This window comes from Odontesthes bonariensis, chromosome 6 (assembly GCF_027942865.1).
Source record: "Odontesthes bonariensis isolate fOdoBon6 chromosome 6, fOdoBon6.hap1, whole genome shotgun sequence".
NCBI classification, from domain to species: domain Eukaryota; kingdom Metazoa; phylum Chordata; class Actinopteri; order Atheriniformes; family Atherinopsidae; genus Odontesthes; species Odontesthes bonariensis.
The window spans coordinates 6,999,409-7,227,255 of NC_134511.1; the positions used below are offsets into that span (position 1 = coordinate 6,999,409).

The 227,847-nt window shown below is 40.7% G+C and overlaps 5 protein-coding genes and 1 long non-coding RNA gene across 7 annotated transcripts; 5 read left to right on the forward strand and 1 right to left on the reverse strand.

The window, feature by feature from the left end:
* Positions 1-7,807: 7,807 nt before the first annotated feature.
* Positions 7,808-139,152, reverse strand: prdm6 (PR domain containing 6). Its single transcript, XM_075467198.1, has 9 exons — positions 138,794-139,152; positions 137,103-137,802; positions 119,926-120,074; positions 118,858-119,016; positions 81,240-81,367; positions 48,744-48,868; positions 31,782-32,163; positions 17,071-17,247; positions 7,808-8,126 (listed from the first exon to the last, which is right to left on the reverse strand). The coding sequence occupies exons 2-9, from the start codon at positions 137,785-137,787 to the stop codon at positions 8,012-8,014; spliced, it is 1,920 nt and encodes a 639-aa protein (XP_075323313.1). The 5' UTR covers positions 137,788-137,802; positions 138,794-139,152; the 3' UTR covers positions 7,808-8,011.
* LOC142381901 (uncharacterized) lies at positions 51,381-58,908 on the forward strand. 2 transcript variants are annotated; one of them, XM_075467195.1, is made up of 4 exons: positions 51,381-51,467; positions 51,580-51,674; positions 51,892-51,952; positions 55,920-58,908. In XM_075467195.1, the coding sequence occupies exons 3-4, from the start codon at positions 51,934-51,936 to the stop codon at positions 58,886-58,888; spliced, it is 2,988 nt and encodes a 995-aa protein (XP_075323310.1). In that variant the 5' UTR covers positions 51,381-51,467; positions 51,580-51,674; positions 51,892-51,933; the 3' UTR covers positions 58,889-58,908. The 2 variants fall into 2 exon arrangements, with proteins under 2 accessions (XP_075323310.1, XP_075323309.1); XM_075467194.1 differs by having other exon boundaries at positions 51,381-51,453.
* Positions 60,997-68,976, forward strand: LOC142381902 (GTPase IMAP family member 8-like). The gene is made up of 3 exons (XM_075467197.1): positions 60,997-61,120; positions 64,753-64,815; positions 65,167-68,976. The coding sequence occupies exons 2-3, from the start codon at positions 64,788-64,790 to the stop codon at positions 67,923-67,925; spliced, it is 2,787 nt and encodes a 928-aa protein (XP_075323312.1). The 5' UTR covers positions 60,997-61,120; positions 64,753-64,787; the 3' UTR covers positions 67,926-68,976.
* Positions 71,953-86,027, forward strand: LOC142381905 (uncharacterized). Its single transcript, XR_012769909.1, has 3 exons — positions 71,953-72,351; positions 74,397-74,474; positions 84,561-86,027. It is a non-coding gene; the product is annotated as an uncharacterized LOC142381905 (long non-coding RNA).
* LOC142381904 (uncharacterized) lies at positions 75,258-77,475 on the forward strand. Its single transcript, XM_075467199.1, has one exon. It carries the CDS (start codon positions 75,391-75,393, stop codon positions 76,657-76,659), a length of 1,269 nt encoding a protein of 422 aa, XP_075323314.1. The 5' UTR covers positions 75,258-75,390; the 3' UTR covers positions 76,660-77,475.
* A 12,369-nt stretch (positions 139,153-151,521) lies between the features above and the next one.
* Positions 151,522-158,955, forward strand: ppic (peptidylprolyl isomerase C). The gene is made up of 6 exons (XM_075467200.1): positions 151,522-151,777; positions 152,963-153,076; positions 154,218-154,311; positions 154,919-154,986; positions 155,217-155,333; positions 156,392-158,955. The coding sequence occupies exons 1-6, from the start codon at positions 151,673-151,675 to the stop codon at positions 156,518-156,520; spliced, it is 627 nt and encodes a 208-aa protein (XP_075323315.1). The 5' UTR covers positions 151,522-151,672; the 3' UTR covers positions 156,521-158,955.
* The last annotated feature ends 68,892 nt before the right edge of the window (positions 158,956-227,847 follow it).

A 227,847-nucleotide genomic window follows, 5' to 3' on the forward strand; every position in this document is an offset into this window, starting at 1 on the left:
ACAGACATTATACATTTTGAGATTTCAAAAACAGCGCACTTACCTCTCTCAGCTTCCGTGTTCCACAGGCGTGCGCACAAATCAAAAGCCGAAGTCATACACTATAGTATTCCAAACTTGTCTTTTTGTCCACCAAAAACTACCCTCGGGAACCGAACTACACATTGCCATGTTTGTTATTGTTTCCTATCGAACAGCTGACTCGTTTCAACACCCATATTCGCCGTGATGTCATGACGTGTCACATGACTGCTGGAAGGAGCGCACCTTCACCCATTATTCATGTCCAAATGTATAATGTCTGTGCTAGCTAATGGTATGGTTAGCCCCTGGGTTGAATTGTATTGCTACTGACACCACGGCCAATTCGGTCAAAAGTATTTTAATACACGTTAAGAGCCTCAGGAAAGGTTAAACACTTGCCCGAAAGAGCTCGCTTTCATGGAAATCAGCGCAATCGGAAAACTTTGCGCAGCGGGCATGAAAATGTCTCGCGGTTTTCCCTTTGGCCAACTTCCCTGGGTCTCCAACAGATGGGATATGTTTGTAAAATGGCCGGAATTCTCCTTTAAGCAGGTAAGGGAAGGTCAGGCGGTCCGGGTGCACGATGCAACTGTGCAAGCAAAGCTGCCGGCAGACATAAAGACAGAAATGGTTCTGAAGTCTAAATCTCGTTCTTTTCTAACTGATGAATCTGTTGTGACCCGCAGCAGGAAGCTGACTGTTTTTAAAGTGAAGTTCTTCATGAGTTCCTTCAGGGAACTGAAACAGAATCCGTCATCAGAGCTGCAGGTTAAATAGAGTTCATCCACAACCTGTAATCCAGTCCAAGCTGCGTGTCCCGCGCGTCCTGCGGCGGGTCCGTGGGACGCCTGTCGACACGGCGACGAGGGTCCGGCTCACGTGAAATATTAGCGGTGCGGTTTGCAGCGGACAGATTTTCTCACGCTGAAGCGTTTCTCCTCCAACGTGTTTCACAGTAAAAGCCAGAAGAAAACGCTCCGCAGCTTCCGGTCTGATTGGTTCTGAGAGCGCGAGCCCTTGCCTGCTCAGGATCTTCTTCTGCTGATGCTGACAGCGCTGCTAATGAGGAGCAAACCTCCTCCCCCCCTGATTGGCTGAGGCCTTTAAGGCCTGGGAACCTGTGGAACCGCGGCTGCTGTGGAACTGCGTCTTCAGGATGGAAATCTCTGATGTTGTTCCTGGAATCTGCTGAAACCGCTCTCCCAGATTTGGGTTGTGACCCCCTCACTTTCCAGTTTTTCCTCCTGCTTTCTTCTTCTGGCCCTCGGTGTCTCCTGTGGTCACTTTCGTTACAGATTTCCAGCCTTTTCTTCTGGGTTTAACTGACTTTAATTCAGTGTGCTTGCGCAAGTCTTAAAAGTCTTAATAAAGTATGGAAAATAAATGTATGGTAGAATTTTACAGTATGCTCAAAGGCATTGTGAAATGAGAAATAGGAAGGTAGGCTATAAAACTCTAATTTCACTAACTGGCACATTCATTTTTTTTTTTAGATAGTTTTTGTGACACTTGTTTGATGTGATTTTCATGTTTTGAAACGTTTTCATCAGTAAAAGCATAATTTACTGTGAATAATGCATTTGTTCATTGAATACTAGCCTATAAAAATGAACATTTCTAATAAACACAGTTGGTACAATCTCAACCAATGAAGTAGGCAGCAGGCACACAAGTTACAAACACATAAAGTTAAAGGTCTTGGGGAAAAAAAGTATCAGTTTAAAAAAAGTCTGGAATTTTAATTTGGAAAAAGCAAGCACCGTGTAATTTAATAATTTAGTTAAGCTTAGACTTTAGTTTAATAAGTTGTTTTTCTCACCTCGCTAGATAAAACGCACACGTATGCACACAGAGACATGCATATATATGGTGATTTTAACGTTTTTAACACGTTTTTAAGCAGAAACCGAACCAAACGCAGCCTAAAGAGCACTCGGACTGAGTTTTACGCGTTTAAGACGAGCTTTCTGCTTCCATTCAGTCTGTAGGGTCACACGATCACATGACCAGGAGCCAAAATGTGGCGTTTCTGAGCCACTTTAGGACCAGATCTGACACCATCGAACAGTCGTTAAACATGTTCCCTTCTGACCCGGTTTTAATGTAATTATTCCGTCCTAATGAGCTTCTTTCACTCAGTGAATATGTTTCATGTCAGCTCAGTCGAGCTCATAAATCAACCCCTGGTGAGTTTTTTTTTCCTTTTCCTGCACATTCCTTTAATTTCTTTCTCATTTCAACTTGTTCAAACAAATGGAACTCCAAACAGTTTTCCTCCTCCGTCAGCAGTTCCTCTCAGTTTGTTTTTCTTCTCCTGCTCTAACTGCTTCTAATTAAAACTATCACTGCTATAATCTCATTACACCAAATCTAATCTGGACTCGTTTAAGTGAAAAAAAGCCATGAAACTGGTGGCTGTGCGATCATTTGTTTGGCCTGTGGGTTTGGATCCGGTTCCCACGGTGGAAAAAACAGCTGTGATTGATGTCCGAAAGCTCCGACTGTGTTTGTTTAAGTGAATTTGTCGAATCCTCGCAGGAATAATCTTTGAAATCAGGCTGGAAAGTGGAAAAAAGGGCCGGAGCTGCGGTGGAGGCGCGGCTGTGCGTGTTACAGATTATTAGCGCTAAGTAGATGCAGCTGGTGGTCTTCTGTGTGGCAGCAACAGCAGCTTTCACCCATAATCTGAGGCTCGCTGGGAACCTTCCTTCGTCCTAAAAGCTCAAACCGAACAGCTGAGTCCGACTTCTTATATTTAAAGGAAAAGTTTCACATTTTGGGGAAACGGGGCCTCAGAAATATCAGAAACCATTCGGCACAAAGACTGGAAAAAGGCTTAAAAAGTCAAATAAAATCTATCTGTATTTATCCTGGGTTTGACTGGAAAACACAAAGGCTGCTTCCTGCTGCTAATTAATATGAAATTTGTGTTATTTATTGTGATTATATTCAGTGGAAATCAATTTATCCTTCATCTAACGGATCAGAAAAACCGAATGACAGCAGAATATTTAGAGAAGCGGAACAAATAAAGGGAATTAATCACTAAACTTCAGCAACTTCTGGTAGATTATAAGAGTAAAGGTGAAGTAAACTAACTAAACTTATTATTCTAAAAGGTTCTTCTTCAGGGCGAATCTTATGTGAGAAACAAAAGTCGATTTCTGAAGAGAGAAGAACTTTTAGACCTTTTTGTTTAAGATTCACTGAGACGCTTTTAAAGAGCGACTTTAGCAGATAATTCAGTTTTATTAGAAAACATTAATGCAGCTGAGTGGACGTGTTCCGTTTATCTGTCTGAGGTCCAAACGCTTAACGTCCAAAACAACAGAAACGAGCGTTTGTTTTATTTAGAAAAAAGAAACTTAGAATCAGAAATAAATATAAAAATGTGCAAATTAAACTGCAGGTAAAATTAAATAAAAGTATTTGATCATTAATGTCAACTTTAACTTGTGAACTCAGTAAAAAGTCTTTGCTCCTCTCAAAATAATTCTGGTTCCGTTGGGATCATAAAACTATAACAATAATATAACATGTATATATAATGATATTTAATTATATTAACAACTGACACATGTATCAGAAGTTTAACTGGCATGATGCTAAGCTCTTATTAAAAAAATGTTCCTTTGATGATTTTAACACGTTTTAGTAGATCTTTTTTGTTTGTTTGGATGTTAAAATAATCTGCTGACATGTACAAATAAAGTGTTGGAACTCTATTGTGAATAACTTCATCAGAGGCCTCTGCATCGACAGGCAAGCGGTACAAAAACAGAACAAAACCACCTCTGATATGAATCAAAACTGGACTTCAGCTTTTATTTCCAACGGTTTTAGATCTCACTCTGTACGTTCGTTAGAAAAAAGGGGAGTCGGGACATCATGCAAACAAGATCAAGTCAAAATAGATTCCTAAAACTGTGCTTTGTCCCATCAGATTCTGTCAGTTTGATCACAGAGGCAGCTTAGAAATCAGGTATTTGGTTTGAACTCGGATCGATCGTCTCTGAATCCTCAGCTCTGATCCATCATACAAAATCTGATAGTTTGTTATTTTCTATGTACAGCGTCGGCTCAATCTGCGTTCTGGATAAAGAGATGTTTCACTGAGGGAGAAAACGCTTCAACTTTCAGCTTTATGAAAGAAACATTCATCAAGCCCTGCAGCTGGGAGCCATGTTGTGCCACTCGCACAGTGATACGTCAGAAAATGAGCAGAATAAGCAGATTCACTGCAGGAGAAACGAGGCAGAAAACGAGGAGAAACGGGTGGAAATCTGTGGAGTCTAACCTCTAAAGCTGGGCATACACTGTGCGATTTTTTTCAATCGCGGTATTCAGCTGCTGCTCATACTGTACGAGTGAATCGCAAGGGTTAAAACGTCACAGCTCACGATTCCTGTTCTCACACTGTACGACCCGATGGTCTGATGCGATCTGGCTGCTCACACTGCACGACACGTCGGACTCGGTCGCTGCCATGCTGTTCTGTTGTCTTCTTCTTCTTCTGTTGACATTTTTCTCTTCCGTACCTATGTGCGCGCATGCGTAGTGTGACAGGATGAGGTCAATCGGCTCGTCCAGCTGCTTCAACTGTACGAGAGCCTCACGAGGGGCGACCAGGATTTCAAACAAGTTTGATTTTCATCCGATCGATCGGGAGGTGGTCGGGAGGGCTTAATCGTTTGTCGTTACCCCGTGTATACTACACGATGCGAGACGCACGATTGAGCCAAAACTCGGCCCGATCTCCAAAATAGTCGCACGAGTGAAAATCTTGTCGACATCGGGCCAAAAATCGCACAGTGTATGCCCAGCTTTAGGGAAGGTGCTTCCTTAAATGTCTCCTTCAGCTCAGGAACAGCCGCAGCTTTTATAGAGACGCCTGATTATTTTCATCCAGTCGAACTGACGGTGATTCATAAATATGAGGGCTTTAATTTTCTGTTCCATTTCCCCTGATGAACTAAAGACTCGTGACCCCCTGCAACCCTGAACCAGATTAAATGACCCTCAGTGGGGTCACATGGCCCTGAAAGGATCGGATAATTGGCTAAATTACAATAAGAATGAGCTGAGCGAGGGTAATTCTCCTTGGATATCTGGTGGTGAATGAACGGGATCAGAGGCACAAAGCGTGTCATACCCCGGTGTGATAGGTGGCGCTGTACCCATTCCAGCTGTTGCTAATAGAGCCACTTCCTGTTGACCTCTTCACCACCAACAACAACAACAAACTCAGGCATTGGAGAAAGATGGAGAACGCAGAGCAAGATGAAGCTACGTCCCTCTACATTTGGTCTGTGATGAGCTGCTTGTTGCACAAACTCGATGCCCAACGGAGCATTCTCCATCGCGTTGTTTGTTTCTTTCTGACGGCGACAACAACAGGAATATCGTCTCCTTTGACTTCCGGGTCACGACCCCGGGAAAACATCTGGAGCATGCGCAGAACGCGAAGTCTGATTCACCACGAGCTTCAGCGTCTACAAGCAGGTTTAATTTGACTTTCAATCCAGTTATCTCGGGGTCTGAATCCCATCCGATCCAGTTCTTAGTCAGATTAAGGTGTCTACATGCACTTAATAACCCAGTGTGATTGTAATTTAGCCAATAATCCGATCCTTTCGGTGCCATGGGACCCCACTGAGTGACAGATTTCAGCTTGATAATGACTGGACAGCCTCGTAGATGGTTGCTATCTCCAAACTGACCACTAGATGTCAGTGATGGCGACGCCCTGTGTTCGGTTAGAGGAAACACGAGCAGAGGTTTCACGCTAAACGTCTTCAACACAAACTGAAGCTGCTCCTGAGCTTCTTTAAGTCGGTTTTCTTTCCCCGCAGTGAAACATCTCTTTGAGTTTTTGGTTTTGGACACTCAGTTGGTCTTTGGAAAAGAGAAGTTACAGTTCTCAGATCATTATTATTATCATCTCCGTTATTATTAAAGCTTTTTTACCTCTCAGGCACAACAACTTATTTGGTGTTCGTGTAATAACTGCGTTTATCTTCCCTCCTTTAAATACAAAGTCATGACACTATTTACACATCTGAGGTTGCTGAGTGGATTCGAGACGACGTTCGTCTTCACAAAGGTGAGTAAACAGGCGGTTGGAACCATAAAAAACATTTTAAATGCCAAAATGAAAACAAAAACACATGCCGTGTCCTCTTCATACTTAACATTGTGGGAATATTTCTATAAGAAATCACATCCATCATCATCTCGTCTGTACTTTGCTTTGTTTGCCTTTGCATGTGCTGCAGACATGAACTCATCAACATTTTAAAACAAAAGTGCTTGCAGCATGATATGAGCAGGAAGATAAATAGAACTTTTCTTTTTTTTTTTACAGCACGCTCTTTCTTTTGTTGGTTTCTTCTGTAAAATTGTCGCGTCGTTGTTCGTGTGCTCTCTCAGTCCGTTCGCTTTGGTTTGGCCCTCCTTTGGCATCGGTGTTGCAGAGAAATAAAGAAACCGAGAGGTAAAGCTACAGGCAGACTGTCGGTCTGCTCTTTTTTGGTATTTAAATGTTTTTGTCCCAGTTTCATGAAAGTTTTCTTTGGAAGGAAACATGTTGGGATTCCCAATAGTCTCCAATAAATATCTGCGTCCACAAAGTTGGAGAGTTCGACTCCTCCGACTGGAAGCTCTGCGTCTCTGCTGGGAAAACAAGGATCTTTGGTTTGGCTGAATCGGGACGCTCAGAGCGAAGGAAGCTTCGGATCACACAGAAACCTAAACGACCTCCGTCCACACTGAGCCTGAAATCTGAGCCCGAAAGGGAAAACCTTTGTCTCCGTCCACGCTGAAACTTCAGGGTTTGAACATGTTTTACGTTGCTGTGCGGACGTGAAAGCGCCTCGCTGCAGAACAAACCCACCAACGGGTACAAACAAAGTACCCTGACCATCTTCAGTCACTCGTTATTGATCGTATCAGAACCTTTTCTCTGAGTTGTCCACCTCAGGTGCAACTTTTCACTTCCTATGAGAGTCAGTAAGGTCTAAAATGGCTTCATTAATTAATTTTAAAGAATATAATGAGTAAATAACATCAGAGTTACAACCTAATTCTGAACAAAAGAGCTTAAAAACAGTTAATTATGTTGTTTAACTCAATAATTACCCATCCGTGTCTTTGACAGGTGGAAATTAAAATGATTTTAATCCATTATTTCTCCTTTTTCTTCTCCTCAAAGATCAAAGTATAAAACATTTAGGGAGGAGCTTCTATTTCCAGCAGAACTTTGACCGTTTGGGCCAAATTAAATCAAACATTTATCTTTAGCCAGAAGAAGTTTCTATGCTTTAATGTTAAAAAGAAGCATTGTTTTCCTCATACTGCACATTTCTGCTGCACTCGGGTTTAACTCGAGTCTTTTTAATCTTAATCCAGGACAAAGCTAGTTAGTTATAACTAACAGGCGCTTCGGTAGTCTTAACTGATGAATAAAAGGTTTAAAACTCAGACACTAAATTTAATCAACATTCAGCTACATATCCGCTCAGATCAGATCAGTTGACTCAGATTGGTATCTGGTACAAATAAATTGGGATTTGGTCATTGGCAGTTTCTGCTGATTTGATTCCAGATCAGCGCGTGTCTTTGTTCATCTGCTGCCGGGCTGATTGAATCAGAAGTGTCAGCATCACTGCAGCTCAGTGTCGACGCCTTCAGAACGAGCGGTCAGAGCGTGTTGACGGCGTTCACGTGCGAGCGACACCCTCTGACCGCATGCAATCAGGACCGTATAAATAAACTGAGTCAGAACGCAGAAACAAAGCAGTTTTCTTCCTGTGAGGCCAGAGTTTCAGTCGTGTTTTTGATTTTTTGGAGACAAAAATCTGCCTTTTCAGGAGTTAAAGATGTCGGCTCAGTGTGGGCGGAGACCGGAACGGAGAGGAGAAGTCGTTTTCAAACGTAGCTGATCTGATGTGGACGTGGTCGCAGACGGTAAACAGTCGCGGGGGGGGGGTTAATCCACCTCGATGGACTCGCTGCTCTCGTTCACCGGTTTGCACTCGTTGGGAAGCCGCTGATGGCGGCTGAGCTGCGTGGCCTGTGTGAAGCTGCGGTCGCAACGCTCGCACCTGACACACAAAAGACAGAGAAGACGAGATTAATAAGAGTTTAACATGTGGAGAAGCTCAGAAAAATAACACAAGAAGATACTGAAACAAAACCAACACACACACACACAAAAGACTGAAAAAAACGGAGATTAATTTAAGAGTTTAAAGGGATAGTTCGCCTCTTTTGACATGAAGCTGTATGACATCCCACATTAGCAACATCATTTATGAACATGTTCTTACCCCCTGCTGCGTCCTGTGAGCCGAGTTCCAGCTGAGTTTTGGTGTTGACAAAAGTAGTCCGGCTAGTTGGCTGGGGTTTAAAAAATAAAGCGTTTTGCTTCTCAAAACAATATGCGTTCAAAAGAGTAATACATTTGCATCACAAAATCGTTCTCCAGGAAAAAGTCAGACCTCACAATCGCTTGGCACTATTTTTGCCTCCCTTCATATCAATGCGTTCAGCCACCTAGCGATGGCCGCACCTGTTACGGTGTTTGCTGCTCGGTCTGCACAGCAGGCAGTGATACGAAGGGAGAGAAAATAGTGCCAAGCGATTGTGAGGTCTGACTTTTTCTGGATGAACAATTTTGTGATGCAAATGTATTACTCTTTTGAACATATTGTTTTGAGAAGCAAAACGCTTTATTTTTTAAACCCCAGCCAACTAGCCGGACTACTTTTGTGAACACCAAAACGAGGCTGGAACTCGGCTCACAGGACGCAGCAGGGGGTAAGAAAATGTTCATAAATGATGCTGCTAATATGGGATGTCATACAGCTTCATGTCAAAAGATATATACGATATATATAAATAAGATATAACTATCCCTTTAACATGTGGAGAAGCTCAGAAAAATAAAAATAAGATACTGAAACAGCACCAACACACACACACACACACACACACACACACACACACACCTCCCCGTTAACCCTAATATCCAGTGACAGTACAAAGTGTGTGTGAGGCCCAGCGGAGCAGCAACTGTAATTGTTGCCCTGATCTTCACAACCTGACCAACAAATTACACTCGCAGTCCACCTGTCAATAATCTATCTAGCAGGCCGAGGAGGGCATTCCCGTCTCACACACTTTAACACACACTGACGCACACACGCGCTCAGATATATCCAGGCCTGATAAGGCAGTGTCACTGTCACTTCCAATAGCAGCAGAGAAGAGAGGGAGCTTTTAGTCCGAACCGGAGGGGGTGTGGGGGCATTTAAATGTATATAAATGTGTGTGTGTGTGTGTGTGGAGGCTCTTCAAAGGGAAAGCTGCGCTGAGGTATTGGACTTAACAGCCCTGAAACAAGACTAACATGCTGTTAGATAGATGGCAGGCAGCGGCGGGGGGGGCTGTTAGTGAGATAAAGGGGGAGAGACGGTTTTTGTGCTGAAGCTCAGCATCAGTGGGGACTCAAACAACGCTCATTTACAAGCTTCTTAACTCGAGTTTTGCTGGCTCAGAGACACAACTGTGTGTTAACTCTTTAGTTTCTTTAGACTTTCTGTACCAACCAATGTCTTAAACTTTATATAAAAAGTTTGGGGGGGGGGGGGGGGGGAGAGATACCTTGAAGCTTGTTTGAACAACAGTGGCATAAGCTTTGGAATCTTTAACAAATCATGTTCAGCTGTTAAAATACGACCCTGAAATGCTCAAGTAGTTTTTTTAAATGGTGAAATTACTGACATTTATTATTATTATTAAGTAATAGAGAGAGTACTCTGAAAATATTGGGAATATAAGAACACTATCTTTGGAGAAAGTAAACATCTCTCATTTTGTTCTGCTGGGGCTCACTTTCTAGCTTCTTTTTTTTTTACACCTACTTTATCTTTTCTTATCTTCTAATTTGACTGTTTTTGAACACTGCTCCGTTCCTCCCCTGGAAGGCTTTCTTTGTGATGTTCAGCAGCTTTTTCCGGTCACCGGTGAATCCAGGGTTTGTTTCTGGGAAAGCACCTCACTGTCTTAGAGGAAATAATGCTCTCCACATTGAGGTAAATGTTCAGTCATGGCATTGATATCATCTCCATGAATGCATCCCAGTCTGTGGATTCAAAGCGCCCCTTCAGAGGTTGTTCAGCTTCCTGAGACCATCTCCTTAAACAGTTTCTGATCACAGGTTGCTGCTACACATCAGGAGTGTAGTTGTAGGGGGCAAATCCAGATTGTGGTCAGATTTTCCTAATGGGAGGACAGATAGAGCAGCTGTAATCATCTATACTTGCATTAATAATCTTTTTAGTTTCTCTGGTGGTGCAGCTTTTAAAAACTGAGAGGGAGACATGGCTGAAATCTCCAGAAACTACAATGAATTCTCCATCGTGTTCATGCCGACCTCCATGATGTTTTCTTGTCAAAGGACATTTTAGTCTCTTCAGGTATTAGTTGGGTTTTGTAAAGCTCGATCAGCTGTTTCTGTTGGTAAAAAACTTTTCCATTGGTATAGTAAATCATCATAAAAGATGTCTGAAAATGTTAGAAGTATGAGAACATTTCGTCGAATCATTACGGCTTCTAAATCAAAGTAGGAAAATCTCTCAAAAATCCATAAATTTCTAAATAGCAAATAGATCCAGTGTTATCGGACCTGCTGCAGCTTGCGGTGCGTTCTAAAACCTGACCAGCTCCTGTTGGCTGTTCCCAAAGCTAAAGACCAGAGGTGATGGAGGTGATGGAGCACCCAGACTGTGGAGCAGCCTCCCGTTGTCTGTCAGCTCCTCTCAGTCTTTAGGCTTCAGTTCAAATCCAGACTGAAAACACATCTCTTTTCCCTGGCCTTCCACTAGCTGAAATGGAGTTTACCTTGGCTTGCTACTTTTATTGTTATTTTATTGCTAATTTTATCTCAAATTTTATTTTTATCAGTGATGAAGTTATTCTTATTGCTATTTTATTGATAACTCTCTTAATATGTGATGCAGTTGCTATTGTGAAGCACTTTGGTCAGCTGAGGTTGTTTTAATGTGCTATTTAAATACATTTTGAATTGACAATGTGACCAAATAAATACACCCAAGTGATGGCCATGTATTTGGTTTGCCCCCAAGTAGAAATAACATTGGAAAGCACTGAAATATATATAATATATTACATCAAACAGTCAATCAGCCAGGCAACCACATCCTGGATGAGTTGGAGTCTACTACAGTATAACTGAAACTAAAACCAATTAGTACGACTGCGTGTGAGAAGCATCTAACAAACCACCAAACAGTGGAAACAGATGGAACTTCTCATTTTGTGAATTTCTTCCAGGACGAGAAAAAGAAAACAGACTCCGTGAATGAATCTCTAACTGCTCGGCCCTCAAGGTGGATATCCTTCTGCTATTTGTCTTTAAATTAAAAGCCACAACAGCTTCTAACATCAAAGCTCCTCTGAAGCTGCTCTGTCACAGCAGCTTATCCAGCAGGATAGACATGAAGATGGCCCTCTTTCAGAACAAAGAGCAGCGCTGAAACAAGGCGTCCCAAGTCCGCTGGCTATTGACCAGCAGCCTTCTCTTACTGGCCGTCGTCTTCTCTTCTCAGCAGGGGAAAAATAATTTTGAGCGGTTTGTCCTGACAAGACGACAGAAGCTTTAATCAATTTTCCTCAAGGATCAGTGAAGTTTACGCTCACCTCTTATCTTAATCTGCTCTGTACAGCGAACGAGAGACAAACAACACAGATTGTGTTCATTCACAGACTGATACAAACTGAAGGCCCGCTGGGACCAGACAGAGATGGACACGTGTATGCGGAGTGTGTGTTGTATTACCCTGTGTTCAGATTTACCTCTGACCCCACGTTTTTATCACAGAACTCCTCACAGAATCCATCAGGCACTCAGCAGCTTAATTGTAACAGACACTAGACTTCAGATGAGTGGGAAGTGTTTGTTGCACCTGCTGACAACCAACAGACACTTTCAGATTCTAGCTTCAGTTCTGTGGCTGTGCTGGAGAAATCAGTTATAAATCAGTTTAAAGCTTAATACAACTAACAGAGAACACAGCCTCTCTTCCTGCCTCATAGTTCCTGTTTATCATCCAACATGTTCACGCTTTGTTCTTTTGGAGTGAGGAAAGTTCTAGTTTTTTCTCATCTGAAGAATGAACCTTCTTTTGGATTTAAAAAAGAGTGATATAAAGAGACGATGTGAGATGAAACTGGTCAGTTTCATCTGCCGTAGAGGTTTATGAGCTGTTGAACTCTGAGCTGCTGCTGCTAACAGTGGTAACTATGGTTTAATATAATACATTTAAATGTACGATTACGTTTCTTTTGCTTTATGAGCCAACTGTATAATCAAGATAATGATCATGAAATAACCCTTATAGCCAGTCTTTGAAATATGTGTTCGTGGCCACAGTAGTTCAAAACTATTCAGCAGGAATGCAGCTGAAGCGTAGATGGTGCAATAAAACTTCATTTTTTCACCTAAAAAAAGAGCAAAGAACAGCTCTGAAAGCTCTGACAAGAAGACAGGCTCCACGGTGGTGTGGTGGTTAGCACCATCGCCTCACAGCAGGAACGATCGAGGTTCGAATCCCAGCTAAAGAGCTTCTGTTAACTAGGGCTGGGCAACGATTAAAATGTTTAATCTAATTAATCGCATGATTTCCCTGATTAATCACGATTAATCGCATTTGTACGCAAAATCCAAAAATGAATCCAAAATGAATGAAAGTGCCATAACATTTGTTGTGCAAACACACTTTTAACATCAGCATCTTTCTGTAGTTTTTATGTAGAAGCCTCGCTCCACTGTCTGTTTCCTTGAATGACTTGCTGCTATCAGTTGTGTGTTTTGCCTTTAAGTGATATTTTAGACTGGAACTACTACGCTGAGAAGACAATTCAACTTGGCAGTGTTTACAGATGACTTTGGTTCTGTCGACTCCGCCATCTGGAAGAACTTTAAAATGAAAATGGCCGAGTAAAAGTTCCGTACCCTTCTCCATGTTTGGTGGATCCGCCGATTACTTTCTTTTCCTGTTCCGCAGCAGACAGCAGCAGACTTTTACAAAATAAAAGCCTGTGAGCAACAGACTTTTACAAAATAAAAGCCTGTGAAAAACAGACTATTACAATAATAAAATAAATGATAATAAAACCTGCGTTAATGCGCGATAAAATATTTATCGGCGTTAAATAATTAACGCATTAAAGCGATAATAACTCGCCCAGCCCTACTGTTAACTGATTCTAAACCTGCCCTGGAAGTGCAGGGTTTGTCTCTGTGATGGACTCTCTGGGTGTACCCTGCCTTTTGCCCAGATGTAACTGGGGAAGGCTCCAGCCCCCCTGTGACCCTGAATTAAGTGTGTGTAGAAATAACTCGATGATGAGTTGATGGTGGTAGTTCGTGATAGAGGGATTTCCACACACTTTCCAACAATGACGTACCAGGCGGTTCTGGTTAATAATTTCTTTGCTTGTCAGCGGACCGAAAATAAAACTCTTCAGAAAAACTAAGCAGACAAACAGGCAACTGATGCTAAAGGGATTTAATACAAGTTTAATAAAAAATATGAATGTTTTAAATAAAACTTTTCTCCTTAAATGTCTCTTTTATGCCTGTTGAGACAATCTAACTGACGACTGGACCCACCAGGTGGACACAAAGTATTATTCTGTGTCTGATGAAGGGGAAATGTGGCTGACAGCCTGATAACATGATGATAAATTAGTTTCTGTGAGTCTGTCGAAGCTGTAGAGGTATAAAAGATAAAGATATAAATATTATTATTAGAAGATGTGTAACGGGTGAGATTCCTGCTGAGCAGAGCAAACACCAGAATGCTTCTTTTAGTCCTGAAGATGTCACTTAAAGGAGTGTTTTTAGCTTTTCTGGCAGACTGAGCAGAGTTGGAGAACGACGGAGGAGAGGCTCCACAGTCGGGAAAAGCTGCCGACCACACAGAACAGGAGCCTCCGTCTCCTCAGCGGGAAAATAAAGTTGAGCGTTTCCCTTCTGACAAAGCGACAGTGGCAGCTTTAATCTATCCGCTGCACCGACCGAAAGGAGATAACTCCCCAAGGCCATCGATCCGCTAAAGATTTCTGACGCCCGTCTGTGATTGTCTTTGTCCCGCTCAGCCTCCGCAGAGACTCTGAAGTGCTGATGAAAAGCTTCGGAGTTTCCTCTGATTGCTCATTAAAGCTCTGATTTGCTTTAACGGGGTTGCTCACCAGTGCTTGTCGTTTAACTTTTTATTCCATGATCTCTTGTTCCTCCACTCTCCTTTCACTCTCCATGTCAATGACAGGCCTGAATATCTCTGATTGCTTATTAGGAATGTTAATTTGTTTCTTGCAGCTTTCCCCTGACACATGTACCACCAGTCAAACTGCTTATTTTGCTTTCTTCACTTTCTTTTGTACTTGTTCCTCTTTCAGCCTTTGTCCTGCCCTCTCTCTGAGCGCTGACCCCTTCACCCACCTGGGGAATCCTGATTGTCCTGTTCGGCTGATTGGATGACAGCAGCAGCATCCGCAAACCGCTCACAGCAGAGTGGCTTGCCCTCTAATTATATCCGTCTTTACCGAGGGAAAAAATGGAAATGAGCAGTTGCGGTGCAAAGAGATTCATTACCAGGCTGCTAACAACTGTGCTGATGCTGTCCGATTTACTGAGAACAAGCGGGGAGCGTCCTCACCGCTCATCATCACAGCCAGCCTACAGCAACGTGCAGAGGTCAGAGGTCACTCCAGTCGTGATGGAGCTGAATATCCCATCACAAATAATGGCTTTAAAGGGTTTTTTGTGAAGCGCAACAATAAAATACGAAGTTTTAGCCACATTTTCTGCTTTTATTTTCCTCCAAGAATGAAAAATAGAACACCTTTTACTTTTCCTCGTGTAATAAACTTATTGGTGTAAACTGTTTGGAGTTTAAAACTAGAATATTTCTCGATTGATCGATGACATAAAGATGTGAATGACATTGATCTGTATCATATGGGAAGGAATTGTACACCTTTATACTGAAAAAGGAAGAAGTGTCTTCTTATTTTACTTTTACAGGCTCCAGTAACAGATGTTGAGCCGTTTAAATCGGCTTCACTTGTTTTAGTCGCCTCTCTGTTATTGAACCAACACTCAGGGGTGCAAACAGAGGTATGGTCAAAAAGGAGTGAGATTATCAAAGCCCACGCCCCCGCAGGAATTATCATATAATTACATTTTGCCACCACCTCTGCCATCCAGGGCTCACCCTATTCACACAAAAATGTTCTTTATATGAAAATACAGTCCCAGTTCCTTGGAAATTCTTAAAAGTAAAGAATACTGAGACAACGCTGGAAACATTTGGCATGTCCCCTTTTTTTCAATTTTTTTGAAAAAGTCTGACATTTTGAATATGACTCAATACACACAAGTTCCAAAATATCACACCATTAACAACCTCAGTTCACTTTCATATACTTTTATATCACCACAACTTTCTTTAGCACACCGAGAAACAACAGAAAAATAGCCTCAGAGCAGCTAAAAAGACAAGTTTCTCACCGTTGCTCTCTGTATTTCAAATTACGCCGATATCGGAGCTTGCAGCGGCTCTACAGGTGACAGGTGAGTGTTAAGCTGGGCATACACTGTGCGATTTTTTCAATCGCGGTATTCAGCTGCTGCTCATACTGTACGAGTGAATCGCAAGGGTTAAAACGTCACAGCTCACGATTCCTGTTCTCACACTGTACGACCCGATGGTCTGATGCGATCTGGCTGCTCACACTGCACGACACGTCGGACTCGGTCGCTGCCATGCTGTTCTGTTGTCTTCTTCTTCTTCTGTTGACATTTTTCTCTTCCGTACCTATGTGCGCGCATGCGTAGTGTGACAGGATGAGGTCAATCGGCTCGTCCAGCTGCTTCAACTGTGCGAGAGCCTCACGAGGGGCGACCAGGATTTCAAACAAGTTTGATTTTCATCCGATCGATCGGGAGGTGGTCGGGAGGGCTTAATCGTTTGTCGTTACCCCATGTATACTACACAATGCGAGACGCACGATTGAGCCAAAACTCGGCCCGATCTCCAAAATAGTCGCACGAGTGAAAATCTTGTCGACATCGGGCCAAAAATCGCACAGTGTATGCCCAGCTTTAGCCTGTTAGACACAGAGCTAGCATTAGCATGGACGACGGTCTTTCTTTCAGTGTTACTCGGGATTTTTCTCCTTTTTCTGTCCTTTTCACAAGTAGCTGCGCTTTACTTCTCTGGTTAAGGTCAGAAAATAACGTAAAAATCGTGCGCCTGCAGTTCACCTGGCTGTTGAGGCACTCCCCACGTGGGGTCATACGAACTGTGCAGTGCATTCAAATGCAACAGGAACATTAAACTTTACCGATGCAAACATAAAATAAATACTCTCCCGCTTCTTTTATTGGTCTCTATGTCAGTCCAGAGAGATTCGGGGCTGAACTTTGATGAAATTATAATCAGACATTACAACAACACCCCCCCCCCACCCCCTAAAAAAAAAAACTCATCGGATCTGCACGATTCACACAAGTCCCCCAGACAGCTGTGAAAAAGGCGGCATCCGCCAAAAGGCCGGCCGTTTGCACCCCTGCACACTGAGCACCGATCGTTATTGATAATTATCAGTATTCTTTAGTCATTAAACGGGGAAATCCATGCGGCCTTTGACCCTGTGAGGGACTGAGCTTTATGTTGTGGGAGTTTTATCTGTCGTAGATACGATTGTTTACTTCATGACGATGTTATTATGGATCATTTTTCTAAAGAGTTATTATCTGATCTCACCTGTGAGCCTTAGTGATGCTTCGTGGGTTTTATTTAAACCGATTCAAATTTCAACAATCAACACAGGAGTTTTAGGAGACCCCGGTGGAGTCGAGGTCAGGTGGTGTTAGTCGGGTGTGAGCATTAACTGTTGTTAATGGGCATGAGGGCAGAAGGGTGGGATGGCTGGGGGGTACTCACTGTTACTTACTTGAACGGCTTCTCTCCGGTGTGCGTGCGGATGTGGTTGTTGAGCGTGGTGGCGCCGGCGAACGCCCGGCCGCAGTATCCGCATTTGAAGGGTCGGTCGCTGGAGTGCGTCACCACGTGGTTCCTCAACTCGGACGGCTGCGAGAAGGACTGGGAGCAGTGGCCGCACTGGTACGGTCTGACGGGACAACGACAGCAGGGTGAGTCTTTCACACTGTGAACAAGGTGCTTCAGCTGCTCCGTTTATCACAGACTCACCACCTGGTGGGAATCTGCCTTCAGAACAAATACTTTCACCGACTTTCACATGCAGATATTTTACAATGAAATCTCTTCAAATGTTGAGTAAGTTGGATTTAAAAGTACAGTGGAAACCGCTTACAGTGATCACGTTGGTCCAGAGCCAATTTGAACACTACAAGCGGTTGATTACTAAAACCGAATTTTATTAATTTTTACTCCCTTGATTCCTTTCTGGACGTCTGCTTCTGCCTCGCTAGCTAACGTAACGAGTTGACACCGGGCAGCAAGCCGAGATGCTGCGGCGAAGCTTGGCATTCCTCAGGCTACCTTGTGTAGTCTAATTAAGCAACGAGAGACAGTCACGAATGCTAACGACGGAGAAAGAAAACGACGGCGCCCGGGAAAAGCACCTGAGGAATGCCAACGTTTTTGGTAATTTGTCATACGCCTCGAGGAGACTACGTTTTTCATTCAGAGAAAATGACTTCCTTTTTCCAGCCATGATTCGCGCGCTTGCTGCCCGGTGTCAACTCGTTACGTTAGCTAGCGAGGCAGAAGCAGACGTCCAGAAAGGAATCAAGGGAGTAAAACATAAAATCGCTACACGTAGTTTTAAAATGATTTTTGCACATGTTTACGTTCATAAAATGGACAAAAATGAACATTATAAGCGGATTTCTTGATTACTATAAACTAATTATTTAAACAGCATTTGTATAGAAATGATTCTGTCCCAAGCCTTTTGATCCATATAAGCGGTTGATTACTATATCCGTGACCACTATAAGCGGATTCCACTGTACAACATCTTTATTTGAACTCTGGTAGTAACATCAGTAGAAAGTCACCAGACCAGCAGCATCCACACCTGTTGACCTCGTCACCTCTAAAACAATAAATGCAGACACTGACTGAAGAGGAAAAGTCGATGAAAGGAGGAACTTTAAAATGGAAACGAAGCGCCCGGACAGTTTACAGCGAGACCTCTGAACTAAAAGACTAAAAACATGTGAAACCAGAGAACACATTTCCACCTCAAAGAGTCAGAAACACTCGACGTCCAACCCAATTCAGAGAGAGTGATCTGAATCAGAAACCAGTGAAACTGTAAGAATCTGTGAGCGTTTTCAGTCTGAGAACCGGCTGCACAGGTGGATGCTGTCCGCTCAGAAGCTGAGGTACAACATCTCAAAGGTCTGACAGCTGAAGTGGAGGCAGAAAGCTGCCGGAGTCTCTCTGACACGACGTGTGGAAACCCTCCAAATCTCCCGTCACTTTAGCTGCATCTGATCTCAGACGATTGGCAGATGGCTTCTCGTGCGCTCAGCAGAGTGAGGATGTGGGTCAGAGGTCTGATTTTTGTCATCAGTGAATCAGATTATTACGCTGCTGCAGGAACACTTTTCTTCTCCTGTTGATTCTTTCTAATGACGAGACTTATGTTGGCAAATATCGCCTTCCTGTGGACTTACCACACCTCCTCCGTTTGTTTCATTAATAAAAGAAAGTAAACTTGTCAGGGATCATTACAAACAGTTTGCTTTGAAAGTAAGGAGAAGTAGTATCGATAATCATTTCACATTTGCATGGTAACTGAATCAAATTGACATATCAGCATATTATTCATCCCTAATTAAGTAAAAGTAGAAACTTTTGAACGTAGTGAGACATTCATAAATTATAACAAACCTACATGATGGAGGGTAGAAACTAGTGTTTTTAAACCTTCTTTCTGTCCTACGCTCACCGTGCAACACACTGTAAATGTGACGGTGTCATGTTTACATGTTAGGACACGTACGGACACTTTAATGCAGGAACTTAGGCTGATTGTTCCCTTAAATCCAAATCTAAGTGGAGTTTTTGGTGTGAAAGTAGCTTTAAAGATGAAGGTTAGTGAGCAGCTGATGTAAACAGAGATTTCAGAGCGGCCCACGTGGACAGACGCCAGTCAAACAGGCAGAGAGGAGGACGCCACGGTAACAAGTCGGACACTGCTCCGGTAACCATGGCAGCGTGACCCTCATCAACAATGCAGGCCTAGATCATGACTGGACCATCTATCATGGAGTGTGTGTGTGTGTGTGTGTGTGTGTGTGTGTGTGTGTGTGTGTGTGTGTGTGTGTGTGTGAGGACAGTAACAGAGCAAGAAGAGATAGCTATAAAGTGACTGTGTGTGTTTGTATGGGGTGGAGTGCACGTGTGTGTGTGTGTGTGTGTGTGCGCTCTGGTCCCAGATGGGAGTCCTCGGTGGGACTGAAACAAACAGCAGAACAATAGCCGTGTGTGTGTGCCTGCACAGCAGCTGATGTAATCTCAGTGTTTCCATTAGCTGAGCTGAAGTTGTTCTGTTTTCACTTACAGGACACTTCCAGTGTGATCGGATCTGCTGCTCATATCCTCTCTGTTTCCCGTCATCCTTTTAAAACTCTCATCCTGTCTCCAGATATTGGAAATAACGCTTTGATTTGAACAGAAACATCATCCTTTTAGGTGTCTTCCTGCAAAGTTTTGATGCTGCTGAAGCCAGAACTTTGTACTGTGTCCTCCTCCTGAGGACGCCTTTCCTAACTTACAGACTGAATATAACTGAGAGAATCCTCATCAAGCATCCCAGAGTTAGCAGCTCTCTGGTCAGCCTGTAGATCTGCGTCATCGCTCATGGTGTCAGTCAAACCGTCTTTGGACGGATCGGGGTTATTCCTGCCTCATGTTTGGAATAAAGCTTCAGTTATGCTCCACCGCCTGTCGGTAGTCCTGACTTTGGGTCATTCCTCCTCGAGTTTCCATGAATCCCGACATTAACATGTTCAAACAGATCCTGTCAAGCTGAATATTTAGTTGTACAATTCGTGTGCAGACGTCTGTTTGTCCTAATTCCATCTTAAATATGATCCTGTTAGTATTTCCATTCTGTGGGTGTTTTTCTCTGCAGGTGCTTCATTTCTGTCTTCTTATTTAGTTGAAGCATGACCTTTGACCTCTGCGTTTTACTTATAAAAACAGTCTAAATCACTGGCTAAGCTGGTAAAACAGAGACTTTTTCTCCCACATTGTTGTTTCCTGTATTTACCTCAGCTGCTGAAGGCTTTTATTTATACTTCTCACGTTAGAAGACCATTTTATACATATTATTCGTTCTTCCTCTAACCATTTTATCTTTAAAGGATGGAAATAACAACGTAAAGGAGAAGTTTTTTTTTTGTTTGTTTGTTTTCTTAACCTGGACCTTATTTGTGGCATAAAATACGTTCATCTATTCACCGATAACAGTTTGGTGAAAGTCGGCGTCCTTCGGAAGATATTTAGATCACTGGAGATCGGCGTATATCCATATAACGGGAGAGAACAGGGCAGAGACAATACAGCCTCTAAATAAGGCATTATCTGTCTTTATTTCACCAATACTTTAAGACCAATGAATGAATGAACGCGTACTATTGCACTGTTAGCTCAGAGCTGCTGTGTTGTTGTTATTGGGGGCACATGCGTCTCTGGGATGACCTCATCGCTGCTGCAGCACAGCTCATTCACTCCGTGCTCTGTGACAGTCGGCTAACTTCACACGCAGTTTGCTGCTGCTAGTTTTGTGCAACATGGCAGAATATTTATCAGAGTTTGACGACGTGGACGACGACTTTGAGTACAATGAAGTCATCCCAATAGACGCATGTGTAGAAAGCTTCTATAAGCCCCCGATAGCCCCCAATAACAACAACAATGTGAATAAAGGTTTTTTAGTAAAGTTATAATTAGGACTGGGCGAGTTAACTCGTTATTATCGCTTTGAATGAAACAAACCAGAAACTTTAAACTAAGATGATGCCAGAGAAATATTATCAAATATTTAACAAGTTAAATATTTTATTGCGCATTATTGCGCAGGTTTTATTATTAATTTTATTTTGTAAAAGTCTGTTGATCACAGGCTTTTATTTTGTAAAAGTCTGCTGCTGTCTGCTGTGGAACCGGAAAAGAAAGTAATCGGCGGATCCACCAAACATGGAGAAGGGTACGGAACTTTTACTCGGCCATTTTCATTTTAAAGTTCTTCCAGACGGCGGAGTCGACAGAACCAAAGTCATCTGTAAACACTGCCAAGTTGAATTGTCTTCTCAGCGTAGTAGTTCCAGTCTAAAATATCACTTAAAGGCAAAACACACAACTGATGGCAGCAAGTCATTCAAGGAAACAGACAGTGGAGCGAGGCTTCTACATAAAAACTACAGAAAGATGCTGATGTTAAAAGTGTGTTTGCACAACAAATGTTATGGCACTTTCATTCATATGGCAGCACATTTAAAATAAAACTAAATGCTAAAAGCTATACACTACTTTTGAATTCATTTTTAGATTTTGCGTACAAATGCGATTATCAGGGAAATCATGTGATTAATCAGATTAAACATTTTAATCGTTGCCCAGCCCTAGATATAATCTATTCAGGCACATCTGTAATACTGTGAAATCGACATTTTCCACGTGTTTCTGCACATATTAGGAGCCGTCGCTGCTTTTCCTTCTGAAACAAACATCTTTCCTGTTTATCTGAGTTCTGTCCAGGTTGGTGAAATCTCTGCTTGGTGGAACGGGAACAAAGTTCCCACCTTCTGCTTGAAAATAAAGCCTGAGACAAAACTCTGACATCTGTATCCTCCAAACAGGTAAACTGGAACAAATAGACCAACATGTTCACCGCGCTAATACATCACAGCAGAGGAAGCGCACACAAACAGTAATATGGGTAAAATAGTGTAATATAAAATCGAAAAAATTCTCACTTGCAGTTTTCCACATAAAAGGCGTCTCGCCGTGGGGGTCGGTTCATTTATCAGCCGGCTGGTCTATAAGTTCACGCCTCAGTGGGCCGCACCACTATTTATTAGGTGGGTTTTCTATGAAGAGCTGCATTGATTGTGAATAGTTTAAGTTGATGAATGTGTGGATATTATTTATTAAGGCAGCAGGCCGGGAGATTAATGCCCGGTTATTGTTTATTACAGTGGAAAGAGGAGGAGGAGGAGGTGAAGCGTGAACTCCTCCATCACACACACACACACACACACACACACATACACACACACACATATATACACTCACACACAGTGTGTGCATATAAAGCCACAACATTTGCACACACAAGCGCATGTAAATGTAGTCTTAATGCATGAATTACCACACACATAGTGCTGGAGTTCCTTATTGTGTTTATCACACTAAGACCGATTCAGAACCAAACTCTAACAAACAGGAAAGCAGGAGAGGAAAACATTCTCTGGTCGGGTCGTATTAGCGGCCCACTGAGACGCAAAGATTCAAAGAACCACTTTAGATACGCTGCACCAACAGCAAAGTGACAGCGAGCACACATTCTTTGTCTGAAATTTCAGAAACGCAATGCGAACGTTTAGCTGATGATCACAGAGGAAGGAAATAAAAAAACGTCAGTAGACTTCCAGGTTCCTGTTTCATCATCTCAGAGAACTCACACACACTTCCGCAGATCTTTAAGCCCACATGGACTTATGAACAGATAAAGAGGTTCATACGAGACGTTAAACAGCAGGATGCAACACGTGTCGAAAACCTGACAAAATACCGGCTATTTACAATTTTGTTCCCACGAATTCGGCGCTACTAAAGCTAGCCGCAGTGAGCAACGCACTTCCGGTTATTTTCACAAAATAAAATACCCGTTGCCTTTTATCATAGGGAAAGCCATTACGATACGATTGGTGCTTTTGTTTTGGAAACAGGAAGTGAACCTACCCTCGTTGTAGCTAGCTTAAAACTGCCGTTTTGACAGGAAATGACGATCGGCAACGTCACGTTACGTTGCATCTTGGGTAGTTTGAGTATGAGGAGTAACCTCATGATGCATACCCAACATTTCAGAGAATCTAGTATGCATCCGGGAACTTCTCGCTTACTCAAACTCGCATACTAACTCAAAAAGTTAGTAGGAGTAGTAGGAGAAGTATGCTGTTTCGAACACAGCCAGAGTCTCCACCTGATATCACCCAAATCTGCAGATTCACCAAATTGAAGCCAGCTCCCCATCTTTGGGCCACATCTGGCCGACACGGCGCTCACCGGTGTAGAAATTTAACTTTATAAGCCAAAAGTGTCTCTGGACAGCCGAGACTGTAAAACATCTGTTTTTCTTTTACCTCAAACAAAGCTGTCTGAGCAGCAGCTACCACAGTTAATCCATCTGTTAACGGCCTGATATGTTCAAAATCAACTCCACAACAAGCTCACAAAAACACAAAAGAGGCGCTCGGTCTGATAAAGTCACACTTCACTTCGTAGTCACACTGCTGACCATGAGAGCAGAACCGGCTGCCATGTTGTTCACACTTCGTCTGTGTGTGTGTGTGTGTGTGTGTGTCAGATCTATGAACTCGGCCATTTTCAACATGTCTGTGAAATGCGGTTCAGGACAATAAACCCTGCGTCACCTTTCAACACAACATGTGGGAACGACAACAGAATCAGTGTCAGCATGTCGCTGTGTCCACACCTCCAGCACATGAGCCGATGAAAGAGGCAGAATGTGCTCGGCGCTGTTAACACGCCATGAGAAGGAAATGTGCTGGCTCACACGCGTGTTCTCATGTGATCAGGCGGAGCTCAGAGGCTGCCGTAGAGGTGGAACAGTTGTTTCTTCTTTATTTTTCCTTCAACAGTTTCAGAAAAGATGCTGACAGGAAATGTGGGAAAAAGAAGAAACTGACGGATATTCCACTTGGATGCTGTGATAAACAGGATGAATCAACAGTTTCTTCCACCTGTTTTCCTCTCAGAACGGACCTCAGGTTCTAACCGGACTCAGAACTACACTGAGACAGCTGAGTGAGACCTGAAAGTGTCCAGCTCTGTCCTCTGTGCTGCCTCCCCTGAGGACACCATTATCAAACATCTCCATCAGAGCTTCATTCATTGCTTGATATCACATTTACTCAATGTTTACTTTCACTGAAAAATGACCAGATGTTTCCTTTGTTCTGTCAGCGGCCTGACAAACAGACACACAGCAACACAACGTTACAACAGAAACATTTCAGAACTGAGCCAAAGCTGAAGAATAAGCAGCAATCTCTGCTTTAATTTGAATGAAACAAACCATAAACTTTAAACTAATATGATGCCAGAGAAATATTATCAAATATTATTATAAAGATTTAAGTAACATCAGAGAAAAAAGTCGGGCCTTTTTAATAAAAATCCAGGTGAGGGCACCAACATGCACCCGTAGAAACAGATGATCCCAACAGATGTTTAAAGGACGGATCTGATCCATTATCAGGGCTCTAATGCTGATCACTCACAGGAGAAACAGCTCATTTATTTGATCATATTTATCATTTTAACAAATTATATAAGTTTGTGCTTCCTGGTGAGTTCATAAAATCGAAATGTTCTTTTTGTTTTTCCCTCAAACACATCACAGCATATCGTTTGAGCTCACTACTTCTTCTGTGGTGTTTTACAGAACGTTTTGAACTGTTCTTTGTGTATTTTATTTGCATTTTACTGTCCCTGCTTTTGATCTTTAAAGTTGTCTTTTATCCCACTGTAGCACTTTGAGATTTTGTTGTAAATGTAAAGTGCGTTATAAATAAAATTTATTATTATTATTATTGTTGTCGGTGGACTCGAAATGTGAACTGGCTGCTTTCTGCTGAGATGCTGTAGCATTAGCGTTGTGCTATCGTGCTAAGCTAACTGGCTTTTACAATGCTCCCAAACTTTAAACATTTTCCTCCTTTTCTCTGATTTTGCTCCTCCTTGTTTTTTCTCTGGTTTCAAACGCAGCACGTGTGCACGTTGTGCACATTGTGCACGTTGTGCGACAGTAATAACTGTGGGTGTGAAACAGGGCGACCGCTGAGCAGAACATGTTGGTGGGAGTTAAACGAAGCATCGAAGCTGATCCTTTGGATTGAGCATTTTCTGTTACTGGTTTATTTGAGGAATCGTTTCAGCCTTAATTGTAACTAAAACTTTGTAGCAGCTGGAAAATCACCAGTTAACAGTAAAATACTATAAATTTGGGTCGGATGCGAACTCTTGATTATTAGACTCAGCATCTCACACACACACACACACACAAACTCGTCTACCGTTGGTTTTATACGCACACACTGGATCAATGAATGATCGCGCACAGAAAAAAAGACTGTCACTCAGTTTTGGCTCTGCCCCCTTGTTCAGGTTGATTTTCTAAATCAGAGTCAGCTTTATTGGCCAGGTTTGACTAAACAAACAAGGAATTTAACTTCACTCGCAAAGTACAACACTCAACAATAACATAAAAGAATAAAAATACAGAACAGTAAGAATGGAATTTGAGTACGGTGGTAAAATAGGGCTGTGTATGAGAATAATAAATACAGTATGTACATTTGCAATACATAGACACTAAATTTCTGTATCTGAACCTGATCAGAACCCCTAAAAAAGTGGGTTGATGCATCTCTATTAAGACCAGGGTGCTTGCTCTTTTTCCAAATTAAAATTCCAGACTTTTTTTTTAAAACTGATACTTTTTTTCCCCAAGACCTTAACTTTATGTACTTGTAACTTGTGTGCCTACTGCCTACTTCATTGGTTGAGATTGTACCAATTATGCTTTTACTGATGAAAACGTTTCAAAACATGAAAATCACAAGTACATGAATTTTACATCAAACAAGTGTCACAAAAACTATCTATAAAAAAAATGAATGGATGGATGAATGTATGTAGAATTCAGTCTCTTCACTCACATCTCATCCCATCAGGCTGATACAGTAAGTGACCAGTTGGTAAAATTATAGTTTTATAGCCTACCTTCCTATTTCTCATTTCACAATGCCTTTGAGCATACTGTAACATTCTACCATGCATTTATTTTCCATACTTTATTAAGACTTTCAAGACTTGCGCAAGCACCCTGTAAGACAAATAAAAAGCATGTTTTTTTTAACCGTTTTTACTTTGATTTTCAGGCTCAGTGTGTGCGTGTGTGTGTGTGTGTGTGTGCAGTGATGCAGACTGAAAGGTGTCGATTGACCCGAATGGACGAGGTCTAATCCATACGGAGTTATATTTGTGCTTTGAGGACGTCTCCTCCGTCATATGAAGACATTATTCCCCGGAGACCCACAGCCATAAATCACTGCTCCCGCTTCATCAATACACAATCAATGATTCTCTGAACACACACACACACACACACACACACACACACACACACACACACTGTATGTAGGAGCAGACATGCACACATTAAAGTCAGAGGAAGACATCCCCACAAACAAAACTCTTTTCCTTTATCTTCTGTTTTTGCCACCAACATCTTTCTCTCTTCTTCTCTCCTTCCTCACTCGTCTCATCCTCTCTTTCAGGCTGTATCGACGGACCTATTAAAGCAGAAAGCTCACATAATGTCCTCTCATCAACCGGCTGTACTATCAAATGAGCCTTAGAACAAAAAGCCAACAGCCAATATCACGTCCTCGCAGACAGGGCTGGGTTTTAGAGTAATTAAGCATTCCCTGGAAAACGTTTTCACCCACTGATTTTTTTCCAAAAAACACACAACACTTCTTCCAATTTACAATTTGTCTGCATTTAATGTTGCGTTCACTGAACCAAACGGCTTCTAGCGTTAATTCTGCTTTTGGTTTTCAGACGAGGCAGATGTGATGGTGCAGAACGATGGCTGAAAAAGTCTGAGGAACTGTTTTCTGACAACACATGAAGTAAGTTACACCGACTATACACGATAATGAACATGTGACACAGGTTGACATTCACACATTTAAGCAGAACACGTGTATTATGACCCAGAAACATACAGCGGGTTGAAGCTCTACTGCTCTTCACACACAGCAGCACACAAACATCTTAAAATAAAAAAATTAAAATTTCTACAAGCCCGTGCATCACAGTGATGGATGGTTATCCCGCAGCCACACATTTTTCAACACATCTGTGTGTCCAGCAGGGTCGACACACATCTGTGTTAGTGTTAAATGCAAATATATCTTCACTGTGGGGTGATAAATCTCCTCAACATCAACTGTTTAGCTGCACAGAGAAACAAGTCTTGTTTCAGCCTGACATGCAAACACTTTGAGTTAATCGTGTTTTGAGATTTTTCTCGGCTCGCACAGCAGCAAGTTAACCTCAAAGAAGAACATGAAAGGAGCTGCATGTTGCGCCTTACAGTCAATGAATCATTTATTGTTTGATCTCCACAAAATATTTATTCCTTTTGCTGAACCATCATATCCTACAGATGCAACAGCTCAGCCTTTACGGCGCAGACGGCTTGATTTCGATTTAACTCGGCGGACGTGGTTCAGTCACAGTGTATTAATGCTGTTTAATACCCACGATGCTTCGCTCTCCTCAAAACTTTCCGAGTTCTAAGCGCAGCCAAGAAAAACTAAGCAATAAGTCTTTGGGACGGAGAACTGCAAAATGTAATTAACAAACGATAAATCATTTAAATTACACTTAGTCAAATTAAATCTATGATGAGTAACAAGTGAGACTGTAGAAATGTGAAAGTAAGAACAACACCGCAGATAGCTGGGATCATTTGATCGATTATTTTGTGGTTTTTGGACAGTTTCTTTTCAAGGAAAATCAATGTTCTCTTTAAGTAAAAGTAAAAGTTTGTTCCCAGAAAAGGCTCAGTCTCTGGAGCTGGAACAAACCAGCTAACAGCAGCAGAACCACTGATTTATTTCAGCCTCTCAGTCAGAGGCGTCCAGCCCAGCAACACCAACATGAGCAAAGCTCTAAAAGACAATCTGAACCTCCAGAGTTCTGACAACAGTTCTGTTCTGTAAGTGTAGAAATGACTAATGCTGCATTTGAGTGATGTGATCATTAGGCCTGCGCAACGATTAAAATTTTTAATCTAATTAATCACATGATTTCCCTGATTAATCACGATTAATCGCATTTGTACGCAAAATCCAAAAATGAATCCAAAAGTAGTGTATAGCTTTTAGCATTTAGTTTTATTTTAAATGTGCTGCCATATGAATGAAAGTGCCATAACATTTGTTGTGCAAACACACTTTTAACATCAGCATCTTTCTGTAGTTTTTATGTAGAAGCCTCGCTCCACTGTCTGTTTCCTTGAATGACTTGCTGCTATCAGTTGTGTGTTTTGCCTTTAAGTGATATTTTAGACTGGAACTACTACGCTGAGAAGACAATTCAACTTGGCAGTGTTTACAGATGACTTTGGTTCTGTCGACTCCGCCGTCTGGAAGAACTTTAAAATGAAAATGGCCGAGTAAAAGTTCCGTACCCTTCTCCATGTTTGGTGGATCCGCCGATTACTTTCTTTTCCGGTTCCACAGCAGACAGCAGCAGACTTTTACAAAATAAAATAAATAAAAAAGTTTTCATTTAAATAAAAAAAATAAAACCTGCGTTAATGCGCGATAAAATATTTATCGGCGTTAAATAATTAACGAGTTAACTCGCCCAGCCCGAGTGATAATATAAACAACAACATCTTCTTATGGCCGTTTAAATTACAAATGTTTTCAGGCAGCAGGAATTCTAACGCTGGAGGAAGTTTCTGTTATTTCTGTCTCAGGTGATCGTAGTTCACAGAGTTTCTTTTAGAGGATCTATTTTTTAACTCCCACTTCGACGTAGGAGCGTTTAAAAACAAGGGAAACCATGTGCAGCTGCACTCTGCAGTGATTGGATGGAAGTGCAAACAAAACACAACAAGAAACTACTTGTAAACATCAATGTATCACCACAGCTAACAGATTACTGTCGGGTCGAACGGTCCATGAGACCGAGAAAATGGACATTTTTAACTGGAGAAAAGACGTTTAGTTGCCAAAACGCAATGACAGAACTAACATTTAATCCTGCATAAAATCAGCCTGTGATGATAAACTCTTTCAATCCGCTGTAAACGTTCTGTTGTACGACATGAAGTGTGATTATATTCACATACAGAAACACGCCGCGTTCTTAAACAACATCGGCCGTGGGTCTGATACCTGCCATGTGAACAGTGGAGATCAAAGCCACGGCTGAAATTAACCCATTTTCCATAAAAGCACTAATGGCTCTTTTAAACAGCAGAGCAGTAAACACATCAGTCACAGGAGCCGTGCTCATTAATTCACTTCGCTGCTGCGGTTTAAGCTGCGTTGCTTTGGTAATATGTAAAGCCTGTAAGTCCACTCGTGTTCTGGTGTTTTTTCCTGATTTGTCACTCGTCACCGTCGCAGAACTTAAACAGTGTCCTCCATCCCGACACCAGTTTAAGATCCAAGGCCTCCCTGACATAAACAGGCTGCTCCTGTGATGATGGATTGTGTTGAAAAGACGCAGAAGAAGAAAAAGTTCAGAAAAAGAAACAGTCAGCAGGAAAAAAATCAAACCTGAAAGAGAGATGGAGCTCTGATATAAAGAGCCATCAGTCTTCAGCTCCCAGAGTTCCCATCGAGTAAACATCAATAAATATGTATGAAGGCAGAGAAAGTGGCGAACCGTGAGAGGAGGAGAGGAACGGTGGACAAACCCAACACGTACTGGCAGAATATCTGAAGACAAATTTAAAAAAGACCTCAAAAACCAGGACCAGGAACCTTTTCTGTGACCAAACCAGCTGATTAAAGGTCACCTGGAACCAGCTAAAGGACCAGCTGCAGACCACAGATCTACAGTCACCTGCAGAACCCCCTGAACCTCCCTGACAACCACAGGGAGTTCTCACGTTACCACGGAAACGCTTCAACATCTTCAGTAATCCCAAAACTGCTCTAAAGGACCATGAAAGCTGTCACATCTGGACATAAATACCTTTACGTATGCGCTGAAAGACCGGCTAAATGACATGTAAATACCCTTAAAGCTTAAAGCTGAGCTTAATTAAATAACTTGTTATAAACATGTGCATGTTTATGTGTCGGCTGAACGTTAGCATCACACCAGCTAACATAATGAAACTTTTCTGTACGTCTTCTGCAGAGAAAACACACAGACGGAACACTTCCATAATGCTGAAGTTATGCATCTTTACTGCAGTTTTAACAACACGTTTATGGATTTGCTCAGAGCCAAGAGAGTCGTGCTGATGACTTGCACGTGCTTTTTATGATTATTCATAAGGAAAAAAAACAAGCTAAGGACACAGTTCATGACTGGGCCTGACAATCTTTTACCGGTCTCTTCTTTTCTCTAATTCTGCTTTAATATATTTAGATTTACAGCAATTTGTGTGGTGTTGTTCTAAAGAAAAGCTAAATCAGGTTCAAACCGGGTGCACAGACTGAATACATGACTTGTCTGTGGTTGGGGGCGACAGTATGGTGGTGGTGTTCTGCACAGGTGGGGTGATGCGGGGTCAGGGGAAGTACTCCAACTCCAGTCCAGCTGAACGTGAGGCGTCCTGTGGCCTTGGAGCCGTTTGGCTTGTTCAGCTGAATTTTATCTGCTCCTCTGTCCCATAAAACCTTCCTATTGACGGGCAGCTCCACATCGACCCCCCCTCCCCCCTCCATATCCAGCCCACATTTTTCTTCCCTATGAGTATTAGTTTATTGAATAAGTGGCATCTGTTTTCCTGGCGCCGTCACCGTAAGGCGAGGTATTTCTCACTGACGCACCGTGCTGATTTATACGCCGCTCTGACTCTCCACGGAAAAAATAAAGCTAAGCAAAATTTTTCCAATACATCCTCAGTCCTCACCACACACACACACACCTCCTCTTCCTGCTGTATATAATTAACTTGGCAGATGTTATACACACTCAAACACTTTTACATTCTCCTCAGTCTCATCCACAAACTCCCACTTGCTGTCACACACAAATGATGTGATGATGAGACAGCCGGCCAGACTACAGAGAGAGGGTTCAATCTCCCACCGTCCACTAAGAGCTACTGAAAGAGTTTGATAAACTCTCGGCTTGTGTCATATGTCTTCCAGCTTTTAAAGACGGTGTTGTTGTTGGTTAGGTGTTAGTTTAGCCTCCCTGTCCACAGGTGGAAGGGACGGGGAAGAAACCACAGAAAACAGACCGTCTGAGGATCTAAACGTGCCACATTTCCACATCAAGAACTTCGAGAGAGTGGAAATCTTGTTTTCATTCTGAATTTGAAACCAAAATACAAATCAGTTGTTAATCAACAGAACCTCAGAGTCCTGTTGCTGAACTCTGCACAAAGTTAAACATGATTATAAAATATTGGGTTCATGTTGCTCGTGTTTAAACAGCAGGATTTTGGGAACAAGGTCGTGGATATTTCCAACTACCTGCAGCAATGAAAGATGCCAACTTCTTACACAACTCTTTTTTTATACTGAAGAGAGGAACAAATGCACGGAAACAATCAGTGAAATCACGGTCTCTGACAACATAATAATACGTCAGTGAGGGCCTCGGTGCCACGGTGTGCCAGATAAAGCTGCACACATTCAGCCTTACCGGTCGGGGTTCTGCGGACACACGTGCATCTGCAGCAGGATCCTCTGGGTGAAGGTCTTGAAGCACTGCCCACACTTCCACAGATGCCAGTCGCTGAACTCGCTGCTCAGCTGGCTGGTGGAGGTCGGGCTCGCCAGGACTCGCTGGTTCTTCGACGCCAGCTGGCCGAAAGTGGAGTCCGACTGAACGCCGACCCCGACCTTGTCCAGCAGCGAGAAACTCCGAGAGCAGGGAGCGTGCGGGAAGACCATGGAACGCATGAGGGCGGCTGGCGGGGTGGAGGAGGAAGACGACGAAGAAGAGGATGGTTTTCCGTTTTTGCTGAAGGACTGCAGCGACTCCTGCCTGCTCATGGCCTCCACCACCGTCGCCGGGACGTTTACTGGCAGCAAAAAAAAAGAAAAGATAATTAGATTTGAACAGAATTGTTGAATCAAAGAGGAAAGAAAAGCTGAAAAAAGGACTCGGACAGATTAAGTCTTCTTCATACAAGTCAAACAAACACCGTCCACGACATGAATCACTGACATCAAACAACACATATTTGTGACTTTTATACTTTAAACCAACCAACTACAGAAGAGCAACATCATTAAAATGTGTCTGTTTGGAGGAGCAGAGCCACAACAATATGATCAAAACTCAGTCAGTCAGCTTCTTTAAATGGTGAAAAACATGTGGAAATATGACACAGCTGTTTTAAAACAAGTGAATAAAGACAACTAGAAATGAATGCTGCAGGATGGCGTGGTGGTTCTGTAGGGTTCCAGGTTCAATGCCCAGCTGGAGCCTTGCTGTGTGCATGTTCTCTCTGGGTACTCTGGCTTCCTCCCACCATCCAAAACTATGCATGTTAGGTTAACTGGTGACTCTAAATTGACTTTAGGAGTGAGTGTGAGCGCCCAGCCACTGGGGAGCATGAGCCAGTGTATTTCTAATGCCGGTCCCAAGCAGATAAATGGTGAGGGGTTGCGTCAGGAAGTTCATCTGACGTAAAACATGTAACTAATCAATGATGTGAGATTGACTCGCTGTGGCGATGCCTGATAAAGGGAGAGAAGAAGAAGATAAATGAATGCTGAAATCTGTAGGATCTCCTTTCAGGAGTTTGCCTAATCACTTATAAAAGCTTAGATAGTCGAGACCCTCCATGTTTAAAGGTGGTTCAGCACCTTCTCAGGATCTCTCTGTGGGGATTCCCACAGAGGTGGACTCTGTGTGTCTCCATGTGGCTTGTGCCAGTCACAGAGTCCCCATTACATTCATTACATTACAGCTACATTAACATCAGGAATCAGAACTACGGCACATTATAAGAATAAAGGGATCTAAGTGTAAAAATAGGAGGCTCTGTTTCCAGTTGGATGGATGAAATCACCAATCTTACCATCCTGGGTTTGGGTTAGAAGTGGCTCTTTCCTTTATTTGTTATTTCCTTATAATCCTTATTATGCTGCTGTAATGGAAACAGAAACCCAGGACCATGTTGTTCTCTTTTGGCCCCTGGTTCCAGTTTTAAGTGCAATCAGCCTGATTGCAGTCAGTCTCAGACACGCACTTCTTTTTTATCAATCTACAAATTCTAAAAAGATTTCTGTCTGAAAACATATGATTAAAACTACTCGCCCTCCTCCAACATCACAACCATATGGGTGAGTAAAACGGCCCTTTAACACACCACAAACACAACTTCCAACTTTAAAACTCGTAGCTCAGCAGTGCAGATCAGGGTGGGAGTACGTACATCAGACTCCAGTAAGTCTGAATAAATAGATAAATGTATGGAAAGGGCGTTTCTCAGCCAATCAGAGCGAGCCCTCTCACAGTGGCTAAAAAAAAGATGGCGACAAAAAGGAAAACTAAGCTTTTCCGCTTGAGGCTGGTTATCACTGCTAGGGAGGCAGCCTCCATGAGTAGGCTACCTTTACACGGAAACGATCAGAAAGCAAAACGCAAAAGTGGCTTTTCGTTTTCACTTTTAAATCTGCATTTAGACGAGCGTTTTAGGGTGAAAATCTGCGTGCATACGGAAACGCAAAAGTGTGTGACGTTTCATATTTATCGATGCAGTAAACACGCCAGATGGCTAGGTCCCCTGCTATGAACTTCAAGAATTTCGAGAACGTAGTTCATATTTTTGGTCTGTTCTTTACTAGTCTCGCTCATCATTGCTGTTATCTGATGAAATGACTCTTGAACGTCAATTACCGCGCCTAAGGCGAGTTGAAAGTCCGCAGGGACGGACATGTTGATAGCCTACTGATGTGTTTCCCACGGTTTTCTGGCGCTTTATTATACTTGTCACGTCATTTCTATGTGACGAGAAACGCAGTTTTGCGTTTTTCATCCTTTACACGGTGGCGCGACGGTGGAGCGTTTTCAAGAATTCCACTCTGGAGGGCGGTTTCACTTTTTTGCATTTTCATGCCCCCAAAACGCCATTACCATCTAAACGATATAGTGCATCCGCAAAAAGGTTTTGCGTTTTTAACCTGTTTTCGTTTCCGTGTAAAGTGCCCCTAAGCTGAGCTCAGTCTGTGCTTCATCACAGCAGCTTTACTCATTGTACTTGTTCTGTATTTGACACGTAATTGTATTTATTCTGGTTCTGTTTAGATGAATTGGAGCAAGCAATCTGAACACAGATTGGGGGCAAGATAAACATACTGGGCAGATAAGAGGAGCAGATTTAGGATAAAGTGTTGGTGGTGCATTAAACAGTGACATTAACAGGAAGGAATACATGATATAAAAGTGTGTAAATTAGATTTGGGGAGAACCAGCTGATGCCAGCTGTCCTCACTCGACCCAGAAGTCAGCTGTGTTGTGTTCTGCGGTCTGAGCGAGTGACAGAGCCGGACTCCATAACCCTTCATCATGTCTGAATTGACATTTAGAGGGCTTGTTTTACTTTAATTCACTGTGGAGGCTTTTGCTTTTCATTCTGTAAAACTGGACTGTTTGGAAGAGCTCGGCATGTGGACTGGCAGGAAGTCAAACCGGTCCTCTGACACCACACAGACTTTTGTTTCATACAGGCACAGAATGATGTGAGTGATCAATCCAAAGTTTGACCAACTTTTATTTCACTTTCCTGCACGTAACCAGATATCGAGCGTGACAGGCCAGAATGTTCTCAGGCCCAGACAAATGACTTATTTTGTTGTTTAACTTGGGAGACTTCTTGTGTCTTCAGGAGCTAACCACAAACAGATGTTTTTGTTTCTTTATACCTCTTCGTTTTCACCATTTTGCACGTTTTCAGCATTTCTTTGGATTTCACATTGATCTTCAAATAGATTTAAAGGTGACATTTTATGGAAAGATCCCAGTAAGTATGAAACTCCCCCAACGACATCACACACCGGCATCTATTTTATTTCCTCTGTTTGAAAGTTCCTCATTTAATGAGTCGTTCTGATTTTCATTTAAAGAATATGTCACTCCTTAAGTTGACTCCACCTCCTCTGCTAAGCCCCGCCCATTCATATCCACCCTGCTGGATTAATGAAGCCAGCTTCTGGTGTCAGCTGTACATGCCTGCATCACACCTAAAGGGTGGAGTTATGCTGTTGACTGGGAAAGTATAACTGGAAAGATTATGCTAAATTAATCTCAGTTTGTAACCGCGTTAAATCAATACAGATTAAGATTTTGCATAGGATGCATATATCCCCTAATCACAGACATAAGTTCAACCCTAGTTTGTCTCCAATGTGTCTTAAATGTAAAACAGAAATTGGCAATCTAACTCATTTTCTTTGGTTATAAGCTGCAGAAATATTGGTCTAATGTCCTAACAGAAATTAAAAAGATGCTGGGAATAAAGCTGGGGATGGACCCATTGTCTCTTATGTTAGGCCTTCCTGCTAAAGGTGTGAGGTTAACAAATCAAAGACTGTTCTGTATTCTTACATTTGCAGCGAGGAAGAATATTTTATTGCAGTGGATTAGCAATAAGGAACCAAATGTTAAGGGATGGCATAAAGTGCTGTTTGAGTTGGTGCCTCTGGAATACTTGACTTGTGTATCACATTCAAACTCCAACCAATTTTATGAGGTTTGGAAACCTTATTTAAACCCGATGTATCTTCCATTCTTTTACAGGGATTCCCTGGAAGGTCATAATAATGGGACACATTGTTGCGCACCCATTCTTCTTTTCTTTTATTTACGCATTTATGTATTTTTTTTCTACTGTCTTTATCGATATGGATACTGATTGTGTGTAACTGAGTCATTGTGTGTTGCTTGAGTGTTGTGTTGGAGTTTTGTGTTTGTTTATGTTGAAAAAGGAAAATCACCCTGGAAACAGACTTTTAACAGAGAGGGATTAAAACAGAGCTGAGACAAAGGCTTTTTTTTCATATATCTCCATCTTAAGATCTTGTGTCTAGGTGTTTAAACAAAGGAAATAATTAGAACCCTTTAAAGTAAATTTAAGACTCATCTTCAAATAGATTAAATCATCCGTTTACACAATATTCCCATAATTTGTTCACTTAAGATGTAAGATGAGTATTTAGACCCCGGAAAAATGAGCTCTGGTGCATTCCGCCTCCATCAGTGTTTCTTTCGATGCTCACACAGGAGTCCATCTAACTGAGATTATTGAAAATAATTAAGGAGGCACAACCCTGCCTGTGCAGCTGATGTTTACAGGTGAAAACAAGCCATGAAGCAGTAAGATACAACTGAAGAGAGGGATGCGGGAAAACTTATGAAGCTTTAAAAGTGCAGAAATCTCAGATAAAAAGGTGACCAACAAACCAAAGATTACTGACAGCACACGGGCCTTCATGGTTTCGGTGCTCAGACAGAAGCTGCTCCTCACTAAGAGGAACATCTGAATGACTCTCAGACCACGGGGTGAAATGTTCTAACAGTCAAACATGACGGTGGCAGCATCATTCTGTGGGAATGTTTCTACACAAAAAGGAGTGGGAGATCAGTGAGGATAAAAGGACAGATGGAGGCAGAAAAATACAAAACAAATGTGAGTAAAAAAAACCTTTTGCTTAGTGTTCATGATCCCGGTGCAGCACCATGAAAACACGAGGATCTGAGACTGAGCCAAAAGGAAATTAATATTTATCTAACATTACAATCCTTCTTTTTAGTATTCAATAAATAACCAAAACACCTCCCTAACTTTGCTTTGACACCGTGTAGAACTGTGTGTAGATCAAACTGAAACCTGTGAGTAAACAGCGTCTCTGTAACTCTGCTGCGTCTCCATCTTCCATCCTTCATCCTCTCACCTCTGCCATCAGGCCACCAGGCTTCATTGATCATCTAATAACCTTATGAGGAGATAATTACACCATTTGTAAGTTGCCCGACGGCACTATCGACGGCAGCGTTATGCACCGCTCACACACACTTAATTCATTTTCCTACAAACATAGCAAATAAAAAAAAAGTGAGTCGATATGGTTTGGGTTGTGTACGAAATGCATCATCAAAATGGGAGAATTATGCAGATGCAGTTTGCAACATTTGCAGAGTCTGAGTTTTCTTTCTTTCTCTTGTGTTCTGTTCCACGGGATCTGTGACGCCAACACGGAGCGACCAGACGTCTGTCGACGAGCAGAATGTCTTCATCAGATCCAGACACATTCTAACACTCGCCCTCCTCTATCTTGACCTTTTCTTCGTCATGAGAACCGTATGGCGACCCTCTGAGCCGCCCTGACTCTTTACATCCATCAGTATTCAGTTAACGTCTCAAAGCTCCAAAACATAAAAACCACAGGTTTTTATTTTAAATGAGAGCAGATCTAAATAACGTTTACCCGTATCTATTTATTTATTATGTTGAGTGTGATATGTGTTTGTCTTTGTGTGTTTTTATGCCATTACCAAAGAGAAATTTCCATTTCATGTAAGTTTAATGGACAATAAAGAACTCTAACTCTAACTCTAACTAATATTTTATATTGAAATGTTTCTGTTAGGGTATGTGATCATGATCTCTAATCAGCCAGGAAGCTGAAACCACAGATCGGTTTCACTGCTCAGAGCTCATCACAACACAGCGTTCACATGTAAAAACCTGCATCCCTCACATGGACGTCACTTCAAATCTTGACTGTAAAGTTCTTAAAAGGGACATTTTCTTCTTTTCTCGGGTGAAAAAATGATGAGTACCAGTCCTAGCGCTCTCAGTTTGGAGAATAAGGGAGGATTCCTGACAGCAAAGTTTGATCTGATATCACACTGATGATCTCTGTCTGTTGCTGGATGGCTTCGTTGGCTTCAGGTCATTTCCTCGTCCACCACAGCAGACCTTTGGCTGCAGGACTTAACATCTGGATCTCTTCCCCCTGGCTGTCCTCCCTCCTCCAGAGAAGCAGAGGTGTCAGCAGTCAGAGGCCCACAGCATCTCATTTAAAGTTAATGATTCGACTCGAATCATGGAGACAGTTTTAGAGTCTCGGCCCATTTAGACTTATTTTATAGACGTTATTTAGTTTTATGGTGGCTGGGAACTACATCGTTGGTCAAATCTTAGTTAAAAAGTGGGAAATATTGGATCTATTGGCGAGTATTTTCAGCAGGTGGACTGATCATTGCTTTAGTGATTATCCTCTGTGAGTGTATTCATGCTAATCATTAAATCAATAATAGGAGTGTAAACATCTGACTGTGGAGGCCCACCTGCTTGTGGCTCTTCCTGCCTTTTCTTTACTGATATGAAGTACAGTTTCGGTGATGTTGGCTTTGCTGGTAATCAATAATCCCAACGCTGTCAGTGATTATGAAGTCGTATCTGTATAATTAAGACAATGGCAAAAATGATATGTTACATAAACGGGAGATGTGAGCTTACCGTAGCACAAAAACATCCTCCACAGTCCTCCTCCCTTTTCTCTTACTCTTTATCCTTAAACCACCCTCCTCTTCATCTTGTTTCCTTTTTTTTTAATGTTTATCCTCCTTTTTCTACACTTTTCCTCTTAATTCTTTCTTCTTATCTCCTCGTTTTAGATCTCAACTTAAGGGCAATAAGGGAAAAAATATCACAGTATTTTCTATCCTTAACAAACACCACTCCTTTCTTCTTCTGCAGCTTAAAGTTCGTAAATTTTCTTTCTTCTTTTGCAGCCTAAAGTTCGTATATTTCCTTTCTTCTTCTGCAGCCTAAAGTTCGTATATTTCCTTTCTTCTTCTGCAGCTTAAAGTTCGTAAATTTCCTTTCTTCTTTTGCAGCCTAAAGTTCGTATATTTCCTTTCTTCTTCTGCAGCCTAAAGTTCGTATATTTCCTTTCTTCTTCTGCAGCTTAAAGTTGGTAAATTTCCTTTCTTCTTTTGCAGCCTAAAGTTCGTATATTTCCTTTCTTCTTCTGCAGCTTAAAGTTCGTATATTTCCTTTCTTCTTCTGCAGCCTAAAGTTCGTATATTTTCTTTCTTCTGCAGCCTAAAGTTCGTATATTTCCTTTCTTCTTCTGCAGACTAAAGTTCGTATATTTCCTTTCTTCTTCTGCAGCCTAAAGTTCGTATATTTCCTTTCTTCTTCTGCAGCCTAAAGTTCGTATATTTCCTTTCTTCTTCTGCAGCCTAAAGTTCGTATATTTTCTTTCTTCTGCAGCCTAAAGTTCGTATATTTCCTTTCTTTTTCTGCAACCTAAAGTTTGTATATTTCCTTTCTTCTTTTGCAGCCTAAAGTTCGTATATTTTCTTTCTTCTGCAACCTAAAGTTTGTATATTTCCTTTCTTCTTCTGCAACCTAAAGTTCGTATATTTCCTTTCTTCTTCTGCAGCCTAAAGTTCGTATATTTCCTTTCTTCTTCTGCAACCTAAAGTTCGTATATTTCCTTTCTTCTTCTGCAGCCTAAAGTTCGTATATTTCCTTTCTTCTTCTGCAGCCTAAAGTTCGTATATTTCCTTTCTTCTTCTGCAGCCTAAAGTTCGTATATTTTCTTTCTTCTTCTGCAACCTAAAGTTTGTATATTTCCTTTCTTCTTCTGCAGCCTAAAGTTGGTATATTTGGGTGCTAAAAGGCTCAGAAGGCCTTTAATGCTGATGTGTTGCAGATCTACAGTAAAAGATGGTGTTACTCGTTTGCAAAGTACAATAATCGCTAAATGAATCCTAATTAAGGCCCCATCCACACGTAGCCGGGTATCTGCTAAAACAAATAAATTTTTCTACGTTTGGGCCTGTCATCCACATGAAAACGCATCATAAACGAATGTTTTTAAAAACTCCGGGCAAAGTGAAGATGTTCGTTTATGCAGCTGCGTGTAGACAGAGATACCCGGAGTTTTGCGTTTTTTCGAACGTCACAATATGCGCCAAAACAACAACAAATCTGCTCTGAAGTCAAACGTGCGACCTTTGTTTACTGAAGAAGCATGGATGCCTTGAGAACTGTGGTGGTTATTATTGTGCAGGCGCTGTTTACTGCCTTGATTTTACACGCCCAAGTCGTACTCCCAGAGGAATGGCGTGACAATTTCCGCATGTCCCGGTCCTCACTCCTCTCGCTGTCGGAATTATTACGTCCTCATATCGAGGGGCAGTCCACTGTCATGCGATCACCTGTCAGTGTGCTCAAAAAAGTTGCGTGCACACTTTATTATTTAGCTGACGAGGGCAGATTACGCAAAACAGCAAATGCATTTGCAGATGTTCGGTTATGTGTGGAAGGTTTTTTTTCCGAAAACGAGGTAATGTGGATACAAATTATTTTATAAACGGAGGGGGGGGAAATATTCGGTTTTAAAAATACCCGGCTACGTGTGTACATAGCCTAAGTCAACAGTTTGGGAAGATAACATCAGTTCATGTTTCAGCCCCACTCAAACAATAGCCCCTTTCACACTGCCGAATAACCCGCGTTTAATTCGCGAATTTAGCGTGTCTGCTGTTGCGTTCACACTGCCGACCCGGGCTGCCGCGTCAACTCGACTCGCCTTTCGACCCGCGTCGGACCCTAGTCTTTTTGCCGAGCCGAGTTTGATGTGAACACAATCGACGCGGGTCGGACGTGGGCGTGACGTGAGGAGTTTAAAAGACAGAATGGACAGCTGATTCAGAACAACAGCGACAGGTGAGGACAAGTTTTACTCTGTTTTAGCCTACATCAAGTTGGAGACATTTTTTAATATGGCCAACTGGGGAGACAAGGAGGTCCGCGAGCTCCTCAGCCCCCGAGCAGAGGACGTTATTTACCGCCACATGTCGGGGACGGTGAAAGATGGACCTCTGCTGGAAGGGCTGGCGAGAAAGATGGGAGAGCGCGGTTTCCCACGCAGCAAGACGCACCGTAAAGTAACATCTCCATGAACTGCATTGCAAAAATGAGTTCTCAAGGTGTCCCGCCATCGTTTGTTTGAAAATTTTGATGCAGACAGGTGTATTTCACCCTACCTCCGACGCATGGCTTGTGCCTACGTCATTGTACACGCCCAGCATTTTATGTGTTTCGTGTGACGCTCTGCCACTAGGCAACTCCCCCTGAACTCGGCTTCAGGCGACACGGGTCACCCTGACACGCCAAGCGTTCACATTGCTCGACGCGGGTCGAAGGTGCAATTTGGACCCGCTAAGGTAGCGGGTCGCAGTGTGAAAGGGGCTAATGTTTCGTTGTCAGGAATAAGCGAGGGTTTTTACCTGATGACCTAAACTGTGCGTAACCATGGATCAGAGATAAATTTATGAGTTTTATAAGTTCAAGAAAACATTTCTAATGTGAACATGAAGAAGGAGACTAAGCAAACTGTTACAGGTACAGGAGGAAGAGGAGGAAGAGGAGGAGAGGGACTGTGGTGAGGAAGAGGAGGAGGAAGAGCAGGAAACAGAGGGAGTATTTCACTGGTTTGTCAGATCACATGTTGTTGTTGTTAGCCGCCCGCTGGGCTGCAGAGCGTCAAGCCAACAGGCTGTGATTGGAGGGAACGTGCATGAGTAAACAGCCACAGGGTGTGTGTGAGTTTTCTGTTGGAGGTTATTGTGCTGATTGACTGTCTTTATGTGTGTGTATGTGTGTGTGTGTGTGTGTGTGTATTTGTGGCTCCAACCACGAACCATCTGCTGGTAGAAACACGAATGATATAAAGTGATGATTTACTGATTAATCAGAGTTTTTATGAGTGTGTGTCAGCAGCTGGTGGATAACATGTGTGTGAGGAAAGTGTGTCAGATGTGATGTGTTGGATTGTGTTTGGACCTGAGCATCAGGGGTTGTTATTCATCTATAGATCCGTCTATAACACAACAACCCTAACCCTTGACACGATGCCATGTTCCCCTAATTTTTCAATCTTAAATTCAGCCGTCTCACAGTCTAACGAAGCAGCGTTGGGATCTGCCTGATGCTGTAATACAGTTTCCACATTGAGGTGATAAATATGAGCCTGTTCTCAGAGGGAATGTGCTCAGTCAGCATTAATAAAGGTCAGATGTCAAAACGTCTCCTCCTCTGAGAACACAGAGCTGACTCCTTCTGTCTCCGATGCCTCGTTTCAGAGTCACATTCACCTTTTGTGACCACAATTAGCAGATAACGATGCCGTGGAAAATCCAAACACAGTTAGTAGCAAAAAGTCTTTCATTTGGAGCAGAACTGCTGGCTTTCATTTGGCACAAAAGAAATAATCTAATTTGGTTTAATTGGGATGTGAGGAGACTTTTTTTCTTCACTGCGGGATGGAACAAAAGCAAATCTTCCAGCATTTGTGTGTGTTTGTTTTGCCGTTTTCGGGCCTAAACAACCTCACGTGGACAGAAATCACTGTAATCATCTCTAACAGAGTATTTCGGCGGCTTTCATTCCGTCAGTTTTGTTTTAGTTTGTTGATATCTCACATGTTTCAAACCCTGACAGAAAAGTCATCCATGTAAAATTGAAGATCAGTCGGTACACAAAGCACCACATGAAAGAGGGACTGATCTCTATACTTTCTAAGTAACAGAAATGCGTCTCTTTGTATTACAGCTCAACAGCGGTACAGATGACATCCTCCGAACTGACCACAAAGCTGCACAATGCGCCCCGTAGGAAGGCAGAATGTGCTGCAGGTTTACAGCACTTAATGAACTCCCAAATTGAGTTACTTTGGCATAAACAGGGTGAAGGAAAGTGGTGAAATTTCATCTTAAAATGTCTAAAACTGTGCAGTCAAATGCAATCTCGTCTCTTGATGAGGAGTCTAAGCTGGGATAAAGGAAGGAGGTGGTCAGACTTTATACAGAGAGTAAAGGTGGATGAAATGCGGCTGTGAAAGACATAAGCTGGTTAACAGTTTACTTTTATGCTTTGATCAACGACAATAAAACATCAACAGAGAAAAAGAAGTTGCTCATGTGATATGATGGAGGAGGGCAGGGAGATAACGTCCGATTTCATTCACTTACTGGAAACAAGAAGAAGAAAAGTCAAAATCTTATGGCTGGGCAACGATTAAAATGTTTAATCTAATTAATCACATGATTTCCCTGATTAATCACGATTAATCGCATTTGTACGCAAAATCCAAAATTCAATCCAAAAGTAGTGTATAGCTTTTAGCATTTAGTTTTATTTTAAATGTGCTGCCATATGAATGAAAGTGCCATAACATTTGTTGTGCAAACACACTTTTAACATCAGCATCTTTCTGTAGTTTTTATGTAGAAGCCTCGCTCCACTGTCTGTTTCCTTGAATGACTTGCTGCTATCAGTTGTGTGTTTTGCCTTTAAGTGATATTTTAGACTGGAACTACTACGCTGAGAAGACAATTCAACTTGGCAGTGTTTACAGATGACTTTGGTTCTGTCGACTCCGCCGTCTGGAAGAACTTTAAAATGAAAATGGCCGAGTAAAAGTTCCGTACCCTTCTCCATGTTTGGTGGATCTGCCGATTACTTTCTTTTCCGGTTCCGCAGCAGACAGCAACAGACTTTTACAAAATAAAAGCCTGTGAGCAACAGACTTTTACAATAATAAAATAAATAATAAAACAAGGGTGGTTTGTGGTGTAGTGGGTTAAGCAGGCGCCCCATGTACAGAGGCTATAGTCCTCGCTGCAGCTGGCCCCGGTTCGAGTCCCGCATCAGACGGCCCTGTGCTGCGTGTCGTTCCCCCTCTCTCTGCCCCCTGCTTCCTGTCTCTCTGAACTTTCCTATCCATTAAAGGCACAAAAGCCCCTCCTAATTTTTTTGGAGCCCAGCCCTACAAAATCTGTGTGTGAAATCCATCTAAAAGAAATCAAATCCTCTGGTTTCAGAAAGCGCATCAGCTGTTTTTCTCTGACCAAATAAATCAGAACGGCCGACTTATAGGCCGGGAAATAACAGGGTGCTGTAAATGTGGACTTCAGCCTAAAGAGGTGAGGATCAAAGAGAAACAACAGCTGGAGCCGCTGCATGAGCCTCCATCACAAACATCCCTTTACAGAAACCAAAACTAAAGGTAAACGACTCGAGACTCACGACCGAATGGATCCGTTTCACTGATCAGGAGCTTAACTTAGAACCAGCTCTTTCAGCTACGACCGCCGACTCCAGCCCTGAATAATGGACCCCACAGTGGCACCCACCCTTTGCTGGTCCAGATACAACAGCTAAAGCTGAGTTTTTACTGCGTTTAGTATCACTGGACAGTGTTTATTGATCCCTCTTTAAAGTCAGTCTGCAGCTGCGCTGATGAATATCAGTTTGGAACAGAACACAAATAACTGCGGTTATCAACGGAAACTAAACTGATGCTGCTAAAACATCAGGGAGAATGAGACAAAAACTGTGGTTTGATCAACACTGAGATCACCATTATTCACCGATTTGTCTTCTTATCTCAGTTTAGTGAAAACACTGCTTTCACATCCATATTGAGCTCCAGTCCTCCTCATTCAGATAAACAGAAATAAAAATAATCTGACAGAAGGAACCAACAGGGCCTGTTTTCTCTTTGAAAACAGTCGGTGCTGGTTGATGTTGGACCGTTTCTCTTGGCCTTGTTGTGTTGTGTTGTGTTTTCAGATGGTTAAATGAGTTGGTTAATTCATGAATGAAGTTAGTTCGTCCTTTTCATGCGATCTGTTCTTGGTTAACAACAGATCAGCTTCCAGGAACCAGCTCTTTGGTTTCTATCTCCACATTTAGCTCAAAACTTCATCCAGGAAACTTCCCGCTGCGCTGTGATTGGCTCATGCAGAGCACATGGTCAACAGGGAGAGCTCGATTTGTTTTTACTTTGCAGTGGCGGAGCACATATTTTAAATATCGGTCGAGTTTCTGTGAAATGCTGCGGTTCTCTCAGAGGTAAACCAGTTAAGAAATGTTTCTAAAGTAGAAGCTGAACTGCCTCGATCAGCTGAGCAAAAAGGGGCAAATGATTAGATCAAATATGAAATGTGTTTATGAGGTAATGAAGAGGTGCAGCTTTTGTAAGCACTAAAGAGTCTAAAGACCCATTTCCACTATGCAGTCCGGTACGGGTCGGTTCGCTTATTTCAGTGTTTCCACTACCATCAATTCAAATCAAAAATTCAATTCAAATTCAAAAATACTTTATTTATCCCAGAGGGAAATTAAATGTTGATGTAACTCAATTAAATCAAGGAGTTATTATAGATGCTGATGGCTGTGGGCAGGAAAGATTTCCTGTAGCGGTCCGTTTTGCATCCAAACTGAAGAAGACTTTGACTCTGTTTTCCGATAACAGTCTCATGGAGAGGATGTTCAGGGTTGTCCATAATTCTCTTGATTTTATGCAAAATCTTTCTTTGCATTATTGTCTCCAGAGGTTCCACAGTCGTCCCCAGAACAGAACCAGCCTTCCTTATCAGGTTGTTGAGTCTTTTCATGTCCCTGGTTCTGATGCTGCTGCCCCAACAGATGACGCCAGAGGAAATGACGCTCTCAACAACAGACTTGTAGAAGATCTGCAACATCTTGCTGCAAACCTTGAAGGACCTTAGCTTCCTCATCAAAGCGTACCGGTCCCATGGAACCCGTTACCATGTCTGTAACCCTTCTGCTTGGGGTACCGAGCACACAGGACCGGTTCCAGGCTCTGCTCTCTGTTGTTGGTGAGGAGGCTGTGCAGCGGGAGCTCGATGGCGCTGAGCCAAACCAAAAAGTTTTCCAGCTGATTGGAAAAAAACGGCAGAGAGTGGTTTCAACCGGACCGCGAGCCGGTGTCGCATTAAGCTGAAGAAGCTGAAGAAGCTGAAGAAGCTGAAGAAGCTTCGGAGCGATTAACGGCGGATCAAGGACCACAACAGCAGGAGCGGCGTGGCCCGAAAACACTGGAGGTGGTTCGAAATTATGGATGCTATTTACGCTTCGGCACGCACTCCGCCCGCCCCTGAGGGTCCCCTTTGTACAGTTGGAACGCAAAGCTGACCCCAAAGCGACCCGACCCGTACCGATACGAAGTGACCGAACCGTACTGACAGTGGAAACGAGGCTAAACATAAACAATATGTGTGATTATAAGGAGGCTGAGATTCACAGAAGAACTTATCAAACTGAATCATGAGGTCAGAAAATTCATCACATTTCTTTGATTTTTGAACAATAAACTTCTAAAAAAAATACTCAAATCTGAAAGTAATGTGATATCCATCCTTCCCACTGGGGGGCTGGAGCCCGTCCCAGCTGCCATTGGGCGCAGCGGTGTAATATAAAACAGAGGTTGTTGTTGGGACAAACAAACGCTGGTGGTAAACCTGATCCTGGCATGATGTCTGTCAAAGGGAAGTTGTGTCTTGTTGCAGTTTAACAGGTAACAGAGAAAACTTTTGTCCTAAAAGGCAAAGCGCAGATGTGTGCGTTAGTGACCGTGTTTGTCGGGGCCGCTGCAGTCCGACCGTGGTGAGCGATGTCATGTAAGAGTCTGTAAAACAAACCAGCTTGTGGCCAAACGTCTCTAATTTGCAATCAGCACGATCTCGTTTCGACACAACTCCGTGAAACACGAGCTCCTAATTCAATTCATTTCAGTTTAGATTCCACTGATTAAACTCTTCTTCATGTCTCTCTCTTTTTTTTTCACTTTCTTCTTTCTGTTGTTTGTTTTTTCCTTCAGTTTTTCTTCCTATAAAAAAAAAATGTGAGTTTGTTTTCCCCTGCGGGGAAGTCGCTGTGAAACAAAAGGACATAAAGAGCCCGGGTGAGCAGAAAACTGGAGGAAGGGTAAACTAAACCCACAAGAAAAGAGGAAAAGGAGGAAGGAGAAAGGGAAAAGGAAGACAAGAAAACTAAATTAAATATGACTCGATGTAACGTTTGTATGTTTCAACATTTATCAACATTTTCAAGACTTAAAAACATTTTTAAAAAGTATTGATAACCGCAATAATGAATAAATAAAGCTTAAACTGCCTGTTTAGTTATATTAAATTATAATTAAACTTAAAAATATATTAAAGTCATTCAATGTTTTTATAGAATAAAAGTGAAATACTCATATCTATATCTATATATATATATATATATATATATATATATATATATATATGTCTAATTCCAGATGATCATAAAACCTGAATAAGTTCATGTTTGATTATTTGAACAGAAAATCTCTTTTTTTCTGCATTTATTTGAAATGACTCGTTTGGTTTGACCATAAAACCTGAAAATTTGTTCCAAACAACAAAAACATGAAGAAAAAAAGTGTTTTTTTTCTTTTCAGAGCAAGTAAATTAAAATGTTTTCATTCAACTTTAGGTCAGAGGGATAAAAACAAAGAAAATGAGAGTTTGTTGACGTTTTACCACAATGAGCCCACATTTCACAGAGTAAACGATCCCTCCCAGTCGTGTTTTGGCCGGCCTGCTCGGCCAGACGAATAAATCAAATAACAAGAGGAAAAGGAAAAGATTTTCATTCTCTACATCATTTTTGTGGGAAGCCAAAGGATTTCTTCCAGTGACGGTTATAAAATCTGAGCATCATCCAAAGAAAATGTCTGTTTCTGGCTGCTTGCAGGACAGAGATGTTTGAGTGTTTAGATGCAGAAACATCTAAATTACTGCCCTCAACACGTGTCCGTGCAGGACAACATGAACCTAAATTCATCTCATTAGATTCTTCTTCTGTGCGCTCACACACTGAACACTTTACTTTATCTCAGCACAACTAAAGTTTTCCCGTTTCAGACAGCAGAACGAATCAGAAATGGAGACTTAAACGCAGCCCACAAAGACAACGTGGTCACTGGTGTCGTCAATCACTAACCCGGACACAAACACAACCAAAAAGTGGAGAGACAAGATAGATGTCTTTTTAAGAAGGAATATTCTGAATATCCCTTCTTTCTTCCTTCTTTTGGCGATGCTTATTCTCAGTGATGAGAGCAACACGTTCGCTGCCTCAGAACTGACCTGCAAAGCTGTTTCCATCGTCCCGAAAAAGATAAAACCCCCTCGAGCCTTTATCTTTAAAATTTCCATCAACTCTTGAACTCCACCGGTGTCCATGTCATGATTTCCCTGCTCTTTAAAGAAGGAAAACATCCTCCCAGGACGGGCCCCTGATCAGGGACCTGTAACAGGTCCTCATATCGCTGTACATCCATCACGTCCAATTTAAGTTCCACTGACTTCCATGTAAGTCGAGTTCGACACCCACCCTGCTCAATATGTCCTTTGATTTTTCTGCTTCAAAAGGAGTTACAGTTTGTCCAAAATAATGTGAACAGTTCAGCAGGTTTACTTACAAACATGGAGGTACAGATGTACTGTTTAATTTAAATATCTTAAAAAAGTACTGGTATAAATGAAAAAGTTAACATCCCGCCCGGCCCCGGGCAGAGCATGTTCTTCTTGTTACTTTAGAAATGTTTGCCGACCACTTAGCTGATGTTAATGTTTCATCCATCTGTCCTGGGAATAAAACTGAGCTGCAGAGAAAAGCCGTAAAATGTCTTTATCCGTAGCTTTGAAACACGAGATCACCTGAGACAAATAAATAAATCCAACAAACACACACGAGGCAAACAGACGGACAAAGAAAAGTCGTTGTTTTCTCACAGTTTTCGTCCTGAGCGATGCACTGCAGCGGGATGCCAAAGAAGGAAGTGTAGGAGTCATTGTACCACACCAGCAGCTCGGTTCCTCTGGGGATATCCATGCAAGCTCGGTAGAAGATGCAGGACCTGCAACACACACACACACACACACACACACGTTTAAATCCACAAACATACATTTCTGACATCATCTAAACCAGAGAAACTCATTGTGCGGCTCCTCAAGCTTTAATTGGCGGCTCGCACTCACAAAGTAGTTTATAACAATATGATAACAATAACAATACATTTTTTCAAATAATAAACAGCGAATACTGCACAGTATTAAGTATTTTTATTAAGTATTAATTAAGGCTTAATGGTGTTTCCTAAAGGGGGCTCTGTTAAACCTGGCAACGCAGCCCGCTTAGCCAGCGTGAGATGCAGGCACAATGGATCAGTTTTTAATTAAAAAAGGGCAAAAACCAGCACAGAAACCATGCTCATCCTGAATGTCTCACTATGATTACAACAACAAACTACAAATACAACATGAAGAAAGTCAAGAACATGCACGCCAGCTTCTGCTCATCCCAGTATTAAAGGTAAATGTGGTCTGAATTGAAAATGTATTGGCTGTGTTGTTTCTTTTTTTGTGGGATGTTTTATATGTAGAAATTCATATTTGCAAAAGGGGACTTTAGTATGTTGTGGTAAAAGTGGCTCTTCCCTTGATTTTCCTCTGCCAATGTGGCTCTTATGAAAAAAATAGTGAGCATCACTGATGTAAACAAAGAACAGCAGTTCTCCTCTCAGCAGTAATGTGGATTCATTTCACCAATCTGATGAAAATCTTGACTGAAATACAGGAACTTTCCAAATGTTCTTGTCTGTAAAAGGTCAGACCTGTTCAGGTTAATCAGACCCGTAGGTGGAGTCGTGTGAACGACGAACTGATTCCTTCCAGGTCGGACTATTAAAAACCTCCCGTCCGATAAGAGCCCGATTTCACATCAGACCCAATCCGAATGATTTATGGGAAATATCTGGCGTCTTTCACTCTCCTTGGACCAACTAATGACCATGAAGTTGTTCAATCACGTAGCCAGTGTGAGCTGATTCCTCGGTCACACTGCCACTGAAAAAACACCACCTCCACCCAAAAACATCATTCTAACAACATGACCAAACTCCACATCCAAAACCACACTTTCATATCCAGCCCGGACTATTTTAAAACACTTTCCCACATGTTTTTCTGCCACTCGGATGGCGGGTTGTCAGATAGACCAGATTGTAACTGAGAGGTCACAGGTTCAACTCCCGCGGGACTCCTTTGAGCCAGAAGTCTAATTAGTCTGTTCTAACAGCTCCAAACAGCCTCTCCAAATAAAAGGAAATTATTTTCACTCTAAACCATAACTACTTTGTTATGTTCAGGTAGTTAAAAGCACATTTCTCTCATTGTTTCCTTTTGTGAGAAATGTTCAACAGATTAAATTCGACTTGACGTTGCTAAATACCTCCTGATGCAATCAAAAGCCAGATCAAACCATCGGACTGTTCAGAAATAGTTCACAACCTTTTAAACCCACAGAGTTCAAGATTATTTCCAATCCTGCGCTGTCAAAAAAGCCTTTAAGACATAAATAATCCACGGCCAAAACCAAAGTGACTCTCAAAGGAAAAGAGAAGACAAACAATCAAAAAGAAGATTTGAGGTGGACAAATAACAAAGCCGTGAAAGAAAAATACACAAAAAATACCAAAGATGATAAACAGAAAATCCAAAGAGGGGGTAGAGGGAGGTGAGAATCCAGCTGAGTGACACAATGCTTATTTAAGTAATTCAAGATACAATGAACTAAAAGACGGAGCGAGTGGGAACGATAGAGACTGAAAAAGGGAAAAAAATAAATGAAAGAGGGAGCAAAAGCAAAGAAATACCGACACATACAGCCTGTACTTCTGCAGGGAGAGGACAAAACAACAGAAACACCACAGGGTCCGCTTCACCATGTCACACAGATGGCCACATGTTCTGCTGAAGGCTAACAAACCGCCAACAATTTCAATTATTGTCATTAACTGTCATAAAACTTCAGTCACTCGGCCACAGCGGGGAAACCCAGAGTGATTTTCTGCAGAGCGGCGCTGTGCTGGCGCTGTGCTGTGCAGCCCGCTGCTGCCTCCACCGGCCTCTGTGGGAGATCACGGTCCTTGGAAGCACAGCTGAGAAATAAGTAGCTGCGGTTATAATTATCAGAGCAGAGCGACAGTCTGGAAATGCCTCAAGTGAGATGACACGTAGCCTCAATGGGCTGATTTACACTCACAGTTTCTGACACGTTTCACTAAAGCAGCTTTTTAAACAACTTATAGAAAATTAATATGTTGGCTCATATATGTCATGAAGTCAATCTACATCTTCCAAGTTTTTCTTCGAACATAAGTCAACACAGCGACCGTGAAACCAGCCTAATGCAGTCAGCTGTGCTTCATCTGAAGAGAGAACGCTGAGAGTCTCTGGAGCTACTTTTCTTTATATAAATGTAGTTGTTGCCCTTTAAATTTCTCATAAAGGAAACGTTCTGGTCGCTCTGTTTCATTGGTGCATCCTGGTTAAACGGGTTTCACGACATTATTATTAACCAGTCGCCGCTGTGATACCAGGTCTAAAGAGATCTCAGATAAACTGATGTCACTTCAGAGCTGGAACTTGATCTAGATAAGTAAGTAGTATCTGGTAAATAGATTAAACTGGAACATATAGAGAATATCTGTGTATACGCTGTGTACAGCTGTAACTCAATTAATCAAACCAATTGATTTGTAATTCTCTCGTGTTTTCTGTTCAGATCTGATGATCAGAAGAGTTTACGGTTACCAGACTGAACTGCAGCTTTTTCAACAAAATATGACAAACCTGCACTAAAAGACACCAAAACATCAGGTAAAGTGTTTTTATGTAAAATCTTTTTTTAAATGTGCTCATTTTTAAAGAGACAATGTCCATCCTTTATGCCTTTTGGTCATTTAAAGTTCTGATTTTATGAAAACAAAAGAATCCTTCAAGCTTAAAGTCATTTGGACACATTTCACAGCTCAAGTAACTATAGATTCTACTGTATGTAACACAGTTCTTAATTTGATCTTTTATCTTGTTACAGGAACAACTTCGGCTTGTGTGTGTTGGAATTTCTCTGTAACAGATGGCAACTTCAGCGTCTGGTAAGTCCAGAAATACCAAATATTCAGAGTGTTTCTCTACCAAAGAGGGTTAAACTGCTGGGCTGCACCATATCAGGAAAATAAGTCAGAAAAATCATATATATTTTTGAACGTTGCGATGGTGACATGACTTGAGAAAAATAATCAAATACATCAGCATACAGTGTAAATGTCCTCTGCTTTCGGTTATTCATGTCAAGAATAATTAGACCTGTTATGAACTAAGTAGTTTAAGAACTAAACTACAGTTTAGACTGCCTTTACAGCGACAAGCACAGCGGTTTATTTAAACTTCGGTGGCCAGATGCATCGTGCTGTCAGTTTAAAACATTCAGTGAGGGAAACTCGGTGAAACTCCTGCTTTATATTCATATGTAGTGTTCAACTTGACTCAGTTCAGACTCGAGCTTCTTTCAGTGTGAATCGAACATGTGAAAATGGTTCAGTGGGGGAATGTGGCGTCTTCAGACTCACAGAGAACTTTGGCATCATGTCCAAATAATGCACATCTGTTATTTCTTGGTACCACTTTGGTGTATTCTCATAATTGGTGACACCTGCTTCACTCTGATTAACGACTGTTAATCTGTTGGACTGTTTTGCTACCACACGACTTCATGTTAGTCATCTTGCTTTGGCCAATGCTGGATTTTGGGAGATTAGCCGTGTTTCCCCTGCTGGTTGCCACAGGTGTTTGCTGTGTGTCATCTCTCATGTAACCAAAATATTTACAAATTACAGACATGCACTTCTTTTTAGCCACAAATTCTTCTTCGCTCATCTATGGAAGTAGGGCTCCATCTGACATGCAGAGCATGAAAGCACACATGCAAACATGCTAGTTGTTAAATACCATGTATTGTATATCTTTCATGCTGATATTATGATGAAATTAAATTCTGGACATATTGTGCTGCCCTATTAACCGGCACATCTACATGACAACACATTTTCATAATGAGGTGAGTGGTTTTGTGCAGCTTGATACAAACAACATTTCTTTAGTACCATGGTTTTAACTAATTTCCATACAGAATTGAATATTTCTTAGAGACGTTGTCCTGATGATGGACCACTGTGTAAAATCCTCTCTAACACATCCCAAATGTTCTCAGAGGGGTTGAGGTGTTTAATCCATATGTTACAATAAGAACCTCTCTGTCAGTTTTTGAGCCCGATGAATCCTGGATCAGAGAGTAAAACTTGGTCCTTCAGTAAAACAGGCAGTCAGCTAACACCTAGGGCTGGGCGATATGGGAAAAAAAGTATATCACGATATGGATTACTTTATATCCCGATAGCGACACATATCACGATATACCACAACAGAGGTTGCATTAGACTTTTTCATAGTCCGTTATTTTGACGGACAGGGTCGAAAAAAATCCGCCATCGCCTATTTTAACCAGTCATCTCGTTTTCCAATGTGGGAGTCGCAACCCCGAACCGGGAACAACACAGCCCAACTCGGGGCCATGAGAGTAAACAAACAGCTTTGTGAATACATGCTCTTTTACTCGACATTCACAACTTTGAGGATGGAGTCTGCTCAGTGTTCAGCGCTTTGGTCACCACAAGCACTTAAAAAAAAAAACAAAGACGCGTGCAGAGATTTATCCAACAGATCAGGCTTTACCCTACTGTTTTTCGCGATGACAGTCAGGAAAGGTTGCGCTGTCAGTACAACTAACAGAGGAAACAGTAGTTCTTGGTACTCTAAAAGCCCGTCTGCAAATAGCCATAGCACTAGAACCTCCCTGGTAGTTCTACTCTGCACGGCTACTAGAAGGCTAGGCTAGCTTCAGTCCATCGGCCACGACTCACAACCAGCACATGTGTGCTAAAATACCCGCGACAGTAAACAACTTGATTTGTTATCAGTACCAAAGCAGTGTAGAATCATTGAACACCATGCACTCGGCGGTGCTATTATTAAGTAAACATGACTGACTTACCGGTACTCATATATGGCTGTGTTGCTCCACTCATCCACATGTCCGTAGTCAATGCATAATGCATCGCACCACTGCGTACCTCTCGCTCCACTTCTGCCCGACAACTAGTATACAAGGCAGGCAACTCCACTTTACTGAAGTGTTTTCGGCTAGGCATCACATATCTGGGATCGAGTGTACGGACGAGGTCCCGAAAGCTGTCTTTCTCGACTATGTAAACGGGAGCCATGCCTTTACAGATGTAGCGTGAAATAGCACCTGTGATCTGCTTGTGTCGCTGAGACGTCTTTCCATATTGTGATCCTTGGGCGAATGCTTCCTTAAGCTTCGGCTGGCAGAATTTCCTTCCAGAGCTTCCTGTAGTTTCATCCCTTGTTTGTTTTGACCGTAGTGGTTGTAGTTTCCCGTGTTCTTGTTCGTGGTTTTTCCTCAGGTGGTAAAAGAGGTTCGAAGTATTAGCATCAGGCGCGGGAACGGCTTTGCTGCACAGTTTACATATCGGCTGCGTTTGTTCTGTATCAGATGGCTTAACCCTTTAGGCGCCAAGATTGTTTTTTAAAAATACTGGATTTTGACATTAATATTTCCAAAGCTGGTGGCTGAAAGGGGGTTAAAGATAGATGCCTACTGTACATTAGAAAAATGTTGCCCATGATCCATAGTTTATGTGGGGTATGAAATTATTGATCTAATTTGCATATTATGACGTCATCAGGTGGCAGCCATTTTGAATCTCATTGTGTTCAGGAAATATTGGAATTGAGTGATTATGAACTTGTTTTTTTTAAACTTTTTTTTCTTTTTGTCTATTTATCATCATCTATAATGATCAGGGAACAGGAAAGCAACAATAAAACAGAATAATGTAGTAAAATATTACTATATCATCCTTACCATATAGTAGGAAAACACATGCGAAAAGTTGCTTATATTTTTTCAGGAAATGGTGGATATTGACTTGATGTTTGAACTTATTTTCATTTTTCTGTCTTTTACCATAATTCATAAGGAGGAAACCAACAATAAAACAGGAGAAAGTGGTAAAATACTGTCATCATTAGGCTACCATAGGGTAGGAAAACACATGCAAGAAGTGGAAGACATTGAATTGATTTTTTTTTTTTAACCTGTTCAACCTTATTCATAATGATCAGGAATGAGGAATACAATAATAAAACAAGTGGTAAAATGTCAGGATCATTGCGCTGGCGGATAGGCGCGCCGCGGCACCGGGGGCTGGATGGAGAGAGCGCATGCTAAAGATACCAGACCCACTTCTCCCACCCCCGATTCCTCGACCAACACCTCTACGGACAGTGCGACCGCGTTCCCCACTACCACCCACTCCATTGAGGTTGGATAACGGCACCGAATGAGTTGGAGTGTGTGTGTGTGCTTGGAGAACAGCCTCGCTTCGCATGCCGGCACCATTGCCTTCGGAAGTTTCACCGTGGGAAGCATGAGCGCTCGTTTCGGACTGTATAACAGCTGTTGTGGTAACACCTTCTTGGAACGTGTCCATTTTTTTTAAGCCAGAAAGAAATTTCGCGGGCTCTCTCCGTCAGTCATGTCGCAAACGTATGATGCAAAGCCGCGTTCTCTAAAAATATAATTTTATTCTCTTTTTTACAGTTTTATAAACTTAGAGTTTGCATAGCAAAAACGCAAAATGTTATATTAACATGTGAAATTATATTATAATGTATATTAGCTGTAATGATGAAAAAAAAGTTTATCACGATAGAAAAAAAAAGAAGAGAAAGGTCACGATAGACATGTTTCTATCGTCCTCACGATATATATCGTCATATCGCCCAGCTCTACTGACACCACAGATCAGCAGTAGGCAGCACTTAACCTGATGTGTGTAACATAATGTAATCTAATCCCCTCCCCCTCCCAATTTTCTGACTTAATTTGGTCAGATCTTTACTAAACACAAAGCTACAGCAACAAGTTCCACAACTTTGTGTAAATTTGTGATTCTTCTGTTTTCTCTTATTGTTTTACAGCATCTGAATTCAGGATTCTGATACTTGGGAAAAGCCAGCATGAGACATTCATATTAAGTAACTTCATAACAGGAAGAAACGATGGCCTTGTCCAGAAAACATGCACACGTTTTACTCATATTCTTGGAGAGGTGGGGAAAAATAGTGCCACTGTGGTGAAAACAAACATCTTTGGTCTGCCTGTGGAAAATATCAGACATGAGATGAGGCGGAGTTTGGCCCTTTGCCCCCCGGGACCGAACGTCCTGCTGCTGCTGGTGCAGCCGTCAGACTTCAGCGAGGAGGACAGACAGAAAATGGAGCTCATCATGAGCTTGTTGGGCGATGACGCTTTTAAATACGCGATGGTCATTACAGCAGAAAACGATAGGAGGTTCAACTCCTCGGTGGACAAACTCGTTCAGCATTGCAGACAGAAGCCGCTCAAAATCAACTTCGATCAAAAACATTCCTTTAATTTACGAGAATTGATGAAACAAATGGAAAACACAGTGAACAGTAACAAGAGGCAACATTTAACCCTCACTGAACAGGTGAATCCCCTGATGGTGCCTGCATCTACAACCCCCCTGAACCTGGTCCTTTGTGGGAGGCACGCAGCCTTGAAAACTTCTGCAGCTGGTGCTATTCTGAGAGAGAGTGAGTCTGCTCCATCTGCTGACTCTGAGTGTGTTAAAACCCAGGGACAGGTGTGTGGACATCAGGTGTGCCTGCTGGAACTGCCCGCCTTGTACGGAAAATCTGAGCCGATCGCAAAGAAGGAATCATACAAGCGTCTCTCTCTTTGTGGGCCTGACGGCATCCACGCCTTCATGTTGGTCCTACCTTTCCTAATGAGGAGTCCGACTGAGGAAGACATGAAAGAGCTGGAGACCATCCAGGAAACTTTTGGGTCTGCAATCAATAATTTCACAATGATTCTTTTCATAGTGGAGGCGAAGCCTAATTTTTTCAGAATTAAATTACTGCAAGAAAACAAAGAAATCCAACAGCTCTGTCAGAGCTGTGGAGGAAGATACGTCGTATTCAATATCAATGAAGAGCAGCAGGTCTCTGAGGTGTTGCGTAGGGTAGAAACAATGAGGGCAGCAGAAACCAAAGGCTTTACAAAAGATATGTTTCCAAGGCCGCCAGTGAATCTGGTTACAAGGAAGAAATCTCTGTCAAGGGTATACTCCTTTAAAAAGTACAGAGAGCCACTCAGGATGGAGGAGAGAAGAGAGCCTCTCAGGATGGAGGAGAGAAGAGAGCCTCTCAGGAGGGTGGAGAGAAGATATTCTCTCAGGATGGAGGCAAGAAGAGAGCCTCTCAGGATGGAGGAGAGAATAGAGAGAATAGATTCTCTCAGGATGGAGGAGAGAAGAGATTCTCTCAGGATGGTGCTGATTGGGAAAACTGGTTGTGGGAAAAGTGCCACTGGAAACACTATGCTGGGAGAAGGATGCTTTCCATCAAAGGTTAGTCAAAAGGCAGTAACAAAAGTTTGCAAAAAGGCCACAGGAGAGATGGATGGGCGGCCCGTCACGGTGGTGGACACGCCCGGTTTGTTCGACACGAGTCTATCCAATGACAAAGTGAAGCAGGAGCTGGTGAAGTGCATCAGCCTGTTGGCTCCTGGACCTCACGTCTTCTTACTCGTGGTTCAGATCGGTCGCTTTACGCCGGAGGAAAAACAAACCGTGGAGCTCATCAAGCAGTTCTTTGGCAAGAAATCGGAGGAGTTCATGATCATTGTTTTCACCAGAGGAGATGATCTTAAAAAACAAACTTTTGAGAGTTACATTGAAGACAGTGAAGACTACGTCAAAAAAATGATGTCTAAATGCGGAGAGAGATACCACGTCTTCAATAACAACGACCAGAACGACCGTTGTCAAGTCAGCCAGCTGCTAAACAAGGTGGAGACAATGGTGAGGAAAAATGGGGGAGGCTACTACACCTCAGAGATGTTCAATGAGGCGGAGGCAGCCATTCAAAAGGAGATGCAAAAGATAATGAAGGAAAAGAATGAAGAGATGGGGAGACTGAAAAGGGAGTTTGAACGAAAAAATGAAGAAAAAATTCCAAGTAACATGAGAAGATCAGGGGATCTAATCGCCAGATTTGAACAACAAATAGCAGCGCAAGCCCAGGTGGTCGAAGAAAAGGAAAACAACATGAGGAGGGAGAAGGAGAGGATGAGGGAGGAGGAGGTGAAGAGGAAAGAAGAGGAAAAAAACAAAAAAAAGCAGGACGAAGTCAAACGACACGAGTTGGATCAAAAAGATGAAGTCCTGCAAAGAAAAGTGCAATCAGAAAGACGAGCAGCCAGTGAGACGAAGGTACTAAGGCAAAGCATAAAGGATATCAGAGAGGAAAGAGTGGCTTGGGAGCGGGAGAGGAAGGAATGGTGGGAAAAACGAGGTCGTGAGGAGGAAAGGAGACGAGAAGAGGAGCGAAAACAACTTCGAAAGTTCATAGAAGAGTACGAGCAGGAGAAAGAAAGCTATGAAAACAACAGAAAGGAGGAGGATCGGAGGAGAAGAGAGGAAGAGGAACGAGGAAGGAAAGAAGCACGAGAAAACTTTAACAAGCAACTCGAGCAAATGCAGAAGAAAATTCAAGCGGAGGCCAGAAAACAAGCTGAAGAATGCAATGAATTCAGGAGCAGATACGCCAAGGACGCCTCAGCTGAGCTGGAAAAGCGTGAAAAAGATTTAGAGACCATGAGGCACAGGCACCAACAACAAAGTGAGCTCATGATAAACCAGCTGAAGAAGAACAGCACACACAGGAGAGACTTCGACAAGCTGCAGAAAAAACAAGAAGAAGAAGTGAACGAGCTAAAGTCATTCCATCCTTTCCCCGACAGTGAAGACTTAAACGAACAAATGAGCGAGCTGAAGAAAGCTCATCAGGAGGAAATAAACGGATGGATACAGGAACGTGTGATGAAAGCCATGGAGGAGAAGACCTGTAGCATCTTATGAGAACAGAAATTAATGGAGGCGTGAACCGTCTTTAATTTCTGATAATGGACACCTTTTCGGGCGTTATCCCGCTTATACCTCTGTCACCTACGAAAGAAATAAATATTCAGTCACTCATTAATACTTTAATGTGTTTTAGAGTTAAAATCCTGAGATATTTATACTTTATCACGTTTCATTATTTCAGCTATCTAATGTTTCAAAGACTTTATTCTTATTAAAACTTACTTTCATACAACTTTAACCTGTTTATTTTGAAACATAAAAGGCCTGGTGAGGAAAATATTTATTCTGCTATAACTAACCCATTTACTAATCATTAATAAATAATAACTGTTAAACATCAGTTTATAAGAAACATATTAAATCACAATGTTTTTTATCATTTTTTAATTTCACTACAAATACTTCCTTAACTGAGAAGTTTCATTCAGCCGACAGCAGCAGAATAATCTTATATTATTTCTTCTGATTTAACTGTTTATTGTGGCTTCATTTCTTCAGCTCTGAAAATGTTCTTACTTGATCAATAGAAAATGTTTTCTTTGGTTTGTTGTAATTGTTGACAATGATTATAAATAAAGTTCCTGGTTAAAACTGTGTGTATGTTTTTAATCACAGACCCGGTGGGATTCAAAAAGCATTTAAGGAAACACCATGAAATGGAGCTGTTACAGAGCTACATTATCAACAGCTTTTTAAAGTTCATCTTGTTTTGTGTCTTATACTTAAATTAAGTGCACTTTTGATGTCTAATAACAGCCACTTAATGTCACAAATGTGAACTGATGAGAGTTTAATTTGAACAAACTATTTGATCGTTACAAACATCTGTTACTGAGCTGCTGTGAAACACATGCACACAGACAATATGAGCCTTTAATCCCAACAACATGTTCTTTAGGTTCAGGTTTAATGACAGAAACCCTAAAAGTCTGCAGTATGTAGCCCGGACTGACGGATCAGATCTAATGTGGTTGAAACCTGTTTCACATTTCTACATTTATCCACAACTAAAGTACATAAAATTCCCAACATTCAAAAACAAAGTGAAGCCAGTTAACATTTCTGAATAAAAATGTATCATGGAAGATAATAGCATGATAACCGCATTTATACAGACAGTTTTAGCCCAGATAATCAAAGTGTCTGACTGGATACCGACACAAACTGGGTCAGGTGGGATTATGAAATATGCAGCTATGATAAAGAGAAAGTGAAAGGGCAGACAGCAGATCTCTGTGTAAGAACAGGTGGCTGTGGGTGTGTTTTATCCACAGCGAGGGGAGAGGTGAGCTGCTGCTGGACCCACGTAAAGACAGCCAGGGAGGGCTGGGCAATAAATCAAACATACCCAATAACCCCCCCAGGATAAAAAGAGAGAAGGGGTTCACATAAACATGCAGGTCTGAAACATGCATAAAAGCAGCCACATTCAGGCAGTGTTATAAGTCACATCCAACAGGTTCTCAGGTATTAAACTGGCAGATCAGAGCATCAGCTGTTTGATCTTTCACCTGTTGTCTGTCTTTATGAACAACTCATAACTGAAGAGCGAACACCTGAAAGTCTTGGAGCTTGTTTTCTTTTACACGGTTATATAAATGTAGTTGTTGCCCTGTAAATTCCTCTTAAAGGAAACGTTCTGCTCCTGGTGCATTCTGGTTGAGCTGGTTTTATCAGTTTTTCTGAGCCTCAAGGACAAACCAACTAAACGCCGATTCCTGCCAAGAGAGCTTTAATCTTTGAAGGGTGAGTCTGATTTCTGTTGGACGTCCAAATCAAGGCCCCAAAGTTTAACTAAGGTGGGAAACCTTGGGTCCCATTCATGTGGATGTTACTCCACATATGTTCCAGAAGTGTTCACGTATAAACCAGTCTTGGTTTAAGGGTTCCAGCAGAGTCATGTCTTAATCAGGATTATTCTGTTTTCATCAGATGGTTCATCTTTCAGTACATATTCTAAAATGATCCCACCTTATCTCTGACTGCTTACAGTAAATGAACGGCTTCTTGGCATAACATTAACCATCAGAAATGTCCCTGTTGCATAACGCTTGCATAATAAAAACATTCAGCCTATTTTGGATAAGCCAGGACTCTGTTCTCGTCAGTGAATGGGTCACACCCATTTACATCGACTGCTCGGAAATGAAGACAGAGATCTTGGATGCCCGGATGGCAGTTCCAAGCTGCAACTTGATCTGGAAACAGTGAAACTCTGCGAATCTGGTAAGTACATTAAACTGGCAACAAATCAGTAATAATAACATAGAATATCTGCGTATATGTAGTGTGCAGCTGTAACTCGATTAATCATACTAATTATTTCATTTATTCACTAGTCTTTTTCTAGGGCTTTATTCTGCTATAACTAACCCATTCACTAATCATTAATAAATAATAACTGTTAAACATCAGTTTATAAGAAACATAAATCACAATGTTTTTAATCATTTTTTAATTTCACTACAAATACTTCCTTAACTGAGAAGTTTAATTCAGCCGACAGCAGCAGAATAATCTTGTATTATTTCTTCTGATTTAACTGTTCGTTAAACTCATTGATGTCCTTTTAATCATTTTAAGACTAAACAACAACAGATCAGCTCCACGCTACATTAGTAAAATGAGTAGAAAGCTCAGTGTGTCCTGCTGTGAACGAGCTTTACCTGTTGGCACTTTTTTTAAACTTGCATCACAATAAGTGCAGCCTTATTCATTTTATTTACTTTCACCCATTTATTGTGACTGGTTTCTACATTTAAGCTCAGTTTATAACTGAATTTTATGTGATCATAAAAACTGCCCGTTCCCAGAATGCATGTTTGTGTGTGCGCGCACTGAGCCGGAGACTAAACGGGACAAGCACCTCCCCTCCCTGCGGGGCCTTACGGCCTTCGCCTAAACGACCTGTTGTCCGACAGCAGAAGAGTCATTTGTTCGGTTTTATTGTTCTTACCTGCATCAGCTGCCTATCTGCTGTGTCAGCCACTTATTTGTGAAGGAGACGGTAAACACCGACTGGATTTCCCACATTTCTGGGAGGACTCGTCATTACAGGAAATCCCCCTTGACGTGTTTCTCACAGGATTTGTTTTATATATTCGTGAGGACACTAATTGTGACTAATTGTAATCCTAAAATTGGATTTAGTTGTTTCTCTGAACCAAATCCAGTGTCTTGGTTTTTATTTCTTTGACCCGTGTTCGTCGTTCTTTTGGTGGATCACCTCTATATCACTTCCAGGGCATTTTGATCAAAAACAAGTGTTTCTTGGAATAAGTCTCATTATTCATGATTCCTGCTCCGTTATATGACTTTGCACGCTATTTTAAATTATTTTTTTGTGAGCTTTTACATATAATTTGCTTGTTTCTGGTTCAATAATTTACTTTTCTACCCAGAATTTCCCAGTTTGAGACAAACACACCTGCAGAGGTATTAAGCTGCACCTCGGAAACAGCTGTTTTCATAAATGGTTTTTATCAAAAGCATTTAATCATCAGACTTTGATAAGCTGGCTAATAGGAGGCCTCTCCTTCACCAACACCTCTGTCGCATCTCATCTGCTGCAACAGGAGACAACTTGTCTCCAACCTCACCTGCACCTGGTTACCTTTAGCTCTACAACACAGCTGAGCTTTCATAGAACCGCCTGGTTCGCACTCTATGTAAAACTTATATACCCCCCAGGTATGCACAGTCTGCTGTGCAAAGCAGTGAGCAGTATACTGGACGTTTGTCTTCAAGTTCATATCAACCAAATCTGTGCGTGTGTTACGATGAGATGCTGCAGTGACTACAGAGTGTGAGAGTAGGACCTGCCTACGACAGATTTTTGTCTTCATGCAGCGTTTCCGTGCATTAGACTATGTTGGCTGAAAATGATCAAATGGAGTCTTTGTAAATGTGTGGTGGCTGAAGCAATGTTTAAAAAGAGGCATAAGAAAGAGGAAAAGCTCTGAGCAGATGTTTTCACCCACTGTTTACGTGTGTATATTTATCTGTTAATATCTATATTATTCTTAAAATGTGTAGATTTATCTGTAAATATTTAAATTTATCTGTAAATATTTAAATTCATCTGTAAATATTTAAATTCATCTGTAAATATTTAGATTTATCTGTAAATATTTAGATTCATCTGTAAATATATATATTTACCTGTAAATATTTAGATTCATCTGTAAATATGTAGATTTATCTGTAAATATGTACATTATTCTTAAAATATTTAGATTTATCTGTAAATATAGATTTATCTGTAAATATGTACATTATACTTAAAATATTTAGATTTATCTGTAAATATGTATATCTCTCAGGTTACAAAAGCAGGTTTAAGTAGGAAACTAAAGAAGAATTTATGATGACACATAAACAGGAAGTAAAAGTGATGACTGTAAAAGGTGGAGAAAGGGTGGGACTTATGCTTCTTCCTGCTAAGTTACTTATTATGATTATCATTCAAAATACGTTTTCATTTATTCATGTTTTTCTTGGTGTTGACTTAATATTATCATGAGCACAGCATTATTAATGTATCTTCTAAACTAAATCAGTTTATTAATCATTAATAAATCAATAAGCCTGTAATCAAAATACCACAAATAACAAAAACTACACAGAACAAAGTACACGGTAAGTTTCTGAAGATGGTAAAGTTAAGAGGAAACTAAACAATCCAGAGCAGGACGCACTGTTAATGGTAAAAATTAGGGCTGGGACTTTAGCGCGTTAATTTCGATTAATTAACTACACACATATTAGCGCGTTAAAAAAAATAACGCATTTTAATCGCACACTATAATATAGATAAGTAGTTCTGCATTAGAGCATTGGAGAGTGGCATTACGCCTGACGGTGTACACAGCCTGCTGGAAACTCAGAAGTCGTTTGGGATTTCACCTGTGGGGGCAGCACCAACACGTCATTGGGCAGCACTAATCCCTGAATGAATACAGCCGGACAGAAACAGAAGAAGAAGGACGTCTGAAAGACAAACATGGAGGAAGAAGCTAATGAGAATGCTTTAGTTGGCCCCGTGCAGGGGAAATTTAGTTTTAAAATACAGACGGATGGAAGCGTCGACAAGAGCGTGGTTGTGTGCAGATTATGCAACAAGGAATTTGCGTATCACCGCAGCGTATCAAGCCTCAAATATCACCTCAACGCTAAACATGTAGCAGCTAGCGCAGAAGCTAACAGGGGCCCAACGCCGAGTAAAAAGACCCGCAGCTAACCCACACAAAAATCTGTAATAGTCTCTGAAGCAACAGAGAGATGATAATCTAATCTAGATTCTAATAGTCAGGGTTTACATTCTTCTGAATGCACTTGAAAGTATTGTGTTTAACAAAAAAAAAGTGTTCTAGTTTACAGGTCTACCTATACCTATAAAGCTACCTGAATTTCTGAAATTTACTTTCCTAAGTATGCTGAACTTTATGGCAAAATATGCACTGGCCTGTTCTTGGTTTTGAAAAAAAAATAAAAATAAACAATATTTTGCTGATTAAGCTTATGTATTGTCATTCAAAATCAGAAGCGCCTCCTAGTGGAAGCCAAGGGAAACTGCAGCTTAACATCCAAGATTCTATATACTGTGTTTTTATGCATGCTACATTCAGATTTCAAATAGCGATATGTTCTGCGTTTGTTGAAATATTGTTGAAAATGTTCATTTTCTAAAGGATAAAGTATATGCGATTAAAATGCGATTAATTTCGATTAATTAATTTCAAAGCTTGTAGTTAACACGATTAAAAATTTTAATCGAGTCACAGCCCTAGTAAGAATAGAAGTGTTTTCATGTATCACATCTTTGGTTTGTTTTTATTTAGTTGTGTTTCCTTTAACAGACGCCAGCAGCTGAAGCTTCTGATAAATTGTAAATATGGCAGTGAGAGCGACTGCAGCATATGGTGAGTAAACTTTAAATGTTTTTCAGATGTTGAAACACAACACACAACAAAACTCTTAGACAGGACTTAACACGCCTAAATTACACAAATACTTTTTAATAGTATAAAGCCCTGTACCTGCAGTGTTCAGCAAATGTATAGTTTGTAGATCTTTTTGACCAACGACCTCAGTTCACTTAAATGAATTAAAATAAAATAGGTGAATAAGTTGGACTGAACACTAGTGAAAACTAAGTTAAATCCAGGATGTATCTAATAGCCAGCTAAGGGCAAAGCAAAGACAAATGTGGTAATAATGTAACTGGAATGATAGCAATGTTGAATGCTAACCCTGTTTGATTTCCCCCGCAGCATCTGAGCTCAGAATAGTGCTGTTTGGAAACAATCAAAATGACAACACATCTCTAAGTAACCTCATAACTGGCAAAAAGGATTATTCTTTTCCAAAAAAGAAAGGTCTACCTGCGGCCGAAGGAGTGTGGAAGAAAATACCCGTTAAAGTAGTAAGAACACCGGACGTCTTCCGTCTGTCTGCGGAAAAACTGAGACATGAAATGAAGAGGTGTGTGATGCAGTGCCCCCCCGGACCAAATGTTCTGCTGCTGTCAGTGAAGCCCTCCGACTTCAATGAGGACAACAGAAAAAGACTAAACTTTACCCTGAGTCTGTTTGGTGATGATGCGTTTAAGTACTCGATAGTTGCTGTAACACAGGACGATGAGAGAAATAATCCGGCGGTGGATCACATCATCCAGGACTGCAGGCTAAAGGAGCAGCGACTTCACTTGGACACAAAACAAAACCTTGCTGATGATGTTGAAGCCCTGATGGAAAAGATGGATAGAATAGTGATCGACAACAGGGGGCGACATCTGAGCTACACAGAAAGGGAGGAACCCATGGAAGCATCTAAACGTGCAGAATCTAAACCTCCTCTGAACCTGGTGTTGTGTGGGAGATTCAAAGTTGGCAAAACGTCAGCGGTTAATGCCATTCTGGGACAAACCACATCTAACCTGCCAGCTGGCTCATCAGAATGTGTGAAGTATAAAGGAGAGGTGTGCGGGCGGAGGGTTTCTGTGGTGGAGCTGCCTGCTTTGTATGGGAAACCTCAAGAGGTGGCGATGAAGGAATCCTTCAGGTGCGTCTCCGCCTGCGATCCAGAGGGCGTCCACGCCTTCATCCTGGTCCTACCTTTGGATCCTCCCACTAATGAAGACAAGGAAGAGCTAGAAATCATCAAAAGTTTGTTTGGCTCTCGAGTGAGTGACCTCATCATGATTCTTTTTAGCGTGGAGTCGGATCCAGAAACACATCATCATGTTGTGCACTTTGTACAAAAAGACAGTGAGATCCAAAAGCTCTGTCAGAGGTTTAATGGTCGATATGTTGTGTTCAACATTAATGACGGCCAGCAGGTCCATCAGTTACTGGAGGCTGTGGAGGAGATGAGGGCCGGGGCATCCAAAGGCTTCACAAAGGAAATGATAGCAAAGCCTCCGAATAGTAACATCTTAAGACATAAACCTGAACTGAAGATGCCAGCTTACCAAAACACCAGCCAGGAGAGTCTCAGGATGGTGCTGATCGGGAAGACCGGCAGCGGGAAAAGTGCCACAGCAAACACTATTCTGGGGCGAGAATACTTCATTTCAAAAGCCAGCTTAAAGTCTGTGACCAAGCTGTGCAAGAAGGAGGCCGGATGCATTGACGGGCGGCCCGTCACGGTGGTGGACACGCCCGGCTTGTTTGACACCACTCTGTCCAACGAGGAAGTTCAACAGGAGCTGATGAAGTGCGTCAGCATGTTGGCTCCTGGACCTCACGTCTTCCTACTCGTGGTTCAGATCGGTCGCTTTACGCCGGAAGAGAAAGAAACTGTGGAGCTGATGAAAAAGTTCTTTGGAAAAAAGTCGGAGGATTTCCTCTTCATTGTTTTCACCAGAGGAGACGCTCTCAGAGAGCAGACCTTTGAAAAGTACATTGAGGAAGACAGTGAAGGCTATGTCAAAAATATGATTGACAAATGTAAAGGGAGATACCAAGTCTTCAATAACATTGATAACGAAAACCAGTCTCAAGTCAAAGAGCTGCTAGAAAAGGTTGAGAAAATGGTGAGAAATAATGGTGGAGGCTACTACACTTCGGGGATGTTTGAAGACGCGGAGGCAGCCATTCAAAAGGAGGTGAAGAGGATAATGAAGAAGAAAGACGAAGAGTTACAGAAACTGAAGAGGGAAGTTGAAAGAGATCATGAAGAAAAACTTCAAATAAAAATGCAAAAAATTGAAGAAGAAAGAGCAAAAACAGAGAAATTCCTTAAAGAAAAGGAGGAACGTCTCAACAGAGAGGAGGAGAGGAAGAAAACAACTGAGAGAAAAAGAGCACAAGAGCAGAGGGAGAGGAAAGCTAAAGAGGAAACCGAGCGAAAGCAGTGGGAAGAAAGAGTGAAGAAACTTATATCTCCATCAGAAAATAAATTGATGGAGAGCAAGTTGGTGCAGAGCAGAGAGGAAATACGAAAAGAACGAGAGGCTTGGGAGAAAGAACGAAGAGAATGGTGGGAACAGCAACGCCGGGAAGATCAGCAGAGGCAAGAGGAGGAGCATGCACGACTGAGAAAACTCAGAGAAGAGTACGACCGGGACAGAAACGAGTATGAACACAGAAGGAGAGTGGAAGACCGAAACAGGAGAGCAGAGGAGGAAAAGGAATGGAAACACTTAGAAGAAAGCTTTGTGAAGCGAGTGGAGACCATGCAGAAGAGAAATGAAGACGAGGCCCGAAAGCAAGCTGAACAGATCAATGAATTTAGAAACAGATACAACACGGACATCACAGTTCTGGTGGATAAGCATCAACAGGAAGTGGAGGGCATGAGGCAAAAGCACAAACAAACCAACGACTTCATGGTCAAACGGTTGTGCATGAACAAGACGTACGAGAAAGACTTTGATGAGCTGAGAAAAAGGCAAGAGAAAGAAATGCAGGAGCTGAAGTTTATGAATCGAATGGAAGAACTACAGAGCAAACACGAGGACGAGATAACCGAATGGATACAGGTGCATGTGATGACAGCCTCAGAGGCCAAATCTTGTTGCATTTTATGAATCTTTCTCATTTGCAAATGAAGTTTCTGGTTTTAACTCGATACGATACGTTTTTGTTATAAATAGAAATTTAACTGAAAGTTTTATTCTGTGCTTTGTGTAAAATAAGGTTCACCTGTGTGAAATCTAAGTGTCATGTGATCTCAGTATATGTACACCTGTTCTGAAAGGCCTCACCTGGAATAAAGAGGCACCACAAGGCATGAAGACCAAGGAGCTCTCTAAACAGGTCAGAGACAAAGTTGTGGAGAAGTTCAAATCAGGGTTGGGTTATATAAGAAATCAGAAAATCCCACAGAGCTCCATTCAATCCAACACCACAAAATGGAAAGACTATAGCAAGCCTACAAACCTGTCCAGAGAGAGAACCAAAACTGAGACTGAGAGGCAACAAAGAGACCAAAGGTAACCCTGAAGGAGCTGGGAAGCTCCTCAGAGGAGTGCTGCATCTGTCCATAGGACCACTGTAGGCTGCACACTCCACAGATCTGAGCTTTAACGAAGAGGTGCCAGAGAAAGACACCAAAAGTCATGTGGGAGATTCCCCAAACATCTGGTCAGATGAGACTACACCTCTCATCACCCCAAGAACAGCATCACCACAGTGAAGCACGGCGGTGGCAGCATCATGCTGTGGGGATGCTTTTCATCAGCAGGGACATCAACGGGATTTTACTTCAGTCTCTTCTTTTGATTAGTTGAAATACTGCACACATACCTGTTGTAGTTCTTTAATGCATCTACTTCTGCAGAGTTCATGAAGTTTTTCAGTACTGTGGACCAACAATTAGCACCAATGTTATCAGTACTACTGCACAGGAGTAGTATCTACCTAAAATACTCATTTTTAGTATCTGTTAGTTGTGATTTTTTTACTTTCACAACCCTATTTTGTATTGCTATTAATCATAGATATTAATTCTAATGTCTTATTAACACTTGGGATATTTGATTAAGTGTATATTATTATTAAATTAAATTAAATGCATTTAAAAACAGTTTAACCAATTTTGACATTTTAGTGTAAATTCTCCATTCATCTGAAAACTGTTTCTCATTTCTGCTACATGCAAATAAAGCATCATTAAAAACTTGAGTTTTTTATGTCGTTGCTGCTGCTGTCGGCCATTTTATAAAACATTTCTTGTTTTAGGCATATTAAAGAAGTTAGACCTTTACTGAGATACCATACCTAGTTATAAAACACAATGCTCCTTTTATCATTACTATAAAGTCCAGCATAACTAAAGAAAAGTTTTGGAAAATCTAACTGCCTGAATAACAGACTGATTTTTGGTTACTTGGGATTTTTAAGTATCACAGAGAAGACCAGCCACCCTGTACTGGAGTTATACTGGGATCTCCATGACTTCAAGTTACTTCTCTTTTTTTTTTTTTTTTTCTTCTAACCCATCCACCACCCCCCCCTAATGGAGGACCTTTTTCTTCTTTATCCTTTTTTTTTTTCCTTTTTAATTAAGTCTATAACATAGATCAAAACACAATTTACATAGGCTGATGACTCATGATAATGATAATAATAATACAAAACAATAAATAAAAATAAAAAACATTAAAGTAAAAGAATAAATGATCACTATAACAAAAAAAAACATTTTATAGCAAATCTATCTTTTTTGAGTTACCTTTTAGGCTAGTTTATTATTTTTTCTTTGTCTCAGTTTTCCCAATGTTCCCCTTCTATAAGTTTAATCCATCGTTTTCCATACATTTCATTATTACCTCCATATGTCATCCCACATTCAATTTTACAATATAGTTTAACATAATTCATAAACCTTTTGATATTTAATCTATTCTTACATTTTGAACCAAAAATAAACATTTTCCCAAGTAAAAGGATTATATTTTGTATGCCTTCTGCCTCTGCCAGGTTACCAAATAGCACCGTAAACAGACCTGTATATAGTTGGATGCCGTGTACAGACAACCAATTTTCAACATCAAACCAAAACACCCCAGAGTTTGCACAGTACCAAAAAAGATGTTCCACTGTCTCCTCCTCTTCTTGATAGAATCGACAGTTCGGGGATGGTTCTATTTCCCACACATACAACATTTTTTTTAGTTTCCAAAAATTTATTGAACATTTTGTATTGGAAATATCTTATTTTATTATCTAGTGTTGCTTTGTATAGTGTTTTAAAAACATATTTCCATGGTATTGGAGTATCCAGCTGATGTTCCCAGTATTCAATATATTTATAAGGAATATCTATGAGTTTACTGTTCACCAAATTGAAGTTATACATCTCTTTATTTATTTATTTTATTTTATTTTATTCTTTTTGTTTGTTTGTTTTACTTCTCTTTTTTAATTTAAATAATTTTCATACACTCGGTTGCACCTAGTCGGTACAAAATGGACGTCCTCTTAACCCACCGCTGTTTCTCTTTAGTAATTTGTGCAACAGAAGAGGCTCAGCACCACATCAGTGTGTGTACCAACTCGGGTAAGTATCAGCGGGAGATCAACTATAATCTTTCACACATGACACTGAAAAGGTGAAAAAGAAGACTTCAAAAACAAGCTCTGAATGAATCGTGACTGATCCAGTAAAACTATAATAAGAATAAATAAATCTTCTGAGCAGACCGAGTGTACAAAGTCAGATGATTTGCTGGTGGCAGTGAAACTAAACAACATGCCCAGTCACTAGTCTTTCAACTATTCTGACAGCTTTAGTTTTAAATGTTCAAATACTTGAATTTAAACTCGATATTCAACCAGTTTCTTAACAATCACTGGAACACAAAACAGATTTCATTGATGCTTCTGTATTCTAATGGGTAAAACATTTTAAGTTTAGGTATTACATCAAAGGCAAACAGTTATTTATGTCACATCAATTTAAAAAAGGCTTTAATATTCATATCTAAAATATACTTTTAATATGTGTTTTTCAAATATTGTATCTTCTGGTTGCGTTTGCACTTTTTCCACAATCAACTGCAAACTGTTGAACAGAATAGATTCGATTTAATTTCAACACCAACGTTTATTGGCAGCGCTGAGACAGCAGGGTGGCCAGAGATAAATTATTAGCTGGTAAATGCAAAGTTACATCTCAATGCACTAACCGTATTCTGGATTTGAGTTTTATAGCAGCACAGATTCAAATGAGGAACCGTAAATGATGTCCTTTTATACATTCAAACATCGTCTGACCTGACCAGATTTCTACCACACTTTCCTCTCTGCTACACTTCCACTTTCTACATGTTTGTCAGCTGTTTCATTTTGTAATCTGTCTATCACAATGGAATGTGGTGAACTTTTTTCACTATTGTTTCTGTTTCCATACTTTGAACTTTGACAAAGGCTGACACTGAGATTAGAATGATATCCATTGTTACTAAGGCAACTGGTTCAAAATTTCCTCATACCTGAATGTAAAAAAAACAGGTAAAAGTTGAACTACTAACACAAACACTTCTCTGAGGTGACTACAACAGCTTCAGATATACTCTAATGTTCTCTAATCCAACTCTAGTCAGCCAACTCCATTTAATAAGGCTGATATAAAATAAAATTGAAAAATAAACTGCTTTTTGATTCTCTGGATAAACCATCAACATTTTGATGAGTCATAAAAGACTGAGTGTGGCTGTAGCTCACGAGGTATAGCTGCCCTATTTCAATGCAAAGATTGCTGGTTTGATCCCAGCTTTCTGAGTGTACATGTCGAAGGGTCTTTGGGGAACTTACTGAGACTCCTGGTGTGTTCAAATTGTCTTCTAAATTACTTTAACGTAATGTAATAATCATGATGACCTAGTTATGCCTATTGTTACAATTCATATGGCTGAAATGAACTTTGAATGCATAGTCAATTCTTACACTAAAAAATATATGAATCAAATTACAACATTCTCACCCCTGATTATAATATTTAGGCCGTCTGCTACCAAGATAAACTAAAAGGTTGCAGATGAAGAAGTTGGCTGTGGTTAACTGAACCCAGGATGCAAACAGTGGTCTAAACTGTCAACCTGACAGGCTTTTTAGGACCAACAACTGACATTAAACTGTTCACGTCTTATACAAAATGACTTTCATCATTTTACATTTCAGCAAGGCTTTTGTTATAAAAATGAACATAGAAGGAATAGAAAACTCAAAGTTAAGTTACTTGCAGCGTCAGTAGCCAGTAAACACATCCCCACCCTAACACTGCACTGACCAAGTACCTCATCTTTCCTGTCAGGTTATATAAATATTGTCTGCATGAGAATGCAGAGAATTTAAATGCATGACTACAATCAACCATAGGGGTTTCATTGTCGTCATATCCGGATGAGGGCAGAGTCTGATAGGTAAGTTTCAGGCGAGCTGATTCAGTCTGCGGCTGAAGCTGTTACTGTTAGGAGCACCGAGGAATACTTTAAGACAAAGGACCACCTGGTGAGTAAATGCAACAGAAATTTAATGCTGTCAATATTTTGGATCTACAGAAACTACTTTAAAAGAAAACTAAATCTTTAAACACTTTCATTGGTTAGTTTTTTACCGTCAGATGTTGATCAGATACACAAGAACAGCTTTTAATCATCAGAGTAAGTAAAAAACACAACTCTGTCTTTATAGTTCAACACTGGAAAAAACAATTTGATTGATTAGTCACTTTTAAGATGTTCTGCAGGAAAAATAAACTATTGATTTTCATCTATGAATAATAATAATAAGAAGAAGATATCAATGTCCTTTTCAGCCTTATTTAAATTTATATTCAGTCATTTAGAAAACTTATTAGTTTAGTGACTAAAAAAATAAAATTGTGCTGACTGTTGTACATTTTAAAGGAAATCCTTAACAGCATTTCATGTGCACTTCTGTAATTATATTATTGTTTGAATTTACACTTATAATTACACCATCAAAGTTTTTTTTCGGCCGGAAAACGGTGGAATGCCCTCTCCAGGTCGGGAATGAGATCCTTCCCCAAGTGGAGGAGTTCAAGTATCTCGGGGTCTTGTTCACGAGTGAGGGACGAATGGAGCAGGAGATTGACAGACGGATCGGTGCGGCGTCTGCAGTGATGCGGGCTCTGCACCGGCCCGTCGTGGTGAAGAAGGAGCTGAGCCAGAAGGCGAAGCTCTCGATTTACCGGTCAATCTATGTTCCTACCCTCACCTATGGTCACGAGCTGTGGGTAGTGACCGAAAGAACGAGATCGCCAATACAAGCGGCCGAAATGAGTTTCCTCCGCAGGGTGTCTGGGCTCTCCCTTAGAGATAGGGTGAGAAGCTCGGTCATCCGGGAGGGGCTCGGAGTAGAACCGCTGCTCCTCCGCATCGAGAGGAGTCAGATGAGGTGGCTCGGGCATCTGGTTAGGATGCCTCCTGGACGCCTCCCCGGTGAGGTGTTCCGGGCCCGTCCCACTGGGAGGAGGCCCCGGGGAAGACCCAGGACACGTTGGAGAGACTATGTTTCTCGGCTGGCCTGGGAACGCCTCGGGGTCCCCCCAGAAGAGCTGGAGGAAGTGGCCGGGGACAGGGACGTCTGGGTCTCTTTGCTCAAGCTGCTGCCCCCGCGACCTGATCCCCGGAGCAGCGGAAGATAATGGATGGATGGATGGATGGAGTTTTTTTTGTACCATATCTGACAACTTTAGATCTACACTAAAAACAAATAGCTGACAGAGAACAAGCTTTAAACAACAACATAAGAACATCGACAGATGTGGAAAACCTGAAATATTTCAATCTGATAGTTTAAAGAACATAAATTGATCAAATTCTTTATATTCCTCTGCTGGAGCCAACGTAAAAAAGTATGATGAGTTTGATAGGATTACGTTCTTAAACTTATTTTGACCTTTTAACATCGATAATAAGAGGAGCTCTTTACATTTCTGTTTTATGGTCAAATGAGGTTAATCTGTGGAATGTTATCGAACTGAATCAGAGGATGCAGACCAACCAGTTTCCAGGGTTGATGAAAGATTGAATCAGCTCTGCTGTCTGACCCATCCTGTCAAAGCACAATAATTCCTAAGAAATGAAAGTAAAGAACTGATAATAAATTAAGCACCAGGAAAAAAAACGTACTGAAAAAAGACCATAAAAGTCCCCTGAAATGAGTTGAACATGCATTCAGTTATCAAACAGAATCAACTAATCTGTGTATTTATATTTATTTTTATAATTTGTTTTCTAATCATTTTTTAATATTGACCTGAAAGACTTTCAACAAAAGCTTTGATAAAATGTTGTTTCCTCTCAGCATGCCTCCCAAAGATTCATAAATCTGAATAATTCTTCTTACTAAACATGACAGAACTCACTCTCTTTGTACACTTTGATGTAACTTAATGGTTAACTTCAGTGAAATAAGCAGATTTTGCATTTTCACTGATTTATTTGCAGTAAATGAAGAGATATGATCATTTTCCGATATAAATGGTCATCTAATGATATATTTGCTGTGTGTTTCCAACAATCCAACAGACGACTATTTCTCTCGCTGCTCTGTGATAAGAGCCCACCACTCTGACATTATGGCAACATCCCGAGCTCGACCACACGGTGAGTCTGACTTCAGGAGTTTCCAGTTTGATGGAAAGAATCAGCTCACAGAAATTATAAATATAAAACTAAGTGTACTAAGAATAAGAACAAAAAAATAGTTTCTCCATTTGTGAAATAAATCTACTTTGATTGGATGAATGGACACATGCATTAAAGGTGACATATTATGCCTTTTTATGCCCTTTTTTATTGTTTGGCACAATTTTCTGAGGTCATATTGAGACGCTTGAGACTGCTGTTTTAAGCAAAGTGGCTCTCTGTCTTAACCCTGTTTTAACACCTCTTTGTTAAAAGTTGTTTTAAGGGTGGAGACTTAGCAAGTTCTCAACTCCACCCTTGTAGTGAGGTCAACAGCTACTAACTAAATATAAAGTTATTTGTTGATCCCAGAGGGAAATAGTTTAGCAGTGTAGCTGTAAATTAGCAGCAGATACCAGCAAACAACGCTTTCGCTTCAACAGTAATGGACCAAGCCGGAGATGTACACAGCGTAACTCATAGTAATGCATGTGTACTGTTAATTTCTGACTTTAAACATTTTGTATATATTAACCTCATTAAACAATTGTACTTGGAGACCTACATCTTTATCAGAAACACAGCTGCAGGTTGTCTGAGTTACAGAACGTAACCGTTAAACTAGGAAGCTTCAGTTAACAAAGTAATGTGGGAACAATAATGTTCATCTTTCAGAAAGGAACAGCAGTAACTCCTTAGAAGTTGGTGTACGCCATCTTCATTAGCTAAGCTGTTAGCGTTAGCTACGGCTAAAGGAGAAAAGAGAGAAAAAGAAAACGAGGATCGAAAAACATACGAAGAACAATTGCGGCACCAATGGGAACAAAAATTTGAAGCTCTGGAGAAGAAAATACAAGCTGAAAGTGACAAAAATGCAGCTACTGACAGAAATCTGATGGTGCACAGAGAGGAGATGAAAAAGGAACAAGAGGCTTGGGAGAAAGAATGTAAAGAATGGTGGGCTCAAAGACGTGAAGAAGAACAAAAGAGAAAAGAGGAGGAGCAAGCTCAGCTTCAAAAGCTCAGAGAAGAATATGAGCAGGAAAGAGGAGAATATGAAAGCAAGAGAAAAGATGAAGATCTGATCAGAAGAGAACAAGAAGAGAAAAAATGGAGAGAAGCACAGAAAAACTATGAGAAAAAAGTGGAGGAAATGAAGAAGAAAAATGAAGAAGAGGCCAGAAAGCAAGCTGAAGAATTCAACGAGTTCAGACAGAAATATTCTGTAGACTTTGCTGCGCTTAAGGCAAAACATGACAAGGAAATGGAGGACATGAGGCAAAAGCAAAAGAAGAAGAAAATTGAGCAAGAGAGAGCAGAAAGAGACAAAGCACTCAAACAAAAGGAGGAGTATATTAAACAAGAGGAGGAGAAAAAGAAGAAAGAGGAGGAAAAGAGAGAAAAAGAAAACGAGGATCGAAAAACATACGAAGAACAATTGCGGCACCAATGGGAACAAAAATTTGAAGCTCTGGAGAAGAAAATACAAGCTGAAAGTGACAAAAATGCAGCTACTGACAGAAATCTGATGGTGCACAGAGAGGAGATGAAAAAGGAACAAGAGGCTTGGGAGAAAGAATGTAAAAAATGGGCTCAAAGACGTGAAGAAGAACAAAAGAGAAAAGAGGAGGAGCAAGCTCAGCTTCAAAAGCTCAGAGAAGAATATGAGCAGGAAAGAGGAGAATATGAAAGTAAGAGAAAAGATGAAGATCTGATCAGAAGAGAACAAGAAGAGAAAGAATGGAGAGAAGCACAGAAAAACTATGAGAAAAAAGTGGAGGAAATGAAGAAGAAAAATGAAGAAGAGGCCAGAAAGCAAGCTGAAGAATTCAACGAGTTCAGACAGAAATATTCTGTAGACTTTGCTGCGCTTACGGCAAAACATGACAAGGAAATGGAGGACATGAGGCAAAAGCAAAAGAAGAAGAACGAGCTCCAGCTTAAAAACCTCCTCCAGAACAGGGCTTACCAGAGAGAGTTTGACAGACTGAAGAAAGTACAAGAAGAAGAGATGAATGAGCTCAAAAAGAATCTTTCTAAAGAGAACACAGAAGATCTGAGTGAAAAAACAAATCAGCTCCAGATTAAACACGAAGACGAAGTCGCTGAGTGGATAGAAGAATACGCACAGAAAGCTCCAGAGAAGGATTGCACCATTTTATGAGACATTTCCTTTTACCTGAGGTTCACAGGAGCAGAAAATTCTCAGGTGTACAGTTCTGATCACTTTTACATTAAAATTACACAACACTTATTTTCTACTCGGTCTGCAGAAATAACACATAACTGCACGCTGTTATCCAGTCGTCCAATGTTCTAAAAAACTGCAAAATACAAAAAAATAGACAAAAAGGCAACCAAAAAAGTAATTTCCTGGTATTTTATTAAACCTCTAATTGTTATCAGTTACCATGACAACAGAAGATGACTTAATATGTTAAAGAAACATTAAATCATTATTTCTCACTTTATGTATCGGTGCAATCTGTTGGTCTCCTTAGCTCGGAATTTTTTTTTAATTGGCTCTATATGAATGAATTGGATTATTTTATAAATAATTATGATTACAATGAATTGAATTCCAATTGGCTTGAATTGGACTTTATTATCCAAGTGCCTTGAGATGACATTTGTTGTATTTGGCGCAATATAAATAAAAATGAATTGAATTGAATGTATCCTGATGTGTACTGAACACAGAAGAGATACACACCTCTGTTTTCTAGAAGTTCTGTTTCAGCTTTTTTGCTCCAAGTTAAATATTAAAATGATTTACTTGTAACAGACACAACATCTGTGGAGAATATTAACTGCTAACATCAAGTGTAAAACTGAAATATGAATATAATTGTGTGTATAAAATAATCCACTAAAATATGTGTACTCTTTAAAACTAATAATGATAATAATAATTTCCATTTCTGAGATTATAAAATACTATTCTATTCAAACCAATAAAATGTTTTTTTCTTTTCTTTTCTTGTCATGACTGTATCGTTATATTTACATACATACACACTCATGCACACACACATATTTTTCCAGTGTATGACCTTTAATTGGTCAAAACAAATGATGTTGTGAAATTCCTTTGAACAAAATATTGTATATTTTCAAAAACTTTGAACCATGTTCAATAAGTAAAGTACGTTAATAATCTTCTGACATCGTTGTCTGTAAAATCATCAGTCACAAGGGCCAGGAAGTGGGTGGTACCCACTAGGGGTGGGACGATATGCTTTGGTCACGATTCGATTGTGTCACGATTCTTGATAATTGCGATTCTACCAGTATTGCGATTCGATATAATCAGTAATTGCAATTTTCTTCCTCCTTAAAAACAAAAAAGTTGAATCGTACACTTCTAGAATGAATGTCATTCCCATAAACAACGCACATCAGTCTGTGTCAGTCAGTCCAGCAGCTGACATTTATTTCAACTGAGACAAAAACAGGTACTTAACATGTACAGCATTTTTTACAGTTTACAGTTACAAAATGAATTGAAATGTCCACACAGCACAAATGTGGGCTAGTTTTAACGTAACTTAATGTAATGAATTGATTAAGTTTTTTTGGACACGGATATGACGTAACATAATCGATTCAGGGGAGAAAAATTGATTTTTAAAATCATCCCATAAAAAAAAAAAAATCGTGATATGTACATGAATCGATTTTTTCGCCCACCCCTAGTACCCAACCATATTTGAGATAAGTGTGTGTGAAGAGCGATGGGTGCAGTACTAGCCAGAAACCATCGGAGGAGTTCATGTGCGCACCACACACATACACACCCACTGAAAAGCATATGATTTGGGCCAATGATAAAAACCACACAGACACCCTTAGGCCCAATCCCAATTCTATTTTCTACCCCTTCGCCTACCCCTCGCCCCTACCCCTCGCCCCTTCAAACGGAGGGGTAGGCGAAGGGCTAAGAATGTCACCCCTTCGAATTGGGACAGCACTTCACACTCACGAACGTAATAAGTCCGCGCTGTCAGTTGTTACGTAACCAAAAGCGACAGCTTTAGCCAGAAATAAACAAACATGCCTGCTGCTGTGGTGTTGGCGCTGTCCTGGGCTATTCGGATATTTTTAGAAATATCTGCGTCGAATCGACGGAGTGCCATCAGGCGAAGGCGTCTTCGACATCTGGGAGCATTGCTGGATCTTGTTACGGTATGTAGAATTATAAATTAATACAAATAACGCGTGTGAGTGAGCAGCTGGTAGCTTCCAGAGCCGGCGTGTGAAAATGATTGTGTGTGTGTTTGTGTTTGAAAGTGCTTCTAACTGTACATTTGTGATATTGTGTAATATAGAAACAATTTGCTTGTCTCGTTGGATTTGCTGATTCATTGACTGGAGTAGTATCCTAACCTGGCTAACCTAGCTGAAAGCATAAGCTAATGTTTAGCCTTTGTTACTCGCCTCGTTCCGTTTGGAATAAACATGCAGCTCATGCGTTTTTGAAGCGGTTTTCTTTGTACCAGGTTCAGATTTGATGACTTAAATAAATGCACTGCCTTGTGTGTGCTATCAATGTGTTGGTTTGGGAGGATGAAAGCCTGATCTTTCCATGTTTTTCTTTCCAGCAGACGGGTCGTCCTACAAATTATTGCCCATTGGACCACAACATGTACCCCCATTTTTTTGTTATCCCTTGTATAATAAATCTCTTCATACCAATATCCGTTCCAGTCGTTAATATTATGTTGATGTGATAATCATGCTCACAAACCTTTTGTCCTTAATTTCTTTTATTAGGCTCACATTACAGACTGGTAAGGCAGCTCATTTTCAGAAATAACAGCTTAAAGTGTGTGGTGAAAATATGGACAATAAACAGTATGAATATAAACAATATGAACATAAACGGGCAACAGTGCAATCATCGAGAACGAGATGACTGGAGCAGGAACAGCGGAGGGCGCATCGGAGGTGCTGCATGGGCTCAGTGATGTTCTGGGGGAACAAGACACGATATGACATTATAGCATGCACTTTCATCCATTGTAAAAAATTAAAAAAAAGGTGTTTCAGAATGCGGTAGTGGTGGCTGTGTGTACAATAGGTGCATGGCGCATCAACTCACCGTAAAGTTTGTCTATCATGCGCTCAAACAGAGCTAAAAAGCGCTCCGTTTTCTGCTCGTGGCGCTTCTGCTCCTTCAGGCTCTCCTGTATCAGGTAATCCATTATGGGATTGGACTTCCTACTTCTTTTTGGGGATGGGGATGACTTTAGAAACAGAACTTCGTTTTCGGCGCTAAACCTGATCAGGCTCTTTGTGCTTGAGTCCCTGTGAATCAGTCACGTATATGAATACTTGTGATAATAGGTAGCGAAATGACGCTCATGTCACTCAAAAGGAACTTCTCTATGGTTAACCAACTACATTGCTTGTAAATACTCGTGTTACAATTTAAAAAATGAAAACTCTTTCGCAGCACCTTCACATGCATTGAACGATTACTCCATGTAAAATAGCGACTTTTCCCATGTGCGTTTATAACAGAAAATAACTACACATTGCCAACATATTAAACTCACACAATACACCAGTTATCACAACTTAAAACGATTAAAACAGTTAAATTATGGCAAAAAAAAATAGAAGAACTTACATTTGTGTGGTGCTCTCGCTTCTGCCATTTTTAAAAAGACTCGCGATCTCCCGGTAGTCGCGTTGTACTCTGGGAAATATATCATACCCCTTCAAACGGAGTCTGCCTGGCCGAACCCCTCCGTTTCAAGGGCTACAACGGAGGGGTAGGGCTAAGGGGAAGGGCTTTGGAAGAGTATTGGGACAACACTACCTCTACACGTGAACGCGCAAAACGGAGGGGAAGGGGTAAGGGGTAGGGCCAAGGGGTGAATTGGGATTGGGCCTTAGAACAGCTTTTGCAGTAAGGGTTTTCCTCATGGGGACCTGACTTTTGGTCCCCATACTGTGACTGTGTATACAGATCACTGTCCCCACATAGTGATGATTACCAGAACACACACACATTTCCAGTTTATGACCATTTTAATGTGTCAAAACAAATCTGATGTCATGAAATTCAAATTCCTTTGAACAAAATATCTTATATTTTCAAGAAATTTGATCTGTTCAATAAGTAAAGTGTGTTCCATGCAAATTAAAGTTCACTTTATCAATGGTGGATGAAAAGTGATCACTTTGAACAGAGGACGAATGATGCCCCAAAGGCAGCAGAGTCTCTGCAGTATCCACCATGACACTACGACACATGCAAAGAGCAATGTTTGCTCACGTGGACATCAGGTAAATAGTCTGTGTTGTACTTTTCGAGTCAATCTGATGTGGATTCTGATCAGAAAACTAATTGGGTGAAATACTACATGGTATTTGGTACACAGCGGAGCATGGTGGTGGCAGCATCATGCTGTGGGAATGTTTTTCCATATTCAGTAACTAAGAAAGAGGTCAGAGAAAATGAAGAATGGTGCTAAATACTGGTGAAAAGTTTAAGAAAAGTCTTGCAGAGGTTTGAAACTGCGACCATGACCAAGTCAAGAACTCGATCCAACTGAGAAGCTGTGGCATGACTCAAAGTTTGCTGAACGCCAGCAGAACCCATCCAACCATTTTAATTTCATGAAGTAAGGCAACGAAATAGGAAAAAGAGGTCAAGGGGGAGCCACTGTATAATAAACAAAGGCAGTTCTAGACTACATCCACCAACTATAAACCGACCAAAGAGAAGTTTCTTACCTGTACTGTACAACCATCATGTTCTGCTCTCCACAGTGTCTGGCACAGCGGATATACCTCATCCAACTGGATTTACCGGGATCATTTCCATCAATAAAGTGCTGCAACGTTCCCTCGGCATCATAGATCTGAAACACACGCATATATACCGAGTCAGACATGAAAGCAGTGCACCTTTTTAATATCAAGTAAATATTACTTCTATAAGTATGGTAGTTTTCTATTCCTTGTTTCTTTCAGCAAACAGTTCAAAAGCCATACATTTATCATCACATTTTTATTCAGTTTACCACAGATTACTGGGTAAGTTGGTCCGGTTCAGGCCCAAGGTGGGAAAGAACTGACAATCTAACTGATTCAAAGTCAAACCCATGAGATTTGTTTTTAGGAAAAACATTGGCATGACATAACTTATATTGTAAGCAAAACTGGTCCATTTTTCCAAATTTGGGAACTTGTAAAAATAGCAACAAAAAAAAAACACAATTTAAAGACCAGTGACAGCTAAACAGTCTGTTCATCAACGTTGCAGTGAATTGCAAATTTATACTCTGTCCTTGTAATTTGTATTCTTACTATACACTATCTCTTTGAAAGTTAAAAAGTTTGGTGAAACAAAAGAAGGCTACCATCTTATGACATAACATGTTATAACATGTTCAGTGGAAAACTACAGAATATGAATACATGATGTCTTAAAACAAAACCAATTATAACAATATTAGCTATGTCCAACGGTTCCAGTGCAACGGAGCCAATACACCCGACGGATTTAACCGAGTAAACTAAAAACAAAAAGCGTCGACCAAAAACAATTTCACCAGACATTATATTTACTCTTGAGTATTTTAAATACCAATCAAACTGAGGAAAAGTACAATTTAAATTATTCGAGTAAATCTTAACGGCGAATCACTCGGTATCACTCCGCTAACTGAATTACCACAATGAAGTTAAAAATTGTATTGTATAAGATCCGTAAATAATAGAAAAATAGATTTTTATTGGACTGGTGAAAGGTTTACTGGATGTATTGTATGCAGCAGAAAAGTTAAAACCAATGTAATGTAAGTTAGTTAGGTTAAATGAGGAAGCCAAAAAACGATGCACCACATTCTGAATTTAACTAGCTTTGGGCTAAGTAACCATTAATTAGAGGAGAAAAAAAAGAGTCATCAATTTACAAGTTACAGTCACCAAATAAGCATTAAAAAAGGCTAACGTCTACACAGACTCCTCCTTTAAGAATAACTGTAATTACTTTTACCAAACATGATCTCTTTGAAGCTCGGTAAAAAGGAGGCAACCAGCTATTAGCTATATCCAACTGTCAACGGTTTCAGTCCAACGGACCCATTTAATCAGGAAAACACCGGGGAAAACATCAGGAATACATCTTCTGGACCAAACTGAGTAAATAAACTAATAAAAAGCGTCAATATATATTTTACAAGCCATTATATTTACTGTGAATATTTTAAATACTTACCAAACTGAGGAAAAGTACATGTGAAATTGTTCGAGCGAATCTTAACGGCTGTAAACGGCGAATCACTCCGTATCACTCCGCCTAACTGAATCCCCACTACGAAGTTAAAGATTGTAAGTGTTCAAGTAAAGTAGACCTTCCGAAAACCGCTGCTTATGCTCACTAGTATCTCTATAAAGATCCACAAATAAGCCCACAATATTTAAAGAAAAAAAGCTTTATACTAGACTGGTGAAAGATTTACTGGATGTAATTATCACAAAAAAGTTAAAACCAATTTACTCTAAGTTAAATGAAGAAGCCAAAAAATGATGTTCCACATTCTGAATTTAACTAGCTTTGGGCTATGAGTAACCATGAATTGGAGGAGAAAAAAAGAGTCGTCAATAAGTTAGTAACTAAATTAAGCATTAAAAAAAGCCAACGTGTACACAGACTCCTCCTTTAAGAATAACTGTAATTACTTTTACCAAACATGATCACTTTGATACTTAAAAAGCTCGGTAAAAAGAAGGCAACCAGCTGTTAGCTATATCCCAACGGGTTCAGTCCAAAACACCGCCATCTTCTGGTCCAAACTGAGTAAATAAACTAATAAAAAGCGTCGACATGCCGGCCAAATATATTTCACAAGCCATTATATTCACTCTGGGTATTTTAAATACTTACCAAACTGAGAAGAAGTATAACATTAAAATTAAAATCACTCTGTATCACTCCGCCCAACTGAACCCCCCCCATTGCAGTTATAGATTGTATTCACAGGGTTAAGTAGACCCTCCTAACGTCGCTGATTTTGCGCCCCATCTCTATAAAAAATAATAAGCAAACAAAATTAAAATATGTATATACTGTATATTACTACTACTAGAATGGTCACAGGTCTGCTGGATGTATTTGTTAATGCCTTGCTCTATGTTCTATGAGTTGCTGCATAACTCCCTAATCCACATATTCTCTTTATTCACTTAATTATACACATGCACTTGATTAACAGTATGTTTTTCATTTATATCTCTTTATGCTGGCCACAAGTGGTGGTGACATCCAGCCAGTGGTTTATAAACACACAACACAAGGACTATTTTGTTTTCAAACTTTGGGGAAAGATTTTTGAGTTTGTATTTCTAATGCTGTTGTCATATGTAATTTATATCCACATGTTATAGCCATGGTAACTTTTATGTCTGATCTCAACATAAAGGCAGTTCCAAAGGCTGAAGTGGGGATTAAAATTCCTTACAGAGCTAACAGAACAAAGGAGAAATCTTTAAATTGTGACGTTAAAGGGCCCTGAAGAGATCCCCCGAATCTTATGAGATGTAACTCCACAAAACTCTCATTCACACGGCACCTGCATTTAAATTCATAAGTTATTGGGTTTCTTTCCCGGACCTGTTGCCTCCATGATCCCGCCTCGGATACGTGGAAAATAAATGGATGGATGGAAAAGGTAACTTGACTGTCAACATAAAGTCTCACTTTGAAAAGTTTTGTTTATTGAGACAGAAGAGAGTTAAACATGCCATTGAGCTGAAAATGTACAACCCAATACACTCAGGGTTTGGATAAAGTGATCAAAATCAGTTGGAGGGAGAAACAGTTGATTCAACTGTAAAGCGTTAAGTGTATTTATGGCAAAGCTAATTCAAATGTATGTTTATTTCTAGAGATTAATAGCATGAAATTGTTAGCTAAGTTTCCGTTTTTCCTAGGATTCTTTGCACCTATCATGATTACAAGCTGGAGCCAGGATAAAAAGAAACAACTCCAGCTGATTCGAAGTGTTTTAAACAAGTTTATATAACTAATCATTACTTTCCTCTCTGCAGGCAGGCCGGAGATGTGATGATCACAGGCCCATGGGTGCAAAATGTTACACAAACCTGATTTACACCTGCTTAAAAGCCTCGAAACTCCATCTGCCAGCTTTTAAAACAAGTTCTTCTACAGTGTAGGAGAGCACATCAAACAAGACGCCTGAGCGCGAAACTTAGGCCAAAAAATGTGTAATTTGGAGGAGAGACAAAGAAGATGCATTTCCTTTTCAGCTGTTCTTGTTGCTCAGAGTAAAGATGAGAGAATGAGGCCAAAAGTTCCACTTTTATTCTTACATTTGCTCATCACTGTCTCCAAATAAATGAAAGTTACTGACCCAGTGACCTCTCCTTCGGTGCCATCTTCAGGACAAACTGGTGTCTGACCCAAAATTCACATCTGGTTTCAGTCTTTCTTCGTACTTATTACTAGATTAAATTTTGGAATTTATCCAACGTAACATAAGTTGCTTTATTGTGCTAATTTAGGCCATTTTTTTATTTATAGGATCCACTAAAGCAGCAGTTCGCTTCCATTTTACTGGAGAAAGAGTCATGTAGTGCTCCCTTTTAGGCGCAATAAACCAAAATTCAAAGTACAAAAACAGAACTTTCAGCAATGCAGACAGTTTGGAGTCATGGTTTGATTTGATCCGACTTCAACATGTAGACCTCAGCTGCTGAAACAACACAATGGTGACACAATTGAAGGGAGTAAATAAATCATCAGAAAGCTGAAGACTTCACAGCTAATAGTGATCATAAGCTGTTAAAACTAGTCGATCTGCCTCAGCCTCTCTCTGTGTGTGTGTGTTCATTATTAATCCATCCCTCCATCCATCCGTGGTGATGCAGTGTGACTGTATTGAGGAGGCGTTGAGTGTGTTTATAAGGTGATGACCCGAGCCAATAGCCGGCCTCAGAGCTGTCCATACAGCCAACAAACAATCAATGCAGTAAATGACTGTGAGAATCAGAGGAAACAGCCTCATTTATTATTCTCTGTATGTAAGCACTTTAATGTCGGTCACTGTCGGTCTGTCTGCAGACTTTCTTTATCTGTGTTTGGTCTCATCATTTTTTTACAAAATAACACTCTTACTTTCTCTTGGAAGTTATCTGAATAATTCATTCTAAAGGCTCAATGCAAACCATTCAAATGATCTCTGTGTTATTTTATTCTACTTATTTTTATGAGTTAAATTTTCTCTTTTTATTGTAAACAGCCCCCCCCCCATACATTGGACCACCGTCTTAAAGAGGAACACCTTACACTTACTTTACAGACAGTAAAAAATACAAAAACTAATCCCAAGATATTTCATGTTTTGTCTCAATCAACCTAATTCAGTTTGTTAATATGCATCCATGTTTGCATTTAAGGCTGCACTGTATCTTTTAACTTATCTGGACTGTTGCTTGTTTTTAAATTCATTTAAATTATTTTATTTATTTGTTTCTCTTTATATTCTTTTACGTAATTTTAATGCTTCTTCCACTCCCTGCTGCAATGCTTTTATTTTATGTAAAGCACTTTGAATTGTTTGTACATGAAATGTGCTATACAAATAACTTTGATTTGATTTGATTTGCAACACAGTCCAAAAAAGTTGGATTTCAAAGACTGTTTTGGGAAACATATGAGCAACGAATTGATCCACAAATGTGAGAGAAAATGTTCCTCAGAGAAAGATTGGAAGGGATTTGCATATTTCTCCCTCTACAGAGCAGAATATCATTAAAGCATTCAAGCAATCTGGAGGATTTTCCGTGTGTAAAGGACGAGGGAGCGAGCTTTAAGCTGATCTCTGATCCCTCAGACGGGATTACTGTGGGGAACCTTTGTTAAGCACTACGATCCAGAGTTCCACTCACAGCCTTTACTGTGCAGAAAATGAGCCTGATGTTAGCCTGGTCCACTTCTCTGGGCTCGGAGGCGTCTGGGATGGAGCGTCACACGGTGGAAACGTGTGCTGTGGTCAGAGCGATCAGTGTTCCAGATCTTTGTTGGAGGAAATGGAGCAGAAGGAGCTTCCAGCCTGCTGTCAGCGAGCAGTCCCTGCAGCCAGGCTCTGTGATGGTACGGGGCTGCGTCAGTGTTCCTGGTGAAGCTCATTTCCACTTCTGTGACGGCAGCATTAATGCAGAAAAGCTCACTGAGATTTTACAGCAACACGTGCTGCCTTCAGGACCAAAAAAAAGCCTATTAGCAGGCATCATACGAATATATTTCATGGTGAACAGGAAGAAAAGCCTGGAAGTTCAGTCCCAGAGAAGTGTCATTTGAGGGAATTTTGTTGGAACCTGCATAACCTTTGCAAGTATAAAACCCTAACAACTAAGGCTGGGCGAGTTAACTCGTTATTATCGCGTTAACTCGTTAAAAATTTAACGCCGGTAAATATTTTATCGCCCATTAACGCAGGTTTTATTGTTGATTTTATTTTCTAAAAGTCTGTTGCTCACAGGCTTTTATTTTGTAAAACAGACAGTGGAGCGAGGCTTCTACATAAAAACTACAGAAAGATGCTGATGTTAAAAGTGTGTTTGCACAACAAATGTTATGGCACTTTCATTCATATGGCAGCACATTTAAAATAAAACTAAATGCTGAAAGCTATACACTACTTTTGAATTCATTTTTGGATTTTGCGTACAAATGCGATTAATCGCGATTAATCAGGGAAATCATGTGATTAATTAGATTAAACATTTTAATCGTTGCCCAGCCCAACTAACAACACACTTTAAAAACCACAAAATGCATAATGTAGCCTCTTTAAATGAGGTGTTAGACATTTTTTTTGTTTATTCCCGAAAAAATAAATAAGTTCCAAGAACCTTTTTGCTTTAAAAATGTATCCAAGAATGTTAAAGCACATTGATAGGATAAATCGTAACTTGTGATTTTCTAAATTTTGCACTGATGTCTCCAAACATTTTTAGTTTTTTCTGAAATTGTGGGTTTAATTTAGTAATTTTAGAGCTTTAGACTGTATTTTTTGTATAATTTTGAATGTATTATCCCTTTTACGCTGCTGTCTTGTGTCTTAATCAACAGAACAAAGTGTGTGAGACCTTCTGCTGACTGTACAGTAAGACTGCAGAGAACCAGCAGCTGGTTTCTAACTTGATCCTGTTCTGTCAAAACCCTTTTGGCCGCCTGTGTTTATCGAATCCATCACTACAAAATTCCATCTGCGAGACAAACGGCCAAATATCACGTTGTTTAGCTGAAGAGCTACAAAATGATGCAAACACTGCCAACCCGCCGACTTCGGCTCACGGCTCCAACTGTCATTTATCCCCCATGAGCTCAACAATGGTGACAAAACTGCATTTTTTTTTTGTTACGGCTTCAGTTTTTTAAGGCTCGGTAAATTATCCTTGTCTAACCTCAAGTTTGTGTGGAACAGATGACCCTTTCAGCAGCACACTGCTCTACATTCACACAATGAGACCACACATCAGATGAGGGATACCAGCTTTGTTCAAAGAAACTTTTAGCACCGTTTTTGAGACACGATCCAAACAACTTCCAGTCGCTTTCATCTTTGATTCATCCTCTGAATCTTTTAGCGGTTCTTGTTTAGTTGATGAAATAACATCTTAACCCACCACATTATGCCTGTTTTTCTTCTTTTCCAGTTAACTACCACATAAGGAGAAAAAAGAAGCACACTGTAAAAAATCTTTTAAAATTTTAAAGTAAATGACCCTATTTTTTTTACTGTAGTTTTCATGTTTTTTTTAAAAATAGTGTAAAAAAATAGTAAAAGTACAGATATTTATCTGTAAATAAACAATCCTGTTATTTTATGTATTATGCCAATAATGCCAAATTACAATTATTTCCCATTTTTTACAGGAAAATTACTATTATAATTATACAGTATTTTCCTGTTTTCTTACATTATGTGCAAATGTATGTAAAATTACAATAATTGCCTGTTTTTTAAATGTTTTGCTTCTTATATAAAAGGTTTATCTCCATACTGACAATTTAAGATTTTTTTTCTGCAATTTTAAGGTAAATCACATTAATTATATGTGGTTTTACTTTAATAACACAAATGACAGTGGTGCAACAAACGCTGTTTATTTTTAGACTTGGAAGAAAAGGCACATAGCAAAATATAGCCTTGGTGTAAACACTCACGGACCAACCAGGAAATACTGGAACATATATATCATATGTGATATGTGTTAACATTAACTGTATTGATATTATATATCATATTTATACGATATTCTTGTCTTTTTGCACATTCTATTAACATATATTATTTATGGTATGTATATCACATCCTTACAGATCATCTTTTCACGAAGATTTGCTCTCAATCGTGGATCTATTTTCCCATTTTAATGTAAATTCAGAGCAAACGACACAAACACCAACCACGGGACATGTGAAGTTTGGTTTTGAACTTCATAAACTCACTTTTATAAAAAAAAAAACATCTCCGGAGTTTAACACAACGCATCAGCTCTGCTGTAAATCCTACTTTTACACATTTCATTAATACGTTGTCAGATAAATGTGGATTTAAGTTAATTTTTGAGGCTGTATTTATCTAAATTACTGAGATCCTGTTAAAGGTGGAGCTGGAGGTGGAGAAAATGTTTGAAACAGGCTTTTTTTTTTATCCATGTATAAAACATAGAAATGAACAGAAAAAAACACCAGAGGCAGAAGACGGAGCAAGTCCACATTGTTTTGATGACATTAAAATAAGAGGCTGAAACAGGACTTATAAGGGACTTATGCTAAGCTTGATAGTTATAACAATATTAGCAAGATTAATGTCTGCTCGTGTTTGTTTAAACGCACACATCTGCACATGTAAACAGGCACATCTCAGACGGAAACGGTGCTGATGTATTTAAAAAGCTATAAAAGTATTTTCCAACGCTCCACCAGCACCAACCATGACCTGAACAATGAACATAGAGCAAAACTTCCACCTGTCTGAGGATAATGAGCTAGATTTCCCAGCAGAGATGTAAAAAAATGTCTCTCCTCATCCATACAGACCCACATTGCACATGTAAAACAAAGCCAAAAACTAATGATGAACGAAAGAAATACAGGAAAACCAGCTTTAAGCATGACGAAAAGACAGAAAAAGGATTCAGGTTCCGTCAGAAGTTTGTTTATCTGCTGCAGACTTGTATTGTTAGAGCTTCTGTCCACACAGTAGATTCAACTTAAAGAGCTGTTAAAGAACAAAAGTGATGTCAGAGAGTCCGATCTGTCTGCACGGGCCTCTTTACAAGAACCAGAAGACTGGAGGCAGGAGGCAGGATTAGCACACGCACACACAGCAACGACAGTTTGTGTGTGCTTTTAAGAGTGGATTACAGCTATCTCTGTCGGTCATTGATCTCTGAGGTCAGTACTTCACTTACTTTCTCACTGTCCACACACACACACACACACACACACACACACACACACACACACACACACACACACACACACACACACCGAGCTCCTCCAAATAAAGATATTCGTTTGAGTTTGTGGTCTCTCCATTTTATTTTCTGAGTTTGGCTTTAGATTAGTTTGTTTTTTATTCTGTTTTCTGGTTTGTGTTCTTGGTATTTTGGAGTTATGGGTATTAGTCTATTTTTAATGTTACCCGTCATTAAAACCTGGATGTTACATGCCAGGTATGTAAGTGGGTGTGTGTTGTGTCTGTGTCTCTCCCCCCTCCCCTGTGTGTGTCTTTTAGGTGCTTACAGCAGAAATGCTGTTCACCTGTGCAAGCAGGCTCGGCTGCTCATTGGCTCTCTACCTCCCCAGCTGGCCTATGGTGACAAGGGAGAGGCCTTAAAATGGAGGACATCCCAGACATTTGGTCCCTTTTGTTTTTTTGCTTGTGCTATTGCTGTCCTCGTCTGGCTAAGTGGTGTCTCTGACTCGTAATTTTGAGTATGTGGTGGGAGGTTTTGGGTCTAGGTAAGTTGGGGTGCCCTTTACATTTTTGCATACAAATTGTTATCTCACTAGGTTTATTGGTTGTGCCACTCCTGCACTGTTTTGAGATGTTCTTTTGCTAGAGAAGCCAGTTAAGCATTTTGTTTGCACTTTATTTTCTTCAGAGGTAGTTTGGGTAGGCCTCCTTTTGTTATATTGATTTAATTTGTTTTGGCCCAATCTCTTTATCCCATCCTCCCCCACTTCAGTGTGTCTTTTTGTTTTAATAAACCACGTTGTTCACTTTCACTGAGACTTATTTGATTTTATGGTTGTCGTGTTATTGTCTGCTGACTGGGTCACCAAGTGGACGTAACACTGGACATCTGGACAAAGAGACCAGGGTTTTTGGCGAGTTTTACACCTGCTGGTGACTTTAGACGCCCTAATATATGCTCCCAGGAACAGGATACGTTCCATTTTTACTGAATACGTCACCTTTGACCTGTTGACAGATTCATGTGGCCCGGCAGGTGGATGTTGTCACCTTTGGGACCAGCTTCTGGTTCCAGCTGCAGCTTCTAATTTACAAGATTGACGATCAAGAAGCAAAAATGTTCCTTTTCAAAAACAAAATTCATGGTGAAATATTTCATTTTAAATCACTAAAATGACAGTTTTTTGATAGTTTTGTGTTATTTAACACTCTTCACTCAGAGATCTGTACAACCTCAACAACCGGTGTGTGTGTGTGAGTGAGTGTGTCTGAAATATACCAACAGTGTTTTTGACCTTTCGACCCAATTACAGAGAGTAAATCTTCTCCTTGTCTGGACCGAGCAGATGCAGCAGAGATGCATTAATGCAGACAGGAATGTGGTCCAGTTATCAGTTAAAAACACTTGAGTGCAGCTCTGGACCAACGCTGGCACGTAAATGGCCGCTTCACGATGTGTGTATGACGAGTGTGTGCGCGTTTATCAGTGTCTGCGTGTCACTAATGCAGCTGTGAGTTATCATGTTTGAAGGTGTTACGACACTCACTCTCACACACAAACAGGATTACGTACAATAACACACACGGGAGTGTATTTTAGGACAGTTCAGCAGAGGCGTGCACGACCAAGAAAGACTCAGCGAGCTCTGTTGTATCAGACACTGAAACTGCCGTAATCTAAAATAAATACAAAAATACACAAATGGCTGGTTATATAAGTTTATTAAAAAAAAGTAATTGTATAGAATGTGAAAGAAATACATTTTCTGCTTTAATTTTTGTGTTAATGTCACGATTTATTTACTTTACAATTTATTTGTTATTCCAATCAGAATATATTTAATTTCTTGCTTTATTTATTTGTGTCTACCGTATTTATTTATGTATTACTTTGCTTTGCATCATATTGATCTATTTATTCCCTCCAAAATCTTTATTTTTGACTTTATTTTAATTATTTGGATTGATTTTGTTTAGGTTTTGTCATGCCAGCATTTTGTTTTGTTTTTTCAGGCCTTGAAGATTTAGTTGCTGTAAGATGATGTCTGGGAAAGATTTGAAACTCAAATTATAGCGCAAAGAATGAAGCATAAAGTATAAGCTTAATCAGATTTAATTAACTTTTCAACACGCACACAAAACAATGCAGATGTGTTGAATTTCTTAAATGTTTGTTAAGACCTCAGAAAACAATAAAACTTATATTTTCAGTCATAAATGTTTATTTTTTTATAATAAACAAGAAAATCACGAGCGTCCAGATAGTTTGTTTGAATGCAAAAATGTGGTTTTCATTCAAGACAAAATCAGAACCAAGAATGAAAGATAAGTTATCTTCTAAAACTGCTAAAAAGTTTTAGAGAACCTCCAATGGGAAATAAGGCTTCTCAGTTTTTACTGCCACCTTCAAATTGTTAAGTTTAAATTGACATTCAAGTCTTCGACTGTTTAGATATGATACAACATCTATAGATGATTTTATCCTATTAGACGTCCTCGTGATTTCCATGGACGTGAATTAAAGGCGGGACCTCAGGAGGGCTTCTAGCTCAGACTTCAAAGTTTGCTATCGAGTGCGATATTTCAGTTAAAGAGGAAGAGTCCATCTCAAATATCTCAGAATCTTGTTCACGAGTGATGGGAAAGGAGACGATAAGATAGACTATAAGTTGGGTGACGCCTCTGTACAGATGGTCTACATCCCAACTCCCTACAACCATGAACGTGCTCTAAGAGAACCCCTGGTTCTGGTTCTGGTTCTGGTTCTGGTTCTGAAGAAGGTTTCTTCCTGTTAAAAGGGAGTTTTTTCCTTTCCACAGTCGCCTCATGCACGCTCAGGATGGAGAAGTTTCCATGCAATCTGTTGGTTTCCTTAGCTTGGCATCTTTTCTTTAATTGGCTCTGTATGAATTGGATTAATTATGAATTTTATTGATTTGATTTGATTGGATTACGACTTTATTACAATGAACTGGATTGTAATCGGTTTGAATTGTACTGTTTCTTTGAAGTGCCCTGAGATGACATTAGTTGTGATTTGGTGTTGTATAAATGAAACTGAAGTGAACTGAAGTGAATAGATCAGCATCTACAGAGAGAGGTATGCTGAGCAAACGCACTACGAATTAAAGAGGTTTAACTTGTCTGTGAGTGATTATTTCACCTTAACTCTTAAACCAGCCAATCAGCTGCTTCAGAAAACATCCAGACTCTCAGTTAATGTGTTTAAATGTCTGTCAGCTTTTTCACTAAAGAGTGAACATCAGCTCCAGAAAAAGATGGCCTCCCTCCTCCTTCAGTTTTCTTCTTCTTCTTCCTGTTTCTCTTTTTCAGTCCAAATCTGTAAAACTGCTCCTGAGAGCTGATCAATGCTCCAACGCTTCCGTTCTACAGCTAATCAATGAAGCTCCACTAATTCTTCTATTATCTGCTCTCTTCATCTACCTCTCTACTCCTCCTCCTTCAGCTAATCTCACCGTCTGCCAGAAGACGATAACAACAACGAGGAGACAAAGCTTGTGTTCAAAATCTGATGAATCTTTGGTTACAGGCCTTTGTACTAATGTGTGACAACCAGCACCAGCTTTTATCTGTAAAGACGGCTCAGGTGGACCGACTACGGTCAACATGAAGGGCTGTTACACTGTGTTGCACGTTGGGATCATCACATGCGGTACAGCCCTCTGTAAGCTGTGCCTGTATTGTAGCTCCCTGGTTACATTTTTCTAATTTTGGCCTAAAACGTTATGTAAAACTGACCAATATGGTGGAGAATAGAAAAGATGGAGAGGAAGAGGAAAAGAGCGAAAAAACACAGACAAGTGGCAGGGAATTTTGCCACTTATTTATTTTTATTCACCCATTCTACTTGGGTGGTGGTTTATGAGGATGTCGCTGTGACATCAGGAATAAAAATTATAATTAAATAAAAAATATATATTAAAAAATATATATAATAATAATAATAATAATTAATAATGAATTACTAATTAAAAAAACAATAATTCTTTCTTTTTTTATTGAAAAAATTTTATTAAAAAAAACTCAAAGAAATACAAATGTTGATCTATTTTGGATAACTGACCTTGAGGAACATTTGAGCGAATCAGATGCTTTCCAAACCTGCTAAACACAGACTTTGGTGGATGTTTTATCCACTTGCATTCCCTCCCTCACCGATTTCCTCGGTTGCATTTCGGCTTAATAAACAGACTCCTCTGTACTGGTGCTTATTGACCTCAGCTCTGCATTTGATACTGAAGATCATATCATGTTGGTTGATAGGCTCGGGCAGTGGGTGGGTACATCAATAACTGCTCTTAAGTGGTTCTCTTCACATCTTTCTCAGTAAATGTTTGTAATTTCACGTCAGCGGCTGAACCTTCGTCTTCAGGCGTTCCACAGGGTTCTGTTCTGGGCCCGGTGATGTTTGCTCTGTACTTGCTTCCTTTGGGTCATATGATAAGTACATTTAAAGGAGTATGCTATCATTGTTATGCAGATGATATTCAGCTATATGTTTCCTTTAAGCTTCATGACATTTCTAAGATATCCATGCTTCTATCATAAATAAAATCGAGCTGCTTATTTGTGCTCTAACTGGTTTTGGCCCAAAGGTGAGAGAGAGTCTGAATTTTCTTCAGTCAAACCTACTTTTCGTAATCTTGATGTTTTTATGAGACAGGATTTGAGCCATGATCAGAATGTAAAGTTTCTTCATGTTTTTATTTGCCAAATTCAGGTCCATTGTTTCTATGATGGAGATGCAAATTATCGTCCATGCTTTTATCTTATCCCACCTTGATTGTTGTAGCTCCTTACACAACTATTTAAACTGGCTTTCCTTTAAAGGATAAGACCGGTTTTTTGACATTGGGCCCTTGATTTCACATTATAGCATGATGTTCTACTCACCCCTGCTTGTTGTTGGTCATTTGGAGCTGTTCCGAAGATATTCGCGAGGCGTCTGGCTGCTCTCTTGAGATATTCGGCCATGAAACGGTTTCCTATGGGCAAGCTCATACAGGCACAAACTATGCTGTTTATAATTTATTAATTACTCTACACTAGAACTGATAACGTGGAGGTGCGTCGCTTACTTAAAAAAATCCGGGTTATTGTAATTTTGATTTTTTTGTCGTAAAGTGGGTGTTACTGACGTCCTCGTCGTGCTACTACCACAGACAGCCCACAGACCTGCTGCCTATTTATTCATTCGGCTAAAATTCAAAATTAGTAACCCGGATTTTTTTAAGTAAGCGACGCACCTCCACGTTATCAGTGCTGGTGTAGAGTAATTAATAAATTATAAACAGCATAGTTTGTACCTGTATAAGCTTGCCCATAGGAAACCGTTTGATGGCCGAATATCTCAAGAGAGCAGCCAGACGCCTCGCGAATATCTTCGGAACAGCTCCAAATGTTCAACAACAAGCAGGGGTGAGTAGAACATCATGTTATAATGTGAAATCAAGGGCCCAATGTCAAAAAACCGGTCTTATCCTTTAACTGTATTGTATATTGTATGGTATGCTTTATATTTATTTGCTTTTATCCCTATCTTCTATTGTTTTTATTTAATTTTTTTGTGGAGCACTTAGTGGCGTATGTTCTTTAAAAGTTCTATATGAATAAACTTATTTTACTTACTCACTAATAAACTCGAGGCTTCACAGTCTTCTGTGTTTTGTTAAACTTTTTAAAGGCTTTTTTCATGGGCTTCATTTCCCCAATAATTGTACAGTGACATCACAGATGGTCCCCGTCCTGCTGGCAAAGCATTCTGAGTTAGGACCCGGCAAAAGGAGTGTCATCCAGACACAAAAAAGGAGGTATTTTCACAAATAAATAAAAGTTCATGAAGTTGTAAAGTTTTTAAAAGTCTATCTGAACTGAGTGGATTCACTTTGTGTGAGTTTGAAGGTTACAAACCTCCAGAACCTGGCTGTAAGATCTGCTGGTTAATGAGCAGATGTTGTGTTAGAATCAGTCCCTTTGCAGAATTCAATCCCCTTTTTTTGTTCCAGTTATTAAAGCTCCCAAAAGCACTCCGACATTTACTCATTTTACTGAATCATAGACAGAGGATTTGTTCTTTAAAGCAATGATGTGGTCATTTTTGTGAAATGTGACAAAAAACTTCCAACCGGAGCTCAGTTTCAGCCAGTTCTGTTAAGCCTCTGACCTCTAAGAGGTGTTTATACTGTTACGTAGCTCTTTCAGAATGTTTTTCAGCCTTTTTTGGAGCCTGGTTTTGGTTTTTCAGAAACATTTGCTGTCTATTTTAGTCTCGGTGGCTTCAGTGTTTCTTTTAACGTGAAATTTATAGCACCGATTTTTGGGAACTTGTGAGAAAAGTTTCCAGAAAACCTAAAAAAAAAAGTTTGTCTCTTTGTTTCCATCTTCTTTCTCCCATCTTTGTAACTTTGTTTATTGTTCTGCGAGGTACCACCTTTTGTTCACATCTGATTCTCCTCATCGTTGTCACTCCAAATGTTAAATCTTCCGTAACCACAGCGTTTGTAGGGATTGCCAGCTGTATTGAAGTGAAGGTTAAATAAAATGAAAATAAAGCCACAATGCTCCTCATTCATCCACTCTGACATGCTGGTATTCAGTCCATCAAATCTTTCAGTTTTCCTAAACACAATATGTCACCGAGTGGTTCATTTTTCAGCAGTAAGCCTAATAAACCGTGCCGCCATCGCTGCCATCACCGTCGCTGCCGTCATGCCCAAAAGCAACAGTCAGGGCCTCCACACGCAGCCAGCGCCGCTTCCCCCGTCTGAAACTGTGTGTTCAGCGGGCGGCCGAGCCGACTCATAAATCTGAGAGTAATAATCGTTCAGAGAAACGGATAATATTTAGATAACCGACCCCGATTCACCTCAACGTCAACAGAAGAACATTCCCTTCTGGAGGCAGAGCTGCTGCTTTCTCACACAACAGTGAGGAGCAGCAGAGCGTGACCCACCTACAGGACCGGGGTACCAACACCACCTCTAATCTGCCGGCTGACTGAAGGTTTACGCTCAACATTCGCACCAAACTGTGAGTTATCTGGAGCAGGTACAGCTGACTGATCTGTTTTCAGTGACATAAGGCTGGAGAGTTAAGATGGAGATCCCAACCAGGACAAACAACCATCCCTACGACTGCTTTTCCACCTGAGAAGCTCTGGTTCCAGCACCTGTTCTGCTCTGCCTCCTTTACAGACCTTTCTTATCTGAACACAAATGTTTAGTTGCATGACTCACTTACAGGAACTGTGCTAAAATAAGACAAGTACACACACGACGGCTGGTATGTTTTCGCTTTTTAAAATTGTTTTTCCATCTTAAAGAACATCCATAGTCGGGAGACTCGATGCCCGAGCGGTTACTGCTGAGAGCCAGTCGGTGAATGTGGTTCATCTTCGCCGCATGTAACTGCCTCCGTCTTTTTCGCATATTTCCTGTCTGTCTCTAGTTTAACCTCACAATGAAGGTGACATTCTTACGAATATTCAACAATAAGATACACCGACAAACCTGACCAAATCATGATCCCAAGGCTGGAAATTCAGAAAATACGCTAATGTCACTGTATGCGGTCACCATGAAGAAATTACAAAACTGTTTATCCACACAGTCCCCCTAATTTCAGGGCTCCATAACGTTTGGGACAGTTGGCTTCCAGGTGTTTGTGGTTATATTACTAAGGTGTGTTTCAGTCAGTAGCTCAAACACAGCTACAGACTGAAAACTTTATGAGGATTAAAAACAAGAATAAAACCATCAGAGACATGGGTCAAAGTTTAGGATTACCAAAATCAGCTGTTTGGAAGATCATTAAGAAGAAAGAATGCACTGGTGAGCTTTGTAATCACAAATGTAGGCCAAGGAAGACAGAAGAATCCTCACTCTGGTAAAGATAAAGTCCTCAAAGGCCCGTCCAACAGCTCAGAACCAGTCTTCAGGAGGCAGGTGTGTCTTAGAGACGACTATCCACAGAAGACTTCATGAACAGAAGCACAGAGGCTACACTGCAACATGCTAAGTGCTAGTTAGCCACAAAAACAGGATGGACACATTACAGTTTGCCTTAAAGGAGCTGCAGAGTTCTGAAAAAAGGTGTTCTGGACAGACCAGACCAAGATGAACCTACATCAGAGTAATTAATCGGGATAAACGGGACGATACATTTTCTTTTTCTGGTACCAGTAGAGAGTCTGGCTGTTACATTCTGAACCAGCTACAGACGGGCTAAAGAGACTGAATGGTGCCCAGGTACATGCTGTAATAATAATCCAGCCTTTTAGGTGATTAAGGCCAGAACAAATGTCTTCAAGTCATAACCGGAAAGAATGCATTTCAGTTCAGCAATGTTCCTCAATTTGGAAATACAAATCTTACCACTGAATTTATCTGTACGTCAAAATTAAGATCAGAATCCAATATGGTTCCCAAATTCCTGCCTGGGTCAGAAGATTGGACGGCAGTGGCTCTCAGAGGATTGTTAAACCCACTGAGGATAACCTCAGTAAAAAATAACCTCCTTAGACTTTCTATCATTTAACTGAACCTTGAAGTTTTGAGTCTCATGCTACGTTTCATTTTGTCGATTTTTCCACTGCAGCAACAAGTTCACTGACGAGTTGGATGCTAATAAGTGCTAATTAACACTTTATTTCTGCAGCTATCACCTATTTTCAAGGTACTTGACAGCCATGTTAGATTTTGGTGTCATGCTTGTTGATGGTTTCTACTGGAAACTTCCAACTTCAAGTGAAAAAAAACACATTGACTACTTTCTACTTTGTAACATTACAACACTTTTCAGGCTCTGACTGTCTTTTATTTAGTTAGATTGAGGTGTTTTTGTCCTTGTTGGAAACAGGAGGAGCAGTTTTAACAGCTCTGATGGAAATGTCTCCTCTGTGAAGGTTGACTCAAGTCTGTGAACCAATTTCCTAGCTTTGAAAAATAATGTGTATACAATTTAATTTGTAGACTAAAACTCACCACTTGTTTAGTTTACAAACTAAAACCCAAAGACCTCAGATCTGTGAGATACTCTGAACACGCAGGTCTCTAATCGTCTCTTTCCTGGATGGAAAAAGTGGTCTAAACTGCCTCTTCACGCCTTCAACCACACTTATTTTCTTTGTCTTCATCTTTTAGTTTTCACACTTGATGTTTTTAAGTGTTCCTCCTCTTTGGTGTTTGCATTCCTTCCCTCTTCTTTCTGCACAGAATGGCTGTTAAATCAATAAAGTTTGCTTTGCTTGCCTCATTCCACCCTTCTCCAGCTGTCTTAATGACCCAACCCAGAGGTTTGACCGTTTCACCTCAGACAGTCTTAGTATCACTGAGATTTAAATCATTTCACCCATTTAAAAAAGAAACTCAATCACAAGTACAACTATGTGAGGGTGACTGGATTATTTTTATGTTCTTCCAACAGAGAAACTGTTTAATTCAACCCTAAACTTAAATCAGAACCACTAAACACACCACTGATGGAAGTCTGAACTCTCAGAAATGCTATCAATTTAAAAAACAGTCCTAATTTTCTCAAACTAAAGGGTTAAATGTCATCCTTTGCTTCATGTGGGTAGATAAATAAAGAGATTAAAGAACATACACTGGAAAAAATCAAAGTCTTACCAAGTCTCATTTCTAGTCAAAATATCTCATTACACTTAATATAAGACAACTCCCTAAAAAGTACCATTTCAGCCAGATATAGGGACTTGTTTGAAGACAATACATCTGGAATATCTTGTTAAATGAAAAAGTTTTGAAAACAAATTGTTTTGAGTCGGATTTCATATGAAACAAGCTTTCTTTGACATTTGAAGAGGTTTTTAAGCTAATTTCAAGATCACTTTTATCTCAAAAGTCCCAAATATCACATTTTATTTCAAGAAATCTTGACAAGCCGATTTTCACTAGTTCCATTGGCAGATTTTTTTGCTTATTTCAAGCAAAAAGTCTTGTATTTGTTGTTTTTCTTACTTATTTTTGGAGGGGCATTTTTTTTCCAGTGTAGAAGATTAAAAAAGAAGTGTTAAAAGAAGGTGGTATATATTTCAAAGCATGACACACTGACATGAACTTGAACATGAGTTAAAACGTGTGACTCGAAGAAAACATGCAACTGTTTGTACTGAAGTTCATCACAGCAGGTGAAGCTGCTGCAGAAACCGACAGAAGAGGAAACAACCAGCGGTTCGGACTCTAGAAAAACAAGCAGATCAAACATGCTGCTGGAATATGAACAGACTACACACACACACGGAAAACCCCAGGCTTTGTTCTCAAACCCCCGCAGTGACCGTGTCCAAAGGGTGATGTCACACAGGGCGAGAAATGAGAATGGGCCGACCCGACTCATCGAGTGGGTTTAACCAAACACCGACGGGCTGAGTGGTGGTTTTATGACGGCTGTAGTCTAACCTGGAGGTCACACCATCTCCTGGTACCCAGAAAGGCTTTCTGACAAATAAATAGAAAAAGAAGTAGGGCTGGGCAACGATTAAAATGTTTAATCTAATTAATCGCATGATTTCCCTGATTAATCACGATTAATCACATTTGTACGCAAAATCCAAAACTGAATCCAAAAGTAGTGTATAGCTTTTAGCATTTAGTTTTATTTTAAATGTGCTGCCATATGAATGAAAGTGCCATAACATTTGTTGTGCAAACACACTTTTAACATCAGCATCTTTCTGTAGTTTTTATGTAGAAGCCTCGCTCCACTGTCTGTTTCCTTGAATGACTTGCTGCTGTCAGTTGTGTGTTTTGCCTTTAAGTGATATTTTAGACTGGAACTACTACGCTGAGAAGACAATTCAACTTGGCAGAGTTTACAGATTACTTTGGTTCTGTCGACTCCGCCGTCTGGAAGAACTTTAAAATGAAAATGGCCGAGTAAAAGTTCCGTACCCTTCTCCATGTTTGGTGGATCCGCCAATTACTTTCTTTTCCGGTTCCACAGCAGACAGCAACAGACTTTTACAAAATAAAAGCTTGTGAGCAACAGACTTTTACAATAATAAAATAAATAACAAAACAGGGGTGGTCCGTGGCGTAGTGGGTTAAGCAGGCGCCCCATGTACAGAGGCTATAGTCCTCGCTGCAGCTGGCCCCGGTTCGAGTCCCGTATCGGACGGCCACTTGCTGCGTGTTGTTCCTGTCATGTATGTGGGTTTTTTGCCACATTTTTAGTTTCTGTTTAAGTTAGTTTTTACCATGTCTTAGTTTTGTTAAGCTTAGGTTCAGGTCTTGTATTTAGTTGCCATGCTATGCCACCTTTTCCCTCAGTCTTTCTCCTGCCCTGCCATCAGCTGCACTCAATCACCAATCACCCTCCACAGTATTTAGTCTCCCGGTTTGTTCATGTTCTTTGCCAGATCCTCACTTGTCCCTGCATTCACCTTTCATGCCATGCCACAGTTAAGTACCTTTCTTGTTTAGCCATAGTCATGTTTTCTTTAACCCTTGTCATGTTTTTTTTTCGTCACAGTTTAGTTTTTAGTATCCGGCTCAGCCGCGCTTTTTGTTAAAACCTTTTTTGAAAATAAACCAAGTTTTGTTCTTTGAAAGAATCTGCATCTGCATCCTTCCTCGCACCCACCCTACCTGACAGTTCCCCCTCTCTCTGCCCCCTGCTTCCTGTCTCTCTGAACTTTCCTATCCATTAAAGGCACAAAAGCCCCCCAAAATAATAATAATAATAAAAAACCTGCGTTAATGCACGATAAAATATTTATCCGCATTAAATAATTAATGAGTTAACGTGATAAGAACGAGTAACTCAGTTAATGACATCAAGCTCGGCGACATGACGCCACGCTGTTGGCGCAGCAGTTTGATCACTCCGTGTGAACGTTGTGTGAACTCGTAGCCCTCATTCATTCAGTCAGAAAACAGACAAAGTGTTCCTCGTAATCAGAAATATGAAAGTTTATGGTGCCACTCTCTCCTGTGTTTAACTCAGTAGGTTAAACATTATCTTTCTAGTCCTGGTTAAATCTTTGCTGAAATCAGACACTTAATCAATGTCTTCAAGTAAGCCTAAAATGCCGACTCATTTTTCTCTTTTAAACTAAATTTAGCTCAATTTAAGCCTAAAGCACTGAAGCTAAGAGAGGCCTAGCCAGCAAAGATTTATTTTGATGTAATCTTGACATCACAATTGAATTATTCTGTTATCTGGAGATAAAAAAGCTCAAAAGTGCTAAAAAATAAGTTAATTTACAATAAGCAGGCTTATCTAGCTTTACCTTTTGTTTTCTTAAGATCATGAGTTTTAATTTCTGGAGATCACAAGATGATTACGGTGAGTTTAAGAATGAGCGGTTCCTGCGTTAACACCTAATTGCATTGCTCGCGATGGCTGTCGTTAAGGGATCTATATCATGAAAGGTGACACATTATGTCCTTTATAACAATTTGACGCCATTTTCTGAGGTCTTATTGTGATATATGAGTGGTCAGCAAGACTAGAAAAAGACAATAAATAGAGTTCATTCATAATTTGTTTGGGTCCTCCTACGTCTGAATATATATAATTTATGATGAGAAATATGATGTAGTAGTAGTATGATGTATGATGACAGTAGTATGATAGTATACTTTTATCTTATTCGATTTTGTTATATTTTATTGCTTTCACTGTTCTTTTATTGTTTTTATGTGTTTTTACTTATTCTTCTCTTTATTTATTACCTGCTTTAAAGCACTTTGGTACATCATAAGGATTGTCTGTAAAGGGCTGTATGAATAAAGTACATTTACATTTACATTTAATGAGCTGTTCAACACCTGACTCGTGACAAGATTGTGCCTAAAACAGGGATCAGTCCGAGCTCTCAGAGGCTGAACTGCAGATAAAGGAAATATAAGTATTTTATATTACAGCAGTATCAGTTTGGTGAGTGCTCTGAGCTCTCAGGTTATGTGCTGTCTGCTTTCTCACATGATAATGATGTAGTTCAAGGGTTAATAAGTGTAATTTGGGTCCGAATTCATACCTAGAATGCTGTGTGTTTGGCAGACGAGACACATTTTTTTGACAATTAATGAGAAAAACACCAGGATGGACTGAACTAGAATATAAAACCTTTAAAGTGTTGCTTTTTTTTTAAGTAACTTGTTTTGCAGTTTCACATTGGCTCTTTTTTCAGTATTTCTAAGTAAAAATCTTCAAGTATGACAAAATTAATCCATCAAAACAGCTCTTACGTGCAGCCAGCAATTATATCCAACATCAATATGTCTGATTTCCATTTGTTTTCATAATTCATAGTCGATTGTTCGGTATAAAAAAAATGTCTGGTTTTCTGCTCAAACACTCAAAGAGGTTTACCATCACAGAAAAATAATAAAAAGAAGTTTTAACATTCTCTGTCCTACATCATACCATCACTGCTTTACTCATAAATTCCACAGATAAAAATACTGAAAACCGTCACATGTAATTTGACATAAACCATTTTGGATTATGTAATCAGAGCGCCGATGTCAAAGGCGATCAAGGCCTTTAATAAAACCCAGAACATACAAACATTAAATAATGACATCAGTCAAGAAAACATAGCAAAGCCCCCGACTGGACGCTGTGACCACAAACCACTGCGAGCACAAAGTCAATGGGAATCCTGTTGGGAGCAACACAATGATGGACACACTGACAAACACACACAGTCAAAGAAAATACTTTGAGATGAAAAAAGCCAAGACACCAAAAAGGCGCTTTGGAATTTTTCTGAATCCTCTCGTGTCCCATCAACATCCCACACTAACTAAATATTTTTTCTCAAACTGCTCTGAAGTTTTCATGTTTGCTGCTGTTTTCACTGACTCTGCTCTGACGGCTCGTCTGGTCTCTGAAGCGTCCAAAAGAAAAACTCCAGTAAAAACCCTGCAGGACGAGGTCAGAGCCGCGAGGAGCATCGGGACGGCCCGCCTGTTTTTACTGCACATTCTTTTCAATCAGGACGGCCTGGAGGAGTCCGGAGTGAGAAACTGTCTCGCTCAGTTTCTGTAAAAACATACGCTGCTGGTACTGGAGGACAACACTTTTACTTTGGGAGGCTTTGCAACTTACTGGGAACTAATCCAATACCCACTTCAGAAAAAATATGCAGCACAAAGGAAATCCTTTATCATACCAAATTATTAATGTAATGATGAAGAAGTTGATTTACTATCAAGTAAAATTGAAGTAGATTTTTTTTATACGGTAGCATTGTTGGCAAAAAAAAAGCTATTACACCAGCTGCCTCAACAAGTGCGCTAAAGCGGGACACTGCTCTCCAACTTTAAAATGAAGTAACTTCATAACTGATACCAGAGTATAACCTGATATTTTCCATGTGAAACTATTATGTCAAAATCAAATCAAATCAAATTTATTTGTATGACATATTTCATGTACAAACAGTTCAAAGTGCTTTACATAAAATAAAAGCATTGCAGCAGGGAGTGCAAGAAGCATTAAAAATACATAAAATAATATAAAGAGAAACAAATAAAATCATTAAAATGAATTTAAAATCAGGCAACAGTCTAGATAAGTTCAAAGATAGCGTGCAGATTTCATGCATAGACACATGAGAACAGAAATGTTTTTAACCTCGATTTAAAAATGTCTACATTTGGTGAAAGTTTAATCTCCACTGGCAGTTTGTTCCACTTGTTTGCAGCATAACAGCTAAATGCTGCTTCTCCATGTTTAGTCTGGACTCTGGACTGGACCAGCTGACCTGAGTCCTTGGATCTAAGAGCTCTGCTGGCTTTATATTCTCTGAACATATCACAGATGTATTTTGGGCCTAAACCATTCTGGGATTTGTAAACCATCAGCAGGCTTTTAAAATCTATTCTGTGACTGACTGGAAGCCAGAGTAAAGATTTTAAAACTGGTGTGATGTGTTCAGATCTCTTAGTCCGGGTTAAAACTCTAGCAGCAGCGTTCTGGATGAGCTGCAGATGTTTAATGCTCTTTTTGGGAAGTCCAGTTAAAAGAGCATTACAGTAATCAAGTCTACTGGAGATGAATGCATGGATGAGTTTCTCCTGGTCTTTTTGGGAGAGGAAACCTTTAATTCTGTTGATATTTCTGAGGTGGTAAAAAGCTGCCTTGGTGACAGCTTTGATGTGGCTGCTGAAAGTCAGATCTGAGTCTATCAACACTCCGAGGTTACCAACTTGGTCAGTGATTGTAAGGGCCCGAGTCTCAAGATATTTACCAACGCTGACCCTCTTCTCTTTGATACCAAACAGAATGATCTCAGTTTTGTCTTCATTTAATTGTAGAAAATTCTCTCTCATCCAGGTGTTTACTTCCTCCAGACACTGACACAGTACGTCTGCTGGGCTGCAGTCGTCCGGTGACAGAGACACATAAAGTTGTGTATCGTCTGCATAACTGTGATAATTGATGTTAAAATTCTGCAATATCTGACCCAAAGGGAGCATATACAAGTTAAACAGAAGAGGTCCAAGAATTGACCCCTGGGGGACTCCACAAGTCTTAACCACTCACTCAGATTCATAGCTGCCAATTTTAACAAAATAACTTTTAATACAAGTAGGACCTGAACCAGTTAAGGACCGCTCCAGAAAGTCCAACCCAGTTTTCCAGCCTGTGCAACAGGATTCTGTGATCTACAGTATCAAACGCAGCGCTGAGGTCCAACAGAACCAGGACTGAAACATTACCAGAGTCAGTATTCAACCTGATGTCGTTTAACACTTTGACCAGAGCTGTTTCAGTGCTGTGATGACGTCTGAAGCCTGATTGAAACTTTTCAAGACTTCCACTTTCATTCAGAAAGTCGTTGAGCTGGTTAAATACAACTTTCTCAATAATCTTGGATATAAAAGACAGGTTAGAGACAGGTCTGTAGTTGTTCATCATAGAGGCGTCTAGAGTTCTCTTCTTTAGGAGTGGCTTAATGGCAGCTGTCTTTAGTGACTTGGGAAAAATGCCTGATGCCAGTGAGCTGTTAACTATTCGTAGGAGATCACTTTCTACTGAGGTAAAAACAGTTTTTAAAAAGTCGGATGGTATTATGTCCAGAGAACAAGTTGTTGATTTCAGCTGCCGAACTGTTTCCTCTAGGATTTTTAAATTAACAATATTAAATTGTGACATAACGTCAGAGTTATTTCTAGGTTTTAGACACAGATTAGTTTTCTTGTTTGTCTTTGTTGCGTTAATGTTTTGTCTAATTGTTTTGATTTTTTGGCTAAAAAAGTTGGCAAATTCGTTGCATTTCTCAGTGGAGAGGAGGTCTGGGTTTGACTGTTTAGGAGGATTTGTGAGTTTTTCAACCATAGCAAACAGAGTTTGAGAATTGTTGACATTCTTATTAATCATTTCAGATAAATGCAGCTGTCTGGCCTTGCACAGCTCATTGTTATAACTACGCAGGCTTTCTTTGTATAGCTCATAGTGAATCTGAAGCTTTGTTTTCCTCCATTTACGTTCAGCTTTCCTGCATTCTCTTTTCAGGTCTTTGACCCTAGTGGTGTTTCTCCATGGGGTTTTCTGTTTGATCAAGGTGCTCTTGATTCTTATCGGTGCAACAGCTTCCATTACATTAAAAATTTTCAAGTTAAAATGATCCAGCATTCCTTCAACCGACTCTGCGCTCATTGTTGGTAACATAACTATGGCCTCCCTAAACTGAGCACTTGTTTTCTCATTAATGTACCTCTTCTTAACTGAGAAGCTGGTTGTTTGAAAATTCTGAGTAATATGTAAATCAAATAAAATACAAAAATGGTCAGACAAGGCCAAATCAGTAACAACAACAGAAGAAATATCAACACCTTTAGAAATGACCAGGTCCATTTCTAAAGGAAATGGATATAATAGATATTCATAATTTAAGTGAAAATCAATCAGGTAAACTGTTAAAATAATATCTACAGTGACTGCACCTAGCTAGTAATAGCTTGCTAGCATAGTCTGTTTTAGTGGCAGCTAGCACTACTTTTTCGTCTAATTTGTGTTTTAAGAGGATAACTTTGATGATCTAACACAGAGTTATTAACGTTAATGCATTTGAGAGTATTTATCTAAATCATGACAGCAGCTAAATTTTCTTATAACAACGAGAGACATCAAACAAATCACCGCTGTTAGAAGCTAGGTAGCCTAGTTTAGCAGATTAGCAGCAAATGCTAATGTGTATAACTGGTGAAAGTTTGATCAAACGAGCAGGGATGCCGTCTGCATCATTAATTAATTCTTTAATACAAACTAAACTTTTAAAAAAGCAGCAGAAAATGATTAAATAAAAAATCTGGGGCAGAGGTTCCCAGTTTGTTGTTGTTGTCACACAAAACTAATTCATTACTTAACTAACTAACCGTTCAAACTAATGCATTTCAACTGGATGTTTATGGAGGGAAAAAAGTGCCACAATTCAATAAATAAAAAACAACATTAAATAATTAAATGTGTCATTAATTGGTTAAAATTGGAATAAAATACAAAATGATTTATTATTAACGTAATTTCGTGGTTCCTGTGCTGTGGACATGAATCAATAGATTGAATTGAATGAAAAAAAGCCTTTTTTAAACTTTAGTTATGGCAGCAAAGCCTGAAAAATATTCATGATGTTTGAAAAGTCTTAAAACCTGCAGGTATCTCTTAGTTTACGGAGGGAAATGGGAATTGGACCAAATCTCTAAAACTAAAACAACTCAAAACACGTTTGTGGTCATTTTTTTACTCTTTCTATTCCACTGCAGAGAAGTTGTATCTGTACTAAATGTTTAGACATGTCCTGCAACACAGCTCTTCTTCTGATTATCGATTATTGATTCAGTGTTGCGTAACTTCTGCAACAGCCTGTCCAGGATGTAGACGCCTTAAGCTGGCCGCACACAATCCGATTTTTAAAGGTCGCTCCAGTGATCTCGGTTAATGGACGTAAGGTGGTCATAAAACTCAGTCCAGGCTGTTTTAAGGCGTTCTCATGAGTTCAACGCTCATCTGTTCTCATATCTTGGGGTAACAATAACAAAAGAATCAAATATGTTTGAGACTTTAGTCTTCTTTAATGTGAATTGTGTCGGTCTGTGACTTTCAGTGACATTGTCTTTAGATGTCTTTTAAAAATCTTTTTCAACTTTTTTCAAAGCTTATTAGTGTATAGGAGGCATTAAGGACTCCTTCATAACAAGATGAAATAAGTAGAGACAAATGGATGACAGAATCTTTACCTATGCACAAACCACCTGCCCAATACATGCAGTATTATTCAGATTTATGACAGAATATCTAACATCTAAATTAGATTATATTAAGAGACTTTATTGTCATGTAGATCAGCGGTCCCCAATCGTTTGGTACCGGGCCGCATAGAAAGAATAAATAACTTACATTATTTCCGTTTTATTTATTATCCGAGTCTGAACAATGTTTTATTTTGAAAAATAACCGAATTCTCTCCGTTACATCCATCTATGACTCACTCTTGACACGTGTCAAGATGCTTGTCTCGGTCACCTGATACATTACCGCTAATATTAAACCCACAAGCTAGCAAAATGAGAAAAAAACAGACGTCTTTGGAAAGTTTCTTTGCAAAGGGCAAAAGGCCCAGTGAGGAGACAGAAGAAGAGCCTATGGCCACTAAGAAAAAGAAAGCTGCATTTAACAGACAACACCAGGAGACCTCCTTAAAATATGGATTTATCGTGACCGGTGATTCCCACGCACCAAGCCCGCTCTGTATCATATGTGGCGACCGGCTCTCCAATGAGGCAATGAAGCCTTCAAAACTAAAAGTTACATAGAAGTACATAGTGGATTCACGTTTATTATCATATTTACAAAATACCACAGTTTTTGTGTTGGTCGTATCATTTTACTTTGTTGTATTCATCCGGAACACCTTAAAGGGATGGTTCGCCTCTTTTGACATGAAGCTGTATGACATCCCATATTAGCAATATCATTTATGAACATCTTCTTACTCCCTGCTGCGTCCTGTGAGCAGAGTTCCAGCCTCGTTTTGGTGTTGACGAAGGTAGTCCGGCTAGTTGGCTGGGGCCACAAAAATAAAGCGTTTTGCTTCTCAAAACAATATGTGTTCAAAAGAGTAATACGTTTGCATCACAAAATCGTCCATCCAGAAAAAGTCAGACCTCACAATCGCTTGGCCCTATTTTCTCTCCCTTCGTATCACTGCTTGCTGCCGTCTGCCGACAGCCGCGCCTGTTACGGTGTTTGCTGCTCGGTCTACACAGCAGGCAGTGATACGAAGGGAGAGAAAATAGGGACAAGCGATAGTGAGGTCTGACTTTTTCCTGGAGAACGATTTTGTGATGCAAATGTTTTACTCTTTTGAACGCATATTGTTTTGAGAAGCAAAACGCTTTATTTTTTAAACCCCAGCCAACTAGCCGGACTACCTTCATCAACACCAAAACGAGGCTGGAACTCGGCTCACAGGACGCAGCAGGGGGTAAGAAGATGTTCATAAATTATGTTGCTAATATGGGATGTCATACAGCTTCACGTCAAAAGAGGCGAACTATCCCTTTAAAGGCCAGTCCGTGAAAATATTGTCTGACATGGCGCAAAAACGGTGGGAGACTGCTGATGTAGACACATGTAAATACACAAAGTTACTCCTCCACATTTAACCCTTCAGCTGTCAGTTCACCAATATTTTGAGCAGTGAGAGTGGGAATCGAACCACCAACCTTCGTGTTATTGGACCCACTCTAACCACTCAGCCATGGCCGCCCAAAGACGAGGCCATGTGAGCACCCTGATCACCAATAAGCTACATCATGAACATGGTCTGAAAAACTGATGCAGAGTTGTGCTCTGATGCAGCAGTTTTACAATAAAGACGGAAAATCTGGATCATGACCACGTTTTTTAACTTTATTTTTTTTCTTTTTTGTCTTCGCAAACGATCGTCAAACTGTGTGGGGTAATGATTGCTTGTGAGTTTCTTTTGGCCGGGAAAATGTAGCAGGCAGAATGTTTTAACATCAGACAACTCTGACTCATTTTCGGGTTACTCAACGGACAAACTGTGCTTTGATATGGTTGAGGATGGAGAAATATAATACGGGGATGAAAAGAAAAACAGACAACGCTTCAGATCCAAAGACGACAGCAATGGGAAACAGCAACGACTGCTAAAAACGAGGACGCAGCAATACGGGGACGGACGTCTTTAATTTACCGTCAGTGTGGTCGTACATGAGGAGATACCCGTTAGTGAACTCTGGTAGCAGGCGGTATGAAGCCCACCCTGATTACATCAGCCAGGCACATGTGTTTTTAAAAGAAAACTTGATGATCACTGAAAGCATGAAAATCGTTTTAAGTCAAAAAAAAAAACTGCATCAGCAAAGAATAAAACGCAACTTTATGACGAGAGACAGGCTGACTTCTGCCCTTTTTCGTTGCACTGATTGAACTTTGTCATTGTTCTGAGTGCAGTGATTTGTGACCTGAGCCCTCAAACTTGTGTTTTACTGCGTATTTAACTTGATTTACTGTTTCGATGATCTGTCCAGTGTAAACAGTCTCATTTCAGACACTAACTGTGATCATACTGAGCTCTCACGAATCTATATTTGTTGTTTTTCTTTGTACAGATTGAACTTTATTGTAATTATTCTAAAAAAAAAAAGGTGATTACAAAAGCGAGAGGCAACCAGAGTTAGAGTATGTCTGGTTTATAAAGTTGTTGTTTTTTTACAGCATATTAGAGAAAATTGAAAGTATTTGTCTTGATTTTGATGTTTTTTCCAACTAAAGTCAAATTGAGCCTTTTTTCTTCCTCTGAAACAGTTTGAGAACCACTGTGACGCAGCTTATGTGATGAAATATGGGTTCAACATCGATAGGAGGGGTTCAGGATGGCGTTAGACTGCTGACTCACACAGGAGACCATGTGATCGGGATCCATCAGACATGTTTTCCACCATTCTTTCTTCTTCGCTCCCACTCACGAATAGTTGAATGGTGAGGCGTTGGTTAGGGTTAGATTAGATTAGATGAGAAGAAGCTGTAGAGTCTGCATAGGGTCACCATATCTCCGGGTCATTCAGAGGTTTGATCTGTCTGTGGTGCATATACATTCTTAAATAAGGCTATTTGGAGTAAGCCTGGGTCATGGAGTGGTCTCTGTAAGGTTTTAAGGGAATATAAAGTTATTTTAAACTGGAAATCGTAAAAAACAGAATTATGTTTGCATAAATCGAAAGAATCTAGTGTTGAATAAACACGGAAAACACAATAAATACACAGGATAAGTGCCTGAGGTGAGTTAATTACAAGCATCTGTGGAGTCTAAGAAGTAAAAGTAAAAACCAAATAAAGACTAAAGATGGATACAAATAAATAACAGGTGATACTCTTGATCTCCCTGATGTTTTTCTCTCTTTGGAGAAGAAGCCCCGTTGATACCACAAGCTCCTGCAGCTGGAGGCGGACGCTCTTTATTTGAATATCTAATTCAATCAATGTGGAGCTTTTAGTTTAAAGTTTATCCTTCCACATTCTCTCTCTCCAGGGTTAGAGAAACATACTTGGTTTACAGGTTTACACGTTTCATGGTTTAGGCACATGAACGCTTCCTGATATAAAACACCAGCTTCCACTTATGTTCATCTCAAATGTGTTTTCTCTGCACATCCCTTTCTTCCTTCAAATCAAATTCAAATCTAGGCTAAAAACCTACTTATTTAGGATTGCTTTTAATACCCACTAGTATGATAACACTTTTATCTTATTTTATTCGATTTTGTTGCATTTTGTTGCTTTCACTGTTCTTTTATTGTTTTTATTTATTCTTCTCTTTATTTATTACCTACTGTAAAGCACTTTGGTACATCGTAATAATTGTTTGTAAAGGGATGTATAAATAAAATACATTAACATTTACATTCCTTTCCTCTGTTTTCGATCTCCTTACTTCTTCTTAATCTATTTTTCCTTTCTTCCGTCTTTTTTTCTCTGTTGTGATCTTAATATATATATGTTATATATAACATGTATATAACATGCTTCATCACATTTTACCACGTAGAATTTTATTTACTCAAGTAAAAATAAACCAGAAGCCAGTGTTGATTTTCATCAAAATGTTGAATATTAGGTTCATAAAATCATAAATTAGTTCACGACAAAGTAGAAAAGAGTACTAAACTAAATTTCTTAAAATGAAATTTGAAAATAAAACACAAAATAAAAGAACAGAACCCCAAAATCACAACCCTTTCCGCTTGGTCTACGTTCATGGGTTAAAATAAACTCAAAAAGAAGAAAGAAATCAAAACAAAGTTAAGTTAAAATCTGTTCTCCTGACAGCAGAGACAGAGCTGAAGAGTTATTCCTCCCTAAACTCAAACTCTGCCTCGGAGGAGATCAATTTGTCGAGCCGTAAAATACTGCAGCACCAGAAAATCCTCTACTCTTCCACCCACGCGTAACAGCAAGTGTCTTAATTAAAACTGGCCCTTCCTGGACGCCATAGACAACATGACACAAGCTCCCTGATTGGCTATAGGACAAACATCTCCTCCTGTTTTGGGGGGCATCAATAAGCGAGTTTAACAACCAGTGAGTTTTAATGGGATCCGTGTGTAATGCTCCTTCATCGATAGGCCTAATGACCGGTTGTTGCCCGGCAGCCGATAACCTGTCGATGGTTAGGAGCGGGTTATCGGATCACTGTTTCTTCAGGGCCGGGAGCTTCAAAAAATGGCCCGAGGCCCCACGGGGGGTCACAGGGTGCCTCTGCTGAGGCCAGATAAAACAAACTGTAGTGAAAGTCATAACTCTGAGACATTCATCACTTAGCTGGTGGTTAACCTCCACACATTTATCAGGGTTTTCCAGCCTCTAAGTACATAGATTTTATTCTACATCACATCACCTGAAGAAGAAAACACTGTTTACAACACAAAAAGGTCTTTTTTTTTACAGGCTGAATAAATGAAAGGTTTGATATTGTGACTTTCATGTCGGGGTAACTTTATTGATCACTCAAGTGTCAAAAAAGAAACAAAAATAAATACATTTCTAAACTGCCAACTGTATGAATCACTGTTTTGAGAAATAACAATACTCTGGCTAATAAGCTAACATGCTAACATGCTAACATGCTAACATGCTAAAACGCTCAACGTCTGAGTCAGATGATTTGGTCTGAATTTCATAATCATGCAGATATTCATCTTTTGAATGTGGGACTATGTGCAAAGGCTAAAAAATGGGGGAAATAAAAGCAACTTATATTAAAGTTAAAATTAACTTTTTTAAGATTAAAAGTCCTACAACATTTTGAGATGATGCATTAACTCCCAAAGAGAAAAAAAAGTTAAATATATAGAATTTGACCACACAAGTTGACCTTATATGGTCAAATTCTCCACGCTGCATGCCCCAGCTAGCGCATTTTGTTGTTGTTCACTGCGTCCATTTTAGCACGTGTAGTTTTCAAGCCTCAAGAAACTCCTTCAGATGTTTGTGGTGTGTTGGCAATACATAGCTACTGTAGCCTATATGAACACATTTCAGTACTTTGTGTTTGAAAGTAATTGCTAATTTGTTCATGAGGCAACTGAGAGTGTTAATTTGCTGCTTCTGCAATCACTCAAAAACCCAGATTTTACTCCCCCGCACTTCATGTATTCTGGACAAAGAACAGCAATTAGCCACTTAGCGTCAGGTAACAACTAAGAAGTGTGTAAGCGTTGTTATCTTTTCTAGTTCTTGAAATAGATATTTTGAGCCTCAGTTGGCATTTTACCACAGGTTACACATCTGGATATGCTGCACATTTGCAGGTCATGAGCATATCTACCAAACATATTCTGAATCTAATTCTGGCTCATGCTGTCATGCTCGAAAAGGTAGTGTTTGTTAAAGTTTCGCCTTTGTTTATGAGTTGCAGCTACCTGAAGTCACCAGGTAACCGACCAAAAAACATTTCCCCCAAATCTTCTAATTCTCAGAGAGAGAGCTCTCTGAAATAATTACAGAGCTAAACGCGAGGTACCCAAGATTAACAGTTAAATAACTGGAAACAATCACTTTAACAGAATGTCAGAGTCATGATGCTGAGATTAAAGCTGAGATGACTGAGACAGAAAGGCGGTGATGAAACACTGGGAATACTCGACCTGCAGATTCAGAATAAACTCAAACGTACTCACCAAATGGAGACATTTTTAAATCCAGGTTAAAAACATTTCTTTTCTCATGTGTTTATGCATGAAATCTTCACGATATCTTTTACTTTATCTGGACTGTTGCTTGTTTTTAAATTCATTTAAATTATTTTATTTGTTTCTCTTTATATTCTTTTATATATTTTTAATGCTTCTTCCACTCTCTGCTGCAATGCTTTTATTTTATGTGAAGCACTTTGAATTGTTCTGTACATGAAATGTGCTATACAAATAAATTTGATTTGATTTGATAATGTATCAGAGCTGTTTTTGGGAGCAAAATATGAATTTTTTTTAGGTCCTGGTTTCTGCAGTGAAAACGGAAATCAGGCAAGACCCTCCTAAAGACTCTGGTTCCCAGAAATTGGTTGAAATGCAGCTTTAGTTGACAGCGTTTGCTTTTTAAGTGCATCACATGCGCTCTCAGAGGACACACGGTGATCCCCGCCACTCCAGAGGGTCTCTGTGCATCAAATAAACTAATCAAAGACATCGTCATGTTGTGCGTTTGAACCACACATCCTGACATGATGCTGGCTGATCCTGCTACACTTGGCCCCTGTTGTCTCCAGTGTCCCCTCTGTTCCTCTGACCTCCGACCTCTGCAGGACCTCCACCCATCCCCACCCTGCTCTCCCTCCTCTTGGCCCGCTGTGGTCAACAGCAGAGAGACTGATGTTCGGTCAACCCACGCCTGACTGACCTTTACCAGCTCGGCCACAGGGGACTCATCTATCTCTCGGCCCGTCTCCCGGCATCCCTCAGTCCTTCTTCTGCACCCTCTAATGCTAATGCAGCTGTTTATAACTGCCACATTGACTTTCTCCTGCCACTGTATGTAAATACGATCCTCTCTGATCAATCGACTGAGAGGTGACATGACGCCGGCCACGAGCACACACTCTGCAGCCAGACAAATAAACACAAGCACAAACCACATACACAGCAGCTGTGCTCGGCCCAGTTAACGACTCATTTCGATACCACAGAAAATCCTATTTAAATACATTAATTCAGTTAATTCAACCTGGACAAGGAGACTAAAACGGATGGATGGATCAACCGTTTAACTGATGAATTCATTTAAAATTCTGAAGATCAGCAGCCTGCCGTTGGATCAATTATTTCAAACCGTCACTGCTTCCTGTAGTCTTAATTCAAGCCAACGGAGCTCAAATCAAATTGAGATCACAAAGTTTCAGCAGAAACCAAGACTGTTTGTCTCTTTAAAGAAATGAGAAACAAAATAGACAAATCATCCACAAAACAAGGAAACATTTCTATTTGATAACAGTGTGCAAGATTTTATCATTTCGCTTCCGTAAGTATCATAAATTTCCATGCTTTTTATTTTTCTTTGTTATTTCCTTGATATTTGTTGTTATCTTGAAAAGACGATCTGTTTTATGAAATACTGAAAGCTTTAAGATATTTAAGCAGGTTTCAGACCACTTCAGCATAAGGAAGGACAATAAATCACATTCTTCACTCATTAATACAGGTGAGATAAAAAAAACTGAGATACTTTAAAGGGATAGTTCGCCTCTTTTGACGTGAAGCTGTATGACATCTCATATTAGCAATATCATTTATGAACATGTTCTTAACCCCCTGCTGCGTCCTGTGAGCCGAGTTCCAGCCTCGTTTTGGTGTTGACGAAGGTAGTCAACACCAAAATATTGCTAGTATGAGATGTCATACAGCTTCATGTCAAAAGAGGCGAACTATCCCTTTAAGGACGGACCATATTTTACTGTAGTACCACTTTGTACCACTTGGTGGAATGTGAGTCACCATCGTGTCTAGTCTACTCTGGAGCCAAAAGAAGAAGATGAGGAAGCTGCAGCCGGCGATGATAGTAGCAAACAGAGCATTTACACAAGCAGAAGTTAGTGAAGCTTGAAGTAAGCGAACACTAGCTTTGCCACCATCAGCTACCACAAAAAAAATAAATAAAAAATAAATAATAATGATAATAACAATTTCAGCAGCAAAGATACAAAATGACAGAAAAAGAGCCAAAACAAGATTTGCTTTTCTTCTTTGAAGACAGATTTGAGGCTGTAAATAATATAAATCTGATGCAGAACTTGCAACTTTTCTTCTGGACTTATAGATATAAAGCTGTTACCATTGTACAGTTTATGTTGCAGCAAAAGAATTCGCAGCGTATTCCTCAATATTACTGCGGTGCTGAGTCAACCCTGTTTGGTATGTGTCACTTACTAAGAAGGAACAGAGGTGGGTTAACCAGGACGCAGTTATTGCACCAATAAGGCAAAACTGATATGTGGAAATAAGTGTTAACATTTGCTGCCATAATGGTTCTAAAAATGGAGCTAATTGTGTAGACTATAGTTGCATTATTATGACCAGCTTCCCCTTATCAGCGTTGTTATCCAGTGGGCTGAAAAAAATTACAAACTTCTGAAAAAATTAATTAAATTGAATCTTTGAAATGGAATGGAAACATAAATCTGATCTGGTAAAACTCTGCCCTCATGTGGTAACAACTTCAAAATCTACCTTTAAGATGTCAGGAAATTTCGTCAGCTTGAGAAAAAAACATTCTCAGGCCTTGGCTGCACTATGCTACATTTATTCTTTAAAACTAATATCTTTCACACCATTTGATATTCTCACAAAGACTGAAGTAATGATGCTGGGCTAGAAGGTGGCAAAAATGTCTACCTTAACAAGTGAAGAATATTCTGAGCATGCCCAGTAGGCTGATTCTCAAAACAGTAGTTTGTCCAAAGATAAAACAGAAAGATAATTGCAATTAGCTTGTGTGGACAGACGGTGAAGAAGAATTGTTGCCTTGATTTGATTAAATAATTTAAATTGTGGAATATGTCACCTATACACCAACATGTGGCTCACTAAAAACGAAAAAGTATGCTAGGTGTCTAGTAGGAACTGGCTTAGTTATTAGCTTCTGCTCACACCAGTGGTGCCCCATTATTATTGCATTTAACCCTTGTACGGTCTTCACTTTTGGGACCAAAAATTGACCCGGGACATATTTGGGGCTTTTAACATAAACTATTTTAACATAAAATTTTGTTTCATAAACCATTAACATATACTGTCTTTATCTCAATTTCAAACAGCTGAGATAATATATATGTTTAATGAATACAATCAGTCTCTACTAGAACACAATTAACAATGGAAGTGTGACTACTCTTTTTGTCATAAGGTTATAATTGATGTTAAAAATCCACTATACTCAAGACTTGGGCTCTCTCACTGGGGATGGATACCATTCAATTTGTCCATTCTTAAGCCCTATTCGGACGGGACTAGTTTAATGGGGGGACCTGGCGTAAAGTAATAATAACCGGGAAATCTAGTCCCGTCCGAACGTGCCATGTCAGTAAAGATAGCGGAGTATGTCTGTAAACTTTGCCGAGAATTCTACCTCCTGTGAAACGGTCCGGAGTATCTACCATAGGTAATACTAATCCCGTGCGAATGCGACCTTCGGTAATAAGTACGGAATATGTCGTCACATCCTTTTAAAGAGAGAAACAATTAGGTGTGTCTGTTTGCAAACATGGAGGTTCTGGATGAAGCGCTGCTTGCAAGCACGCATGGTCGGCGCCATGTCTGTTTACAGATGGGGTTTACGGAAGTGAAATGAAGACGTGCATAGCATCCAGGATGTCACGGTTGTGCGTAACCAACAACTCCTCCCATGTTAGATGAATATTACAGGGATTTTTTTGTCCCGTCCGAATTGGTCATTTCTTCTCCCTGGCGTCGTCTGGTTAACCAACATTACCATACGTCCCCCCATTGAACTAGTCCCGTCCGAATAGGGCTTTAGACTTAGATATGTCTGTGAGGCAGCTCCAGTGGCCACCTGTGGTGCTCCTTGTGGTGCATATTACAAGTGAAGGTCATCTTCAAATTCAGATTCAGATTCAGATCTAAATTATCCTCATATTTGGAGACATCTTCCTCTTCCACATCACTATGTGCCCGACTCTCTTCAAATATGAGTTCCAAAGCCCTCTGGCAGCTAAATCTTTTGGTCATACTGATGCTGGAAGACTGTAATTTAGAGGTACTTATCTCTTTGTCTCACCCCCTTGATGTGCAGGCATATAGTGTATATATGTAAAGCATATAGTGCGAGAAAATTTTAGATTTTTACATTGATATGGAATAACATCTAAAAAAGAAAGTGAGAACAAACAACTTCTGTGTGCTTTGATGATAATAATCTGTGTATGTGGGTCAAACTGACCCGAAAACCATATGAAGGATGTAAATGTGTGGGGTATAGTAGCATGTGTGCTAAAAAAAAAGTTTTGTTTGTACATATTTATCACAGAAAATAAGGCCATTGAGTTTCAGGTAAAAATGTATACTTGTACCATTTTTCTTCTTTTGAAAATTTGAAACAGGTCAATTTGACCCGAATACCATTCAAGGGTTAACTAATACCTGTATTAAATAAAAATAACTCTCCTTCTACTATCATCATTAACTGCTAATAAATAATCAAGCTCTTTATATAACCCCAATATTTCTTTCTTGTTATTTTAAAGGTGTTTTTTTTCCAATAAAAGCAAGAAAACAAGGGTTTTGATTCCGGCATGATTCATGATTCACTTCCCATTGCGGGTGCCCACCCCATCCCCATCCTCACCCTCTCTCCCCCCTTACCTCCCACAGGTGTCTGGTGTTCCTGATGGCACCGGACTGCAGTTTTTCGAGTATCAGTGGGACTCCCTGAAATGGGCCAATCCAGGTTCCCTGAGGGATCCTCTGAGCTGCGCAGATCCCATAACCCAAACCAGGAACCGTACTGGTGCACAAACACACCTGCACACAAAACACGCTCATGTTCAGGAAGTTTTACATTTCTTCTTTTACTTTTTCACTTCTTTGATTCATCTGGGTTAAAACTGATTGTTTTTATTTCAAGTCCTTTGTATGTTCATTTGAAGTTATCAGAGAGTTCATAATTGTCACATTTAAAGCACTTTGAACTGCATCAAAAGCTCCTACATCAGTAATCTGAGCATCTTTCTTGCTTTGAGCCGCTTTGTTCAGGCAAAAATTACATCAACTTTTTGTTAACAGCAGCTAAGAAAAAAGTGTAAAACAAAAGCAACAAACTTTATATGCTGTTACATCACAGATATTTACGGTGTTGATCAAAAGTTCGTGAACGGCAAATTGAGACTAATGTTTTAGTTACTTTTAGCTAGAGATCAAACAAAAGTAGAGATGAGTTTTTGCTTTTATGTCATCCTATTATGATGCAAGCAGTTTGTAAATATATTTTCATCCCACAAACCAGAACTTAAAGTTAATTTTACTGTTTTTTTCATCTATAGAAATTCAAATGCCTAAAGATGGAAAAAGAAATACACCATCACACACATTTCACGGGTCATAAGACATGATTGAGAGGATTATTGCTATGAGTCTATTTCATTTATCTATCTTTTTGTTTACATGTTCTCTTTGTATTACCTGTACATTTCAAACAGCCATTTAAGGTTCCTGTTTATAACGTTTATTAGCAGAAATGTAATTGCTTTAATTAGAATAACTGTTTTAGTCAAGTTGAAATAAGCAGTTTATGACCAAATTGCTGTTGGTTGCCCTTTTTGTTCCTCCTCCATCTTCCTACAGCAGCCCAGGAGGGACAAACTATTCAAAACTCTGGCCCTGAAGAGGACTTTAACATCTTTGACATTACAACAGACAGAGGGGAGAAGTCACCTCTCTGGGAAGGTCTCTCAGCCAATCAGGGACGTCCGGCATGGTGACGGGTGCCGCTGTGCTGCTGGTGCCAACCAGCCGGCGCAGCGAGTGAAGCGGGCCGTGCATCGGACACTCGCCGTTCCTGTTGTCTGCGCACATGTCGCAACCTGAAGGGAAAACAAAAGACTTTTAAAAGAAGCAGATAAACAAACGAACAAGTTTCAGTGCTATATTTCCAGATTAAACGCTGTGTTTAGCCTTCTGATCCGTCTAATTAATTGTAATCAAATTCCTGGTGTTCCTTCACTTAAAGTGAACTGAAATAAAAAATTCTCCTATTCTTCTTTGCTTTTTATATTTGACATTTTGCCGTTTTGATCTAATTTTTTGTCATTTTCATGTGAAAATTTTGTATAAAGAGAAAAAAGCAATTACTTTAATGATTTTCTGATGATCTTTTGACAAATTCAGGACATCTAGGAAATGAACACTTCAAAGAAATCCGCACCGTGCAAAGAATGGCTGACAGTTGTTGTTTTTTAATCCTTATTTTCTTGATTTATAATTATTTGATTTAAAGCCCACATTTTTTTTGTTTAGTCCCAACAACCCATATCTCATTTCTCAATGCTAACATCCTCAGTTCCTCTCCTTGACTCGTCTCCTCGTACCTTAGTTCCTCTCAGCAGAGAACTGAGCAAAGGAGGCAAAATTATGGGACTTTGATATAACGAGACATCATTTAACGTTTAAACACAACAGGTGTTACAGCTTCATCATCCCATCACTGTTTTGTTGCAGCATAAAGCTGAGGTGTCGTGCCTGCTTCAGCTTTTGAAAAGACAAAGGATACACCTGAGTATCCTCCTCATAGCTCCTCCTGCAGCCTCCTCCTGTGAAGCCCGAGTAACAAGCAGGAAGACGAAGGAGGAGAAAGGAGACGTGGAGGTATATTTTTCACAAAGAAGAAGAGCTTAAAACTCTTAAAAATACTTTATTATACATTTCTATACATAGAAAAATTACATTTCTGTCACATTTGTGGTTTTGTTGTGATGCTGCTCTGTTTGTTTGTTTGTTTGTTTTTTTAGGATATGCAGTCTAACTGTTTACAGAGCAGCTCTCATTAAATGGAATCGGCTGCAAAAATCGTTTGAAATTTAAGAAGATGATCTTGCTGAATGAATTCAAAGCATTTTCTTTGTAATTCATTTGCAAAATTTTAAGATTTATGATTTATTAGTCTCATTTAACGCCTAATCTTATGCAAAGTTTGTTAAATTCTTATGTATTTGTTAAGTGTCTTTACATAAAGTTTGTTGAAACTACTTTATTGCACAAAATATCTTCGGCCTCTTTGAGATATTTGTCCTAAAATAAAATATTAGTTGTTCTTTCTGAAATCTGTCGTGGTGTTTCCTATCTGACGCCATAATTCTCTCAGTATCGGATCATTTTCACAGTAAATCAGAGCCTCATGGAGTGTCAGAGAACAAACTGCAGCTCCTGTTCGTCCCTCTGAGTGAGAAACTGAAGAAAAAGGATCGTGGTTCCACGATCAAGTCCAAATGAGGAAAAAAAGTCCTCCGCAGTGTTTTTACAGGCTAAATGTGGCGAGCAGCGTATTGCTGGAAATTAGTCAGTGTCAACATTTACTCAGAGATGCAGTCTGACAGTAATGGATGTTAATTAACTGTAGCAACATAATGAGAGATTATTATCTGAGCAGAAAACTCCCACAGAGACTGAGAGGAACAGGATGTTAATGTTGTTTTTTTCTGTCTTTCCCAACATTATATATCTGTCATTGGACAAACTGACAGCTCCTCTTACACTGTGATTGATTGGAGTTAATTAAATCATATTATGGTCATTTATTAACCACGAAAAGCAGCACAGGTTCACGGCCGAGTTAATGGGAAGAATTCTTCAGGCTGAATTCTTCGAGTTCCACAACTTTATTAAAGTGAAAGCAACTAAAAAGGTCACTTTTATTTCAGCTCTGGGGCGTGAGGGGCTCCACTCGTGACTGTGGGTCGACAAACAGACACAAAGCTACATGTATGTGACGACACACACGTGTTGAATCTCAAGAAATCAGCCAACACGAGCTGAGACGGACAGAAAGTACAAACAGGAAATCTGCAGAAACATCAGGAGACTTTAAAGGCTCTAGCATGGTTGCCGCGTCTGTCACGGCGGTGGCGGACCGTGACGTCAAAATGACGTTTCAGGCATGGCGCTTCCCTTGAAAAGACGGCGCTGCGCGTTGTCGTGCACCAGTCGATTTTTGTAACTTGGCTGCTCCAAGAACAACAAACCGGATGGACCGATGTGAGACCGGCTCAGTGAGGAGGTGCGTTTGTACAGGCAGCTGTACGAAACTGCAGTGAAACAGCACAGGGAGCACATCAACTCCCAAAACTGGTGCACAGAGATTGGCAGAACTTTGGGGAAAGAGGGAGAGTTCTGTAAGAATGTGTGGAAGAAGCTACGGGACAGATAAGGCAAAGAAGAGGGCAGAGACTCTGTTGATGCCGGGGGCTTCAGACCTTCACCTCTATTAACTGAATTAAAAAATTAAAATGATCCGAATACTGCAGCAGCATCATTGATGACAGTATTCCTGCTCTTCATTGTTTTCTTCTCCACTTTCGTGGTTGTAGAGTAGCGGTAACCTTCACGTAGCAGCGACACCTCTGTGACGGAGAAAATTGCAACTACTGGCGCATCGACTTGCGCTGCTTGCGCCACTATACATGGCGGGCACGAAATCGTGACGTCATCAACACCGCTCGCGCTAGCAGACGCGGCAACCATGCTAGAGCCTTAAGAAGCTGCAGCAGCATTAAGTTTGTCTTCAGGAGGAAGAGGAGGCAGAGAGGGTCTAAAAGTTCACCTCAACAAAGCTGCAGCATGTGGATTTAAAAGGGAAATTTATTTATAAGGTTTTAGAAATTAGGATAACTTAACTACAGTCTGCTCAGGAGACGGGAGACCTTTTGTCTTAAGCTGAAAGAGACACAATTTTTTTTAGAAATTCTCGTCAAAAACTAAAGTTTATAGTAGTTTTGATTCAGTTTATACACATATAGTTATAAACTATAGAGACAGAAGCAATGGCGTAGCCACGGGTTAAAGGAACACAAAGTGTGCTTTTTGTATTAATTTGTTGTTGATTTATTTGAGAACACGTCACGTGTGTGAATGTTTAGACCTGCTGTGAACTACTGTTGACTATTACTGATGAGAACACAACATGTGGATATGTTTTGTCTTAAAGTTGTATTCGAGAGATACGTTTATTTTAATGTTTGTGGAGGTGTAATAATACGGTGGCCGACACCTGCAAGCGCGTTGCAAACGGCAAAAACCAATCCAACAGTAGAACACTGCAATGCGGCAATCACAAAAACAACGCAAACGGCAAAACGACTGCAAGAGAGAAACGCTGCAAGTTCACTCAAAACACAACGGAAGTTTGCCAGGCGACTAACGGGGTCTCGACCTTTGGAAAAGGGGATCGACCTTTGGGAGATCGGAGGAGTAACGAAGGAGAAGAAAGGTACGTTGTCCTTTATGTCTTTTTTAAACACTTGGCATAAAGACACGAAGGACAACGTACCTTTTGACTTTCTTCTCCTTCGTTACTTTGGTTGATCCCCTATCGGATCGGGCCTATCCCACACAGGTCGGGACCCCCTTAGTCGCCTGGCGAACTTCCGTTGTGTTTTTCTCTCTTGCATGTTTTTTTTTGGCGTTTGCGTCATGTGTGTTTCGGTCGTTTTTGTGATTGCTGCATTTTTATCTTGCAGCGTTTTACTGTTGGGTTTGTTTTGCCGTTTGCAAAGCGTTTGCACGTGTGGGCCACCGTAAGATAACACCATGTTTAAAATAAATCCGGCACACCCAGAATTTGCTGGTGCACACCCAATGGGCCTCATGCAAGAACCGTTCGTACGCACAGATTTGTTCTTAAATCGTCCGTACGAGTAATTCAAGAGAATTTGCGCATTCACCAATCTTTTCGTATTTTACGTTTTCTTTCAGGTACGAACAGAATTTACGAGTGATCCAGACCTGTCGTAGGAGTTTCGTAAAATAGTCCGCTGTTATTCCAATCAACTTTGCTTGACTAATGGATTGTATATTTAATTACTTTGAAGAAAACATAAATAAATATACATTATACCCCATAATTATGCTGACATTATTCTGTTTGACTTAAATTGTGCACTAATTGAAGGTTCATTTGAATCTGTAAAGGGAAGCGCAGCGGCTGATTTTCTACTTTCGGATGCCTTAGTGCGTCAGGCTCTTGGAAGAGACCGTGTGGAGACAGACGAATGGCTGACATCGCGATTAAGATTCCCAAGGACTGTGTAATTCTCACTCAAGTCGAAATCACGAAAACCAAGTTGTTATTTTTGTTACGGGCTTTAATCACACAAGGAGCATGATAGTGTGCCGTGAGAACTGTTAGACATACAGACAGAAAAGCAAATAAACCAAATTACTCCCACGTAAAGATGTCAAAGGAACAACGCGACTGTTACATGACTCAACAGAACTTCATCACATTACATATTTACAGCCAGGGCTTTAAATTAACACCAGCCAACCGGCCAAATGCTGGTGAAATTTAAGTTTGGCTGGTAGAAAAGACCAACTTACTAGCCATTTTGACCCATTAGTGAGTGTGTGTTTGGCTAGTGAGATTAACATCAACTAGCCATTTTGGCTGGTGATGAAAAAAGTTAATTTAGAGCCCTGTTTACAGCCTTACAAATACAACAGTAACAAAACATAAATGTACCTCATTGGCCGCTTTCCCTTGAGAGAAAATTAGAAATCTTCAGTCCTTCAGTGCACTATGCACTTCATTCAGTCTTCCTTAATCATGATGATCTTAGGCAGAGAAACCAGCGAGGTGTCTGCCTGCTAGTTTGGTCCAGAATGTTACAGGTAGCGACCCTCAAAGTAACACCCATCAACCCGCGGCAGCAACCTTGGTTCCCCCTTAATTAAGACTTGTTCCCCCATATCAAAACAAACAATTTACATGAAATATATGAAATTATGCTTTTAATATTAAACTATTGTTACTAGAAATGTATGTATTCATGAACTCTGTATGTTTTAACCTAATATTTATTAATCTATTATTTATTTATTTATTCTGACTTCGATGGCAGCTACAGACTGTGCTGCTGCTAATATGCAGCTTGCTAGAGCCACAACTCCAGAGAGAAACACGCCAATCAAACCCAATTCCACCACACGTCCAGGTCCTCGCCACCCTTGGATTTTTGGCTGCTGGAACCTTTCAGAGGGAGATTGGAGACAGATCGGGGGTGTCCCAGTCCTCTGTGAGTCGTGCGCTCCCCTTGGTCATCAAAGCTCTCATCAGTTTATCACCCATGGTACATCAAATTCCCACACACCGCTGTCCAACAAGTACAAATTAAGAGGGACTTTCAAGCCATGGCTGGACTGCCAATCATAATTGGAGCATGAGACACATATACGCATCAAAGCCCCCGTGCTGAAGGCCAGGTGGGTGTGTCTCGATACCAAAAAAAACAAAAAAACACCTAAAAAAAAGATCCAATAAGTCCCCCAAAAGTGAAATATCCTCAAACAGACACAACAAGATGCAAAATGTGTCATTTTCAGACGATTTAAAACACAAAAATCTGCAAGAAAAAGGCTCAAATTTTACAAAGAGGTTAAACATGAACAAAGAACACCCACGATAAACCAGTTAACATCTAAATAAACCAACAGCCCCTGAATAAACCAACAGCCTATGATATAAGTGGCTCCAGCGCCAGATGTAGAACGCTGATGAAGCTTTTAGCTGCCGCATTTCAGGTTTTCAGTCAGATGTGCTTAAAAAAAAACGACTTCGAAACACAACAGGACAGAGGTGAAAGCGGAACATGAGGTTTTGTTTATTCATATAAAGCAGCGTGTCATTTACTGCCTCTGTGTGTTTAAACTGCTGCTCTGGAAAACACGGAGGAATTATGAAAACAAATTAATTTTGTTATCAGGAAACAAGCCTGAGCTCCGTCGGCTCCGTCCGAGTTACGTCAGCTCTCACGCTCGTTTATCAGATCTGGAGTTTGGAGGAGAACCAGACTGTTTTCAGCTCTGTTTCGACCCTGAGGTCAGAAAGCGACCGTGGACGGAGGCGACTGTACGCGGTGAAACTGAAAAACCAGCCGCAGATGCAGAAGATGAAGCTCCTCGGTGCAGGAATGGAGTTTAAGATGAGTTACAATGCTGACACAGTTAATGCTTCAGATGCTACTACAAGCTTTAAAGGTGAAATATTAAAGAAAAATCCCTTCTTCCTGGTCCTGGGAGCATATGTCAGGGCACGGGTCTCAAACTTGCTGCCCTGGCCTGCGTTTTTCTCACATGCACCTGTTTGCCAAGTCGTTGGAAGTATCTGAGAAATAATTCTATAACAATAATTCATTGAACGCCGTGTACCGGTAGCTGCTGACTTCCTCCAAAAAGGGTTCGTTTGAGCACCAAAAACCCCAAAAACAGACTGTTGAGATGTGTGAAAACAGGGCTGAGACAGAGAGCCACTGTGCTTAAACCAACAGGTATTTTGAATAAAACCCATCATACAGCTCAATTAGGCCTCAGAAAACTGCGCCAAATTGTAAAATATAGGTGACAACACACAGGGTAAAATATATCACCTTTAATACCCGATGTTTTCAAAAGTGGAACACACTCAGGTCTAGGGCTGGGTATCGTGGCCAATTTCCTAAATCGATTCGATTTCGATTCATAAGGTCCTGAATCGATTAAACACGATTCAATTCGATTCGATTCAATTCAATCTGCTCTTAAATAATGAAAATGGCTCAACTGTTTTACAAAATACTAATGTATTTTATTTAATCTATTATTTTCACCATAAACCACAGGTTTTAAGTGCAAACTTGTGAATTGGACAGTTTAAACTTCAGCTGTGAACACAACCGTCTCAAAAGTGCCGTTTTAAAATTATTAAGGAATTGCAAGTGAAAGTGTACTTGAACTACAACATTGCATCACTGCAAATTGCATTAAGGCATTGTGTCTTAATGTGCAAAAATGATAATAATAATAATGGTAACAAATCTAATAATGGTAAACTTAAACGATCTAAAGTCAAGTCCTGTTATTGTGACTTTTTTCTCACTTGGTAATTGTGAGATTCTTGTGCAGGAAAAGGAGCTCATTGACCTAATCTGGGGTTAGGCAGCTCCTTTTTGCAGTGACAATATCACCCGCAGTTGAAAACACCCTCTGCGAATGGTCCCTGGGACACAAAGGTATTGCTGCGCCAGGTGAGCCGACAGTGGGTACGCACTCATCAGTCAGATGTTTACGTTGCACCATAACGTGGTGTGGATCGAGCACACGAACGAGCCGCTTGAAGCCTTCGTTTTCCACTACCGAGTACGGGTGTAAACCTTTGCAGACAAAAGTTGCGATGGCCTCTGTTATCTTTATGGCCCGCGGAGAATCGTCTGGTAATGTTAGTGATTCCCTCAGTTTCTTTAGTTTGGCCCCGGACGGCTTGTTGGCGGAAGCTAATGTCAGTGTAGTGTGATACCTTGTCAAGTGGTTTCTGAGGTTTGGAGTATTTCGACAATAACTGACCTCCGCTTGGCAGATCTTGCAAACCACTTTGGTTTTATCCAGGTCTTTGTCCTTTGTTGTTTTAAATCTGAAATGGTTCCAGACCTCAGACTTAAGTTGGGGTGGCTTGGTGGGCGGAGTTTTACCTGCGTCAGCCATCTTGCAAGCTTGTGCACTTGAATGACAAGCGGACGTAAACGCGCCACTGTTGCATCACGCACGAGACTACTGGGGTTAACTTCATGGGAAAAAAAAAAAAAAAAAAAAAATCGATCTCATGCCCCACAAATCGATTTTGCTAAATTTTACATGAAATCGATCCAAAATCGATTGAATCGTTTTTTTTTACCCAGCCCTACTCGGGTCAATCCAGACAAAACGTGGTGCACTGTTCCTGCGGACGTGTTGGGTGACATTTGAGCTTCGACTCAGATAAAGTTGACATGCTAACTTATTTACATTCTTACAGCACACTGTACATCCACATTCAAATGTATTTATTCACCGGAATTGATTTTAAATGTGAATGTGTCCCTTTCCTTTTGTAGAAGAAAGGTTGAAGGTCCAGACTTTCAGACAGGATGTGGTAAACCCCAACACAGTTTATAGGGGGGGCTGTCAGAGGCGTGTCATTTGGTTAGAAAATTGGAATATTTTTCAATTATAGGCCCTTAAATGCCTAAATAAAAGGCATTACAGGTATTTCTATGTCAGAGCAGTTTGAATCGTTGTATTTGTGGTGTTGTTTGGGCACAGAGATATAACATTAACAGTTTGATTAATGGTTGAGGTTAATGGTTTGTTCTTGTAGGACGGGCTTCTTCTATAAAACATCTGGAAACGTGGCTGATTGTAAGCTAGTTCCTGGCGTTTTCTGTTGCTTTTTTTCCTTTTTTAATTGCCTAACTAATCTGACTCCTAACTCAAGGGATGAACCAGTGTTTTGTCGACACATAACATTTTAAACTGGATCTTTCGGCACTTTGTTCCCAGCAGCCTGTCACACAGACGCATCATTTGTTCCCATTTTTTAGCTGCAAACAGCAAAGATAACACAGTCTGACAGACAGAAAACAGAATTTCTGCAGCAACAAGGTGATTCCCAAAGAGCTGTTAGCTGAAAACTTGGCATATCTCAGCATGGTGTGCAGTGTGTCCTTAAAACATTTGAGGAAACTGGACAAGTGGAGGACAAAAGAAGAAGTGTCAGGCCTAAAGAACTATCTCCAGCAGATGAACAGGATCTGAAAGTGATGTCCTTAAGAAAGAGGAATTCTACCATATTGTGACGTCGTGCCTACATCACTTGTTTTTTTTAGAATGAGAATAAAAATGCTCAAATGTGGATTAATTTTCTTTTTTTTTTTGTTTAAATAAAGTTCATCACTGCCCCGGGGTCATGGCTACGTTGGCTTCTGCTTCAGCTGATGATCGGCTGCATGAATACCTTCTCCGAGCAGAGTCAAAGCTGTAAATGTGTCTCTGTTCCCCTCTTCCTCTCTTCCAACTAGCTGTGAACTTGTTATGTTATGCTCTGCTTGCTGCCCATCATTCAAACTCAGTATTCTGTTACATCAGTCGCCAGTGTTTAGACAGCCCCACTCTGCCTCCAGTGAAAACCTCACAGGGCATCTTCTCATTTTCCTGCTCTTCCAATGTTTATTCCCACTAAAAGTACAACTGAAACATTCTTTATTATTTTTTAAATCATCTCATTAAACGCTCAGGTATCAACCTGCCTCAGATGTTGGCGTATTCGGCCTCTCCGTGTGCGCCGCTCTGACTGATGCGGAGCGATTAGCTGGAGAGTAAAACACAGATTGGGCCTTTTTCCTGACTTGCTGCCATCACAAGCACCAAACGGGGGTTAGGTTGGGGTTCAGCAGCAAACTGCTGGACATCTCCGCAGTGAAACATCACACTTTGTAACGATCATGTGAGTTAATAGCAGTGTTTGTTTCCAGCACAGCTGCAGGTCCAGATGAGGAGGGAGACCACACAGCGAGGCTGCACTTCTGCTCTGCAAACGCCCCCCCATGGAACAAACTGCGGCTGATTTACGCTTCAGACTCTTTTGGCTGTTAATTTTCTTTACGAGCTGGTGAGGAGTCATATTTTTGTCGACAGTTTGGGGGGCACAGATCAATCCGGATGGTGGTGTTGCTCATGTCTGCAGCAGGATGTGGAAAATTTTTTTGACCTCGTGTTGGCAATAAAAACTGATGTTAATGTTAGTTTCGTGAGTATTTGTGAGACTTTAATCTATTAATCTATTAAAAACATTGATTAAATTAATCAGAATTATCTCTGATTAATAATCTTACACATCCTTAAACACGCTGGATGTAACCACACCTTTGCCTCAGTATTAAAGGGATAGTTCGCCTCTTTTGACGTGAAGCTGTATGATACGAAGGTAGAGAGAAATAGCGGCAAGCGATTGTGAGGTCTGACTTTTTTTGTTGAATGATTTTGTGATGCAAATGTCAGAATCAGAATCAGAAAAGGTTTTATTGCCATGTAATTTTTACATCACGAGGAATTTGGGCCTGGTCTGTTTGGTGCCATAAAAACAAAAAATATAAAAATAATAATAAAATAAAGTAATAAATTTAAAAAAAATTAAAAATATATGTACAAAGTATTTGTACTCTTTTGAACGCATATTGTTTTGAGAAGCAAAACGCTTTATTTTTTAAACCCCAGCCAACTAGCCGGACTACCTTCATCAACGCCAAAACGAGGCTGGAACTCGGCTCACAGGACGCAGCAGGGGGTAAGAACATGTTCATAAATGATGTTGCTAATATGGGATGTCATACAGCTTCATGTCAAAAGAGGCGAACTATCCCTTTAACCTTGTGTGGAGATGTGGAGACGACCAGAGCAGACAAGCAGCGAGCTGTGAGACGCACAAATACACCAGAAACGAGAAACAGAGCAGAACGAGGAGCAAAGACTCAGCAGAGACCCTCGTGCTGAGCTGGAGTAAATAATGTGCAAACAGGAGACATAAATCTTCCTCTTAACTATGTCAGGACACGTTAAAAAGTTTCTTAAAAGTCCGATAAACAACCTAAAGGGAACACGAAGTAAGCAGCACAAAAGTCCCATCCACCAGAAAACTTTGGAAGAACTTGAAAAAGATCTTTAACAGACCAACTCCTGACACCCTCTCACATCTAAAGTCACTGAGCTTTAAGTCACAGTCTGAAGATTTTGTAAAGACTCGAGATCTTAACGTTTAAAGTCCACACCTGGATCTTTCTGAGATTATTTAATATGACCACCTTACTGTCCACAACTTTGGAATCGCTTGAAAAGTGTGATTCAGTCAGTTTAAGGTCATCCAATGTTTTGCTCCATCAGCAATAAGTTTGCTTAAAAAGCAAAATGTTAAAGCTTAGAATACAGTTAATTGGAAGTTGAAATGTTATTAAACCCTGATAAACTTGACCAGTTCTTGACCGACAGTCCTGAAAAGTTAGCTGGTTTCTGATGTTTGTTATGAATAAAACTGATTTTCAGAAAAGGTTCAGATAGTTTTGTCCCCAAGACTGGCAATTAAAATAAAACTGTGAGACTCTGAGTTGCAGCAATCTTTAGGGAAACTTGAGAGGGGACCGACTAATTTTAATTAGTGCAATTTGGTAACATCTCCCTTATCAGGTTTGTTTCCATCACCTGGTTTGGAGTAGATAAACCACTCTGTGTAGCATGGTGAGCTAACACGTCCTCCAGTTAAAACACCCAAAACGTCTCTTTGTTTGTTCCCTTAAACACGACCCACAGGAGCATCCTGATCACCCCACTGTGCAGCAGGAGGGAAACACGACTCATACGAGCATCTCCTCATCGGAGCGCCGTTTAATGTTTCCTTTTACAAACCACAAAGTCCTCTTAAGGAAGGACGATGGCGCGATGACATGCAGCACATTCAGTAACGAGACACGAGTTCCACACTCAGATATGACCACTAATGTTTCGCTTTATGGAAACGTTCAGGTCAATAACTCAACAAAACTTAACTGAAAACAGTTTTATAACCCCTCCTGGTTGACTTTAGGCGAAAACATTACTTTGTTAGGGTTAGGCAAACGCAGGGGTGGAGCAGTGATTTTAAATGTGGGGGTGTTACATGAGCGCCACATCAAGCCCATAGACACGACGCTGAAGTTGGCATCCGATTCGCGAATTAAATGGATGGGCATAAAGGGCCATTTCACTGCATTTTTGCACTTTGATCGGCCTAAACTAGAACCTGTATGGAAACTACAATAGTTACACTGCTCAAATCTGGATAGAATTATGCTAAAGAGGCTATAGATTCATTAAAACCTTGTTTGGAATTTGTGAAACCTTTTTCTGATTTGTGAAAATGCAGAACAGGGCCATTTTACTGCTTTTTTTTGTATTCTCATCACCCTAAACTAGGTCCTGTATGGAAACTACAATAGATACACTGCTCAAATCTGGATAGAACTATTCTAAAGAGGGTACAGAGTCTTTAAAACACATTGTATGTTGGTGCACTACGAGGGTGGGCAAACCGTTAATATAATACATCCATAGGGCAAACGGGTTTACCTTTGGAAAATGTGGGGGGGTGAAATCATCTTGCTGTAAAAGTGGGGGTGTCGAAACACCCCCATCCCCCACAGGTGCGACACCCATGGACAAACGATAATATTCTTTCTACAGCGAGGCGTCAGTTTAATGGTAACACATCAACACTACAACACGTTACTGGTCGGGTTTAGGCAGAAACATGACTTGGTTATGTTTAGGAATCAAAACTACCAGGTAAAAACCACCTGAGCGACCACTAGAGGTTGCACAGATCGTGTCTGCCCGCATGAAATCTACACAGTGCCATTTTTTTTTAAATAAATAACTGCTTTGATTCTTTATTATTCCAAAATGATTTAATATTTTGGGATAATAAACTGTTATTCAAGCAAACAAACAGCAGATTAAGCCCAGCATGCGGATTTGCTTTGAAAGTTATGGAAAGAAAATGCATGTAAGTGATGTAATCCTTTGGGCATCTCAACTTATTTATCCTGTTTCAACATCCGATAAAGAGGACCAGTTACTGTTATTCAAGATCTTCGGTTTACCACGTCCTGGAGAGACACCGTCCAATCAGAGTGTGACCTTATCCGCTTTTTTAAGGCATCTGCTCGCTAGTTGAATTAAAAAAAATCAACAATGACAGCAAAGCAAACCAGAACTACATGTGTAAACACACCTTTAAAGCAAGAAGACTCAACCGAAACCACTGGAGTTCGCTTTGAATGAGAGAAACTGAGACAACTTCAACAGATCTTTCCAACTAAAACGCTTTCATGTCAGCGACGGTTTGCTTTGTTTATTCTGTAGAACTAAAAACAGCTGATTAGTCACATGAGTAACACGTTCATTGAGTTAAATAAGTCAAAAAACACCTGAAACTTACGCCAGACGGATGCAGTTTTACCTTCTCTAAAGCTCAAACCACAGTTTAAAGGTGGAAATGTTTGGCAAAGCAACAAGTCTGCTGACAAGAAAATAAGGATTTCTTCTATAAACACCCAAAGCAAAACGTGTTTCTGAACAGGTGTCACTCCTTCTTATCCTTAAGAAGACAGACGTTATGTTTGGAGGTTAACGATCTTATATTACGCTGATTTTTTTTTGTATTTTTTGGACAAAGTGTCGGGTGTGGAAACCTTAATGTGCAGCTCAACAGGTCTGGTGGGGATCTTTAATCTTTAGAAGCAGCTTTGTCAGATTGTTGTTGAGCTACATCCGAGACGGTAGTCACACGTGATCGGAAAACACACAAAAGCCGCGGTCCAGAAAAACAGGACGGGCTTTTTGTTGACGCAAACCACAACCTGATTCCAACACAGCAGACAGCAGCCTCAGAGCGTTCCCTTCAACGTGTTTCCAGCCTGATTTCTAATCAGTGTCGGTCATAAAGAGAACATTCAAGCCTCCAAATAATAAAGTAAAGAACGTGTGTTGTCACCTGTAACTGTGCTGATTGTTAGTCAAACATTGTTCCTCAGATGTGCTGTTTATAACTGACTCCACACACACAGCTGCAAACCAACAAATGGGCAGTTAAAAGTTAAATAACGGTAAAGCTACCGGTAGGCTGATGTTAACTCCAGATGCAGCCTGGAGGAAGCAGGGGTTCTTATCAGAGAAGAAACAGCAGCTTCCAGTCTGAAAACCTAAAATATGTTTGAATCTAACAGAAAAATCCAGATGTTTTCACTCATTTTTCGGCGTTTTCAGTTGGGATTTTAAACATAAAAATGAACAACGGGACTTGGGGTTTGTTTTGATTGTCAGACAGTAAAAACATCAAAATCTCATAATTAATTCTCAGAGTATCTTATATCACATAATCGAAGCTTTTAGACACCGACAGCCACTTGGAATTTAAGTTTGTTTGTTGGAGTCTGAAGTCACAGCAGCTGGAAGATGTCCGCGAACATTTGGCAGAATCGATCATTTAATGACCAAAGTGTGATGAAAATGGAAAATGTAGCCGGTGTGCAGCAATAATGACATTATTGGGTTTTAATGGTTCCATGAAAATGATCCACTTGAGATGTTTTTGTTAAATCATCAAGCATCTGAACAGCTTTTTCCAGCATTAACGGGCGTTCTCCTTCAGACTGTGAAACAGTTTCTCCGCTCGGGTATTTATTTATTCATTAAATTACATTTTCCTGATTTCATTTATCTTGGGACTCGAACATTTCAAGCTGCAAACTTTGTTTTACAAAGTGGAAAAGATTCATAGATGGAAAGGTGTTGCATTATGGGAATTGTAGGATAAAGGAAGTTTACTTTCAGTATTTATTTCCATTTTTAAAAAAAAAAGAAATTATGATTAATCGATCAATCATGAGATAAAAATCATGAAAACGCGAGTCCAATCCTAAAATGTCTCACTGCGTCCAAACGACACTTCCACGGTGAATTAAGACCCTGAAGCGCAACACATTCGCACATGTGGAGCGGAGTGTTTTGAACTGGAGAAAAACGATGATCCAACCATCCAAACAGAGGCTGATTTATTCGCGTCTGTCTCTTGAAAACGCCGCCAAATTTATAGAGGAGTGAATCACAGCGCGGGCCCTCCTGTCTGCTGACGGAGGATCCAAACACGCAGTTTATTCCTCCTAAAACAGACACATCTGAGGACATTCATCACAATCTGCCTCAGTAATGATTCTCAGAGCTCAGAAATTCATTTTTATCGCGCCTGTAAGTCCCGAAAAATCAGTTTCTTTAACAATAAAAAGTCAAAGTGACCCGAAATATTTACAATTTAAAACAGTGTCATTATCATCAAATATTATTATTATTATTGGTGTAATTAATAATCGAGGTCAGACGGTGACACGTGAGAGTTTGTGTGTGACTGCTTTATCTCCACCCACACACACTCACGCGCACCCCAGAGACCTCGATACGGCCGTGTTGGGATGATAAATAGCGGGCCGGTAGGCCGGTGGATCGATCCTCCCCCCTCCTCCTCCCCTCGGTCTCTCCCCCCCTCCCTCCCTCTCCTCCACAAACACAAAACTATATACGGCAATTAATTCCTGCTTGTCCCTCCATCCCTCATCGGCCCTGCCGGCGCCTATCGACTCAGATTACTGCTGATGGTCCGTTTTATCACCGCGGAATATACAGCAAGGAGCGCGCGCGCGCACATAGACACCACGCGCGTTTGTTCTTTTCTGGATCGCCGACTCCGATCAGAAAGCGGCGACGATGAGGCGTGAAGTCACCGCGACCCGACAGGCGGTGACACCGCTGCAGCGGCAAAAAAAAAAAAAAAAAACGCGCCGCGCTTTGTACCTGAGCTCAGGTGTTCAAAAAGTCGGCGGAGGCCGCGTCACTCCGCCGCGGCGGCAGAGGAGCCCGCGGAGCCGCGAAAAGCTCCAATAAAACAAGGATATTAAACCCGAAATTATTTACAGAGGCAACAAAAGAAGTTGAACTCAACAAAACTGTTAAAATATTAAAGGAACAGTGCAGATAAATGAACCATAAATAGATTAATTACTTTGGAAAAGTTATAAACGTGTAAGATCATTTAAATGAATTTATGTTTGAGTTAATTACAGCAGCTAAATAAGACGAAATAATTATCAAAACAAAATGTAGACAGAATTTGAGCGCCGCACGCGCACTTAATGAAGAATATGTTGAATTAAAGACAATTTGGAATCACAAATGAGAATTAAACTAAAACTAAATAAACTAAATAAATTCAATAAATTAAAAATAATCCGGTGCCAAAGAGCCGCAGAGAAATATTATGGGATTGATCTCCGGAGGGGACGGATCATTCAATTTCCACCTACAGACCACGCGCCCTCACATTGATCCCCACGCGCGCCGCAGGTGATTTCAGCTCCTCAATGGGACGAACGGGCCGCGGAGCTTCCACGCGGAGACTGTGTCCGGTGCGCAGTTTAAAGTGAGGGGGGGGGGGTTAAACGGCGTGCGTTTTTCACGCATGACGGAGCTCTGTCAATATCTGTCGACGCGCGCGGATCCACAGCAGAAATGAGGAAGATTTGAGGTAAATTTCACGGTGTAACTCTGAGCTGATCATCAGATTCACGCTCATCCAAAAAATATCTAAACTGCTGGGGGTTTTTTTTGTTTACATAAAAACCTAAATAGATCTCTTGTGAAATAAAATTATAAATGTGAGTAAATAACTGATTGTTGTGCGCGCGCGCGTCCGTAAACACAGTGAACCGACGAGTGAACGCGAAGAAAGAAGCGGCCCGTTTAACTCTGCTGTCTGCAGGTTCGGACCCTGTCAGGCTGCTGCCCTTTGACCTCTGACCCCCCCCCACACCCCAACAGCCTTCCTCCTCCTCAGCTACTGTCCAACAAAGCAGCTGTCAAACACACACTGAGCTGCTCAGTGAAATAAAACGGCCTGAATAGCTTTTACTTTTAGCACTTCATCAAAGTCTTAGAATTTAGATTTTTTTTTTTTAAATTCATCAAAACTTTAAATCTGCTAAAAAATCTGCTTAAATTAATGTCTGATTTCTTCTTTATGACCTGAATCTGCGAGTAGAGAACTTTAGTAAATTTAATGTTCTGTAAATTTAAATAAATAAACAGCAGAGTTTAATGCAAATGAGGAAAAAAAACCTAAATATTATTTAAAAAGTTTAAATAACTGTTAAAAAAGATTAGGTGGAATATAATAAATCAGAATGAGTGTTCAGCTCATAAATATAATAAATAAATACACTGGAGGTTTTATAAATTGTGTTAAATTCATTTAAAAAGAACCGACTTTGGGAGAATTATGGATATTTTACTCTGATTTAAACCTTCATGAGTGTTACACAAAGGCGATAAAACACCTGAAGAGGTGGAAAACAAAATGAAACGCTGCTGATGGTCCAACAGAGAAGCTGGTAAAGCTGAGCATGAGGCAGAGAAGTGTGTGTGTGTGTGTGTGTGTGTGTGTGTGTGTGTGTGTGTGTGTGTGTGTGTGGACGTACGGTTGTTGGTCTCTCCCGTGGGATTGGTCAGAGGGATGATCTCCATCCTCTGCTGGCCGTACAGGTAGTAGTCCAGCTCCTCCGAGGTCAGCTTGAACCTCGCCGTCACTCCTTTGCCGCTCTCCTCGCCGCCGCCGCTCTTCACGCTGGACGACACCACCCCCACCCCCCCGCAGCTCTGCTCCTTGGCTTGATGGAAGAGCCCCACTGCCGGGTTGTGACCCTGCTGGTTCTCAGGGGGGACCACAACCACCAGGTCTCCTCCTCCTCCTCCTCCGGGTCCTACAGGGCCGGCGCAGACCGGCGCCAGAGCCTGCCCGAAGAGTGCGATCTGCTGTGGCACGGGCAGCTGGGAGAGACCCGCCGAGGTGGAGATGGTGATGGAGGAGGACGGGGTGAGGGCGGCCGCCACCGCCGCCGCCGCAGCTGCTGAAGAGGAGGAGGCTGAGGATGTGGAGGAGGAAGAAGATGAGGAGGACGTACAGTGCGTGGAGGCCAGGAGGTGGCTGTGCAGCCGGGACGGCCGCAGGGTGTCCACGGGAAGGGAGAGGCGGTCGGGTGGGGGCGGCGGGGGGGCCAGAGGAGCTTTCAGCTGAGCCTGAGGGAAGAGCTGCTGCCAGTGCTGCAGGTAGGACGGGTCCACCTTCAGGAAGGCCGAGCCGCTCGGGTCGCCCGGCTTCAGCATGGCTGCCGGCTGACTCTGAAACAGCAGAGTCAGAGAGGAGGTCAGGACACGAGATACACGGCAACGTTTGCATTTCCAACATGTAAAAAAGACACATTTATCACGTTTAAACCTTAAAAGTGTTGCATTAAATTGACTCTAAATTCAGCCCCATCGGTCACATTAAAGTCTCACTGAGCTGGATCCCATCACTCAGGATTTACTCATCTTTACCTCCAGTTTACACCTGAGACACAAACCTGTGGTCCAAAAAAAGATATTCTAAAAATCTTTTTGCTATTGGTGGATTGTATAAAATATAAATGCATGGATTTCATAGACATGGTGTTAAATATTAAACCTCTAGTATTGTCTTTTCTTACATAAAGCTCACAGAATATTTTTTAAAAGATGAAACTTTGTACATAAAAAAAAAGCTAAAACACCGATTTTTATAAATTACTTTCCCTCTCTGTGGCTGTTCTCCACGTCTTCTTGTTTCTGTCTTAAAACTCACCTTTAAATAAAGGAAAAACAGACCAGATTTATTACTTTAAATGTGTATTTGTGCTATAAAAGCTCAGATTTCAGGAGAATCCGGTCACTTTCTCTTCAGCCTGATGCGTTCCTTCAGAGCTGAACATCAACTCCTTTCATTTAAAGGTAAATTCTGCAGACCAATTTTCTTTTGGTAAAAATGACAGAAAATCCACACATTACCTAATTTAATCATTAGCAGTTATGTTAATAAATTCTCTTCTTGTGGTTTCAACTTCTGGTCTAAAAACTCAAACTTGTAAGAGTTTATTTGCTGACTTTACACACCAAAACATATAATTTATTTTATATTTCCATCCCACTACAACGTAATCTAATCCTGAACATAAAACATCATCCTTAAAGCCCATAAAACCCTCCGTATAAACTGAGCTCAGCCTCTTTCTGCTCAGCTGGTTTTGTTTTACGCACATAAACCAAAAAAAAACGCATCAAATAAAAGCGTGGAAAAGCCCGCGCACACACTCACATGCACTCTTTTGGAGTAGTTTATGTGAACCTATCGGTGAGGAAAAGTTTCATCTGAAAAGAATAAACTGATGATCCGTTTAAGTCCAGGTAAGATCGGCGGTCGAGCGTGCAGCGCGTGTCCGGGCAGAGGCAGCGGTCGGCGGGTAGAGGCGCGGGAGAGTCACCGCTGTAGTTTCCCTGTTTGTGTGTCTCTTTCTCTGTTAAAGTTGAGGGCCGTGTCTCAGGGCTCAGCGGTGGCAGAGCGCGGGCGGCTCCTGGGCGCAGGTTTCCGGGCAGCGGTGGAAGGTTGCTCCCTCCTCCGGGCTGCGGTGAACCATGGAGCGGAGCTGGGACAGTTCGCTGCGTCCTGAGTGTCTCCGAAGCCAAAACTAGCGGAGCGGCTGCTGCTCGAGCCTCTCCCTCCTCCATTCACGTGCCCTCTCCCCTCCTCTTTCTCTCCCCTTATCTCCCGTAGTCTCTCCCACCCCCTTTAATTCGCGCGTATCATTTCTCCCTCAGTCTCTTTTTCTCCAAACTCTGTTTTTGTTGTCACTCTCTCAGCTTGGCTTTTCTGCCTTTTTTTTCTCTCCATCTTTACCGTCTCAGTCCATTCAAATGATCTTTATTGACATTAGATACGGTGGTAATACGGTCAGGGCTCCGTGTAAACAGGTCCAATGGCCTGAAAGTGATTTAAAGACAGACAAAAACTGATTCTAAAAGGATCCCTGATTGTGTGTTCGCCTCTTTAGAGTTAATTTGGTGCTGAGATGTCAGATGTTCATGAATTTAAAAAATATGGGGATGTTTTGGGTGTTGACTTCCAAAGATTTTGCCCAGACATCCCAAAAACACGCCACCAAAATGTTTACTCTAGCTCCTCCGAACTGGAAAAATGCATTTTTCATTTAATTTATTGCAGCTTGAAGCAAATACGAAGTGAAGCTTTGAAATGTCTCCTGGTAGAAAAATGCTCACCAGGCTGGTCTCCATCAGCTGGTTTGGAGGATGAACTGGTTTGAGTGGTGTGGTCAGCAGGTGGTGGTAGAGGCTACATTCCACAAGGATGGAATAAACAGAGCAGTTGTTGTTAAGTGGAAACTACTTAGAAGAAGAAACAAAAACAAGTGGGCTGAGTCACATATGAGAGAAACATAGGAAGAGGTCTCAGAGGTGTCATTTTCTAAAGTTTAACTTCAACAAATCAACAACAACCTGTGTGTAAAAGAGGATTTGAATTAAAAACTGAGTTACAAACGTTTGGAACAGGAGAGCAAACGGCTAATGTGTTACAGGTGATGAGCATGTTGTACCTGTGCACAGAAATAAGAGAAAGTTTCTTTTAAACGTGGTCAAACATAAATATATATATACAGAATCTGAGGCAGAAACAGAGTTAGTTCAGTTCTGAGCAGCTTTAAAGTGAATATCTGCTCTGAGCTCCTTTCTCCTCCAGCACAGCCTGAACCCTCTCAGACGAGCTTTCTGTCCTTTCTTTAAGGAGTCTTCAGGAATAGTTCTCCAGGCTTCTTGAAGGACATCCCAAAGCTCTTCTTTGGATGTGGGCTGCCTTTTGTTCCGTTCTCTGCCAACATGATCCCACCCTGCTTCAGTAATGTTGAGCTCCGGGCTCTGGGGAGGATTCATCCCTCCATCAGACCTGCTGCCACTGATTTTCAGCCCACTTCTTGTGTCCTTTGGCACAGCTCAGCCTTTTCTCCCTGTTTCCCTTCCTTAAGAACGGCTTCTTGACAGCCACCCTTCCATGGAGCCCATTTCTGATGAGGCTTGGGCCAACAGCAGATGGATCAGCTGAAGGTCCAGATGCATCTCTCAGCTCCTGTGTCAGGTCTTTGCTGGATGTTTTCCTCTTTCTTAAGGACATCACTTTCAGATCCTGTTCATCTGCTGTAGATAGTTCTTTAGGCCTGACACTTCTTCTTCTGTCCTCCACTTGTCCAGTTTCCTCAAATGTTTTAAGGACACACTGCACACCATGCTGAGATATGCCAAGTTTCAGCTAACAGCTCTTTGGGAATCACCTTGTTGCTGCAGAAATCCTGTTTTCTGTCTGTCAGACTGTGTTATCTTTGCTGTTTTTCACAGATGCAGCTAAAGAAATGGGAACAAATGATGTGTCTGTGTGACAGGCTGCTGGGAACAAAGTGCCTAAAGATATGATTTAAAATGGCTTCTTTGCTAAGTTGTCTGTTATGTGTGGACACATCACTGGCTCATCCCTTGAGTTAGGAGCCTTTTTCCTGCTTGAATGATTCACAGGTCAGAGTTAAGTGGCTTAAACAAATAAAAAAATGTTTTTTGTTTATTTAATTTTGTTTATTTATCTTAATAGTGAGGTTCTCGATAGGGTTTCTAACCTCTCCAGCACTGATTCATTGCAGCTTATCATTTATTATCTATTGTATATATATATTTATTTATTTATTTTATTCTATTTCTTTATTTTATATGATATACTCTCGTTTGTAATGTTTTATTAAAGTGCAAACAAACAATAAACAAATAAACAAAAACACATGAAAATGGTCGGGCACAAGGACTGGACTGAAAATGAGTGAAAAAAGCAGAAAATGTCCAAAGAAAAACGTCAGAAAGTTCGGAGAGCTGTTGCTCAGGGCCACTTTAAAAGGTTATAAGAAAGTATGGCAGCTTGGACGGAAACAGAAAGAAATGAGGGCAGGATCAGGACTTTGGAACAGAGCTGTTTATTTCATTGAGAAGACATCTGTTGTCAGTTAAAAGCACAACTTTTACAGGAATCTTCTGGACAAACACAGAAAAAAACCAACAATCCTTTCTCATATAATCTAAAAAACTCGTGAGGTTTCTTCTCTTCTCTGGAACAACAATGACTTTGTTTCAAAGTTTTTCTACGTTTTTGCAGTTTTCTGTTTTCGGTGACAGACTGCAGGTTTTTATTTCTCCTCCTTTTGTTGACAGAAGAACCTCCGAACCTGCTGGTCTGCGTTAAAAGGTAGATTATCGTTGTTGCAATATTTATTATTATTCCTACTTGGAGGTGGTTGTCCTGCTGTCGGCTCACCTTGCTCAACCCTCACGCTCACTCTCACTTAGTGTGTGTGTGTGTGTGTGTGTGCAGATAAGATGGTTACAGCCGAGCTCATTGTGTTTGGGGTCTGACTTGTTATCCCCGACTTTTCCCACCCGTCTGCTGCACACACACCCACAGAGCGCGGTGTGTGAAGCGTAATATAAGTGTGTGTCTACATCAGTCATTGTAAGCTGCTGTGGATAAGAACATCGGCTAAATGCCTGAAAACGCTGGTGTGTGTGTGTGTTTCTGTGTGCGTTGTTATGACTGGCGTCGCCCTGACAGGCCCCATTTGTCATCCTCGGGACCTCTGGTGGATTGATAACGAACAAAAACACAAACATAAGCGTCTGAAAATGAACTCTTGTTGGCTTAAAGCGACTTTTTCAGCGCAGAGGAATGCGGAGCAGCGGCGAGCCGTCTGATTGGCTGCGGCGGGGGCTGATGGTTGAGTCACAGAGTTGGTAGTTCAAATCTACGGTCCTTCAGCAGTAATTTAGGATTGATTTATTTCACCTTTAAGACTGTATTTGCTGCATTTTTAAAGAGTTTCTTCAGGAAATATGGTGACATTACATCACATTACGGTCATTTTGCAGACGCTTTTATCCAAAGCGACTTACAATAAGTGAGTTCTTCATGATTTGTGGGAAAAAAACGTCTTGACTGAGTGAATTAAATGAGGCAGTTCGAGATTAACAGGCTGTTCGAGGGCATCTCAGCCTATTTATCTATTTTCTTTCTCTTTTTCAGTGATTTTTGCTCCTTTTTTTCTTGAAATGAACTGCTAGTAATTCCTGAAAAATCAATTAATTTAATTTCACATCATAATTTTCCCTAACTGTATTAAAGTATACTGACGATTCAATTCTTACTGCTCAGATATTGAGGAAGCAAACCTTAAATGTGTCATGTTCTGCACTTTTTAAACAGTTTGCTCTATTTAAGATGTAGGAAAAGGGCTTTGGTTAAAATGCCCGTCGGTTTAAGCACAGCGGCTCTTGTCTCAACCCTGTTTTAACACCTTTTTTTGTCAACAGCCTGTTTTCAGGGGTGGAGACTTAGCAAGTGCTCTACTCCACCCTGGTGAGGTCAACCCAAAAATAGCTCAGCAGTGTAGCTGTAAGCTAGCAGCAGATGCTAGCAAACGACGCTTTCTCATCAACAGTAATGGACCAAGCCGGAGATGCACACAGCTCGCAGTAATGCATGCGTACCGTTAATTACTGCGTTTAAACATTTTGTATATATTAACGTCATTAAACAATTGTACTTTGAGACCATCTTTATCAGAAACATGCCGATAATGTAACGTTAGCACACTGAGAGCGGTACACGGCGTTCAGTGTAGCAACGAGAGTGAGGAGAGGACCGGTGTTGTGTTGGGAACACCTTATCCACACAGAGTTACAGAACGTAACCGTTAAACTAGAACGCTTCAGCTAACAAAGTAATGTGGGAACAATAATGTTCATCTTTCAGAAAGTAACAGCAATAACTCTTTAGAAGCTGGTGTACATCATCTTCATTAGCTAAGCTGTTAGCGTTAGCTGCTGCTAAATGAAAAGCTAAATCAATAAATAAACCATGAAGAGTTATTTCTCAGATGCTTTCATTTCCCTGCTCTGAAGTTCAGGCTCTGAGAGTTGGAACTTCATCCGTCCAGCAGAGTGGATGTGAGTGGGCGGGGCTTAGCAGAGGAGGTGGAGCCAACTTAAGGAGTGACGTACTTTTTAAATGAAAATCAGAACGGCTCGTTAAATGAGAACTAAAACAATACCAGGGTTGTGTTTTTGGGGAGTTTTACACCTGCTGGTGACTTCAGATGCCCTGATATCTGCTCCCAGGATCAGGAAGAAGGGGTTTTTCTATAATATTTCACCTTAAAACTTGCAGAAGATTCTGAAATATAACTGTGTCAGCATTATAACTCATCTTAGACTTCATCTTCTACATCTGCGGCTGGTTTTTCAGTTTCACCGCGTACAGTCGCCTCCATCCACGGTTGTATTCTGGCACCTGAGGTCGGTCCAACCAGGCAGGACCTCAAGGTCAAAACAGACCTGAAAACAGTCTGGTTCTCCTCTAAACTCCAGATCTGATAAACGAGTTATACACTTGCTGGTTACTTCGGACACCCTAATATATGCTCCCAGGAACAGGAAGAAGGGATCTTTCTGTAATATTTCACCTTTAATGCCGATATAATCATTTTTATGCCTCTTTGTTTGTCATTTTTCCCTTTGTGGTGTTGAAAATGGTATCGGTATCAAACATTTTCCATAGAATTATAGTAATTTCTGTATGTGACAATACAATTAAACACATAAACTGAACTATGTCCAAATAACAGAAGCTCCCAAGAACTTGGTCATGCTACCTGTTTTATCTACTTTAACAGCAGATAAAAGATTCAATTATCGCACTTGAATCTTTAAGTGTTTTCTTTTTTTTTTAGTTTTTCATGTTATTTTTCCTCTGTTTTGTTGAGGAAGAATTAATTAAATGTCTTGTTTGGTTGGACCAGCAGCCACAAAGACAAAAAAATATTTAAAGAAATAAACAAACAACCTATTTTGATGCTTTGATTGGAGGATGTGTTGGAAAAATCCATTTTTTGCTGCTTTTGTTCCATCTTTGTTCCAATTTTTCCTCTCAAAACGTACGTTCTGGGAGCACAAACAACTGAAAACTATCTGAGTCCCGATCGCGGTTCATGTTTGCTGACTTGATAAGAATGTAAAAGGTGATTATTCGGTCAGAATTAGAAAATAATGACTCTCATACTCTCTCTCTCAAGGTATTCTGGCCCTAATCGAGCATCCTTCAGACGGATGGAAGATTTACAGTAAGTTACATTACAGGATTATTAGGAAATAACTAGGGCTGGGCGAGTTACTCGTTATTGTCACATTAACTCATTAATTATTTAACGCTGATTAATACTTTATCGCGCATTAATGCATTTTTTATTTATTTATTAAATTAAAAAAACAAAACAAAAACATTTTGGGCTTTTGTGCCTTTAATGGATAGGAAAGTTCAGAGAGGCTCAAAGGCTTTTATTTTGTAAAAGTTTGTTGCTCTCAGGCTTTTATTTTGTAAAAGTATGTTGCTCTCAGGCTTTTATTTTGTAAAAGTCTGTTGCTGTCTGCTGCGGAACCGGAAAAGAAAGTAATCGGCGGATCCACCAAACATGGAGAAGGGTACGGAACTTTTACTCGGCCATTTTCATTTTAAAGTTCTTCCAGACGGCGGAGTCGACAGAACCAAAGTCATCTGTAAACACTGCCAAGTTGAATTGTCTTCTCAGCGTAGTAGTTCCAGTCTAAAATATCACTTAAAGGCAAAACACACAACTGATAGCAGCAAGTCATTCAAGGAAACAGACAGTGGAGCGAGGCTTCTACATAAAAACTACAGAAAGATGCTGATGTTAAAAGTGTGTTTGCACAACAAATGTTATGGCACTTTCATTCATATGGCAGCACATTTAAAATAAAACTAAATGCTAAAAGCTGTTCACTACTTTAGAATTCATTTTTGGATTTTGCGTACAAATGCGATTAATCGTGATTAATCAGGGAAATCATGTGATTAATTAGATTAAATATTTTAATCGTTGCCCAGCCCTAGAAATAACTTCAGATATCTATTCATTTCAGCTGCTGAAACATTTTTACTGATCTTAAAGAGTAAAGTTATTCTCACTGACACTTCAAACTGCTTCACATCTGCAAAACATTTTTATTTTGACAAATACAATCTAAATAAAATGAGACAACTCAACTGAACTCCATTAATAAACACGTTTTAATTATATTCTACTGTGTTGACAACATGACAGAGAAACTAATGAAATGAAGTTAATGATTGTGTCATTGCAGCTTCAACTAATTCATGTCCAAGTCCAAGATCTAAAGCTGCAGTCTGTGAGCTTTTAAATGATCTTTTTTAAAGGGATAAATGGAAATCAGGTATGCGCGGTCATTTTTGTTCTAAATTGTTATTCTTCTAATTCATCATCATCATTTTCTCCATATCGTCACAGGGGATCTTCTGTTCTGCACATAAAACAGAGAAGAAAAAAGAAAAGAAAGAAAAGCAGAGCAGGAGTCGAATTAGGTGTTTTCATCCATTGATTAATGGCTCTCTGAAGCAAAGCACATCGAAAGGCGCAGGCCGATCAATAAATTAACTGCCCAAATTCATCATTTTCTACAACAAAAGCTAATTATTTAGACGGCTGCAGGAAAAGAAAAAAAACAACAACACAATATTAACAAGAGTTTATTTAGCAAAGCTGTGAATTCCTGCATGTGAGAGGACTGCAGAGCTGCTGTTTCCACCACCAGGAGCTTCACATTCAACACCAGCAGGCAGGAAATATAACTTTGGGCTTTAAAGTCAACAGATTAACAGGACCAATGTGATATTTTATTAAAGATATATATGATACAAACCTGAAAGCCAACTAAAATAACAAGAAAAAAACGATCCTCAATTAACAGTTGCATTAATTTTAATGTGGAAAAATAAAATAAAGATATATTCTGACCTTTTTATCACAGTTTCCCAAAGTCTTAAAGAAATATCTGTGACTTTAGACTCTTTATACAAACATAAATCACTCAATAAGTTATACCACATTATTACCATATGAGAGAAAATCAAACACGATAACTTCCACCCACCATACTGATAAAAAAATACTTTATACTGGCAGTTTTATTCTGAAATGCAGCTGGTGCTGCTGCTTCTTTTGGTCATAACATCATCGTCAGAGTCGTGTGTTGAACTGGACTGTGTGGTATAATCCACCTCACAGAAACTGAGTGTGAAGGTAGGACATCAAAGCCATAAGGCTTTTTAACAGTGACTGCTGAGTTCTTCTCAAATTGATTGATTGATTTTTTTAATTATTTTTTTTATTTTATTTATTTTCATTTTATTTTACTATATTATTTTATTTATTTATTTATTTATTTATTTTATTTTATTTATTTTACTTTTTATTTATTAAATTATTCATTTATTATTATTATTATTATTATTATTATTATTAGTTAGTAGTAGTATTTTTTATTAGAATCAGTATTATTATTGTTGTTGTTAATATACAATCATTTTAAATATTAATAATTTTTTGAGCTACTTGACTAATTTCCCCCATTGGGGAATGAATAAAGTATTTTTCTATTTCTATTTCTATTTCTATTTTCTATTTCTATGTCTATCTATCCACCTCATTTGCGTGTAATGACATCACTGATGACATCACTGCACGGCAGCATCTTGGATCCCACAACAGAAAGAAAACCCTCGCAGCTGAATTTTAAGCCGTGTTTGTTTGTTAACATCAGCTGGAATTGATAAATCCAGCTCTAAACAGTCTGTTTGTATCATAAAAACCTCTGCGGTCCTCCAGATCCCTCAAACTCTATGATGTCACTTTGGGAGGAAGCCTGGACTGGAGATTTTAAAACAAATACATAAATCCTAAACGCCTGTTATCCAGCGTTACGTGGTGTTTATGATATGAATGATATGTGATGGGATAGGTGTCAGCTGTCTCCTGCAGACCTCCCACCTTCTGATTCTGCCCATCACAGTGATGCTATTGGTTTGACATTTAGTCATTTATTTTTTTAGGTTGGCCCCTCCATTGTCTTCCCTCACCAAACCTAAAAAAGACGTCCTAGCTTTCGCCGTCCTGTTAGCTACAAGACCGATTGTGTCGAAGTGGAAATCAACAGCGTCTCGCTGTCACACCTGCTGGATTACAGACATTCTTTATTTTCTTAAATTGGAGAAAATCAGGTTGTTATGTTGTTATAACTCATCCCTGCCTGAAACGACTGTTGTGCTCTGGTGTGTAAAGTGGCCGGTTACGGCCGTATTGGTCAACAATACTTTGTTTTTGTACTTACTTTTCTTTTTAATTGTTTTTAATTGCAAGTTCAAGTTGTTTGGGTTTGCAGCAATACTTCAATGTTCCTTTTTCTGTTTTTTCAATGAAGAAAAATGTATGTTTTATGTGTTTTTTTTAAAAGTCTTTTTGACTGTCTTGATACATGCGTACAAACAAAGTAAAAAAGGAACAAAAAACAAAACTCTGACTTTCTTCTACAAAACTCAAAGATGCTTTAGAAGAGACAATTAAAGTGTTCTGCCGTGGATCTCCAGTTCTTAGACAGAACCGATTTAGAATTGTCTCTCGGACCAAAACCTGCAGTGCAGCCTGGTCTCCGAGGCATTCGGACTGATATTACATTGACTTTTTTTGTACTTTTGTGTGTCATTTTACCACATTTTTGGAGGAAATTACATCCTATCCTGTACTTTTGTCCTAACCCTGATCATTTGACACGTTTTTGAATCATTTGACATGTTTTTGGACCATGTAAAAAATGGAAAAAAGCCTAAAACATGTATAGAATGACGTGCGAAAATGGCCATATTTTACACATTGCCATGAGAACATGTTTAGTGCTGGAACTTCTTGGTATGTGAGTGTTTTTGGGTCACAGGATTCAAACTGTGAATGATTGTAATATTGAGGAGGAATAAGAAGAAAATGTTGGTATCCTTTAACACACATTTCCAGTTCCTGTCACTTCAACACGCCATAAATGGTCATGTGACTGTGATGCAAACTGCCCCAAAAAGACTTTTCCACAGCTGAATTATAACAAAAACAACCAATTATAAACTCAATGTGTAACTTTTGGCCAATAAACTTTGATTGTGTCAAAAACAATAGCAGCTAATTGTATTTGTGCCATTCTGTAAGTCGTTGGGCGCCTCATGTGAACGCCCCACTGCGTTCCACGCAGCCAGTGTAGCTGAGCGTTGACGCTTGTAAATCAGACCGATCATTTCAATTATGATCAGCGAATAAACACGCAGAAATACTGAATTTATAGGTCAAAATCTCGCTTGCTTATAATCCATGTGGTCATAAATCACCGAAGGGGCCGTTAAGTGGAAGTTTATGGAGGTTTAAAGGGTTCATTTCCACTGCGGGTTAATTGAAGCCTTATTGGTTTAAATCCATGAGGGTTAGTTAGTACACAAGTGACGGTAATTCAATTAAAACATTTGCAGTTCATTTACACTCTGCAGCACACACACACACACACACACACACACACACACACACACACATAAATACATGAACAGGGCCCTGTAACCTTGGTTTATATAAATACACAGGTTTAAAGCGGTGTCACATTCATTTACATAGGAGCATGTTGTTAAGGTCCTGCTTTGACATTCAATTAAAATGTTTACATTTCTGCTTAATTAATTCGGTGGATGGCGGCAGGAAAAGACGAATGGACGGGCTGCTTTGACAGGAGGCCGATAACCGCGTGTGTGTGTGTGTGTGTGTGTGTGTGCGTTAAGGTCACGGCAGGCTGACTATTATAATTCATCTCTATAGACGTGTATTCAGCAGGGACTTATATTCTCTTTTTCAGCTTTATTTCCTGAAGCTGAAGCCGAGCTGAGCTGAGGTGTTTTTAATATACTAAAGAGTGTCGGAGCTTTAATACTCGGCTGTTTGGACTTCATTATTCTTCTGTTTACTGGTAAAAACAAGCCGCTGCAGACGATTATTGATCCCTGCATGCGGGGAAAATGCATTTGTTTGTCAATCAGGAGCAAAAATTAAAACTCTGCAGGGTCATTTTTCCTGCTTTGAGTGCTGTGTTTACATTCTACATTTTTTACAGAACTTGTTGAAAATGGGACGACGAACTGCTCTCAGAAGTGGCTCGACCCTCTTTCTACATGGCTCTTTATGTAGTTTATCGCATCCATTCTTTAATAAGTAGTTAATTTATCATTCGAGTGTTTCGTCTTAGCTTGATTAGTTAAACAGCTTGTGCAAAAAGTAAAAAAACAGACCTCAGATTTAAAAAGAAAAGACAGCTATGACTTTAATCAATCGTTGAAACCCTCCACGAGGAGCCGCGTCACTGTTTGTACTATAAAAAAGTTTAAAATAGTTCTGATGTGGGTCAGAGGAGGAGTATCAGTGAGAATCATCACTGGAACATTTGTTATTGCATCAGAGCAGGTCAAGAAAAATAACTGAAACGGATGACAGATGGACTACAGACAGCCATCTTTCCAACTCGGGATGCACCGATACCACATTTTTTAAACCTTGTACAAGTACAAGTACTTACCTTTCAGTACTTGTTGATACCGAGTACTAATGAGTACTAATCGAGGCCATTACAGTTCTTGCAATTCAACACATTTTATTTTCTTTAGGCATAATCAACCCAAATACAGCTGCATTTTGTGCATTTTAGTCATAATAAAACTACTCTTAGTGCACAAACACACTGCAGGAAAATGAAGCTCCTGTCACACTGGTATCGGTTCTGTAGCATCGGAACACTTTAATGAATACTGAGTACGAGTACTCGCACATGGTATCGGTATCGGTTTCATCCGTATTTCCAATCCACTGTTGTTATAATTAAAGCCAGTTCTAAGGCCGGATTCATACGCACATGAGTAATCTGTTGACATTATCTCTGGGGTGTTTCCTTTGCTTTGTGGAAAGCACGTGATTGGTTGGTTGTGGGATTATTACAACAATAAGAAACGTCGGGCCATCTCACCATCGAGCATAAACATGAATTAGTAGCAAGTATAGAGTTCCTTTTAAAGGGATAGTTCGCCTCTTTTGACATGAAGCTGTATGACATCCCATATTAGCAACATCATTTATGAACATTTTCTTACCCCCTGCTGCGTCCTGTGAGCAGAGTTCCAGCCTCGTTTTGGTGTTGACGAAGGTAGTCCGGCTAGTTGGCTGGGGTTTAAAAAATAAAGCGTTTTGCTTCTCAAAACAATATGCGTTCAAAAGAGTAATACATATGCATCACAAAATCGTTCTCCAGGAAAAAGTCAGACCTCACAATCGCTTGGCGCTATTTTCTCTCCCTTCGTATCACTGCCTGCTGTGCAGACCGAGCAGCAAACACCGTAACAGGTGCGGCAGGCGGCAGCACGCAGTGATACGAAGGGAGAGAAAATAGCGCCAAGCGATTGTGAGGTCTGACTTTTTCCTGGAGAACCATTTTGTGATGCAAATGTATTACTCTTTTGAACGCATATTGTTTTGAGAAGCAAAACGCTTTTTTTTTTAAACCCCAGCCAAATAGCTGGACTACCTTCATCAACACCAAACCGAGGCTGGAACTCGGCTCACAGGACGCAGCAGGGGGTAAGAAGATGTTCAGAAATGATATTACTAGTATGGGATGTCATACAGCTTCATGTCAAAAGAGGCGAACTATCCCTTTAACAAAGAAATAATAGGGTCGTTTTGTGAGGACAGCACACAGAGAGCATCAGCAGCCAACCTGCCAAGTTTGAAAAGCTTTAGAAGACTTGGTGTAAAAAGAAGATCCTTTAACATAAAGAGTATCAGCAGTTTATTTATGAACCATGCACGTGTCATATGTTCTACTGTATAAGTTAATGAATATATAATAAAGCTTTATTTTTTCCTTCTTGTTGAGGATTTTACTTCCTATAATTACAGCTCGTTTCCTCTCTCCTCTTCTTTAACATCCTGCTCTCTTCTTCCTTGTTTTCTCCTCGGTAATCTGCCCCTTCCTCTCCCCCCAGTGGGCGGTCTCTGATCCGGACTCGGCCCACAGGGGGGAGTGGTCTTGTGATGTAGCCGGGTTTGGAGCACCTTCTCCCGGCCCACCTCCCAGCTGTGGCTCCCTGCGACCCTTCCCAGCCTCGCCGTTACTTCCAGCAGGCTTCTGTCGTCGCTCTCCCCGGTTGGGAAAGATGGAGCTCCGGACGATCCTCCCCGCTTTCCTCCTCCTCTCCGCCGCCTGGCTGCAGTCAATGTCCGGCGCAGCGTCACGGAGAGGACCGAAAGTCACCGAGAAGGTGGGTGATGATATTTGCCGCATTTATTTGCATTAAACCGCGTGCAGCAGCAGCGGCATTTTCGCGTGAGCGTGGGCTATAAGCATGGGAACACGCGCATGTTATCAGGGTATGTGTCTCGCGCCATTGGAGGCAGGCTCGCTCTGCGTATTTGCAGATTCTTCCAGAACATGTGGGACAGCCCCATCCACACAAACACGCGCGCACGCATGCCATCTGTACGCGTGTCTATTGAGATTACTCTTATTGTGCTTTCCCTGCAGGCTGTCCACATGAATAAACACAAATCAACTCTGACCTCCACGTGCACAGACTGTAAATATGCGCATAACAGCACAGAAACAAGCTGATTTTTACCCTGAAATCACGTTAAACTGAGACGAGAGCGTGTTAGCATGAGTGAATTACAGATGTTAATAAAGATCTGCATCATAATAGCTGCTGCAGACCCCCAGGCAGCACGAGCCCCAGCTGTGGTTTTACTAAATACCACAGAGAGAGGCAGACACCAGCTCCGTTTCTGTTTATTTATGGAAGCAGGGCCAAATTCTTTTACATGTAAGTGTGTTATTTCTAAAGAAAAACAAGCAGAGCAGAGTTGGAGGAAACGGATCTCTTACCAGGTTGATATGACACTGATGGTGAATTCATGACAGCACTTCAGCTTAAAAGCAGAGGGAGTTACAGTCAGAATTAAAGGTTGGATGGTGTACTTTTATTTAGGTCTGCGTGAGGGAAAGTGGAGTTCTGTTCTTTGACTAAACAATCTGAACACACGTCCTGAAATAACTCAGATTTTTGTCTGGTAGAAAGCAGCTGGGCTTCTTACTGGTTCTAACAGACAGAATCACTTCACCCCGTCTCTCTGTGTGCTCTGGAATTGATTTCAAGACTTTACTGATCACTTTTAAAGCTCCTATGGGTCTGGACTCTGACTCAATAATCAGAAACCTCACAGCAGAAATCAGTGACTTCTTTTAAATCTCTTCTGAAAACCCATTTTTATAGATTGGTCATGTGACCTTGTCCTTTCTTTATAAATCAATTTATTTGGATTGTTTTTGGTACTTTAAACTTTTATTTCCTGTTGCTTTGCTTTGCTTTTTGTCTAATCTTTAACTTGTAATTCTTACTCCACACATTACTTCGGCTTTCACATATTTCCGTGTGTGTGTGTGTGTCCAGGTGTTTTTTGACATCACGGTGGCGGGTCACGAGGTGGGGCGCATCGTCATTGGCCTGTTTGGAGAAGTCGTGCCCCTCACTGTGAACAACTTTGTCGCTCTGGCAACCGGGGAGGTAGGATGATGATTTATACAAATACGCATGAAGGCAACATGGCAGCGCCTCAAACTTCTTGTTGTCAAAGAAACTGACTCCTGACCATCAAGTCAAAGAGCAACAAATTAGCCAAACTCTCTAGTGTTACTTTAACATCTTATTACAACTTTATACTTATATAAGCATTGCATGTATATATTTGTATTTTCTTTATTTTCTATACATTTACACTGTAAATGTCTACAGTTACCTGATGTGTAGTATTGGTACCTGCACTCCACACACCCCCACTGTGACATACCTGTGTAAATACTCCTTTTACTCTATATACTACCCACCTATGTACTACCCACCTATGTACATACACCTATGTACTAGAAATAGAAAAATACTTTATTCATCCAATGGGGGAAATTCAAAATTCAGCCTCAGGTTGTCTGAGTGGGAACAATAATGTTCATCTTTCAGAAAGTAACAGCAATAACTCCTTAGAAGTTTGTGTACGCCATCTTCATTAGCTAAGCTGTTAGCGTTAGCTACGGCTAAAGGAGAAAATAAATGAATAAATAAACCATGAGGAGTTATTTCTCAGATGTTTCCATTTCCCTGCTCTGAAGTTCAGGCTCTGAGAGTTGGAGCTGATCCCTCTTTGTGGCTCAGTTTCTTCAGTCCAGCGTTGAACTGGACCAAGTTGTTAAAACAGTGGGATGAAAAGTGGCTGCTGCACATCCACAGTCTTTAGCTAACTCTGCTGGAACATTAGCCTCAGATAGAGTTTATTCTCTGGGCTCTGATATCCTCTGAGGCTGCTGCTGGATGGAAGATGCATGCTCCTCAGTGCAGCTGACAGCAGAACATTTCCTTTATGCAGGACATAGGAAATGTTTTTTCTTTCTGGAAAGTTTTAACACATTTGGAGGACAAAAAAGTCTTGTACTGGAGTATTTATATGAGGATAGTTGGAATAAATCATGATGTTTCTCACTTTCATATCTCCAGTTAAAGCTGCTGCTGGTTTGGTGTCATATAACAATAATTACATCTGTTTTGGAATTAAATGGGCTTTGTGGTTCTTCTTATTCCTTTTTGTCTATTTTACATTAAAACATTTCTACGGAAACATTGACATTTCATGACTATAATACGTGTGTCTCTGCAGAAAGGTTACGGATACAAAGGGACGAAGTTTCACAGAGTCATCAAGGATTTTATGATCCAGGGAGGAGACTTTACAGCTGGAGACGGAACTGGAGGTAAGAGACAAACTTAGAAACTCTGGTGATGTTCAGTTTGAATTTTAAGTAAAAAAAAACTTCTAAAAACTTCTCAGAACTCTCCCAAATCCGTCCAATTTTTGTAAATCCCAACAACATGCTCACCTTCAGTCCCCACACTGCTGGTGTTGATCACGTTTGTTTGGTTTTAAACGGCAATTTTTATCTCACTGACGTCAGTACAGAAACTTGTATACTTTTAAACTCAATATTTTAGTTCCCACACATCATCCATCTGTCCATCTACCAACGTCCTAGAGATTTTGAGAGATTATATCAAATATGATTAATGATTATGATTATGTTTAAAACCATTTCTTTTCTCATGTGTCTATGCATGAAATCTGCACGATATCTTTTAACTTATCTAGACTGTTGCTTGTTTTTAAATTCATTTAAATTATTTTATTTGTTTCTCTTTATATTCTTTAATGTATTTTTAATGCTTCTTCCACTCCCTGCTGCAATGCTTTTATTTTATGTGAAGCACTTTGAATTGTTTTGTACATGAAATGTGCTATACAAATAAATTTGATTTGATTTGATGATTCCTCTCTGAAAGACAAAATATTCACTTTGGGTCAAGGTCACAGCATCTATGGAACAACTTTTGCTGATGAAAACTTCAAACTGAAGCACCTCGGAGCCGGCTGGGTGAGCACACACACAAACACACACTTGTTTTTAGGGCTTAACCCAACATAACGCATGTAATTACGACATATAAGGAATAATGAGCCAAATATGTTTGGATCAAAGACGGATTTCTGTTTTTTCTCACCTCAGCTGGACAGCTGTTAAGCGTTACTACAAAGTGAATTTAACATGTGATAACATAATGTGTGAAATGGTGAATATGGTGTGTGTCTGTGTGCACGTGTCAGGTGAGTATGGCCAACGCTGGTCCAGACACCAACGGGTCTCAGTTCTTCATCCTGGCTACCAGAGCCCCGTGGCTGGATGGGAAGCACGTCGTCTTTGGCAAAGTCCTGGATGGGATGGTGGGTGGAACTTCAAACATGTTCCTAAAAGTTGCTGAATGTTTGGAAAAAAGAACACTAATGACGGAAAACACTCAAAATAGCGCGACGAGAGACTTAATCAACTCCGTAGGAACACAAAACAACTTCAGACAGACACAAAATGACAGCCAGTACTTTAAAAACACACAAAATAATCTAAAAAACTTTCATAATATGAAACCAACCAAAATCAGCCGCAAGCACTCACAAAATGACACCACAGAAACGTTAAAATCATCATAAACACACTTAAAATGACAAGAATGCTTCACAAAGTGATACCGAAGAGACACAGATACTCAGTGCTGCATTTGATACGCTCGATCACAGCATTCTGTTACAGAGACTTCAACATGTTTAAGGATTAAAGGAACTGTGCACGAGGCCTTTTTTAAGTCATATTTATCTGATAGATTCCAGTTCTTTTGTACGATGAATCTTCCTCACACACCAGAGTAAGTCATGGAGTTCCTCAGGGTTCTGTGCTTGGACCAATTCTATTTTATGACATAAATTTCCATTGCTATGCTGATGATACTCAGCTATATTTTTGTATGAAACCAGATAAAACCAATCAGTTTGTGAGACTACAAGCATGTCTTAAAGACATAAAGACCTGGATGACAAAGAATTTTCTGATCCTAAAATTCAGGATTCATCCTGAATTCATCCTAAAACTGAAGTCGTTATTTTTGGATCTGGGCGGAAAACCTGTCTAGTTATATACTTACTCTAGACGGCATTCCCTTGGCTTCTACAGTGAGGAATCTTGGAGTCATGTAAATGCTCACAAAACTAATTCAAACACATACGAAATGACACTAAAGACAAAAAGCACATAAAAAGTGCACAGAGTGTCTCCAAAATGGGACGCTATCATCGCTATTCTGCCGCTATTATCTCTAATAGTTTGGATTTGCTCTTAAAAAAAGAGTTAGTGAAGCTTTAACCTGTCTGTATTGTCTCTTGATTTAACTTCCTGTTTGAAACCTGAGAGTGAATCCATGTATAACTTGCTTGTGTGTCTCTGTTTGCAGTCTGTGGTTCACACCATTGAGCTACAGGACACCAACGACAGAAACCTGCCCTACACCGAGTGCGTGATTGTCAACAGCGGCAGGATCCCCGTTAAAGACCCCTTTGTTGTGGAGGTGGAGGGCTGGTAAATGCCTCGGGTGGATCGCTTTCTGGAGGAAAAATACGGGATTCGATTTTTATACACTGGTGATCAATCAGACGTCACATTTGCAGAGTGGAAAAATTCACATTTTCACCTCATGTAGCATTTTAACATACTAATGCTAGCATGTTATACTGTTTATTTAGTTGGGCCAATACCACATCTGAATTTAGGTTGTGATAGCTTTAAAATGAATAGAATAAATACATTTTACTTGTATTTATATCAGATGATATTCAAAGAATTACTTCAATCTCCGCTTAGCCAAACAAGCTAACTCGATAAACAACTTATTCACACACTAACTATGAGCATGGTAACCTACTAAATGATGTTAGTGTACTAACATGCTAATGCTAGCATGTTAGACTGTGTATTTGGTAGGGCCAATACCCCTTCTGAAATTAGGTTGTGATAGCTTAAAAAATGTATAGTATAAATACATTTTACTTGTATTTATATCAGATAATATCTAAGAATTACTTCATTCTCCGCTTAGCCAAGCAAGCTAACTCGATAAACAACTTATTCACACGCTAACTATGAGCATGGTAACCTACTAACTGATGTTAGTGTACTGACATGCTCCAAAATTTAACGTTGGGGGCTAATTATTGCCAAGATAACTTCCAGAAATTGTAAACATATATGCTTCGGCTAACTCTGGGCTTGTTAATGCTAACTCATGCTAACAATTAGCAAAGGTGGATTAACTAGCTAAATCTGAACGTGACTTCTTATTGATTTCTACTGTATGCAGACGTAATATAAGTTACACATATTTTTTATTAAGTTATAACAAAAATCAAAACAGGAAACTGGTAAAGTTGAAAAAGTGAGGTGCTACAGTCGTCTTTCTATGATCAGATAAAAATTGATGATCACTTAAACCACTGCATTTTTAATGCTTAAACCACTTAAAGTTTTTGAATTTGGGATTTTTGCTTTGAAACATGTAGCATGGGACACACCTACTGTCTAATTATCATTATACAGCATAAAAACATATCAAAACCAGAAGATACTAGCAGATTGGTGCCAATTAGTGTGTTCAATTATCATCAGATTTACTACGGTTCACGCTGTCGCTGCAAGATGTGAAAAGTTCATGCTCAGATAATACTCTCAAATTGTGCCATATTGAATTAGCTTTCCTCCATTGTTTATCCAGCATAGATCTATAAAACCTAGATGCTTCTTTGGCCGCTGATGTACGTTGCTGCCTTCCATTTGGTCTCCAAAATCAACGATAACTCACTTCATTCTTTATTTTCATAAAAATTTGATTGCCTGTAACGTGTAAAATTGGACATAATATTTGTTACTATATAGAATTATATTAAGTTACAACCACAGCTTTGTGGTTTAGCTCCCACAGATACTGTATGTATAATTATGTACCACACGTTTGCTTGAAAACGTATTAACAGGCTAATTAAACTTTGGTAAATGAGGAAGTCTAAGGTAATCTTAGCACCCCAAGACACATAATACATAATATAACAAGCCCGCTTCTGCTGGTTGGGTAGATCTCATTCAGCGAGCACAGTTACAAACGTCATTTAACTCATTTTTTTGTTTCTACTCGCGCCATAAGTAACAAAATTTCTTAACAACACGAGACGTGTATCTAGGTTTTACAGATCTATGTTCCCATGGTATTTGTGCATGAGTGCCTCACATCAGGCAGCGACTCACATGCTAATGGTTTTTATACATTTGTACACATGCATTTTTAATGGATCATCCCCAAAGATATGCAACATATTGTTTAACCCACCAGTGGTTGCTATGGTTACTATTTTTATATTTCTTAGGATTGATGCTGTGAAATTAAACATGACAAATATCACGGAAACTTGCACTTTCTGATGTAGCTCTCATTGCCAAATCATTCTCTATTTGCCAAACTTCCAAACACTTTCATATGCATTTTTATCTTGAAATATCAGGGTTTTAAAGCCTGTTTACATCTTATGCAAAAAAAAAAACTTTAGCAAGTGTCAAATGCAATTCTAGCACTTTGTTATGATGATTTTTATCATTTCATCACTAAAAATAAAGAGTTTGTGTTGGATTTGCAGATGTTATGCACCATATCTTTGTGAAAAAAACAGCACAAATCACATATAATAAAAAAAGTGATAAAATAATTGTTAGTAATGTACTGTTTCTGTTCGCTCTGTAAAGCTTTTAAATGTTTCTGTAGCTGACTCTGACCTTGTTAGTTAACTCATTCCGACTGTTGTGTTTTAACTCTTGACTTTCATGGTAGCATTAAAACGTAGATGACTGACGTTTATCTAAAACCTCTCTGACAAACATATCAGAATATTTGTTTTATTAATGTTCATTACCAGCAGAGGAAAGTGCCAACTGTTGTATTTTCTACAATAAATCTGCTGATGCAAAACAATCCGAGCCAATGTTCACTTGTTCTGGTGTTTTAATGAAGGTGATTTTCATTCAAATCTGTATCTAGTTGATTTTAGACGAATTGTTCTATTAAATACTGTGTGTTACTTTAAGTACTCCATCCTAAATCAACACATTCGTCGTTTGTTTTGACCTATTGATGCGACCCAAAGATTTGAACGGATGGAGAAGATAAGACGAGGGCTGGGCAACGATTAAAATATTTAATCTAATTAATCTCATGATTTCCCTGATTAATCTCGATTAATCGCATCTGTACGCAAAATCCAAAAATGAATCCAAAAGTAGTGTATAGCTTTTAGCATTTAGTTTTATTTTAAATGTGCTGCCATATGAATGAAAGTGCCATAACATTTGTTGTGCAAACACACTTTTAACATCAGCATCTTTCTGTAGTTTTTATGTAGAAGCCTCGCTCCACTGTCTGTTTCCTTGAATGACTTGCTGCTATCAGTTGTGTGTTTTGCCTTTAAGTGATATTTTAGACTGGAACTACTACGCTGAGAAGACAATTCAACTTGGCAGTGTTTACAGATGACTTTGGTTCTGTCGACTCCGCCGTCTGGAAGAACTTTAAAATGAAAATGGCCGAGTAAAAGTTCCGTACCCTTCTCCATGTTTGGTGGATCCACAGCAGAAAACTACAGACTTTTACAATATTAAAACCTGCGTTAATGCGCGATAAAATACTTGTAGGCGTTAAATAATTAACAAGTTAACGCGATAATAACGAGTTAACTCGCCCACAGACGACACAGACACAGACGAGCTGTAGAAATCACTGTTGATTTTCCACTGAATAACTAACCTTTTTCAAAGTGACCTTGTTTGGGTGTGATTTTGGTTAGGTTTAGGAACAGAGACTACCTGGCTTTGTTTAGAGAAGGAAAAGAACTCTTAATGTCAGAGGAACTGCTGACATGGTGGCAATAACCTTCGGCCGGCGATGGTTTGGAAGAGTCACTGATTACAGATACAAGGCTGATAAATAATTTGAAACTGAAGGAAATCTTTCTGAAGTTGAGACATTTGTTGGATGATCCATCTGCCCTGACCTCCTCCGGGATCTCTGACTTTATGGGTCTACAGCTCCGGTTCATCAACTGACTTCCTTGTTAGCTTCAGTCAAATCTATTTCAGGGGTTCCATCACTTAAACGTTAACATCCTGTATTTGCAATTAAAAGGGACCAAATCAAGATTACAGAGAGCTTATTATTACATTACACTTAGCTGACGCTTTTTATCCAAAGCGACTTACATCTATTTAGATACAGGGTATTGGTTACAGGCCCTGGAGCAATGTGGGGTTAGGTGCCTTGCTCAAGGGCACTTCAGCCATGAATAGAGGTGTAGGGAGAGGTAATGGCGGGACTTGAACTTGAAACCCTCTGATCTTAAGTCCGCCTCCCTAACCACTAGGCCACGGCTGCCCCCGTAGAGCTGTAGTGCAGGTTACATTCTTATCAAAGATCATTCTTGATCTGGACAATAATAATGTCAGAAAATGCGCTGAGATGGAACAGAACTAGCAGGAATGTTTCTTGGTTTTCCAAAACAAAGTCAGATAATGAAGTGTCATTTACAGGGATTTCTATCAATATATCCCAAAGGAACTATGGCACCAGGTTATTATTTTTAGAGGCCGTTTAAAAAGTGGGGCAGAACTGAGAAGGGAACCCACTTCCACTGAATATAGCGTCTGAACTTAGAAGTCAGTTCACTGTTCGCTATGAGCGTTTGAATAAGTGTTTCCCCTCTGAATCTGATGTGCTGAGGACCAGCTGGCTCTACTTTTTTGTCTTTTGTACGACCACTGCAGGCATTCGTAAGTTGGTTAACTTCTCAAACAGGTGATGGTGTCATGCGTGTTGTTACTTTTGATATGGCCAAGAAGCAGCTGTCTATCCCAAGCTTGTTTGATCTGATCATAACAAACCTGTTTGGAAACCTCTGGAGCTTGCTGATGTGCATTTTAATTAGCTCACTACACTGCTGACGTGATGCTACCAGCCAGCTGAACAAATCCCTCCACAGCTTCGGACTCTGACTTCACTGCTTGTTTTAATAAAGCTCTTAAAATGGAGATAAAAGGCATTTTAATGAGGAGAAAATAGCCCCTCCTCTTATCACCTGGTGAGCCTTCTGATACCCCGTGCACCACCTCAGCTCTGTTTGTCTCATTCTATTGATCCCCCCACCCTCTCCTTCATCCATCCATCCATCCATCCATCCATCCATCCATCCATCCATCCATCCATCCATCCATCCATCCATCCATCCTCCCCCCAACCCCTCATCCATCCATCCATCCATTCATCCATCCATCTATCCTCCCCCCAACCCCTCATCCATCCATCCATCCATCCATCCATCCATCCATCCATCCAGCCAGCCATCCATCCATCCATCCAGCCAGCCATCCATCCATCCATTCATCCTCTCCAACCCCTCATCCATCCATCCATCCATCCTCCCCCAACCCCTCATCCATCCATCCATCCATCCATCCATCCATCCATTCATCCTCCCCAACCCCTCATCCATCCATTCAACCATCCATCCATCCTCCCCAACCCCTCATCCATCCATTCAACCATCCATTCATCCTCTCCAACCCCTCATCCATCCTCCCCCCAACTCCTCATCCATCCATCCATCCATCCTCCCCCAACCCCTCATCCATCCATCCATCCATCCATCCATCCATCCATCCAGCCAGCCATCCATCCATCCATTCATCCTCTCCAACCCCTCATCCATCCATCCATCCATCCTCCCCCAACCCCTCATCCATCCATCCATCCATCCATCCATCCATCCATTCATCCTCCCCAACCCCTCATCCATCCATTCAACCATCCATCCATCCTCCCCAACCCCTCATCCATCCATTCAACCATCCATTCATCCTCTCCAACCCCTCATCCATCCTCCCCCCAACTCCTCATCCATCCATCCATCCATCTATCCTCCCCCAAACCCCTCATCCATCCATTCAACCATCCATCCATCCATTCATCCTCCCCAACCCCTCATCCATCCTCCCCCAACTCCTCATCCATCCATCCATTTATCCTCCCCAACCCCTCATCCATCCATCCATGTTCCCCCAACCCCTCATCCATCCATCCATTCATCCTCCCCAACCCCTCATCCATCCTCCCCCCAACTCCTCATCCATCCATCCATCCATTTATCCTCCCAACCCCTCATCCATCCTCCCCAACCCCTCATCCATCCATCCATGTTCCCCCAACTCCTCATCCATCCACTCATTCAACAATCCATCCATCCCCTCCAACCCCTCATCCATCCATCCATCCATCCATCCTCTCCAACCCCTCATCCATCCATCCATCCATTCATCCTCTCCAACCCCTCATCCATCCATCCATCCATCCTCTCCAACCCCTCATCCATCCATCCATCCATCCATCCTCTCCAACCCCTCATCCATCCATCCATCCATTCATCCTCTCCAACCCCTCATCCATCCATCGAACAATCCTCTCCAACCCCTCATCCATCCATCCATGTTCCCCCAACCCCTCATCCATCCATCCATTCATCCTCCCCAACCCCTCATCCATCCTCCCCCCAACTCCTCATCCATCCATCCATCCATTTATCCTCCCAACCCCTCATCCATCCTCCCCAACCCCTCATCCATCCATCCATGTTCCCCCAACTCCTCATCCATCCACTCATTCAACAATCCATCCATCCCCTCCAACCCCTCATCCATCCATCCATCCATCCATCCTCTCCAACCCCTCATCCATCCATCCATCCATTCATCCTCTCCAACCCCTCATCCATCCATCCATCCATCCTCTCCAACCCCTCATCCATCCATCCATCCATCCATCCTCTCCAACCCCTCATCCATCCATCCATCCATTCATCCTCTCCAACCCCTCATCCATCCATCGAACAATCCTCTCCAACCCCTCATCCATCCATCCATCCATCCATTCATCCTCTCCAACCCCTCATCCATCCATCATCCATCAATCCATCCTGTTCTTTTTTGATGTATCATTTGTGGGATCCTAAGTCGGCTCGGGGCTCTCACCTCCAGGAATGGAACCCCCACCCTGAGTCTTTATCTCCTCAGCCTTCATTCAAGACACCCCAGATGAGCCTATCAGAAAACTTCAAGTCCATTTACTCCTTCCTCCACTCTCCCCAGTACTCTTTCTCAAACCAGTAAATTCACACAGTCGTGACGTGGTCCTCGCTGCACGAGTTGCACAAATATGTCCACAACACCTGCTTGTAGGACCATTTTATCCAGATGTTCTCTTTGTTTTGGTGTAAATGAAGCACGATATCTTCATGTTTATGAATGAAAAACAGAGGAACTGGAACAACGCCTGCTGCTACTCTCAGAATGAAACCTGCAGCAAACAATCTGAAAGCTTTTTACATTCTGGCTTCATCCTGAGCAACGCGCGCACCTTTTTTTAGCCTCTAATTTGAACCAGGAGTGGGTCTGCAGGCCGCGGCTGTTAAACGGTGTAATTATCGCTGGTAAAAGGTGAAGCTGCAGAGGCTGACAGCTGATCTCTCAGCGCTGACACAAAACTGCTGCTAATGAGAACTACAGCGGGTGATTTGTTTTCCCCTGTTCTACAACACACGCACGCACACAGATACAAACAGATAAACAGATACAAACGCGCACACACGCGGGAGGAAAACATCACCGAACACAAAGGTCAGAGCAGAGCAGAAATCTCAGGAGGAAGACAGGAAGTCAACGGAAAACAATGAAATATATCACAGCTGTCTGTTGGACGCACCCCCCCTCTGTGGAAAGTCAGATCTTCACAGGTTAACAAAACAAGAAAAAATAATTTCACCACTGATGCCTGTTCACTGCTGAACCGAACAGCAGAAGGATTCTTGTTTTGCTTCCGTTCATTTTCACTAAAAGCTCCTTTTTTCTGTCACTTGGATTCAACTCATGCTCCTGATATTAGACATTTTCTCTTCCTTTAGAACATCTCCCAGCAATAAAAAGCATCTGCAGCCAAACATCTCATTTCCTTTGTGTTGTTTCACATCAGAGGCGATGATACTACCAACGTTTCAATGTTTCTTAAGCACTTTTGTCTTTTTCTTTCTAATATCTTTAGTTCATTGAATGGAAAAGTTGTAACATCTTAGGCCAGGAATATACTTGCTTTTCAACCACACATTCTACTTGCTCCTTCATGGGTTCACATACTTTTACTAACCCTCTAAAACTACACCGTTACCAGAGGATTCCACCAGGGGGCACACCGGATATCTGAGGCTAAAAAAAAAAACATGAAATTGACACAGTCCCCCACTCCATGGCTGTGTTCGAAACCGCCTACTTCTCCTACTACTCCCACTACTCCTACTAACTTTAACTTTTTTTAAGTTTTTTAAGTTTTGAAAACAGGAAGTGAACCTACCCTCGTTGTAGCTAGCTTGAAACTGCCGTTTTGACAGGAAATGACGATCGGCGACATCACGTTACGTTGCATCTTGGGTACTTTGAGTACGAGTAGTAACCTCATGATGCATACCCAACATTTCGGCGAATCTAGTATGCATCCGGGGAAAACGTTAGTATGAGTAGTAGGAGTAGTATGCGGTTTCGAACACAGCCGATGTGATATCTCTTGCTAGACTTTCTCTACAAGCTTGTCCTAAAAACGCTGCATTTGACCCCACACTGCCCCTACTGGTCACCTACATATTGCAACTTGTGAACACGACGCTCCAAACAAAGCAGCCATGATAAACACGTGTATGTTTGTAATGTCTTGTTCCCCTGACTGTCTGATGTTACTAATGCGAATTAATTTATTTGCTATATTTGTGAATCTTTGTTTGATCTTTATAGGAAAAACACTGATAACTGTACCTTTAATGAACATAAGGTATAAACAAACTGATCAGTTAAACTTCTGTAAGATTGTTCTGGGCTTTTTTTTAATCTTCTACTCAACTAAACTGCAGATGTGATTTATTGTAGAGTTTATAGAGCTTGTTAAGTTAATCAGTCTCACAGAGTTAAATGCTTCCACTCGTCTGTTAGTTTCTTCTGTCATGTATTTATTGTTATATATTTTAACAGCTTCTTTGCTGATCTTTTTTTAGTTCCTTGTGTTGTTTTCTTCTATAACAGATGCAATAAAAGTAGTCACTGAATTTAAGGCTATGATTTTTGTACATTGTGAATTGTTCTTTTAAAAGGTGGAGAGTACAGCTGGAGCAACAACATATACGGGCCTTTCTGGGCCTGTTTCTGCACCTTTATTTCTCAGTGTGGGTCAGTGTTGACTCGCAAAATATGGTAATTTTAAATTAACTTTATATGTAAATGTAAATGTATTTTATTTATACAGTCCTTTACAAACAATCCTTACGGTGTACCAAAGTACTTTACAGCAGGAATAAGAGAAAATAATAAGTAAAAACAAATAAAAACAATAAAAGAACAGTGAAAGCTATAAAATAGAACAAAATCAAATAAGATAAAATAAGATAAAAGTGTCATCATACAACTGGATATTAAAAGTAATCCTAAATAAGTAGATTTTTAGCGTAGATTTGAACTCTTTAACTCTTTGAAATGAAGCACCAAAAGTTATGGGACAATGTGCAAATAGCAGAGCTCTTAGATCCAAGGACTCAGGTCAGCTGGTCCAGTCCAGAGTCCAGACTAAACATGGAGAAGCAGCATTTAGCTGTTATGCTGCAAACAAGTGGAACAAACTGCCAGTGGAGATTAAACTTTCACCAAATAGAGACATTTTTAAATCCAGGTTAAAAACATTTCTGTTCTCATGTGTCTATGCATGAAATCTGCACGATATCTTTTAATTTATCTGGACTGTTGCTTGTTTTTAATCATTTTAATTATTTTATTTGTTTCTCTTTATATTCTTTTATGTATTTTTAATGTTTCTTACACTCCCTGCTGCAATGCTTTTATTTTATGTGAAGCACTTTGAATTGTTTTGTACATGAAATGTGCTATACAAATAAATTTAATTTAATTTGACTGCTGAGGGGCAGAGGAGTCTCATGAAGAAATAAAAAATGGAGCAGAAATTAAGATTATAAACACTCTTTGGGACGTTTAAACCACAGAGAAATTAAAAGATGTTCAAATCAAATGAATCTCAGTCCTTTGACCTGCAGGGTCATGTAAACTCCTACAAAGAAATGTCTTTTCTCTCTGTGAAACATCTCAGCTGACTCTGCGTTTTCTGGCTGTTGTTGTTTTATTTTTTCCTCAGGCCCACCAGGTGAGACGAACGGACACATGGACAAACTACCGCCTTAAACATCCAGCACCTCCGCTCAGCACGCCGCGGAGAAACGCCGCTCCGTTTGTCAGCCTGATATAACAAGACTGTCTGAACCCGGCGAAGCAGCAGACCGCCGGAGATGGAGGGCAGAGAGGGGTCTATGAGGGCGAGAGGGAAACAGAAAGAGATGGAGAGACTTGGGGAAAAGGAGAAGAGAGGGAAAGTGGTGGTAGGGTTTTAAATGGTCCGGAGGGATGCGTGTCGAGGAGGGGGAAGAGGAGAGGAATGAGGGGAGGCTCCCACAGCGACTGCTAGATGTTATATTGGGGATCTGTTAGTGGATCAATGAAAGAAGAAAGAAGGAAAGAAGAAGAGGGAGGGAGAGGCTGTGTGGAAGGATGACAGGCCTCATTACCACCAACCCTCAGACAGTGATGCCTCTGTGTGTGTGTGTGCTCATAAGTGTGTTTGCAGCCTTTGCGTGTACACAACTTTGGATGTAAACTGTGTGTTTTTTCACATGCCCTCAGAAACCTATTTACATGCATGAGTGTGTGCGAATCCGAAATATAGTCTTCCCTTTTTTTCTTTGTGTAACTGTGTGTGTTCGCTCCCCGTGGGCCTCGGTAAGAGAAGCTGAGGATGATGGGACAGAGTTGTTTAAAGGTCAGCAGCAAACACATCATCAGGCAGAGAGAGCTGCCCTGACAACTAACAGCTAACCTGCACACAAGCCAAACACTTCGCAGCTCATACACAACTGTACTTCTTCATAGACTTTATTTCAGTATCAATACTGTTATGATTTTCAGCCCCGGAGTTTCCAAAACCAGCTCACTTTTATGACAATGTGGAGGAAATTAAACAGACACACAACAACAGGCCGACAGTTCCTACTATCCTGTAGGTCTGATCAGTAAAACTGTATTAATATTTCACTTCAGAGGAAACAGTGTGGGGATTTCTGAGGCTTTATTTATTGCTGTCTCTTTGTCAGTGGACATGAAGATTTATCTTTCAGTCCACATTAGCAGAAAGCCTCTGAGTTCTCAATTTAAACTGGAGCCTATCCCAGGTGTCATCAGGAGAAAGGCGGGACACATCCTGGACGGGTCGCCAGTTTCACCTTTTTCTCCATTAAGATCTTCTTCTTCAACTCGTCTTGATTTGGGGTCTTATTCCAGGCATTATTTGGGTTTTGGAAAGTTCAATCACACTTAAAATCACAGTTTAAAACCACCAACTGACCAAACATGCATGTTTTTGGAGTGCCACAGGGAGAACGTGCAAACTCCACACAGAAAGAACCCAGCTGGGATTTGAACCAGGCAACGGTGCTAACCACCACACCGCCGTGCGGCCCCTCAATTCCTTTATGAAGTATTTATTATTATTAAAGATATTCCATAGTTACTTATAGATAACAAAATTAAATATGTAGAAAGTTGAAGTGTAGCAGAGAGGAAGGTGTGGTAGAAATTTTCAGAGGTCTCCATCAGTGGGTCGGGGTGATGTTTTTGTAGCTTAGCAACAACTTAGCTGATGATGTCACACACAGCGTCAGCAGGTGACACAGGTGAACTCTCTCAGTAGACAACATGGACAGAAACTCACAGCCAACAGTTCAACATCTGGGGTGCAGAGACGCTCCTTCTCAGTGACATGTCCAGAAATACACCATCTATTACTCTGTAATCCTCCTCCTTTACTGTTACCGCTCTGTCTGTGGTCTCTATCTGTGGTCTCTATCTGCGGTCTCTGTCTGAAATCTGTCTGCAGTCTCTGTCTGTGGCCTCTGTCTGAAATCTGTCTGCAGTCTCTGTCTGTGGTTTCTGTTTGCAGTCTGTCTGCAGTCTCTGTCTGAAATTAGTCTGCGGTTTCAGTCTGCAGTCTCTGTCTGCGGTCTCTGTCTGTAGTCTTTGTCTGCAGTCTCTGGCTGAAATCTGTCTGCAGTCTCTGTCTGAAATTAGTCTGCGGTTTCTGTCTGTGGTCTCTGTCTGCGGTCTCTGTCTGAAATCTGTCTGCAGTCTCTGTCTGCAGTCTGTCTGAAATCTGTCTGCAGTCTCTGTCTGAAATCTGTCTGCGGTCTCTGTCTGCAGTCTCTGTCTGCCCGTATAGTCTTAAAGCTGAGCAGAGAGCTGTTAGAGTTGTTCCTGCAGCCAGGTCTCTTCCTGATATTCCTGCTCGTCCATTTTATCCATCAGTGATCTCACGTTTCCCATGATGATTGATTGATTGGCATTGGCGTGTTTCCATCAGCAGTTTTTTATGCACAACTTGAAATAACGCATCAAAAAACCTTGATGGAAACAACAAAATGAGAATAAGAAAAATGTACACGCTTCCTTTAGGAAGACACTTTATTCCAACAGTGTTACAGGACGACGTCTCCAGCACTAAATGCCATCAAAGCTCCATAACAGCCACTGCTCGGCTTGCAAGTAAATGCCATCTGAATATGCTCTGTGTGAATAATAACCCGTCCTTCTTCCTCACATGATTTAAACCCAACAGAGAGCTTGAGATTTCTTCGCAAACTTTACCTTTAAAGTGAGGGAAGACGATACTTAAACCAACATTTCAATGGCTGACTGCTGATCCTGTTGAAACTGATCACGAACAGATCAAGAAACTTCAGTCATAATAAATGTTGTTTCAGTTTGGATAATATCATGGGCAAAATTGTTCAAAATTGTGCAAAATTGATGGATTTTTTTAATTTTAATTTTAATTTTAATTTTATTTATTTAGTCATTTATTATTATTATTATTATTATTATTAGTTAGTAGTAGTATTTTTATTAGAATTGGTATTATTATTGTTGTTGTTAATGTACAATCATTGTAAACATTAATAATTTTTTGAGCTACTTGACTAATTTGAATTTCCCCCATTGGGGGATGAATAAAGTATTTTTCTATTTCTATTCTATTTCTTTCTAGGCTTGGATTATTGGGAGGCAAACAGCTCAGTTTTACAGCTCTGGGATTTGTTCTTCATAACTAAAACATAAGAAAAGGAACCAAGTTGTGGGTGAAAATCCTCCTTTTTTCTCCACCCAAAGGACGACTCTCTCATGATGTGTAGATCCTCTTTGTGGTGCCACCGGGAGTCTTTCCCATCTCTCTAAAACAACAGTTATTACCACATTCTCCTTCTTTCATCACCACCTAGATGCTCCCCTCCTCCTCCTCCTCCTCCTCTCTGACTTCAATTAAAGGGAGGAATAATCATATTGACAGGGCTGACAGGTCGGGGCAGCAGAGCAGGAACATGAATAGTCACATGTGTCAAAGCAGAGTGAGGTGGAGGAGGGGCGCTCAGAGGTATCAGTGTGTCTTATTGTAGATTTGATAATATGACAATGACACACAGTCAATCCAGATTCAGAGTCACTGGGGCCACCAGCTCCAATAAATGCTCAGCAATTAGTGTGCTGACATTTCACAGCCTTTCACTGTAGGACTGTACATACCGAGACTCCGGCAACCATTGAGCTGAATTACATATCGACCTACATGGAACAGGACGGCCAAGTTTTGTATTTACATCAGAGCCGCAGGCAGGTGCACATCTCTGGTTATCCTCAAACCGTACACGAAAGAAGTTTGTGAACCTGAGGTGCAACAACCGCACTTAGAACTTTGGTTTCATGCCCAAAATTGACTTTTTTTTTGCTTTATGGTCCCAAGTTGGACGGCAGATACAAGATAAAAACACAATTTAGCAAAAATAAAATCAACGGAAGGAAAATAAAATGCTGTTGCCATAAGATATGTTGTTTGAGGGGGAAAAGGCACTGTTGTTATTACAAATAAAGTTACTGAATGAAAAGATTATAACTGCCTGACACGATACAGTGTTGTGTTTTTGGAGAGTTTTACACTTTCTGGTGAGTTGAGACACCCTAAAATTAGGGCTGGGCAACGATTAACATTTTTAATCTAATTAATCACATGATTTCCCTGATTAATCACGATTAATCGCACTTGTACGCAAAATCCCAAAATTTAGCCTTCAGCAATTAGCTTTATTTTAAATGTGCTGCCATATGAATGAAAGTGCCATAACATTTGTTGTGCAAACACACTTTTAACATCAGCATCTTTCTGTAGTTTTTATGTAGAAGCCTCGCTCCACTGTCTGTTTCCTTGAATGACTTGTTGCTATCAGTTGTGTGTTTTGCCTTTAAGTGATATTTTAGACTGGAACTACTACGCTGAGAAGACAATTCAACTTGGCAGTGTTTACAGATGACTTTGGTTCTGTTGACTCCGCCGTCTGGAAGAACTTTAAAATGAAAATGGCCGAGTAAAAGTTCCGTACCCTTCTCCATGTTTGGTGGATCCGCCGATTACTTTCTTTTCCGGTTCTGCAGCAGACAGCAACAGACTTTTACAATAATAAAATAAATAATAAAACAGGGGTGGTCTGTAGCGTAGTGGGTTGAGCAGGCGCCCCATGTACAGAGGCTATAGTCCTCGCTGCAGCTGGCCCCGGTTCGAGTCCCGCATCAGACGGCCCATGTGCTGCATGTCGTTCCCCCCCTCTCGGCCCCCTGCTTCCTGTCTCTCTGAACTTTTCTATTCATTAAAGGCACAATAGCCCTAAAAAAAGGATTTTGTTTTCATTTTCAAATTATTATTATTTTTTTAAATGTAAAAAATAAAACATGCGCTAATGCGCAACAAAATATTTATCGGCGTTAAAAAAATTAATGCGTTAACGCGATTAAAAAGAGTTCAATCGCCCAGCCCTAAAATATGCTCCCAGCAACAGAAAAAAAGGGATTTTTACATATTATGTCCCCTTTAAGGTGCTTAATATCAGTATCTGGACTGTATTTTTAAATATATTTAAATTTCTGACTCAAAGTCTATATATTTTTTTTAGAAATAAATTGGTAGAGCTGTTTTCTTCCTTGTTAAAAACTTTCTTTGAGACGAATATTCTTTTAAATTTGTATTTCCCAGCCGTCTTTGTGTGTGCACTGATTGCACGCTTGCTATATTTCACATTCAGATTAAACCCAGTAAAACTAATCCCTTCTTGTGTAAGTACGCGCAGCTTTTGTCCCATTTATATTCAGATGTATTCTACACGCTTATCCTCCGCTCTCTCCTCTTACATTAAACTCCTCTCTCTGTGCATTTCATCATTACGGCCTAATTGTTCAGTAATTTTTCTCCCATCTGTACGCGCTCTCCTCATTTGGCCTCCACGTCTTCTCCCTCCCACACATATTAAAAGCCATTTTCCTCCTTTGTTTCTGTCTCAAGGACATGCATTCGACCATTTAAAGCTAATTTTCGGACAGCCTTTGCTCCCATCTATATGCATTGCTGCTCTGAAGCCTAATTTTTCTCCTTTCTCGGCGCCTCCTCTCCTCCCGGGCTCCATCAGTCGAAGGGAGCCGGCCAGGGAAATCGTTAGAACTCCTTCTCTTTAAATTGGGGAGGTGGACGGCAGGTGAACATCGCATTGATCGCCCTCTCAAGGCCTCTTTCTCCCCCCTTCATCCCTCTCTTGTGCATCCCTCACCACCAATTGTCTGGCCTTTACTCCCCCACTCCTCCTCCCTCCTCACATCACCACCAATTGCCGGCCATTTTTCCCCTTCTAACTCTTCCCTCTTCTTTTCATCGGATGCGAGTGGAGGTCACAAATTTACAAGACAGTGGAGGGGGGTGGTGGTGGGAGTTGCTGTCTATCTGTCTAACAACCACCATCATGGGGCGGAAAACAGAGATATGGGAGGGGGGTGAGATGGAGGGGATGGGCCAGCAGGGGGGTTATGGGACAGAAATGGTGGGTGGCGTAGGAAGGGGGAGGCGGAGTAAACATAGTGATGATTTCCCCTGAGTTTCGTTCATCCGGACCGATGAGGAGGAAGAGACACACGGGGAGAAAAGAAGGGGAGAAAGGAGGAGAGAGCAGCTGTTGTCCTGTCACAGACAGCAACCGTAGCCTTGGTGACACCTCCTCCTCCCTCGCCTCCTCTTATTCCTCACAACAAGCGAGAAAAGAGAGGAGCGCTGCAGGAAAATCGAAGTGTTCACACACGGATATGCAGCCTTTACGCACACACCGAACACCCTCAGCGGGCCCCTCTCATCGTCCAATTAGAGCCCTAACTGAGAGGAGAGGAGACTTTCCTCTGTCAGGCGCTGTTTAAGTAAAACTACACGCTTCTACATTTTACCTTTTTTCAGGCTAAAAGCGCCGCTTCATTTATTAAATCGTTAAGAATTTCATAAACTTGAGTGAGAGCTTCGTGGTTCAAATACCTGGCTGGTTTCTTTCTGGGTGGAGTTTGCGTGTTCTCCACGTGCATGAAAGGTGAAATGTAGCCTCGGATGGAGGGCGTTCTACGCTCAGGGAAGCTGCGGTTAATCCTCGCCACATTGGTCTCTGTGCGAGCACCTTAAAGGGATAGTTCGCCTCTTTTGACATGAAGCTGCATGACATCCCATATTAGAAATATCATTTATGAACATCTTCTTACCCCCTGCTGCGTCCTGTGAGCAGAGTTCCAGCCTCGTTTTGGTGTTGATGAAGGTAGTCCGGCTAGTTGGCTGGGGTTTAAAAAATAAAGCGTTTTGCTTCTCAAAACAAAATGCGTTCAAAAGAGTAATACATTTGCATCACAATCTGTTGGCGCTATTTTCTTCGTATTACTACGGGCTGTGCAGACTGAGCAGCAAACACCGTAACAGGTGCGGCTGTCGGCAGCAGGCAGTGATACGAAGGGAGAGAAAATAGGGCCAAGCGATTGTGAGGTCTGACTTTTAGTTTGAGAACGATTTTGTGATGCAAATGTGTTACTCTTTTGAACGCATATTGTTTTGAGAAGCAAAACGCTTTATTTTTTAAGCCCCAGCCAACTAGCCGGAACTACTTTCATCAACATCAAAACGAGGCTGGAACTCTGCTCACAGGACGCAGCAGGGGGTAAGAAAATGTTCATAAATTATGTTGCTAATATGGGATGTCATACAGCTTCATGTCAAAAGAGGCAAACTATCCCTTTAAAAGACAAACATCTCAAAGGGCTTCACAACTAATCAGTGGATTGTGACATCAGCACGGATGCCCCCACACCACAGGAATATCAGGGGAAAGTATCATCAGAATCACAGTTTCAACCTCTGTTTCACCTTTAAGTCGTTCTTGATGATTTTTTCTAACATTTACAATAGTTGTAACTAGTTAACTAACCCTAATTCTGCTGCTCGGTTAATAGTTCAAACATTTCAAACCTGCTCCAAAACCTTCAAGGGCGGATAAAAACTGTGACTAAAGGCCTGAACAGACTTTACATGTATTTTGAATGCCTGATTTTAGTCAGCCTGACGCACTAATGGGAGTTTTTCTGAGGTCGTCTGGATTTACACGACTTTCAGACAGTCAGGAATTCTGCCCAGTTCTGCTCTCTCATCGGTCCAGAGACTCTGTTTTTCTGTCTTTAAACGCAGTTTGGCAGTCTCTCTGAACGAGCTTTCATGTGTATTTAATGCAGAACGGGTTTAGACTTCCGGAGCCGTCATGAACGATCAGGCTCTGGGACATTTTTGGACTCAGGTGGAACAGTTGCTGCTTCCAATCGGATGATCAACAGCCCCTCCATGCGTTGAAGTGACAACCCTCACATCACCCCTCAGATACTCATTAGTGTGTGATTGCAGAGGGACATTTAACATATCAAATCCAATTTATTTATATAACACATTTCATGTACAAAACAATTCAAAGTGCTTCACATAAAATAAAAGCAGTGCAGCAGGGAGTGTAAGAAGCATTAAAAATACATCAAAGAATATAAAGAGAAACAAATTAAATAAGTTAAATTAATTTAAAAACAGGCAACAGTCCAGATAAGTTAAAAGATATCGTGCAGATTTCATGCAGAGACACATGAGAACAGAAATGTTTTTAACCTGGATTTAAAAATGTCTCCATTTGGTGAAAGTTTAATCTCCACTGGCAGTTTGTTCCACTTGTTGGCAGCATAACAGCTAAATGCTGCTTCTCCATGTTTAGTCTGGACTCTGGACTGGACCAGCTGACCTGAGTCCTTGGGTCTAAGAGCTCTGCTGGGTTTATATTCTCTGAACAGATCACAGATGTAAACCATCAGCAGGCTTTTAAAATCTATTCTGTGACGGACTGGAAGCCAGAGTAAAGATTTTAAAGCTGCTGTGATGTGTTCAGATCTCTTAGTCCGGGTTAAAACTCCAGCAGCAGCGTTCTGGATGAGCTGCAGCTCTTTATGGGAAGTCCAGTTAAAAGAGCGTTACAGTGATGGAGTCTACTGTAAATGAATGTAGATATATAGAAGGCAAATATAAAATAATAAAGCTTGGAGTGATAAACACTGCTTTACTGGAAACCTTTTACTTAATCATCTATTCATTATTGTTAAAGTGGCTGAAGGCTGTTACTGATTGAAGAAGAGTTCAACAATGCGACCTTTGACAGCCCAAATGTTTGGTTTGTGATCCTCTGACATGACATTCAGTCAGTGAGAAGGTGAACGAGCGCATCGTCACAGCCGAGGTGTTCCACGTCCTCTGGGTTTGGACATTTTTTCAGTCCCTCACTCATGTTTTCGCACATCAGGGGCGTATTTGCTCTGCTTTTCGTTTGATTCAGGATCACCTGCTGGTCTCATTGAGTTAGTTTGTCCATCATTTCTGCAGATTTCATCAAAAACACACCAGTTAGCTGTTTATTTAGACTTATAGATGCACTTATTGAAGAATTCTTTAACAGCAGGACTTCATCCTCATACAGACTTTTGATTTCAATTTTATTTATTAACAGGACAGTGCATGTTAATAACAGCACATCTGTAACATAACGAGTTAGCCAAAGGCTAGTTTTCATCTATAGTCCTGGTGGCCAGTTGTACAATGAAAAAAAACATTGAATGTTAAACAATAAAATCATCAACAATTAAGAACAACATATTAAAACAGTGATAGTTCATAATAGAGAGAGCAACAATGATGGTAGGAAACTGAGATACAAGTAGAAGTGGTTCTGAGGATCAGCACAGCTAGTCTTTAAGCACACGCAGCAGCAGCAAAGCGTTTAATAAAAGCATAAAATCATCACTGAGTATCAAGCATTGATAAAACCGATTAAAACATTTGGTAGATGAATGATAATTTAACAAATAGTGCTGATAAAATCATAAAAACAAGAGGTTTACACTGGGTTAAAAGAGAATCACACATTCACAAGTAAAACACGTTATATCAGCAGCAGCAGGGTTTAATGTTGACAAGTCTGACTACTGATCAGCCATCGTTTAAAGTGAGCGCGACATCATTCATATGTGTTGATGTCTCTAATTGTTGTGGGAATGGTGTTCCATTCGTGAGAAGCTTTAACAGAAAAAGCTGACTGACTAAAGGCCCTTTCTCTTAATGGAATAATACAGTCACCCCGAGATGTTCTTAGACTGATAAAATCACTAAGAGGAGGCGATGGGATTTTGAGATAATGATTTTGTTCGTGTGCTAATCTAATTTTAGGCCTCGCACACCCCAAACCACTGTTTGCCACAGTTAAATCAGGTTGTGGACACATCTGTGCGATTATTTAAGTAAATATGAGGCACCTGACACCAGAAGCAACATTCATTGGAAAATGGTGCCTCAGGAATTAATGTTTATTAAAAAAAAGCTAATTTGCTCATTTAAAGATGACATATTCTGCCTTTTTACGCCCTTACAAGGTCTAACTGAGATGTATGAGACAAATTTTGGTAAAAAAAAATACCACCACAAGCTGGCTTCATCCGTCCAGCAGGGTGGATGTGAGTGGGCGGGGCTTAGCAGAGGACGTGGAGTCAATTTAAGATATCACCATGAAACTTCCTCAGTTGATTACTTATGCAAGTATGAAAAAAAACGTATTACAAGTTTTAGAAATTTGTATGTTTAATTATGCCAATTAGGTATGATCTCATTAAATATGCGCACATTTGCAAATATTTCCGGAAGCTAGATCTGAGCATATGATAAAGCCAGGTGCAAAATTCATTTTTCATTTTGTTTACACACAAAATGAAAAGAGAATTACAGAGGGATTTCAGGATATCTGCTTTCATTTCCTAGGAAATCAAAATATACTGTCCATAGCCTAAAAAAACATCAATTTTCGCTATTTTTTTATTATAATGTCACATAAATCAGGGCAGGAATGATTTATCAACAAATCCTTCTGCAAATATCTTCAGAATACTGCTAAGTGTATAACTGGAAAGTTTGGTGTTAGTAGGTGCTCCATAGTCTGAGATATTGATACTGGAAAAATACAAAAAACTGATTTTGAGAAAAGGGCATTTAAAGATTTAAATAGGGGAATTCATTTTGGTAAATTTGGGCGAAACGTACTGCCGCGAGTAAACAAAACGTGATGAAATAAACATTTAAATGTATGTTTTCAATGTTTTCTTTATAGCAGGTTGAAAGAACACATATTGAAGGAGAGGACTGAAAAATGACTGCATGAAAAATCACTGTTTTTGCCTGCCGTGTCTCGCCTTAAGGAGTGACGTACTTTTAGAAATGAAAACCAGAACGACTCGTTAAATGAGGAACTTTCAAACAAAGTGGAACCAAAAACCAGGGTTGTGTTTTTGGGGGAGTTTTACACCTGCTGGTGACTTCAGATGCCCTGATGTATACTCCCAGGAACAGGAAGAAGGAGTTTTTACTGAATATTTCACCTTTAAAGTAAAATATTCAACACTAAGCATTTATATATATTTTATATACAAGTTTTCACAGAAGTGGTAGAAGCTGCAGAGGTTGCAGAGCAGGTAAAAGCAGCAGCAGGGCCTCTACTAAAGATAATTTCAGCCATTTTTAAAAGCTACTCTTCTTCTAAGAAGCAACATACATGAATGGAAAGGTGTGCCCTGACTTCTGACTGGTCCTTTACACATAGATGCATTAAAAAATAACTGTTAAAAGTTAATGCTGGGATTGTCTTTCCTTCCTTTATGGTACTTATAACAATCAGATCAGTGATGAGAGTCCCAGTTTTTACAGTTCGGCTCAGTTCTAGTTGCAGACTTTTCTTTTTTTTTTTTTCTGTCTTAACTCTCCGTTTTCTCTTTGTCCTCCTCATCTGTTCCTTTTTCTCATCCCTTCTTCCCTCCTCTCCCTCTGAAACTAATTAGCAGTGAAGGCCGGAGCAGAGGGAGGAGCGAGGCAGGGAGACATGAAGAACAAGAGGAGGGCTGAGAAAGCAGAGGAGGAAGATGGGAGAAAATATGGTGAAAGAGGAAAAAAAACGTCCGTGCTGTGACGTTAAATAGCACAAATGTTTACTGTGGTTTACGGCTTAAAGTGTCATTAGTTTAGCTGATTTTTTTTTGTCTGCAGTTTTTCCTCCCGTTTTTAATCCGAACCATAAACGTTATTTAGATCCATCCTCTGGGGAACATGAATGTAATAAAAGTGGTGCCAGTTCCTCCAGCTGCAGAAATATTTTGGACTGATCAGTAACAGTAACAAACACATGATGAGTATTTTCCTCCTCACGCTTAAACAGAGTCAGACTTCAGGCTGTTATGAGCTCAAAAGTGTCCCGTTTTGTTAGAGCAGGAGGAAACCATTAGCAGCAGTTTTCAAGTATCATTAACCGATGAATGTTATGAAGCGATGCGTTTAAACCAAACCCAAGTAGCTGTGAAGCCTCGAGACAAATGTTTCAGGTTGCAGACAAAGTTGATAAACTTTAAACAGATTTTAAAAAGACTTATAAAGATGACGTCACTCAGTTTTGAGTCACAGACTAAAGATTCTGCAAAGACTCGTTATGTTACAGGGTCACTATTTGTAGGACCACAGCTAGATTATTTCAGATCCTGCTTCCTGTTTGGAAGCGACAGCAGCACACGTATCTGTTGAAAACGAGTCACTGAACGACACGATTTGCATGAAACCAGACTAAAGACTTTGGTTAAATTAAACGTGTTGGATGTTGATGTGACAAAGACCGCCTGAAAACAACCTGGATTGTGTTTTATGACCAGTTTACACCAAAAGATAATAAACCCTGCCCAAAAAATACTTGTCATCAAAATATATTAAAGGGATAGTTCGCCTCTTTTGACATGAAGCTGTATGACATCCCATACTACGAAGGTAGAGAGAAAATAGAAAAACTTTTTCTGGAGAACGATTTTGTGATGCAAATGTATTACTCTTTTGAACGCATATTGTTTTGAGAAGCAAAACGCTTTATTTTTTAAACCCCAGCCAACTAGCTGGACTACCTTCGTCAACGCCAAAACGAGGCTGGAACTCTGCTCACAGGACGCAGCAGGGGGTAAGAAGATGTTCATAAATGATGTTGCTAATATGGGATGTCAAACAGCTTCATGTCAAAAGAGGCGAACTATCCCTTTAAGACACAACAATACATGGAAAAGTGAAGAAATGCCTCAAAAAACAAAAGGTTTCATGGGGGGGGGTCATTAACGAGATTCATTAACTAGTTATATAACTACAATTGCATGGGTGAAAATCAACTGACGTTAGTGTTAATTATGTGAACATTACAACCTATGATCTGTGAGGCTCATGGAGGCGTCCCAATACCTGGTTAAAAAACTGGATGAAAACATTTTTATTTAAGCAAGCTTTTAGTTAGACAGTAGTGAACTTACCTATGTCTCCACTTTTATATATTTATATTTTCATCTTGGTATGGTCTCTTTTGTCTTTTATGACTTTATAATTATTCATTTGTTTTATTGGTGGCGTTTTCTTATAATTGTTTATATGTATTTGATTGTAAAGCACTTTGTGATCTTAATCTGTGAAAGGTGTTATATAAATAAAGTTTACTTACTTTTACTTACTTAGATGAGTGGCCTCTTAAGGCTGATTCATACTCGGCGCGACCTCGCTCTTACTAGCTGGTCGCAAATGGCGCAAACGGTCACGTGACCCAAAATTCCGCCACGCCCCGCGTCGCAAGCTAGAAAATCCTCGCGCGTCGCAAGGTCGCGCACACAACTTTTTTTCTGACTTTGCGCGCGCTCAACCGGAAACAGCTGACCAAGAGAAGGGAAACATGAACACTGCAGAGACCGCGGTGACCGAAAGGGTGCGCCTCTACAAACATCTGTACGACACGTCTATGAAGTTACACTGGGACAACGTTTGACAAAGTTCGTCTTGTTGCAAAGGACGAACATTCCACCTTCTCTTCTGTTTTTGCCGCAGCTGCTTAGCTCTGAGATACATATACAGTTCTACACCCAGAGTAAATTTATTCCTCATCAGATGTGCCAGCCTCTGCTGACGTGACACCACAGGTGGCATTGTGTATGCTTTCTTCGTGTGCTTTTCAGCTTGTTTCCTCAACAGTGACGCCCGCTGGTCTGGAGAGAACTGCAAATGTGACGCATACTCGGCGCAAACTGCGCTTATGAGCTGAAGGAACTGTGAAGGGGCTGGCGCTTTCGATGACGTCATTAATGGTTCTCGAGCCAGAACAGTTGCGCGTTTGCGCCGAGTAAGAATCAGGCTTTAAGTACCATCATAAACGGCCTGGGTTTGAGTGGAGGTGGATGGTCCATCTCCATCTTCCTGGAGCTCATATCGAGAACAACAAATGAGATCATAAGAGGAGGACTGTGAAAGAGAACTTGGAAACACTACCCTGATCCGCCCTCTTAGGACATCACCGGTTTCGTCCTAGCTCCTTACGCACTTATCTGTTTCCTAAATTGTCTTCCCATTTGTCTCGGTACCTAACTTACCGCACTTACTCTAGCACTAGTTATGCTCTTAGCTGTTTGGTTTTGGAAGGAAATGCACTTATGATTTCAATTCAATTCAATTCAATTCAAAAATACTTTATTTATCCCAGAGGGAAATTAAATGTTGATGTAGCTCAATTAAATCAAAGAGTTATTATAGATGCTGATGGCTGTGGGCAGGAAAGATTTCCTGTAGCGGTCCGTTTTGCATCCAAACTGAAGAAGCCTTTGACTGAAGAGACTCTGTTTTCTGATAACAGTCTCATGGAGAGGATGTTCAGGGTTGTCCATAATTCTCTTGATTTTATGCAAAATCCTTCTTTGCATTATTGTCTCCAGAGGTTCCACGGTCGTCCCCAGAACAGAACCAGCCTTCCTTAACAGGTTGTTGAGTCTTTTTAGGTCCCTGGTTCTGATGCTGCTGCCCCAACAGATGACGCAAGAGGAAATGACGCTCTCAACAACAGACTTGTAGAAGATCTGCAACATCTTGTTGCAAACCTTGAAGGACCTTAGCTTCCTCAAGAAGTACAGTCTGCTCTGTCCTTTCTTGTAGATGGCTTCACTGTTGTGTCTCCAATCCAGTCTGTTGTCCAGATGAACACCAAGGTATTTATATTCCTCAACCACCTCCACTTCTTCTCCCATGATGGAAACAGGGTTTGATCTGACCCTGTTTCTCCTGAAATCTACAATCATCTCCTTTGTTTTGTTGACATTCAAGATGAGATGATTGTTCCCACACCATGCCACAAAGCGGTCCACCAGCTCTCTGTACTCAGCTTCTTGTCCATCTCTGATACACCCGACAACTGCAGAGTCATCTGAATATTTCTGTAGATGACAGGAGTCTGACTTGTACTGGAAGTCTGAAGTGTACAGAGTGAAAAGGAATGGTGAGAGTACAGTCCCCTGTGGTGCTCCTGTGCTGCTGATCACCTGGTTAGACACACAATTCTTCAGTCTGACAAACTGTGGTCTGTTTGTCAGGTAGTCATTAATCCAGGTGATTGTTGAGGCCTCCACCTGAGTCTTCTGGAGTTTCAGACTAAGCAGATCAGGCTGGATTGTGTTAAATGCACTGGAGAAATCAAAGAACATGATCCTCACAGTGCTGCCTGCTTTGTCCAGATGACAGTGGGTTTGTTGAAGCAGGTGTATGATAGCGTCTTCAACTCCAACTCCATGGCGATAAGCAAACTGCAGGGGGTCCTGATATGTGCTGGTTTGCTTACACAGGTGGGTCAACAGGAGTCTCTCCAGGACCTTCATGATGTGGGATGTCAGGGCAACAGGTCTGTAATCATTGATGTCTGAGGGGTGAGTTTTCTTTGGTACCGGAACCAGACAGGATGTCTTCCACAACAGTGGTACCTTCTCTTGGGTCAAGCTAAGGTTGAAAAGGTGTTGCAGAATCCCACAGAGCTGCTCTGCACAGGCCTTCAGGACTCGGGGGCTGACACCATCTGGACCTGCAGCCTTGTTCCGGTTCAGTCTTTCCAATTGCCTCTTCACCTGACTTCTAGAAACAGAAAAGTGGGAGAGGGAGGCAAAGGGGACAGCAGCATCTCCTGATTGGGTTGAAGACAAACTAGTGGAAGCAGAAGAATCCATGACTGAGGTGGAGGTGGAGATGTTACAGGAAAGCTGTGGGTCAGAGGAGGGTGGGATGTCTCTTTGGCTGGGAACAGGAGGGGAGGATGGTGAGCTTGTTCCTGAACTGAACCTGTTGAAGAATGTGTTCAGCTCATTTGCTCTGTCCAGACTTCCATCCATCCGATCCTCCCTCTGCTTGAGGCCTGTGATCTTCTTCATTCCTGACCACACATCTCTGATATTGTTCCTCTGCAGTTTACTCTCAAGTTTCTTTCTATACACCTCCTTGCTCTCTCTGATCTTGACTTTGAGCTGCTTCTGTATACTCCTCAGTAACTCCCTGTCTCGCTCCCTAAAGGCTCTTTTTTTCTTGTTCAATAGTTCCTTTAGCTCACTGGTGATCCAGGGTTTGTTATTAGGGAAGCATCTCACTGTTCTGGTGGGGATGGTGTTGTCCACACAGAAGTTTATATAGTCAGTCACACACTCAGTCATGGCATTAATGTCCTCTCCATGTGGCTTACAAAGAGAAATCCAATCGGTTGCATCAAAACAACCCTGTAAGGCTTCTTCAGCTTCCTCTGACCACTTTCTAACAGTCCTTTTTGTGACAGGTAGTCTCTGGACAAGGGGTTTATATGCTGAACAGAGAAAAACAAGGTTGTGATCTGATTTTCCCAGGGGAGGTCTTGATTTGGAAATGTATGAATCCTTGACATTTGTGTAAAACAAATCCAATGTCTTGTTTTCTCTGGTAGAGCAGCTGACAAACTGTTGAAAAGTTGGCAGTGTAGCAGAGAGTGAGGCATGATTAAAATCACCAGATATTGCCACAAAAGAATTGGGGTGTTGAGTCTGTATCTTAGCAACAACGGAACTGATGACATCACATGCAGTGTCGGCAACAGCTGAGGGTGGAATGTAAACAGCCACCAAAACAACACTGGTGAACTCTCTTGGCAAATAATATGGACGAAAACTTACTGCCAATAGTTCAATGTCAGGACTGCAGAGACGACTCTTCACAGTAACATGTCCTGGGTGACACTATCTGTTGTTGACAAGCACTGCCAATCCACCCCCTTTCCTTTTCCTGCTACTCTTTAAATCTCGATCTGCTCGTACAGTCAGGAAGCCCGGCAGAGAGACGCTGGAGTCGGGTATATGATCCTGTAGCCATGTCTCAGTAAAACACATAATGCTACATTCCCGATATTCTTGCTGAGTCCTTATCAAGGCTAAAAGTTCATCCAACTTGTTAGCTAACGATCTTACATTTCCCATGATGCAGGATGGCAGAGATGGTTTGAACTTCTTCTTTCTTTCTCTCCTCTTTGCTCCTGCTCTGCATCCACGACGCCTCCTTTTCAATTCCAGTGGGATTTCTGGCTTCAGTTGTCGAATTATTTCTGCTTTTCCAAAGTTATTCAGCTGCTCCCTGTTGTAAACCACCTTGTTGCTATGGTGATGCATCATGACAAAAGAGTAAAATATACAAAAGTATTGGGAAAAATTAATCCAGCTGCACAGCATCCAAGGCAGGAAGGAACAGTTGTCCAAAAAAATGCAATTTCTTCCAAGAAATAACAGGAATGAAATTTAGAGAAAAAGAAAAATCTCAATGTGAGGTACAGAGCTACTCCAACATGCTGCCACCCTCAGCAGCGCATTCTAGAACTGACCTTGTGACCTGAAGTTCTTTTGCCTACCGATGTTGAACACACTTATTGTAAGTCACTTTGGATAAAAGCGTCTGCAAAATGACCGTAATGTAATGTAATGTAATGTAATGTTATGGAACTTGGTTTAAACCAAACCAAAAAAATGGGGGCAAGCAAAAGTAAACGACTTCTGAAAAAGAAATGGCTGCCTTCTTGTAAGTACTTTTCTTTTATATATAGATATAGATATCTATATCTACATCTATATCTATATATCTATAGTATCAAAATGATGATGACCAAGTATTACAGTGCTTAGAACACCAAGGCCAAAGAACATCTTCTACATAACTTAGAGACATAACAGACTTTGACTAAACTTCATTATTGGATACCTTGGAATGCGATTTTAACGACAAGAATATCATCACATCAATACGCAGACTCCTAGATCAATTAAAATGAACGATAATGCGAGCAAAGCCCCCAAAGAATGCTGCTAAATTTAAGTGAAAAGTGATAAAAGTTGGAGTTTTTAGCCCCAACATAAACAGAGAGAAGAACTAAAAATGTTGCCTCTGTGCGTCTCCTCCTCCTGCTGAAAGCTGATATTTCCAACTGATTGTCTGCGCCGTGTGACGCTGCGGCCGATCAATAACATTACGCGAAGCAAGATAAAATGTATACAGAGCAACGTTGGAGGGGAGCGGGTGAGAGGAAATCAATGCATGAGCTGCCTTACCTCTGACGTCTGGTCATATGTGTGAAGTTAATTCTGCTTCTGCACTTTAGGTGTCAACAAACATGCAAATAACCGTCAAAACTGCCTCTTTCCTCCTCGATTTTATTTCCATATTTCATGTCAGGAGGAGGATTACAGAGCTTGTTAGCTACAGATGGTGTAAACCTGGACATGTCGCTGCAGATGTTCCCAGATGTTGAACAGTTTCTGTCCCTGTTGTCTCCTGAGAGTTCACCTGAGTTACCTGCTGACGCTGCGGGTGACATCATCATCAGCTAAGTTGTTGCTAAGCTACAAAAACAACACCCGCTGATGGAGACCTCTGAAGATTTCTTCCTCCCTGCTACACTTCAACTTTCTACATGTTTATCAGCTGGTTTATAGTTTATTCTGTTATTTATCTGTTACAATAGAATATCTTTAATAAGAATTAATACTGAAGAAATATGATTTCTCTTTGGGGATTAAATGAGTCAGGATTCTCTAAACCGGAGAAGACATGAGACAATGGGCCTCATGCAAGAACATTTTCGTATTTTTATTCTAAATTTCTCTTACTTTTTTCGTAAGAAGGTCTCGTACGAACACGCCACGTCAGATTCAACAAGCGCTCTTAACTTCGGAAAAAGTGTGTAAACGACCTGCGTAAATGATGAATCACACCTGTGCGTATCTTAAGTTCACATGCACGAGGATAGTAGATTTGCATACTCCACGCCCTAAATGATACCATATAAGGCTGTGCTTCCTCTCTCCTGTGCCAGGAAGTGTTGAGTGCTGAGAATACGGGCTCTGAGATTAAAGTTCTGCTTTCAGAGATCCAAAAAGGAAAATCTGTCATTTTTAGCAGTGTCAGCAGTGGACGGGACCTGCTAAAGTGAAGAAATTGGAAGCAATTACGAGTGCTGTTAATACCATGTCAGCGAAATAAAAAAATAAATGGTTTGATATGAAAATGGCTTAAAAAAAACCGTCTCGCCATGGGCAGGCGATCGATGACTGCAACTAAAGCCGTGCAATCAGTTGTTGCCTCATCATGATGGCACTTTGATGGGGTGGTCCATGAGGGGGGTCTTCTGGCACCACAGCTTCTTGTCTGCCTGGGCTGGTTCAGGTTGTAGGAGACCCTCGTTCATGGCAATATTGCGCAAATCTGGCATGCCTCCTCTGGGCTATTTTGCCCCCCAGCTGTATCGAGACACACCCACCTGGCCTTCAGCAGTGCGCTCCACAACGGCACGGGTGTTTTGATGCGTATATGTCTCGTGCTCCAATTATGATTGGCAGTCCAGCCACGGCATGAAAGTCCCTCTTAATTTGCACTTGTTGGACAGCGGCGTATGGGAATTTGATGTACCATGGTTGATAAACTGATGAGAGCTTTGATGACCAAGGGGAGCGCACGACTCACAGAGGACTGGGACATCCCTGATCTGTCTCCAATCTCCCTCTGAAAGGTTCCCGTGGCCAAAAATCCAAGGGTGGTGAGGTCCTGGACGTGTGGTGGAATTGGGTTTGATCAGCGTGTTTCTCTCTGGAGTTGTGGCTCTAGCAATTAAGCTGCATATTTGCAGCAGCACAGTCCTTGGCAATCTGAATCGCGATCTCAGCCATTCGTCTGTCTCCACACGCTCTCTTCCAAGAGCCTGACGCGCTGAGGCATCCAAAAGTCGCAAGTCAGCCGCTGGTTACGCTTCCCGTTATATACAGATTCAAATTAACCTTCGATTAGTGCATATTTGAAGTCAAACAGAATAATGTCAGCATCATTGTTGGGTATAATGTATATATTTATTTATGTTTTCTTCAAAGTAATTAAATATACAATCCATTAGTCAAGCAAACGTGATTTGAATAACAGCGGACTATTTTACGAAACTCCTACGACAGCTCTGGATCACTCGTAAATTCTGTTCGTACCTGAAAGAAAACGTAAAATACGAAAAGATTGGTGAATGCGCAAATTCTCTTAAATCACTCGTACGGACGATTTAAGAACAAATCTGTGCGTACGAACGCTTCTTGCATGAGGCCCATTGTTATGTAAATGACTAATTTACGAGCCAGTATGATGTTTGATCCACAATTAGACCTTTAAACGGTCTAAATGCTCGGGTGCTCCTTCTTCTTCTGCTTAAAATGAGTCCCGCTGTAAACACTTAAAGGTGTTTTTAATAGGGCTGGGTGAGTTAACTCGTTATTATCGCGTTAACTCGTTAATTATTTAACGCCGATAAATATTTTATCGTGCATTAACGCAGGTTTAACGCAACCCACTACAACCACCCCTGTTTTATTCTTTATTTTATTATTGTAAAAGTCTGTTGCTCACAGGCTTTTATTTTGTAAAAGTCTGTTGCTCACAGGCTTTTATTTTGTAAAAGTCTGTTGCTGTCTGCTGTGGAACAGGAAAAGAAAGTAATCGGCGGATCCACCAAACATGGAGAAGGGTACGGAACTTTTACTCGGCCATTTTCATTTTAAAGTTCTTCCAGACGGCGGAGTCGACAGAACCAAAGTCATCTGTAAACACTGCCAAGTTGAATTGTCTTCTCAGCGTAGTAGTTCCAGTCTAAAATATCACTTAAAGGCAAAACACACAACTGATAGCAGCAAGTCATTCAAGGAAACAGACAGTGGAGCGAGGCTTCTACATAAAAACTACAGAAAGATGCTGATGTTAAAAGTGCGTTTGCACAACAAATGTTATGGCACTTTCATTCATATGTCAGCACATTTAAAATAAAACTAAATGCTAAAAGCTATACACTACTTTTGGATTCATTTTTGGATTTTGCGTACAAATGCGATTAATCGTGATTAATCAGGGAAATTAACTAGATTAAATATTTTACTTGTTTCCCAGCCGTAGTTTTAAGAGCTGCCCTGACGGAAACCTGCTGTTGTTCTACTATGGGGTCATATTTAGTTGGTATGACCCTCATCTTCACTAACTTAATGTTGACTTTTCACGCTGCCACCATCTTCTGTTTTAATGGGACCAGTTAAAAAAGAAGAGAAGAAGAAATAAGATCATAATGATACCTACAGATTTATCTGTAGAATGATGCTCTGTTGTGTTGTTGTCTCCTCAGAATATAATCAAACTGATTTCCCTCCTTCAGACACGACACATCATCTCCAGCCTCTGGTCCAACGGTGTTTTTAATAAAAAGACAAACCGGAGCGCCGCAGTCGGAGCCATATTTGAATGAAGTGCTGCTCTTTGATATCGTGCCTCTTGCTGGAGCTGAGCCCCCCCGGGAGGATAGATTTTTAAGTTTGTTGTTGTTTTTAATGAGCTCTTCATGATGTCTCAGCTGTTTGTATCGAAGACGGCTCGGCTTGTTAAAACTGAAACCACCAACAGAGAGAGAGAAGGTTTTTTTTAGGGTGATGGAGCTCTCTCTCCCTCTCTCAGTGGGACGGATGGATTTTTCGTCTTCCTCCATCTCTCTTATTGTTTTCACACACCAGTAGGACGAGATGCTCCACTGAATGGCCTTACCCCCGCGGATTTAAGTGTGTGTGTGCTTGTATTACTCATGTTGTGGGGACTCAACTTCATTTTTTTTTGCTCCAAACAGCAAATTTCCATGATGATAATCAATAAACTATTTTTCCTTCCAGTGTAAATTCTCGGTTTAAGGTCCGTTTAAAGTCTTCTGGAGACGATTGTAAGTGTAAGCAGTGACCTCTGAAGTGATGGAAACAGCAGCGTGTGTGACACACTTTAAGGTACTGTTTTTATTTCCTTTTACAGAACACACAGGGTGATAAATGCAGTGCTGGCAGCAGATCAATGGCACCAAACTTTGGTTGAGCAAACAGCGATCCATAAAGAGGACTAATGCTCATTTTTCCATCGCTCCATCTCTCTCTTTTTGTCTTAAAGTGCCTCCATCTGTCTCTTTTCACCTCTTCTTTTAAACCCTCCATTTCTGCTCTTATTTCTAATCAACTAAACCTTATTTACTTTATTTTATTTCCCTCTCTTTCCTCCAATCTCCATTTTCACTGTCTTCAAATCCTGAAAACGTCTTAAACTGCAAAACTAAAGCCTTAATTACTGTTAAAAAATTACAAATAAATGGTTTTAGAAATGCTAAAAATGCAGAAGATGAGATTTACATGTTGCTTTTTAAAGAAAATTAAGGAAAATCAGGAGATAACAAAGTCACATAGCAAAACTTGATAGAATTAAGTAAATCTAATCTATTTATTCGTGTCCACAGACCTGATTTTTTTGCTGTTTTTTCATGTTACTGAACATTAAAATAACTCCATAGAGTCTCACTCTCATAACATGTTGTGAAAAAGTGGAATTATTGACTGTTGCATCACATTTAATAGGCAAAAAAGTCCACGTTTAGAGGTGGGAGGACAGATCTGCAAAGATTAAATGCAAAGTGGGAGAGTCGAGATGGAATCCCATGTTGGTGCCTTCAAGTAAGCAAAAGCAAGACTTGTAAAGTGCACTGAGACGGCTTCTTTTCTTTAAGAATTACCGCCATAAATAAACCGAACTGACAAAGTTACAAATATATAGTTACAGCTCAGCCATTTTAGGGCATGAAGGTGTTTTTTTTCATAGCAAACTCAGTATTAAACAGTAATTAGTTCTTATGTGTTAGAATAATGACTTGAAAAGGGAAAGTCTTTAGCATCCTCTGCTCAGTAAAAGAGAAAATTGGTGTTTTTTGTGTTGCTGGCTTGTAATTTGAGAACATTACTTTATCTCTAAGTTCTGCTCAGTTCACTTATTTTAATTTCAGGCCATCCTGATGCAAATCAGACGTGTTTTGAGCTAAATGTTGCACAGAAAGCAGCAACAGATAAATCCACCGTCCACCTCTAAACCCACAGTTTTAGATCCGCTTTTTATTCACGACTCCTGCTTTAATCTAAGTGTTTTAAACGCCTTTACTCCTCACCCATCCATCCTTTTGTTGTTCCTCACAGCCTCTCCCTCTGCTTTTGCCTGTTTTCTGCTTTGATGACTCTGTCCACCCTCAGAGGTGAAAGCACTGTGATGGAGCCTCAAAGGGAAACTTGTTCCTCCTCCTCATGTTTCCTTTCCCGTCCTGTCCACTCTTTCCTGCTCAACCTATTTTATTAGAAGTCCAGTTTGATTTAATATTAACTGCGCTCATAGAGAGTAATCACAGCAAAAGCCATCTCAGGAAACTCAACAATTCCCTTACAGCAAGTGTCGTTTCCTCTTCCATCTTCCCTCCCCCCTCGCTCCGTCCGTCAGATATTGTTTAAAAAGCGGAGCCGCAGTTTGATGGTTAAAACGCTGGCAAATCGATACCTTCACACATGACAGAACGCCGGCGGACGACAGGACAGAGGGCGAGAGAGGCAGAGAAGAACAGAGTGAATGAGGAGGAGGAGGAGGGAAAAATAACAAGCTGACAACGAGGAGGCCCTTATTTCCACAAGCTGAGATGGATGGATAGCAGGGGGACGAGTGTTTGTGTGTCTCTGTCTTTTTAGTCTCCTTCTTACTTCAGTCCATTACCTCTTATCTTTTTTCTATTTGTTTCCCCCGCGTCACTCTCTTCCACCTCGTCTCTTTTTCTTCCTTCTTGCGTTCCTTTCTGAATTTTCACGCTTTTCTCTTGGCTTCCTCTGATTTTTCACCATTAGATCTAAATCTTTAGTTATTTTCTCATCTTTTCTGGCATATTTTATTAAATTATTCTCAGGTTTTGAGAAATCTGAATCATAAGGGATAAGGGGGAAAAAAGGAGTAACTAGAAATTAAAGGACATAAAACATTTTATTTCAAAAGGCACTCATTCTCGGTCTAAAAATATTCATAAAGTGCTTCACATACACAAAGAGTTAATCTCCACACTGCAATTTTATATTGCTAGTTAGTTAAAATGTTTAATTAAAAGAGGCAGATTTGTTCGGTTAAAACACATGTAAAAATATATGTTTTATTCATTTTTTCTCCCACCGTTTGGCAGCGATCCTCCTCTGCCTCACTGAAGACCAAAAATGAACCTTTCCTGTAATTTAAATGAGAACAGACACTGAGACCTGAGCCAGTATTTAGCTCTGTTCACATTTAGTGCACAATTATTGCAGTTTTTTTTTTTTACAAACCTTTCAATAAGTTATGAATGACATGGGGTAAAATAAGAGGCATCAGATGTTACAGAGCTTCAAAAGCATCACTAGTTCAGTGATTTATTTGCTCTTTGGCTCCCCCTACTGGGATGCAACACCTCTGTCGTAAAAAGAAACCTCCGTCTGAACCCTGCACATGCACAACTATACATTTAAAATTTCTGGATACCCTTTAGAGACTAACAAAAGACACCTCCAGAAGCTACAAAATACATCAAGAGACAACGTAGGTTAGTGTTACAGGACCGAACAAGAATAAAACCGCATATTTTTACATGCTATGACACACGTGATGAACAAACACGCTCGGAAAAGACGAAACAAAAGAATAAAATGTTCTAGTCTAGCTTTTTCTGATTTAATTTGTAATGACACGTGTGGCGTGATGCTCTTTTTATATATTACAGTGTCATCGATTGTGAGAGAACAGAGAACATTTCGAAAGATTTTAGTGTGAAACCTGCTAAAATGTTAGTCTGAAACAGAGCTGAGCAAAGCAAACGGGACAGAACAAGAGAGCTAATCAGTTATTATTTACTGATAGCAACAAGGAAGCTAACTCCTGTCCAACCGTAAAATCTAATCTGATCTTTATTCTTGTCCCATGTATTTCTCGGACACTTTACCTCGTCTTTCTCTCCCTTCTCCCTTGGATCTTATATATCTGCCACAGTTTATTATTTAAAACTAAATTTTTTAATAGGGACTTTTTCCTTTTTTTCTTTTCCTACTTTATTTTATTTTATCAAAAGTGAGTTTTCATCCAGATGCTAATGAGTGACGTGGTACCATGAAGTAGCCTCCGAGCACTCGGATGTGCATGAAAAAGCGTCGGTGCACTTCAAAATGAGTGAAAAGCACCTGACTTTACGGTTTAAAACTCCTCCAACAATGACTTAATTTTACAGAAGAGAACAATGGAAACAAAACGTAGGTATTGTACAATTTTGGAGCCTTTATTGTGAAATTTCTGCTTATTTTACAATCTGTCGTGAGACTGCAGTGTTCAGACTGTGTGTGCTCCAAAAGACTTTAAAATTAATAACTTAATAACTTGATTTTACACTTAAATGTTTTACAAAAAAACACTATTAATAGCTAATGTGTTGCATCACATTAAGACTATTCAACTTCCGTAAAAGATGTTTATAGATTTTCATCCTTGTTTATCAAAGCTACGTAATAATTCAGCTTCATCAGGATGTGTGAAGCAGGAGGCACCTGCATTGCCAGATAAAATAAATCTATCACACAGATTTCTTTTCTAGTGATCCGTGTTGCTTAAATACGGATCTTTCCTGCATTTCAACATGTTGTTTTCCAGTGTGAGTGTTATAAATTCTTCTTCTTTCGGCCTCTCCCTTTATCAGGGGTCGCATCATCGATTTGGCCCGTGTTTTACCTCGGATGCAGTGTTACGTACCTAAACATTTTATTTAGACATGTAGTAAAAAACAACTATTCTTATCTTATTAAGTCTACAGAGGTGTGTAAAGTAAATTTGTCGCATTCTGCTGTCACCTCTGATCTTTGTTCAAAAGCAACTTGACACAAACCCAAACATCGGAGACAAGATTTGCTGAGCGTTTTCCTGAGGATACACAAGCACACACTCACAAACTCTCAGTCCAGATGAAGGAGAGTTATATCATCATTTAGCCTGGTTTTATTTCCTCTGTTTCCTCATTAGGAGCAGCAGATTAAAGCTGCCTGGTCATTGGTCTTCATTTGGACCGGCGCACCTTGCTGACGGACTGGTGTGTGTGTGTGTGTCAGGTGACCGGCTCTGTAATTAGCCAGGTCAAGCTAATTGACCTTATGGTGTGAGGGCGTGTTAGCCACAGATTGCTAACGTTAGCCGTGCTGTGACTGGGAGCAGTGATGGATGTGTCTGAGAGCTCGTTACACAAGCCAACAGAAAAACCAGCAAAACCCTCTGAACCGCGGCGACCCCACAGGACTTCACTTGCTTTTATTTATAAGGGATCGTCCGGGTCAAACCACCAACAAGCAGCCCAACAGCTCAGCCAAAGACCAGTTTAACGACTGGTTGCTTTCACTCAGCTTTGACTTTAGTTTAGTCTCTCAGGCCTGAAAAGTGATATCTTATAAATCATGGGAATTTACCCGGAGCTAAAAGGAGAATCGCCACGAAATGATCAAGCTGTGTTTCATGGAAGGAGGCAGCCACATGCTCACAGGTTCACTGTAAGACGAGCAAACAGCAATAAACAGAGTAATAAACGTACAAATAAAGACATTTTCATTATAAAATAAACTGCAAGCCTCAAAGATAAGTTATGTATTTAATTCTGATGCAAAATACCTTAATGAGTCATATAAATTGAACACTGAGACGATCAGAAAAGTGATCTCAAAGGTTCACACCCATTTAAACTAGGGCTGGGCCAGTTAACTCGTTATTATCGCGTTAATTATTTCATTTTTGGGGGGCTTTTGCGCCTTTAATGGATAGGAAAGTTCAGAGAGACTTCAGGAAGCAGGGGGCAGAGAGAGGGGGAACAACACGCAGCACAGGGCTGTCCGATGTGGGACTCGAACCGGGGCCAGCTGCAGCGAGGACTGTAGCCTCTGTACATGGGGCGCCTGCTCAACCCACTACGCCACAGACCACCCTTGTTTTATTATTTATGTTATTATTGTAAAAGTCTGTTGCTCACAGGCTTTTATTTTGTAAAAGTCTGTTGCTGTCTGCTGTGGAACCGGAAAAGAAAGTAATCGGCGGATCCACCAAACATGGAGAAGGGTACGGAACTTTTACTCGGCCATTTTCATTTTAAAGTTCTTCCAGACGGCGGAGTCGACAGAACCAAAGTCATCTGTAAACACTGCCAAGTTGAATTGTCTTCTCAGCGTAGTAGTTCCAGTCTAAAATATCACTTAAAGGCAAAACACACAACTGATAGCAGCAAGTCATTCAAGGAAACAGACAGTGGAGCGAGGCTTCTACATAAAAACTACAGAAAGATGCTGATGTTAAAAGTGCGTTTGCACAACAAATGTTATGGCACTTTCATTCATATGGCAGCACATTTAAAATAAAACTAAATGCTAAAAGCTATACACTACTTTTGGATTCATTTTTGGATTTTGCGTACAAATGCGATTAATCGTGATTAATCGGGGAAATCATGTGATTAATTTGATTAAAACTTTTAATCGTTGCCCAGCCCTAAATTTAATATAATTACTCATTAACCATAATTGTAAAACATTCAATATTAGAGCTGGATGGGATGAGCAGTTCTCTCCTATAAAGTCTGATTTCAGCTTTTTGAAGATATAACAACACATAAACTGCATGTTTACGATTAGATTAAAGTTCAAATTAAAGAATCTGAGCCTGAAAATTAGCAACAACGAAAAAAGTGTCCAAGATCATGTGATTAATTAGATTAAAAATTTTAATCGTTGCTCAGTCCTAATTTAAACACAAAATCCCTTTCTCTTCTTCCAAATTTAATCAGTATTCTTACATTTCACCAGGTATTAATCCCAGATTTTAAGTAAAAGTAGACGAGAAAAGTGATAAAGTTTAACTGGATCGCAGTGACACCTTTAAACCGTCTCTGGACACTGAACGCACATTTGGGATCAGAGCAGCATCAAAGCGGCCTGCAGCTAACAAGCAGGATGGATTTGCTCCTCAGATCCAGTCCTGACCTGTGATAGGCCTCCTCGCTCCGCTCAGCGGCGGCTTATCGACGCCTTGTGGCTGCTATGATTCATACGGCGGGGAAACATCCAGTCTGCCGATTCCTTTTTACAAATGATGAAACTATAAAAACAGGAAGTCATATTTCCTGGCGACGGTTTCTTTTTTTTGGTTGAAAAATTAAGGAGGAAAGGTGGAGATGGATGAGGCTTTAAAGTGACGGCAGAGGTCTATGACTGCTATTGAATGGACCGCATCCTTAACAAATGTCCCCATCACTCCTCCCTGTGTGCTGAAGCCCGATCGGGCCCCTCACCCCCCACTCTGCAGAAGATGGATGTGTGTGTGTGTGGCCTATGACAGAGTAATGTGTCCTGGCATGCTAGTTGGGTTTATTAGCAGAAACTAGTTATTTCTGGGGCCCCCCTGTGAGTGCATGTGTGTGTGTGTGTGTTTCTGCAGTGATAGATGCAGTGTAGTTCCTGTTGATTTTGTTCATTTGTCAAATAGCCGGAGAAAGGGTTAATCAGCTCTCCCCGTCTTTCTTTCCTTCTATTTTTCATCTCTCCACCTCCTTCTCTCTGTTGCACCTTATTTTCTCTCAATTCCATTCCTCGTTCCCTTTATTTAAACTATTATCCTGTTTATTTCAAGCTTCTGCCTGCTTCCTTTTTTTAGTCATTTTAATTGAATTTTCTGAAAAGAAGGGGGGAAATTTGGTGACCAACAGCTCCACAAGCAGCTCCATGTTTCCATCCTCAGGCCTTATTACAATGACTCAAGTGGCTCTAAAGTTAAATAAATCTGTTCCAGAAAATTTTAAGACAAAGCAAAACTAAACTGCATCCACTTTAGTCCCCTAAACTCTGCCTTGCTGTCTCCTCTCCGAGGCCCACAGTCTGTTTATTAACTGCTTTTGTCAATGGGTGCAATTATAATTTCACAATAAACCCAAAATTCAGCTAAATGCACAGTGAGGATGCTCCAAATTGTTGCTACCAGCATGTATCTGGCTGCAGTGTTCGACTCCCAACTAAAAGTTTGACACAAACACAGTCGATTACCAATCGAGGACAACGAAGATGCAGAAGCTGAGGCTACATTTTGTGTCATTTTCCTTTTAAACTTCCCAGAGAATTCGCTTCGTTCCCCTTTAGGATGGCACTATTATGCACCCCTGAGTGAAACAAACTGTTCATCTTCTACCTTCATTCCTTCTGTTGTTGGGCAGTTCTTAGGTTTGTTTTCCTTATTTTTGATTTTATCACCTGATTATCTGCATGAGGCCATTTGAGGCAACTTCCAAAAGCCTGATGCTGAGCTGTAGGAAGAATGTGTGGGAAGGCTGGCAAACTCAATTGAACTGAACACTCACCGTGAGCAATTAGACTATAAAATATATATTTTCATCCTTATTTTATTATTTATGTGTGTATCGATAATACACCTTGCAGGATGAGTGATGTCAAATGGGACAAATGGACTTAAATACAGCGTAATATGATGTTTTTGCTGTTTTCTGTCTGTTCTGATAAACCAGACGGATATTTTACCGCTGCATCGGCACCACATTTAAATCCTTTATTCTAATTACTGAAACTACTCGAAGCAAAAGAAGTTACGTTTGGATTCTGATCTTCATAATCAGACATGGGTGGATAATCACAGGACTTGTTGAGAGGGAGTTAGAAGACATTTAAGCTAAAATAAGGTTAGAAAGCATTTGATCTGCTGCTTGACAGTCGTGTGACGCAAAGCCACCAACTTATTCACCTGGTAAACCCAGATTCATCTCTGCATTTATCTTAATGTCTGTTTAATGTCTTTCCTAACAGCTGAATAAATCTATAGTTAATGTTTCAGATAAAATGTCATGAAAAGAAACTTCCAGAACACGTTAATGTTTACGTGACCAGATGATCGTCATCATCAACAACCCAGAATTAATTAGCGTGCTTCATTTGAAAGTTTAAAAACTGGATTAAATGGTGATGAACCCAGAACAGAAACAGCAGGTTAGGGCAGAGTTGTGTGGAAATAAGTGATATTATACAGTAAATTTTAGAGATAAACACCATGATACAAACCAGTTTAGCAGAACAAATGTAAATGTTCACAATGAGCTGCTACATAATGAATAATTATCTAAATAAACAATAAAGCACAAGTCCATCCCTCCATAAGTCAGAAGAAAGCCACAGAAAGGACAGGAAAACAACTCACTTCATGGATCAAATAAGAATATAAAAAAATTAAAGAGGAAAAACTGTTGTTCCCTCCTCTGGTGAAAACTTAGACTAGAAAATAAATCAAGAACTCCACTAACTTTACGTTCTTCCTTTCTGCTTCTGCACTTTTTAAACAGACCTCTCAGAGGAGCTTATTTAGTTTATTTTCTATTGTTGTCCTGATATTGGCTGTTTTTTATCCCCCTGAACACAGATGTGAAAACAGAGTCTGAGATTCTTTTATAACTACGTGAACGTGACAAATTAATAAGTGAAAAATAAAACATGAGGTGTTTGCAGACTAAAGTGTGATGCAGCAGGCTGAGTAAAACTCATAGAATATAAAACACGTTGATAATAACGACACACCAAAAGAACAAACCAACACACACACGTTTCCAGAAAGCGGATCCAGAGAAAGAGGAAAGGAATTATTTTTCTTTATTAAGTGAGCTGCTTTCCTCCGGGACGACAAACACAACACACATTAATCTAAGCTGCTACTGCTGCCACCGTGTGTGTGTTTGTGTGTGTGTGCGAGTCTCAGGAGTGTCGGCTGCTGTAGAAACAGCGTATTGGCTCTCTGCTAAAGCTCAAAAACTAATTACTAAGAGTGACGTGGTGGATGCACTCAGGCCAACACACACACTGCACACACACACACACCACGGCCAGTCAACAGGTGAGTGTGACCGGGAGCTTTTGGAGAGTAGGCAAGAATTAATTGTTGTCACACAAACACAGAATCATACTATCTTAAAGCGGCAGTCTGCAACTCTTTTTCAAGCATAATGCCTGGAACTGTCCGGGGATTCTGAAAGTAGTACATTAAATACCCCAATACAAAAAAAAATGAGTTCTCTAGGTCCCCTATATGTCCCGCTAGGTCCCTCCAAAGCCAGCAGGTTTGTTTACAAAATTGCAGACCGGACCGGTAAAAGGTAACCAATCAGGTTATGAGCTGGGCTCTGCTGCCTGTCAATCACCGATTGTGCACGCGCGATACAAGGTAGGCTCGTCCCCACGCTTATTTATCTGGACTATTAAACTTCATTACGGGCTAGTCTACTTACTGTGTCTTCCATGATCGCAAATGACAGGTGAGTTGATGAATGAGGAGTCGTGTAGGCGCATCTGGCGTGCACGTAGACGTGCACGAGTTCTCATGTGTTTTGAAGGGGCGGGACAGGAAGTTGAATAACTTTTTATTTTTCGGTTAAAAAATAAGCATTTCTTGCATTTTGCGACTACGGAGGTCACCGTTTTCAACTTCAAGCGTTCTGATAGATCATGTAAACTCTTAAAATGCCAAAAATTAGGACTTTACGTATGACAACAACAAATCTTGCAGACTGCAGCTTTAAGCTTTAAAATGTAGAATGTGTGGGTTGAATGTTAAGCTCAAAAATCATCTAATAAAGGTAAAATGAACAAATAATCATCATCACAATCAGAAGCATTAGTAGTTGCACTTTAATTTGAACAACAAAGACCTCTAAACTGAAAGAAAGGAAGTTTCAGCTGTGGACCACCAGGGGGCGCTCTTAGAAATCAGCATGACACATTATAGAAGGTTCCCCTAATGCTGAGAAAGGACCAACTGTGGGCTGGGAACTGTAACAAGACCCAGAAAAACAGCTCTATTAACTAAAATAAGCACAAAAACGTAGAAAACAACTGTTGTGTACAACTGCTTCTTCTTCTACTGTTTCAGTCATCAACTGGGCCTGTGCGTCTGCAGTGCAGAAACAGAGATTATCCAATCAGAGTTGTTTATGTTTATGTTCATGTTCATGTTCATGTTCATGTTTATATTTACGTTTATGTTTATGTTTGTTTATGTTTGTTTATGTTTGTTTATGTTTGTTTGTTTATATTTACGTTCACATTTATGTTCATGTTTATGTTTATGTTTATGTTCATGTTCATGTTCATGTTCATGTTCATGTTTATGTTCATGTTTACGTTCATGTTCATGTTCATGTTTATGTTTATGTTTATGTTCATGTTTACGTTCATGTTCATGTTTACGTTTATGCATTTAGCAGACGCTTTTCTCCAAAACGACTTACAAATGAAGATATAACATTACAGCTAACCTCAAAGCTAACAATAAGCTACGTAGAAGGAAACCTAAACCAGTCAGACTCTGTCAGAGGTGACAGTGAGTGAGGGTACATGGCACTGAAAGGATCAGATAATTGGCTAAATAACAATCAGACTGAGTTATTAAATTCATGTAGACACCTTAATCGGAAAAGAAATTGGATCGGATCGGATTAAGACCCCGAGATAACTGGGTTGAAAGTCAAATTAACTGTGTTTGTAGCACGTGATGAATTGGACTGTGCGTTCTGCGCATGCTCCAGATGTCGTGACCCGGAAGTCAAAGGAGACGATATTCCTGTTGTTGTCGCCGTCAGAAAGAAACAAACAACGCGATGGAGAATGTTCCATTGGGCATCGAGTTTGTGAAACAAGCAGCTCATCACAGACCAAATGTAGAGGGACGTAGCTTCCTCTTGCTCTGCGTTCTCCATCTTTCTCCAATGCCTGAGTTTGTTGTTGTTGTTGGTGGTGAAGAGGTCAACAGGAAGTGGCTCTATTAGCAACAGCTGGAATGGGTACAGCGCCAGCTATCATACCGGGGTATGACACGCTTTGTGCCTCTGATCCCATTCATTCACCGCCATATATCCAAGGAGAATTACCCTTGCACAACTCTCTCTTATTGTAATTTAGCCAATAATCCGATCCTTTCAGTGCCATGTAACCCCGCTGAGTGTAGCGATAGAGTGCAGGGCTCTAGAGGGAAGTACAGGGTAAGTGCTAGGACAGGAGATGCAAGAGTTTCTTGAAGATATTCAGGGACGCCCCTGTTCTGGTAGCACTCTGTAGGTCATGAAAACACATGAAAACAAGAGTCTGGATTGTCTTAAGCGTGGTGTAAGCACTGCTCTATGACAATCCTGTGAGTGACCGAGTCGTGACATGAGCCTTTGCAAAAGCATTCAAGTAGACTGGAGGCGTTCCATTAAGCACTCTGTAGGCTAACATCAGTAAATTGAATTTGATGCGGGTGGCTGAGGGTAGCCAGTGGAGCTCAATGAACAGAGGGGTGACGTGTGCTCTTTTAGGCTGATCGAAGACCAGATGCCACGTTCTGGACCATCTGCAGCGGTTTCACAGACTGGGAGACCAGTTAGGAGGGTGTTGACCACGGCCTGCACCAGGAGCTGGGTGGCGTGTTGGGTTAGGTACGGCCTGATCTTTCTTATGTATCACGATACATAAGACATGTAAGTACAGCTGAATTCACTGCAAGTTAGTGATAAAATGTGATTTTATTAGAGCAGAGCGACAGTCTGGAAATGCATTAAGGGGAGTTTCAGGCCTGGAAATGTTCATAACAAAGGTCAGTGTACTTCAAAACGAGTCAGAAAGACTAAGCTGTAAGGTTCACAAACACAAGAAAGTCTGGCTGCTTGTAAGAAAATATAAAGCAATGAGTGGTGGCTCGAGAGTTTTGTACAGGGCTGTATATCTGGGTCAGTGTGAGTTTAGTTTCTCTGAACCTAAATATCAATACAGGCCGAATATGCTGCCGATCAATACTCAGACACATCTTTTTCTCTTTTCTGTTAAACGGAAGTTGTTTCTGTCCACTGTCGCCTGCTGCAGCCTCAGGAGGAGGGACTGAATCAAAGATGTTTTTATGCATAAAGTGCCTAAGAGCTCGGCGGGTGTTTGTTTAATGTTTCGTACATTAACTCCATTCTGTTTTGTTTTGTTCGAGGTTTCCTTAAAGGATCCCGGCTTTCTGTTGAGCTTCTCATTTGTTGGGATTTGTGTTTCCATCTGTTTGGCTAGAGGTGTGGCGTCTGTTCCTGGTCGCGTCCTGTTTGTTCCGATTTGCTGAATCATTATTCTTGTTCGTGAAGGCAGATTCAGGTTCAGCCGCGTCTCCGCTGCTGCTTCTGTCCTGTTCCAGCTGTTGTCTGTGTTAGTTTGGCCTTTAGGATTTGAGCTCCCACAGGAGGACGTGCACACTGCTGGGATACGCTGAGTGCTCCGGGAGTGGGGTTGATTGCTGCCCTTTGGGCTTCGGTCAGGGTCTCACCCGTCCTTTGCAGCCCCCTGTGTTTGTGTATGTATTTAGATATTTACAGTTTGTTTTTTGCACACTATTCGTAGGTTGCATGTCCGTTCTGTCGTGCACCGGTGTGGGTTTGCTGGCAGGATGAGGATTTAGCCTGACTTTAGTGGATTTGACTCCACTGTTTTAGCTCATTTTATCCGCTTAATGCTTTGCTCATATCCAACATTTTAAATGAAGGTTCTTTTAATGTTTATATCCTCATGCTTTCAGTCTTAGCTCATGTATTGAGTAAATTCTGAGGTATTGATGGCATTGATGCTGGTATTTTAAGCGTCTTGAGATGACATTTGTTGTGATTCGGTGCTTTGAATAAAACTGAAGTGAATTTTACAGTTTTCATTTCTCTCATCCCTCACAGCTTCAGCCTTCTTTCCCTTTTCCCCTCCTTATCTATCCCTCGTTCCTCTCTCTGACATTTTCTCTTTAGTTTGAGTCAAATTGTTTCTTCTGTTTCGCCGATCCCGAAAAGATCCAAACACTGCACGCTGACTCTAAATGTGTGTGTCGGGGTGTTAAAAAGGTCCTGCTCTCCAAAACCTGGGGAAAGAAAAACAAAAGAAAAACTTAAAAAGACCCGAAAAATACTTTTTTAGGTTGGTAACAGAGAGGGAATGAAACGGGAGAAGACAGACGGAGGGAAGGAAGGAGACGCCGAGCTAAACATTGAGGGGTGGACAGAGGGATAAAGGTGAAATGAACAAGCGTAGAGGGGCATAAAGAACAAGAGAAGAGGAGAATGAACCAGAGCAGATAAAGTGGAGTGAATAAAACACACACACAGTCACACACACACACACACATCACGGCACAAACTGAGCGAAACAGTGATGGATTTCAGTTATTAGCCAATCAGAAAGATGGATGGTGCTGCGCTCCGTCCAATCAACATCATCATCTAGATCCAGTTAGCAGATAGCGCCTCACCGCTAATCAACTTATTAAAGTTCCTGATAATATCGCCGCAGAATAATCTCCCACACGCACACACAAATGCACGCGCAAACCGCCCCGAGGAGCGGGGAGTCGATAAAATCACTTGAGGCGAGGCCGAGCGCGGAGGTAAGTAATGACACTAGAGGTCATTAATATTATTTAACACTTGCAGGCACAAACACTAATGAAGAAGAAAAACTGGGCCGCCAGCTTCCTGCTGCCTCTCGCCCTACTAGCCCGGAGGAAGAAACGCACAACTTTGTTCCCAGTTTGGAGTTTTGGAGCAACGACACCTGATAAAGTGTGTTTGGACCAGATGCTGAGAGAACTTTTTCAATTAAGAAAATGTCCATGACTGGACTGAAATCCAAAGTATCCAGTTCGGTTAGTTTCCCCCCAAACCGCCCAGATGTCAACAACTTCTTTACTTTAAAGTTCCTGTGTGCAACATCTAACACTACCTAATCTAATCTGATGCCTAATACAGGTGATGGGATGAAAACTACGATAATCCTGTTCTGCTGTCTGACCATCCTACTCTATTCCTAAGAACCAATCAGAGGGGTTACATTCAGTTCAATTCAATTCAAAATGTATTTATATAGCACATTAAAACAACATCAGCTGACCAAAGTGCTTCACAATAGCAACTGCATCACATATTAAGAGAGTCTTCAATAAATAGCAATAAGAATAACTTCATCACAGAAAAAAATTTAAATTTGAGATAAAATTAGCAACAAAATAACAATAACAGTAACAATATACATATTCAGTGGGGTCACATGGCACTGAAAGGATCGGATTATTGGGTAAATTACAATCAGACTGAGTTATTAAGTGTATGTAGACACCTTAATCTGACAAGAAATTGGATCGAATCGGATTCAGACCCCGAGATAACTGGGTTGAAAGTCACTCTAAACCTGCTTGTAGACGCTGAAGCACGTGGTGAATCAGACTTTGCGTTCTGCGCATGCTCCAGATGTTTTCCCGGGGTCGTGACCCTTAAGTCAAAGGAGACGATATTCCTGTTGTTGTCGCCATCAGAAAGAAACAAACAACGAGATGGAGAACGCTCCGTTGTGCATCGAGTTTGTGCAACAAGCAGCTCATCACAGACCAAATGTAGAGGGACGTAGCTTCATCTGGCTCTGCGTTCTCCATCTTTCTCCAACGCCTGAGTTTGTTGTTGTTGGTGGTGATGAAGAGGTCAACAGGAAGTGGCTCTATTAGCAACAGTTGGAATGGGTACAGCGCCACCTATCTAAAGGCCCGGTCACACATCCCTCCACGGGCATATCGCGGCCGAATCACGGCCAAAAATTTCTGCCCGTGAAGCAGACGCTGTGGAAAATGTGCAAAATTGGCTTACCCGCGGTTTACCTGTGGTATGCCGGCGGAACAGACGCTGGCGACTGTTCCGCGTTCTTATCGCGGGTGAAGCGCGGCGGTACCGCGGCGGTACCGCGGCCTACCACGGGTATAATAAAGCAGCCGAACCGGGCTGTAGAAATCATAACCGCTCACCATGAGACGATCGTACAGCCCCAGCTCAGGTCTCCTGCCAATCCAGTCGCGCACCCAGATGTTCCGGACCACCATCCTCCTCCTCCTTCGTCTTCTTCGGTCAATGAGGAGCTGATGGATCTGTAACACTTGGTTCTGATGCTGCTGGAGCAGCAAGATGAGGTCATTACTGTGACGGGGATCCATGTTCACCCCTTGACGTCTGGAGCACAACTGACGAATGCTCGGCAAATCGCGGAGAAAGGCGTTTGTCCGTGCTTACACGCGGTACACACGGTAATGCACGTGATAACAACGCGGTACAGACGCGGAACAAACGTGTTATGACCGTGCTCCACCCGCGATTACCCGCTGATCCTACCGCGTGTAACCACGTCTTAACCGCGGCCGTAGCACGTCCCAGCACGTTCGTTCCGCGTCTGTACCGCGTGTGTACAACGTGTACCGCCCGCGATTACCCGCGGTCTAAAGTTTTGGGCAGCCCAAAACTTTTTCGCGCGGCCAACCGCGTGTGAATTTCTTACCGCGTGTAACGACGGGTGAAGTACGGCTGTATCGCGTCTCAATCGCGACCTCAAAGCGTCCAACAGCGTCTGCTTCACGGGCAGACAGTTTTGGCCGTGATTCGGCCGCGATATGCCCGTGGAGGACATGTGTGACCGGGCCTATACCGGGGTATGACACGCTTTGTGCCTCTGATTTCACCGCCATATATCCAAGGATAAATACCCTTGCTCAACTCATTCTTATTGTAATTTAGCCAATAATCCGACCCTTTCAGTACCATGCGACCCCACTGAATGACAGTAGATCCTTTCTCCCACTGCATGCATCCAGCATGTCCTCTGATCCGCTGTAAATCTGGATGGTGCTGTCAGTCAGCGCTGATTGGACCCACAAACTGTCATTTCAACATGCGGGTTACAAAATAATCTGGCAAATAATACCATGGATATGTATGGAACTAAAGATTTCTGGGCCGCATCCTAACAATCCTAACAACGCCCCTGTTCATGGTGGTCATCAACTACACAGCAAAACACCTCCACCATGTTGCACTGCCATCTTAATATAATAGTAGATTCAATGTAATGAAGTTTCCAGCACCCCCTGCAGTGTTGTTATTGGGTACCTTATACCTTATTAGGTATCTCTATGATAGTTTTTATGACTTATTACAACACACCCTCCTCACATAATTCTTATTTCTATTTCCTTTTGGTCCAAAATGATCCAATTCAATTCAATTAAGCAATTAATTACTGGCCAACTTCATTGCTGACTTTTGGCCGTGTACCAGCCTTTAAAGGGGACATATGGTGTCAACCTTTTAGGTCAAGAATGTTTAAGGTTTCTGGAAAACAGGAAGTACAGAAAACTAAAGCAGAGAGTCAAGAAGAAGGAGATCCAAACAGGACAAAAATATGTTTTTATGCTCATTTTGCTGTCCTGGGACTAGATTGACCACTTTCCACATGTTCTAACTCTTTGCATTCACTTTCCTTAGAGAAAAACAAAAGGATTGACAGCAGCAGCTGTTGTTTTACACCAATCAGAAGGACAGCAAGAGATTAATTAGACTGCAATATGTTCGGCTGCATCCAGCTCCTGTTACTGGAGGGGTCAGAGCTCAGCCCGGATCCTCCTCTGGTCCAACAGGGACGGACAGCAGAGTCACGGACAGCAGAGTCACGGACAGCAGAGCCACGGCAGAGACACGGACAGCAGAGACACGGCAGAGACACGGACAGCAGAGTCACGGCAGAGACACGGCAGCAGAGACACGGACAGCAGAGACACGGCAGAGACACGGACAGCAGAGACACGGACAGCAGAGCCACAGCAGAGACACGGACAGCAGAGACACGGCAGAGACACGGACAGCAGAGCCACGGCAGAGACACGGACAGCAGAGACACGGCAGAGACACGGACAGCAGAGACACGGACAGCAGAGTCACGGCAGAGACACGGCAGCAGAGACACGGACAGCAGAGACACGGAAGAGACACGGACAGCAGAGTCACGGCAGAGACACGGCAGCAGAGACACGGCAGCAGAGACACGGACAGCAGAGCCACACAGCAGAGACACGGACAGCAGAGACACGGACAGCAGAGACACGGACAGCAGAGACACGGACAGCAGAGCCACAGCAGAGACACGGACAGCAGAGTCACGGCAGAGACACGGCAGCAGAGACACGGACAGCAGAGCCACAGCAGAGACACGGACAGCAGAGACACGGACAGCAGAGCCACAGCAGAGACACGGACAGCAGAGTCACGGCAGAGACACGGCAGCAGAGACACGGACAGCAGAGCCACAGCAGAGACACGGACAGCAGAGTCACGGACAGCAGAGCCACAGCAGAGACACGGACAGCAGAGTCACGGCAGAGACACGGCAGCAGAGACACGGACAGCAGAGCCACAGCAGAGACACGGACAGCAGAGTCACGGACAGCAGAGACACGGACAGCAGAGACACGGACAGCAGAGCCACAGCAGAGACACGGACAGCAGAGACACGGACAGCAGAGTCACGGACAGCAGAGACACAGCAGAGACACGGACAGCAGAGACACGGACAGCAGAGACACAGCAGAGACACGGACAGCAGAGTCACGGACAGCAGAGACACGGACAGCAGAGCCACGGCAGCGATCGAACCTCCAGCGCCAGCTGAAGATGGACGGAACAGCGATAGTGTTCTTCATAAAGTCAACTGTGTTTAATCCGAACAAATGAGCTGCAGTTTGGTGGCAAACAGGAAAAAGAAAAAACTGCTCTTTAAGGAAACTCCTAATTGAGTATCAATTTCAGTTCAATAAGTTCCCGTCTGCTGTTTTCTGCCACAGCAGTTCAGATTGAACTCTCACTGCAGCCATTTGTAGGAGCCTAAAAGTGAGAAAACTACACGTTAATAATTCAAATTGAGCAAATATCCTTTACAGCCGGGAGCTGAGGGTTCCACACGGTATCTGGGATGTTCTTCAGACTGCGATCCGATGCTGTTTGTAGAACATGAGCTTTATGGAGGCTGGAGGTCCTCGGGTTCGACTCCCTTTGCTGCATTTCATTCAACGACCACTGGTGCACGAAAAGATCCATCTATCCATTCATTTTCTTAGGTAACCAATCAAACCTCAAAAGAGTTTGTTGTCCCTTTTTAGGACATTACCGTAACTTGCACATATAATTGACTTTAAGGACAAATAATCCGAATCCTAAACCACAAAAACGTAAATCTTGGACACTTTTTTTTTGTTGTTTCTAATTTTCAGGCTCAGATTCTTTAATTTGAATTTTAATCTAATCGTAAACATGCAGTTTTTGTGTTGTTATATCTTCAAAAAGCTTAAATCAGCGTATAGGAGAGAACTGCTCATCCCATCCAGCTCTAATGTTGAATGTTTTACATTTTACATTACAGTAATTATATTGAATTTAGGGCTGGGCAAAGATTGAAATATTTAATCTAATTAATCTCATGATTTCCCTGATTAATCACGATTAATCACATTTGTACGCAAAATCCAAAAATGAATCCAAAAGTAGTGTGTAGCTTTTAGCATTTAGTTTTATTTTAAATGTGCTGCCATATGAATGAAAGTGCCATAACATTTGTTGTGCAAACACACTTTTAACATCAGCATCTTTCTGTAGTTTTTATGTAGAAGCCTCGCTCCACTGTCTGTTTCCTTGAATGACTTGCTGCTATCAGTTGTGTGTTTTGCCTTTAAGTGATATTTTAGACTGGAACTACTACGCTGAGAAGACAATTCAACTTGGCAGTGTTTACAGATGACTTTGGTTCTGTCGACTCCGCCGTCTGGAAGAACTTTAAAATGAAAATGGCCGAGTAAAAGTTCCGTACCCTTCTCCATGTTTGGTGGATCCGCCGATTACTTTCTTTTCCGGTTCCACAGCAGACAGCAACAGACTTTTACAAAATAAAAGCCTGTGATCAACAGACTTTTACAAAATAAAAGCCTGTGAGCAACAGACTTTTACAATAATAAAATAAATAATAAAACAGGGGTGGTTTGTGGCGTAGTGGGTTGAGCAGGCACCCCATGTACAAGAGGCTATAGTCCTAGCTCCAGCTGGCCCTATGCTGCTTGTTGTTCCCCCTCTCTCTGCCCCCTGCTTCCTGTCTCTCTGAACTTTCCTATCCATTAAAGGCACAATAGCCCTCAATTTTTCTTTTTTTTAATTTAAAAAAAAAATTTTAAAAATTAAAAGAAATAAAAAATGCGTCAATAAAATATTTATCGGCGTTAAATAATTTATGCGTGAACGTGATAATAACGAGTTAACTCGCCCAGCCCTAATTAAATCAAGTCATCACGAGCCTCCTTTGTTCCTTTTTGCTCTTTTATCATCAATCATCTTCAAGAGTCAAGATCGGATTCTGTTTCTGCCCGTTAAACCGGAAATAAAGACGGCTTCATCTGTGTTTCACCGCCCTGTCAGATTGAAGGTGAGCACGCACCGACACTCTCACAGCATGAGATCCAGCGTTGATCCGGGTCAGCGTGGAGGATTAAAAAGGTTAGGAGTGGCCCGGCAGGCTGACACTGATGGCTATCACACTGGGAAAATGACATTACCGCCACATACCGAAGCCTGCTTCTGTGTGTGTGTCAGGCGGTGATGTGGAGGGGTCAGGGTCCCGGTATGACCCCGGCGTTGGATCAATAGCGAGGCCATCAGAGCTGACAGATGGCAAACCTGAGCCTGACTCTCCAACAAAGAATTTCTACCCCGTCCTGCCACAGACAGACAGCGACCGCACAGTGCTCCCCCCCCCCCCCCCCCCCCGCACCGTACCTGTCGGTGATGGAAGGAAGTCGGCAGGACTCAGATTTAACCTGATTTCAGTCCAGCTGGGAGGTTTTCATCAGAGTATGATGTAATAAATGAATAAAACAGACTGTAGTTTTTACATAGAAGCAGAACACACGGTCATAACGATGTTGGAACCTTTTTCAGTCTTTTCCTGCAGCCGTTTTGCCTCTTTTATGTGGTCACTTTGCACATTTTACCAGATGATTTGTGTCTCTTGTGCTCAGTTTTCCTCTTTTGTGGTTGTTTTTCAGCTTTATTCAACTGTTTTGTGTCACTTTGTGGTAATTTCCAATGTTCTTGCAGTTTTTTTTATCTCGTTTGCATCTCTTATTTTGAGTTTTTACAATAATGTGGCTCAGTTTTCATTTTTCTATCAGCTGTTTCTGTCTTTTTGTGGACATTTGGCTCTTCCTCTTGTTTCCTTTTGCCAACAGAAATAATTCATCAACCTGTTTTGATCAGTTTTGGCTCCGTTTGTGGTCACTTCACTCATTTGATCTGTTTGTTTTTGTTTCTTTCTGGTCATTTTATGTTGTTCTGTAGTGGTTTTTTACGGCTCTTTGCAGCTATAATGTGTTTGGTGGTAATTCGCTGCCTCTGTGCAGCTGTTTTCTGTCACTTCTTCACACCCATTTAGAGAGATTTCAGTGGTGTGTGTCTGCTCATCGCTGTTTTAAGTTTAGATATCTTTAAAGATGTCTCTTTCTGAACCTTTTGCCTCTTTTTCTCATTGTTTTGTGTCTTTTTTGTCGCTGCAGTCAGTTTCCATGAAATAAATATGAATTTTTCCTCCTCTTCTGCAGCTGTTTATTGTATCACGTGTCTATAAAGTTGTGGCACATCTCTGTGGTTTCCATATCACCGTTGTATTTGTCTTTGTGTTCAATTTCCATTATTTGCAGTGGTTTTGTGTCCTTTTTCGTCACTTTTAAGTTGTATTTTTTGGTCATTTTGGAATTTATTTGTTTAAATCTCCTCAAAACTTTTAGCCACGTAGCCATCTCGTGGTTTTGTGATCAAAACTTACTTTAGACAATCATATATTTCTTCCAAACCCTCATCCCTCCTTTATAAAGTGGCTCTTTTCTGCTAAGTTAGCAGCTGGCAGTCAGAATGAGGATTAGTTTTTCAGTTTCAAACTGAGCTCCTTCAACAGACAACCGGAGACAAATACCAGCCGAGGCCAACCTTCACACAGAGATATACAGTCCCTGACCAACACACACATTTACACACAGAGGATGCTGTGGTTGATATGTGAGGCTCATTAACACCATTGTCTCTGTAAGGAATGGAGGACACAACAACAACAACAGCGATGAGGACAGCTACATCCATCCTGAGTGGGGATTTACGCGCTCTCTGAGAAGACCTCGGCCTTATTTTTAACTTTGGTCCAGCTGCAGTCTCCCAACATTTTAGCCACCACACAAATCTCACCTTTTTGTTGATGTTCTTGTTATTTGTTGTAAAGATGTTCCTGTCATCAGCAACCAACAATAATCACATAATCTCGATTACTGTAATGCTCTTTTAACTGGACTTCCCACAAAGAGCATTAAACATCTGCAGCTCATCCAGAACGCTGCTGCTGGAGTTTTAACCCGGACAAAGAGATCTGAACACATCACAGCAGCTTTAAAATCTTTACTCTGGCTTCCAGTCAGTCACAGAATAGATTTTAAAAGCCTGCTGATGGTTCACATCTGTGATATGTTCAGAGAATATAAACCCAGCAGAGCTCTTAGATCCAAGGACTCAGGTCAGCTGGTCCAGTCCAGAGTCCAGACTAAACATGGAGAAGCAGCATTTAGCTGTCATGCTGCAAACAAGTGGAACAAACTGCCAGTGGAGATAAAACTTTCACCAAATGGAGACATTTTTAAATCCAGGTTAAAAACATTTCTTTTCTCATGTGTCTATGCATGAAATCTGCACGATATCTTTGAACTTATCTGGACTGTTGCTTGTTTTTAAATACATTTGAACTATTTCATTTGTTGCTCTTTATAATCTTTTATGTATTTTTAATGCTTCTTCCTTTCCCTGCTGCAATGCTTTTATTTTATGTAAAGCACTTTGAATTGTTTTGTACAAATTTGAAAAAATTTGACTTTGACATCAACTTTCTTCTTCTTCTTTTTTGCAATCAAATTACACTGAAAGTGAGGTCAAACCTTAATGCTTCAACTCCTCTTTACTCTGTGAAACCTTCGCAGATTAAACCTCAGGAGGGAAAGGTAATCTGGCATAACTGCAAAAGTCAAGAAGTACTTTAACATGGCTGGATGATTCATTTTTAAAAAGCACATGATAAAGTTGTTTGTATGTCATGTTTTCACAGTGAATTGGGACATAAGTTAGTTATGAAAAATTAAAAGTGGACAGAAGTTCCCAAGGTCTTTGTTCTTTCATTTTTAACTGTGCCTGAGCGACGATGATTTTAAAGTATGCAAGTATGCTTTACAGCTCTGTCGGTGTATGAAGAAATGCAAAATAAAACACAAAAAATGGATGAAAAAAAGCTGCTGGCCGCTTTGATAAGGTTAGAACTTGCTGAATAACATGAATAACAATATTATCTCCCTGAGCAGACATAATGGGGGTACATGAAATGTGCTATACAAATAAATTTGATTTGATTTGATTTGATTTAATGGGAGGAACTTTTTGGAATAACCATCAGACCAAACAGGGTAAACGTCTGTTTGAGCAGACGTCAAGGACAAACAGCCACATGAATAATGTTCTAAAGTGTCAGGATTCATGAAGAGGTGACCATATTTTACATGATTATGTTGCTACAATGTGGCTGCAAACACCTGTCAGGGTACAAGAAACCAACTTTATCGCGGCCCGTTCTTCTCTTATGGGCATCAAAGAGAGAAGGAGGGTTACGGCCGTCCCACACAAAGATCCACACCTGCGTTGCTTCTCTTCTCACATCCTGAATCTTCAGACGAAAGACGGACTGATATGTTTCCTCAGGTTGGGTTTTCTGCAGTTTGCAGTTCTGAAGATGCAAAGCGCCTCTGCAGCCCACAGGGTGGGGGTTGGATCTCCACACACTCTTTCCTCTCACTGTTTCTGATGCTGACCTTTCACCTCTGACCTCTCAGCGGACCGAGGATCATCATTAGAACGGGTCTGGAGCCTGTGGGAGACACCCAGTGCACAGCGCTCAGATCTCTCCAGATAGGGTGATCATATGCTGAGATACGACTGAGAGTCGGTGCTCTGAATCACCTTTACTGTTTGTTCTGTTATTCAGCCGCAGCGTTTTGGGTTTTAATGTAAAAATATTTCACCTTTAAAGGTTAATAAACCTCAGTCTCAGTGTGTAATGCTGCTCAGATTAGATATAGTGTGACATTTTGTGGTATTTAACCACTGACTGTATGTAGTTCCACAGCCAGGACCTTTAAAACACATCTCTGGTACAAACTTCCTTCAAGCCTTTATGTTGAATTAAAGACCAGCTCCAGAGAAAGGGAAGCATTTAAACCGTGTTGACATAAGATAAAATGAGATAAACCTTTATTCATCCCACAGGGGAGAATTCCAAATGCAGCAAAACAGTAAAGACGAGCTGTGAAGTATATAAAGAAGAAAATAAACAAGAGGATGATTGAAAAACAACTGAAGCAACATACACGTACATACAAATAATCCCAACTTTAATATATCGTTAGCCTAATAGCGTAATTACTAAGTCTAAGACATTCAAATACGACTTAGGCAATTAAACTATTAGGCTAACGATATGTTCTAAATGTACCTTAAAGGCAGGGCTTAATTTGTGCCGGATCCTGCCGGGAACATGATCTAGCACCTCTTGGTTTTGGCCTGCTCGTGTTCCGGGACTTATTTGTTCTGATCCGGTACCTCTCGCATAGAAAAAAATATTAATATTAAAAAAAAGTTTTAAAAAATGTATAAAATAAAACAATAATATTCCGAACAAATCCCATAAATTTCAAGTTGTTTATTAAGATAAGACAACATAATTTGAAAGACTCGGAGATCTGTTGTTGATGCTCTGAAAACTACTGGTCATCAAACCCCGCTTCATCTGGGGAGCGAGCAGCAGAGAGGAACAAAGAGTTACCTTTTCAACACAAACATGTTAAAAAGACAGTTGAATTCTTTCTAAAAGAAGGAAGAGTTGCATGACGCTTCGTAACGAATCAGAAAAGCAAACAAAGGGCAGTTGCAGCGGTCATGCTGACGAGCAAAACCGGCTGCAGCAGGAGACTAGCGCCGCAACCGCTAGCTAACTTCACCGACAGCTAGCCAAGCCGGGGCAGGAGGCCGGTACCATGGCAACTGCAGGGCAGGTCGCCCGCCAGCCTGTGCTGTGCAGCATAGCCTAAAATAATTGTAAATTATTGTCATAACATTTATCCCATGGATATTATTTGAAATTAAGGCTTGTAAGTCCCACAGCATTGTCAGTGGGTCTTTGTATGTTGTTTCCAGCACCGTTTTCTGTATGCGTTCCAGTACCTGTGCCCGTCTCGTCTTACCTGCGCTGTCATATGTACTTTGCGTTCAGGCACTGTGTGATTTACAAATTAAGCACTGCTTAAAGGGATATCTTTCCATCCTCTAATCAGCATAGGAGCAGAAAATATAGGCTTGCTTTATGCAGATGGATATTATATTTACTCTTACAACAATCCAAAACAAATTGTCCTGACAGATACTGTGCAGAACATTCATCATGACAAACCGAAGCTCAGGGATACAGGGTTTGAAGAGGAAATGACCACCCAAAAGACCCTTTTCTGTATCCATTTCAGCTCCTTATCCACATGATTATGGGCTACATCCCTTCTTGACCAAAGGTCACATTCACAGAAGGCGCCAACATAAAACTCGTCATTAAAAACTGCGATTCAATAAAAGCTGTTGTAATCCAGCCAATTTGAAGCAAACTTATGAAGATAAACAGAGAAAGCAAATCAGTTGTTTTTATGACCCAGTTTGGAGTGAATAACTCGATCTTTGGGGTGGCATATAGAGTTTAAACTCTTTAAATAAGCGCAGTCTCTGTATTTGACGATATCAGCAGCTCGGTGATGAGTTTAGTGTCATTTCACCCACCGTAAACAGCTTCGTCTGACTTAAATCAGGTGATTAATTCCTTGTTGTTGATAGTGTGTGCATATAAATCAGTAGATGTTCATAAACATGTTTTCTGGGTAGTTAAAGAGATAAAGTTCAGTCAGAGTTTTTACTTCTACTGACCTGGATTCTTGGCAAAGGGCTCTGATCCCCTCACAATAATTAAACATTTCCATCCATCTCTTTTCGTGGTGGGTACAGTCAGCTGCTTTGTCTTCTCTGATAGCAGCTTGGCTCTGCCACACAAACTGTAATTAACGCTGCTTTTCACTTCTTTGGTGACGTTGCACAAAGCAGCGGTGGTAGCACAAACTGGAGGAAGAGGACGCAAACAAAACCATCGGTCTGAGTCATAGATGAGAGAAATGTGGACAGAGGTTATCAAATGTTTTCATTCTTCAGTATTGGTCAAGTGACATGTTTGCTATGTCAGAGGCTTATTTGCTCATTTTGAATAACATCACTATTAAGTTATGTATTATTAACTGTGCTAATTTACTCAAGTGGAAGCCTTTTATATCACAGCTGTTCTTCTTTCACAGCTGTTTCTCAAATATCTGCATGTGTCTGTACACCCAAAACTTTATGGTTTGTGTGCTCTGTATGAACCTGCTTTGTATAAACTTAAACAAGCTACCATGACTCTCCTAAACTGATTGTTGTTTAACCAATTCCAACGGACAAAAACACAGAGATCTCACTTAAAGGGATAGTTCGCCTCTTTTGACATGAAGCTGTAGGACATCCCATATTAGCAATATCATTTCTTAACATTTTCTTACCCCCTGCTGCGTCCTGTGAGCCGAGTTCCAGCCTCGTTTTGGCGTTGACTAAAGTAGTCCGGTCAGTTGGCTGGGGCTTAAAAGATAAAACATTTTGCTTCTCAAACAATATGCGTTCAAAAGAGTAATACATTTGCATCACAAAATCGTTCATCCAGAAAATGTCAGACCTCACAATCGCTTGGCACTATTTTCTCTCCCTTCGTATCACTGCCTGCTGCCGACAGCCGCGCCTGTTACGGTGTTTGCTGCTCGGTCTGCACTTCGGTCTACACAGCAGGCAGTGATACGAAGGGAGAGAAAATAGGGACAAGAGATTGTGAGGTCTGACTTTTTCCTGGAGAACGATTTTGTGATGCAAATGTATTACTCTTTTGAACGCATATTGTTTTGAGAAGCAAAACGCTTTATTTTTTAAGCCCCAGCCAACTAGCCGGACTACCTTCGTCAACGCCAAAACGAGGCTGGAACTCTGCTCACAGGACGCAGCAGGGGGTAAGAAGATGTTCATAAATGATATTGTTAGTATGGGATGTCATACAGCTTCATGTCAAAAGAGGCGAACTATCCCTTTAAAGGTGACATATTTTCTGTAAAAATCCCTCCTTCCTGTTCCTGGGAGCAGATATCAGGGCGTCTGAAGTCACCAGCAGGTGTAAAACTTCCCAACAACACAACCCTGGTATTCTTTTTTTGCTCCCCATTGTTTGAAAGTTCCTCATTTAAAGAGCCGTTCTGATTTCACTCCTTAAGTTGACTCCACCTCCTCTGCTAAGCCCCGCCCACTCACGTCCACCCTGCCCAACAGATGAAGCCAGCTTTGTTTTCGGGATTGGAGGAACTTTTCTGGACAGCATAGTGGACACTTGATTCTTTTCCCACCCCCATCCAGCAGCATTTGTTGTGGAGAAATTAGAGTCGAATCCCGCGTTGGTCAGCCGTCCATTGGGGAGTTTATTGAACAAACCGTCACAGCAAATGTGCATACAGAATGTACAAAATGTCCACCGTCTTCATACTGTGAACCAACTTTATACTGGTTTAATCATAACATGCATGCGTCATCCGGACTCAATCTCTTTCTGCGACGCCGAGCGTCTGCCCTAAATGTAAACAGCCCATACTACCTTTTACCCATATTCATATGAACCAGTCAACAAGGCCCAGGATGTAACTAGGCCAGAAGTCATGAGCATGTCATGACATCCTTCTCCCACACATTCACCCACATGAATCGAGAAATTGAAAACAAATGTACATATTTCTGGGATTTATATCTATATTTGAATTAAAATAAACCTTAAATGTGTCACCCGAGTAAAGAAATCTGAAACTCGCAGAGTTTGGTTTGAAATCTTGACTTCTTTCTCTCACAGATTTATCACCGTTTCTCTTTTCTCTCCAACTCCCTCGTGACCCACCCTCGTAAAAAAATTCTCCCTCCGTCTCCTCCATCTCTCCTCCCTCCCAGACTTTGCTGGTTCTAAAAATAAGTGTTTCTGGCCTCCCCCTCCCCCACTCCTTCTCCATCCTCCATCCTTAACCTCGTCCCGGTCTGCAGCTGATCTTCCTCGGCCGGGCCCTCAGGTACCGGGCTAACCGGACGCGCAGGCTGGGGCATGCATCACTGTCAGGCTAAATGTAGAATCAGCATTTCTGAGCTGGCCAAACCTCCGGCTGGGCCTAACCCTTACCTGGTCAATCCAGGGAAGACGCTGTGGCCCCTCAAGGCTCCACACCATCCCCGGTATTGATTTCTTTCCTTCTTTTTTTTTTTTTTTTTACAGCAGAAACAAAGAGACTTTCTGTGTTACATGATATATCATAATCACGTCATTTGTAGCTTTGAGTCCGCAGATGTGCAGAAAGCCAGCCAACATTACAGCGAGAGACCTAGATAAAGAGGCATGGCCTGTCTGCAGGTGAAAAACTAATTGCAGCATCTGTATTTTTTGCTCCAATTCTTATTTTCTTTCTTCTGTTAAATGAAAACGACAAAGCCTGAGGCTCATCTGACGGAGGCATTAATTTACATCAGAGTCCTAGGTTTGAAACCTACGAATAACCCCACTGACGGAGCTAATAACACAACACGAACACGGTTCGGTTCAGGACTTTAATTAGAGTCTCTGGTCTCTCAATGGAGCTGTTCTGCAACAATCGCCCCCAAAGAATTAGAATTAGGCTTTTGTATCACTTAATATATATTCTCAATAAATCTGTCCACCACCACGGTGCAAAAGATCCTGCCCTCATTTCTTTATATATTACCTGGAAAACAGGAAACAGATGCAAACAGGAATATAAATACAGTTAATAAGGCAGAAACAGAGCTTTTTTTACAGTTATAAGGAGCTTTAAAGTCCAACACAGCCTGAACCATCTCAGACAAGCTTTCTGTTCATCTGCTGGAGATAGTTCTTTAGGCCTGACACTTCTTCTTTTGTCCTCCACTTGTCCAGTTTCCTCAAATGTTTTAAGGACACACTGCACACCATGCTGAGATATGCCAAGTTTTCAGCTAACAGCTCTTTGGGAATCACCTTGTTGCTGCAGAAATCCTGTTTTCTGTCTGTCAGACTGTGTTATCTTAGCTGTTTTTCACAGATGCAACTAAAGAAATGGGAACAAAGGATGTGTCTGTGTGACAGGCTGCTGGGAACAAAGTGCCAAAAGATACGATTTAAAATGGCTTCTTTGCTAAGTTGTCTGTTCTGTGTGGACACAACACTGGTTCATCCCTTGAGTTAGGAGCCTTTTTAATGCCTGAATGATTCATAGATCAGAGTTAATGGGCTTAAACAAAGAAAAAACACATTTTTACCTCTGAAAATGTTCGGGTACAAGGACTGAAAATGAGTGAAAAAGCAGAAAATGTCCAAAGAAAAACTTCAGAAAGCCTGGAGAACTGTTGCTTAAGACCACTTTAAAAGATTATAAGAAAATCTGTCTCACTGGAAAAAATCTAAATCTTACCAAGTATATTTTTCTCATTGAGTATCTCATTACACTTGATATAAGACACAACTGCCTAACAAGTACCATTACAGCCAGATATAGGGACTTGTTTTATTACAACACATCTTGAATATCTTCAGTTAAGTGAAAAAGCATTTAAAACATCTTGTTTTGAGTCACATTTCGCATGAAACAAGCTTTTTTTTTCATTTGAAGAGGTTTTTAAGCTAATTTCAAGATCACTTTTAACTCAAAACTCCCAAATATCACATTTTATGTCAAGAAAGCTTGACAAGCCGATTTTCACTAGTTCCGTTGGCCGATTTTTTGCTTATTTCAAGCAAAAATGTCTTGTATTTGCTGTTTTTTTTACTTATTTTTGGAGGGGCATTTATTCAGTGCTGCTTGGAGGGAAAATATAAATAAATAAGGACTGAAGACTTTTGTAAGGGTCTGTAAAAACATTGGAAACACTAGAAATGAGCTAATAACTTATACAAAAAGTAAAGTTACAGCCATCAAGCTTCAGGCCTTGTTTGGAGTGATTTTACACTGGAAAAAATGCCCCTCCAAAAATAAGTAAAAAAACAACAAATACAAGACGTTTTTGCTTGAAATAAGCAAATAAATCTGCCAATGGAACTAGTGAAAATCGGCTTGTCAAGATTTCTTGACATAAAATGTGATATTTAGGACTTTTGAGTTAAAAGTGATCTTGAAATTAGCTTAAAAACCTCTTCAAATGAAAAAAAAAAGCTTGTTTCATGTGAAATGTGACTCAAAACAAGATGTTTTCAAGACTTTTTCACTTAACAAGATATTCCAGATGTATTGTATTAAAACAAGTCCCTATATCTGGCTGAAATGGTACTTGTTAGGCAGTTGTGTCTTATATTAAGTGTAATGAGATATTTTGACTAGAAATGAGACAAATATACTTGGTAAGACTTTGATTTTTTTCCAGTGTACTCGTATTAACAGATTCAATCTACAGTTTTCACAGCTTCACAGTGATAGATTCAGATATTTGAGAATATCCAGACAACAATTTCACTGCTGTTTTTCCTTCAAAGATTTATTTCATGCATCACTCAAGTAGATGAGAGCAAACTAGTAAAAACAGAGAGAGAGAGAGAGACGTGGTTGGGATGTCTTCTGGCTGACGTCTCACGCTCAGGAATATGATGAATGGTTTCCAAACAAAAACCCAGTTTGAGGAGAACACAGCAGAGAGACCAGGAGCCGATGATGGATGGATCAGTCGGCTGCATCGCCTCGCTGCAGCTCACAGTGTTCAACACAACACATCATACCGCCCAAAAAAATGTGTAAGAGACACCGAGACTACAAGATAACCTCACATCGACTTTTTCTAAAACACACAAACTCCTGCATGGGGTGTGTTTACTGAGCGACAGCAAGCGTGAACATTTAATTTCCGCTGAGGTGACGGAACCCGAAAGTCCCACAGAAAGCTGGGCTTTATAACGTCAGTGTTTACTGTGGAACATGTGAGGAGGTCAGGCCGCCCGCTGCTCTGCAAACTGAGCGTCAATGGAGGCTGAAGGGTTTTAACTCCTCAAGACAGAGAGGTTTTCAGTTTCAGCGCTTAGAAAAACATTCATTTTCTGATGCAGGAAGAGTCGGTTTGAAGCCAAGTTCTGCATAACACGTAACCCCTTCAGCTCGTTGCCATTCTCTGGGTGTCAAACCCGAGCCGTCTGAGATACAGATGAGGTGTTCTTTATGAGACACCAAAAGCAAATGTAACAGACATTATATTAAAGTTTCTACTTATGAAAAGGCAAGAAGAGCCACTGATGGCATTAGCTTCTTGGTTAGGTTTAGGAAAAGATGACGTTTACAACGTTAATCCAAAGCAGGAAGCAACGTTTCGGCAACAAACCGTTTCACTCTCTTCATCTGGTGTATTAAAAACTAGAGATGGGACCAAGTCACACATGTGCAAGTCTCAAGTACTTTTTTCATGGGCAAGTCAAAGTTAAGTCACCTTATTATTGCAATTTTACCTGCAGAATCTGATCTTAATAAAGTGAAAAGACAAGATATAAGTAACTGTCAGTAAACATCATTGGCCAATGTGTCCAACCTGTCCACCCCGTATCATATCAAGCTAGCTAACGTTAGCTAACTACCGACTAGGCTAACAGGATAATATTAGCTAATTTGACAAGCACTTACTGGTCAGAATGGATCTTCAGATGAGGAACAAAGTTGGAAGTTGTCGTCTGGCTGTCTGAGATGTTGATGCCGCATGTCTTGCACTGTGCTGTTCGTCTTCTGCCGTCAAAATGGTAATTATGAAAGCCGAAGACTCTCGGTCCCCCTCCCGCTGACATGTTGATGCATATCTGATATGAGTTTATTCTCTCCAATAAACACTTAAAGTATGCAGAGAGGGCACGACTGATTGACAGGGTAGGGATCCAATCATGACGCCATTCTCAGCCTGCGCTCCTACCGGGTAATCCATATTATTTTTTTAATTAATTTATTAATTTTATGTTCAAACTGAAAACATGAACTAAATAACACTCAAGTCATTCAAGTCATCGTGTCTCAAGTCAAGTGCCGAGTCTTTAACTTCCAAGTCCGAGTCGAGTCTCAAGTCTTTTATTTTTTGTCAATTCAAGTCACAAGTCATCAAAACAGCGACTCGAGTCCCCATCCCTGTTAAAAACCGACGTTAAAGTTCACCTGTAGAATTGGTCTGTATCACCTGATGTTCACAAAACTGCCAAATACGATTTTACATTCCGACAACCTCAGCAACTAGACCTTAAATTAAAGGTCCACTGACGAGTTTATCCCTGAAAACCCCACAAACTGCATTTTTGATGGTGGTTAAACATCTGGACGTTACATTTGTGACAAACTCTGAGCAATAACATTATTAATAACTGAATAACTCTCTCATAACTCAATAATCTACAGTATGCTAACGCTGCATGAACAAAAATACAAACCCGCTGATCACTGAAATGACGTTTCACGTGTGAAAACATCAACAGACTCATTTACATGATGATTTGGACAGAACTGAAGTTTAACATCCGTGTGATTCTGTGCTGAACTCTCAGTGCAAACTCCATCTCTCCACTTAAAAACTGAGCCCTGACCATAAGCCGTGAAAAATCCAGCTTTCACGATGCGTTTCAGGCACAAAGAGTGAGCTTTGATATTTACAATGCTTGTAAAACCTGATGATGCATTTAAGTGCGCCTTGTTAACTTGGAAACCTCAAATGCAGTGAAGATTGTTTAAAACGGACCTGTCATTACTTTAATCTTATATATTTACTCTCAGTGGTGGGTAGTAACTAGTTACATTTACTTGAGTATGTTTTTGAAATAATTGTACTTCTAGGAGTAGTTTTAAATCTCTATACTTTTTACTTTTACTTGAGTAGATGTGCGCAGCAGAAACTGTCCTCTTACTCCGCTACATTAGGCTACAATGAGCTGGTTACTTTTCTTCTTCCCTCTTTGGTATTCTACGCCTCATTATTTTTATCCCCCGCGTACGCCTCATTTTAATGTTTTATTCTGACAGAGAGAGAGACTTCCGCCAAAGGCTCTACCACCTGACTGTGTTCCACCAATCAGACGCAGCCGTGCAGTCTGGTCACGTGACCGTACTCAATCTCAGCGGCGGGACGGGTTAGCTTTAGCATTAGCAGTCGTAGCAAACAAAGAAAGAAACAGATGAAAAATGTCAGAACCAACGGTGGGAAATGAAGACGCAGACGAGGCCTCATACTGAAAGCATGTTTACCTTACAAAGAGTGAGAAACAGCAGCTACATTATGTGTCTTCTGTGGCAACCAAAACAAACGCACATTTCAGCAGAAACTCAACATCTAACTTGAGGAAACATGTAGCGGTAAGTTTGCTAGCCCACTCTACCCACCTCTGTACATGTCACACTCCCGTACCTCCGGCCTGAGAGCAGGAGTGTGAGCAGCCTGTGTTGGGGGTGGGTGCAGAGGATGGAGGTAGATGCTCTGCAGGGAGGGCAATGGAGTCCTGGTGATCTTTTCGGCTGTCTTCACCACCGTCTGCAGGCGTTCACGGTAGACACACCTCTTTTCAGCTGCATTTGAATAAAGCTCCAAATCTGAAGCTTGAGTTTCAAAACTTAATCACATTTTAAATCTTGATTTTATCTATTGTTCTTATTTCTTGCTTTTTATTTCTACTGTTTTAATGTTTCTGTATCAAAACTTTCCTTTTTTTTCACAACTACAACTTGGCCAAGTTTTTATCATTTCTTAAAGTACAGACGCCAACACTCTTTCAAATATCCGACCATATAGATACCCAGCTCAGTTTCTAAACCTCTTGTGGAACCGTTCAAGCTCAGCCGAGTTGGACTGGGACTGTTGGTACACAGCTGTTTTAGGTCCAGACTCTGACTGGGTCACTTCAGGACTCCTACAGAGGTCTGTAAAACATGCATTGAACTGACGAGTTAAAGAGTTTTTCAGTCTTTAGTTTTAAGTTTTAATGGTATATTTCCACAATTTCACGATTATTTTAAACAAATACATAATATTTTGTGGTGAAATATTCATAAGGTTCATTCATTCTTCCTGTTTAAGCAAATAAAATCCTGAAAATGATTAAAAATCCTTGAATTTGATGCCCAAATGTGCATGTGGGCTGGAAATAAAACAAACAAAAAAATATCATTAGCAGCAGTGCCCAAAGCCAGCTGAACTCTGGGTAATTCCTGTCACAGAGCGTCGGGGGAAAACACATTTGGTTGTTGAACAGAGCGACTCCGACTCACTTCATATAATCAATATGAGCAGATCCCAGAGCCCCGTTTCCCTCAGAGGCTCCAGCATTTACATTTTGATTCAGGTCCTGGATGAGAGGAGAAGGGAGTCATCAGAATAAGAAAGGTTAACTCCGCAGCCTCCTCCTCCTCCCTCTGCTTCAGGAGATGAAGGCTGGTTTCATCGTCTTCTCGGCGATTGAGGTGCCTCAGAGCATCAGAGCCAGTTTGCCTTCGTCCTCTCCGACAAGTCTGAAGCACTTCTCCTGATCTGTGGCCTGCTGATGGCTCGTCAATATATAGATCCCCTCCCCCACCCCCACCCCTCTAATTCAGTGAAAAAAATCTAGTTTTCCATTAGTCTCTGCCCCACCGACGTTACCCCGAGCGTCTCCACCTGTAATTATTAAAGGCAGATTCCCTGAAAGCAATCAGCTCACGACCATTTGTATCTTTGAAATCTTAATAAGCCAAAGGGAAGGAGTGGAGGATGAACACAGAGAGAGAGAGAGAGAGAGAGAGAGAGAGAGAGAGAGAGAGAGAGAGAGAGAGAGGAGGAAGGTAAGAAGTGAGATTATGAAAAGAATGGGATGATTTAAGCAGAAAGTTAGGAGAAAAAGAGGGGAGAGGTAAAGAAAAGATGAGGAGGCAACAACAAAAAGGAAGAGAAAGGGTGGATGAAAAGATAAAGGAAAGGAGAAGAAAGAAGTGAGGAAAGGAGGAAAAGAAAGGATGATTTTGGAGAAAAAGCAAACTCGAAAAATGAAGATAAGAAATAGAAGAAAAACACAAGAAAATAATAGATAAGATTCTGATAAATTACAGAGCAAAGCAGTGAAAATAATGAAAGAAAAGAAGACAGGATGGAGAAAGGAGGAGAAAGGAGGCGGCTGACAGGTGAGGAAAAAGAAAAGGATGATTTGAGGAGGTAGAGCAGTAAAAAGAGAAATTAGCTGAGAAAAGGAAGAAAATGTGGAGTGAAAGGAGAACAGTATGAAGACAGGAATAAGGAGGAGAGAAGTTTTAACATGTCAGCCTCCCTGTAACCTCCTGATGAAGACCAACAACATAAAGAGGAAGAACATCAGCTTCTTCTGTCCTCCGCATGGCTTCTGATGGAGACTTCTTCCTGTTAAAAGGAGTTTAACATGTACAGAGGCTACAGTCCTCGCTGCAGCTGGCCCCGGTTCGAGTCTCGCATCGGACGGCCCTGTGCTGCGTGTTGTTCCCCCTCTCTCTGCCCCCTGCTTCCTGTCTCTCTGAACTTTCCTATCCATTAAAGGCACAAAAGCCCCAAATTTATTTATTTATTTTTTCAAATTTAAATGTTTTTTTTAATAAAATAAATAATAAAACCTGCGTTAAATAATCAGCTTGTTAACGCGATAATAACGAGTTAAATCGCCCAGCCCTAGTTTGTATTACAATGAATTGGATTGTGTCGTTGAAGTGTCATAAGATCACATTTGCTGTTATTTGGTGCTTTATAAATAAATAAAACTGAAGTGAAATTAATTGCTTAACGGTTGCTTTTTCTTTCTTTCATATATATTTGTGAGATGCTTTATAATTTTAACGTTGCAGAACAACATTTAGCTTAATTTTGTCCTTTGAGCTCTTTTATTTCTCACCTCAGCAATCAGCTGCCTGAGACCTCTCTCCCGTCTGTCTTTGCTGCTTCTCCGTCTGGAGAGAGATGAACTTTACCAAGTGTCCTTTCACATCCTCGTCTTGTCAGGACGAAGATAGAAAACTTTGATGGAAAAGGTCTCCGTCTCCGTCGGCCTTCTGAGAAATGAGGCCTTCACCCCGTTTATTGCTGAGCTGCGGCGTTTTCCAGCACCAGACCCCCGACAGGAAAAGTGTCAGGCCAGTTTCTGACGTGAATTTGCATCCTTCAATGATGGGTGACAGCAGTGAAAGGCCAGGAGAAAACTGAGGCATCGATCAGCTCGTGGAAACTATTCAAAGAAACAGATGAGCTGGAGGAGCAGAGGGCCCCTCAGACCTCCGCTCCATCCCTGCAAACCGCCACTTGCTTTAAAGAACAGAACTTCATTAAATTGTGCCACTCGGTGTTTGTATCAGCGCGTGGAGGGGGGGCGGTGATGAGTGTGGGGGCCGCTGAAGGATCAGGGCTTTACCACAGAAGAGCTATTAACTCGGCTCGGGGCTGTTCTCCTGCATACTAAAGCAGCAGGTTGTCACCGCGTGTTCCCACGGCGACAACACCGGGAACACTGCCAGGTAATGAGGGAGCACACACACAGATGTATACATACAATCACACGCACACACACACACACACACACACACACACACACACAGATGTATACATACAATCACACGAACACGCACACATGCAAGAAGACAGAAGATACTGTAAACAGCAAACACGCTTCCAAAGAATGTGTAAATGTTGTGTTTTTTTTTTACACGTAATATACAGATTATAACAGTTTGAAAATGGGAAATACTTGTTAAAAACCTTTAAATATTTAGTGTTGGTTCCAGTTAATTCAGGGCTACATCAAGGATTTTAGAAATACTGTAACTGTTATTTTCTGAATATGTAAAGTTGACGGTCGTCTTCTGTATGCAGAGACCCTGAATTTTAACTTCAGGATTGTGTTTCTACTAAGGCTGGGCGAGTTAACTCGTTAATTATTTAACGCCGATAAATATTTTATTGCGCATTAACGCAGGTTTTATTTTATTTATTTAAAAAATAAAAAAATATTTTTGGGGGCTTTTAATGGATAGGAAAGTTCAGAGAGACAAGAAAGAAAGGGGGCAGAGAGAGGGGGAACAACATGCAGCACAGGGCCATCCAATGCGGGACTCGAACCTGGGGCCAGCTGCAGCGAGGACTATAGCCTCTGTACATGGGGCGCCTGCTCAACCCACTACGCCACAGACCACCCTTGTTTTATTATTTATTTTAATATTGTAAAAGTCTGTTGCTCACAGGCTTTTATTTTGTAAAAGTCTGTTGCTGCCTGCTGCGGAACCGTAAAAGAAAGTAATCGACGGATCCACCAAACATGGAGAAGGGTACGGAACTTTTACTCGGCCATTTTCATTTTAAAGTTCTTCCAGACGGCGGAGTTGACAGAACCAAAGTCATCTGTAAACACTGCCAAGTTGAATTGTCTTCTCAGCGTAGTAGTTCCAGTCTAAAATATCACTTAAAGGCAAAACACACAACTGATAGCAGCAAGTCATTCAAGGAAACAGACAGTGGAGCGAGGCTTCTACATAAAAACTACAGAAAGATGCTGATGTTAAAAGTGTGTTTGCACAACAAATGTTATGGCACTTTCATTCATATGGCAGCACATTTAAAATAAAACTAAATGCTAAAAGCTATACACTACTTTTGAATTCATTTTTGGATTTTGCGTACAAATGCGATTAATCGTGATTAATCAGGGAAATCACGTGATTAATTAGATTAAATATTTTAATCGTTGCCCAGCCCTAGTTTCTACTCTAAAAACAGAGGATCGGCCTCTAAAATCATTCCAGTCATTCCTCATATTAATTATCAACACAGTGACACCTAAAATCCGCCACATTAACTGATTTACCCACCGATAGCTGCTGATCCAGCATGTATAACGACTGACTTCTTTTTGAGAAGAAGGGGCACGACAGAAAAAAAGTAGAGATTCTTACAAAGATATCCAATCCATGTTGCTTCTCAATACAGAACAAACTCAGCCAAAACTAAAGCCCCCAAAGATTTCTGAAACGTTTGTCTCTGCTGCTGGAAGGACTTCTGTTGGCAACTCTGTCAATTTCTTACATCTGTTATGATGCATTACCACGGCAACGGGAAAGTTGTTAACCCCGTTGGAGCAGCTGAAAGCTGAGCTTTCCAAAGCCCAAGAAATGTCTGGACTAAAACACCACATATCATGATGAGTTGAAGAGGAGATGTCTCGGATGCAGAGCGGGAAAACAATGAAGAAAAAGGAGGAGGAAGTTTGAACCATTTCTTCCCTTGATCATCATGGGAAATGTGAGATCACCGGTGGATAAAATGGACGAGTTTGGAGCCCTGATGAGGACACAGCAGGAATATTAGGAAGAGACCTGGCTGCACAAACCATAATTTTCTTCTACATCAAACCAAACAATAAAACTAAAATTAGCATAAAAAAGACAACAGAACATAACAAAGATCCTTAAAATGAATGTGTCTCCTATCTTAATTTAAGTTTTTGTTCGTTGTTACACAACAAGAAGTGTTTTAGACATTAAGTTGAACGAAGATGCTAATTGGTTGTTTGTTGGTGTAGTTTCCTGTCGGCACGTGGTGTAAAATCTCTCTCTCTGTGTGCAGATAAAACAGTTCACTTTAATATATTCAGATTTGTCCAGATAAATAACAATTACAACAAAAGTGACACAATATAAATGAACTATGAATGGTATACGGACAGGTGCACTGTATCAGCGAAACAAACACGGATATACAGACATGATTTTACACGCACCAGGTAAAGCTGCACACACACCAACACGCAGTCCTAGTTGTTGTAACAGAGCTGCAGCTGTGCTCTCACTCTTCAATTAATTCTCTCGGCTGCTTTGACCTTTTCCTCCGACAGAAACAAAGAATCTACAAGCTGCTCTGCTTCACACACACAGAAAAAGATGCAGAAGAAAACAACTTCACGAAACATTTACAAATCAACACTTTTCAGACCTTTCGTGCACTTTTTTTTATCATAAACAATTTTATTCCAGCTAATATTCCTTGAAGAACAGCTTTTACGGTACAGTTCACCTCGCATTTAACCTGCTGCTGTTGATCGTTTTAACAGACTCAGGTCCATCCTGGAATCTGTAGCTCCTCTAAGAATAAAAAATACTTGCACAAAACAAAAACCACCATAGATGTCAATGAAGAAACCAGGAAATTAAAAAGAAACAGCAGAAGAGCTGAATGAAAGGAACAATAAACTAACTATCCATGACTTTTAAAAGAACAACTGACAATATACAATAAAGCAATAAAACAAGCAAGACAAACATTTTTGTCCAAAATTATTACAGATAACCATCCCCACACCTCTTTTTAGGTTGATTTGTGACTCTTTGGAAGCCGATATTCTTAATATTGTGAATTACTCTCTTCAGACTGGTGTTTTTCCAGCTGCACTGGTTAAGCATACTTTGAAGAGAGAAAATTTAGACGCCTCTGATCTCAATTTTTAAGCAAAATTTTAGAATAACTTGTTTTTAATCTACTAAATGACTTTATGAAAGACAACGGTATCTTTGAGGATTACCAGTCTGGGTTCAGTACGGAAATTTTAGGTCCAATTCTTTTTGAACTTTACATGCTGCCTCTTGGTGACGCCATCAGGAGACACGGCAAAAACTTCCACAGATATGCTGATGATACATGGATTTATATCGCTGTGTCTCCTGATGACAGTCACCCTATAAATGACCTTTTTAACTGTATTTTAGATATTAAGACATGGATGTTGGTCCATTTACGTCTTTATGGTCTATAAAGACTAAAGATCCATTACAGCTGATACAAAACAAAGACCAGAAGGTCCTATTTCTCCAGTTTTAACATCTCTGCATTGGCTTCATGTGTTTTTTTTTATTTAAAAATTATTTTATTAGTTTTCAAAGCTCTTAATGGTTTTAGTCTTCAGTATTTGTCTGACTTGCCTGTAGTGTATGAGCCTCCCAGAGCCCTCGGGTCTCTTATTTATTCCCAATGTGGGGACTAAAACATGTGGAAAAGCATCTTTTAGTTTTTATGGAACAGCCTTCCTGAAGACCTGAGGGCAGCTGGGAGTGTTTTGCTGGGAATATTTAACTATTTATTTCCTTCTCTTATGTTAAAACTAGTTTTACCAATTCATTTATTAATTACTTATTTAACACATTTATATTCTTTGCACTATTAATGAACTTTCCCTTTTGTTTTTTGTATTTTACTTTAATATCTTGTCCATTTTTACTCTTTTTACTGTCAGTTAGGTGTTAAGACGGCACTTTTAGAGAACATTATCCCATGTATATGAATGTGCATGTGTGTGTGTGTCTATGTGCAACTCGTGGGCTTGTGGTTTGGGGATTTGGATGCGGGTAAAGTGGCATTTCTTTTATCTTTTTTTTTTTTTAAGGTAAACACAAGAAACTTGTGCTAAAGAAAAAAATGGACCAGACTCAGTGAATAATTCCCTATAATCCCTATAATATAGATCAGTGAGCAGTGCTGACCAACATGTCATTGGTGTCATCGGGTGGGAACCGCCTTTCATCAGTGTTTCATCTAGTTGGGCCCACAACACCTCCAGGAGGCTAGTCAATGATGCCAGCCAACACTGCTCCTCACACCACAACAACTATCTTCCACAGCGACAAGCTACCCCAGCCTCTCACCAACTGCACACCAGTCACAGCGGGGTGGGGATACAAACCCTGGTTCGGGTAGGGGGTAGAAATAGAAGAGGTAAAGATAAGTAGGAATGGGATTTAAACCCTGGTTCGGGTAGGGGGTAATGAAAGTATAGAGGGTGCCAGAGGTGGAGGCAGGACACGACACACTAGCAGATTCAGCAGACAAACTC

Bases quoted from the DNA above. Each gene is read 5' to 3' on its own strand.
- prdm6 (XM_075467198.1), bottom strand. From the start codon at position 137,787: ATGCTGAAGCCGGGCGACCCGAGCGGCTCGGCCTTCCTGAAGGTGGAC. The intron at 32,164-48,743 runs GTGAGAAAACAA...TTTTGCTGCCAG, and splicing joins CATCGCTCAGGACGAAAACT to TAAACGTCCCGGCGACGGTG. The intron at 17,248-31,781 runs GTAAGGCTGAAT...TTGTCCCGTCAG, and splicing joins TGTCCGCAGAACCCCGACCG to ACCGTACCAGTGCGGCCACT.
- LOC142381902 (XM_075467197.1), top strand. From the start codon at position 64,788: ATGGCAGTGAGAGCGACTGCAGCATATG. The intron at 64,816-65,166 runs GTGAGTAAACTT...TTTCCCCCGCAG, and splicing joins GAGAGCGACTGCAGCATATG to CATCTGAGCTCAGAATAGTG.
- LOC142381904 (XM_075467199.1), top strand. From the start codon at position 75,391: ATGGTGCACAGAGAGGAGATGAAAAAGGAACAAGAGGCTTGGGAGAAA.
- ppic (XM_075467200.1), top strand. From the start codon at position 151,673: ATGGAGCTCCGGACGATCCTCCCCGCTTTCCTCCTCCTCTCCGCCGCC. The intron at 151,778-152,962 runs GTGGGTGATGAT...GTGTGTGTCCAG, and splicing joins GACCGAAAGTCACCGAGAAG to GTGTTTTTTGACATCACGGT. The intron at 154,312-154,918 runs GTAAGAGACAAA...CTTTGGGTCAAG, and splicing joins AGCTGGAGACGGAACTGGAG to GTCACAGCATCTATGGAACA.